The sequence below is a fragment of the Sander lucioperca genome, chromosome 11 (assembly GCF_008315115.2).
Source record: "Sander lucioperca isolate FBNREF2018 chromosome 11, SLUC_FBN_1.2, whole genome shotgun sequence".
NCBI classification, from domain to species: Eukaryota; Metazoa; Chordata; class Actinopteri; order Perciformes; family Percidae; genus Sander; species Sander lucioperca.
The window spans coordinates 16,701,535-16,989,892 of NC_050183.1; the positions used below are offsets into that span (position 1 = coordinate 16,701,535).

Below are 288,358 nucleotides of genomic sequence, written 5' to 3' on the forward strand. Positions count from 1 at the left end.
TAGTTATGTTATTAATTTGTTTACAATATTTTCAGGCTTCAACCAGTGAAAGACAGGGTCAGGGAGAGAAAGAGATAGATTCGTTAGGCATTGAAGAAAGAGTAGACAAATTGCTTTCTCATCTCTGGGAAACACTGGACATGACATGATATGACTTTTCTTTTTTAAACACTAACCTCTTAGAGCATTAGTAATTACCGGGGCAAATATGTAAATGGAAAGAGCAGGAGGCCCTTTCCTGCCCAATAGCTTTTGCAAATCATGCAGGTCCTAAAAAAAACGACAAGCTACTATTGGGTGGGGTTTAACGAGTAGAATTGATCATCTAATCTGACATCTTGAGAGACACATTTTGTGTAGTCTGATCCCAGTAGCACAGATTTATGCAGAAATGTGCAGTGGTGGAATGTAACTAAGTACATTTACTCAATTTTGAGGTTTGAGTTTAACCATGTTATGCTACTTTATACTTCTACTCTACTACATTTTGGTGGCAAATATTGTACTTTTTTACCCAGTTACATTTATTGTAAAGCTTTAGTTACTTTGCAGATTTAGATTATTAATAGAACAAATATAAAATCACCTAATTTATGATAACTTATGTAAGGTGAAGCTACCCATCAGTACATAGAGGAAGTAAATTTAGCTCCCCCTTCACCAGCTGCAACATTAAAGAGATGAACACATTAATGTACCAATCATTATAATTCACTCATTTCTATTACTCTGCATGTTTTTTTTTTTGTTTTTTTTTTAAACTTTTAATACTTTATACTTTAATGGTAATACTTTTGATCGAGTACAATTTTGAATGCAGGACATTTACTTGTAACAGTATTTTTACACTGTAGCATTGCTACTTTGAAGTAAAAGATCTGAGTACTTCTTCCACCACTGGGAATGGAGTTAGAAGATCACGCAAAAAGCCTGAATATTATCATGGGCAGCTGCAAAGAAAGATCTCGAAAAATCTAAGTCTGCTGTGTGTTGGTTCAGTGAAAGTGTGATCTGATGTCAGGTTTGGGACCTCTGGAGGCTGGATTCGGGCAGGCAGCCAGCGAAGCAGCGTCTGAACCAGATGCTGTAGGGCAGCTGAGCCAGGGCTCCGCAGCTCTTCAGATGGTTCAGCAGGCGAGGTTCCTCCTGACTCAGATAATGCTCCAGGCTCTTCGGCTACAGAAGGAGACAACAAAGTCTTACTTTACAGTGATGCACATTTTTTTTTTTTTTTTAAATGTGATCCAAACTCCTGATTAGGGCTGCACAATATATCGGGTTTTTTTTTATCGTTATCGCAATATCAACTGGCGCAATATACACATCGCGGAACACTGCGACAAATCGTGAGATGTTTTGTGTTAGTTGAAAGAAGATATCGGTAGAAAATTACAGTTTAAAAAGATACGGTCATTCTTTTTTAGTGGTGCCTTTTATATTCAATTCAGTGTTACATTTGTTCAATGAAATAATGTTGGGAAATATTTCCTTTCGTTTATTTTTTTAGAAGAATACTGAAAGCAGCAGAAATGCAGAACTGAGTACGCTTTGATATCCGTTTATTTATCGCAAGAAATATCGTTATCGCGACATTCAACAACCTTTTCGCATATTGCATATTTTTCCTCATATCGTGCAGCCCTACTCCTGAGTCATGAGATATTTGTCATATTAACTGTGCCACTTTATCAGCTAAATTTACACTTCATATGCTGAGTGCCCTGATGCGTGTTCAAAACTACACCAGGGCTATAAAGAAAATAAATTAAAAAAACGACCAACAAAAGCCTTCAATTCATTTTGCTTTACAAATATATACAGTTTGATTCTGTAACAATCATTTCAAGACCCATGTCACCATCCACTTTTGTAGCTGTTGTCCTCTATAAACAATTTTTTTGATCAATTAAGGTTGTTTTTTTTTGGTAATCAATTTGCTTTCAAAGTTTGATGAAAAATTCTTAGCAATTAGATCCACATATGGGAAGTTTTTGCGAGCTTTACTTGTTTGAATTCCATCCACTGATGAAGGCCACAAAACGGAGCTGAACGCTCTGAAAAATGTCCAGTCAAGGAAAATGTGACACTCACGAGGTGGGGCACTGAGTCTCCAAACTTTGTGTGGAACTGATTGACGAAAGACTTGATCAGCCAATAGCAATCGACAGGATCGTCTACGATCTCCTCCATGGCTCGACTGATGGAGAGGAAGTCCTCGTTCTCTTCATCCTGAAACAAAAAAGGGTAACACTTTACTTGAAGGTATCTACATAAGAGTGACATGACACTATCATGACACATGAACCCTAACTCCAACCATAACTTGTCATGACAAAAACCGAATGACGCTTACTAAAAGAAGCGTTATGTCATAAACGTTTATGTAGATACCTCAAGTGTAACCGAAAAAAGCAACACACCACATTAACATCATCCATTACAGCACCAAAGAATAAAGGAAGCAAAGGGAAATTTGAGTATGAGCAATCTGAATAGGGTGGTGCGAGTGAGATTTATCACAATACGAGCTCTAGTGTGTCTCATACGTTTTATAAACTACTCGTTCCAACTTTTCTTTCGTTTCCAACATTTGAAATTGTATATACAGGCACTGTGTCATCAAAGTTTAAAGGGTAACTACCGTTTTTTTCAACCTGGACCCTATTTTCCTATGTTTTGGTGTGTGAGTGACTGATAGGAACAATAATCTCCAGCATTAAGCGTGAACGTTGTAACCGGCAAAAAATGATCCGTTTATTTACATGGAGTCTGGTGGCTTTAGCGAACGCAGAAAGGTTGACCTCCTTAGAAATCCTTTCCATAATGTTGTCAGACACTTATAATATTAATCTGAGCCTGTCAGTGGCCAAACCAGAACTTTTGTGAACGTAAATACAAGCTGCATAATTGCCCCATTAACTTACATTGTAGCTTGTTTCGCCGCTGTCAGCTGCAGCGATCTCGCTTAATACTGGACAAATGTCACTCAGACACAAAAACATAGGAAAATAGGGTCCAGGTTGAAAAATAAAAACGGTAGTTACCCTTTAAGGAGTTTTATATATTATTTCTTAGCAAAAATAAACTTATAAGAGTCATAAAACAGATGGATCATTTTTTTTTAAATAGTATATAAGCGTATATAATAAGCGTGTAACCCATTTAAGTAATCGTGAGTCACTAATTAGGGCTAATACATAGTTACAAAGGCAAAACACTACATGGCTCTTACACTGACAGCAGGGATATGCAGGGTGATTAGGACACATTCCCACTGCTAAATGCAAGTCTGTGGTTTCCCTGTTTAAATATGGTCCAGAGTATCGACCTACTTAGTGGGTTACTGATGTGGAACTGAAAACCAAAGAGTTTTCGTGGTAAAGATTGCTTCATGATTCTATAATTATGAATTCATAATAAAAGGCTTGGTGCTAACATGTGTGGGCTGCTTAAACAGGGAGCTATGCATTAATTGCAGTGACTTTATCATGAGCCACAGTATGAAGCATGGTTTGTCATTTCCCTGAAACTTAGTCATTTGATGGTACCACAGCTACTAACTTACAGATGTGAATATATTTTTAAAATCAAAATCAGACTGTGCTCACATTACTATAAGCTCGTTAAAACAATTCATATATCAGTGTTCAGTAGGGCTGTGCAGTTAATCGAAATTTGAATCGCAATTACGATTTTGGCTCCTAATGATCACAAAAACAGAATAATCGAGAAAAACGATTATTTTGCACATTGCGGTTTGCAAGTAAACTCTTATTTTGTCTTGTGTTCTGAATGGGGGAAAAAAATGGTGAAATGAGAAAAGTATTAAGGGAAATTTCACAGTTCAAGGGGTTTCATTTGTTTAACTTTTTCACCGTTTTTTAAAGTGCCCATTTAATGAAAAAAAATCACTTTTTCTGGGATTTGGGGTGTTATGTTGTGTCTCTGGTGCTTCCACACACATACAAACTTTGAAAAAAATCCATCCATGCTGTTTAGAGTGAGATACGGTTTCTGAATGTGTCCTGCCTTCAGGACTTTTTGAAAATTCAACCATGTAAACCTATTCTGGTACAACCTTAAAATACAATTATGAACCTGAAAATGAGCATAATATGGCTGCTTTAAGTTCAATAATTGCAACATCTTCACAGCCAAAATCCTCATACATGCATTTAAAGAGATGGAAACCAGGAAGAAGAATAGAGATGCATATTTGAATAAAAGCAGCCACAGGACACACATCGACACACATTCTCAGACTGTTGTTATACTGTCTGCGAGGTTGATGTGTAAAATGGGTGCTGCAAGAAATAAAACTGAAACATAAAACAGCTAAATTGTTCAAACTAAAAAAGCCCCACGCCTTTATGAATTCCGGCTGACTTGTGACCGGTGAATTTTTAAGAAATAAAAATGATGGTCATATTCAAAATTCTGTTTGTGTCACTAACTACAAACCTCTATATCTCAGTATGACATTTCTACATTCTTCTCTTATTAGTTTAGCTGAGCATCTAAAACACCGTTGTCATAAATCCTGCATGGACAGTACAGCACAACTTTGAACTTTATGTATGTGTGTGTGTGTGTGTGTGTGTGTGTGTGTGTTTCATCTTACCGGGGTGGAGGTCTCGGAGCACCGCGGGAGCACCTGGTTCTCCAGCTGGAACATGCGCAGGTAGACGTGGGTGGAGGGTGTGGAAGCGTTGGTGTATCTCATCACCTCCAGAGCCTCCAGGATGTCCTGGTACTGCTCCTTCCTGTAGCCAGCCACCAGAGCGTGAGAGTCACTGTGGGGAGGTAGGACTCCTGCAGGAACAGGAGAGTTTGTTTGTTTGGCATCATTAGTTCATGCATAGTCTCGCATTGCCAGACCTTCCTCCACAGCGCAGCAGAGGAGGGTCTGGCTACTCCACACAGCATTTCGGGATGGGAGAGAAACATGCTCTGGTTTATTGGCATTTCTTTAAACCAATCACAATCGTCATGGGCGGTGCTAAGCGCCGAGCGGAGCAATGGTGCCGCTGCAAAATAGCCTCGGAAAGGAACTTGTTTTGGTGGAACATGTGTACGTCCAAAAGTTGTTTTAGTCGTGCAAAAGAGAAAACTCAGATTGGACAGATAGTCTAGCTAGCTGTCTGGATTTACCCTGCAGAGATCTGAGGAGCAGTTAACCATAGTCCTCAGAAATCCACTAGCGTTTAGAATGCCATCACAAAGAAAGAGGAAGGTGACGGACATCCGGCCGAAAAGAGTGACATCCAGCAGAATTTTCCGCGGCACCGGAGCAATCCCGGAAGTGAAACGTCGTGGCTATATACTAGTTTATGCATAAATCACATTTGATTGTTATACATGCACTTTTGGGAATGCACACCATTACTGTGTGATGTGTCTTACCCAACAATACCTTCCACACATGGATCCTGTACATAGAGGGGAGGGGGAACCTCTGACTGAAGGTGCTCAGCTTTTCTAGATCTGTTAGAAGAGTGAGAACATTGGTTAACAGGACAATAACTGACTTACAGGCTCCAAAACTCAACCACAAACAAATGAGGAATAACATTAAAGCATTCCAGCATGTAAGCCATGTTAAGACAGAAATGGATGTGGAAATATGAACTGTTACTAACCCAGAGGATTATCCTTGAGCAGTATTTCCAGAGATTTCTTCTCCTCCACTCCTCTGAAGCCCACTTTCTCATAATACGCAGAGCGGAAATTTCTCTGAGGGTCGTCAGCCATATTTTGGTCAGTGGCGCCTAAACACAACATTTCCAAAAAAACTTTAGTGTGTAGTGTGTGTGGCATAGAGAGGCAAAAAAAAGCTGACAAAAAGAGACTAAAACAACATTTGATCTGTATCTTACTATTATTTATCATGAGAGCCAGTGGTGGAGTATAAGTAAGTACATTTACTGGAGTACTGTACTTGAGTACAAATTTGAGGTACTTTAACTTTACTTAAGTCTTTTCCTTTCATGCCATTTAATGCTATACTTCTACTCTACTACATTTCAGGGGGAAACATTGTACTTTCTACTGCACTACGTGTATTTGAAAGCTTAGTAACTAGTAAGTGAACGAATTAAGATTTTTTTTGCATACGTGTATGGGGAGTTAAAGAAGCGAGCTTGGGACCGGGAGGTCGCCGATTCAATCCCAAGACCGACAGGATAAAATCTGGGTGGGGAAAGTGAAAAAGGGCAGCACTTGTCTTGCCTCCCTCATTACCACCACTGAGGTGCCCTTGAGCAAGGCCCTTAACCCCAACAGCTCCAGTGGAGCTGCTCAGTGGCCAGCAGATCAGACTGTGGTTGTACTGGGCAGCTTCCAGGTATGTAATGTGGAACTGTGTGAATGTGACAGGTCGTCTCTGCAAATAAGAATTTGTTCTTAATCAACTTACCTGGATAAATAAATGTTACACAAAAAATAAAAAAATTCTAAAACATTGTATGGTTCCAAGCTTCACAGATGTGAGGATTTACTGCTTTTTTTTTTAAATTTTAATCATTGTAAGTCATTTGTAATCATCTTGAATTCTCGACTATTGATCAGCCAAAACAAAGCACTGTGAAGGTGTCACTTCGGGCTCTTGGTAATTACGATGAGCATTTCTCACAATTTTTAAGAAGTTTTACAAACAACTATTTATTGATTAACGTTAGCTAATCGAGAAAATACCCAACATATTAATCCATAATGAAAATAATTATTAGACGAAGTCCAATACAAAATAGTTACGCTCCACCTCAACCAACTACAACAGTAAAACATTGCTTTTATATTAATGCATGAGTAATAATAACCTAATGATATAGTATATAGCTAAGTGTACAATCGTCCCAGGGGACATGTTTATACTTTAAACTACATTTTCATGATTATACTTAGGCTACATACTTTCACTTAAGCACTATTTTACATGCAGGACGTTTCCCTGTAACAGCGTATTTCTACAGTGTGGTATTTTTACTTTTACTGAAGTAAAGGACAGCAGGGATCTGAAGAGCAGATCGTGAAGACCTGGTTTATGTCGTCGTTAACGTTGTTGCATCATCATGTAACAAATCCTTCGATTTCGAAGCAAATTATAAATGTGAGGCTGACAAAGACAGCGCAGTGCAGTGTTTCATTCTAGTAGATTTATTTCAACACGTGTAGGTTAGCAAAATGGAGTGATAAATGTTTGTTAAATTAAATAGGTAACATTACTCCTACCTTGTAACGTTACTGGTGTGTTTCACGCAGACAGGCTTTAAGCTATTTAGCTAGCTAGCTAACTTCATGACTTCAGCCAACGTACAGGACAACAAGGACGAAGCGCCTTCTGTTACTGTAACGTTAACATTTACGGCGAGACTACTCGGTTAACAGACATTTAGGTGGACGTTGTCGTAGCACTGCAGACAAACACAGCATTTCCTAAAAATATATTTACGACCTGCTAACGTTAGCTACATGGCTACCACCGTTGTTGTTATCGGAACACTTCCGCGTTGCACTGTCTAAATAAAAGAGTAGTAGCAATCGCTGTCAGAATATTCCAAATGTCTTTCTCGTGACGCTAGTACGGTAAAGGTCCCAAACATGCTTTTATTTTGAAGGCAACTTCAAAGCAAAGTAAGCATGTCTTCCGGTGTTATCTCCTCCACGCCCCACTACAGTTCTCTTAATACCATAGACAGTATGCTTAATACAGAGATCTTCAACAGGGGGTCCTCAGAGTTTTGCAGGGGGGGCACCAAATTATTGTTTGATAGTTTAAAACAATATATATATATATATATTTTTTTTTTTAATTTACACAACATTGATGATAGGCTTACTGGCCTATAGGTAAGGTAGCCATCCACAGATACAGTTAAGCTTAAGGATTTACTGTTCCACATTTTGACATTATGTATAAATATATGAACTTGTCATCAATTATTATTTTAATAGCTTAGTATTGTATGCACCATAAAAAGGTATATCTGAGGGCTCTAGGCCAACCTACACATTATTGTAGGCCCAATTTGTATATGCAGCTCAATTTTATACATTGTATATAGTAAGGGGTCCCTGTTCCGTCTCTTCTTCAGCTGATGGGTCCTTGGACTAAAAATGTTGAAGACCCCCTGTCTTAATACATCCATGCCCACTACCTCCAATTGTAGCCTAGTTTTATTTTGAGTGGGCCCGTAGTGCATAATTAAGCATCAGTTTTTGTTGTATTTCAAAGTTTGTTGACTTTGAAGTACTTGCTTTTTATTTGTATGGGAAAACCTACTGGGCATTAAACCTGATTCTGATGTAGCTATCAAAACTGCATGAAAACTGAACATGAATGAACTGTCATGAATCCATATTATAAGCAAAACACAAAGTTTTATTTTGAGATATTGAGAAACTGTTACAAAGCACTAAAGAGCAAAAAACAATGATTAACAACTGATTCATTAAAAAACGTAGTTAAGCTAATATATGTAACCAAACCTTGAATCCTTCCCCTCACAAAACAGGCATTTTAGATGACAAATAAATGTAAACATAACACCATTTTGTTACCAATGCAAAGCTTTAAAAGAAATAACATTCCATGAAGATTTTGAAAATGACATTTGTACTAACTATATGCAAGAATATGGCAATAATTTCCAATTCTAAAAGGCACCCGCAATTATATCAACATCCACTTTATTTTAAATCTGAATATCTTAACACACTTTAGTCCATTTCCACAAAAAAACATCTCGGTAGTGTTTGTTTTTACGATCATTTGTTTGAACTATGGCATTTTAAAAGCATAGCAACACCAAAGCTGAAATCTAAAATTATGCAAACAGTTTAAGAACATTATTTTAGAATTTGTCTTATCATATACAACACAGACAAGTTCCTATCTAAACAATCAGTATACTTTTAAGAAACTGATTTATTTGCAAGAGTATGAATGTGCAGGAACTTTTCTTGATTTATTTGGTGGATGAGGCGTAGAAGGTGGTGAGACTAGTATGACTTTGTAAAGCTGATGAGGAGGTGGAGCCTAGGTCCACACTGCTCCTGCGGGAGCCTTGTCGTGAGCCACTCCTGGAGCCAGCATTGGATCCTGGGCCAGAGGCAAAATTGTAAGGACTGCTGATCCCTCTGGAAGACACAGATGATGCCTGGAGCATTTTCAACCCATTGCTTTCCTCCTCCAAACAATTATCCAGAGCCTCCTTGTAAGAGATCTTAAGTTTGGTCTTGGGGCATGTCAGGTTCTTTGTGTGGTGTCTTATGTCTTGGAGCTTCTGGCCTGCTTTCACATCCATCCAGCCCATTTTTACAGCGTCTTCTATGGATCTTCTACAGCCCATTTCTGGGTCATAAAGCCCACCTGTTACAAACTGGAACTCCAGGAACCTATGCCCTGCCTCATATGGTAGCCATGACTCTTTCATGGCCTGAGCAGCAGACATCTTCTTCCTGTTTTTTATATCCTCAAAGCCAAAGAAGGCTTTCTGGGCAGGCTTGAGCTTAGGGGCCATGTCGTCATTTATTATGCCCAGGCGGGTGGCCTCTTGGATGCTTAGCCTATGGCCATTTTTGGGATTGATGAGTCCTCCAGTGCAGACCTGAGCCTCCAGCAGTCTCTGTGCAGTGATGGAATCCACCAGACCTCGATTCAAAGCCTCTGTGATGGTTATCTTCTCCAAAGTGTCTGTGTCAAAGATGGCACCCACGGGTTCCTGTTCCCCCACTGCTTCAACAGGAGAGGCCAGGTTGACAGATACACTGGATATATTCCTAAGGGAGTCAGTTGAGTCTTGGGCTAAACTGCTGGTTGTGGCACTTCGCTCTGTGACAGTGGTAGTTCTTGTTGTGGTCATCTTGGCGAGAGTAGGTGATAAGGGTCTTGACAGGACTGATGATGATGATGACGATGAGGATGTCACTGACGCTGGAACTGAGGCTGCTGATGTTCTTAAAGTTGTTGATGTCACTGTTGATGTAGCCGGGGATGCTGATGTTCTTGAAGTTAATGATGATGATATCACTGAAGATGTACCTGCGGCTGCTGATGATCTTGAAGGTGATGATGATGACGTTAATGATGATGAGGATGTTTCATGTTTGGTCTTGTTTCTGATGATATCTGCAAATTGATTAAGGGTGATGGTACGCGATTGGTATTTATCTAGATCTGATTGATTAATTACTCGCGTTTCAAGCAGCTCAGTAATATCATACTGTCTTCCAGTCTTCCTGTCAATGATAACAAAACGTGTGGAACCATCTGGAGCAGTGATAGTGATCTCTTCCCACTCACACTCCTGCCCGGACAGCTCCACGAAGGTTTCGTAGTCAATAAACCCTTTGTCATATGCTTCACGTACTGTCATCTCTTTATTAGTGTCTGGGTCCACAATTACCACTCTCCTCTTTCTCATAGTGTTCTTCAGCGTCGACTCTAGCTTTTTCTTGTTCATGATAAGCAAAAGGATGAGGCCGGTTTTCTTATCTGTGATACAGCGTTTCTTAAGCTCCAGATAAGTTAGGTTTTCCTCTGTGTTGGGGTCAAAGAAACCCTTAGTATTAACATTCTCATCAGTCAGAATGCTGTTCATTTTTTTGTCAAAGTAACCTCTCTTGTAGGCTACATTCACGTCAATACGATGGCTGTGTTCAGGATCAATGATACCACCGCTGGCAATCTGGGCCTCTAGTAGACGCATGCCATGACCTTTCTCCACTAGACCTCTCTCTATGGCCTCAAAGTGGGAGATTATCTTGTCTGTACCAGGCAGTTTGTAACCAGTCACAGCCCTCTCTGCTGATAGCAGGCTGTCCTTAAACTCTGGCCCAAACAGTCTTTTATTGTAGGCATCACTAACAGTCAGGTATTGGTTGTTGACAGGATCAACTATAAAACCTGAGGCAGCCTGGGCCTCAAGCAGTTCCAGAGTGGTCCCAGGTCGCAATAGTCCGTTTTTCATGGCCTGATAGATGGAGATCACCTTGGCACTGTCCTCATCATAAACTCCTGCTATGCAGGTGGAACCTCTCAAGTAGGAGCGCAGACGGTCTTCAATGTCCTGGCTCGTCAATCTGCCCTCCCTCAGGTTGTCCATATCTGACCGGTCTAATAGATTTGCATCCACTAGGTCTATGACCGAAACCTGGCCCCTGAGCCCCTGGACAGTTATTGGCTTTTTAGGTTCAGGGAGAAGCAAAAGACCTGTGCTTGGATCTGCTTTGCATTTTTTCTTCAGAGATACATAGGTGGTTGCTAGTTGGGTGTCTGGGTCTATATAACACTCAGGATACCGATTCAGGGCCTGGGATAGGTCCTGATCTAGGAGATCCCTATCCAGAGCAATGTCTTTGGCTAGGAATACACTTAGGGCAGGGTCCAAAATACCCCCTACAGACTCTTGAGCCTGAAGTATCCGTAGAGCTGTGTCCTTGTCAATTAATCCCTTCTTCATGGCCTGGCCTGCTGAGAGGAGCTTGCCAGTATTTGGGTCTCTGTAACCTATAGCAGCAGCTTCCGCTGCAAACAACTTTGATTCATCCTCCTTATCCACTACTCCTTTAGCACATGCTTCCTTTACAGTCAGTTTCTGATTTGTTTTGGGGTCAATGATGTTGCCGGTGGCTGCCTGAGCAATCAGTAGCATGTCAGCACAGTCAGAGGACATAATTTTCTGTTTCTTGGCTTCTGTAAAAGACATTTTCCCTGAAGGTCCAGCTGCAACACCAGCAATTGACCCTGTCCCCTTCAGAAAGACCATCTTATCCACAGAAACCTCTGGGACAGTTTTCTCCCCCTTCATCAGTTGTTTAAATGTCCGTTTGTTCAGGACCCCACAATCAAGCAACTGTTGTGCAGTGACGTTCTTACGGACACCATCAAAGAGTAGTTTGGAGGGGTCAAACTTCTCAGAGACTGGCAAAAGTTGTAGGCTTGCTTGCGGCTCTGTCTTGCATCTTTGCTTCAAAGTCCCATAGCTGGCATCACGCTCAGTGTCTGGGTCAAGGTAACACTCAGGACTCTGGTTTAGAGCACGACAGATGTCCTCATCCAAAAGGTTACGTTTTATAGCTGTATCTTTGGGGAGGAACACACTGAGATTGGGATCTATAATACCTCCCACAGACTCCTGGGCCTGCAACAGGCGTAGTCCAGTCTTCCTGTCAATTAATCCCTTCTTCATGGCCTCAAACACTGAGAGAGGCTTGGCTGCGCTAGGATCCTTGAAGCCCACAGCAGCAGCCTCTGCTACCAATAATCTGTCTCGATCCCTAATATCCACCACTCCTCTGGCACATGCCTCCGCTACTGTCAGCATCTGATTGGTTTTAGGGTCAATGATGTGGCCAGTGGCAGCCTGGGCTTCTAGAAGCAAATCTGCACTATCTAGGGACAGGAACATCTGTTTCTTGGCTTCTGAGAAAGACATTTTTCCATCACATCCGGTTACCACCCCAGCAATAGGTCCAGTCCCCTTAAGATAGACTATCTTTTCCATAGACACTGCTGGGACAGTTTTGACCCCTTTCACTAGTTGGTCAAGTGTAGGTTTGTCAAGGACTCCGCATTCAAACAACTGCTGTGCTGAGACTGGCTTGCGGATTCCATCAAACATCAGTTTGGAAGGGTCTTTCCTCTCAGTAATTGGCAATAATATCAGGCCTGTGTGAGACTCTGTTTTGCTTCTCTTCTTTAGAGTCCCATAGCTGGCATCACGCTCAGTGTCTGGGTCAATGTAACACTCAGGACTCTGGTTTAGAGCATGAAAGAGGTCCTCATCCAAAAGGTTACGCTTTATAGCTGTGTCTTTGGGGAGGAACACACTGAGATTAGGATCTAGGATGCCACCAGCAGACTCCTGGGCCTGCAACATACGTAGTCCAGTCTTCCTGTCAATTAATCCCTTCTTCATTGCCTCAAACACTGAAAGAGGTTCAGCTGTGCTAGGATCCCGGTAGCCCACTGCAGCAGCTTCTGCTGCCAAGAGTCTGTCTCGATCTCTAATATCCACCACTCTTCTGGCACATGCTTCCTCTACTGTCAGCTTCTGATTGGTTGTGGGGTCAATGATGTGTCCTGTGGCAGCCTGTGCATCCAGTAGCAAATCTGCACTATCTGGGGGCATGAGCATCTGTTTCTTAGCCTCTGATAAAGACATTTTCCCTAAGGGTCCAGCTCCCACACCAGCAATTGATCCTGTCCCCTTTAAAAAAATCTTCTTATCCACAGACACCTGTGGAATAGTTTTCTCTCCCTTCATTAGTTGGTTAAGTGTGGGTTTGTCCAGCACCCCACAGTCAAGCAACTGTTGTGCTGTTACTGGCTTACGAACACCATCAAAGATCAGTTTGGAAGGATCTAGCTTCTCAGTGATTGGCAAAAGTAATAGCCCTGTGTGAGGCTCTGTCTTACACCTTTTCTTTAATGCTCCATAGCTGGCATCACGCTCAGTTTCCGGGTCACGGTAACACTCAGGACTCTGGTTTAGAGCTTGACGGAGGTTTTCATCCAAAAGGTTGAGCTTGATAGCTGTATCTTTGGGGAGGAACACACTGAGATTGGGATCTAGAATGCCTCCCACAGACTCCTGGGCCTGCAGCAGGCGTAGGCCAGTCTTCCTGTCAATTAATCCCTTCTTCATGGCCTCAAACACCGAGAGAGGCTTGGCTGCGCTAGAATCCTTGTATCCCACAGCAGCAGCTTCAGCTGCCAATAATCTGTCTCTATCTTTAGGGTCCACCAAACCTCTGGCGCTTGCCTCCTCTACGGTCAGCTTCTGATTGGTCCTGGGGTCAATGATGTGACCTGTGGCAGCTTGGGCTTCCAGTAGCAAATCTGCACTATCTTCAGGCAGGAGCAGCTGTTTCTTGGCTTCTGACAAAGACATTTTTCCTTTACTCCCAGCTACAACCCCAGCAATAGGCCCAGTCCCCTTCAGATTAATGTTTTTGTCTACAGACACCTCTGGGACATTTCTCTCCCCATTTTCTAGAGCTTTAAATGTTGGCCTGTCCAGGACACCACAATCAAGCAGCTGCTTGGCTGTGACAGGTTTCCGAACACCATCAAAGATGAGTTTGGAGGGGTGTACCTTCTCAGGGATAGGAAGAAGCAGAAGGCCTGTGTGTGGCTCTACCTTACATCTCCTCTTCATTGACATATAGGTCACACCATCCTCACTTTCTGGGTCCAGGTAGAGCTCAGGCCTCTGATTCAGAGCACGATATATGTCATCATTAATTAGATTACGCTCAATAGCTGTGTCTTTGGGAAGGAACACACTGAGTACAGGATCTAGGATGCCACCAGCAGACTCCTGGGCCTGCAACATACGTAGTCCAGTCTTCCTGTCAATTAATCCCTTCTTCATTGCCTCAAACACTGAAAGAGGTTCAGCTGTGCTAGGATCCCGGTAGCCCACAGCAGCAGCTTCTGCTGCCAAGAGTCTGTCTCGATCTCTAATATCCACCACTCTTCTGGCACATGCTTCCTCTACTGTCAGCTTCTGATTGGTTGTGGGGTCAATGATGTGTCCTGTGGCAGCCTGTGCATCCAGTAGCAAATCTGCACTATCTGGGGGCATGAGCATCTGTTTCTTGGCCTCTGATAAAGACATTTTCCCTAAGGGTCCAACTGCCATACCAGCAATTGATCCTGTCCCCTTTAAAAAGATTTTCTTATCCACAGACACCTGTGGAATAGTTTTCTCTCCCTTCATTAGTTGGTTAAGTGTGGGTTTGTCCAGCACCCCACAGTCAAGCAACTGTTGTGCTGTTACTGGCTTACGAACACCATCAAAGATCAGTTTGGAAGGATCTAGCTTCTCAGTGATTGGCAAAAGTAATAGCCCTGTGTGAGGCTCTGTCTTACACCTTTTCTTTAATGCTCCATAGCTGGCATCACGCTCAGTTTCCGGGTCACGGTAACACTCAGGACTCTGGTTTAGAGCTTGACGGAGGTTTTCATCCAAAAGGCTGCGCTTGATAGCTGTATCTTTGGGGAGGAACACACTGAGATTGGGATCTAGAATGCCTCCCACAGACTCCTGGGCCTGCAGCAGGCGTAGGCCAGTCTTCCTGTCAATTAATCCCTTCTTCATGGCCTCAAACACCGAGAGAGGCTTGGCTGCGCTAGAATCCTTGTATCCCACAGCAGCAGCTTCAGCTGCCAATAATCTGTCTCTATCTTTAGGGTCCACCAAACCTCTGGCGCATGCCTCCTCTACGGTCAGCTTCTGATTGGTCCTGGGGTCAATGATGTGACCTGTGGCAGCTTGGGCTTCCAGTAGCAAATCTGCACTATCTTCAGGCAGGAGCAGCTGTTTCTTGGCTTCTGACAAAGACATTTTTCCTTGACTCCCAGCTACAACCCCAGCAATAGGCCCAGTCCCCTTCAGATTAATGTTTTTGTCTACAGACACCTCTGGGACATTTCTCTCCCCATTTTCTAGAGCTTTAAATGTTGGCCTGTCCAGGACACCACAATCAAGCAGCTGCTTGGCTGTGACAGGTTTCCGAACACCATCAAAGATGAGTTTGGAGGGGTGTACCTTCTCAGGGATAGGAAGAAGCAGAAGGCCTGTGTGTGGCTCTACCTTACATCTCCTCTTCATTGACATATAGGTCACACCATCCTCACTTTCTGGGTCCAGGTAGAGCTCAGGCCTCTGATTCAGAGCACGATATATGTCATCATTAATTAGATTACGCTCAATAGCTGTATCTTTGGGAAGGAACACACTGAGTACGGGATCTAGGATGCCCCCCACAGACTCCTGGGCTTGTAGCAGACGCAGTGTTGTGGTCTTGTCAATCAGTCCTTTCTGCATGGCCTGAAATACTGAAAGGGGTTTGCTTGTACCAGGACCACCATATCCTACAGCTGCAGCTTCTGCTGCTAGCAACCTTTCTCTGTCTTCTTCATCAACCACACCTTGATTGTATGCCTCTTCAACTGTCAACTTCTGATTAGTCCTGGGGTCAATTATGTGGCCTGTGGCAGCCTGAGCATCTAGTAGCAGGTCAACGCTATCTGATGGCATCAGATTCTCTTTCTTGGCTTCGGTGAAAGTCATTTTGTATTGGGGTGCAGTAATAGACCCTGAACCTTTCGGACCTTCAATTACCACCCCAGCAATTGGGCCGGTCCCTTTGAGACTGATTTTTTTGTCGACCGACACTTCAGGGACAGTCTTATGCCCTTTCACAAGCTGGCTGAATGTTGGTTTGTCCAAAACACCACAGTCAAGCAACTGGTTTGCTGTGACTGGCTTACGGACTCCATCAAAAACCAAAGTGGAGGCATCCAAGGTTGGGGGCTCTCTAACTCTCGTCAGCTCAGTTTCCATGGTTCTTTTGACAATGGCCACCTCTTGCAGTTCTTTCTGCATGGTTGACAGTCTACTTTTATATATCTCATCAAGCTCCCTGAGTTCCCTCATCAGCCTTTCTATCTCACTTTTCAAAGAGTTCTTTTCCCTCTCCAGACGTTCCTTGTCTATGTCATATTGCCTGATCAGGCCCTCCTTACTTTCATACTGATCTTTCCAGTAACCTACATCCCTCTTCATTCTCTCAATCTCCTCCTGTAGACGTTGCTTATTGCGAAGCTCAGAATCTTGGGACAATTTAATGCGACTAAGTTCCTCCTCTAGCCTTATGTAACGATCTTTGTCCTTTTCTGACAATTGCAACTTTAACAAAAGAGCATCTCTCTCATTCACAATCTCACTGTGCTGGGACTGAATGGATTGCATCATGGCCGATGTCTGCAGAAAAATAGAGGGGAAAAAAGAGAGATAAAAGGTTAGTCAACTCGGATATATATTGATAAATTTACTGTATATAAAGAACCCTACATTTCTTTTCTCCATTTTATATCACGGTATACAATCGTACAATCAATGACACTGGGATAGAAAAGGTTTGGATCTAAATAAAAATGATCAAGCTACTATCAAAATTAACTGCACCTAAATTTGTACTGGTACTACAGTAGTAAACCAAAAATGGAAAACATTAATACTATCAAATAATAGAGCAAGTATGTTTGCTGTCCTGTTTTTTTTTCAAGCAGCAGAATACTTAAGGGAGGTCCAACATTTTGGCTCACATTTTAACTAAAAGCAACAGAAGTGATGTCACAAATTGAATGTTTCTGTTCATGCTGCAGCACATTAGTATGTGTATTTTTGTGAATGTGACAAAATAGACTAAACCCAAAAATGGCACAATGTTAAATGTATAACAATTGAATGAACCAAAAACTGTTATTGATTATAAAATAGTCAAAACACATGAATAGCAAGTCTGTGTGCATACTGCCGAAATATAATTTGCTTTGTTAAGTTAGCAATATATTATGAAAACTCCCTTTAGAAAAACATGAAAACAAGGCATTGTTTTACAAGACCGGGAAGTAAAGGTATATAGGTAATGGCATTACATTACAGTAGTCAATTTTTAAAGAAAAATATCTAGTAGAAAAAAACACTCTGAAACATTTTAAAAATGTAATTGGTTTTCATTGTGAAATCAACCTTCCCAATCCTGAAGACAAACTATATCAACACTAGATTGTTTATAGCAACTACAACCACAAAATAAGCACACCAAATAATTTGACTATCACTTTGTACAGATTGGAAGAGTTACTGTCTACTGTCTACATTCTGTAAATTTGCAAAACAGCACAAATAGATAATGTCAATAGATGGGGGCCAAGCTTGATTGACTGGTCTAAAATTGCAAAATAATAATAATAATTAATAATAATAATAATAATAATAATAAAATAATTTAGATAGTTTGAATGTATATCAGTGCTGTTTTGACAAGTTTCCAAAATGTGTCTTAAAGACCATCAAGATGCTACAATAATTTGATAAACAACAATCAAACTGTATTAGACCAAAGGACCAGAGGTAATGATGTCATTGACAGTGTTCATCTCTCTGGGCAAAAGAAAGAAAGGCAAAAAAGCATGCAGACTGCACGTCTTTGCACAGTGTGGGCAGGGAGACAGTTGGTTGGGGAGGTCGGCAGGCAGAGAGGCACAGATTATGCTTGCATGCAAGTGATTGACATGCAAGTTTATTCAAACACATACAGACATATGTGTTTAAATCAGAGTTACCAAGTGGGAGGCATCTACAGGGGATCTAGTGGTATTCCAGCATGCAAGCAAAAGATTGGCTACAGACACTAATAGCTACTTGATTGATCCAAATAAGGATTCTGATTTGGAAAGATGAGAGCAGTCCAGGACTAAGTGCCAAACCTCCATGTACCTCGGTGGCCTGCTTTTGTATTTCCTCAGTCTCCAGCTTGAGTTTCTCCCTCTCTGAGGAGAGCTCTGAGACCAGGTTGCGATAATCTGCATTGCTTCGCTGACTGGTCTGCAGCTGCAGCTCCAGGGCAGTAATCTGGGAAGAGAGCTCATCATCACTTCCCTGTTTGGATCTCAGGAGTTCATCTTTAGCATGTCGCATTGCCCTTAGTTCCTCCTCCAGCCTCAGCCTCTCTTTGGTCTGGGTTTCTGTCATCTCCTTTAGCTTTTGAAGCTCAACGGAGTTCTCATTCAGTGTCTTACTCTTCTCCTCTATAGTTCTGTAAAGGCCCTCATTCCTGAGGTTTGCCTCTTTGCCTCTGGCCTGCTCCTGGAGGAGTTGTTGCTGCAGGGCCTTCAGCTCGACGCTCAGCTGTGCCACGCGATCTGCAGAGGTCTTGTTTTGTCTCAAGCTTCTCTCCAGCTCCTCCTGCAACCTAAGACGCTCTTCTTCACCTCTCTTTTCTGACAGGCTGGCATGTTCTTGGCTCTGGCGTAGAGTGGTAATGGTGCTGGTGTACTCTGTCATGGCCATGGTGGTGTTTTCCAGCTCTGTTTCTACCTGCCTTCTTCTGGACACCTCCTCTTGGTTAGCCTTCCTCAGATTCTCCACTTGGCTCTCCAGCCCATCTCTCACAGCCTGAAGGTCCTTCATGCGTCCCTGCAACCTGTTCATGTTCTCTTCCACTCTGCTTCGCTCCCGGCTCTCTTTCTCCAGCTCCGAACGCATCTTCAGAAGCTCCTCCTTGCACTCCCCCAGCTGGGTCGCAGCCATTGACGAACTTTTTAGCTTCACCTGCAGCTGGGCCAAAGTCTGCTCAAGCACACCCTGCCCTTCTTCTATAGTTCTCCTCCTGCGGGTCTCCTCCTCCAGGCTGTGTGTAACATAGGTCAGCTCCTCGCTCTTCTCCTGCAGACTCTTCATGACTTCAGCCAGCTCCTCTGCATACTGGCTGCTCTCCTCGACTCTCTGCCTCATCAGCACCTCCACCTGACTTTCCACTTCTCTCCTCCTGCGCCCTTCCTCTGTGATGACAGCGCGCTGACTGTGAGCCTCTTCTTCTGCCCTCTTCCTGTGTTCCTCAGCCTGGCTCATTGACATTCTGAGCCTCCTGAGCTCCTCCTCCAGATTCCTCCTCTCTGCCTCCATCCTGTCATACTGCAGCTGAAAGTCAGCTGCATCCTGCTTCCTCTGGGTTTCCAGCATCTGGATGTCTGTGCGGCCGATATGGATCTGGGATTCGTAGCTGAGCTTAAAGTTATTGATCTCTGTACTGCATAGGCTCCTTACCTTTGACATCTCCTTCTGTAGATCCTTGATCCTCTCTCCATCCTCAGCCAGTTGCCGCCGCAGCTGTTGGATCTCCTGCTCCTTATTTAGCTCACTCTTCTCCACCTCCACCTTGGACCGGCTGATCGTCTCCAGCTCCTTCTGCCTCTTCCTCAGCACCAACTCATACTCCTCCTGCTGCGTAGTGTAGCGCTCCTCCGCCAGCCTCCTCTTCCTCTTTTCTTCCTCGAGCAAGTAGTTGAGACGTGTCACCTCATCGTTGAGGTCCGCCAGCTGGCTCTTAGTGGTGTCCAGGCGGTCCTTGGTGGCATTGCACTGCAGCGTAGTGCTTTGCTTCACCTCCTCTATCGACAGCATCTGATTCTGCACGCTGGACAACTCCAGCTTGTAACGGGAAACGGCGTCCTCCAGAGATTTGTTCTTGGCGTCGCGGTCTTGCATATTCTCCCTCAGCAGGCGAAGTTCTTCCTCTAACAGGTCAATCCTGGTGTTACGAATCTGAAAGGAAGACACAGTAAAGATGAATGCAGAGGTAGTTTTAAGAACTACATGTCAATGTACTTGTGATAAAAACACTTCACCGCAGTGTACTTGGATGATTGATTCGAATGGGTTTAACCGATTCATGGAATCACCAAACATCTAAATGAATATTTCCTTAAACCTGCATTATTGATTTTTTTGGCCACTTGGAGGCAGCGCAACAAGCTGTAAACACAACACTAGTCTCGCAGTAAGGTTGTGGGTTGTAAAACCAATAGGGGTGCACGATTCAGAAAATGTCACGATTTGATTCGATTACGATTTTCAGGCTCAAGATTCGATTCAAATCGATTTTCGATTCAAAAACGATTCTCAATTAAAAAAAACGATTCACAGTATGTAAATGTAGTTACTTTTCCCATGTGATTACAATAGACATACAATTAAAAAACAAATTTAAAAATATGAATCGATTTTTGGAATTCTATTCGATTTTGAAACGGTAGAGCTTGAATCGCGATTTGAATGTGAATCGATTTTTTTGCACACCCCTGAAAACCAAATCACTGAAAAATAATGATACTTGTTGTAATGCTTATGATGTTAGTGATCTTTCATGCCACTAGGTGGAGCTCTCGTAATTATGTGGCACTAGTTTTAGTACTCCCTCAGCTACTGTGTGTTAAGCGATGTTTACTTGCTAGAAGAGAGTGCTAGTTCCGGGCTCTATAAGACTGCCGTTTCTTGCCTGTCCACATTCGATATTAAAGCTACCACTCGGTACAACCTTCGTTGTGGTCCTTATTATTGACCAAGTTACTACAATACTGAAGTGGGCTCTAGAGCTGGGAAGAACTATTGAATCAAGTAAAAGTTCTCTATGTTCTCTATGTGATTTCCATGTTCATTAGTGCAGTTTTAATATTAAGTTTATTAAAATATGTTGAATTTCCAACACTAAAAGGTTTTACCTTAACACAACTCAGTGTAACTCAATTAAACTCAACTTAAAACTAACTTAATATATTTTAGGTTAATTTAACTTAACCATTGGTGACAATGAATATTTGACATCATTAGCATGTATATGTGACAAATTTAGCCATTGCTAGTTGTCCCATGTCCCTGAGCAGGATGATGATAAAAGCTAAATGCAAACAAACAAAATGCAGAGAGCAAAAATATTCAGTAAGTCAACGCACAAACAGAAATGTGATTTAAAAATGTATAAAGCAAGCACAAATATTGAAAGAACTTCAAAAAACAACATTAGTACCTTGAGCTCCTCCATGTTTTTGAGCAGCTCTCCCAAGAATTTGTAGTAGTCGCCAGAATGGGCGAGCAGCTCCATGTAACGGGTCTGCAGTTGTGTAGCCTGAGACAAAGACAAGGCAAACTCTTAATTTCAATATATGTCACTTTACTTCACTGATTCATATAAATGTCATTGATCCTTTCATTTAACATACAAGACTAAAAGGGAAAAACATTGTCAGATACTACTGGGTCACCATTAGGGCTGGATCCGAATATTCGACTATTCGGATATTCGTTCATTGGATAGGTATTCGATTTTTTATTTTAGTATTCCGATATTCATTTTGTTTTTCCTTCAATACTGTAATAAGGTTGAGACGGATTCAACTTTAGGAGAAACGCAACCCAACGTCATGCTGGGGTGTCTAATCATGTAACCGGCGATCAGACTTGTCAGTCTGCTTTGTGGCGGTGTGAGAGTCCCGTACAGGAAACAGGAAACATCACTGCCTCTATCGCTGCCACAAGAAGGTTTTAAAACACTATGGGCCCTATTTTAACGATCTAAGCGCACGGCATGAAGAGTTCGTTTAGGGCGTGTCCAAATCCACTTTTGCTAGTTTGACGGGAAAAAAAAGGGTCCGTGTGCCGGGCGCATGGTTCAAAAGGGTTGTACTTAGTGTCTTTATTAATTCATAGGTGTGTTTTGGGCGTAACATGCAATAAACCAATCAGAGATCATCTCCCATTCCCTTTAAAAGCCAGGCGCGTTTATACCTTGGCACATTGCTGTTATGAAGGCAGATTTGCACCGTAATATTTTTATTTGTAATCTTTTGCATGTTTGTGTGCTGCTGCTCTTCCCTGTGTGTGTGTGTAACAAGCATAGTGTGCACACGTTGTGCATAAGCCTAGGCACATTTTACTAATGTGCTGTTAAAATAACAATGAAATGCTGCACTATTGACTTTAGACCAGGTTTTTGTTGGTCAATGGCGCGATCACTTCCCGCTGCCTCAAGATAGCAATACAGCAAGAATGCACCTGAACACACCTCCCCTGTAAGACCAGCACGCCCATGAGCGCAAAAGATGGGCGCAGGTGCATTTGCTATTTAAACGACGAGGGCGCTGGACGGGAAATTGACAACTGCGTCGGTCTTAAACTAGCAAAGACACTTGCGTCGGGCTTTGCGCTGCGCTGTTCCGGGTGCAAGATAGGGCCCTATGAGGGTAAAAAAACAAGCACTGAGCTGCCCGGGAGTTTGTGTTACAAATGACTGTTTCCTGCAACAACAAAGCACAGTCGCTCCATCTCTTTTCATTCTCTCTTTCTCCGTGAAATGAGGCTGCCTTCAAATGCGGTCAGAAATGTCTAGATCTATAAACGATCTGACGGAAAACAACAATTGTGAAATATAAAGTCTACTTGTGCTACATTGGGGGGTTAAAGAACACAACAGGACGTCACACAAATGAGCAATTTAAGTGACACTCCCACCGTATGTGGCGATCACTTTTAGTGGTCTGAATGTGACCTGAGTGAACAGTACCCCCCCCCCCAATTCGGCACAGAAAAAGGTAATCCGGACAGCCCAAGTCACCATATGCCAAAAGATGCTTCAGGATTTTAAATGAGAGAAAATGTTTTTCATTTGGTTTCTTTACTTCCAGATTAAGATCCGTCGATGGCGACTTCAGCATCGTCCTTTTGATGGGGATGTTGAGCAACGTCTCTAAACCAGAGGTGTAAGAGGCCAGGTCCGTTTCATAGTCCTGTAAAACAAGCATACGGTAGTCATTAAAATGAATTATGCTGATGAGTTTGAGGTCTGTTATATGCAGGTCTGCTTACCTTGATAGAATTCACACAGGCCTCGTTGTCCTTCAGCACACTCTCTACTGTCTCCCGTCTCTCTATGATTTCCGAGTTCAGGGCCTTGAGAACACAATAATATAAAGGTGTCAGAGGACTTGGACACTCAACACAGCGAGAAAATCAATAGCAATGAAAGGCTGAGCAGGAGACCTTCTGCTTGTTAATATGGTCTGTCAGCGCTTGGATGCTCTCTATCTTGGTGGTCTGTAGGGTGTCTTGTTTTTTGCGTGTGGCATCAATCCAGTCAATAAGGGAGCTACTGGTCTGCTTGTAGGTCTGCAGCTGAGGATGATACAACTGCAAATCCAGGACTCTGAGGAAGAAACACAAGAAATTCAAAGTATAGGGCCATATCTTGCATGTTTTTTTCAGTTTTAACCTGCGGCCCTTTGCTGCGTGTTATCCCCCATCTCTCTCCGGCCATTCCTTTTTTTTCAAAAAGATTTATTTTGGGCATTTCAGCCTAACGGAAAGGATAGCTAGATATGAAAGTGGAGAGAGAGGGGGGAAGACATGCAGGAAAATCAAGGAGTCGAACCTTGGACCTCTGCATCGAGGCATAAACCTCTCAGTATATGTTCACCTGCTCTACCAACTGAGCTAACCCGGCCACCTCTCCCTCCATTTCTGTTTATCCACTGTCACTATCAAATAAAGGGAAAAGTCCCCAAAAAATAATCTTAAAAATAAAAATTGGTGTACTCGATCAGCAGTCCAAAATCCAAAAGGTTTGCAATTTACAAGTTATAGAACAAATGCAACAAAGAAGAAGCAGTGAATGTTTTGCATTTTTATTTCCTCCTACATGAATTTTGATGCATTTCAATAATCCAAACAAGCACTAGTAAACCCATTAATGAATTGTAAAAAGAAGTCTTTTTAATCTGGCTTTTAATTTGGAGTAATGTATAGCATTAGTTTCTAAGCGTCAATCATCGGGTTTTATATAATTTTTTACAACCCTGGTGTTTATTTTATTTATTAATTTAGAACATTTTATAGTCTTATTGTTGTAATTTTTAGTCTCGCATAAAATCTATCAAAAAAATAATAATTTTGCTCTGTGAAGCACTTTGGTCTGCATGCTTGCATGAAAGGTGCTACATAAATAAAGTTGCATTGTAGGACTTACAAATCTGTCTTTGTATTACGAGCAACAATCATTTATGGAATGTGACACCGCCGCAATCTGCACGTAAGCGGTGCTCGCAAATCACTTCTGTGAAACGGGACTCAGGTCCATACATGTAATGAGAGTCTCACAGTGAATAGGTTTGTCTCGGGACGAGTGTAGGGCTGCAACTAACGATTATCTGCAGCATTGATTAATCTGCCGATTATTTTCTCGATTAATCCATTAATCGTTCGGTCTATAAAATGTCAGAAAATAGTGAAAAATGTCTATTCCAGTTTCTCAAAGGACAAGGTGATGTCTTTAAATGTTTTGCTTCGTCAGTCCAAAACCCAAAGATATTTAGTTTAGTATGATATAAAACAGACAAGAGCAGGAAATCTCCAAATATGAGAGGCTGAAAACAGCATTTTCTGCCATTCTTGCATGAAAAATGTAACAATTAATCGATTATCAAAATAGTTGGCGATTATTTTTCTAGCAATCGACTAATCGTTGCAGCTCTACACGAGTGATTGACAGGCTGACCACAGAGTAGACAACGATGTGACACACTGCTTGAGCCCTGTCCCATTCCTGTATCTTCTTTTAGGTCCTCAGCTCATGGATAACTGTTGGGAAACACGATTGAACATGGGTCTTTGATATAAAATTGATATTTGAGAGAGAGGGAGACATACCTGGTGTCAATCTGGCCCTGGAGTCGTCTCCAGCGGTCAGACAGCAGGCCCACCTCCTCGGTGTATTTGGACAGCATCATGTCACACCTGTGGAAGGGTCCGCTCACCTGCCCGTTCCAGTGGCTGGCTTTGGCCAATGCCGCCTCCATGGAGGCCAGAACATCCTTCTTCTGGTCCAGCTCTGCTTTAATATTCTGCACATCAACAACACACCGGAAACACCAGTCAAATGTGACACCCCTGACCGCTTATCAAGATATTTTTTAAATACACCAAATGTAGTCTGGTTCAACGGAAGTACATTTCCAAGATAAAGCCCACCTTCCGCTCTCTGTGTGTTGCCGTTTGAAAAATCCCTTCGCTCTGGGAAACAACAGCAAACTTCAAGCTAGCAAGCTACCTGCTGAAAATGGCGGGTTTTAAAGAAAATTTGGATTGTGCAACAAGGCAGGCCTGCTTGGTTCTTTCGAGGAATGATTGCAAAGATTTACAAAAAATATGTTCCTGGCATTTCCTCTCTAACTGGGACATTTTGGGACCGATTGGTGGGATTGCTGTGGACGAAGTACACACGGAGATACACTGGTAAGAGCAAATGAGGTTTAACCATGTATCCAGCTAATTTAAATAGCTCACGTTACTGTATTGTGTGAAAAGTTAACTTCATTTAACATTGTATGTGGCGTTTTCTTTTGCGGGGTGCAAATGTTCCACCATAACAAGTTCTTTCCTGAGACTATTTTCCTCCAGAGCTTAGCGACGCCCAAGACGATTGTGATTGGTTTAAAGAAATGCAAACAACCCAGAGCGTTTTTTCTCCTATCCCAGATTGTATCTGTGATGTAGCCAGACTTTACTCCACAGTAAAATCTAAAAAAAATCTAATATCGTGATAGTTTTGACCAAATACGTTGATGTCGATATTGCGTCGATATTGTAGGGTTGACTTGGTGCTTTCACAAAATATTTATCACACAATGAGATTTTTGATAAATAATCACCAATAATGTGGATACAATGACTAAGTGGGTAAAGGCAAATAATAAAACAGCTAGTAGGTCTGGTAAATTAAAAAAATTACATCACTTTACTACTCCACAGCTGTGGAGATAGGTCTGGCAATGCGGGGCAGTGGTGGCCTAGTGGTTAAATAAGCGAGCTTCAGTTCAATCCCCAGACCAACAGGATCAAGTGTGGGTGGGGAAAGTGAAAGAGGGACAAGTGCTGCTCTTTCACTTTCCCCACCCAGATTTTATCCTGTTCTGGGGGATTGAACCGGTGTGCTTGTCCCTCCCTCATTACCATCACTGAGGTGCCCTTGAGCAAGGCCCTTAACCCCAGCCACTCCAATGGAGCTGCTCAGTGGCCAGCAGATCAGACTGTGGTTGTACTGGGCATCTTCTGGGTATGAATGTGTAACTGTGTGAATGTGACAGGTCGTTGTTGCAAATGAGAATTTGTTCTTAATCAACTTACCTGAATAAATAAAGGTAAAAAAGTGAGACTACACCCAATGCAACACAGTAGGACTCTCTAGCTTTCCCACACCAGCTTTTCATAGATAGATAGATAGATAGATAGATACTTTATTGATTCCCGAGGGGAAATTCAAGGTCCCAGTAGCTTAAAGACATCACACACAACATACACATACATCATAAACAGGATGATAAATAATACATCCACAAAAATAACATGGACAATAAAAGAAAATACTAAATAAAAAGTGAGGTGTTCTATGAGAGTGTGTGTCATGGTGGTAGTGCAAGACATCGTAATATAAAAACTATAGCAGTGCAAGGATAAAGTTTAAAAAAGATAGCATTAAATATGGGCATTTAAACTGATGGGTGAACACTGAGCCATGTACTGGTATTCTGTCCCAGTTTGCCAGGTATTAAGCTGAGTGGGGCAGAAGAAACGGCTGGGAAAATGACAGCAAAACTGGAGCGATTGTTGCAAGAGATGTCTGAAAATGTAGTATGTTTTCTAAAATACCTTCAGGGTCAAAGTGTAGTCCTCGACTTCACTGGGCGACAGAGAGGTGGTCTCTTTCTCTGTCAGCCTCGCCTCGTGAACTTTCACTATGTCTTCAGCTTGTGCCACACACTCCAGCATGTCTCTTAGAGCCTGCAGCCTGATGGAGAGGAAATGACGGAGACGTGGAAAAAAGTCATTCCAGGAAAATGAGACAGAATACATTTAGACAATGTGTAGTAGTAGCTTCCTTTACATTTCCTGTTACTAAGTAACTTGAGATTTTATTTCTAGTTTTGATCTGTGATCATCTTAGTTGGGATCTTGTGTAGGCATGGGCCGGCATACGATTGTGACGGTATGATAACCTTCAGCAAAAATATCACGGTTTCAACGTATTGCGGTATTGCAATTACAGCTTTAAAATGTTTTTTTTTAAATGTCTGAGTAAAAAAAATAAATAAATAAAAAAAATATATATATATATATATATATATATATATATATATATATGTATTTTATTTTTAAACATACTACACACTGGCAGGCAGATGGATTACTAATCTGCAGTTTCTGTCCTTGACCACTCAAAAAACAGCTCATACCTTAGGAACGGTATGACAGGAAATGTTAAAGATTATTTTTGTGGAATTTAAGGCCTTTACTTTTATAGGACAGATGAAGACATGAAAGGGGAGAGAGAGAGAGAGAGGGGGAATGACATGCAGCAAAGGGCCACAGGGCGGAGTCGAACCAGCTGCTGCGTCAAGGAGTGACTCTATATATGGGCGCACACTCTACCAGGTGAGCTACAGAATGACAGAACATTTCAGTGGTTTTGAAACCATGACTTTTTCAAACCGCGGTATACCTTGAAATCGGTAATCGGCCCATGCCCATTCTTGTGTAGGGCTGCACGATGTGAGGAAAACATCTAACTGCAATTATTTTTAATGATATTGCGATTGTGATATGATTTACGATATTGGAGGGTATGATCATTTTTGTATCATTATTCTCATTTTCATTGAAAAATATAAACATTTTAAAAAATTAAAATGATTGAAGAGTGATTTTTTTTTGCGAGGATCTGTACCAAACAAAGATGTTTTCTGTAGTCTGTAGGATAGGATTTGTAGGCCGGGACGTCTCTGCAGCACCACAATACTTTATTTTACAATGGTTTGACAAATGTTTTGCCTTTAACAAATGTTAATTTTGGATTTGGATATTGCACCAGTCGATATTGCGATTTCAATAAAATTGCGATTAATTGTGCAGCCCTAATCTTGTGTATATGAAATTTAATCTTTCATGCTAAAGATTAGGGCTGCTCCCTCTTAGTCGATTAGTCGACTAATCGGTCGTTTTGGTCTTAGTCAACTTAGATTTCTTTAGTCGATTAGTCATGTTTTATGCTTTTTTCATGCTGAATGACTTATTTCCAAGAAACGTACGAGCACATCTCTGGTAAACACAAGAATTAAAGTGGTGCTTTTGCATGACTCTTTGCGGAGAAACTCAGATTTACAGATCTGTCGATTAAATTAACTAATCGATTAGTCGATACAATTGAATGAGTGTTAGTCGACTAAGAATTTCTTCAATCGAGCACAGCCCTACTAAAGATTCGATTTTTTTTGGATCCCCATTAGCTGATGCAGATAAGACATTTTCAGACAAAACAACCACAAAAAGATCTTGATCTCAATGAGACTTCCAGTTACCGTTGCAGGTAAGCTGATGAGCTGCTCTCCAGACTGGCCAGTCTTTGGTCGATGACTCCGATCTCACTGCGGAGGAACTGGGCTTTATCTGAATCACTCATGCCCTCCAGCTCCTTGGAGATACTCTCCCTCAGACGCAAGTACTCCTGGCGCATCGAGTCGACGTCACGCTGCACCGTCTGCAGGATAAAACACACACACACACACACACGCACACACACACACACACACACACACACACACACACACACACACACACACACATTGCAATCAATAAGTATTTGGAATATTATTTTTTTTTCCATTTGAGAAGTATTTTTACTTTTCAAAAAGCAAACAAAGAAATTAAAAGATGATGTATTTCTGGCTGTGTATTTGTGTTATTACATTATCTGGGGCACATAACAGTGATATATAACCAAAAGATGGATCCTGAATTCATTCAAAAAGTAATACATTTAAAAATATTTATTTATGTGACTGAAAGAGACAATTATATTGTTACTCGTAATTATTTGTCAGACAATCAATTGTACAGCAACATTTGGAGTTGTTACAGCTCTGTTTGTGCCTACCTCTAACTGAGAGATCTTGAGGCCACAGTCGTGCATCTCGTTGTCTCCGAGGCAGATGTGAACGTGCTGACTCAGCGAGCCCTCGGCGCCCTCCAGCCTCAGTCTGAGCGCGTGCAGCTCAGATAAGCTGCGGGAGGATGTCCTGGGCACCTCAACCGTCTTAATCTCTTTAGTCACCACCTTCACTTCTTTTACCCTCTTTTTCTGCTCCACTCTTCGTCTATCCTCTTCGCGCCTCCTAGCCTCTTCTTCTCGTCTCCTGGCCTCCTCTTCGCGCCTCCTGGCCTCCTCTTCGCGCCTCCTGGCCTCCGCTTCGGCGGCGGCATGTTGCTGCTGCTGTATTATGATCAGCTGCTGTTGTTGTTGCTCCTCGGCTGCCTGCTGCACTTCTATGTGTTCCTGTTGTGCAACTGTGAGTAGTAGATACAAGATATGTCTTTTTGTTCATAATTGGTTGAGGAAAACATGATTCTCTGGCCCTGAAGACTCTCGTATTTAAACATGATTTGCATTCTCCAACACTAAAGCAACAGTTTCTCTCATGTTAAAAAAAAGTAAATAACATTGGAGAACTCCATATTGAAAAATTTAGTCTAGAACACAGTGGGTTTTCTAAAATTGTAATGAAATGTGTTTTGACACAGCTTCAGGGATTTTTTTTTTTTTTTTACAAAAACATTGTTTATTTCCCCCTTAAAATATTTGATGCCGAAAAATGTTTTGTCGATAAAAATATAGAAGTTAGAAATTAGGGGGGACATTGGTGATATACAGTAAGTGATAAATAAATGCAAACGGATTTCATTTGCATACATGCATAATAACCTAGCAAACAACAAATACTCAAATTGGTCTTGACTGACCAGAAACTAACAAAAATAACTGAATTTCTGTATTATTAATGCACTAACCGCAAAAAAAATCTGTTTCATTGGTAAAGTAATACAAACAATGCAAAACTAAATTATAGTTCTCACCACCAAAAGTCAATTATTTTTTCAGGAAAACCGTCCTCTTGTCTTTTTCTGATAACAATAAAACTGCACATTGTATATAAATCAAAGTATACATTTGTTTTCATGCAGAGGAGTGTGAGGTGTATATTCTTTGTAATACTGACTGTAAGTCGGCAGCTGCACCACTATTTGCTCATAGTGGTCCTGGGCTCCGTTGAACTGGCTCTCCATGCCTCTCTTGTCGTCGTCGGTAAACATCTGGGAGCCGTGGCTGTTCACTCGGAACTCCTCGTAGTGAGTCTCCAGGCTCTTGATAAGTTGGCGGTATTCCTCAGGACGCATGCTGGACAGCTGAACACACACAAACATTATGTCTAACCTTCCTGTTGACCCGTTTTCAAAGATTCTATATCAGAAATATCAGAAATACTTTTAACCAAATTATCCAAAAATAACATGGATGGTTCCATACAACGCTCTTCGCAGGTAAATTTAATGATCACTTTTATTCAATTTTGGGTGTTTTATTCAATTTGATATAGCATTTGAAAAAAAAAAGACTGAAATGGTTTCCAAACCGTATATCCTGACTAAACATTGACATATACCAGTGATTATCCACTTGGCATCCTCTGATCTTAACTATTTGTTGTCATAATTTCAGCTTTTTTTTTTTAACTCAAAATTTAGACATAATATTATATAAATGAGTTTTATTGACCATGAATTTCAAAAATAAGTGTAAAACTAGTGGTCATATGACCACTAGTTTTACACTTATTTTTGAAATACCACTAACTTAGTGATATATATATACTGGTGGTAGTGGGGGGGGGGAAGTGCCAAAAACGTTGAAAGAAGCAACACAAACTTTGGAAAAAAAAGGATAAAAAACTTGGAAAAAGGCAACAAAAATGTCAAAAAAGTGTTCATTTTCTATTTTGACAAGTTGTATAGTAGACAGTAACACAACACAAGGGTTAAAAAAATAAGAAAAAAATGCAGTGATGGAATGTAACTAAGTACATTTCCTAAGTAAGTAATGTACTGAAGTACAAATCTAAGGTACTTGTACTTTACTTGAGTCTTTTCTTTTCATGCCACTTTCTACTTCTACTCCGCTACATTTCGAGAGCAATATTGTACTTTTTACTCCACTACATTCATCTGACAGCTTCAGTTACTAGTTACTTTACTAATAAAGACTTTTGCACACAAAACAAATGTAGTGTATAAAATACGATGTTTTATTATAAAATTAAACTACCAACTTTTACTTTACTTTCTCTAATACTTTAAGTACATTTTCCTGATTATACTACTTACATACTTTCACTTAAGTAACATTTTCAATGCATGACTTTTACTTGTAACAGAGTATTTTTACAGTGTGGTATATATGGTAGTAAAGGATCTCAATACTTCTTCCACCACTGCCAAAAGGTATAAAGGCAGAGCACATTAAAGAGAAAGGGTAAGAGAGAAGTTTCTTTATCACGTACCACGCTGATGGTAAGGGAGTTGATTTTTCTGATATCCAGGAGGCAGTACTGCCAGGCGATGAGACTCTTAACATTGATGTACAGCTGACTCCAGATTTGCAGGATGGCCTCATAGTACTGCTCGTTCCTTTGGATAACACAGAGACAAAAGTTAAACCTCACAACAACAAGGTTTCTTGTATCTTCAGTGTTTCCTTTAGGATTTTTTTTTAGCAGTGGGTGCAGGTCTCACCAAACATTGTTAAATTGCAATGTGAGCGGCAGCCAACGGGGGGGTGCATTATGTCGGCAGGATAATTTAAAAGGCAACTGTGACTACATTGTGCATCTGCCCTATTTCTGATACCATGGCGGCAGAAATTTTGCCATGGCGGGCCGCCACTACAAAATCAACATAGAGGAAACACTGATCTTCTTAGCAGCAAAAGCAAACTAATTTCGCATCTTAGGCTATGTTCAGACCAAAAAAAGCAATCCAGCAATTTGCCGCAGGGTTGTGCGGCGGTGTGGGAGTGTCATCCTGTTGTGTTCTTTAACCCCTCCCCCCCAATGTAGCACAAGTAGACTTTATATTTCACAGTTACTGTTTTCCGTCAGATCGTTTATAGATCTCGGCATTTCCAAACCACACTTGAAGGCTGCTTCATTTCACGGAGAAAGAGAAAAAGAAAAGAGACGAGCGAAGACAGATCAACTATACTTTGTTGTTTTGCAAATATCCAGCTGTTACACAAATTCCTGGGCAGTTCAGTGCTTGTGTTTGGTGTTTTAAAACTTTCTTGTGGCAGCGATAGAGGCAGTGATGTTTCCTGTTTACTGTACGGGACTCTCACACCGCCACAAAACCGACTGACAAGTCTGATCGCCGGTTACTTGATTGGCCACAGCAGCGTTCTCCAAAAGTTGAGTTGGTCACAACTTTTCGCCACATGCTGCTGCAGTTTTTTTTTTTGTCTCCCCCCCTGCGGCAATTTCCACCGCAGCCTTAATGCACTGCCCCCGTTCGATACAAATGCAAGGACCTGCGTTTTTGCCGCACCATCTGACGGACGACGCAGGCTGTGTGAATGCAGACTTACTTGTTGGCCAGACTGATGCTGAGCGGGTTGGGAGGCGGTACGATCAGGCACACAGAGGGTACCAACATATCCAGTCCTCCCGGGCCTGTCACGTTCCACTTACTGCGTTGACTGTTGTCCTTTAGGATCGCCTCATTTCCCTTACAGATCACCTTCTGCGGAGTCCAATAAAAATACATTCCATCAGTAAGTAAATAAAGAAACAACATCAAATCTGGCAAGACAAGTCTTTGAAAGTTTTTAAAAATACTATCAGATTTTCTTTTTTAAAAACACATTTTAAAGGCTATAACAATTTCCGTACAGATTAGACCTCCTTACAGCTGTGTATATGTGGCGTAATTCCACCCACCCAACATGCCTTCATCCTACACTGGTTACAGAAAATTAGCCTAACAAAATTGTCACTCATCTTTCCTATGATGTGACAAGAGCGTGTGAATGAAACATTAGATTGTTACATTTTACTAATTTAGAGGCTGGCCGGCCGGCTAGTAAGCTAGCTTGCTTGCTAGAGGGCTAATTGTTTAGCGGTGCAGAGGGCGCAGAGAGAGGTCTATTACGGTCTTTATATTGTATTTCACGGTATAGGGTATAAGTTTATTAACGTTAGTTTATTTTTTAATGTGTAGGTATGTAGATCTTTTAAAATACATGTTATGTTTAAATAATACACCAACACAAGTAGTTATGTATATCTTGTACGTTTGCCATCTTGTGGACATAATCGTTCATACCTATATGTTTTTTAGAAGGAACATTCGAATGTCATTTTTGACAGCTCTTATGTCTATTGGATTGATCAGATGAGACGAAAAATGAAAAGAGCCTTCTGTGGGCGCTCTCACAGCCGTTTCTTTGTTTTCAAGCAGAACAGCCAATCAGATGGATTGGCTGTTCAGCTGACTGTGGCCTATTGTGGCCGACGGCGATAAAGGCCGACGCGTGGCGACGGTGCGGGACACACCACACAAATTAGGACCTTTCGAAAACTGACCTGGTCTTGTTTGAAGTCACACAGGGCTTTGACGATGGTGGGGTTGCTGCTCTTCTCTTCAGGGTTTCTGGGTTTCAGCCTCACAATGCTCCTGGACTTGCTGACCAGATGTTGAACCTGCCTCTTGTTTTCCATAATCTTCTCTTTCTCCCTCTGGAGATTTTAAAATAAAACAAAAGAAGAAGATCAGAAACAATAATAATGCAGATCAAAAAATAATAATTACAAACTGTAGCTCTTCTGTGGCTTTTTCAAACAGAAAAAGGTGATAATATAAAAAACTAAACTAATAAAATACACAATGTGGAAATAATAAAATTGAAGAAGGTAGACACAATAAACACAACAGGACAAAACAGCTTACGGCAATTAAAAGGCAAAATTATAAAAGGTGGTGAGTTTTGACCATCTACAGACTCAGACATTCTGACATTATATGAGAAATAAAAAAAAGAAAAAGCTTTTGTACCTCCAGACCCTTGAGGAGCTCCACTAGGTTCTCCAGTGGAGTGTTCTTGTCACAGGTGAATCTCTTACGGACCGTCTCATGTTCCTTCTGCAGAATGCTGTACGTCTCATTGGCCTCTTTGAAGAACTGAGATACATAAAAGAAATGATTAGGAATACATTATAGGGGCTTCCTACAGTGTTACTTAGAGGGAGCGGCCCGCTTTACTTGACATTAGTCGGCTAACATCAGAAAAAAATGAATGCACTTTTATGAAATATTATATTAACCCTCAGGGGAATACAAGCTGAGCAATCAACGACCATTCAAGTCAACGTTCGATATTCCACCAACTGCGCCACGGCGCGTCCCAGAAGGGTGCGTGAAGTGGCTCTCCGCTCCACTAAATATACGCGCCAGGTCTACTTTCACGCAAGCCGCGGGAAGTTCGGACAGCCAGGCAGGCTGTGAAACAGCGGGACTATCCAGTCAATTTACCAAAAACCCCCCCAAATATCATTTATGTCTCCTTTACAACACCACGGACAACAAGAGATTCATCTCTCCTGAGGGAAATATCTGTCACTTAAGCCATTAAATGCCCCACTGTGTTGACAAGCTACTTGCTAGTCAGTATCGGCCTGATATCCAATATCAGTATCGGATCAGTGCATCCCTATTCATTAGAGTGTTTTTAAGTGTTATGTTTCGTCATGTTACCTGGCTGTAGGCTGCATTCTCCTTCAGATGAATGTCAATGCACTTGGTGATTTGAAGAAGCCAACTCCACTGAGTCTGCAGAGTGTCCTTGTAAGCCTACAAAACAAAGACAAAAACTAGAATCTGAGGACTCTGATGAAGATGTAACTCTACATCGAAACGTTAGTCACTGTTTTGCACCTTAAGTAATAAAAGTATCAAGTAAGAAGACATCTGTGCTGCACCGGCTATTTTTTGTCACTTTATACCGTTTTTGTCCAGCCTTGGTTGCACTGGATTGTTGTGGTCTGCAGAAGCGCAGAGAACTTCCTCTTTTTTTTTTTACTAGAATCACCGCCTTGCGGTTGTCTGCCTCCACCAACCAGTCAAGTTGCAGTTTACATTCCATGTCTGTCCAGACTCATATAATATACAGTATGTAGTGAAGACTTTGAAGCTATTTCATAAAAAATATTAAGTGTATGTTTTGGCAAAACATGGATGCTTTACACGCAAAAAAATTATACAATCAACACAGTTTTAAGGTGGGCACCCAATATTGGTGTCCCCAGTTCAGTATCCGACCAAATGTAAAGTATGGTCACAATCTCCCCTTCTGTCCCTGAATTATGGTGTTTAATAATGGCCAGAAAAGTGTTTTTGCAGAACAATATGATGTCACAGTGGAGTTGACCTTTTGGATATAAAATGTCATCATCTCCTCAATTTATCCTATTAGACATTTGTCTAAGTGGACGTTTGTGCCAAATTTGAAGACATTCCCTCAAGGCGTTACTGAGATATCGCGTTCATGAGAATGGGACAGACGTGAGGTCTTTTGGTCCATAACTTTTGACCACCAAAATCTTACCAGTTCATCCTTGAGTCCAAGTGGACATTTGTGCCAAATGTGAAGAGATTCCCTCCAGGGGTTACTGAGATATCGCATTCACAAGAATGGGATAGATGGACATACATATGTACTGACAGACAACCCGAAAACATCATTCCTCCAGCCACGGCTTTTGCCACGCGAAAGCATAATAAACAATAAGGCTCCCAATTATATGAATGCATGTAAACACTGTGTTTGGTCTGATGATGAAGGGATCGCTCCACACCTCAATCTTGTCTGAAGCCGGGTGGTTGTTCTTCAGGAGGGCATCTACTCTGGCTGTCAGCTTATTCAGGTCCTTCTCTTTGTCCTCCAGGGCACTCATCAGCTTCTGTTACATAAGAAGAGGTTTAGTAATCACACAGAAAACTTCTGTGGCTTTGCTCTAAGTGGATGACTGACTGCAGCTGCCAAATATCCAATGTATCACAGATGATTGCTCCCTTATGAGACGCAGATTAACTCCATAAAAAGGCATTAGCGTAATTTAGATTTACAAGATTGCCAAGAATGTTAATCGACTAGAAAGAAGCTCTTAAAAATTGAAATTAAACATGGATTTCTGTAGCGTCAAGGCATCAAAATAAACCCAATTCTCTCCTGGTTCTCGCTGAACCTTTGATCCTTTAATGGTTTTACTAACCGAGTAGCTCTCCTGCTTCTGTGGGATGTACTGGTCGATGTTCTTGTCTCCCCAGTCGAACATCAGCTCCTCCTCCTCCCTGTCGTTCACCCACATGATCTCTTTGGACATGTCCTGAATGACGCTCTTGAGTTCTTGCAGCTGCTCGATCCGACCGATTGACATTTGCTAGCAAGAGAGACGAGAGTATGTTTAGATACAACAATTTACCTGGAAATACACAACACAAGTAGTGATTAGCTAACAGAGTATTTTGCTATTTCTTTTACCTGTAGACTGTCCCATTCCTGATCCAGAGCGTGAATATTTCCCTTGTCTCCTTTCCTAAACTGTGGCAAGAAAATCAACTTCAGTTAATGAAAGACTAGTCTCACATAGCCAGACCTTCCTCCACAGCGCTGCGGAGGAGGGTCTGGCTAGTCAGCACAGCATTTGGGATGGGAGAAAAATGTGCTCTGACTTATTGGCATTTCTTTAAACCAATCACAATCGTCTTGGGCGGTGCTAAGCGCCGGACGGAGCCACAGTGGCTCTGCAAAATAGCCTGGTGGAACATGTGTCCGTTCAAAAGTTATTTTAGTGGTGCAACAGAAAACTCAGATTCAGATAGTCTAGCTAGCTGTCTGGATTTACCCTGCAGAGATCTGAGGAGCAGTTAACCATAGTCCTCAGAAATCAGCCGTAGCTCAAATTACAACACAAAGAAAGAGGAAGGTGAGGGGCATCCCGCGTAATTTCTGACGGCACCTGAACAATCCCGGAAATGAAACGTCGTCAATATAGACTAGTGCAAGACACTTTTCAGAAGTTATCTTCAAATAGCCTGTGGCGGTGTGGCCGGGTTGGCTCAGTGGCTAGAGCAGGTGCACATGTACTGAGAGGTTTATGCCTTGACAGAGGCAGAGGTCCAGGGTTCGAATCCGACCTGTGACAAATTTCCTGCATGTCTTCCCCCCCCCTCTCTCTCTCTCCTTTCTCACCTAGCTGTCCTGTCAAAAATTAAAGGTGGAAAAGCCCACAAAATTAATCTTAAAAAAATATATATATAAAATAAAATAGCCTGTGGAGTGAAATATATGGGCATTTACCAGTTAGGGAGGTCTCAAAAGATGCTATGGAGTTGCAATATTGGAAATGTAGGATCCAGTGATTTAAACAAAAAATAACTCTTGACCTCTGCTGTTTCTACTTTGATTATTCTTTTATTAATCTGTCTTTTGTGAGTTTATACTAACTAGTAAATCCCTGAAGTACTGTACCAATACTATATCACCTACAACTAATTCCCCTTTAAGTGTTTTCTCTGGTATAGGAAAGTCACATTAATTGATATTTAATTAATATTCACTCGAACATTCTATACTCAGTGTAGGTTGCATCCAGGGCTATTTTCTCATATATTAAAGCGCCAGAAAAAAAAGTTGAATGATGTATCCTGTGATTATCCATCACTGTGTGCATTTTGATGCAGATCCAGATCCAGATACCGATTTACAATTTGTAAACATTTTATTTCATTGAGATATGAATAACATTTAGAGCTTTTGGGGGAGGTACATTATTTGCGCTCTCTCACAAATTTGTGTTACTCGGACTTCTGTTTCCAACAATACCATATATGCCATTGTGATGATAAATGTGCCAGGCTGAACCCACCAGGTCGCCTTTGGCTCGCTCCACCTCACTGGCCCTCTGGATTGAGCTGTGAAAGTTCTGGTGGCTGCTGAGCTGCTGCTTGATGGCTGCAGGATCGTCTCCCCAGGAAGCCGTTTCTATCAGACGCTGAAACACGTAAATCATATTTGATCAGCAGAAACAATAACAATAAGAACACTGCTGCAGCTAAAAACTTTCCCTTAACCCTTGTGTTATCCTCGGGTCAAATTTTACCCGTTTCTCGTTTTTGTTCAACCAAACTGCCCAAAAATAACTTGAATGCATGGATGTACATTGTATGGATACAACGTTCTTCGCAGGTAAAATTAATGATTACTTCCATTGAATTTTGTGTGTTTTATCCAATTTTATGGCATTTGAAAAAAAAATGTTGACAAGGTTTTAAAACAGTATCCAGACTAAATGTTGACATTAACCAGTCTGTGATTATCCACTCAGCATCCTCTGATCTGAACTATTAGTTAAAATAATTTATAATTTCTACTTTTTGTAACTCAAAAATGATGTATAATGTCATAAATTAGGTTTATTGACCATAAATTTAAAAAAAAAAAAGCATTAAAATAAGCAAGAACATTTTTAAAAAAGTGTCTAAAGAATAAAAAAGAAATAATAATAAAAAACGACAAAAACGTTGGGTAAAAAATACGTCAAAAAAAGTTAATTTTCAATTTTGACCCTTTAGGACAACAAGTTCATGGTTGACGGGAAGACAACACAAGGGTTAATTTTACTTTCTTGTAGTTCATTTTGAGGCGGACAGCAAAACCCTTCTGACGCACATCTTGCAGCCCAGGGAGGGAGTTTCAAGGGTTTCCAAATATGTGTTTATGTCACCAGCAGGTGGTGGCAGAGAAACAAGTTGGGTCAGGATTTGTTTTTTTCATTTTGCGAATTCCTGATTACGAGCCTCTTCACCAAAAACATCGCAGGAATCTACCAGAAAGCAAATTGCTTTGAGAATTGAAGACAAAACAAAACCTTTTAATGTCTTTTTCACTGCAGAAGCTCCCAAAAACTTGGGTATGTCCACTTGTGTGTTCTTGTTTTTCTGTCAGTTCCTCATGAAAATAATTATTCTTAATAGCAGACATAATTGCAACGAGCATTACCACTTCCTCAATCCAGTGTCTCTAACAACATAGAACAGATGAATGCATTCATGTCTAAACTCTGTTGTGTGCACAGTATGCAGAGTTCTGTGAGTCAGTTCACCAACACTGTTTATTCCTTTACCTTAAAGTGACACGACACAAATCTATTTTTTTTTTTTTTTTTTATAGTGAATGACCTTAAAGGAGGCTTAAAGGAACACGGCGACTTATTGGGACTTTGTCTTATTCCCCGTATCCCCCAGAGTTAGATAAGTCCATACATACCCTTCTCATCTCCTTGCGTGTCGTAACTCTGTCTGACGCCCCCAGCGCTAGCCTAGCTTAGCCCAGATCCTGGAGGTAACCGGCTCTATCTAGCCTACTGCTCCCAATAAGTGACAAAAAAAACGCCAACATTTTCCTATTTACATGTTATGATTTGTATAGTCACAGCAAATGTTGGCAAATGTTGGCGTTATTTTGTCACTTATTGGGAGCAGTAGGCTAGATGGAGCCGGTTACATCCAGGATCTGTGCTAAGCTAGGCTAGCGCTGGGGGCGTCAGACAGAGTTACGACACGCAAGGAGATGAGAAGGGTATGTATGGACTTATCTAACTCTGGGGGATACGGTGAATAAGCTAATGTCCAAATAAGTCGGCGTGTTCCTTTAAAAAGTGTCTGTAAATGCATCGAGCTACCATATACTCAGGTCTTCCACTCAGGTGAAGAGCCTCGGTGTCATCCTCGATAGCACACTTTCTTTTGAAAAACACATCAATAATCTCACCCGGTCTGCTTATTTCCACTTAGGAACCATACACCGCCTTTGTCCATCACTTACACCCAATAATACTGCTATTCTCATCCACGCTCTTGTCACCCGTATTGATTATTGTAACTCCCTCCTCTCTGGTTTACCCCACATGTCCATCCATAAACTACAATTGGTTCAAAACCCAGCTGCCAGTATTATCACCAGAACCCCAGCCAATGAACACGTTACTCCACTCCTCAAACAACTGCACTATCCCCCTATCCAATACCATATTGACTTTAAGATTCTTCTTCTCACCTTCAAAGCTCTCCATAATCTTGCTCCTCCATACCTCTCTGAACTCCTTCAGCCATACACTCCATCCCAAACTCTCCGATCCTCCTCTTCCTCACTGCTTTCCACTCCTTCTGCCCGCCTGTCCACAATGGGGACCCTTCAGCCATTCTGCCCCTCGCCTCTGGAACTCCCTCCCGCTATCCATCCGTACCATAGAGTCTCTCCCCACCTTTAACACCTCCCTCAAAACCCACCTAATCCGAAAGGCCTACCCCAAATGACTCCGCTCTCCATCAAAATCATGGATAGATTGCTTTCTTTTAATTTTCTATCTCAATCTTTTAAATGTGTTTGTTTTAATTTAATTATATTTGCCTTTTTAACTGTATTTTTGCTTGTTTTAACTGTAAGATGTCCTTGAGTGCTATGAAAGGTGCCCATAAATAAAATGTATTATTATTATTATTATTATTATTATTATTATTATTATATATCCACATTGTCCTTTTTGCGATATCTGTGTTTTCATTTCTTGTGCTAAAAAAATAATCAGTTTTTTTAATGCAAATTGAAAATAAGACCAATTTCATTGATTAAAAAAACATGTTGAAAGATATTCTGAAGGCTGGTTGAATGTCTCACCAGGAAAGCAGGTCGTCAAGGAATCACAACATTGTAAAAGTAGTTAAGAGTAAATACGGAGGGCAACCACTTTTTTTTTAATTTAAAGTAACAATCCGCAATCACAATGGTCATCCCTCAAAAATCAAAAGCCAGGATTGGAACCTCCTATCACACTTAAATTGACTGACATGTCTTTAAATAAAAAGAAAACAGCTACTTCTAAGTTGTAAATGTTTAATAATGCATATCTTTCATCAATAACCCAATCTCTCCAACTATGTGTAAAAACATACTGCAGCATGAATATATACTGTATGGTTAAAAAATACACGTTGTCTTTAATCCTGTTTTATATCACTTTAGGTCTTAAATTTAGAAGTTAATGAAAAATATTTCCAAAACTTGCAGCCATGTTTTTATTTGTCTTCCAGGCTTTATTGTGCGATAAAAAAGTCAATGTTAAGTCGCCCCCTTCTTTCTCCCATTCCATACTGACTGTGGGTTTAGGCATGAATTTAGTGTGTGTGTGTGTGTGTGTGTGTGTGTGTGTGTGTGTGTGTGTGTGTGTTTTGTTTTTGCCTTTTGTCTGCTGTCTGCTGTGTTCAGACTCTGCTGCATTCAGGAAGTGTCTTTTTTTAAGAGCAAATATGATAAAAAAAGGGGAGTTCATACATATCTGACTGCTTGAATTTGATAATAATAATAATAATGAGTGAGTGACGCATCGTAATGCATCGTGATATCGAATCGATTCGAATCGTTGACAGGATAATCGTAATTGAATTTAATTGTGACACCAGTGAAGATTCACACCATTCACAGCCCTAGTGTGTGTGTGTGTGTGTGTGTGTGTGTGTGTGTGTGTGTGTGTACTAGGCCTGCACGATTAATCGTTATAAAATCGCGATCTCGATTCTCCCTGTTCACGATTTAATTTTTTATTTAATTTTTTTTTTTTTTTTTTTTTTTATGACTTCGATTCTCATTTAATTTTACGAGCTGACTGCATCACAAACGCTACTACTGTCTTCTGTGAGTTTTAAACATAGACTGTATAAAAAAAGGTTTTAAAGCGCTCCCAAGCGCTGCAATGCTCTCCCTTCTCTTCATTGTAGCCTCTGTGTTTACAGGCTCGTGGTGATGTGCAATGTGCTATAGGTGCCAAAAACAAATCTATGTTTGGTACTGCCAATTTGTTTTGTTTTGTCATGGTTCATGTGTGCAATAAACATTACACTTCGTGAGAAAGAAATCGTGGCAGAGAATCGTGATATCAATTCTAAGCAAAAAAAACGTGATTCATGTTTTTCCCCGAATCGTACAGGCCTAGTGTACGCGCATACACACCTTTTGCTGTGCAATCCATGCCATAGCGTCTTGGTAGCTCTTTCCCGGCTCCTCCCAGCCTCCGGAGCCCCCTCTCGTGCTCCTCCTCCTGTGCATGGTGCCAGAGATGGCCATGTGGACCCCCTTCAGCTGGTCTTTACATATCTCCAAACTACAGATTAGGAAGAGAGAAGGGACATTTGGCAATACTTGTATGTAAATCATTTTAGAAAAAAAAGAAAGGGAGAAGTCTTCCTTACGTCCTGACTACGTTGTCATTGGGCTGTCCCAGATCTCTCAGGTCCATCGCGCAGGCCTTAAGCTGCTCAATGATATCTTTGGCCTTCATCATGTAGCGCTCTGCCTCATTTGGGGCACTGCCCTGCAAGACATACACAAAGCATTCAGGGAGGTGTACAAAACCACTGCGCAGAAAGCAAAATATGCATTCATACATTTCCCTGCGAAAGGTTTCAGTCTATGTTGAAATTCGCAAAATGTTGGATTTTTCAATTTGTAAACTGAGAAACAACCAATATTGTCCGTCACTTTTAGCCCTGTTTTATCCAATATATTTAATGTCTACCAACCAAAAGGATCTGACAGTTTTCCTACTTATTTTTTTATTTTTGGTCATATGCCACCCCTCATTAAAACGTTATGTGTGCAAAAGCCTTTGTTAATATTTTTATCTGTTGGATTTTTTTTTTTTTGATATGACAAACACCTTGTCTTAGTTTTTCTTTAATAATAAATGCAGCACTTTCACTTAACACTGAATTTGTCAGATTTGAGTTGACAGGACAAAAATTCCTGAAGAAAAAAACTCCACGAGAAAAACCTTGAAACTGGATAGTTTCATGACTTTTGAAAGGAAGTAATAAAGTGATATGCAGTATCTGAAAAATATCATTCAACTAATCAGAGCCAGCGATACCAGCTAATAAATCACACACCAACGATGGCTTTTACACTTCTGGTGAAAAAAAAAGTAATTCACAAGAAGTTGCTCAGCACGAAGTTGAGGAGGTGTGTGTGTGTGTGTGTGTGTGTGTGTGACTGTTGAAATGTCGCTGAAGGGGGTATGGCTCTAAAAACAGATCCAACAGAGAGAAAAACAACTTGGTTTCATTATCAGCCTGGTTCCTATTACATGTTCTGACAACCATCACTATTTCTGTCTTTCTTTTTACATCTTTTTGCCAACCGAAGTAAAGCTGCAACACGATACACAACACTTTCTCTTTTGAAATAAAATCCTACAGAAAGACCTCTGACGTAGACAGGCTTCAATTTGCACAACAGTAGGGAAAAGAGCCAAAAAGTAGTGCTACAAAACAAAGCATGACTCACAGACTGAAGGGCGTAGTCTGCTTTCTTCAGGTAATCCTGGCACTGGGCCTGCAGGATCATGGCCCTCTGCTGGATGGAACTGCAGGGAGCAGCAGAGTGAACTTATCAGCATCAAGCTCATTACTATACTGTAATAATATTCAGCTGCATTATTTGTATACAAGGCACAATATCACAGTTTAGACCAGAGCTTCCTGACTGTTTTTACCATGTGATGTAATGAGTTATGAGCAGTTTCACCAAAGACAACTTAGCTTTTCTAGCTTTTTTTAGCATTCATTTGAATATTTTTGACAGCCAGTATTACACAACAAAAAGCTAACTTTAGTCATGTGTGTTTTTTCTTCTCTCCCATCCTGTTAAATCCTCTTTTGATCTCGAAGATTTGTCCTGTGGGAACCGCTGACTCAGACCACACAGTGCGGATGAATGTCCTGTCCTGATTATCACATGCAGCATTGCATGGCTTTGAGGAAACACTTTCGTTTTGGGGTCATTTTTTGTCCTAGCAATTATCTAGAATGAAGTTTATATATAACTTAAAATCTCTTGGGAGTTTTTCTGCAAAGGGACATGTAGTAAGGCATTAATATTAGTGAAAATCAAATAAAAATACAAATGACAACGTTTATTATGTACTTCAGAAAGGAATAAATGATGTAAATGTAGTTGGGAGCTGGTTTATATACATTTTTATGTGTATTACAGTGTTTCCTCTATGTTGATTTTGTAGTGGCGGCCCGCCATGGCAAAATTTCTGCCGCCACGGTATCAGAAATAGGGCAGACGCACGATGTAGTCACAGTTGCCTATTAAATGATCCTGCCGACATAATGCACTGTTGGCTGCCGCTCACATTGCAATTTAACAACAAGTAAAACTATTCAGAGGTTATTGGGCCCATCCAGTTTAATTCCACATACTGCCGTGTTGATGGAGTTTATTGTCAAAATGAGTCGACTATTAAACAAACAGCTCCACCAAAAACGTCACCGCGGTGGGTCCGTTCTGATTGGACAACGTTCAACTTGTCAGTTCTGTCAGCTCATCATCCTGATATCAAACATCTGGAAACATTAAAACAGTAAGTGAGTCCGTGTAATATAATATAAATTGGAAATAGTCTATAGATGTAGTCATAGATGTTTTTTTGTAGACCTGTTGTAGATGTTAAGTGCCCTATAGTTCCTCAAAAAATACAGTTCAATAACAACTGAAAATATGCCTCATTGCGTGTGAATAGAGGTGAATAAATATATTTGTTTGTGTTGCAGCAATGTGTCAGTTCCGTTTCATACGTAAAACATTTGGCGGCGGGGTGCGGGGCTGGGGTGGGGGGGTGGGATTTGTTGTTCGGACAGACCTGCCCCCACTGCTAAAAAAAATCCTAAAGGAAACACTGTACTGTATTATGAGCTATTACGGGCTGGGAATAGTTAATGCATGACACAGTAATAAAAACATCATCATCATCACCACATGCAGTAGTTTCACTGAAAACAGAGGAGGTTAATTTGGTCTCTCTGCTTTAGCACATACTGGATTGCTGAGGCCGATACTGGATTTCAACATTTGAGAGTTATGATAACAATATATCGGCCTGACATGAACAATCTGATGAGAATCTATTATCACTGTATCACTGTCACTGTTTCTAAACAAAGTCAAACATATCTTTGGCATTTCTGTACTGCAACTTCTTGTTACTTATCAGCCGACGTGTGTGCCATTAACAATATATTGAGCAAAAGTTCCTCTAAAACTAACGCACACTTCCACAAAACAAAAAAAGGTGCTGGATGCAAAAACAGAAAGACAAAAAAAACAAAAAAAACCAGACAGGATCGAAACATCTGCACACTTATATGTCCTTTGCACCAAAGATTATCCAACCTTTTTTTGGACCTTTGTCAGAGCCCGAGGACAACGATGTATCTGCCATAAGCTTATACTGACTGAAATATCAGCCCAATCGGTTGATCTGTCTAGTTGTGATTACTGAATCCTTTTTGTGGCTTTTTCTTTGAAAAAAAAATCTACTGCCACAATTCTACTTTCCTAATCAGAAGGCCCACATAAATACCTGGTAATAAATATCAGAAACTCCATGATTTAAAATGAATAAAAAAACGATTGGCCCCAGAAACTAAACATTTTCTTTCATCATGTCAAACATCTTGTGATCATGTCGGCCAGATGACCTCTCTGCCCATTTCTGAAGTACCACAGTGACATACAGTATTTCCCCTGTGGGTGATAGTGTGGAAGGTCTGAAACTGACAAACGTTTCTGGAACAAGTGAGTGTTAAACTGTTGCAGCAGAGGGAATTTAGTAGCTCAATGTGAGCTATAAATCAAACTCAATGTGTTTCTCTCTCCAGGGAGGGAAGTTGCTGTGCAAAACACAGCTATTCCAGTGCAGCCTCGTTTTATTATCACTGTGTATTATCAATGACTTCATAAAAGATTCAGGTCAGTGATTACTCCTTTAACAAACATACTATGGATGCAAATACAATAGGTACAAAGGTATGCAACCTTACTTTAACTTGCATGCAGACAGAGTCAATAACTTTTGTGGAGCATTAAGTCATTAACACCGTACCAAAACTCAATGAAATAGATGTAAATGTCAGGGTATTTTGCAGATTTGCAGAAGATAATCATTACCCAGTAGGCCTAATGATATGACCATTGCAAATATGATCCTGCATTTGTATGGTAAATGTGATGATTGGGCTGCAAATACCAGAGGGTTTTTTTTTAGCTTAAGGGCTATTATGTCTACTCAAGGTGTGCAGTGCCGAAATGAACACTGGGATAAAACAGGCTGCATTGTTAATATTTAATAGCAAGCAGCTTTCAGGCTGACATGCATCCTGCGCCACAAAATGCCCCCCTGGTTCACAGAAACAGGCAACAGGTGGCCGCGAGAGGAGAGCAGATTAAATAGTTGTAAAATTAACCAGAAAATTAAAATCATACCTCGTTCCGCCTCCCATTCCGCTCGACTTTCCGCCTGCCACTGCGCTCGACATTCCGCCTCCAGAGCCGCTCATCATTCCGCCTCCCCTGCCGCCCGACATTGCAGCGTTCACCATACCGCTCGACATTGTGCTCATCATTCCGCCTCCCGTGCCGCTCATTTTTCCGCGTGACATTCCGCCCCCCATGCCGCCTCCAGATGTCTTTGAAAAGGTGTAGGTGTTGTACTCTCCGTCCATGTAGGGTTCGTATCCATTACCGCCTCCGTGCAGGATCTCGCACGGAGGCGGACAGTACTGGACAGTCCCCCCACCAGTCAAGTCGCCTTTGGAGCCGACCCTGCAGCCCGTGTACAGGGCCTTCTGAGACCCGTACATACTCATTCTGACACGGAAACGGCCGCCAAAGCGACTCTGTGGAAGCTACAGGGAAACTCAGCAGGCAGGTAGAATATAGCCTCTCTCTCTGTGTGTCCACCTGTTCGCCCCGGCCCCTTGCTCTCTCTGGTGCAGACTGCAACCAAACGGCAGGGGAGGATCGTTTTTGGAGGCTGGTGACCACACCTCCATGACTCTCCCTATAACCTGCTGAGCCAAAAAACTTATCTCCGTGCTACACCCCTCTAAACCAAACTCAGCTGGAGGCAGAGAGTGCGTTTGTGCTTTTTGTAATTCTATCTCTGACTTTCAGACAAGTGAGGCCATGTTTGAGAAGTTTTGATAGGTCTATTCTTTTAAAGGATTAGAAAACGTAAAAACATTTTTAGAAAGTAAAGACATTTTTAAAAGTGATTGATGTGAGGTTAATGTGGTTAGACAGGTATGGTGATGGGTTGGTTATGACCTAGACTACATTATGTTCTCACAAGATAAGTAGAACATGTGTGTGTGCCCTGGTATGCACAACTTTTATTTGCCAGTGGAGCTAAAATAAAATAAATAAATAAACAAAGATAGCAACATAAAAATGCATTAAACATGTGATTATCAAAGAAATAGTTTCCACATTATTGACAATTTGTATGTATTTGAATGCTATTTCTTACATATTTTGATATCTTGAAACATCTTGAAACATCTGCATTCTGCAATAGGGCACTCTCTTTTTAAATGACAGCTGTAAAGAGCTCCAAAGAGCTTCAAGGTGAACTGTTGCAATAACAGGGTGATGCCTCAAGCGTTTATGGCACGCCCAATTCCTCACCCTCTGTCAAAAAACTCTCTCTCTCTCACACACACACACACACACACACACACACACACACACACACACACACTACTTAAACACTTGCCTCCAGCCAATGGGTGGGATTCACAGGAGAAAAACAAGTTTGACAGCTGTTTTTGAATGACAGTCATGTTGGTTGTATTGACTGTCTAAATATGATAAATGGAAAAAGATAAACTTATGAAGCCAACCCTGATTTACTGATTAATGCTTTATTCATGTCACACTTATACTGTGTACGCCCTAATTCATTTTTTGTGCAAAGCTACAGTTTTACGAATTTACAGATGTGTTCTTTGCAACATGCGTTCAAAGTCACTTTTCTTGAGTAACTCAATCTGCCAAATGTTATTCATTTTTTTGTGAATGTACTGTATCATCCTGAAATAGTGGCATCATGAGTATGTCTTATGCCAAATATTTCCTAACTTAAATGCACACAGTGTTGTAGAGATCAGTGTGAGCTTCAATTCAAGTCCATCCATACATTCATGGATGCTGCTTTAGAACAAAATGCGTCTGGTGTTTTTCTTTTGGCTTGGCTGTAAGTGAAAAACATTAGCTGTCATTTCAGTGTGCGATGCCTAGGAAGTAATTGTTACAATTGCATCCATGCTCCATCTACAAACCCAGTCACCTTTTGTTACTTTTAGGGGTGCAAGTTCATCATTAAAATATTAATATCCTTCAACAGCTGTGGAGTTTAAACAGAGATCAGGTAAAGATTACTTCATTTACAGTCTTTTTTTGTCTGTAGGCCCTGTGACCTTCTAGTAGACTAGTCTACTAGCTTGAAATGAGCTGGCTGAGTGGAAAACTGTCATGTATAAAACCACCATAGACTTTGTAATCATACCACACAAGTGTAAAGTATAAAGCACATGCAACCTCATGACAGGTTCATAGAACTAAAAAGTATGCACAGCAATTAGTATGATATCTTACGAAATTACGCAACATCGACCGGTCGCATGACAGAAAAGTTTAGGCAACAAAAGCTGACTGTGAGCCGGGTACCGTTCACCAGGTGACACTCGTGAAAGTTAAGTCTAACCATAAAAAGGTCACTGTCAAGTGGCGGCATGTCAGTTCAGTTTAGGCATCAAAACGACTGGTTAAGATTATAAAAAAGGTTTTTGGTTTGGGTTAAAACACCGGTCCCCTTACTTCTGGGACACAAACACCCGTTTCCTGGGGGAAAGTCTTAAAGTGCTCATATTATGCTCATTTTCAGGTTCATAATTGTATTTAGAGGTTATATCAGAATAGGTTTATGGTGGCCGGGTTAGCTCAGTTGGTAGAGCGGGCGCACATATGTAGAGGTTAACTCCTCAACGCAGCGGGGGTTCAACTCCTGCTGCATGTCATTCCCCCTCTCTCTCCCCTTTCATGTCTTCATCTGTCCTGTGAAAATAAAGGCCTACAAATGCCCCAAAAAATAATCTTTAAAAAACAAAACAAAAAAAGAATAGGTTTATGTGGTTACATTTTCAAAAAACACCATATTTTTGTTGTACTGCACATTGCTGCAGCTCCTTTTTTCACCCTGTGTGTTGAGCTCTCTGTTTTAGCTACAGAGTGAGACATCTCACTTCTGTTCCATCTTTGTTGGGAGTCGCACATGTGTAGTAGCTAGGTAAGGACTACTAGCCAGTCAGAAGCAGAGTATGAGGGCGTGCCACACTAGCAGCTAGGTGAGCATTATAACGTGTGTTCCAAAGTGACCACGTTTGTCTCTGAAGTAAAGGCTGGACTACAATAGAGCTGTTTGGAGCAGTTTGTGAACAGTGTTTTCTGTTGGAGATGGTAAGTCCCTTTGGGGTGGACTGGGCTTTTTCACTTAGTAAACCTATAACGTGCACAAAAAGATATATAGCACAATAAAGGAAAGGGAAAAAGACTAAAGGCATAATGTGATCACTTTAATTTTCTTTTTTGGTAAACAGCACAAAAAGGATTGTTTTTGGAACAGGAAGTGGAGAAAACGTGATGGAGTGCATTACATGCTTAAAAAACCTTTCTGCGTGCTGGTGCCCCTCTGCATGCAGTTGGTGCCCTTTTTATTTTTTTTTCGCCCCTGCCCCTTAGACAGCCTGAGTCCGCCACTGTTGAACATGGTAGACATTATACCTGCTGAACATCCGCATGTTAGCATTATCATTGTGGCCATGTTAACATGCTGATGAGCTCAAAGTGTCAAGCTTCGCTGTGCCACAGTGCAGCCTCACAGAGCTGCTGGCATGGCTGGAGACTCTTGGTCTGGTTTTCATTTGACATTTTTTCTTCTTCTCATGAGATCAAAACTATTTTTATGGGGATGTATCACCAGTGCTCGAAGTGGGCTGGTACTCACCGGTACGCAGTACCGGCACTTCTACATTTTACTCTTTACCTGCACTTTATCTTGCGTACCGCTACTTCTCGCATGTAGCCGGTACTCTACCACTGACAGAGAAGGCGTCAGTGTCAGAGAGATTGGTAATGACCCTAACGTTATAAACGACACTACCCAGAGGGCACTACGTGACTTACCTCAGATCTTGATGAATCACATAAAGGCAAGCAGTCGGCCCACCCTATCAGAAGTTCGCTTCTCCACGGACGCTAGTTCGAAAAAGCTCTCTGATGCCTGTGGCCTGACCATAACAGTTTTCACTGCTGAAAACCTAGAAACTAAAAAGAAGTGTGTCAAGTTTGTAAGTCATTATGTTAGCCTGGCTTCAGAAAGGTACTAAAAGAACGCGTGTGCCAGAGCCAGACACGTCAACAGAGGTCCAAGTCCACGGTCCAAGTTTTGTTTTTCACTATAGAAATCTCAAATGTCATAATGATTTGTCAATGCAAGAGAGTACCGGCACCTTTTTTTTCCCCACTTCAAGCACTGTGTATCACCAAAACAGCAGCCCAAATTGCACAGAATTAACAATACACAGAAGGAAGAAATGCACCAAATTGTGTTTTTGCAGTTTTCGAGTCAAGTCAAGTATGCCTTGGCACAGAAGTGCTCATCTGCAGGCCAGTATTTCGTCAGACTTTGGTCTGATAAGGCCACTATAGCACCAATAATAATGATAATTATAGTAAAAAATAAAAACAATAAGAACATGTGTTTGCCAAGCGCTTTATACAAGACCCTCCAGTTCAAGGACAGTCTCCCTACAGTACACCACAAATAAACTCAGCAGCCATTGAGGAATGTAGCATGTGTGTGATTGTGTGTAAGACTGTGGGATTGAGAGTTATGAGCATGCATGAGTGAAAGTACGAAAGAGAAGAGAATCAGGAACGGGTATATTACTGTGTTTGTTTGCAGTTTAGGATTTATTGCAAATAGTTGTTTTCCATTCGCATAATTGCAGACTTGGTTTAGAAGCCTGGGTGCAGAAGAATGTTTTACCCATCTTATTCTGGGACGTGACGATGAATCCAGCTCTTCACTTTTTATTACTATCGACTTAGTCTTGGAGCTCTCGTGTGCTCGCTGTGAGTGATTTATGAAGACAATAAGCTGCTCTTACATTTTTCTCAGGGAAAAAAAAGGTCCCACCTTATCCTCTTGTTATTCCCCGGGGATGATTTCAAGAACGCGCCTTTGCCTGTACATAAACTCACACCGATACACACCTTTCACCTAAGCAGCATTCCGGCGCTGGTCTTCCTTTTATCAAAAGCATCATTAATTTACAGCTCTGAAAGCTTTGGTGTCATTTAAAGTGATAGTAAAGTATTGAACTACTGAAGCATGTTTTAGTGGGTTAACTACCCTTTAAGGGAAACACTAAATCAAGACAGAAGACCGACATTGTTATAGTGTTTAATAGCATGTTTAATCTGCTGCACAAAAGCCCTTGAATTCAACACATTTACTGTATGGGAGTCTTTTTTATCCTCAGGTTAAATGAGTTATATCATTTCAGGGTGTGTATCTGAGGCGTAGCCCCAGTGTCCCCACCCTCTCCCCTCTCCTTTCATTCCTGATCACTAGAGACAGGATAAGGCTTGCACACATGAATAGGTTTCTAAAAGTTTCCTGACATATTCAAGGGAGTGTAACGGTGTGTGTGTGTGTGTGAGCAGAAGCTCCCTTGTTTAAACGGCTCCTGGTCAGAAAATGTAAAAATTGTGGTGCATGGACATTAAAAATCTTAGAGTAGGATTCAATCCAGCATTAAAATTCATTAAACAGGTAAATGAATTTCTGGAAGATCCTGTCCACGATCAGGCACTTCCTCTAAGTCTTGGATCTAAGAAAGTCATTCATGCCGTCTTATCTTCCCATCTTAAATACTTGAACTTTCTTTTGTTTGGCATCTTTATCTCACTGTCTACTGATTAAGAACATGGCAGCAAGGTTATTAAATCAATAAAGAGAGATGCCAGTTCTTGCATGTGTTCACTGGCTCACTGTTACTTTTAGTGGTGAATTAAAGAAAATGGACTGTTTATCTATAAAAGCCCTGTATGATCTTGCCCCTACATTTCAGAGATTTAACCAAAATTATATATTTTCTATATATACTTTCTATAATGTTTTTAAGGCACCTTTAATCAATATGTGGGTTTTTTTTCTGTCACTTTCATTATTTCCTGCTTCACGCATTATGTCTTTGTCCATCAGAAAGGGGAGGGGGGCAGGGGGGTGGCTGTTCGTGTTGCAAGTTGTATGTTTTAAAAATAAGGTGCGAAAACCATGAGTCATCTCCAAAATATGTCCACCCTTGTGACAATGCTTCTTTTTTTTTAAATGTAATCCAATATAAAAAAACAAACAAAACGTTTTAGGTTTAGATTTAGGTTAACACATAGGAGAATTTCCCCCAACCTAAACGAAAACATAATCCTTTAATCTAACTAAAAAGTTCAAAATCACTCACAACAAAAGTTACTGACAGCAAAGATATTCTGTAAATAAAGTGGACATGAGGCAGAGGTGGAAAAGCACTCAGTACTGTGTGCATGCTTTGGGACGATATCACAAAGTACAAAGTGTAACCAAAGTACACCTGTACTATGCACCTTGAGCCGTTATAACCTTTCAGATTGATGTTAAAATATTAAAAACGCCCTGCAATCACGTCCAACTAGACTCTGTCCCACAGGCGAGCTGTGGTAAGCTCCTGGGTGGGTACCGGCTCCACACCCATGAACAAGGGAGGAGTGCTTTTTATTAAATCCTACTATCAAATGAAACCCCTTATTCCAACACACACACACACACACACACAGATGTTGGCAGTGCTGTGCTGACTCAGACTGTATCCCTGCTTGTACAGACAGTTCATCTCTTTTCACTTTGACACTCTGTAAGAGGAAGAGCCGTTTAATTTGTTTTTTTTGTTTTTTTTTCTCTGTCTGAGGGGTTGTCTCATCTTGTCAGGCCCTTAGCATCTTCTGTCGGGATGTGTTCGAGTGTTGAGGGAAAGTTTTTAGTCATTAAGCCAACGGTGCTGATGAGTAATGGTGATAATTGCTGGTGTTCAGGGTGTGGCTGCTTGTCTGACATTGTTGTCTCATGAATCAAAGATATCTGTAAGGTATGGGAAACCAGGAACACGAAGAAAAACACCTTTATGGCAACATTTCTTTTTTTTGGTGAAGATGTGCTTGACATCGAAATACAGTCATAGCAATGCTGTCAAAAGCCTTCGCGTTTTCACCAAATTTAGCTCAGAGTTCTTGACATATTTTCATCTGCTAATCACCAAATTAAAGCTATAGTGCGTAGTTTCTGTCTCCCCCGTGAGGAATTCTAAGTAATGACAACAAAACTGTTGTTGCATCCACATGATACAAGCCCCCCCACCCCTCCGACACACAGTTGTTAGTAGCCAAGGAGGACACGGAGGATTAAAAAAACATGATGATGGACTCTTCAGAAGAGGTAATTATCTTCACTTGAGTTTCTGCACGCGAAAGTCACCAGATGACACCAATTTCTGAACATAGCCATACTGAGAAATCCAGAGAGAGTTTGTGTGGAGCTGATAGTCTTAATTAGCTTTGTAGCATCTCATTTGACAATAGCTTGAATGTAACGGATGATCATTAATATCAAAAAAGTTAAGCACTAAAGCTTTAATGCTTGCTGGGATCTTTTGTGAAAAGTCAAAAGTGTGACTCATGCAATGGTGATTAAGATAAAAGACAGACTCGACTGTTACACGCTTAAGCTGAATGCCAAATATCTGTCAAGATTTTGACCACATTTGCTGACATAAGAGTTCACATAATGAACTAAAAGCAGAGCCGGTTTTGCACGGGTGCTTTGGCCCTGCAGTGGCTTCTCTGCTCAGCACCCTCAGGGCTACTGGCCTGTACAGGTAACATCCAGGTAAATTCAAAATGAATTATATTTCCATATTTACGGAATATCAATCAGCAGGTTTAAAGAAAACATTTAAATGTTTAGCAAAAAGTGTTTTTTTATCAAGTGCGGGTGGCCACTAAAATGTACAGTATGATGTCTATCCTCTTTTAAGATACACATTTAGTATCCCATTAGCTTTTTTGCTTTTGTGTGTAATTGTGCTCTTCAAATAAACTTTAAACTGTTGAATCTAAATCTATTATTTTCCAGCTTTCAACATTTTTAGGCAGCTAAATTTATGAGTAACTACAACGGAAAAAAATTATTATAAAATAATAAGTATAACTACTTAATTGATTTAGCAACTTTAAAACTGTTTAAAAAGTGCTGACAAAGCAAACCCAGGATACAAGAAGACAACAGAAAGTAAGGCCAAACAAAAGCAAGACAAAACAAAGGATAATAAATAAAAGACTAACAGCGATAAAAAGACAACAATAAAAAAGAAGAATGAGTACATCCTTACTAGTTCTCTGAAAGGCTATGTGGCAATATGTTGTGCATGTCTCATTGCTAGTACAAACAGAAAGAGAGAATGAGAAGATGAATTAGACTCTGAGCTTAATGAGTTTGTGTATTTTTATCAGCTTGGAACTGGATCCAAAATGCAAACGGCTATTGGAACCAAACACGAGAGCCTGAGCCAGAAGTGGATGTGAAATAAATTCCCAAATTGCTTTAGGAAAATGATGAAGAGGAAAAAAAATAAAAAGACAAACAGCCCTTTCAGCTACAAAGACATGCAATTACCTTCCGCTATAGCACAAAATGGCCGAAGCTACTGAGCAACTGCAGTTGCAAGTGTCCTTTATATGTAACTTTTTTTTTTTTATTGAAATGGAATTTGCCTGTGTCCTTTGGGTTTGTTTTGTACACACAGACACATACACTGTTTGCACATACTTTAAATGATCTACTGACTGCGGTGGACGTTAGGGTGGAGCTGAGTATGTAGCAACCAGAAACCAAATCTCTCTCACACACACACACACACACACACACACACACACACACACACAAATGGTCATATAAAGGGAAGAGTCAGGACTTTTATTCTAGAGGGTTTGACAGACGTACATTTTTAATAGAGCACACTGAATCATAGGGAGGGAGGAGAAAGAAAGAGTTGAGCTCTTGCTCTTTTGCTTGCACCTATGCAGGTGTGTGTGCGAGAGAGAGGGAGACAGAGAGAGACAGACAGAGAGAATGAGCATATATAAGGGAGGATAAAAGAAAGGCAAAACTCATTTGTCGCCTGAGGGACTTTGCATAAAAGGTGACTGTGCAGGGAAATGGTGGGAACTGAGAGGTGCTCTGAGCTCAGTTTCAACATGGCTGCACGCTCCCATGTTTTTATAATATTGTGCTGACATTGCACCTAAACAGTACATCTAAATACACTTTAAACCTATAGAACAGGGTTCTTCAACAGGGGGTCCTCAGAGTCAATGCATAGGGGGCCTCCAAATTATTGTTAATTTTTGAAAGTTTTTTTCAAAAAGTACAAAGTAACATGATATCCAACATAATATTAGCAAATATAAATCCCCACTGCTTACTGGCCTGTAAGGTAGTCACTAAGGTAGCCATCCACAGATACAGTTAATCCTGAGGATTCACTGTGCCACATGTATGTTTAACATTAAAACCTGATTTAGAAAATCATGCCAGCAATTATTAGGCTATTTTAATAGATTAGTATTCTATGCAAAAAAAGGCATAAAGGCTTTAGGCCGCACGATATTGTAGGCCCAGTTTAATATGCAACTTCATTTTATACAACATATGTAGTAGGGGATCCCTGCTCTGTCTGTCTTTCAGTTAAGGGGTCCTTGGCTTAAAAAACATTGAAGACCCCTGCTATAGAAGATATCCTACATAAGAAGATATGTGTCCAGTGTGTGTAGTTCTGTCTGATTTAAGTAGGACCGTAGGACAGCAGAGCAGGCTGCTGAAACTTACTGATCCTGTGTGACAGAAGTGTACCTGTGCAGCAGGGTGACATGGATATGCCTCCTGGGGGTATGGAGACAGAGGAGGGGAGGGGGTGAATGGGAGCGAGGGGCAGTCACTTGACACCCGAACCAATGTGGGTCACTGGTCTCATGGAGACAAACAATGCACTCCACCTCTGTGTGTAGAGAGGAATTATTTCACTCCAGGAATCTCAGTAGAGTACAGATCGTCTCTGATGTAACTCTATTTGGATGACTTAACCCTCCTGTTGTCCTCAGGTCAAATTTGACGCATTTTCAAAAAGTCTCTATATTAAAAATGTGGGTTTCTTTCAACAAAAAAATACCATGGATGGTTCCATACAACTTTCTTTAGTGTGAAATAAATGTTCAGTTCAATACTGTCAATTCATTAGATTTTATAGCATTTGAAAAAAATGTTATAGAAGGTTGAAAAAAGTGACAAAAAAGCTTCAAAAACGTGGGAAAAAAAACAATAAATAAAAATAAAAAGAACTAAAATCGACAAAGACATTGGACAAAGTGACAAAAAACTTGGGGAAAAAAGCTTCAAAACGTCAGAAAAGCCACAAAAGTGTCGAAAAAGACAAAGGTTTTCATTTTGACCCAGAATGACAAAAAGCTGCGTGGTAGACGGGAAGACAACACAAGGGTTAAAGGACCATGTTGGTGTTTTTTTACGTGCCTGAGCCCATTCACCACCATAGTAATCATGTTATGTTACATATCGGTTTTCCTAAGCATGATGTAGTGGTTTAGATCTTATAGCCTGTCTTAACAATCTTCCATTTCACTGAGTTCATTAAATATGTCTGAGTGCAACTAAACTCAGAGGCTTTAAAGTCTGCAACAGGATGCTGCAGATATTCTACCAGTCTGCGGTGGCTAGAGAAATCAGAATCAGAAAGGAGTTCATTGCCACGTACGTGAAGTTTGCCTTGGTGATTAGTGCAAAATAACTTAATAACTTTAGTTTTAGAAGAAATTATAAGCTGGAACTATTTCTTAATGGACAACAGTTTATCCATCTGCCTGGTGCTGCAATGCTCCTCACTGGGTGCAAAGAAATACAGTCATGTGAACAAATTAGGACACCCATGTTAAAGTTGACTAAAAAGAGGAATAAAAAAATCATCTTTAGGAAATTGATCTTAATGCCTTAATTTAAAAAAATGAGGAAAAATCCAATCTTTAAGGACACCAATTTTCTTTGTGAAAGAATAATAAGAAATAAATGTTCTTCCTTAAAATACAGGGGCATAAGTAAGTACACCCCTATGTTAAATTCCCATAGAGGCAGGCAGATTTTTATTTTTAAAGGCCAGTTATTTCATGGATCCAGGATACTATGCATCCTGATAAACCTAGAGACCTAGAGATTGACATGGTTTTATTTCAGTTAGCCTAATAGCTGGTTTGATTTGCATTGAGAGATGATTTTATGGAAAGTACCCCATGCCAATCTCTAGGTATGATGAACGGTATGTGATGATGTGGGGCTATTTTAATTCCAAAGGCCAAAGGAACTTTATCAGGATGCATAATATCCTGGATCCATGACATAACTGGCCTTTAAAAATAAACATCTGCCTGCCTCTATGGGAATTTAACATAGGGGTGTACTTACTTATGCCACCTGTATTTTAAGGAAGAACATTTATTTATTTACGATACATTATTCATTCACAAAGAAAATTGGTGTCTTTAAAGATTGGATTTTTCCTCATTTTTTTTAATTAAGGCATTAAGATCAATTTCCAAAAGATGATTTTTTTTTTTTGTCAACTTTAGCATGGGTGTCCTAATTTTTTCACATGACTGTAGTTGAAGCATGTGATCACTTCAGACATGTTACTTTTGAAAGTGTGCTACAAAATACCATCTTACTTACAGTTAGCTGCACATACAAACACAAGGGAGGACAGGAACAGGAGTTGCAGCAGCCTCTTAACTAAAGTGACCATTTAGTCTTAGATGTCCAGCAGGAAACATACTGAAACACAACCCAACTGAACTTATTATGCTGGCCATTTCTAACAGCATGTTATTCACCGAAAACACAGAAATGGTTCTTTTTACATATCTGCTTGGATACAGATTAAACAAAAGTTGATGTGAATGAGATTTAAAAAGGTGCTGGTGCGTGTTATTGAACTTTGGACAGAGGTAGGCTAATTGTATCCCCCTGCTTCCGTTTTTTTTATGCTAAGCTAGGCTAATCGCAAGTACACAAATACACGTGATTGATATTCATCTTCTTTAACTCTTGGAATGAAAGCGAATAAGCAAATTTCCAAAACTGTTGAACGATTAGAGCAGCAGAAACTGAACACCAATAAATCATTAGCATGTTATGATATATAACCTAGTAAAATTCCCATCAACCAATTAAGTGATTGCTAAAGGGCCCAAGAAATTCCTGAGCCTATAAGATGGGTGTGGTTGGCAGACTGTAACACACACACACACACACACACACACACAGGAGGTGAGAGATGAGTGAGAGCTGAGCACAAGTTGTCACATCTGTTACACTGTCAGCCGCACCCTGAATACCAGCTCCATGCATTTCAGAGGCATCAGGGTAAAACTATTTGCTATCAGGTTCACATACACACACACACACACACACACACACACACACACACACACACACACACACACACACACACACACACACACACACACAAGGCCACTCACACTCAAGTCATTTGGGAGCAGCTGCAGCCAAATCAACACCCTCAACATACAGTATATCCGTTTAAAGACATTTAAGGCGCAATTCCTAGCTTCACTGCACGTTTGCCAGTCCAGCAGCGTGAGCTATAGTTTATTTCCTGTCGTGTTCTGATGATAATAACCTGATTAATAGAGACAAACAATGCAAGAGCGCGTAACTGTGATCATTTGACGCCCCCTCGCGGCCGACATGCAGCACATCATCCAAAAACATTGACATCCTCCATTGTCTCCTCAAACCAGTAACTCATTCTGCCTATTTATATGACATATATCATATGACGCAAAACCTCCGTGGGACGTTCAGTAAACGATCACAATGCACACTATCGCCTTAAAAAAAAAAAAACTCCAGCAACATCACGGCTTGCTCATTTTTATTATAGGCTAAATCATCTTGTGTCGATGCAAAACGTGAATGATTGAATCATAACAGGCTTTATGTTTAGTGGAGAGGGCAGAGGCGGCACAAAGGGGATCACTGTTGGCTGCAGATGCCCGTCTGTGGTGCAGTCGCCCTTTGAAGGCTCTCCAATCGCAGCGCATAGCGCGACCGAGGGAGGGCGGGGCTTGACCCCCCCCCCCCCCCCCCACACATCTCTGCTTCCAGACCCGGTTTAAGCACCGTGTCCCATTGACAGGACGGCGACAAAACCGAGCAGCGTATTCCACCGCGCGTCTCTGAACTCCACACCGTCAAAGTGGACCGGTGATGACTTGGAGCTCGCAGATTCTGGATTTCAGAGACTAAAGTGATGCGCACCTCCAGGAGGTCACCGTTTGGACAGGTATGAGACCTGTGGCGCACATGGATGAAGGACGAGCAGATGTTTAGTTGATCCCAGTGTGGATGTAGCTCCATATTCCACTTCTGCACTACCAGCAGGCCTGGCCCAGTTCAGCCCCACATGGATGGATCCCGCTGTAGGAGCTGTACTCATGGAATACAAAGCTCGTGCTGGTGAGCATGCCTGCCTGTCCGAGTCCACTCCTCTCTGGGAGCCTCTCCACAGCTCTCTACCCCCTAACACAGCTTCTCCACTCGGACATCCCCTGGTCGCTTCAAGCCCCCTCGCCATGAGGACGACTGCTCGGTGATTCTGTGCCTCTGCACGCCTGCACGGACCGGAGACCCCTATATTTGGATCGTGCTTTTTTTTTTTGGCTACACACGCAGGATTTATCTGAGCCGTGGGCTTCCTTTGTGTCAAAGGGCTTAACGTAGAGTGCGCGGACGGCAACAGAGCGGGGGCTTTGCTTCACCCGCTGTTGCGCCCAGCTGCTCTCTTTGTGGCCGGGCCGTGATGGCAGCCGGCCGGCCGGAGGCGCAGGACCACCCGCCCGAGAACGGCTTCACCCCTCTGGAGCACCCAGTGCCCCGGCTGCTTCCGCACATCGACGGCTCGGTTCTGCCGTCTCTGGGGGGCTTTGGGAAACATCAGAAGCAGCTCGTGGTCCTGACCTGGATACCGGCATTGTTCATCGGCTTTAGCCAGTTTTCGGATTATTTCCTCCTGGCTCAGCCTAATGGCACGTGCGTGCAACCCCTCACCAACGAGAGTAACTGGACCACAGCACCCCCGCAGTTCACCGTCCCCGGTGGGTCGCCCGCGCTGCAACCCAAAGGCAACGGCACCATCAGGGAGGGATACGGCGACGACAGCGGCGGTATGCTGTGCGCCTGCAAGGAGTGGAGGCTGGAGCTGCAGACGGGACTTAGCCAGAATGTTGTTACCAAGGTAACGACTGAGCACCATGATAGACCCACAGTGTATCTCTCTGACAGAGGAGACAGCTCTCTGTTCAACACCATCTTCATCATCTCATCACTGACCGTCTCAGTTTAGAGCAGAGCAGAGCTTGATACACAACTGACAAGTTACTGACCATAATATATATACTGTGTGTGTGTGTGTGTGTGTGTGTGTGTGTGTGAAGTCAGTATCACATTATTAATGAGAATATTCATCAACATTTAGACATCAAATTAATACCAAATCACATATAAAATAATCTGTGTGAGTGATGTTCAGTTCAGTGCCCTGTGTTCCACTGTTGTGCATTACATCACACTAAACACTTAACTTGTGCAAGGCTGGACTACCAAATAGGCAAAGTGGGCAACTGTCTCAGAGCCATAGAACCAGGGATGCACCCTTTTTTCCTCCCGATACTGATTCCGATATCTCACCTCGGTGAATCTGCAGATGCGGATACTGAGCACCGAGTCGCCTGCCTTGACATTGTGAATGTAACTAATAGCAGAAACACTGATATTTATAATGACATTGAAGAAGCTGTATCAATGTACCAATCTGCTGAACAATGATCAGTGTATCTTTGCATAGTACTACAGGGACCCTGTGTCCCAGATTTTCTGTCTGTTAGCAGTTTTTTGTTTATTAATTGTTAATTTATTTGGGAATATATATCACACTAAAGCACTGACATAAAAAAAGGTCTTCATGTGCCTTATACCCTAATCTTCAATCCATGTTTTGAAGACTGTTAGGAATGAAACTTACAATTATTTTTCATAGTCGATTAATCTGTTGATTATTTTCTCGATATCGATTAGTTGTTTGGTCTATAAAATGTCAGAAAATTGTGAAAAATGTCGATCAGTGTTTCCCAGAGCCCAAGATGACGTCCTGAAATGTCTTGTTTTGTCCACAACTCAAAGATATTCAGTTTACTGTCACAGAGGAGAGAAGAAACTAGAACATATTCACATTTAAGAAGCTGGAATCAGAGAATTTTGACTATTTTTTCATTATAAAATTACTCAAACCAATGAATTGATTATCAAAATAGTTGCAGATTAATTTAATAGTTGACAACTAATCGATTAATCTTAGTCTTAAAACCTTCATTATTTCAGTTTTGTGCTTATATTTTTCTTTTAAATAAAGTGTTTAATCACATTACAGTGGAGCCAATCCTGAGCCAAAAAACAACTTGTAGAGAGAGTGGAAGGAACGGGGGCCATCCTTTCATGTGTAAAATACAGAACTTTAATAACTAATTTCTGCTTTGGATCCAATTTAGACAGCAGCATTTTGTAAAATGATTAAAACTGTAGGGTCATAGCATTCTAGATTCCACAGAGAGTCGATAAACAGCAATGTTGAGTTTTCCCCCAACTCTGTTTTCTCAGATAACGCTGGTGCTAATAGCCCGTACATAATAAACCCATACTGCCTGAGTTCTCCACATCACCACCGGCCATTTCACAACCCAGACCATCGGTCATAACCAATAATCATCTCCTTCTCTGCTCCTCTGCGCAGTCGGCGGCTCAGCGGGGAGTTCTGTAAATCATTGTTAAACACCAAACACTATTTTCACACAGCTGAGTTGCTCTGCTGTGCTCTTCCTAGACACTTTCAGGGTTGTGCATAAGTATAGAGTACACATCGTGCTTCCACATTGTGTCCTTGGCTGAGTTTCAGATGCTGAGAGCTGCAGCGGTGCAGTGTGCACTGACCCATGGGCTTCAGAGGAAAGAGTGGAAAGCTATTGATTTCTGTTATGGACACGCGTCCACATTCACACACATGCTCCTCTCATCCCTCTCACGCGCTCTCTTTTTTTGCCTTCGAGATGCACGGTTGAATATTTCAAAAGTGTTTGCAGCATGTTTGCACACTCATCAGCCTTCACAAATTATCAAAACAGTGAGTCGGGGAGTTTGACAGACTTCTGATGAGAAAAGCCCACGTCTTTGTGGTTCTGTGCAGCTTTTCAGATGAAAACAGCTGCTGATGTTTAATTCCCTTTTATCTTTTTTTGGGGTGGTTTTCTCTGAAAAGTCGAATAACATTGCTCTCTCTGTGTTTCTCTCTTGTTTCAGTGGAACCTGGTGTGTGACTCAGCCTGGAAGGTACACATTGCCAAGTTCTCTTTGCTGGTGGGCTCCATATTTGGCTACCTAGTGATGGGTGTCATGGCTGACTGGTAAGCTGCCTTATGGTATTTATGTCTGTTTTGTGCCACTTTACAGCTTCTGTTAGTTAACCCTATACAATCTATTCATCTGAGCTAGAAAAAAAACACATTTTCTCACATCTACTCATATCTAGCCATGCAGATAGTTTTGGTTTTATTTGTATAGGCTTTTGTCTCTAAAATTTCAGCCTCTATCACAAAATAGTGGAGGTGAATGGAGTTTATTTGTGCCCTTTAAACTTTGAAAAATTATATTTAAACAAGACTAAGAGTGTAGAGCCACGCATGCTAGTGTCTGTGAGGCTGTACTTTGGCTGCACAGTGGTGAGTAATAATAATAATAATAATAACTTTTATTCATATAGCGCCTTTCAAGAAACCCAAGGACACTTTACAGAATTACTGTGGCTAAACTAAAGGAGGTTGTAAGCTGTGGTAAACATTTTTTAAATGTCCAGGGATGTAGCATTTCAGATATCTGCAGGGAGGGTGTTCCAGAGGGATGGGGCGGCAACACTAAAGGCTCTGTCTCCGAAGGTATAGTGTCTGGTGTGGGGAATGGAGAGCAGGCCAGCGTCTGAGGACCGCAGGTTTCGGGGTGGGGTGTATTGATGGCGGAGGTCGGAGAGGTACTGTGGGGCCAGGGCTGTAGAGCTAAATGCTTACATCCGCATGCTCACTTACTCACAATAACAACGCTAACAGGTATAGTGCAGCAAGTATAGTGTTTATCATGTTCACAACCTTGTCGTCAGTTTTGCAGGTATTAGGTCATAAACCAAAGTATTGGACAAATTTAAAATTTGAAACTAGAATCTAGAATAAAAGTCAGGGAATCATTAAAGGTATTTCAATTGTCGAATGTCTACAACAAAGTTCATGAAAATCCACCCAACAGTTGCTGAGACATTTCACTCTAAATCAAAAGTTTTGTGCCAATTCATGTGGATATATATATATATATATATATATATTCACTGGATAAGTAAAAACTTTGAACTGATGATGGCGCTAGAGGAAATGTCAGTGGACAACCAAAGTAGTCAAAGGTTTCCCCTGGGGACTATGAATATCTGAACCAAATTTCATGGCAATCTATCTGATATCTCTTGACATATTTCAGTCCGGATTGATTGGCCAACCGACATCGCCACCCCTGGAGCCACGCTACTAATGTGGCTAAAAATTCAACAGCAACAACTCATTCCAGAAACAATGGGCCTCACGCAAAAACATTTTGTATTCCTCTATTAAATCACTGACTTTTTTTCCAATGTCCCGATCAGTATGGCTAACCCACAGATCTTACTTACCTTGCAAAGGCAGCTGGATTCTCGCAATATCACGAGATTCCCCACGAATATCGCGGGATCACATACCACACGAAAATCCATCTCGTCATGCTTCAAGTTATTAGCCTGACGTCGTCATACTCAGAATATTATTATTATGGGGCGTGTTTCAACCAAACCAGGAAAGAAAATGCCTCTGCACTCAATTGGATAGACCTACAACCAATCAGAGCAACGGAGTATATGACGTTGCCGAATCCCGTAGGAAGGACGGCAAAAACATCTTTCCAATCGACAAATGCCTTGATCGCGGTTCTCTGTTCCTCTTTTAAAAAGAATGTGCTGTCAATATCTTCTATAACAGACGCAATGGTGGAATCTACACATCTCAATTCTCCAGCGGCAGCCATCTTTGTTGTAAACAAATTCAACCCAAGTGCTCTTTGGTGACGTGGTTGATTACGTTACTGTTGATCATCTGTCCATCATCATATAAAGCCTGCCCTGTCAATTTGATTGGTCCGAACAGCTCTGGTTCAAGCATAGTTGCTCCACAACGGATCAAGTCCAGACCGAACTTCCTGACCTGAAATGTTGTGGGCGGGGCTAAGTTCAGCTGGCATCCAGGCTATCAAGTTATGCGTTTGTTCCTGAACTACCGAACCAATCAGCGTCTGGTAAAGGAGCAACTGGCAGCTACAGGTGTGGTTTCGGCGTGTGACGGCCACGACTGTTCGCTTAAAACAACAATGGCGGACATAGCCAGATGGTTCATCCAATCCCCTGCCAGGTTTTTCTTCAAAGTGCCTGAGCTTTCTTTCTAAAAACAGTTTCCACTGATGGCATCTCAGATTGTGCTGTGTAACAAACCATCTGATGCGTCAGGTTAAGCTCTTACAGGGGAACAGGGACAATTTCTGCACTAGATAATAAATCCAATCTCTTCAGGAGTTACCAGGAGATTGTTGTCAGACAGACATATTGCTATTAAATTATTTAAATTACTTCTTTTTTTATTTTATTTTATTTATTTTTTTAATTGGACATAGAGCTGTAACAATTCCAAATTCTACTGTACAATTAATTGTCTCAGAAATAATTGCTATTGACAATATAATTGTCTGTTTCAGTCAAATTTAAAAATATTAATTTATGTATTACTTTCGCAAACAAATTTAAGTTTTGAATGACTCCCAGGATACATCTTTTGGTCTATATCACCCTTATGTGACCCAGATAATGTAAGAACACAGGTACACAGTCTATAAAGTAAACCACGCCTCTTTATTATCATAAAACAAAAAAAATATTCTTAAATGAACATAAAACTGACAATTACCATCAACAGTCACACCAGGGGCGATTCTAGGATCAGACCTTTAGGGGGGCTCAGCCCCCAATCAGAATGTATATAGTGCTCCCCCTCCCACTAAATCAGCAATCCCATTAGCCGATAATCTCTGAGCTAGCTACAACAACAACGTCAGCGTACAATTTTTGACACTATTAACACTATGATGGAACTAAACCTCACAAGTCACAGTGATAACGACCAATTTGACACAATGTTGAGTTTGAGCCCCCCCCTAAAGAGGGTATAAAATCGCCCATGAGTCATACCCCTTAGGACATTAGCTAATGTTAGCAATCGATTGCGGTTAAACAAAGAAACGGCGATTATGTGGAGAAAAAAAAATGTGATTTGTGTGATGATGGGATTGATTATGATTATGTGACAATTATGTATTCGTTGTTACAGGCCTACATGGACAATTAAAACCAAATATACTGTATCTGCATGGCTGAGATTGTCAGTCTGTAAACCGACCCTTTAAGTCACGCTGCTGTCCGGTATACTCACTGTGGTCGCGTCTGCAGCCTGTGAACACCCCCCGAGCTGCCTCGTGGGAAAAAAAAGTCCCTGTATTGTGTTTGGGATCAGTAACCATGGAAACAATGTAAAGAAAATGTGCATGCCAAAGAGGCCTCAGCTCTGACCCGACCCATTGACCTACTGACCCCCCCCCCCTTAAACCAGGAAGCCCACAGAGTCTGAAGCAAACAATGACTGGAATGATCCCTTTCACATCACAAGCTTCTTTTCTCAGTTTGTGACAGTTTTTTTAATCACTTTGCCACGTCTTTCTCCTTCTTGCTTCTCTCTGTTTCTAAAGGTTTGGTCGACACCCGGTGTTGATTCTCTCGGTGCTTTTCATGCTGGTGTTTGGTCTGAGTGTTGCCTTCTCTGTAAACGTCACCATGTTCAGCACCTTGCGCTTCTTTGAGGGTTTCTGCTTGGCGGGCCTCGCTCTCTCCCTCTACGTGCTCAGTAAGTACATGCTGTCACCTCCTCCGGCATGTCTGCTTTTTTAAAAAAAATGTATTTCTGCTTTCCTCGCTACTGTATTTCCACATTCCTGCTCCATCATTTATTGTGTTTATTTCATCTCATAATTAGCGCCTCATTAGTACAGTATGGATCCCTGGAAGGGACGTATGGGAGAAAAAAAAGAAAGACCTATTTTTGGAAAATATTTGGCTTGTGTCCCACTATAGCAACAACAATCCCTGCAGACTGACCAAAATCTGACTACTTTCATTCTCACATATTGTCATATAACTGTTGTCTTTTAAGAAGTGATTTTTTTGGTGTTTTCAGTTAGTATGTTGATTACACAGTAAATGACATAGTTATGCAACCATTTAACATTATCTGCTTTAATTCGTATTGTTGTTGGTGCAGAGACTCTGTCATTTTTATTTTTTGCAAGAGCATGCAAAGGCAGGCCTGTTTTACCTCCCTGTCCTAAACATTTCCCTCTATAGTATGTCCCCTCGGTGGCTCTGCATAATAGCCAGTGGCCAAGGTGACACCAAGCTAATAGCAATTTCATTTCTCCCGAGAGTGCCTAAAGCCCCCCGCACTGCACTCCCCGCTATCTCCCTGCGGCCGCCCCCCTCTTTCTCACCCTCTGCAGGCCTCCTCTCTGTCAGGCCAGTAGGAGATTAGTCATACATTATGTGTGGAGCTCGGGCAGACTTTAAGCTCGGGCGGTGGGGCGGGTTTTCGTACCTCTCTGCAGGGGGTTCCCGATAAAGCTCTGCTGAACTGCTTCTTAACACAAACAAACAAAATGGACGCCTCCAGGTCGTCTGCCGAGAGACTCCTGAGAGTTGGATTTAATCTGTGATGTATACAAAGGCAAACAAACACTAATAAAAATGCGTGGAATGGTATTTTATAGCCCTATATATGATGGGTACAATATAAAGACTCTCACTGTATGGGCTGAATGGGTGGAGGAAAATATCTAATTGTGATTTTTTTTTCGTCCATTATTGAGATTTAATGCAAATACTATCTATACATTTGAACGTCAGGCCTGTATTTATGCTTACTGTTAATCCAGTGCACACTTCCCCTTCTCCCTCTTTATCCGTCTCTACAGCTTGCTCATTCATGTCTCACACATAGACACACTCACACACGCTGTCATTTTCCTCCTGTTATTTCAGTCTGTTTGCCAAACTATGTATCTGTAATGGGATGGCAATTTTTCTGTATGTCACTTGTGTGCTCACTGTTGACAATGATGGGATAAGGAACTGTGTGTGTGTGTGTGTGTGTGTGTGTGTGTGTGTGTCTGCTGTTTGTGTGAGAGAACAGATTGTTTGCATGCACTTTGAAGAGCAACAAAAACGGGTGTGTGTGAGTTTTGCGTGAGGTGTCTGTTGGTTGTGTGAGGTGTAGATGAATACAGTAGGAGGAACAGCCGGCTCTCTGCCACAGAAAGAGTCGCTTTGAAGTAAACTCACAGATAACAGACACAACCGTCCCGTTAACGGTAAAAAAGACTAATGCAGAATAACAGCACACACGTTTGGATCTTCCAATAAACACATCCTCAAAGGCTAAACACATACTGTACTAACACATTAGCTGTGAGGCAATGCAACCCACACAGTGTTCTCATTATTATTCTATAACTAAAACAACACAGATGCAGAGAGGAATATGAAGTGTCTCATCACTCTACCTTGTTTCTGCTTTTATTGTTTGCCGAGAGAGGAACAGCAGTCACCCTGCAGGACATCAGTATTTTGGCGGTGACACATTGTTTTGTTGTGTTGGCTCTGTAGTCCAGTGCATTGGGTTTTCACATGAAAAATAATGGTTGAAGAAGTGACTTTTTCCACAATCTGGACTGGTCATAACATCAACTTCTTATAACTTATTCCCTGTTATATATATTGTTCTTAACATATATTATTTCTTTTCTGTCAAGCAATTCTAATTCTATTAGGTTTATATTCTTGTCTTTTCATAGTCGTAGTTAATATTTAATAATAAGCTATTGCACTGATCAATCCCTGCACGGTTCTCTTTTGCACTACCACCATTGCACACACTCTACCATAGCACCTTATCATGGTCATTTCATCACATGGTCAGTCCATACCAGACCTTTGTAATCACTTCACAAATTGTTAACAATTTAAATTTCTGTGAGTGATTTTTATGTATGTGAGATATATGTGTGTGTGTATGTGTGTTTGTTGTTTTATGGTTGTCTAAGCTACTGGATGCCTAAAATTTACCTCGGGATGAATAAAGTATCTATCTATCTATCTATCTATCTATCTATCTTTAGGCTTTAATTTGAAGGTGATCACATCTGTATTGCGTGAACACTGGATCCGTAGCTCTTTTTAAATAGTCTCGCGGTTTCACGACAGTATATCAGGACAGTGATCCTCAACATACAAACAGGCAGTGGTGGAAGAAGTACTTGTATCTTTTACTTCAGTAAAAGCAGCAAAACTGCTCTGTAAAAATACTTTGTAAACTGAGTAAAAGTCTTATATTCAATTTCACATTTTAATCAAGTGAAAGAACAAAAGTATTATCAGCAAAATGTACTTAAAGTATTAAAGCAAAAGTACTTGTTGGGCAGAATAAGTTAGATTATTACATTTATCATATTATAGGAATATTAGTGCTGATGCTGACATAAGCAGGCGTTTTATGTTACAGCTGGGGAAGGTGGCGCATATGTTAACTACTTTATATAGTATTGGATAGTTTAATCTATTTATAAATGAATCACTTTTTGGTTGTAAAATCTTAATCTGTAAAGTAACTCCAGCTGTCAGATAAATGTAATAGAGTAAAAAGTACAATATTTCCCTCTGAGATGTAGTGGAGTAGAAGAATAAAGCAGCACAACATTGAAATACTCAAATAAAGTCAAAGTACCTATACAATTACACTTAAGTATTTGTTTGTTTGTTTCTTTATTTACACATATAAATAAACTAAAAAGATACAATATATAATTTGCAAGGGAATGTAAAGGAGAATTGCTAATCCTAAAAACCCTCCAGGGGCTTGAAAAATGGCATTGTAAATGTACATATTTATTATATTATGTATTAGTTATTTTTCACCACTCCGAATGAGGCAACCACGTGTTTCATTCAGATGAAGAGTGTAGGAGGTCACTATACGTAGTCTCTCAGTTTTAAGGGCCCAAAGATAATTGTACAAGTCGGATACACTTAAATAGAAACCAGGGCCGAGTCCATCGTTAGCTTCCGGGCGTGCTCAGGGTTAGATCTGGGATTGCGGCGAACATCTTTAAAACAAAGTCCTACAGGGCAAGAAACGCGAGCAGTCAGACAATCACACAGGTTGTAAACAAGACAGCAGTTTAGCCAATCTTATTTGGAAGAGGAAACATCCATCACAGTTAACAAATCAACTGCGCTGTTCAACTTTGACCTACTGTTCTTACCATAGCTGTGTGCACAGTTTTCTTGTGCAATAAGGGATTTTCCAATTGCCTTCCATCTTGGCCACGTTCAGCCCTGACAAAACGTTGCAACACGTTTTCTAAAAACTGAAACGGGGGTGCATTGAACACTCTGTTGAGTGCACAAGCCTTTTTAGTGCGTTCCATTTACCTCAGAACTCGAAAGCCAATGCTGGGAATGACGTCACACCCGAGTTGAATGTGTTCCATTTACATTGGATTTTCATTGTTTTCATTAGCTCTAGCCAGGTTAGCCATTGTAAGCAATGCCAGTTTATAACAACGCATTACGCAGTTTTTGTGCATACAGACAGTGTGACAACATGTCCACAAATAGATGTTGGACAGGACTGTGTGACCGATTTAGTGTGACACAAATAAGACAGAAGTACTAATAACTGTATGTTACTACAGCTTTCACTACTGCTGATGCACAAGCAGCCATGTTGGATTTTTAACTCGGGGTAGTGCGATGCTGTCCGAGTTCCGTGCTTGGAAATCTGTGTTTCTGACTTTGACCTCAGAAAATCCGACTTCCGGGTACAAATGCCTTTTTATTACCATGAGTTTACATACACGTCTCTGCTGATTGGGTATCACCTGTGACAAAGCCAATAAACGAGAGACACACTCACTAAACAAGAGAAAACAGAACTCAAAGCCGGTTCACACCGTTCCGAGGAAACATGTCGTTCAACTGTCTCCAGCAGGTGAAACACAATAATCAGTTGGATTGAAGTCATGTGACTGATTTGGCCAGTCAAAAACATGTTAAGGTTTGTCCTTAAAAGATGGTTGCCCCGTCTGCATGTTAAGCATCATTATGCTGCTGCGTTGTGCTAAAACTGAAAGGGGGGGGGGAGGCTGTGTATAAAAAGGGACCGATGTTAACAGCCATTATGGATGTAAAACCCCTCAAATTAACACTGAAAGCCAGCACATTAACATCAGAGTCTGGTAGACTGCCGAGTGCTAAATATGCTGCAGCGGCGGGAAGCAGATCAGATCAGAGAGAGACAGAAATATGCATGCAGCACACGTATACTATATTATGGATGATTGTACAGTACGTTTGCATGTGTATGTGCTGTGGTTACACTGCTCCATCTTATTGTGACCATCTTCCCACAGAAATACTCTTTCCGCCTGCCTCTTCTCTCCCTCCTCTCACCCTCTGTCACTGTAAACGCAGCGCCAAATTTCTATATCTAATTCCAGCACCTCGACTCTCCTCTGCCTCATTCATCCTGTCCTCTCTCTCACTACCATTTCGTCACTACCAGCACGCTCACCCTCACTTTCTCATTTTCTCGAGGCTCATTTGAAATCTCTCATCGTTCGGTTTTCTCCCTGCAACACACAGCGAATAATAAAGTCCACTGGAGCTGCCAGCAGGAGCTTTAGTTTGCTCTGCTAATGTAAATGTGTTGATTTGTGTGTTGTGTGCACATTTGGTAGTTGCATTCTGGGTTTATTAGTTTGTAATTTAGCACCAACCTCAGGACCTTCCTCTGGGAGCGGGAAGGAAGGAGCTTTTGTCTCCTTGTATCTTTTTCTTTGTTATTCTTCCCATTACCCAAACTCATCTGGAACATATTATAAATAATACATACTCTGTTGGCTTTAAAGGCTGCTCCTTCGCAGCAGAGAGCAGACGTAATCAGCTTAGCTTTACAGCTGTTACGATGGATTCCAAATGCATCAAACGTCCACAGAAACTTCTCAAACCACTGCTGCAGCATAGTCAACTTCTCTGCCATTGATCCATAAGTTCATCATGTTCCCAACAATCATTGCTTTACCAAAAAAAGGCTAACTATGCTCCTTTATGTGGGGAGGCCATAGTGTGACACAGAAGTAGTGCATATAGCTCTGTTGTGGAGAGAAACTATGAGTGTTTGGAACAGAGGTAAAGGTTTGAGACTTGGGGCCCTATTTTGCACCTGGCACAGCGCAAAGCCCGACGCAAGTGGCTTTGCTAGTTTAAGACCGACGCAGTTGTCAATTTCCCGTCCAGCGCCCACGTCGTTTAAATAGCAAATGCACCTGCGCCCATCTTTGCGCCCATGGGCGTGCTGGTCTTACAGGGAGGTGTGTTCAGGTGCATTCTGGGCGTGCTGGTCTTACAGGGAGGTGTGTTCAGGTGCATTCTTGCTGTATTGCTATCTTGAGGCAGTGGGAAGTGATTGCGCCATTGACCAACAAAAACCTGGTCTAAAGTCAATAGCGCAGCATTTCATTGTTATTTTAACAGCGCATTAGTAAAATGTGCCTAGGCTTATGCACAGCACGCGCACACTATGCTTGTTACACACACAGGGACGCACTGCAGCACACAAACATGCAAAAGATTACAAATAAAAATATTATGGTGCAAATCCGCCATCATAATAGCAATGCGCCAAGGTATAAACGGACTGGATTTTAAAGGGAATGGGAGATGATCTCTGATTGGTTTATTGCATGTTACGCCCAAACACACCTATGAATTAATGAAGACACTAAGTACAACCCTTTTAAACAATGCGCCTGGCGCACAGACCCTTTTTTCTGCCATCAAACTAGCAAAAGTGGATTTGGACTTCGCCCTTAACGCACCTACGCCAGGCTCTTCACGCCGTGCGCTTAGGTCGTTAAAATAGGGCCCTAGGACTCAGTCAGACATAAGCTGTGGTAGGAGCATGTTTGTTTCAGGTACCAGTGAGACAATGAAATATGATCCAGGAAGTCCAGTTTAAGTATCCGATCCATGAGTTTGAAGGCTTCTCATACACCAAAACACAACAAGCATTTGAGTGTTTTTCAAGTTATTACGGCAGCTATCATTTTATCTTTCGTTGCAATGATCATTAGGATAACAAGTGAAATACGCATTCATGTTCATGTTGGAGACTGTCCTACCGAAAAACGCCCACGAGTCGTTTTTTCAAGCAGCATATAAAAGTAAACACCAAGGTTTTTTTCTTTACGGAACAAACAGACCTACGTCACGTAACAGGAAGTGAAGTATTGCTGATTTTACCCCAAACCACAATCTTTTTCTAAACTTAACTAAATAGTTTTGGTGCCTAAACCTAACAAAACAGCGACCATTTCACAACGTTACCAAAGTGTTTAAAACCGCAACAGTTACGTTCTCTGGTTTAGATAGCTCAATGGTGTTTTAAGCCCCCACCGTCAACTTCAAGGGACCTAACCCAAACCTAACCATTGCATAATCTTAGTGCCTTCCAGGCAGCGCTGCCTGGAAGTCAACGTTGGGGGCTTAAAACACCAAACACCGTTTAGATATGAGGTTGTATTTCCTGCCACAGCAGCAGTTTGAATGACGCCAACGCAGATGGACTGGCCTCATTCAAATAAACTCAATCTGAACGTGCCATCACTAAGACTTGACTGCCATTGGACTTGACTTGTGTTTTGACTTGGTAAGATTCTGGAACAATTAAAAATGAATAAGACAACATAAGCCAGGCCTTGCCAAATGCTGTGTTATAAATGTCACCATTCGGAGACCTGAAAGACTTGCATAAAGACTTGTCAGTTGACTTGTCAAGAACTTGAGACTTGTTCAGACACATATTTGACTTGAGAACCGTTCTGGGTCGGAACAAACAATAGCAAAGAAGTAAGATTGTGCTGCAGGAGAAGACAAGTTTTGGAATGTTTTAGAATGTTTTTCTCATAATAAATTGTGTCAACCTTTGAATTCAGGGTACATCCCATAAATCCCAACTGACTGGAGCTGCTGTAGTAAGATACAAGGATTTTCAGAGCCACTTCTCAAGGCCTACAGGGAGTGAGCATGTGGTGCTCAAAAGGTTGTTTTGTTTTTATTGAGTGAGGCTTGCAGGACCCAAAGGAATTACGCTGCAGTTGCTTTTACACCAATGGGACAAGGTTAATATCTTTGTCTCTTCCTCTCTGTCTCTGCTCCTCAGAGACTTGTAAGTAATCACAGAAACATGCGGTATATGTAAAAGTGTGTGTGTGTGTGTGTGTGTGTGTGTTATGAGCGGGGAACTACTGCTGACTCTTTCAGCAGGGGAGAAATACTGTCCTGTCATGCCTTTGTCAAACCTATCTGTTTCCCATCCCTGCCGCTCTAGAAGTCTTTCAGTTAAAAGGCAGCAGCAGCAGACCATTTTCATTATTTATTCATTTTGTTTATGTCATGTTCTATAAAAATGCCACAAAATAGGAAATAAAATGCTCATCACAAGTTTCCTGGGCCTAAAGTGACAACTTCATATTGCTTGCTTTGTTTGACCAATCTCAAAGGTATTTAATTTACAGTGATATAAAACTGAGAAAGGCAGCAAATCCTCACATGTAATAAGCTGGAATTAGCTAATGTTTGGCATTTGTATCCATGTTAGCAGCTCTAGAGATGGTAATATATGTCTATAGGTCAGTCGGTTGGTCTTCCACGGTATTATCTCAACAGCTACAAGATGAATTGAAACCAATTTACACACACACACACACACACACACACACACACACACACACACACACACGTTTTGGCTCTGGACGTATGCTGTTAGAAAGCCAATCGTCTCTGCGCCTTGTTCTCATGCCCTGGGCAAGGTTATCGAGGGAGCAGCAGACAACATAAAGTGTGTGTGGTGCTGTCAGCCATTTGTCATCAAAGATGAGTTTGGCCATTAGATCAGCTGCTTTTTGTTGCCTTCTCTTTGTTTCTAGCCTCCCTTGCTTCCATTATGTTTTTTTGTTTTCCACTCCCGTCTGCCGCTGACTGTTCAGATGTAAGGACAGTGGAGAAGCTGTTCGGTGAAAGGAGGAGGAGGAGGAGGAGGGAGGGAGGGGAAGGGGGTAAGGAGGGTGGGTAAAAGTGGGGGATGGTGGCTTTACAAAGGTTGAGGGAGCCACTTCAGCCCTGATGAGCAAGAGGAAAGGGTGGGCAGAAGGGTTGGGTGGGGGGGCAATGAGATAATCAGCACAAGGAGAGCCATTCTCCACTCAGCTGGAACAAAAGGTTCTTGCCAGTGAATGTGTGTGTGTGTGTGTGTGTGTGTGTGTGTGTGTGTGTGTGTGTGTGTGTGTGTGTGTGTGTGTGTGTGTTGATATCCCAGTAGAGTCAGCGGGATCAGAAACGTCCCCAGAGAGTTGGGGAGTGGTTTTTGTTTTGTGAGGTAGATTTAGAGATGCATTGCCTTTGCCAAGGTACAGTTTATGTCTCTAGTGCGCGTGTGTGTGTCTGTGTGTGTCTCTGTCTGTCTGATCCATGCCTATTGACTGCTGTTGAACCAGCGGTACCACAGAGACACAGGCCTGTGTTGTTTGTCAGATCAGTCACAGCAGTGGTGGAAATACAGAACATGCAAACAAACACCGTACCAGTAGGATTTTAAAGGTACCTGTACACTTTCCTTTTATGTTACGTCATACTACATACTGCTACCCAGAGGGAAATATTGAACATTTTACTCGACTACATTATTTTGACAGCTTTAGTTATTTTGCAGAATAAGGTTGCACATACAAAACATTAATCGTCATCGACTAATATATGAAGCATTGTTATGTATGCATAACTCCCTGATTGTACACCCAGGTACAACATTTAAATGCAACAATATGCGGTATATATAAAAAAATACATATAATACTACTTAAAGCTGCATTCATTGTTCTTTGGCTTGGACACTTGGGGCCAGCGAGACAAGTTGAAAAAACATATTCATCTTGTAAGTTGTTTCTTTTGGGTTTACCAAGCCATCCATTGTTTATACAAAATTATTGATTTGTGAAGCTTTGATAGATAATGTATGTATCGCTAAGTATTCTATTTAATATTTTGAATACCTATTAAATATTTTGTAGCAACTACAATGGGGACTACAATACATTTCATTGTGCAATCCTGTTTTGTATAATGACAAAAATAAAAAGTTGAGTCATTGAATTACTTCAAAATCATTCCTCAAACATCCATCACAGTTAACATGTCAACTATCACCATACGTGTAGTAGTGGGAATCACAGGGTACCTCACAAAACAATACAAATACATGGCTCTCGATACCGATTATATCACGATACAGCAATTCTGCGATAATCAATATATTGCTAGACAATGAAGGGTGTGCATCTTTACTGGCCTCACGATTCAATTTGATTACGATTATCCTGTCAACGATTCGATACGATTCGATATCCCGATGCATCACCTTCTCAAATTTTTTATGTATTTCTACACATGGTTTTCATCAACAAATTCCAGCAAAATCAACAAGCAACATCATAGGCAATAATCGATTATTGTCTGTCACTGCATTGATGCAGAATCATCCAGGTCCGCATCGCGATGCATCGATGCAATGATTAATTTCAACACCCATATAGACAATCCTATAATGATACATCACGATATCGGTCTGTCTATGAATACAAAATGCCCGTGAAATGGTTAAGTGCAGGTTTTCTCTCTTAAGTCATTGCAAGTCCAAACTGTTAGAAAACAGCACAATTCTGCAACACAAGTTTTTCAGTCTTTAAATTAAAATAAAAAAGAACTATAGAGCAACTATGGGTCCAGACTTTGGACTTAAACATGGCTGGGACATCTGTTATTGTCCTCAAACTGCGGTTCACCCTCCCGTTGAAAACCTCTTCTTCGGCTAGTTAACTTATGTTCAAGTTTCCCTCATTCATGTGTTGAGCGCCACCTCGAGAAGCCATTAAGTAGGGATGCTGGGAACAGGGAAATCTATTTAGAGCGCCTTATTTTATTAAAGTGCTCATATTATGCTTTTTGGCTTTTTCCCTTTCCTTTATTGTGTTATATATCTTTTTTGTGCACGTTATAGGTGTACAAAGTGAAATAGCCCAAAGTCCATCCCAAAGGGACTTACCATCTCCAACAGAAAACACTGTTCACAAACTGCTCCAAACAGCTCTATTGTAGTCCAGCCTTTACTTCAGAGACAAACGTGGTCACTTTGTAACACACGTTATAATGCTCACCTAGCTGCTAGTGTAGCACGCCCTCATACTCTGCTTCTGACTGGCTAGTAGTCCTTACCTAGGTACTGCGCATGTGCGACTCCCAACAAAGATTGAACAGAAGTGAGATGTCTCACTCTGTAGCTAAAACAGAGAGCTCAACACACAGGGTGAAAAGAGGAGCTGCAGCAATGTGCAGTACAACAAAAATATGGTGTTTTTTGAAAATTAAACCATGTAAACCTTTTCTGATGTAACCTCTAAATACAATTATGAACCTGAAAATGAGCATAATATGAGCACTTTAAATTAAATATCTATATTTGGTGCCAGCGTATTGATTATTGTATCGCACGAAGGACAACAATATATCGCCGTATCGACATTTTGTCCCACCCATAACGTGTAGGCAATTTGTTCATTGTTGAACACGGCGGACGTTTCGTTTCATTCACCAGCGTGTAGCGAAACGCGCCGTGAACTCCTTTGGTCTTTCTTTTATTTTGTTCAGTATTTCGAGTACAGCCCCTCTAAGTACAAATTTGAGCCTGAGCCTTGGGGTATTTTTACATTGTGGTATTACTACTTTTACTTTAGAAAAATGTCAAAATACTTTTTACACTAATGGCTGACAGACTCTGCCTTTCTTCTTTGATGCATAAAGACAGGGTGAGGAGAGAGAAGGAGGGTTAAGGATTACGGGTCAGTGTAATTTCCTTCATCTGTTTTGGTTCCTGCAGGGAGATATTAACTCTAAAAACTGTCTGTCTGGGGCTGAAGAGACCACAGATGAAGGGATTTTGCAGGAATATCTTTATTTCCTTCTAAATTAATCATTTTGCCATCTGTCTTTCATCTGAACATCTTTGTCATCTTTCTTTGTTTTTCTTTCCCTCCCTCTCTCCATGGGTCTCCCTATGCCTCCCTCTTTATTAGCATTCCTCCAGTGATTCCACTGATGAATGCAGGGACTTTTTCAAGTCCTTTAGAGGGGGAAAGTCATTTGTATTCTACCCCTCTCTTCCAACTTTCTCCTCTCCCTCCCGTTCTCTTTCCTCCCCCTCTTTTTCTTTTCCTCCACAATAAGAAGTGATGGAACACGAGGCCAGGTTAGTGAGTTCCCCCCTGCTCGCTCTCCCTCCCTCCCACAATGGTCACCTTCAAGAAGACCTTGCCATATGGGCCAGGCCATCTGGACTGTACCATGTTACAGACAGTAGGGGAGGGGAAGAGAGCCTGGTCGGGGGGAAATTAAGGGACGGTTGCAGTGAAACGCTCACAGAGCAGCTGAACCGTCTCAAAAGCTTTGACGCGTAGTCCATCTGAAGTTTATAAAGAGGTCTGGTGTTAAACTAGTGTGCTCTCATGGGAAGAATTAGTAATTCTTCTCAATTATTCACAGAGGAAATTCAATACTGGCCCTACCATTTAACAAACACACACATCACGCTCTTCCAGGCCATTAAGGCTGCTGCCTAGTTTATGATGGTAATCACATCCACAGACATGTCGCTCATACATAATTTACTCGTCTCCACCGGTGCACCAACACTTAAAGAATCTATATTTTATGTGAAACTAAATCTTCCTCTTCCTCGCCTCTCTCTGTTTCAGGGATTGAGCTTTGTTTGCCAGCCTGGCGCTTCTCCATGACCATGGTGGCCAGTTTTCTGATGGTGGGCGGGCAGCTACTGATGCCAGGGGTGGCCGCTCTGTGCCGCAATTGGCCGGGCCGGGATGATTGGCAGGTCCTTCAGATTGTCATTATCAGCCCTTTCGTTTTGATGCTGCCCTACGTCTGGTGAGTCCCGCCCTCTGAGGAAATCCACAGGAGGTGGGGGGGGATTCTTGTCTCGCTGAGCCAGGCGATGGCTTGTACAGTACACACTGCACTACACAGTACTGAGCAGCCTCTGCTTCAACTAACAAACAATACTCTCTTTCTTCTATTGTTTTTCCTTCTTCCCCCATTTTTGTTCTTCTTGCTTTTTCAAATTTCTTCTCATCCTTCTCTCCTCTCTCTCCACGTCCTTACCATCCCTCTCTTTCTCTCACTCTGCAGGCTTTTTCCCGAGTCGTTGCGCTGGTTGCTGGCCACCCAGCACTACAGGCGGTCCAAAGCCATGATGCTGCGCATCGCCAGGAAGAACCAGGTTAACACGACAACCGAGCCGAGTGGAGTGTTTACAGGTGAGGCGGCGTTAAACAAGAACGAGTTATCCAAAAATCCATTTCGCTATGAATGTATACTCTCTTTATTCACGTCACAATGCAAATTATTTTAAATTGTAGATGACACTTGTTATGTTGTAGCTGCTTCTCGGTGTGTGACGAAATGAACATGCAACTAACACAGACACTCACTCACATACAAAGACTTATGTAAAGATCTCCTTTTCCCAATTGTTTCTATGATGAAATGCAATTGCAATCAAACACATCAAACATACACACATACATATACATATATATATACATATATATATATATATATATATACACATATATATATATATATACAGATACATATATATATATATACACATACATATATATACACATATATATACACATATATATATATATATATACACATATATATATATATATACACATACATATATACACATACATATATATATATATATATATATATATATATATATATATATATATACACTCCTTTAGATCTTAAGATCAGTTAAGTCAGACTTCTGTCTAAGGCTGCCACTAATGACTATTTTCATTAGAGTTTAATCTGTTTTGCAATTTATCATTTCATTATAAATGTAAGTAAATCGTGGATCACAATTTCTTAAAACCCAACGACAAGTCTTCAAATTGCTTGTCTTTTCCGATCAACAGAAAAAAAAACCAAAGATATTCAATTTACAATATTAGTGGGCAGTAAATAATCACATATGAGAAGCTCGAAGTAGTGAATTTTGGGGATTTTTTTTCTTGATAAATGACTTTTACAATGAATGGACGATCAAAAAAGTGGATAATTAATTGTCTTGCCATCGTGCAGTCCTTAAAGAAGTGACCTTAGACCTCTCCCCTCTCTGCCCCCCGACATCTATTCCGCCCCTGCCTTGGTGATTGATTCAGTGTTTCTGACTCTACCAGTGGCTGAGCAGACAGATAGATGATGAGAGTGGGCATAGGGACATGCTATATCTGTCTAAAGGCCCCACAGCGCATTAGCTTCTCTGTGCTAAAGGTCCCTTAGCGGCAGGCCTCTCATTACCTTCTGTAAGGATAGGTCTCAAGGTGTGCGTTTCATGTGTCCTACCAGAGCTGGAGCAGGAGCTGCACAAGAAACCCCAGAGGACCTGCATTGTCAAGATGATGAGCACCAGGAACCTGTGGAAAAACATTGTGGTGCTGTGTGTCAACTCGTAAGTGTGTTGTGCCCGGGCTGGTACAGTTCCTTTTCTAATCAAAGCTAACATCCCTTGTGTTGGGAGAGCATGAATTACATGAGCTCGCCCAAATCCGATCATCGGGCCCCAATTTAATAAGCGCAAGTTTTGGTTTCCGAAGCGGCCAGGCGCTTGTTGTGTTGCAGCCTTGGAGCACAGTAAGCAGTGCTGTAGTGTGGCTTTATTTTACATTGAAAAAGCCCTGTAAAACACCATTGAATCAAAATAAAACTAGGCATGTGACCCGTTTCAACTCCACCCATGTTAAACCCATGCCACTTTCCAGTTTTAGAATATATATATATAGATATATAAATATTGCCCCTCCAGCTATTATATTATAACCAAAAGGATTGATTCACACGTTTGATAGCCGCATTCCTCTCAAGAAAATCAGTTTATTATACTGTTATGTTAACATTTTCACTAATGTTATGTGTAAACCTCAGTCGCCCCTTGGCAGATGCATGTCTCAGGTACTACCTCCCTCTCCACTCTCTTATTTGTGTCTCTGTGTGTTTGTGCAGGCTGACAGGTTATGGGATCCACCACTGCTTCGCCCGCAGTATGATGGACCCGGAGGCCCAGCCCACAGCTTTGTGCCACGCGGACTATTACACTATGGCTGGCATCGCCGTGGCAACCTGCCTGGCGCTTTGCCCCGCGGTGGGGTTGATGGGTCGCCGTGGAGGGCTGCTCACCTTCATGATCATAACAGCCCTGGCATCACTGCTACAGCTGGGGTTACTCAACTGTGAGTTATCACACAGTCAAGCTTTCCAGAGTTGCACCTGTGCAGTTTACAATAATAAAACTCACTAAAAATAGGTTACATTGTTTTGGAACAATATGTCTTGGATTTCAGACAGAAGTAAACAAAAGCAGCTTCTCATTTTTAGCTGGCGATCATTGATTTTGGTGTCTGAAATGACAACTGTTGATGGCATGTCTCAGTGTTTCTCAAACGTTTTACAGTCCTGTACCCTTAAAGGCAGGATTGGTAACTACAATATATAACGGTAGCAGGACAGAGCTGCTAAAGTTGCCTTAAACTAGGGATGCACCGAACCCAGATTTTTGAGGTTCGGCCGAATACCGAACCCACTGGTTAAGGTTCTGCCGAACCCCGAACCGAATCCTACTCCCATCCTCAGTCCATTAACACAGTAAATGCATTAATGAAGTAAACAACGTGTGGTTAACACAAGTTTTTAGCTGTAACTGTCCTTCCTTTGCGTTACCTGAAGTTGCTGCATTTTGGCTGCTGCTTCATGCACAACTCGTATTCTTTCGGATGTTTCATAAGCCTAACAGGGGCGATGTTGTGTATTGTTTAGGGTCCTTGCCACCACGAGACAAATCGGCATTGCAAACTGAACATGTAGCTGGACTTGAATGGCCTTCTTTTGACTGAAAGTACTGCCAAACTACACTTTTTCTGCTCACGAGTTCCATTTTCACTTTCTCATAGCCTACCGCATTGAACGCTCCACCTACGTAAACACCTTCCCGTAATCAACGGCGGTGCCATTACGTCGACTAGCATAGCGCGCATAGTGCAAGCATAGAGTCAAAAGAGTATAGAAGTAACAAGAGGCGAAACTCAATAGAACGTTGTGGTGCGTTCAGTCCAAGATGGCGGAGCTGCAGCTCGGTCATGAGTGCGTTTGTTGCAATGGAACGTTCTATTGAGTTTCGCCTCTTGTTACTTCTCTTTGGTAGAAGGTTCGGACTCCGTCAAAAAGCCCAATATTCGGCCGAACCTGAACCCGAACTCTGGGTTCAGTGCATCCCTACCTTAAACGCTGATATAATGTTAGCATCATCCAGGATCGACTCCCAAAACGAGGATATTTCTAACCGCAAAATAATACACTTACCTATACTAATGTTATGCTATCCCTTGGCCTTGGAAGTAACACTAGGTCACAAATGTAGGAAAGAATTTTGTTGGCCAGGCATGCTACCATTAGCGTCCTACTGTAAATCTGTACTCCTTCCCTTACACTTTTTGCTTGTGTTTTTGTTTTGTTTTGGAAAGGCAAGAAAAACCTTCAAAACTGTTCATATGCTGGATTTATATAGGAAGCATTCTGACTAGTGTCCTCATGTGCATTTCACTTAATTGGCATGTCCATGAACAGCTGGAAGACAGACTTGCTTAGTTATGCGCTATACGCTATGGTTGGACTATTGCTGATCGGGGAAGATTTAGCAGAAGTTCAAGTACTACAAAAATCTGTTCAGAAAGTTGGAATTTAACAGTAAAGTTAGTTTTACGCGCACATTTTGCATCCCAGCCATTGAAACGGTGCAGGCTGCAGTTCAACTCTGTCTAATAGGAGCCTCCTCTCATTCTCCCTTTTTCTGACCTACATATGCAGTACAGTAGTCATTATTTCAGGCTTCAGTGGTTAACTGTTCAGAGTTCTCCTGAAGGCTTTTTTTAATCTTGCTTGTTATGAGTCAGCACTGTGCTTCCCTTTGTGCTTACTAATGACATGTTCTCTCTTCTTTTCCCCAATACTCTCTAATGGAATCCAGTGATTGGGAAGTACAGCCTTCGCCATGACATAGGTACAAGTACAATTTGTTTATTTGTGATACATTGTAGTCTAATTTCAAGGTCCCTATCCTTTCTGCCCCTGGACGATGTTAAATTAGCTGTTTTGTTTGTGTGTTTCTGGTATTCTTACGTTTTTCTTGTCCTCTTCTGGCCAGTTCTGAGAGACACTCTGAACAGGAAATTCTCGGTGGCCTTCTCCATCATCGGCATGTTCTCCTCCCATGCAGTCAGCACACTCAGCATATTCTTTTGTGCTGAAATCACTCCTACTGTCATCAGGTAAGCCTGGGTGGTCATAAACATAAAATACAACACTTACGGGAGCTTTCTGCAGTTGGCGAAATGACTTCTTCTGTGCAATCTGGGCAGTATATACAGTTGTGTTCAAAATAATAGCAGTCCAACATCACTAACCTCATAAATCATTTTTTTTGGTAGAAGTGATATTTCTACATGGCAAATAATTTACTAGTAAGTGTTGTAGAGTCATAGAAAACCAACAGACCCAACAGTCATGACATGCATGCTGCTCATTCTGTGTAATTGAATCTGTAATTGAAAGGGCATGTTCAAAATAATAGCAGTGTTGTGTTCAATTAGTGAGGTGATTGATTCTGTGAAGAAACAGGTGTCAATCATGGCCCATATTTAAGGAAGGAAGGAAGCAAATGTTGTGCATGCTGGTTATAGTGCATTTCACACTGAAATACTCAGCAAAATGGGTCGTTCCAGACATTGCTCTGGGACTTTGATTAAAAAGTTGATTGGAGATGGGAAAACATATAAAGAAGTGCAGAAAGTTATAGGCTGCTCAGCCAAAATGATTTCAAATGCCTTGAAATGGCATCCAAAGCCTGAACGACGTGGGAAAAAACGGTCAACTACCATTCGAATGGATCGAAGAATAGCCAAAATGGCAAAGGCTCAACCAATGATCAGCTCCAGGAAAATCAAAGAAGACTTAAAGTTACCTGTGAGTACTGTTACAATCAGAAGAAGGCTATGTGAAGCAAAGCTATCAGCTAGAAGCCCCCGCAAAGTCCCATTGCTGAAAAAAAGACATGTACTGAATGGGTTGAAATTTGCCAAAGGACACATTGACTGGCCAAAGGAGAAATGGTGCAACATTCTGTGGACTGATGAGAGCTAAATTGTTCTTTTTGGGTCTAGGGGCCGCAGACAGTTTGTCCGACGACCCCCATGCACTGAATTCAAGCCACAGTACACTGTGAAGACAGTAAAGCATGGTGGTGCAAAAATCATGTTATGGGGATGTTTCTCATACTGTGGTGTTGCGCCTATTTATCGCATACCAGGGATCATGGATCAGTTTCAATACATCAAAATACTTGAAGAGGTCATGTTGCCTTATGCTGAAGAGGAAATGCCTTTGAAATGGGTCTTTCAACAAGACAATGACCCAAAACACACCAGTAAGCAAACAAAGTCTTGGTTCCAGATGAACAAGATTGCTGTTACGGTGTGGCTAGCCCAATCCCCAGACCTCAATCCCATAGAAAACTTGTGGGGTGACATCAAAAATGTTGTTTCTGAGGCAAAACCCGGTAATGCAGAGAAAGTGTGGAATGTAGTTCGATCGTCCTGGGCTGGAATACCTGTTCACAGGTGCCAGAAGTTGGTTGACTCCATGCAACACAGATGTGAAGCAGTTCTCAGAAATAATGGTTATGCAACTAAATATTAGTGCAGTGATTCAAAGTAAAGCAAACCCTTGAGACATTTTTCAGTTGATACAGTAAATGTTTCAGTTTGTAAAGAAAAATGCAAATACTGCTATTTTTTTAACATCCTAACATTCCTTTTTCTTCACTTTCTGTAAAGGTATAACACAAACTTGATCAATTTTGGTCATGTTTTGATTTGGAATTGAATGTGCAGTGTTCCCAATGCATTGATATTATGGAATTAAAAGCTATTCTAAGGATTTTAAGCATTATTCACTTTTTTTTTTTTTAAATCACACTGCTATTATTTTGAACACAACTGTATGTGCAATATGGGGGGGGGGGGGGGTTCAGTAGGTTCTCTTTCTTCTGTGTATGTGGGGGGAGGTTGGGGGCTTTTGTGTGAGGGTTATTGAATGTTAACTGTAGTTGATCGCATTTGTATGAGACAATTGTATGTTTATTGTGCGTTTATGTCGCAATTCTTTGTTCTCTCAACTGCCCAAGACAAATTTCTCCTATAGGAGACAATAAAGGCATATATTATCTTATCGGCTGCCTATAGTAAACTATCTGCCATACACCATGTTACGTGTCGAAGTGTAAAATGTGTGCAGTTAAGTGTCCACAAAATTGACCACAATTGAAAAATGATGAATATTTATTAGAAAAGGAATAGCGAATGAATAGCCCTACTTTGTGTTCCAATGCCATACTACACACTCATTTTAAGCAGGTGTGAGTATGTAGTGTGCTAAACTTGCACAGCCAGAAAAGTGTGTGCGTTCTCCTTTATTTTTCGATTGCTCTATTAAATGTCTAAAGTCTTTAGCTGTGTATTTGTTAAATTTAATTGACAGTGTGTTTCCAAACTCACAGCTTAACTGATTGCCAAGCATGAAAATACATTTCCTGGTAGTAAAAAATGGTAAAGTACATTGATTTATTGTGTACTAACTGCAAAAACAGTACACTTTGACAATGACTATAGGGTCCTCCATACCACATATGTAATCTTTGGACACAGCTCTTGTTCTCACGTTGCTCATTGGCTCCATCTTGTGGTGTGGTTGTGACTGACAGTTGAGTGTGGACTTAGTGCACAAGGGTTCAGTATGATTCAAACCAACTAGTTTGTATGAAGTGTCATCCAAAGTTGTCTATCAGCACAAGTGTTTATACCTGCTGTGTGGCCACACTTGAAGGCGGGGCCAAAACATCGGCCTTCATTGTGAAGGACGAGACAGGATGAACGGTACAGATGGGGGTAAAGGTGCAAATATTCAGTCTCTCCTCAAAGGCACTCATAGGGTGCTTTTCATTATGCTAACGTGTCTCTTCCCTCACTCGCGTCTTAGCCCTTCCCGGCGAGGATGTGTGAGAGAGAGATGCAAAGAAGAGACATGAGGACGGAGCTGCCAAATAAGAAATCCTGTTTCAAAGCGTCAGTCTTAAGCAACGTCAGTTACTTATAATGTGCTGCTTCAAACTGTGTGCCACATGTGGAGGTACTAGGGGCGCACGATTCAGAAAATGTCACGATTCGATATCGATTTTCAGGCTCAAGATTCGATTCAAATCGATTTTCGATTAAAAAAGAGATTCTCGATTAAAGAAACGATTCACAGTATGTAAATGTAGTTACTTTTCCCATGTGATTGCAGTAGAAAAATATGAATCGATTTTTGGAATTCTATGAATCGATTTTGAATCGGTAGAGCTTGAATCGCGATTCGAATGTGAATTTATTTTTCTGCACACCCCTTGGAGGGAAGTACATTTATTTATAAGTCATGCCACTTGATAAAAGACTTCTGCGTCAGATACCCCTGTGTTTTCCCGCTCTAAGCTCCTCCAGAAGCCTCCTCTCCCTGAGGTGCATTTAAGGGATTGGAAGACTGTCAACGATGGAGGGAGGGGAACGATTTCTTGGTCACGGGAGGAGAAAGGAAGCATAATGAAAAGCACCCAGGGTGTTGCACTCGTTTGCAAAATGTCAAATGTATGAGGAATGAAAAAAAGAGAACTTGAGAGACAAGTTCCCACCTGGCTAATCGCTGCATGAAGCGGACATGATTGTCGATTTCGAAAAGTTACAAAGAATGTTGGATACATCCCCCATATAGAGCTCAACAGTGGCCGCCCCTTTGTTGAACGGCTCTGGTTCTGGCAGTGATTTTTTCCCCTCCAATTACTCCATTGACGTTTCATTAAATGCTTAAATAAAGAGTTTTGGGTTCAGAACCAAGCAAACCAGCTACAAGATGAATCGTGATCACAAAACATTTGATCCGGCGCAAAAGAACATTTTAGAAAGGGCGAAAAAAGGCAAAGGTACAAGACTGTGTACAAAAACGATCATAGACTCCAACGGTAGCAGCTCACTATAGCTGTTTGCGGGTGTGGTAAAAATTTCCATGGTAACAGCGAGCTCCACCAAGAGAGGTTTCAGAGCCTGTTTGACGATTCAACAAGCACTTCACTTGAACCATACTGATGCCTTAAGAGCGCCTGTTAGTTTTAGTCACCTCCGATTACTTTTGGTAACAGATCAGTTACACTTCCTCTCTCTCTACGCAGGGGTGGAGGGCTGGGCCTGGTCCTGGCCAGCGCCGGCTTCGGCATGCTCACCGCACCCATCATGGAGCTCCACAACCAGAAGGGCTACTTCCTGCATCACGTGATCTTCGCCTGCTGCACCCTGCTGTGCATCATCTGCCTGCTGCTGCTGCCCGAGCCGCGGGGCCAGCCGCTGCCGGAGAGCCTGGCTGACGGAGAGACCTTCACCCGTCAGACGCTGCTACATCCAGGAGAGCAGCACCTCCTTCTCGCCAAGACTGACGGGGACTACTCCCGCGTCCACGACACGCCGCTACACCTCACAACCACTGGGGGCGCGACAGTGGCAGCAGCAACCGCTCTGGCAGCGGTGCCTGCCTCCTATGCCCTGGCCACCGGTGGGGAGGTGATTGGAAATAATGCCATAGCCAATGGGGTGTGAACATCATAGCAATAGTCTACTAGCGTGCTAATTATTGCTCAAGAACTTTAACATGAACAGAATGGTCATTGAACCTCAAAAACTTTTAAGGGGAAAAAAAAAAAAAAAAAGAATCTTTCGGATGAACCAGATGAACTCATTTAACGCCGAGGTTTGGGATGGTGACGATAATTCATTTGTGTAGTTTGTAGTGAATATGATTCATTCAGGAGTTTGCCAAAAATATTGTACTTGACTAAGTTTATCTTAAGTCAGTGTGTGTTAAATAATATGAAAGTCTTCAGTGGTGTTGGTGATTTCCTTGCACTGCCGTCCGCTCTGTCGAGAATGATTTGCAGGCAAGTGATGAGGGAGAGTAGAGCAGACTGGCTTTGAATAACGTGTGCTCTGTGAGTTTTCTGTTTGTAGTTTTTGACTCGTTGAGAGAGGATTCCACTGCATCTTATAAGTTATTTTGCACTAAATGTCAGAGACACAATCAAAGTGTTTGTGATTTTCAGCCAACACGGAGTTCCAGGGATTGGCTAAACCACTACCACTCTTTTTTTGCATGAAAGGGCACAAATACTTTTACATGTATTTTCTTCCTTTTTGTGGTCCCTCTGCTAGAAGTCCAATGTGGCACTTTATCCTCAGAGATGAGGTTAGTGTAGACACAGATTTTTTTTTTTTAGGGAAAGCATTCCTGCTACTAGTGTGGGTGCATGATGGTTGTCTGATGCGACGAACAGCCGGAGACCTTGGCAGACTGTATGTGTAGCCTGCAGAGACTGTGGGTAATGCTGAACAAATCGGAGAGTTGAACGGACAGCGATGTCCTATGACGCGTCTCGGGATTTAAATGGCTTTATCGTGATGGCTCTGTTCTTTTTAACAAAACACAGAATGTAATTCAAGAAAATCAGTATTTATTTTGTCATGCTGCCGAGGGCAATTTTGTTGCTTGAAATACCTCCTTAATTAGCAAATATTTCCACTCCCAACTCTCCTTTCCTTGTTCTCTGTACTGTGGTAATGTTGTAATCCTGCTCCTAGGATGTGTAACTCTAGCCAGAAAGCACAATATTTTACAGTTTTTTTTTGGAAATAAACGTTTGTGAAGATTAGAATAGAGCAGCCGTAGCCTGCGCAGACCTGGCCTAGTTGTGATTAGTGTACATTTATACACTTTACTACGTACGTTTCCCTTAGGACTGCATAAAAACGTAAGGTATGTATCCATTTACCATTCATTCATAGGATGATAAGCACATTGAATAGATAATACATCCCATTTTTCATCCATATATACCTTGAATCCAAATATCCTACATTTTTAAAATCATATTTAGTACACAGCACGTATTTTGAACACCCTGTATGGTTTACTAGTTTGTATGTTTTCAACAGTTAAACACTCGGAGGAAAAAAAATCCCACTAATGCTGTTTTCTAAGTGTTATTTTTTTAATATGATGCATTTGTACAAAAAGCCATAGGCCTCTACGTGTTTTGATAATAAACCACTTAATTTATTATGTCAATAAAAGAACACTTGATGTGACTGTTTGTGGTCATTGTGTGGGAGTTCGATTACAGTATTAGAATGAGTATGTCAGTCCAAAGAAAAAGAAGGAGAAGGAGAAGGAGAAGCACCTGCTACTTGATTGTTGCTCTGCTTCCTACATGTCCTCAGTTCTACACAAAACAAGAGTTCAATAAACAAACAATCAAAAGTGTTCCGGGTGAAGCTCCAGCTCCTTTTTGATCCTGTTCTCCACCGAAAGACTGAGGTTGGAGTCTGTCATCGGAAGACTGTAACTCACAAATACCTGCTTTTTGGTCTTCTTTGCTGCAAAAACAGACAGACAACAGACATTTATTTCACTTTTAGTTTAGTAAGTGCACTAAATGATTTGCTACAGTATACAGTTACGCTGAAGTTATCAGTCTTGGAAGTCGTGGAGACTCCAAATTATTTTTTGGTTAATGGACCTTGTCAGTGTTTTTGTATGTTTTAGCCTGTTCACTACAATGTCTATTTTTCAATACCATATAAGCAAGGATGTGTGTGTGTTTTTCACACATTTCAAGAAGCCTCTGCTTTTAGTTCCATTTGGGGTGGTATGAAAATCAACATGTGAAGACATCTTCAACATATCATAGTGAACATTATTATCGCTTTATCGTTTTGTGGCAGTGGTGGCATGTAAATTTACTTAAGTACTGGGGTTGCACGATATTGACAAAATGTGATGTGATATTGATTATGAATATTGCAATATCAATATTCATTTCGATATTTTTCAACATATGTAAAATTACAAACGTTACGGGAAAACGCATCAAAATAGATTCATAACAAAGTTTTCTTACAACACAAGGTTTATTTCAACTGACTGTCATATTGGACCGGTCCAACATGAATAAATAAATAAGGACCATGTCTACAGAACAGGACATTTTTACTGGTTGGACAGTATAAAATATATAATATAAAATATTCTCTCTCTTCTCTGATTCGATCCGTTTTGTTGTCTCTATCTATTTCTTCACTTACACTGTCACTCTGTTGAAATATGCACACACGTCACGTGGTACGCTCCATAGGGTTTGTCATGTAGTGGACCCGTGCGCTGACGTGCACTAACGTGCAAGTGGCACAGTAACCACGGTAACTGGTCAATGAAACATGATCATTATAGCGTTTCAAGCAGGCTCTAAATCAAACACAACTAAGCCACACAGCCAACGGACAAGACGCAGCGCTCCACAAAATAAACTAAATATTGCATACAGTACTTATTGCGACACTTTCGATATAATATTGCGCAACGTGATATTGCGATAACGATACTGAGTCGATATATCTTGCACCCCTGTTAAGTACTGCACTTAAGTACAATTTTGACATACTTGTTTATCTTAAATTGGCTCCACATTGACAAACTACAACATTCAAATGCTCTTACATGTATTTGTTAATGATAAACATGGAATAAAATAATATTCTATAATAACTAACAAAACTGTGGAAGGAGATATTCCGCATAATGAGTACTTTTACTTATGATACGTACATTTTGGCTGGTAATACTTCTGCACTTTTAATTTTGAGTGACATTTTGAAGTCAGGTCTACTACTTGTAATGGAGTATTTCTACTTTTACTTTATTTCTTCCACCACTGCATAGTACATAGACTTTTCTAAAAACGGTTATGGTGAAGGATGACCTAGCAGTAGCAGGATTTGGAGAACTGTTCGCAGTAAAGTTGAATATAAGTGGATTCTAGCAAATGAGCTAAAACATACAAAAACATTTGAATATCCACAAAATACAACGACACGACAGCTTTTTAATAACTTATTATAACTTTCTACATTAGCAGCAACAATAAAAGTCGTACATCATTACCTAATCTCTGTGCCAAGGAATTTGAAGCCGTATTGGATGGGTCCCCCATGACTAATGTAGATAAAGGCATCGAATCCTGCAGACAGAACAAATGATGAGCACAACAGCGGGTTGGTCTTTCTTCCAGGACAGAAATCATTAGCTCTCTGACATCCAAAATCTTTTACTTTAATATGTGTTTGTCAGGCCAAGTGTTCCCAATTGTGTTCAGCTTTGTTGTCTCTGTGGTTTGTGGTAAAGTCAGAAGATGTCAAGGAAAAGATGTATTCTATTTTGCCTGCTAAGGACCCATTACCCAACCAGTGGCACTGTGTGCTGGAATAATATTGAATCATAGGGACTTCAACATTAAAGTTCCAGGTCACCACTATGCAACAGAGCGACAGTGCTGTTCCCTTGTGGTATTTAACCATGAAAGCTAAAAGTGAGGAATGTATGATATAATCTAATCTAATATATAGAATCAATTAGGCGTTAATGTATAAAATAAGCATGCCTGTTTTTAGATATGTCAGGTTAATACACTGATGCAAAAATCATATAAAAATGCATTCTTACTTAAACATCAGTCCTACTTTTTGATTAACAATACTTTATTTACAATATTTTAATACCCCCCAGACACCCACTGGCTGCACAGGAAAGGGATACATGTACTACAGTATCGGTACTGAAAAGATCATCCCAAGCTCTGTACGTCGTAACATCGTTTCGGTTTAATGGGAGCGTGCCTATGTTCCCACAGCCCTATGTTCCCACATTTCTAAGATTTCTTTCAAAATTAGGCCCTATATTCCCACAGAGTAAAGATTGTTTTCCAAAATTGGGCCCTATGATCCCTTTCTCATTAATTTGTATCAGATTTGATCCCCCTTTCTCCCAATGTGGTAGCCAATTACACCCAACCTATTATTAGGGTTTGGCATCGAGAACCGATTCCTACTTGGAATCGTTTAAAAAATTATGATTCCAGTAGAATCGTTTCTTTATTGGAAGTTTGTTATCGTTGGAATTGAGTAATCGATAAGAACCGGAATCTAAAGGAAGAATCGGAATCAGAATTGTTAAAATCCAAACGATGCCTAACCCTAACTATTATCCAGTAGCAATGGACTACAGATGGAATGTAACCCTAACCCTAACATAGGCCTACTTTTAAGAAAAATCTTAGAAATGTGGGAACATAGGGCTGTGAGAACATAGGACTGTGGGACCATAGGGCTGTGAGAACATAGGGCTGTGGGACCATAGGGCTGTGGGAACATAGGGCTGTGGGAACATAGGGCTGTGGGACCATAGGGCTGTGGGAACATAGGGCTGTGGGACCATAGGGCTGTGGGAACATAGGGCTGTGGGAACATAGGGCTGTGGGAACATAGGGCTGTGGGACCATAGGGCTGTGGGAACATAGGGCTGTGGGAACATAGGGCTGTGGGACCATAGGGCTGTGAGAACATTGGGCTGTGGGAACATAGGGCTGTAGGAACATAGGGCTGTAGGAACATAGGGCTGTAGGAACATATGGCTGTAGGAACATAGGGCTGTAGGAACATATGGCTGTAGGAACATATGGCTGTGGGACCATAGGGCTGTAGGAACATATGGCTGTAGGAACATAGGGCTGTAGGAACATAGGGCTGTAGGAACATAGGGCTGTAGGAACATATGGCTGTGGGATCATAGGGCTGTAGAACATATGGCTGTAGGAACATAGGGCTGTAGGAACATAGGGCTGTGAGAACATAAGGCTGTAGGAACATAGGGCTGTAGGAACATAGGGCTGTGAGAACATAAGGCTGTAGGAACATAGGGCTGTAGGAACATAGGGCTGTAGGAACATATGGCTGTGGGACCATAGGGCTGTAGGAACATAGGGCTGTAGGAACATAGGGCTGTAGGAACATAGGGCTGTAGGAACATAGGGCTGTGAGAACATAAGGCTGTAGGAACATAGGGCTGTAGGAACATAGGGCTGTAGGAACATATGGCAGACCCCGGTTTTATCACTGAAACTTCTGTTATCATACACGAGTGGGATAATATATCTTTTATTTATAACAGTGTGGACTGAAACTGTGACTGAACAGCCTTCCCATAAATACCAAAAAGTAACGTTAGCCTAATAACTTTAGCATTCCTTTGAGAAACATCTCAAGACTTATCTAGCTAGTAGAATAATAGAGTGACATGAAAAGAAAATACTCAAGTACAAGTACCCCAATGTGTACTCAAGTACAGTACTCAAATAAAAGTACTACTGGTAGTAAGTAGTAGTTATACATTTGGTTGTATTTACTTACGTATCTGCTGCTCATTGAGACCGCCAGGTCGGACAGAACCGGACTCGAACCGACCCACAGGAAGAACCCTCCGCTGAGCTTCATCACATGAAAGTGTATGACCTGCTCCAAAATCTTCTCCGAAAAATTGTGCACCGTAATGGCGTCAAACACCGCTCCGTTTTGTGTGTCGTTCATTTTTGTTGCTGTTGTTGTTGTTTAACTCTAGCTACCAACCGTTTGAACTCGTGCTAGCTGCAAACAGAAACAGAAAGAGCTACTTCCTTGTGCAAGGAAGATGGCAGCCCAAAGCAATCGATCGTCAATGCGATGTGCAGCACCAGAGCAACTGATCTTAACCATAAAAAAACGCCACAAAAAGAATTTTGACTTAAAAGTAACAATAATAACACAGTGTAGACATACTCTGTTACAAGTAAAAGTCCTGCATTTTAAATGAGTACAAAAAGTATTACCATAAAAATGTACATTAGGCAGAACAGTCAATTTCAGAATCATATATGATTATAATTATCGATGCATTAATGTGTTCAGCACTTTAATATTGCAACTGGTAAATGTGAAGCTCATGTTAACTACATTAAATCTATGCTGGGTGGCTAAATCCATAATAATAGCCTACATCATAATTTATTAGTCGATTATATTTTGTATCAATAATCGGAATGTGCAAAGTAACCAAAGTTGTCAAATAAATGTAGAGGAGTAAAAAGCACAATATTTCCCTCTGAGATGTAGTGTAGTAGAAGTAAAAAAGTAGCATGAAAATTAAAATACTCAAATAAATTACAAGTACCTCAAAATTGTAATAATGTAGCATACAGTACTTGAGTAAATGTACTTAGTTACGTTCCACCACTGCTTACTGTGTAACTTAAATCCTCATGTAAAGTAGCATAGGTAACACTTAAATAAAGGGCTTTTAAATGGTATGAAATAGCTTTATTAATGCTCAGAAATCATTTTCAATGTGAAATCATTAACATTACTCACCAAAATGAATAACAAATGTTACTGACAATTTACCAAATATTAATCTTAGTTTTGTGATATTACAGCTATTGACACTGTTGTAAAGTTTAGCTTTGTATAACTGCTTGTTTTCCAAAGTGAGCAGCTGCAGACATCTTACTTTAACTTAACCGAAACCTCGTGTCATTTATTTTTTTCAAATAATTGCAATGTAACATTAGTGTAAACGAGAAAAAATGAACATTGAAATTTGAAAGTTAAATATACACTTATTTTACAATTGATGCTTCATGAAAACAGAGTACAAATTAAATAATCAATAACAAAATTTAAGTCATTAAGTGTACATATTTGCTAGTTACCCTGGCTACTTCTCCACAAGGCGATCAGTCGTCATTTCACAGTGTTAATTAATCCATCACTCCCAGAAAGTCTTCCACCAGTCTGTTGAATTCATCAGCGTACCTCAGGTGGAGATTGTGTTTACCCTCTGGCATCAGGTGTAATCTAACACAAAAAGGTCATTGTTATTTTGTTGTTGTTTAAGTGTGTGTGTGTGTGTGTGTGTGTGTGTGTGTGTGTGGGGGCTTGTTTAACTATATTTGTGGGATCCAAAAACCGGGAGTCTAGTATATTTGTGGGGCCAAAATGCTGGACCCCACAACTTTAAAGGGCTGTTTGAGGGTTAAGACTTGGTTTTAGGATTATGGATAGAATTAGGTTATTATTTATATTATTTAGTTGTGATGGTTAAGGTTAGGGTAAGGGGCTAGGGAATGTATTATGTCAATGATGGGTCCCCACAAAGATAGTGCCACAAATCTGTGTGTGTGTGTGTGTGTGTGTGCGTGCGTGCGTGCGTGCGTGCGTGTGTGTCTACGGATGTGTTGTATGTTGACACATACAAATGTAGACTAGGGCTGGGTACCAAATTCAAGACTTCTTAGGCACCGACCGAATTGCCTCTAAAGTATCGATTATCGAAAAAAATGCCTCGTCATTCAGTACCCCATTTCAATACCTAAGGAGTAAATCTCATCAGCGTCAGTGAGCCAATAAGCACGCAGCATGTTTCTACCAAGACCTAATAATGTCGGTGATTGGCTGTCTAACGTTACACGTCGTAGAGACATGCAGGGAAAACTCTACGTTACACTCAGAGACAGGGCTCACGTAGTAGGAGCTGAAAAATAAATAAAGATTTGTGCCATAATGTGTTATGTTGTAATTTCTTTTTGTTTTATAAAATAGTTATCAAAAAAAGTATCGTTTAGGAACCGGTATCAAAGTCACAGTATTGGTATCAGTACCGGTATCGAACATTTTTTAACGATACCCAGCCCTAATGTAGACATGCAGTTAAAGAACGACAACAAAGCCAAACAACAATAAGTAGACCAAGATGGATTATATGTATCCATTGATGGATGGATATATTTGTACAGTTTTACATTTTGCCTAGACTTACAAGTGACAATAAAAATGCATTGTATGCTCATAATGTACAGTATTTCTCCATTTTGTTGTGGTAACATTATGTGTCCACCTGCCAGGTGAGTGTGGATGCGGTGTGCGTGCGCACGCGTGTGTGTGTGTGTGTGTGTGTGTGTGTGTGTGTGTGATCTCATCCCACCGTGATCCCTTGATGTGTTTGAGGAGGCACTGTGGGTGGAAGCTGGGCACCATGGGGTCTTTCTCTCCGTGGATGATGAGGGTTGGACAGCTGATTAGTGGCAGAAGCTCCAGGCAGATACTCCCTGACCAGATGACATTTAAGAAAACATTTTCAATCAACTACTTTCAGCCGACTTTCATTGGAACATAACAAAATTAAGGAGCATCTCAAATGTATCTCCTCTTCCAAGGAGGTCTCAGTGTTTGTTTTCGGCTCAGTTTGTTGGTTTATCTGTTTGTCTTTCAACATGATTATGTAAAAACTACAGACCAACTTATGACACTTGGTGGAAGGCTGTAACATGGGCCAAGGAAGAAGCCAATTCATTCTGTAGAGGATCTGAATCCAAGGGTGGGTACACAAATTATTTGTCGCTTTCGTTACCATTGAGAGATAGGGTATTATTGCTGCATTCATGTCATGTCGGAATAATCGGCAAGATTTGTTCCCAACTGCATTAACATTGTGAGATAGGGCATGCCTTGGCGGATGTCTGCACTGTCCGGCTGCCCTTCTACTTCTCCATATGTTCCTTGTGTATGAAAAGCAGTAGAGATCGGGGCGGCCTCTAGCTCACCCAGTAAGAGCAGTCGCCCCATGTAAGCTGAGTCCTGCAGCGGCGCGGGTTCAAATCCAACCTGCTGCCCTTTGCTGCGTGTCATCCCCCATCTCTCTCCCCCTTTCATATCTATCCACTGTCTCTACACAATAAAAGGGAAAAGCCCCAAAAAATTATCTTTTAAAAAAAAAAAAAAAAAAAAAAAAAACACTGCAAACTCCCAGTAACTATATATTATCAATACTTTACAATCATAAACATGACAACTTCCTTTATAATTGCATTATGACTATGAAGCGTTTCCCTTCCATCTCTTGATTTTGTTATTTCTGATGGTTTTCAGTTTCAACTCCACTTGTGTAATGAGTCTGTAACAGCAATCTAAGTTGCCCAATTTCTTCATGGTTCATTAAACAAACCACTACCTCCTATTGTTTGCTATCTTTTTACCCCTAATAATCAATTTCACAATTATCCCACTCGAAAAAGCAGCCCAGCCTGCCTCCAAAATATTTTACTGTATCAGTAGCCTAACATGTCTCTTGTTTCTTTACTTTTCTTCATTCTTTATTTTCTCTCCTCATTTAATTGTTCCTTTCTTCTGTGCCTTTTTGCATAGACTGTGTTTAGCATGTTTTTATTTTCTATATGCTACCTTACATTGAATTATTTTAGGGAACCCAACATGTCAAACCCCTCAAATCAAACATGGATTTAGTACCTTCTGGTCTTTTTGCAAACTGTGCGATCCCATCCCCCCAGGCCTCCCAGGTTTTAGCAAAGACTTGTGCTCCATACACCTCCTCCATGGGCTGCCTCATCCTCGCACTCCACTTGGAGACATCACGCACCGCTACGTGTTGCCATGGACACACAACATACACAGTTAAGAAAGATGGCACCGTGCACAGTTCACACAGTTTGGGACTACGTGGGCACATTACCATTGTAAAGCTTGAGGTCCTGCTGGGAAACAAAGGCATTGCTTCCCCATACAACCATCTTGCTGATCAGGTCGGGGTTCTTTGCTGCTGCAATCAGAGCAGTGATCCCTCCGTCACTCCACCCCAGCAGAGAGAACTTATCAAAGCCCAATGCCTGCCAACGAAATGGAAAATACTATTAATTAGCTTTCATTCTTCCTATCGCAAAAGTATATGATCAAAGCACATATTTGCTTAACCCTCTGAGGTCTAGGGGCATTTCTTTTTAACCCTTGTGTTGTCTTCCCATTGGCCATGCAACTTCGTTTTTCTGGGTCAAAATTTAAAATTTAAACTGTCAGAAGCTTTTGTCGTTTTTTTTGACATTTGTTCTTTTTTTTAACCATGTTTTTTAAGCTTTTTCCGACGTTTTGTCACTTTTCCGGAGTTCTTTGTCGATTTTTTCTGCGCTTTTGACGTTTTTGTTTTCTTGTTTTTACTGACATTTTTGTCACATGTTCTTTTATCAATTCTTTCTTCAAATTTTATAAAATTTAATAAAACACCCACATTCAATGAAAGTAGTGAACTGATCATTCATTTTACTTGTGAAGAGCGCTGTACGGAACCATCCACGTTATTATTTTTGACAATTTGGTTGAAAGAAACCCAAATTTCTGACATTGAAAGTTGAAAAAAAATGGGTCAAATTTGACCCGAGAACAACAGGAGGGTTACATTCACATTTTAAGGATATATAAATCGATACCCATTTCTTTCATATCAAAATGTTCAGAACAGACTCCACAGTGATAACTTGGCCCTAAAGCTGAAAAGTTGAGGTTCGCTTTTTGAAATTTCTCAAATCTCTTGTGAAAACAAACCTAAACTCAAGTGTTTTGGTGCTTGAAATGAGTTTACAAAAGTCTTGGGTTCACAATGGTAGTGTAATATATGAATAAAATAGTATATAAATGTATAAAATGAAATTTTGAAATATTGCTTTTTGAGTAGGACTCTGTCACTTGGACTGGTGAATGACATCTTTTCAGAACCAGAATCATCAATCCCCTCAGGCAAATTATTATTATTTTATTATTTGTATTAAATCACAGTAAACTATGGAAAATACTGATGTGGACATTTGTATGCACAGATAAACCGAAAGCATAGATTTAGCATCCAGGACTATCATCAGTGTCAAAAAAACAGTGAGGATGCTATAACATGCTTCCTCTATGCGGCACATAATGGAGTGACAATCAGCCACTCAGAGCAGAGTGTAAATTAGACACTATTTGACTGTAAAAGCTTATTTTCTTAGATAAAGTGCAGATCAGAGGAGGCATTTTGAGGTATGATTTGTGCTTTAACATGTAAAGATTAATTGTGCAACAGCAAAATGCTTTGATTTGCTCATTTTAAATCTATTAAGTGCATCACAAAGGACATTTCAGTGTTTTCACTATTCTTCTGAAACCATGTATTCATTTAGCTGATGTGACAACTAAATACTGCACTACTTTTTTTTTTTTTTTTTTTTAATAACACAATTAGAATTTCCCACTTTTTTTCTGAAATACCAGCCGTACCAGCATCGTGCTTCAAAGTTTTCCTTAATTGAACAACAATTTATCAATCCATGCTCTCAGATTTACACAGCCATGTTCCTTCCTACCATATGATCCCGCCCCCCCCCCCACGCCAGGGGGGCTTCTTAGTAAATATGCAATTCAGATTGGTAATAATGATCACCCCTGGCTGATCAACAGACTCATAAGACCTTCATAAGATCCACTGCGTCCTTTGCATCCCTCTCAAAGAAGTCAGGGGGGAAGTCTCTGTCTGGGGGGCGGGATTGTCCGTAACCACGGGGATCCCAGCCCACTACAGTGAAGCGTTCCTTATTCAGAGACTTCAGCTGAGGTCCAAAATCAGTCCAAATGCACCCTGTGGAAGGAGAGGTTTTCACAAGCTTAGAAGACGTACATGTGGACGGACATGAGGCAGAGACACTGTGTGTGTGTGTGTGTGTGTGTTCTTATTTAACTATATTCGTGGGGTCCAAAAACCGGGAATACAGTATACTTGTGGGGTCCGGACAGCTTTGTGGGGCCAAAATGCTGGACCCCACAAGGTTAAAGGGCTGTTTGAGGGTTAAGACTTGGTTTTAGGATTAGGGTTAGAATTAGGTTAGGGTTAGGGTGAGGGTAAGGGTTAAGGTTAGGCATTTAGTTGTGATGGTTAAGGTTAGGGTAAGGGGCTAGGGAATGCATTATGTCAATGATGGGTCCCCACAAAGATAGTGAAACGCACTGTGTGTGTGTGTGTGTGTGTGTGTGTGTGTGTGTGTGTGTGTGTGTGTGTGTGTGTGTGTGTGTGTGTGTGTGTGTGTGTGAGAGAGAGTGAGAGTGAGAGATAGATCTTGTCAGAAAGACCAGAGATGTTGTTGTTGTATTTACCCAGAGCACCAGGAATCAACAGCACGGCGTGTTTCCCTCTGCCTGTCTGCTCGTAGTACAGATCCACTCCGTTAACATGCTGCCTGCCCGAGGCCAGCGAAGAGCTGCAGGGACACAGACAGGTAGACTGTGGCGGTAATGGTCACGGTGGTGGAAAAGAATAGAATCGCTCCGAAAAACATTGGCTTTCATTTGACAGTCACAGCAAAATCAAATATGACACAAATTACAGCCATATCAACATGACAACAATGTACAACATTGGCTTTAACCCTTGTGTTGTCCTCGGCTCAAATTTGACCCGTTTTCAAATTTTTTTATAACAGAAATATGGATTTCTTTCAACCAAATTGCCCAAAAATAACTTGGATGCATGAATGTACGTTGTATAGAAACCATGCAACATTCTTCGCAGGTAAAGGTAGTGATTACTTTCATTGCATTTTGGGTGTTTTATTCAATTTGATAGCATTTGAAGAACATGTTTAAATGGTTTTAAAACAGTCCCCTCCAGAGAAACGCGATGCAATGCATAATCAGCCAAAGTCCGAATATTTATGCGGGGGCCCGGGGGGCCGCATTTTTTTCAAATACGCCGCACTTTCTCCGCATACATTGCTTGCGTGATTTCATAATCCCCGCATTTTCTTTGCAAAAAAGTCACATAGGCCTAGATCTTAGCAGAAAGTTGAAAAATGTTGCGTTTACTTGTCATAAGAGAAGCCATTTTCCCCTGTTGCCATGAGAACATTCCCAGCACTTTCTGTGATGTAGTATGCTTGCTCATAGGAAGTAATAAGAAATGACTCTTTACATTAAGGTAGTAGCCTAGTGAGAACAGGGTGTTGGGGGAAATCACTTTTTTTTCTCTTTTTCATCAAACCGCAGTATTTGCAAGTTCCCGCAATTTCCTTGCATAAAATTGCATAAATATCCCGCATATTCCATCGCATTTTTTAAGAAAACGTGCCGCATAATCAAGGATTTTTGCCCGCAACAATCACAAAAAAGAACAAAATTTAAGAAGAAAGAACTTAAAAAAAAAAAAAGAATAATAATAATCGCAATTAGATATTTTCCTCACATCGTGCAGCCCTAAAAGAAACCCATATTTCTGAAATAAAAACTTCGAAAACGGGTGAAATTTGAGCCGAGGACAACAGAAGGGTTAAGGTTAGGGTTTTCTGTCTGCCTGGACATGCTCCGCCATCTAGTGGCTTTAAATCAAACTAGGTTTCATGAGGAATACAGCAAAAAGACGACTAAAGAACAGGGTAAGCATTTCCTGTTTTCTCGCTGCAGCACACCGTGGTTAAAGTCCACATTTCAATGTGCATATAAACATGCAAATATCAAACAGAAAACAGTTAGCCTACCAGTACGACTGGAATGACTCTTTCATGACTCTCTTAATGTCAGTTGTGCGTTTAAAGAAACGTCCTCCGAGTAAAAACAACGCCATTCCTCAGCCGTCCACTCCGCACAGACCGAGCACTTCTCCGCTGCCTGCAGCTCTGGTCCTTAGTGCTTCAACATTCCTACACTGTGTACACCTTATATACAGTCTATGGTGTACACACTGCAAGGTTGGGATTTTTACCTAGGGAATATAGGAAGCTGCAGTCAGTTTGGCACTTTCCACGTCGTCTTTATTGACAAAAGAAATTATAGCGAAAGTACGAAAACGAACCGAAGGGCAACTTTTACGGGGAGGTTAAATAGGCTACACCCCTTGGGCTTTACAGGAAGAATATTTCAGTAACACCATAGATTTGATTGATTTTTCTAATAATTTCCAGATAACTTTTCTTGACAGACTTAGATGTAATTGGGTGCAGGGAGACTTGTTTAGACTTTAGACTAATTTGTAAACTAAAAATTCAACTAAAAATTAATTAAATTAAATTAATTAATAATTTAACTAAAATTGTAAACCTAATTCTTCTCATATTTTAAGCTGTTTGTCTGTAAAATGCCTGTATAAATATTATTTTTGTTTGCCAAAAATAGCACCTATATCATATGGATGATCTGCTGGGTGTCACACATAAACTGGCATCCGACTTGAAAGTAACTCCTGAGGTAATGTGTCTCCTCTTCTTCTAAAAAAAACCACTTTTAATCATTAACATATCACATCCTCTAATGTGTATGCAACACAGCCCCCACCCCCTCCTCCCACACACACACACACACGCACTCACGCACACACATACACAATGATGGTGTTTTTTAATGTGTTAATGTTTACCTTATCACATCCTCCACAGCCCCCACCCCTCCTCTCACACACACACACGCACGCACGCGCGCACACACACACACACACACACACACACACACACACGTTTAATGTGAGATGTTTGTTTATGAATGGGGTTGACCCGCTGCTATCTACATGAGCTGATCAGACCTAATTTCTCTGTGGCAGGCAGCTTTTTTGTAAACGCCTCCACTCTCCTCTGCCTGTCAGTGCGTCTGAGTTGTGTGCCACACACTGAACCACACACAGGAACACAGCACACAAAGACGACAAAGCCGGGCTAAAAATACCTCGATCGCCGCAGAGCGATGTGTTGAAGATGTAGCAGAATTTACTGGAAATGAAGTGACAGAAGTAGATGTCCACTGAGACATGATTTCAAATAAATAGGGGGCGGGGATCTTTAGATCTAAGATAACATTTACAAAGTCTATAAGCAATTCTCATGAAATTAAAAAAAGTCATGAAGTAGGCTATCAAGCTGATGTTTAATTTGAGGATGTGCTGCTTTCCCCTGATTTATAGGCCTAATAGAGTGTTAAGTCTTGCTAGCAGCAATGTTAGTTAGTATGCCGGCTGGTCAGTCCACCACTTTGGTCCAGACTAAAATACATCAGCAACTATTGGATGGATTTCAATGAAATCTGGTATGTATATTCATAATCCCCAGAGGATGAATAATCCCACTGACTTTGTTGATGCCCTTACTTTTCTTTAAATGTGCAGTAGGTAAGACTTATAAAACTAACTTTCTGTCATATTTGCTGAAACTGACCCTATGTTCAAAGAGCAGAAAAGTGCAATGTGATATTCTCTACTTGAATATCACATTGCACTTTTCTGCTCTTTTTGCACTTCTGGTTGGATGCAAACTGCATTTTGTTGTCTTTGTACTTGTACTCTGCACAATGACAATAAAGTTGAATCTAATCTAATGTAAAAAATGAATGAAGCAGGTAATTTAAAAAAAAAAAATCCGGCTCCTCTGGCTCCACCTACAGCCTGTAGTGCGATTTGCAAAAATCCACCGCTCCCTGTTCAGATGCACCAGTCAGGTAACCTGACTCCGCCAGATGGATTTGCTCGGCATATCCATCTGGGAACTTTCCGTTGGAGAACTTTTGGGAAGGGGTGAAAATACTGGTTAGCTGATTGGATAAACCGTCTGTCTATCACCACCTATGTTGGTGATAGATGGACCAAATCAACCAATCAGATCAACGATATATCAAACTCTTGCCGAAACCAGTCGGGAGAAGAGCAAAAACATCTTTTCCTCCGAGAAAAGCCTCCAGTGCCGTTTTGTGCTCTTCTTTCAATGAAGGAATACTTTCTAATTCAGATAAAACTTGCGCGATAGCTACGCTCTTCTTATCCGTGGAAGCCGCCATGTTGTTTAGACTGAACAGTCGCTTCTCGTTGCGTCACACCTAAACCCGCCTCAAAACCAACGCTGATTGGTCGGTCGTTTGGTGAACGGCTCCAAATTTTCTCTGTCTCAAGATGCCAGACTGATCTGCGAGTGGAAAACTGGAGCTCGCGAGATCAGGACGGTCTCACGAGGCTACCACTCAGGGCCAAGAGGGTTGTCTAACTGCGTGTCAATCACTGCTCATGCACATGCATTAATTCTCCCTTGTGGGGGGAGGGGCTTAGGAGACCGTTTTGGGCTTTAGCGGAAAGGGGGGGGAGGGACTGAGAAGTTGTTGATGTTCAAATTTTTTGGCTGTCCTGGATCTTCACAATCCCTCCTACAGCACCTTTAAGCATCACCAACAGGTTGACATTTTAGTTTGGGGTGAAATACAGTGACAGCTTTCAGGTTGATTGCCATAACATTTGGTACAGATGTGTACTTCCCACAGAGGACTTGACAATGACTTTGGTGATCCCCTGACCCTTTCCTCTGGAGCCACTGTGGCAGTTTGCTTATTCGCGGCCGGTTCACTCTTTACTTTAATTAAACTTATAGGGAATAATTATGAGCTGATCAAAGTTTTCACTAATTCATTTTGTGATTTTAATAAATCTACAACAAGGTTAACATTTGGTCAACTGAGAACTGGACACCATGTTAAAGCTCCTAAAATCATAGTCACAAATCTCAAGTATTTCTCTATAAAATAAAATGTTCCTCAATAAATGTGCAAAGATAAAAGTTCAAGTTTGGATGTGATTGCCTATACAAACATCCCCTCAACTTTCATTGCATTTTGATACTGAAATGTTGCTAAAAACTGATTGGCGCACAACAAAGTGTATCACCTTTTTTTTCAACCTCTCCCTGCCCGTGGATGTATAGACTAAGTTTCCACCCACTTCAAACCAGCAAGAAGAGCACAGACAGAATGAAAAATATGGAACATCTTTGAAAGAGAAAACAGAAACGGAACTTTTGCAGAACATTGTTTGTTCATGTAGGACACATCGACCACAAGCTGTTTTTGGAAAGTGTTTTTCAGGGCTTTTAATTTAAATGAGGGAATTCACAGTTCTAAGACAACTCATTTATATACCTCAGGAATATTATCTAAATTGAGATCTATTGCAAGTGGCATGTTTTTTTTGAGCCTCATCAGAAGGCTTCCTTGTACGGTATTACACCTCAGCAGATAGTGGCATGCATGTCGGATCTGTTCTCATCTGTCCTCTGGCCCTCAACCATCTTTGTCTGGCTGGTATGTGCCTATGGACAGTCCCATGACCCGACTCCTGGTCTAAATATAAATATCCAAGCAGCACTGCTAAGGTCACATTACGTCATCCCAAGCAGCACACTCTCAATCAAGTAGCACTCGGTGCATGAGCTGTGAAGGCGCCGAAGGCTTTATGATATCCTGGGCCATTAGGGGCGGGTTGAAAACGATTGGCGGCGCTAATCACTCCTGGAGCACTATATGATACACAACTTAAAAAAACAAACAAACTGGTGAAAAGAAAATCCCTAGTGTGTCCTTTGTGTGCTTTCCTCGAGACTTTTAGCTGACATGGGTAATGGAATAAATAAGGTACGGTATGAAATCTCTACCTTAACGGGATTCAAAAACATTCAAACATGAATCACCTCGTTGTACTTTCACAGCCTCTTCTTCCTTCCTTTGACTCGATTTCTAATGTTCTTTAGATCCTGCCTGATCTGTATCTCGGAAACATCAAAGGTAAGATGTCCTGCCTTTTGTTGAGTAAAAATTGATTTATTATCTGAATAATGTAGCAGAGTATGTTTCAGTTCCTCATACGGAGGGGCATGTGGTGAGATTCTACACTGAGCTCAGTTTCTATAGAGTAAAGAGGTCACAGTGTAGAGCACAATGATTGAAGTATATTTTGATGATTGAAAAAATTTTTACACTGTGTGTGTGTGTGTGTGTGTGTGTGTGTGTGTGTTACTCTCTGTCAGCAGCTGGAGGAAACAAATTATTTTGAGGGCTGCTGAGTTGAGGGTTGATGTGGGTGGGGATGCCCCGCAGCGTGGGGGTGTCCCTGGTGTAAACTGTATTCCACATCGTTCCATAAAGCAACAAATGCAATCATTAGGTTGCTTTTCTTTTCTTTTTTTTATTAAAAAAAAAACTCGGTGCGCACATGTAATGGTGAGTGCACAGGAAATGTCTTAAAATATGTATCACTTTTTGTAAACATGACATGTTCAGGGAACCACTCTTAAATAGGAAATCTGACATATTTCATGTTATCAAGGCCTTCTTTTTTTATCCACTTTGCTCTTGTCTTTATACAGTAACAAGTGTGAGCAAGTACCAAAGACTTTTACAGTGTAAGAAGACCCCTGACCAGTCCTACAAAGGAAGAACAGTAGCTACAGAAGCAGTAAAGTCTAGAAAAAGAGTTTTAAAGGAACAATGAGTAGGATTTACTAAAAATCACTGTATAGACTCACACAAAAATAATCCCTGTCAATCATCACTGACAGTCTTTATCTGTTGCCTAAGCTGTCACAAATATTTATCTCATGACCAACACACTTGTGGACTCATATGACCTTCAAGTCGCTGGCAGACAGTGTAAGTTGTTTTTGTGTCTAAGTGACTGATGGGAACAACAATCTTTGACGTTGGTCCAGTATTAAGCGAGATCACTGCAGTCGGCAGCGGCGAAACAAGCTACAATGTAAGTCAATGGGACCATTGTGCAGCTTGTATTTACGTTCACAAAAGTGCTTGTTTTGCAGCTGACAGACTCAGATTAATATTCTAAGTGTCTGACAACATTATGGAGAGGATTTCTAAGGAGGTCGACCTTTCTGTTAAAGAGTAACCTCCTCCCCTCTGGCAGGCGCTACAGATCCCTGCGCACAAAAACAACCAGACATAAGAACAGCTTCTTTCCCACTGCCATCAAACTGCGAATAAGTAGGGTCATCCCCACTTTGGCCACTCACCCACTTCTCTGCACATTACATACTTATCATTCCAATATGCATCTTGCACACTATTTTGCACTATTACTTTTTGCACTCTACATCCCACTCCATGTGTACTTGTCTTAATATTATGTCTTATTTGTATTTTTGTATATTATGTTGATATGTGCCTATATGTATATTGTTGTCTCTATTGTACATTATGTGTCTATATTGCTATTTGTCTACTGAATGTTTACTACTACATGTCTATTTGTTGAATGTATAGAGAGTTAACACCTACCAAAGTCAAATTCCTTGTGTATGTAAGTATACTTGGCCAATAAAACTGATTCTGATTTTTTTTTTTTTTTTTAAACATAAAAACATCAGCGAGATTGCGTTCGCTAAAGCCACCAGACTCCATGTAAATAAACAGTAGGAGACCAAATTGACGTTGCACATTTGCCCCATAGGGTTACATTGCAGCTTGGTCGGTGGCTGCCGGTTACAGCGTTCACGCTTAACACTGGACCAATTTCAAAGATTGTTGTTCCTATCAGTCACTTACACCCCAAAACATAGGAAAATAGGGTCCAGTTTGAAAAAAAAAACACGAAATTACCCTTTAAGGATTTATATTGAGTATTAAGTATGTATATTTATTTTCCAATGTATATCGTATCAGTTTTTGTTTTGTCTTACAGTTTATACAAACTCATGTTGTGTGATATTAGGGTTAGTTGAGTTGATTTGGCTGGCAGGAGGGCTCAGCACACACTCATTTTGGTCTTGTATGGGTGGCATCAGCATCCTGCAAACTTGCAAAGCATGAGAAAATCTTGCTCAAGGCACATCTGTCCAAGGTAGAAAACATTTGGCTTCCTTTTGTAGAACAAAATTTGATTAGAACAATTACTGATTCTTGCTTCTGGGACAAGCTGTTGGACTGTTTTAGAAACATTGGTTTTCCGGTTTTTCTTTCAGTTCAAAACAAGAACAACACTTTTAAGGCCACATTTGCTTGGGAGACATTAGAGGAGGGGGGGGTGGGGGTTGTTGTTGGGTAGAAAACGCTTAATTTAGGTTGTACTTTACATGGGGTGATTTGTGATCGGATGGAAAGGAATATTTTTTGACGATTAATTTTCTTTGCGTTCCGCAGATGCACGAGACAGGGAGCTGTTGGCGCAGCACAACATCACCCACATCCTATCCATCCATGACACAGCTGCACCCATCCTGGAGGTGAGCTGTTGTCTCTGTGTCTTATATCGGCCTGTGTGACCCCCCTGACCCCAACATCAATCCGACCATAAAGTACACAACCTCGCCTAAACTCACCAGGGCAGTTTTTCCACCTCAGCGCCCCTGCTACTCATTCTGAAGATTTTTAAAAGTTGGCAGCAGACATGAGATACCACTCTGTCTTTTTCTGATTAGATCTTCATTAGGGCTGCAGCTAGCAAATACTTTCTATTAATCTGTCAGTTCATTTTCCAATTGCTTAGTCTGAAAAATGTCTCAATTTCCTAAAACTTACTTGAACCTGAAGCCAAAACCCATACATTTTTTTAGCGTTTTATGCTTAAAAAACTGACTTAAACATTTATCACAATGTTAATTTTCTATCTATTTCCTCTGAGGTATTGTCTTCAGCAATCTATTAATAATATGTGGCCATTGTTGTTGCATTTTGAAAGGATAAATATGAAGAAAAAAGGGTGTAAAGTAACATCATTTACACAAAAGTCTGATTTTTACCAAAGGCTGTTGAAATAGACCACTTCAATTGGTGTGACAGTCAGATGTTCTTTTTTTTCCAATTTTGCACAGAAAGTCCTTTTTTCAGTCACAAGAGTTGGAATTCACCAGGTTTCACCAAATAAGCAGCTTTCTGATTGACTTCAATATTGTGTGGGATCCCGGTGAATTTTTGAAAATTTGTATGCCGTTTTCAGTCTGTGATGCAGCTGTGATACAGATACAAGCCCTCAAACTGGCGTTTTTCACACAAGACACTTTTAGCACAGCAGTGAAGTTAATAAAGTCTTGAAAGTGCAACTGCATTAAAAAAAAAAAAAAGGATTCTTGCTTCTCACGGCTGCATTTAGACCAAGCAATTGGGGTACGAAAGGGAGAGAAAGGTGTGTACGTGAGCAAGTGAGTGTGAGAGAAAGAGAAAGAGGTGCTTCTACTGTGAGAACCTTCAACCTCACTGATTTCCATTTGGTAACAGATGTAAGAATAAAGTCTGTAAAATGAGGAAGATCTGTTTTTGGAGGAATAATGTTGAATTTAGAGACGTTATCCCCTCAGAATAATAGCTAATGAGCTATTTGAAATTGAATTGAATTGTCATGTTATTTGAGTGATATTTCATTCTCTCTCTGTCTGCGTTTGACTCGTTTTTGACAATCTTGATCTTCAGTGTCCGCTTTCACAACTTTCATCTTTTCTTGTTGAAAGCAAGGATGAAAAGTGCTCACGAGATTTCTGTACACTTTCTCCATCCATGCTAGTATGTTTCATAGAACTCTGAAGAGAAACAGCAACTTGTATTACAGTATCACTACCCAAACTGGTCAACCACCAAAACTTTTTTTTATAAGGTTTTGGGCTTGGAATGATGTCTGACTCGCTGAACTGTGCTGCTCTTCATTCAGCAGCTCTTTAATCCCACCTGCTGTGCAAATCTTTGATCTTGATTGTTGGATTGTTCTCACATAAATATGAATGACGCAGCTTATTGAACTCTGACATAATGATGACTCACGTCTGTTTTTACCAGTGTAGCCCAAATGGCCAGATGGGATGGTGTATTTGCATACCTAACAGTCAAACTGCTGACTGATTGATTTCTTGGAAGACAGCGTCATGGTTTCTGAGAGAGGAAGGTAGAATTTGCAACCACCAAGTCTCTGAATACCCTTTACTGTACAGTTTGTGGCTCAAATTAACATACCGCAAAATAAACTGACAAGGTTTTATGGATAAAAAAAAGAGTCTTTTTGCGAGTAAAGAAAATTAATTTCTGAACTTATCCATATCCACTTGCATGCACACTGTTTGGAAGATTATTCGTGCTTTCTGTCTGCCTGGGTTTGAGTTTACAAACACTGCATCATGGTCTTGATGAGTTTTAAGGGCGATGTTGCAAAGATATAAGAAGATATCTCAGCATTTGTTTGCATAACGTGACTTTTACTGTCAATAATTACAATTTTCACGACACGAGAGTTACATTCTCTGTCAATATGTGCCGAATCAGAATCAGAAAAGGGTTTATTCACACAGTAAGTTACACCTACGTGGAATTTACCTTGATGATTGGTACATACACACACACACACACACACACACACACACACACACACACACACTAACATATTAAACATTAATAAGAAATAAACAATAAATACAGAAACCGAAACAAATATATACAAAATAGCTGTCCAGCATAAAGGCTGAATGGGTTGAGTGCAGAGTGCAAAAAATATATAATATGTGCATGTTTGTTAGTGTTTAGGCGTGTGTGTATGAGACTGTGTTTAAGTGCGTGCAAGCTAACCTGTCTGGAGCACTTCCAGAACTCGGTGTGTCCCAGAGGGCTCAGGGGTTTTTGCGGCGGTGCAGTCATAACGGGACAAGGTAGTTTCTGTCCACTGTACAGTATGTTCCATCAGCTGCCAGGTGCACAGTACAAAAACACACACACACACACACACACACACACACACACAGGCGAATATCGTTATGTCGTGACCTACCATAACAGCAGGGTCAGAGGGGCAAAGTTTCAGGGGCCGCCCCATACACCGAGAAACAGGAAGTGTGTTAGACCCGGTGTTCGAACAGATGACCTGACAGAATGAAAACCCTTGTTACACTTTGTTAAATGTCGTACTTTCATTAATTTACCAGGTTTATCTGCAGAAAATACACTCTATTGTGTCACTTTAGTCTAAACTTCTCCCCTCTATTTTCCTCCAGGACATGACGTACCTGTGTATATCTGCTGCTGACCACTCAAAGCAAAACCTGTGAGTACTTATATGATATGTATATTCAGTATACACACAGTATGTATGTCTGTATAGGCCCACTTCTTTTGAAAGGTCATCAGTATTGGATCTGATGTATCTACCATCTGTTGATCTGTGGCATTATGTAAATAACAAGAAACTATTATATATATATATATAGTATATATATATATATATATATATATATATATATATATATGAAAGCATTTTAAATAAAAGTATTCTTATTCAGGACGTTCATTTGAAAAGAATCACATACACAGTGCCATTACTGACTGAGTACTGTAAACCAAAAGTTTACAACTATCAATAAATCATACAATCCAGTGTCTTATAATGTCTTAATACCAAATCAGTACTTTCGCAAGTTGAATTAAGTGGAATTGATTGATTGATAAATGCATTAAATAATCTGGGCCGAGCCCTCGGTTGTGTTTTAACTAAAATGATTTCACAAGAAGGAGCTCATGACTTCGAGAGGGGAATATGTTTCAGTAAGTAATGATGAACTGTGCTGTATGCAATGTATTTTGTTTCGTGGATTTGATTTGCAAATAAATGAATAAAACATGAAAAAACCGACAGATATTTCAAATGTGGTTAAATATATATTTTTTTCAAGTCTGTATTATCAGGATGTTTAAATCCATTTGAATCCAGTGTGTTTAATCTGATAATTTGACCAGGATTCAGTACTTCAGAGACAGCATCATGTTTATCCACGAGTCCCGACTGAAAGGAGAGGGTTGCCTCGTTCACTGGTGAGTGAAAAAAAATCATAAATAATACTAAAAATTCTTATTTATGTACTTAATCTTAAACAAATGACATGCTAAAACAATAGTTCAATTTGATTGATCAAACAGGATTTAAAGGGATTTATAGTCTTGTTTTTTTTTTTAACCAATATATTCCTTGTATGTCTTGTCTGAACTGTAAATGTATAATGCTCTCCATTCATATTTTGATTTAAAAATCATAAAATCATAATATGCTTTACATCAGAATTAATGGTACGAAACTGGTGTCATTTGCATACGAGGATGTCGAGAGGAAGACGCACACATATTCAGATTTAGTTGGTTTTGGTTCATTATGATGAGCATTTGCCTCGAGATAGATAGATAGATAGATAGATAGATAGATAGATAGATAGATACTTTATTCATCCCGAGGAAAATTTTAGGCATCCAGTAGCTTATACAAACATAACACAACAAGCACTCATACACACATATATCTCACATACATAGAAATCACTCACAGAAATTTAAATAGTTAACAACTTGTGAAGTGATTACAAAGGTCTGGTACGTGATGAAATGACTATGATAAGGTGCTATGGTAGAGTGTGTGCAATGGTGGTAGTGCAAAAGTGAACAGTGCAATAGCTTATTATTAAATATTAACAGAACAATATATAACAGGGAATAAATGATAAGATGTAGATGTTATGACCACAGTCCATATTGTGTAGGAGGGCTAATATAGCCTATAAGACAGTCAGGTGTACAGCAGACAAAGTGATATAATGGTGATATAATGGTAGGGGCTGAGAGAGACTCATGCTGAAAAGTCAATTTCTCCCCTCCCCCTTTGTGTGGTATTGAAGAGTTGGATGGCCCTGGGGACAAAAGACCTTCTCAACCTGTCTGTTGAGCATGACAGTGACAGATGTCTGCCAATGAACATGCTTCTCTGTTTAGGTGATTACTGACTGGATGTCTTCATATTTTATTGACCCAATTCTCCTTTTTCAACCACATCACTGTGACCAAACAACAACAATTGGGTAATGCTCTCATTGTAGATGTCATCACCTTTAATCTTTTCTCATATCAAACAGGACAAAATCAAGCATTTAACCACAGCAGAGTTTCACTTCTTTGTACACTAAAGAAGGGAATCTGACAAGGGCGTAGGTTTTGTTTTAACATGGGGGAGGGGCGACACATTATAACCGGAGGGGCCTGGGGGTCTTCCCCCATAAAAGTTTGAGTGTCAAACACTTCATTTCCTGCATTCTGGCTAACTTTTATTGCAACAATTTGTGCCTTTTCTGCATCAATTTATGGTGCAAATGTCTTTAATAATGTAAAGGAAATTATTATTCTCCTGTATTGTTCCAATGTAGCACAAGTACACTGTAAGAAAAAAATCTGTAGAAAAACGGATAATGTCCTGGCAGAAAATTACCAGCAGCCTACCTTTTCCGTTAAGTTTACAGACATTTCTGTTAATCCAAAAACGGAAAATTCTGTAGATTTACAGTATATCCTCGGTACCTTTAACAGACATTTCTGTTAATCCAAAAAAATTAAAATACGGAAAAACACCTGTGAAAAATGATTATTGAAAATTCCTTCATAGGGTTAGGGTTAGCATATTGGCCCTTATTTCTAGGCACAGTTATTGTTTTCCGTTCCCTGAACGGTTAGTTGTACCTCTTTTGGGGAGTGGCTTGTCTTTTATATTTTTTTGAGGGGCACAAATCTACATCTGCTAAATATTGGGGGGGAGACACATCTATGGAATGTGAATATGTGTTGATCACTACACCTGGCATCAAGCTGTGATGCTGTGTGCTCTCAGTGTGGCAGGAGTGTCCCGCAGTGTGACTCTGGTGGTGGCTTACATCATGACGGTGACGGGTCGCGGCTGGGTGGAGTCTCTGGCGGCGGTGAGGGCGGCGCGGCCGTGTGCGGGGCCCAACCTGGGCTTCCTCCGGCAGCTGGAGGAGTTTGAAAACACAGAACTGACAGAAGTGAGTGACACCCCGCTGATCTCAATTTAAAGTTATGATCATTAAGATTACATTTTGTTTATTTTTTCAGCAGTAGTCATTCAATGTATTTCTGTAATTACCGGTATTTGGTATTTTAAGCCCCCAACGTCTCGTCGCACTAAGATTAGGCAATGGTTAGGGTTAAGGTTAGGTGCCTTGAAGTCGACGGTCGCAGCACTGCCTTGAAGTCGACGTTGGGGGCTTAAAACACCATCAAGCGTAATTACCTAGAAGCAGAGTTGGGGGGTTACTCTATATCAACGACGTTTCATTTCTGGGATTGTTCCGGTGCTGCCGGAAATTCCACCGGATGTCCCTCAATCCGGCCGGATGTCCGTCACCTTCCTCTTTCTTTGTGTTGTAATTTTAAACTGCGGGGGGATTTATGAGGACTATGGTGAACTGCTCCTCAGATCTCTGCAGGGTAAATCCATACAGCTAGCTGTTGGACAGATAGTCTATCTGTCCAATCTGAGTTTTCTGTTGCACGACTAAAACAACTTTTGAATATACACGTTCCACCAAAACAAGTTCCTTCCCGAGGCTATTTTGCAAGCGGCACCATTACTACGTCCAGTGCCGCCCAAAACTATTGTGATCGGTTTAAAGAAATGCCAATAAACCAGAGCATGTTTCTCTCCCATCCCAGAATGCTGTGTGGACTGGCCAGACCCTCCTCCGCAGCGCTGTGAAGGAAGGTCTGGCAATGCGAGACTATGCACAACTTCAGATACTTCCAAGGTGCATGGAGAGGGGAAAGAAGTCTAAATAGGTCAAATCTCCAGCAACACTTAATACAATACATTATTGAACGACTTCGGCCTGTGACATTCATCAGGGTTTCTGTAGTTGACTTCCTATATATTAGTATTAGTTGTTACTGGGATTCAAATTGTGTATCCATGCACAAGGGATTAAAAGGGAAATAGACTGGATCAACGGAAGTAGGTTTCCAGGATAATTGCCTGACATCTCGCGGGTGGCTCACACAGGAAACAACAACAAACTTAGATCTAGCAAGCTACACGCTGAAAATGGCAAGTTTTGAAGAAAATTTCAATTGTACAACAAGGCATGCCTGCTTGGTTCTTTTAGGGAATTATTGTAAAGATTTACAAAGAATATGTTAACGACATTGACTATCTAACTGGGAGCGTTTTTTTCTACTATCCTTAAATGTATGTCTGCTGTAGCCAGAGCTTACTCCACAGCGCTGTATAGATAGATCTGGCAATGCGAGACTTAAAGGGAAATGATGCAAACATGCATTGGACTTTTTTTAGGGTTCAGTATGACTGTGTCGACATTGTTGACTGCTTTCTAAATTAAAACAATGTGACGTGATGAAGGCTCTTGGCCAGCGGTTTGTTCAGGTGCTCTGTATTGCTCAAAGACAGAGTAGAGCTCTGCTTGAACAGAAACTCAACACCAGGCTGAAAAGCAGTGTTTGTATTACCCTCTGTGGTTGAAAGTTTCAAGCCTGTGCCACTTCTTGCTTAATTTTTGATGATTTTTTTATTGCTTTTTTATTTGAAAGTAAAGCGGCAGACAGGAAGTGGTGGGAGAGAAGGTCCGCGGTTGGAATTGAACCGTGGACGTTGTGGTCACAGTATGTGGCATGCGCTGTAACCATTCGGCTAACAGGGTACTACCGCCTGTTTCACCTCTGACATGTACAACACCACACACTTTTGGATTAACCCAGTTGTAGTCAGAAGCATACGCTGTAACAGCACCTGTAACCACACCCGACAGTGATGTCACTGTGCATCGTCACCGAGGAGTACACTTCGACGTCACAGCAGCAAGGTGAGAAGCTAAGGCTACATTTACATTGCTACGTTTTGGTTTTTAAGAGCAAACCAAAAAGTGTTTTTAGGTCCAATTCATATCCATTTAAACTAATACACCCAAACCAAAATATCTCATCAACATTCTCTTATACTGGGCATGCTCATGCCGGGGTAAACCGGAGGCAGTATGTATAATCATAGACAGTAAAAGAAATAGACACAGCGACGCCATAGACTTCGACGGAGACCAGATGGCTGAGCGTACTACGCAGCTGCTGCGCAGCCTCAAACTGAGCTTGATGACGTAGATGTGACGTGAGCAACCTGTCTGAAAGTTGTAAGTCTTCTGGTAGCTGTGCCCTCCCTTGACTGTATGCCTCACGTCGCCCCGATTGCCTGCGAGCTTCTCCTGACTATAGGGTAATTTCTCTACTGTGCGACAGAAAGTCGCGTGGTTATGACACAATCGTTAGCCTATTTTTACAAAAACGTCTGCTACGGGGCCATAACGTGAGATACAAGGTAATGGAGCCTTTTAAACATTGTCGTGTTTCTTTAGAAATAAACAATGGACAAATAGAGTCTTTAAACGCTTCAGATGTAAAGTTATTTGCTGTCAAAGTGACGCCAAAATGAATGGGAGTCAATGGAATGCTAGTGGAAGGTGATGGCTTGTTAGCCTCAGAATCTCCCCATAGGAGGTACGCTTTCCGGATGCTCGCTTACCCCCTTGGGTATACTCTGCCCGTTGCTGGTAGTTGCCATGGTGACGTTAGTAGCTTAGTCTCAGAGAACGAGACGTCATGACCCAATCAGGTGGCGAAACATAGGCGTCAGTGTCGGTGTTGCCAAAGGTCTATGTTAGCGGCCGTCGAGACTGCAACACAACCCTGCAGATTCCAAACCAAAACGGGGTCAGAAGTTTTTATCAAATTCCTCCAGTTTAGGGGCTCTGAAACGCCAGAGCAGTGCAAGTGTTTCTACTGCCACCAGTGTATGATAAGCGTGTCACATTTTGAACAGAACATTGGCACCCATATAACTAAAAGCCCGGGTATGTTTGAAATGAATTTCAGACCTGCTCTGAAGGGCCACACTGAGGGACAAGACGTGATGGCCATTCAAATGGGGATATGGGAACACACACTTTCAGACAGTATCTCCTTAAAGTTAACAACTGTTGTACTCCTTTACACACAACAGTCACTGTGTAAATTGTGCATGCTTATCTCACTGGTATCTCTTTATCTATAAGGCTCTTGTTGGAAAACTACCATACTACTCTACATAGGATTGGCCATCAAGAACAGATTCCTACTTGTAATCGTTTCAAAAATTACGATTCCAGTAGAATTGTTTCTTTATTGGAATCGTTTGGAGGATTTGGTTTCAAATCTAGTCATGGGTTCCAAATTTATCATGTGCAAGTTTTGGTTTCCGTAGCGCCCAGACGCTTGTTGTGTTGCAGCCATGGAGCACAGTAAGAGACGCTTTAGTGTGGCTTTATTTTACGTTGAAAAAGCCCTGTAAAACTGCAACCCACCATTGAATCAAAATAAAACTTCCCTCTTATGTGTGAAATAAGCATGTGACCCTTTTTAACTCCACCCCTCAAAGAATCGGAATCGTGAATCGATAAAGAACCGGAATCGAAAGGAAGAATCGCAATTGGAATCACAATCGTTAAAATCCAAATGATGCCCAACCCTAACCCTACAGAACTTCTCTGCTTCTCAGAGGGGCATTATCAGACTTGCTCTGCTGACTGGCTTTTGCGTCATGTTCCACAAGCTCAGTCTGAATTTGAAAAAACACCGGACTTAGTGCACCTGACTCCTGGAACAAATTACAGCACTTCTTTAAAAATCAACTCACTTGTGCCTTTTGGACAATTTAGAAATCTTGTTTTGGTGTAACGTGTACGTTCAAAAGTTGTTTTAGTCGTGCAACAGAGAATCTGCAGAGAGCTAAGGAGCAGTTAACCAGATTAGAATTCCAACACAAAGAATGCAGAAGATGACGGACATCCGGGCGAAAAGAAGGTACATCTGGCTGAATTTCCAAACTTTAACTTTAATTATCCTCCTCTTTGTCTTTATTTCTGCCCCCCCCCCCCCCCCCCGCAGTATCAGGCCTGGTGGAAGGAACGATACGGGAAGAACTCGTTCAACGATGACGAGGAGATGGAAAACCTTTTAACTCGGAAATCCAACAGCAGCAGCAGCAATAGCATAACAACCAGCATCACACCTGAGCTTGGCACAAGTGGCACCTGAAAGAAATGTCTTCTAAGAGTCTCGTCTTTCGTGAAATCAAGCCATTGAAGGACTGTTATTATTATCATTATTATAATTATTATCAGCTGCTTTTCTTCATCATCAACCCTGCAGAGTAAAGCTACATCAGGAACCTGTTCTGTATCCATATTACGATGAATCTCATGTTTGCAGAAAGGCTGAGGAGTCATGTGAGTGGGGGGGAATTTTTTTTTATGCCATTATCTCAGCCCCTCTTGTCATGTCATGTCCTCGCCTCTAACTGTCAAAAACACATGCAAGGGCAGTCAAGCATGACACCAAGGAAATATGTACATACAGTCCACAGTGTGAACACACATTTAGCAGCGTTCCCTCCCCCGGTTAGTTATGTTATGTTGTGTTGACTTGACTTGAAATATGAGTATTACTTTCTGTAGACAGTGTGGGAGCTGAAGAATACTGTATCAGTATCCAGTAAAACAGTATCAGAAGCAGTATTTATTCATAAATCAGTTTTATTCCTTAATGTTTATTTTTGTTTGTGTTGTAAAAATGTGTTCATGGTCTAAATTAGACTCTCAATTATAACATCTTGTGGAGTTACTGATTGCCACCTACATTTCTGCTCCAGATTATATAGGCATTTTACACATGTATTTGCATTTTATTTAATAAAATCCATTAATTGAGTTTGAATTTTATTTGATAGGGATGATGCAATTCAACATAGTTCCATCACAGCACAGAGAGAGAGAGAGAGAGAGAGAGAGTGATTATAGCTAACTTTCAACTTATCATCAAGTGACTATTTCTTTATCTATTTAAAGCAGTGGTTACTAACCTGGAGACCCAATAAGGATCGGGAAGGCATAAAACATGTTAAAACCTATTTCTGCTACACAAATTAAAGCATCATTTGAGACATTTCAGGCCTTTTACAAAATATTCAAATAAAACAAGAGTCTTTGGTGGAACTGGCCAGTGGTGGAAGACATATTTAGATCCTTTACTTAAGTAAAAGTAGCAACATAGAATATAAAAATACTCCATTACAAGTAAACATACTGATGAATTAATGTGTGAGCAGAATTTGAAAGTTTGTTTCAGGTGGTATTTTAACTACTTGATATTCTGCGGGGTAGTTTAATCTATATTATATATATATATAATATTTTATAAATTGATCATTACATTTTTGTGTTTGTTCTTAATGTTAGGGTTATTGTTATAACACATTTTTATTTGTTTTGGATCTAGTTCTCTCCTAAAAAATTTTTATCTTTTAAAACTTGAGTGTGTGTGTGTGTGTGTGTGGGGGGGGGGGTTACAAGCCTAAAGGCAGTGGTACAATAGTAATAGTAAGTGCTTAATTTACTTAAGTACTGTTATTAATTACAATTTGGAGGTAGGAATCTCTACTATTTTATAGGGTATTTCACTACTTTCAGAGGGAAATTTTGTGTGTTGTATTCTACACTCATCGAGCGACTAATTACTTTACAGATTAAGATTCTATGTAAAACATAAGCTGATTTTTTTATAAAATATGATGCCGCATCATTGATTAAACTACCCAATAGTGTATTAAATAGTTAAAATTAGCTCCACCTCAACCAGCTAAACTATAGCAATGTTTCTAATGTCAGTAATGATAATCAAATGATGTACCCTATCATATTATATCATTTATTACAACACTGACAGGAGCCAATTCTGCAGAATGAATACTTTTAATTTTGAGACTTTGAGTTTCATTAGTTCTTTGTACTGTTACTTAAGTAGGCTACGCTATTTAAATGCAGGATTTGAGTATTTTTATATTCTAAGTAAAGTAATAAATGTAAATGTAGAGCTAATTTAGAGCGTTACAGTGAGGATTTTTAATTGTTTTGTATTTTGTATGAAACATTTACTCCTATTTCTAAGACACCTTGTGCTCACACCTCGATGGACTGTAGATAATGTGCTCACACAATAACGTAGGCTATTTGGTATTTGTAGCCTATATAATACGGTAGCCTATTTGACACACAGTTTATAATAATCCTAGCCGGTAGGCTGTTGTTGTCTAATTGTCTGCGGTAGGCTATCATCGCAGTTTTTCTTTATAATCTTCCAACGGCAACAAGCTCAGGTTTTTTTGCGCATCACTTCTGCTGCAGGACCAATATATAGTTACTTTTCGTAAAGCTTTATCATTTCAAAGAATTGTTTTCGTCTCCGTCCTGAGTTTCCACGTGTGCGGGTGTGTGACACTCAGACTGACGCTGGCAGGATTTCCCCCGGTGTCTTACTGGAGACCGGCCACTGTGAGCGCGTTGATAAGCTTCGCAGGAGAGAGAGAGAGAGAGAGAGAGAGAGAGAGAGAGAGAGAGAGAGAGAGAGAGAGAGAGAGAGAGAGAGAGAGAGAGAGAGAGAGAGAGAGAGAGAGAGAGAGAGAGAGAGAGAGAGAGAGAGAGAGAGAGAGAAGCAGCAGCAGCAGCAGCAGGTGCGTCCTCCTCAGCATCCCCGGCTCCGTGTCTCCGCCCTCCCGCTGCTCGCTATAGGCTGGAGGATTTAAGCGGGCCCGCCGTAATGATGAGGGCTTTCTGAGACTGATTGATTTCAAAACTTGACGGGTTTCGAGTTTCACAGGTAAGAGCAGCTCGGTACACTGTTAGCACACTAAACTAAAGCACATTAAAGCCACGTTAGTCTGCGTGGGAGAGCGGGGTTAGTGAGTTTTAGCCTACTGAACGTGGACAGACTCATCCTTCTCTGCTAAACTTGCACTACTTTCAAAACACATATCAGCACATTGCGCATTGATACAGGGCTAAGTGGAGTTGTCGCGTGCGTGTGTTTGGACAGAGATGAACGCAGAGGTGGATTACGGAGGCTCCGGCAGCAGCGGGAACGGAAAGCTGCGCCAGTGGCTCATCGAGCAGGTGGACTCCGGCAAATATCCCGGGCTGGTGTGGGAGAACGACGAGAAGAACATCTTCAGGATACCGTGGAAACACGCCGGGAAACAGGACTACAACCGTGATGAGGATGCCGCGCTTTTCAAGGTAAGAGACTCGCACCCTCCGCTGTTTAATCCAGACAGAATGAAAAATGACTTTCAGAATAAAAGTAGAAAAACTGGTGTGCAAACATTTTTTTAAATTTTGATATAGCCTATAGCATACAGTCTAAGGTACACACTGACAAAAAACATCGTTTTCAAATGATTCAAAGTGCTATAAAGGGAGACTATGATTATTTCTCTCATTTCTCTCTCAGACTACAGTAGATTTTTTAATCGTAATGGACTGGTGCTTTTCACAAAGTATTTGAGGCTTAATCACTTAGGGTAATCAAAGGAACATTAACCAGTTTGTCTTGCACATTTTATGTTTTTAATATTTCATGTAAAGCACGCCTTTGTGTATGAAATGTGCAATAAATATAAATAGGGCTGCAACTATTCTGCTCATTATCGATTAGTCTGCTGATTACTTTGTTGACTGTTATTTGGTCTATTAAATGTCAGAAAATAGTTGAAAATAAGTGTTCGACACAGGTTTCCAGGGACAAATGGGACTTCTTTAAAATGCTCGTTGTGTCTGAGCAATAATTATAAATCAAAATGTAATCAATTTACGGTTATGAATGAGAAACAGGACATATCAAAAACATTTAAGACATTGACCATTTTTGCTGATTAATTTTCTGTTGATGTACCACTCAATTAATCGACTAGGCCTAATTGTTTTAGCTCTCTTATTAACTTTCCTCACATGCTGGAGATCAGTGTGGTACTTGTCTAATCCTCTCAGGCTAAACTTTAGTAAAGTTTTTTGAAGTCTTACCGGTTGTTGGTCTGCAGGCCTGGGCGCTGTTTAAAGGCAAGTTTCGGGAGGGGATCGACAAGGCGGACCCGCCGACCTGGAAGACTCGCCTCCGATGCGCCCTCAACAAGAGCAATGACTTCGAGGAGCTGGTGGAGAGGAGCCAACTGGACATCTCAGACCCGTACAAAGTGTACCGCGTCATCCCTGAGGGCGCCAAGAAAAGTCAGTCCCAAATCATATATCACACAATACCGCTTTTAAACTGTTGGTTTCTGGCACAGCATGAGTTAAATGATAATGCAACAGATGACAAATACAGTCTTCAGGTTAACCAAAACTTTTTTTTTTAAACACACAAAACATTAAATTTGCAACATGAACATATCCCCCCCCCACATACCCCCCCCTCCTGTCATCACCACCCACCCAGACAAAAATCAAGGAAAGATGTAGTAGAAGTAACCACAATATTCAAGACCATATAAAAAAATAGACAATAAACCATAAACCATCATACACGTCTTTCCCCAGCACAAAGCTTCTTTCCCATGTAGCCATCTCACTAGCCCACTCTTGAATTGACGGACCCCCCTTCATTCTTCCATCCTCTTAAAAGAATCTGTCTGGCTATCATTAAACTAGTCTGGACCCAGCTTCTTATGTGTTTACCTATTCCGCTTAGGATTGACCCATTTACAAATAATCTTAGGCTGAATGGAACTTGGGTCCCTGCAATCCGACATAGGTTGAAATGTGTGTGTTTAAGGTATTATGGATGTTAGATGTTGTTATGATAAACCTGTTATAATGAGACACAGTTGGAAATTCTCTACCATGATTGATAAAGGTCACTGACTGCTCAGTGCAGTAACAAAACTTTTGAAGCGTCACAAAGCCAAACCACCAGAGAAGGTCATGATGTCAACAGCTGTGGACTTTTTCTGTGCCGACTTCTGTATGTGTTAAGATTGTTTTTTCTTCCTTCTGTCTTGCATTTAGGACCCCGACAGGACGACAGTCCTCTGAGTCCAATGAGCTATCAGGTGCACTCCCCCTATCCTGCACTGCAGACTCAGGTGATTTGCATACACATGGAAATGAGTGTGCTTGAGGGCGGGAGAGAGAGAGAGAGAGAGAGTGAGAGAGAGAGAGAGAAAGGCAGAGAGTGAGAGAGGTTGGATGTTTAACAGAAACAGTGGATGAGAAAGCATACCGTGCATGCTTGAATGACCTCGGATGCACCAGATGCCAGATCACAGGTTTTATGAGTTGCATCACACAGTCTTACTGGCGCTGACTTCAAGTGCTGTTGGAAATGCTGAAATTATCAGAAAATCATCACACAGGACGAGGACAGTGTCCAATTTGTCTGCGTTGTCCAAGTTCCAATGATGTGACATTTTATTTGGCGCAAATCATGTAAAAACCATGTCAATAACAGGCGTTGTTCATTTGTTAGACAGTATGTCATGTATGTTTGTGCCTAATGAAGAATTTAGAAATACTTTTCTAAATTCCAGTTTCCAGCTAGATGCCACTATCCAAATTTCTTGACTAGACACCAAAAAAGTAAAATATTTATACATTTAACTGTTAAATCATATTTTTTTGTACATTTTATCACCCTACAGTATTACACAGTTGTGTCCAGAGTTGTAATTCTGGTAGACAAATAATACATTCATTTATTTAACTCAACTATTTTTTATAATTCTTTGTCTTAAAGTAGTCTAAAGATAATGAAAAAAAGGACACTGTGTATAATTGTGGAATGCAAACTATTAACTTTACTAGTAATGACTAAAAAAAACTATCTAAGTACTACCAATGTAAATATACAGTATATGAAATCGGTTTGAAAATGTATTATTATTCCCTTAATTCTCCTTAAGAAAAGGATTTTACATGACAGCACAAAGACTCAGTTGCAGGAGTCAAAACAAAATCAATGACAGAAGTTACATCGTCATAATTACAATTTCAATTTGGAAGCTGGAGCGTGCATGTGTCCAGTACAATCGGATTATGTTAACTTTATTATTATGTAAACTTGATTGTTTGTGTGTGTGTCTGTAGATGCCACAGTACGTGCCCACACCAGAGTGTGGCTGGAGAGATTACTGTCCGGAACAGGCCGCCCTGCCTGAGCTGCCCTACACTCAGTGTCCCTGTCCCCCCCGCAGCCTGCCATGGCAGGGCCCGTCCATGGAGAATGGTACGGTACTCAATATGCAGAATATATTGGAGGGCTCCTAGGATGCCATGGACTGGGGATAGACGAATGCAATGTGCTTATGGTGTTAGCATATATACATAATATCTTTATTTGGTTTACAGTTTGTTGTTTATTTTGTTATTTTATTGTATTGAATATTATGGCTATTATTTCAGCTTGTCTTACATTTTGTATAGGGAGGGGGTGATGGCAAGTGGGGGGGGGTTGGTTCAGATGGGGAGGCGATGTGTCCATGTCGTGAGTTGTATGTTTTGTGTTAAAAAATAAATAAAAAAATGTAATCGTAAAATATAAGCATTAGCATCCTAGGCAGTGCCTTTTCTATGCGTGTGTTGAGACTGTCTGCCCCTCTGTGTGTGCAGGATACCAGCTCAGAGCCTCTATTTACTCGTACGGTCCTGCTGACAGCCAGCCCTCGCCTTTCTCGCTGGACGCCAGCATCAGATCAGCGGAAGCGCTGTCAGGTAAACACTTTCATTTCACTTTTTCTCTCTGCACGCTATAAAATCAGAAGGAAGGGAGGGAGGGTACTGTTGGTCCAGTGATGTCCTCAGCTGAGCTTTAGATGCGATTTCGATATGTGGCTGCAGCTCTTGTTCGGCCTCAGAATCCTTTAAACAAGTCTATATGTACAAGACTGTGCTTTGTTTATGGCCATATATATGACATAGCTAAAGATACAGACATCTGTTTGTTTAACTTTTAATCTATGTAGCCTAATTGTAGCCTACATCCATTTAGACATCTATAAAACGGCTAACGCAAAACTGCAGAAAGGATTTGTATAACACTGCTATGATATTGGGAAGATTAATGCAACTGCACAATGTTTTACTAAGCTTAAAAAATACAATAATTGCCCTAATGAGGGCGCTATAATTAAAGTTTAAACCCCGTAGGCTGGCGTTTCGATACCTGCGCAGCACCAGTGCCTGAGACGTGTAATGGCTGTGTATCTGTCAGCTACATTTGATTATGTACTGCCCCCTAGTGGCCATGGAACTTATTTACTGCCCCCTAGTGACAAGAAATGAATGAATGCAGCTTTAATGAAACTCGGAGGGATCGCAGTGTTTTGACGTTAAGAAAATACAATAAGCCTGATGGAGGCACTAGCTTATACTAGCTTCAGTTTAAGGTCTACATTTTTTTTGTGATACTTTAGACATAGCTGGTCTACTTTTTATGATATTTGAAGGGATGACATATCTTTTAGAAAGTGCTTCAAAACATTGAGTGAAGTGATGGTAGCACTATAATAAAAGTTTAACATTTCACAGTTTGAAGTCGGACACAGATCTTGCAACACAGATCAAGATCAGAGAGTCGAAGTACTAACACGATCGCTCCACCCAGCTGACGCCATGTGTTTGTTCAGTTCACTGTTTACCTGTTTCCCAGAGAACTACAAACCTTAGCAGCGGCGTATGGGGCAATAAAATAATTTATCGCAATCCTTTTACAGCTTATATGCAACATTATCACCTATAAAATGCTTAAGAAATAAGTGAAGCACTAACTGGTTAAGTTTAAAGCTAGACTGTGCATGCTGAACAGGGGGTACAGCTACAAGCGTCCATATTTGTAGTTTGGTAGACACTAAAGTCGTTACATAAAATAGAGAAACTTGAAACTGTTATCAACACTTTTGTTAAGTAATTTTATGCCAGCTGATTAATCGATTATTCCCTTCATCGTAGATATATTCATTTTCAGCCAAACATACAGTAGCTCACAAATACTTTGTGATTCAATTCAAATTAATTTTAAATCTTGACCCTGATTGGCGGATGTGACGTGCACAAACATCAGTGTCTGAAATATGTGACGTTGCAGATAAGTTCACTAAGACAACACACAGCTCGACTCCGTTCAACACTACACTGAGAAGGGTGAACTTAGTCTCGCATTGCCAGGCCTATCTCTGCAGCGCTGTGGAGTAAGGTCTGGCTACACCACACATACATTCTGGGATAGGAAAAAAATAAAAAAACGCTCTGGGTTATTTGCATTTCTTTAAACCAATCGCAATCGTCTTGGGCGTCGCTAAGCTCCGGACGCAGCGACGGTGGCTCTGCTAAATAGTCTCGGGAAGGAACTTGTTTTGGTGGAACATTTGAAACCAGCAAAAGAAAACGCCACATACAATATTAAATGAATTTAATTAACTGTTCACACAAATACAGTAACATGAGCTATTTAAATTAGCTGGATACATGGTTAAACCTCATTTACTCTTACCAGTGTTTCACCATGTACAACCCCAGTAATCGGTCCCAAAACGTCCCAGTTAGAGAGGAAATGCCAGGAACATATTCTTTGTAAATCTCTACAATCATTCCCCGAAAGAACCAAGCAGGCCTGCCTTGTTTCACGATCCAAATTTTCTTCAAAACCTGACATTTTTTGGCGTGTAGCTTGCTGGCTCGAAGTGTGTTGTTGTTTCCCCGAGGAGAACGGTGTTAGACAACGGCAACACACAGAGAGAGGGGAAAGCAAGGAACATCCGGCGCCATTGACCCAGACTAACGTGAACTCTACCTGTGTCCTCTTCTCCTCCTATTAGACTTCCGCCTGCATGTGTCTGTATATTTCCGGGATACTCTTGTGAGGGAGGCAACCACATCCAGTTTGGAGGGCTGCCACATCACCCCAGAAGAGAAGCACTATTTGCCGCCCGGAGGTCCCGAGGTGATCCCCCTGCCTGTGGACAGTCTCTCGGCCCACAGGATGGCAGAGGAGTGTCCCCCGAGTCCCCCATCCAGCCTGGAGAGGGGAGTGTTACTGTGGATGGGCCAAGACGGACTGTACGCTCGGCGGCTTTGTCAGAGCCGAGTGTACTGGCAGGGAGGACTGCCCCAGTACGGGGACAAGCTCAACAAACTGGAGAGAGAGGTCACCTGTAAACTCCTCCACACACAGGACTACCTGACAGGTGAGACAGCAGAAAAGGGCTGCAACTAATTTCATAATCATTGAATCTGGAGATTTGTATTTGATTGTCTATGATTGATAAGTCTACGACGTTTTAAAAAGTAGTGAAAAATGCCATCCCAGTTTTTCCTATAGCCCGAGGTGGCATCGTCAACTCAACAGTCCACATCACAAGATATTCAATTAACATTTAACGACAAAAAATAGCAAATATTCACATTTAAGAAGCTGGAAGCAGCAGACGTTTGGCATATTGATTTTATAAATGATAAGCAATTGATTATCATAAATGTTTGTCTATTAGTTATTGAAACTGAAAGCATGTTGGACAACTCCTCTTCACTACACCATGCTTTATTCACCAAATGTTTCTGGCTGCCCAGTTGTTGTGAAAACCTGGCTGTTCAATAATACTTAACTGCTGTTCTGAAATTAGTTTCAGACACCTCAAAGACTCTTCGGCAACACTATCTACATAAGAGTGACACGACACTGTCATGTCACTCTTATGTAGATACCTTCAAGTAAAGTGTAACCGACTCTTCTAACCATCTGGATGAAAAATATTTCACACAATAAACGCCAGCACAACTGTTTTTTGACCCATTTCCCAAGTTGCAACTATAGCTGGAAAAAAGCAGATCTCTTTTGCTCTTTTAGTAAAACACAAGCAAAATATGAATGTGTTATTTTGTATGAAAATTTCAGAAAGAAACACCAATACAACTAATTAGATTTTCAAGAATTTGTACATGAGATCTAACCCAATACTGTTAGTTTGTTAGAACAAAGAGTTGCAACTTGAGAAAACAGGTAAAAAGTGCAGCAGACGGAATATTTTGTTCGTTGGAAGAGTCTTTGAGAGTTCTGGAAACACTTTCAAAAAAGTGGAGTGTGTTGTTAAATAACCTTCTGAGTTATTCAAAGTGTATTTTCGAAAAATCGGATGCTTAGCTCTGTGACTCCTATGTAATTGTATTAGAGTACTTAAGAGGCAAACACCGGGGCTAAGGATAAACTTACAGTCAGTAGTGCAGATTTGACTTCTTTAAAAACGAAGTTTGTGTTTGTCTGAACCGACTTTAAGAAAAACTACAGCTCATTTACTGTAAGTCACTTAAGACAAAAGCCATCTCAGAACAAAACTTAATTCTCCCCAAAAGTCAAATTCACTGTGTCAACCATAACAACGGTGGCAGACCAACTCTTTTTAAGTAGTATTTCATGATGAGGGAGCAGTCACATCATCCCCGCCCACATGCTAGGCCAGCCCCAGCTGTGTGAAAAGCCTGACAGCTAATTGTATTTGCATACATGGTGTGACCAGGACTTTCCATTTGAATCACCCCAAATGTCATGTCACTTCAAGTGAAATTCTCCTGAATTCGTTTGAATTTGTTCAAATGTATTTGAGATATTAATAGCGGACAATGCTCTGATCTCACCTCTTTCCCGACTATCAGAGATCCAGAGCTGTGGGCTCCACGGTCGGCCGCTGCCTCGCTTCCAGGTCGTGCTTCATTTTGGAGACGAGTGTCTGGACCCGCAGAGACAAAGACGGACCCTCACAGTCCAGGTGACTGCCCATATTCTAGTACCTGGTGCTGCACTCATATAGAGCTGTAACAACTCCAAATGTTGCTGTGCAATTAATTGTCTCGGAAATAATTTTGATTAACAATATAATTGTCTCTGTCTAAATATTTATTTATTTATTACTTTTTAAAACAAATGTCAAGTTTTGAATGAATCCCAGAATACATCTTTTGGTTATATATCACTGTTATGTGATCCATATAATGGAATAACACAAAGACACTGCCTATAGAGTAAACAACGCCTCTTATCCTAAAACATTTTCTGTCTGTATCCCCCCTTTTCAAAAAGGGTCAAGTGCCAACAACTAACAATTGAAATAATAACAAAAATATATAGTCCGACCAATAATCACTTATATAATTATAATACGCCTTAGCTAATGTTAGCAATTAATTGCGGTTAGACATAGAAACTGCGATTATGTAAAAAGAAAAATTGTCAATTAGACAATAATTGTTACAGGCCTAAATACATAATCTATGGAAAATATATTTGACTCATTTTTGTTGCTATGAACGTGTATTGGGTCAAGTGCCAACAACTAGCATAACTTTAGCTCAACAGTCCGACCAATAATTACTTATATAATTACAATTTGGCATATCTAAAAAAACTCAACAATTACCATCAACAGTCATACCCCTTAAGACCTTAGCTAATGTTAGCAATTAATTGCGGTTAAACAAAGAAACCGTGATAATGTTAAAAAAAAAAAAAAAAGGACAATTAGACAATTATGTAATAATTGTTACAGGCCTACACTTATATTAAAGTCATGTTTGATTAGCCATGCCTCACATCTCTGCATTGCAATTCCATGCACCTACAGATTACTTTCAGTTTTGTCATTTTGCACTTTTAAAATGAGATTTGAGGATTTGAAAGTCTGTAAGAACTTCTTCACAGTCAAAGTGTTTCAAAACTTTAAATTCAGTTTCTGAACGAGTCTGAACGAGCAATTCAGTCTAATGATCAGCCTAATTTTACCTTTGGAAGAATCAAACCAGCTTTCTGACTCCGTTTCAACCTGGGAAGATCTGAAACCCAGAAAAACCCCCAGAAACAAACCCAAAAAGTGGAGGTTCAACCAATGGTGCTCCGGCCATTCTTGGCAGTTAGTGTTAAGTGTTACAGCCTGATAATCGGACTGAATAGAAAGTTTGTTTTCACTCCGATCGTTTAGTCTAAAATCGTGGTAACGTTTGCTGATTACTGTTTGGGAGGGATTAGTCGATCAACAGTGAAAATTGCAAACATTCCAAAGTTCCAGTCTCTATTAAGATAATTTGCTGCTTTTTTAAAGCTTTAGTGCATAAGTTGTTGATATTAATGAACGTCCGTTACATTCAAGCCATTGCCAAATGAGTTGCTACAAAGCTAATTAAGACTATCAGCTCCACACAACTCTCTCTGGATTTCTCAGTATGACTATGTTCAGAAGATTGGGGTGCGCGATCACGGAAGGCTTGTATCATGTGGACGCGCCGACAGTTTTGTTGACATTACTTAGAATTCCTCACGGGGGCGACAGAAACTACGCACTACAGCTTTAAATTGACAGCTTCAAGATAAAAGGCAGTTCGGTGCGAAGACGTTCTGTCCGATTGGGGCCTAATGGAATATTTTTTAAGGTTTTTAGGAGTGTCAAGGAAAACAAGCATTTGATGCCATCACCTTGGGCTTTATGAAATTGTGATGGTCATTTTTTGCAAACTGTTATAGCCTTTTTGTTACGAATTCTTTTTAGCTTAACCAGGAAAATAATCAGCAGACTAACTTATATATAGATTAATAATGAGAATAGTCACAAGTTGCAGCCCTAATGCAGATTTAAGAGTTGTTATTTCTGCAATTTTCTGACGCTGGTTTTCTAGTAACTCCCCAATGAGCACAACACCAGACCAAATCATGCATCTGAAAAGAATCTGAGATGTGGACAGTTATTCAGAGGCCTGAACTATTATTCAGGTTATTATTGTTGCATTTCCTTAGAACACACATTAGGTTTACCTTTCATTTCAGATCCTCTCCCTTTTAAAGTAGTGAAAGAGCAGATGTGTGTTGAATCTTTGTTAGACGGGTTCAGAAACTTTAAATTTAAAATGAGAAATTAACAAATCATTCTATACCTTCTTAAGGTCTACTCACTAGCTTTTTTTCAGGAGTTTTCTACCATCCTCCTCAGTGGTTGGAGTTTATTCATCTGCCTATGATAACAGGTGCCAATGTTTCTTAGTTCCATACTATCTCTATGACAACTGAGCAAACTGCATCCACGAGAAGGAGCCAGAGTTACAGTGGAAAGCTCTGGAAAAAGCTACTAAATGGACCTTTAAGTGAATATTCTTTTGTCAAAGCTGATTACAAAGTTATGAAACACTTCTAAAATTATGAGAACAAAGCAGCTCTTACAGACTCTCGTGTTATTTTTACACTTTCAAATCCTATTTTTCACTTCTCAAACCACAGATTTAACTTTTTCAAAACTTACTTTTTAGGTTTTCAAATATTAGTTTTTGATATTTTTAGATACTGATCTGAGCTCATAGAAGTGACAGTTGGAAGCCCTTCACTGACCTGTGTGGCCTTCCTGTGTTTCAGGTGGAGCCGCTGTTTGCCAGGCAGCTCCAGTACTACGCCCAGCAGATGGGCAGCCACTACTACCGTAGCTACGAGCACCCGGGGGTCACGGAGCACATAAACACCTCCGAGGACTACCAGAGGACCATCACACATCACCACAGCAGCAGCCTGCAGGAGTGATCTCAGTAGGTTCAAGTGACTGTTGAAAACTTCAAGATGCAGCAGTGACTTTTGACCCAGGAGATGGGAAAACTCGGAGACAGGAGGACAATATATTATACATAAAAATGATGGACATTTAGTGACAGTAACTGTTTGCACTGTAGGGCTCTGTGTGTGTGTGTGTGTGTGTGTGTGTGTGTGTGTGTGTGTGTGTGTGTGTGTGTGTGTGTGTGTGTGTGTGTGTGTGTGTGTGTGTGCAGTGGGAACAAAAGTTGCAGTGTTATTTTTTTCTCTCCTTATTGTATTTTTATGACAACATGAATATTTTTCCATTTCATACCGACTATGCAAAGAAAACTGACAGCTTAGGTGATTGTACTGTAGAAAACTGTGGTGAATTTTAGTGCATGAAAGTGCTCATATTATGCTTTTTGGGCTTTTTCCCTTTCCTTTACTGTGTTATATATCTTTTTGTGTATGTTATAGGTTTACAAAGTGAAAAAGCCCAAAGTCCCCCCCAGAGGGACTTACCATCTCCAACAGAAAACACTGTTCACCAACTGCTCCAAACAGCTCTATTGTAGTCCAGCCTTTACTTCAGAGACAAATGTGGTCACTTTGGAACACACGTTATAATGCTCGCCTAGCTGCTAGCATGGCATGCCCTCATACTCTGCTTCTGACTGGCTAGTAGTCCTTACCTAGGTACTGCACATGTGCACCTCCCAACAAAGATGGAATAGAAGTGAGATGTCTCACTCTGTAGCTAAAACAGAGAGCTCAACACACAGGGTGAAAAGAGGAGCTGCAGTAATGTGCAGTACAACAAAAAGATGGTGTTTTTTGAAAATTAAACCATGTAAACCTATTCTGGTACAACCTCTAAATACAATTATGAACCTGAAAATGAGCGTAATATGAGTACTTTAAGGTGATTGTCAATCTCAAGTCTGGACAGTAAACATGAAGCTGGAGCCAACGCGCAGTTAGCTTAGCTTAGCTTAGCACAACAGACTGGAAACTGGGGAAACTGCTAGCCTGGCTTTGTCCAAAGTTGACAAAAATCCACCCACCAGCACGTCTAAAGGTCACAATTTGACATGTAATATTTTTGTTTAATCCGTACAAAACGGAAGTGTAAAAACATAAAATTCGCCATTTTATGGGAGCCATAAGCCTGACTGTCATTTTCACACTGTTTTAATTTATACAAAAATCTAACAATATATAATGTGTTATATGTGAGCTTTAAAAGGTGCTGGGAGGCAGATATTTTACCTCTGGAATGAGCCAGACTAGCTTTTTGCAGTCTTTATGCTAAGCTATTTTAGCTAGCTAGCTAGCTGGCTAGCTAATCTTCTGGCAGTAGCTTCATATTTTCTGTACAGATGTGAGAGTGGTATGGATTTTTTCGTTTAACACGTCTTCTAAATCAATTTTTCTGACTAGACACTCATCACCGTTTGGTAAATTATGAATGAAGTCTTGTGCCCGGCTGTGTTTGTGTGAGAAACTCTCAGGGAGCTGTTTTTAGATAAGCTTTTTCAACTTTTGTATCAAATATTTCACTTACATGACATATTTTGTAAATGTGTCAGACATCAAATCTGAGAAAGAGTCGGAGTCAATGTTTGGAGCTTTTTCTTTTTTTTGCCTTAAAAAGGAGCACATTTCTGTTTTTAAAAATAATAATAAAAGACGTATAAGTGCAAAAGAGTGACGGCCTCTGTTCATAACTGTGTGAGCTCTTTGGGTAACGTCAGTACTATGTGTGCTGCGTCTGAACAGGAAGTGTGGCTCAGATGCAGGATGAGGCGGGTTAATCAAGCACTTCGTTATCACAAACAAATGTGATGACATCACGGGGGGGGGGTAGAGGTTGGCCACGCTTTCCGCGCTGCGCTGGAGAGAAAGCCTTCCTGGCTTCTGCTCACAGATTAGAGTCTGTTTCCACTTCCATGGAACAACAATCGCAAAAACCCACATAAACATCTGTCACTGCCACAAAATAATTTACAAGAAGAGCAGGGAAGATGCCATCACTTGATAGGGTTGCCTGTGAAAAACAGATTGAGACGTTTTACTTTGAAAATCCACTGACTAATTCAAAGTTTAATATGACCCCTAACACAGCTAACAGAGCTGCAATATCGATTCATGTTCATGTGCTCATTTTGGTTTTAATTAACAGATTCATTGTTAAGTCCGTAAAATGTAAGATAAAAGTCAAAAGAATCACAACTTCTCCCGCCTAAAACGCTGGTATTGGTATCGGGAAGTACTGGAGTTTATGCATCAATCCGATACCATGTAATAAAGCCCTAAAGAAAATCTACGTTAAAGTAGTTTATTTAGTTTCTTTCTCCGTTATAACTGACTGTCAAACTGAAGAATAAAAGAAAGTTCTGTGGCATTCATTGTTTGTGTTTGTGCATGTTTCACAAAGCGTTTAACCTGAGCCAGACTGACAACAAAAATAGAAATCATATCACATCCATACAGGCATAGTAGTACACAGTTGTTAAAACATAATAAAATATATGACACACTGGTATCAGATCGGTACTCGGTATCGGCCGATACGCAAGTTCAGGTATCAGAATCGGTATCGGGAAGCAAAAATTGGTATCGGACCATCTCTAGTCTAAGAATAAGTCTTCAAATTGCTTGTTTTCACGAAAAAAAATCAAAGATATCAAATTTATTACAATATAAAGCACATAAAGCAGTAAAGTGTGTAGAATATTGACGGCCTTATCCTCATCCCTTAAAAGCCATGCTACGCTAGACATGAGTGTGTGTGTGTGTGTGTGTGTATGTGTGTGTGTTTTAGTGTTTGCAGTGAGGAATAAAAATGTTATTTTCAAAAAAAGAAATCTGCAGTCTAATCCAGTATATATAGACCAGGGATCTTCAACAGGGGGGTCCAGGACCTTTAGGGGGTCCTCAGTGTTACTGCAGGGGGGCCAACAATATATTAATAGCAAAGAGAAATCAACCTATTTGTGATTTTATTTTATTCACACAACATTGATGACAGGCTTTACTGGCCTGTAGCTAAGGTAGCCACCCACAGTTAAAATTAAGGATTCACTGTGCTACATGTATGTTTAACATTAAAACATGATGTATAAATATATGAATATGTATATATTTTAATACCTTAGTATTGTATGCACCATATAAAGGTATGTGTAAAGGCTTTAGGCTGCCCTACATGTTATTGTGGGCCCAGTTTAATTTGCAGCTCAATTTTTTACAATTTTAGTAAGGGGGGTCCCTGCTCCGTCTCTCTTTAAGCTAATGGGTCCTTAGCCCCAAAAACATTGAAGACCCCTGATATAGACAGATTGGGTTGTCTTTTTTTTCCCAATGATATGTAACATATTTAATTCTCACGTGATATTGACCAACATATAAAGACAGCAACAAAATGTATTATTGTTGTCTTACTATCCAATAAATGGCTGTAACTCACTGAGGACAAACGTCACATGGAGCTCCAAAACACCTAAATACAACTTTTCACATTGAAAAAACACAAATGGTCTGGTTGACTTTAGACTTTAGTGGTTGTTTTTTTTTTTTTTATTTTAAATATGGTATGCTCACGCAAAGTAATGAATGAGGGTGACTTCACACTGCACCAGAATGTGATGTTTAAAGCAGCCATATTATGCTCATTTTCAGGTTCATAATTGTATTTTAAGGTTGTACCAGAATAGGTTTACATGGTTTAATTTTCAAAAAACACCATATTTTTGTTGTACTGCAGTGCTCTCTCTCACTGCTGCAGATCCTCTTTTCAGCTGGTCTCTGTTTTAGCTACAGAGTGAGACCTCTTTTCTTCTTCTTCTTCTGTACTATCTTTGATTGCACTGCACATGCTCAGTAGCTCAGATGTAGATCATGTCAGCTAGCTAGCTCCATAGACAGTAAAAGAAAGGCTGTTTCTACAACTTCAGTCAGTTACAAGGCAGGATTAGCTGGGAGACTTCTAAATGAGGGCGCACATGTAAGTAGTTCTTTTGTAGATTATGGTGAACTTGTGTGTGTTGTAGCAGTGCTTTGCTATTGAGAATGAGGTAGCATGCTAGCGTTAGCATGCTAGCGTTAGCATGCTAGCGTTAGCATGCTAACGCTACGAGCTAATGGTTGCGGTTAGCCTGCTCGTTTCGGCTTGTGACATCACAAGCCGTGCCGATTTTGAACAGCTCACCCAGAGACTGAAGGCAGGACACATTCAGAAACTGTATCTCACTCTAAACAGCATGGATGGATTTTTTTCAAAGTTTGTATGTGTGTGGAAGCACCAGAGACACAAAATAACTCCCCAAATCCCAGAAGAAAGTGATTTTTTCATAATATGGGCACTTTAACACTTGAACCAATCAAGTGATAGACATATCAAACGCCACACATTTCCTGTGTGAATTCTGTTTCTTGATGATCTTGATAATGTCTGCTGTGTTTTTGCAAGTCCATCTGCATGAATACTGAAAGTAAACTGTCACAAAAACAATCCAGGTGAGCTCAATCTAAATTTCCTCTGATGTGTCAAATGTCTCCATTCCTTTTAATTACCCACTCACGCTGAACAAAAGTCAGCTCAAAGTCGAAATGTCGAAATGTTTTGCGGGTCTCGTCATCCGAATGGAACAGAGTGCAGGAGAATATAAAAAAAAACATATAGAAAAAAAACTCCCCCTTCTCACCTCTGTTACTGTAAACAGAGAGCGGATAAGGGTTTAGGCTTTGAAAATACTTTTGTGAATGAATCCGTGGGAGGGCAGAGAGCTAAGTTTAGAACTCAGAGAATCAAAACAACTCCTGCGTGCCCTGCATGGCTTTCCCCTAAACGTAGATGGCAAACCAAGACAGAAAAAAGCTCTGAGGGGCATGAATGTAGAAAATAACAAAGTTGTAGCCAGAAGCTGTGGTCCTGCTCTCTGGAACAAGCTGCCTGATGACCTGAGATCCATCACAACTGTGTCCACATTCAAAAGTAAACTAAAAAAAACCTTATTTTCTCAGGCATTTGTTTAACTACAGTGAGTGTGTGTGTGTGTGTGTGTGTGTGTGGGGGGGGGAATTTGCATTTTGTTTACTTTTATGAATTGTCTTGTTGTGTTGATGCTTATACTGTATTCTTATTTTATTTTGTTTATGCTTTGTTCTAATGTGTATGCTGATATTAATGTAAAGCACTTTGGGTTTCTGTGTGATGAAAGGTGCTATACAAATAAAATTGCCATTGCCAAAAGACTACTGAAATGTACAGGTGGAGCTTGTTCAAAAGTGTGGGGTTTAACTTCTGCTACAATACAACAGCAAGTCCACCTTGTCCTCAGATAACCCCGTGTCTTTGTCAAACTTTCTCATGTCAGCTGTGGGTGTGTTGCTGTCTGTCTCCTCTGCCTGAGCGACTAGACCTACCACAACCGTACTGCTCGCACTGTGGAGTCCCTACGCCCACGACCATAATCACATAATCACACTTTCTGTTCTCGCCATCTTCTGGTGATCCAATGACAGCCTGTTCTGCTCACGGCCCTGAATAACGGCCTACACCGCTGGCCCCCCCCACCCCACCCCGCACACGCCCTGGGCTCACCCTCTTCCCAGAAAGCTAGACACCGCCATGCCAGACAGCATGAGTGAACTGGTGAGCTGGAGCTCCAGAGATGAATGGCCTAAACCCGCTGGTTTGAACCGTGGTGCACACAGACCAACTGCCTGCAATGTGCACTGATGCAAAATGGGTCACTTGAGTGTGACGTACAGATCTGTATGTGTAAAGACAAGATAAGTGATCAGTTTGCAGAGGCTTCACAGGTTTGGCCACAGTCATTAACACCTCTGTATGTACAAAGTGTAGTTTACGTAGGTCTGCATTGGTGTAAACATGCAGGTTATACTTGTTTCTGGACCTTGGCACCAGAAACATTTTGCTGAACTGTATACTTGTGTGTGGATGACTGACAAGAAATTTGGACTACATGGAGCATTATTTAAGTAAATGTCACGATACAACGTAATCCAGTACAAGAACACCACAAATTATACCGTTAAATCTAGTTGAATTAGCACTTCTTTGACATAAATGCCTATTTATGGTTGCATTTGATACATTCTAGGTCCGGAAATGTACGTGATAAACAATAAACTGTGAAAAAAATAATAATGATGTAATACCATACCATTTCTACTGCACCGCCTTTAATTATAAAGTCAAAAAAGAACACATTGATGTAATAATGTTGGATTACGTGTTGATAACCAAAGGACAACTGAGTGTACTGGAATAAGGAGAGACTTAAGTTAGAGATCACATTGTAGTGATCTGCGCCAAGGAGATTAGGTTCTCTCTCAAGCCCTCTCTTAAACCGGACATTACAGTCTTTACCCTGCCAGCTCCCTAGTACAAACTCCATGTAATGTCTGATTGAGCCAATGTATGAATAGAGCCGCTCATTGAGCGGAGAATTCACGTTGACGTTTCTGTCATGCAGCTTCCGCAAAAAGCGGAAGAAAACAAACGTTTGAGGATGAAGGGTGATTTATATGAAGATTGTAACAAAAATGTAGCCTGATGTCGTCATACTCCGATTCTAGTCAGAATATGAGTCAGATACTGCTCCGTTGAGCTGTGATTATGGGGCGTGTTTCAACCGAACCAGGAAAGAAAATGCCTCTGCACTCAATTGGATAGACCTCCAACCAATCAGAGCAACGGAGACAGACGTCACAGAAGCTGCGAGTCAAAGGCAGGCTTCGACAGAGGCGGCAGTTTCGGTGTCGTGCTGACGGGTGTGGCAATGCGCTCTTTGGTGACGTGGTTGATTACGTTACTGTTGATCATCTGTCCATCATCGTATAAAGCCCGCCCTGACAATTTGATTGGTCCGAACAGCTCTGGTTCGAGCATAGTTGCTCCACAACGGATCAAGTCCAGACCAGAGGCCTTGAGGCCTTCTGCATCGGTATGCCAGAGTGTCTGTCACACATCCCTCAAGAGCTACTGTAAATGAAATAGCCATTTCTAGAAAGTCAGATAGTAGCCAATCATTGCTGAAAACATGTCGTTGCTGAAAACATGTCAAATAAAATGAACTGCCGGGCTCAATTTTTAAGCCAAAACGGACAGAAAGTCCTAAAAACGTGATCAGAATAATGGAACACTTACAGTTCCATGACAACTAAGTGAACTTGATCTGCTGATGAAGAACATGTGAGGCGGTCAGAAGCACCTGAACAAACAAGTACAGTAAGGGGACCTTGAGTTGAAATTGTTGCCGTTTTGACAAAACAACCAAATGAAACCACTTTAAACAGTAAGTTTCTTACTTTATTGGGCAGCAGAGATGGCACAGTACAAAGCATCAACACCAACTTTAAATCTTGATTAGGACAAATATTTCAGTCTGACAGCAGCGATTCCTGTTAGCCACTTGCACACTGCCTGTAACCTACATGAGTGGCCGTATGTAATTAGCATAACCAACATGACTGGGACTGCCCTACACAGTAACAATGAAATCGACTCATTTAGTGTCTTTGAGATTAGATGAACAGACATTTGTGCCCAATCTGGTGAAGCAGAAGTTGAAAGTGACACTGAAAAACAGCGATGAGTTAGCAAGTGAGGCGATAACTGAAAAGACACGAGCAAGGTTCATTGGCTGATTGCGCATAGATAAGAAACAAAGAGTGCAGTACAGAGGTAGACAGAGTGGATGACGTTTATCTCTTAACAGGCTGGATGCAGGAGGGCTGGAAGCAGGTGAGCTGGAGCTGCATGCTGCTTTTAAACTTATTCAACAGCTCTTCCAATAACCTGGCGGAAGAAACAATAAATCATGTGAAATTCATCATTAAAGCATGAAGCAAACACCGCAAGAAAAAGACCAATTTTAGTAGTACCCGGTATGAGACTCACTTCTTATCGGCTCCGCTGTGTAGCTGAGGAAGGGCGTCCAAAGCCAGTTTGAAGCTGGCGCTAGAAACAAAAGACGCTCAGTTACAACTTTTTGAACTTTATTAACACTGGAAGCAAGAAAAACACAGTTCCGAAAAAGTCTAGGCGTACACACCGGCCTCCACACATGAACACATACTGTACATGTACGCACACACATGCGCACACCACAGTGCGTGCACGCAGCAGAACCAGATTACTTTCACTTCCTTTCCATAACCCACCAAGTAACATAAATAGGGATTGTAGTGAGGGATGTGCGACTGCTAAGATTTATGTTTGTGACATTCAGTACCATAAATCACTGGGCGCAGAATGCAAGTTCCCGTCTGTGCCACTATGTGAATGTGTGACCGTATGTGTGTGTGTGTGTGTGTGTGTGTGTGTGTGTGTGTGTGTGTGCGTGTGTGTGTGTGTGTGCGTGTGTGTGTGTGTGTGCTGCACTTACTTGCTTTCAGAGTTTAGGTATGCGGCTATGGCGTCTCTCAGAGCACAGAGTTCAAGTCGAGCCTGAGGACGGTGGGAGGGAGGGGGGCACGGGGATCGGGTTTTATAAAAAATAAAAAAAGGCAACAGAGAAGATGAAATCAAAGAAACGTCTTCAACTGTCAGCAGTTGAAATATAGCATTATCAGAAACGACAGGTTAATCCCCCAACAAGTGTGAGGGTCGACTTATGAGTCAGGGTCTTACGATGAGTGATAAAGTGCTCTATAACTGTGCGAGTGCGTGCCAGTGTGTACCTGCAGGGCCCCGTTCTTGCTGAAGGAGGACACACACTGCATGAGACGACACATCTCGTCCGCAACTGACTCAACAATTCGGGACAAAACCCGAGGGACCAGGTCCTTAGACACTGTGAACACCTGACACAGACAAAGTCGGTGATGAAATCAGAAGAGACAAAAAACAAACAAAAAAACAGCTAGTTAAAGGCAACGTTTGTCCAAAGAACAAGAGAAGAGTTCATGGTGTGTGATAAGAGTGTCGGTTGTTTTTACCTCGGCATGAACTGTGATGATGCTGACCAGAGCTTCCTTCAGGTAGTTCCTTACACCTGAGGGAGAAGAGGGCACAGCATGAACATAAGTCCAGGTAGACGGGAGGATGAGATGCTAACAAATGACATTTTAGAGATCACAATGTAGTGATCTCCGCCATGGTGATGAGGTTCTCTCTCAAGCCCATTTCACACATGCACTGCAAACCTGAAATGATCTAGCCCACTACCCTGCACGCTCTACCCAGCACCCACCCTCGCATAAACAAAACGGAGTATTTCCAGAAGTAAGAACGTGTCCGACAAAGTCAAAGTTTCTATCACTATGCACACAGATAAATCAAACTCTTGTCAGAGAACGTGTGTGTGTGGGGCTACAGACAGTGTGACTGAAGTGCAACATACACCAGCTGCACTGCAAAGTGCTTGCATCATTTGTAGGGCTGTATTCAACCAAAGAAAATCTTGGTCAAACTGAAATCCTACCTACTCTTCAACCAATCGATTGGTCAATGGGGAAAAAAAACCAAAACATCTGCATGTTATTTTAATATCAACTAAATTGTCCACAGTGCACTGAGTGCACTCTACCTGATAGTGCTGTGTGCCCATCAAAGCGGTTCTTCCTGAGGCCACTATACGTTTTGAATGTTTTGCAATGCCAGCGCTGCATAGTCACTCGATGCTACAAACACCAGCAGCGTGACGAGCTGCTGAACGTCTATTCTGCGCTGGGCGCTGCATGTTTGGAAGTTTTTTTTTGGTCGCAGAGATAAAGAATGTTCAAGTGTGGGTAATAAGCTGCTAGGGCTCCTGCTTGGTCAGTTGCGTGTTCGCTGCATGGCATTTTCTATGTCTTTGCACACCAGAAACGTGTCTGACGCGGCGCTGCTGCTGCTAGCCTTGTCTGTACACATGTATGTTTCCCATTGATAAAATGAAATTCAAGCAGTAGTATACTTCATGTTAAACCTAAATATATACTGATTTGATTACAGCAAAGGCAACGTCGGCAGTATTGACGGCAAAATAAGCTACAGAATATTTCGTTCTGTATTGACAGGAGCAATATTTGAAAATTGATAATTATTTATTTATTTTTATTTTTTTAATTACATTTATATCTGCATTTATGTCAAAACCTAGAGACTTTCAAACATCAAAATGTCATTTATTAAATGCATTTGTGTCAAAATGACATATAAACAGCTTTTCGTATTCTATTTTGCCTGGAAACGCTTCCAACACGCTTGCGTGTCGCGTACCCAGCCGTCTAATCACAGTGGAGGAGGGGCGGGACAAATACCACAAAGACCAACCGTCACATTCTACATGTACAAGTGCTGACCAGCAACAACGAAGGAGGAGAAATTAATACTAAAATAATACTGCGAGACTGCATATATCTTTCCTCTCTACATACGTGCTTCAGCCTGTCCCTTCATCCAGAGCATGTACTCTACCTTGTGCTGACCCATATGGTGCCGAGCTTTGACCATGGACGTATAGCCGCCAGCATTTTTACTTCTGTGATAATTCCGTATCATAAGACAATAATTGTAAACATATCACAGTGTAAACTCAAACAGAAATTGGTGACTGTATGGTCCAAATGAAATGATTTAATAATAATGTAATAACTATAACTTATTTCACTAGTAAATTGCTGTTAAACGACAAAAGAAACCACCAGATGGTAAAAGGGTATTTTACAATAACTTTGAATGCACCAGTTTCAGTGAACGCAGTGTTGTTTTTCCGACAACGGCAGAACTGTTACGTCCCGGTGTTGGAATCCTCTACAGTGAAATACAGTCACACTTTACACTGTTTAACGTTAGCTGTCAGCATTTTAACCGTGTTTAATCCAGCTACTAGCTAGCGGTAGGCTAACGTTACCTGCTGTCGAGTATAGTGTTAACTAGCGCCACATGCAGTGATGCTTCTGTTGCCTCTACCGTCCGTTTCAGAGCATCAGTGAGAAGCGTAGGCATATCAGTGGCACCGAAATCCGTGTTGCTATTCGGTCCAGTAGATACCGGTCGTTAAGGCACCGGTGCCATATTAGCACCAGGTTTCGGTACCCAACCCTACCGCTGACCTTTCAAGACGCAACCAATTCCAGAACGTACCTGCACGGCGCTTTGCCTCTCTGCTCTGCGCCCTACCTCGCAGGCTTTGCCGTGGATCAGGTGTAGACAGCTTAAGGATGAATTCTAGCTGGGTGTTAACAGTGTAACTTCTGTTTTTATGCACATGGCCTGTTCTTTTTTTTTTGTAGACAATTTTATATCTCTAAATGAAAGATAAATATATACTTTGTTCATCCCCTAAGGGGAAATTTGGGGTTCAAAGAAAAGTATCATTTTCAGTATTAATACCAAAACTCAGGAGTTGTATTGGCACTAGTATAGAGAATTTGCATAAGGGAGATTTCTATAGCTATGTCAAAATCACTGGATAAAATAGCAGCTCATAATTTGTGATTTTTTAAAAATGAAGATGTGATCCAGGGAGAATGTTTGGGAGTTGTTGCTTAGGTTGTAAACTGTAGGTCTTAAGAGGCACAACTCCACCCACACCAGTGTTGTCATCATGTGTTATTTACCTAGACAGCAATCTAGGTAAAAGGTGAATGTAAGTGGCTTTTCAGTCAAGTCGTCATCGTTTAAGGGATTAAAAATGTATCGGAAACCACCGTCATTTGTGCTAGAAATGTGACTGAGAGGACTTCATTTTCCATTGCTTCATGATATGTTTGACTCTTAAAAAAAGTGATGTAAGATGCATGCAAATTTCAAAATAATGCAAATACATGGAGCTAGAAGTGAATTATTTAAACTTTACACTGCTCAGTGAGGAGAAAAAGAAAACAGGAGAGACCATAGTTAATGTCTAAGTTTTAACTCTAGCATTTAATAAACTAACAGCGAAACAACCAGAGGCCACAACAGACTGAAAGTACTGAAACTGGATTGTTAATGCCTTGCAGCGCACGCACACACGCGCACACACGCGCACACACACACACACACACACACACACACACACACACACACACACACACACACACACACACACACACACACACACACACACACACACAAAAGGGCAACAAGTGAAAGTATCATATCCTAGAACTGCGGTTTTGTGTCCAAAATGTTCCTCTTTCACATGCAGCCCAAACACACAAACACACACCGACAGGAACAAACCAGAGCAAGGCCCAACTTTCGATCAATACTGCCTTTCTAAAACTGTGTGAATCTGAAAATTCACCCAGAGCTCTAACACACACCCCGACATGTTGGCTCACATCCTGTGCTAAGGTAAACCACATATACACATTTAAGTTTCACCTGGGTTTTGGTGCAACTGGTGAGAAAAAAAGTCAACTGGTGTGCACACACATCGCTGCACACCCACAGCACAACACAAAGGCCATGAGACTTTTAGGGGGACCAATAGAGTGATCTCAGCGGTGTTTACAGTAAGCCATCAAAGAGCCGTACTTTACACATGACACATACGAACCACAACAACACAGATCAAACCAGAGATGTCGGATTCTCATCCCACAGGACTTGGGCTAATTTCGGATATTAACGGGGTCAGTTAGTGGTGGCTGCGGGTGATTTCCCCCGTCGTCTCAGTTAGGCCGTGCTGTACAGTACCTGTAGGTGTTTGGCAGTCTCTCCAGTCAAAGTATCCAGCGCAGATGCCGGGCTCCAGAGAGCCTGCGATCGGGTCAGCTCGTCTCTCGATGTAGGCCTCAAAGAGTTTTCTATCCAGCTCTCGTACCGCGTCCACACTCACCTGGCAGGCCAAGGACACGTAATGTTACCGCAACAAAATGGAGAAATACATTATGAGCATACAATACATTTTGATTGTCACTTTAAGCATACTGTAAAACTGTACAAAGAAATCCATCCATCAATCAATCAATCAATCAATCAAACTTTATTTATATAGCACTTTACAGCAACCAGCAGGTATCCAAAGTACTTAACATCGAAACCAAGAATAAAAACACATATCATACAATATAAAGAAAGAACATGTAAAATCAGAAATAGTTACAGAGAAACAGAAGAACGAAATCGTCACACCACTGCCAGACCATTTAAGGCTTTGAAAGCAAACAATAAAATCTTAAAATCGATTCTAAAACGCACAGGGAGCCAATGAAGGGTGTAGAGAACAGGAGTGATATGTGCACGTCTAGATGTGTTTGTTAAAAAGCGAGCAGCTGCATTTTGCACAAGTTGAAGACGTGAGATGGAGGTCTGATTCAGACCAACGTAAAGAGCATTACAATAATCCAACCTAGAACTAATAAAGGCATGAATTGCCTTTTCTAGATCGTGCCTGTTGAGGAAAGGCTTAACTTTAGCCAGGAGACGAAGCTGGAAAAAGCTCATTCTAACAACATCACTGATCTGCTTGTCAAATTTCATGCTGCAATCAAAAGTAACCCCCAAATTTTTGACAGCTGACCTAGTGTAGGATGCTAGAGCTCCCAAACTCAAAGCTGGACCATTTTGCGTGCCTGAAGTACTGAAAATAATACACTCCGTTTTATCTTCATTCAAATTAAGAAAGTTTTCTGAAAGCCACAGCTTAATATCAGTGATGCAACTAAGCAGGGAGTTTAGTGCGACACTGTCATTTGCTTTAATAGGCAAATAGATTTGCAAATCATCTGCATAACAATGAAATGACAGTTTATGCTTTCCTATAATAGCCCCTAAAGGCAGCATATATAAAGAGAACAGAATGGGGCCAAGAATTGAGCCCTGGGGAACCCCACAAGAGAGAGGAGCAGCTGACGAGAAGAGGTCACCAATCATGATAGAAAAGCTCCTATTAGCCAAATAGGAGCTAAACCATTCAAGTGCCGAGCCTCTGATGCCTACACTATGATCAAGGCGAGAGAGGAGGACTGCATGGTCCACTGTGTCAAAAGCCGCTGTGAGGTCCAAGAGCACTAAAACAGTAGGATTCCCGGCATCTACAGACAAGGCAATGTCATTATGTACTCTCAACAGTGCAGACTCAGTACTGTGACGTGATCTAAAACCAGATTGAAATTTTTCAAACACAGAGTTCTGCTGTAAAAAGGCTTGTAACTGTATGAAAACAACTTTTTCCAAAACCTTAGAAAGAAAAGGCAGATGAGAGACTGGTCTAAAATTTGTCAACACTGTGGGGTCAAGATTAGGCTTCTTAAGTAGGGGCCTGACCACAGCATGTTTGAAGGCAGCTGGGACAGAACCTAAACTAAGACAAGAATTAAAAAAAGTAAGAAGACTCGACCCAGTGGTGCTATTAAAAACCTCCTTCACCATTCTGGCGGGAACAATGTCTAGGGGACCGTTGGAGGGTTTCATGTGTTGTACAACCTCACTAAGTAACGTCAGTGAAACTGGTTTAAATTCCTCAAACACAGCTGAGTGTGCAGGAGAAGCAGGTACAAACACTTTAAAATTAGCACTGGCATTTTTCCTGACAGATGCTACTTTGTTGATAAAATAACAGAAATTTCTCACATGTACTGATTGAAACATCTGTTGGAGCAGAGGTGCATGGATTTACAACAGAGTTAATAGTATTAAATAATACTCTAGGTTCATGGCAGCTGCTAGCTATGACGGAATAGATACACATAATTCATCTTGATCTACTTATTGTTGTATGGCTTTGTTGTCTTTCTTAAACTGCACGTCTACATTTGTGTCGTGAGAGCTTCTAACAACCAGAGTCAAAATCTTTGCATGTGTCAACATACAACACATCTGTATGCAGAGTTTTTGCAGGTTTCACCAAGTCAAATTTAAGACTTTTTAAGACCATTATGAATGACATTTAAGACCTTTATCACAACATCAACTAAGCCCTAAATTCAGGTTTTTCAAGCCAAGTATCGCTAAACTTGCACTTACCCATAGCTGAAGAATAAAATTTAAATAAAACCGTTTTATGTCTATGGTACAATCCGAAACAGACTCGCGCCGATAACACAAAAGCTGATTGGCTGCAATAAAAGTGTGATAGCGAAAATTAAATTTGGACTAGCGAAAGAAAGAACTACAAGACCACAGAATAAAAAAAAAAAAGAGTATTAGAGGTAACGTTTACATGGACGTAGGAAAATTAAGACCTGTTTAAAAAAAATGTAAGCCCTAGAACACAATACTTAGTTGATTAAAGACTTCTTAAGGCCTAAAATTTTGAAATTTTAGACTTTTTTTAGACTTTTTAAGACCCTGCGGAATCCCTGGTATGTAGGGCTGGGCCATGATAGAATAAGAGTATATTCCCAAGTAGTGATATAGGTCATCAATTGGTGAAAATGGTTAAGACTGCACTTACAGAGCTTTTCTCCCTTAGCCGACAAAAAGCTTTAAAATTTCATCACGCATGCATGCACAGTTTGTAACATTTGACTGATTTAGTGCTTCAAATGAAAGGAGTGGGGAATTTGACTTTTTCCAGTGTAAACGGTACAGCTGTGCCACACAATGAGGCAGCTGTGGGTTAGACACCTTTTCAAAGCGATATTAACAATAACTAATATTTGAAGATTAAAATCTGATCTACAAACTGTCACCCATAGCTTGCTCTCTAAATGCTATTAAGACGAGAAAAGTAAACGTCTAAATCGAGCTTTCAAAGAAAATTATGTTCACCAGTTTTTACTGGAAAACCAACTGAACACTTCTTTGCTTTGTGAATCAGCCATTAGTCATTGTGAGTGTGTGTGTAAGTATGTGTGAAGAAGGCAAAGGAGACAAAAATGTGGAACTGAGCTTCCAAGAGAATGACCTTTACTTTTTTTTAAGAAAAAGAGTCATATCTTTAGCATCTGTCTGATCAGCTTGGTTGTTAATGACAACACAACACACTTCTTGTCAGCGCTATGAGGCAGAGCTGAGTACTCCTTTGGTAAGAAATGGTAAGAACTGGAGTGTTAAACTGACCCGTGTTATTTTCTCGGTCCCCGTGAGGCCGTGTTTCTCAAAGTGATTGGCCAGGTTCAGGAAGGTGCGTCTCTCCAGGTATTGGCAGTTACTGAGGATGATCAGTAGACGCTGCTCCTATACACGGAAAAACTAATGTTTATACTTTTATACTTCTCATAGACATTATGCATTCCCAAGCCCCTGACCTTAAAAAATTACTAATTAAAAACTACATGCCCAACCCAATCCTAACCCTTAAACAAAGTCTTAACCCTCAAACAGCCCGTTGAAGAAGTGAGTACCGAACAAAATGCACTAACTTTTCCAAATGTTCCCATTGAACTAAAATGTCATCACCTTTCAAAAATGTCCTCGCTTTCCTAACATATCCTCTCTTTTCTAAGTGTTCTTAGCTAACTTATGTGTCCTTACTCTGCAAAAACGTCCTTAAATGTCTAAAATGTCCTCACTTGGAAAAATCTTTTCGCTTTGGATCAATGTTCTTACTTGCCAAAAATTCCTCACTTTTCAAACATGTTTTTACTTCCTAAAATCTCTTCACTTTCCTCACACATTCCCCTCTTTCCTTAAACAATAACACACTTTCCAAAATGTCCTTATCTCCTAAAATGTTCTGCCTTTCACAAAAGTGTCCTCACTTTTCAAACTTGTCCTCATTTTTCTAATATGCGTGGGTGTCTTCGCTTTCCCAAAATCGTCTTCGCTTTGCGGAAAAGTCCTCTCTCCCAAGGTCTAAAACTCAACTCAGTGCTCACAAATAAATAAGTACAATAGCACAAACACACACTAATGCATAAAAATGATCAAAACACAAGCCACAAACACTGACAGGAGGGATGACAGAATGGTTAGCCTAAATTTTGACAACCGCAAATGATGTGGTTGATGTTGACTGCAGACAAAATAGGAGACTTCAGTGGGCTGATGTCGCCATATATCTATCTAGTAATGGTAGCCAGGTACCATCCTTGTTTGTATGTGGTGGTTTCTAGTTTGTCAACTTGCCAGACACTAGATTTCATATCACGATATTTTCATATGACTTGATGCCCTCGAGTTTTGCTGCCTAACCTCTGCTACGCACATTCGGGCTGGGGAAACCCCGTCCGCACCTTGCTCCATTTCCCTTTACCAGAAGCACTCTACACCCTGCTCTTCCTCCTCCTCGTCCTCCTCCTCCCCTGCGCTTAACCCCCTTCACTAACATATCAAACTAGTTACAGGAAATGAGGACGTATCTGCTTCTTGTCCACAACCAGGAAACAGCCTGATAACATTTTGTGGTTTGAATGAGTATGACACGTGTTTGTCCTGTTGTGTAAAGGACAAAGCCCACGCTTTGGTGACGCTGCCAGATGTGTGATTTCAGGTGTATTAACCCCAAACAGTTTAAAGGAAATAATAATTAAAATAAATTAAAAAAAAAAACATCACACTTACAGATGTTGGACTGAAGCCCTCGTGAACTCCAGTAAACCGATCTGGAGAGCACAGGTCCACTGAAATGTTGCTGCACACAGAGGAGAGATTGTAAGACATTTTCAGAGTCAAGCACACTATAATCAAAGATATGAAAAAGTCATCCAAATACTTACTGAGGTATATTAATGTCTGCATCAGTTTTAGTGCTCAGATGCTCCAAGGAGTTTACGAAAACCTGCGTTGAACACATGAACACACTTGTCAGGCATGACGTGTAACACACAACAGAGGTGCCATCGTCATATCTTACTCTTCATGATAAACTGGCTCAGTTCACAACAGATTTAGCCTAGATCTTAGGTACATTAACATAAGGTGGGTGATTCAGTGGACTGCGTATATACTATAAGGCGCAATAGTTGTGCAGGTTATCATTTCGATGGCGCCTATACACTAAACAAAACAACGACAACAACAGTGTTGAAAGTTCACTGCATCTCAATTTTTGTGAGATGGCACAAATACATTATTGGTGACAATCTGTGTCAGACTGAATGATATCAGTTAAGCTGTACGATGTAAATAGAACAAAACAAGTGCAAATTTGCGATAGCTGCGAGCATGTACGTGCATGCACCCATGCGTTCATTAGCGTACACATAAAACAACACTCAACACCCACACCCACACACACACACACACACACACACACTTGACCTCCATGCCAGGCAACAAAAAGTGACCACAAAAGCTGGTTGCAGCTAAAAACTGATGCAAGCACAGTCATCAACTCGAGCTGCAGTCATGTTTTTAAAAAGTAGCAAATCAGTCACATTGTGGGACTGAATATTGGGAGGGAATTGGGTCAGAATTTTGACCCAGCAGGTCTTTGGATGTCAAAGCTCTAAATCGGACAATAGGAAATAATAGTTTACGCTGCATATCCGTCATTCTAAAATGCTCCTGCTTTTCACCGTTCACTGTTTTGATTGACAACCAAAGATTTCAATACGTTTCTCTCAGACAGCCCAGGATCACACAGTGTAAAGGCTCCTTTAAAGCAAAAATTAAGAGCTAGAATTGTGGGTCTACTGCATGTTAAATGGTTTTGAGATGTCTAGTTTTTTCAGAATTTCTATTTATGAATCCAGTTACGTTAAATACGGCTTTCTGTGCTTTTTTGTGTGTCGGTCAAAACATCCATAATGTAACCATATCTGTCATTGTGGCTGCAGGCTGACAGCTCTTACCTTCATGATGCCCATACTGAGCTCTGTGGCCTGGTCCTGGACCTGGTCCAACTGCAGCACCTGAAGAAAAGACAGGAAGATACATCAGAATAGTCTATCTTGTTCAAGTTACATCAAATCAGACATTGTGTTACTCTGTTTTGTGTGTTTTTATTGCCATGATATGTTGTGTATCTGGGCTCCGCTATTCCTACTTTAAAGTGTCCCTTTAAGGATGAATTAAGTTTAATAATTAATCCTGAAAACAGAGCAGTGTCATGAATGGTTTCTTTGTGTGAGCACAATCTCATACGATCGCTTTCTTCATTTATTGGGATTGTATGATTGTTGCTAAAATCGTAATCAGGACTGCTATGCTCAATGATGAGACAGTTATTTACGATGATTCCGTTAGGTGCACAGAAGACTTGTCACGAGAGAAAAAAAATGCAATTATTAAAACACTGCCAGGGTTCCCTGTCCACTGAAAATGTTCTTAGCTACAGCTGCAACTGTTGGGACTTCAGAGATAAGATTTGATTTGACTACACTTTATGCTATTGTTTAGTTCAGTTATCCATACTTTGCTTTGACCGATCCTAAGAGGTGAAACACCCACAAGCTCAAGTATGACATATTCAAAGAGTGTTAGAAACAAATGTTTCTGACTGGCCAAACATATTACACTGATGTACCAAAACACAAACTGGTAGCCAATAAGGGAGTTGAGGAGGCCAGAGTTGTGGATAAGATCATCATATGAATACTTCTGCTACTATATTTGCATTAGGGCTGGGTATCGTTCTAAACCAGTAATGATACCAATACCGTGACTTCGATACCGGTTCCTAAACGATACCAATTTTATAAAATCCATTTTACCAAACTGAATTTACAACATTACGGCACAAATCTTTTTTGTTCTTCTTTTTTTCAGCTCCTACTACGTAAGCCCTGTCTCTGTGTGTAAAGGAGAGTTTTGTAACGTTAGACAGCCAATCACCAACACTATTAGATCTTGGTAGAAGCATGCTGCATGCTTATTGGCTCACTGACACTGATGAGATTTACTCCTTAGGTATTGAAATTTGGTATTGAATGACGAGGTATTTTTCGGTACTCGATACTAAAGGAGGCAATCCGGTCGGTGCCTAAAAAGTATTGAATTCGGTACTCAGCACCTAATTTGCATTGATGATTGCAGGTAAGAATCTCACATTCATTTCTCCAGGTTTGATCTCCAGGGGCTCTTTGAGCGACTGCAGCATCTGGACCACGCACTGTTCAAACTGTGAAGGCTGCAAAAAACACAAAGGAGAAAACACATATATTACAAAAAACTGGCTACTGAAAATAGGGAGGGATGCGCAAACATTATGGATGAAAAAAGTGACAAAAAAAACCGAAACAAAGACACATTATACTGTGTCTTTATGGTCAGAAGTCATTTTTATGTTATCTCTGATTAGCAAATTAGTCTAGTGGTCAAATCCAGCTTTTTCCAGTTGAGACCGTTGGCAAAGATGAAGGCCAATCTTTCTCCTAAAGACTTCAAGAACGTTATTCATGCTTTTATTACGTCTCGGTTAGACTACTGCCAACTCTTTATACTTGGGGATCGATCACTCATTACTAAATGGGCTCCAGTTAGTACAGAATGCAGCTGCTCGCCTTTTAACCGGTACAAGAAAACGGGAACCTATAACACCTGTCCTGGCCTCCCTTCATTGTTTCTCCTGTACGTTTCAGGAGCGATTTTAAGATCTTACTGCTTGTCTTCAAGGCTTTAAATGGTTTATCCCCTTTGTATCTGGCTGAACTGTTACATTGTGATACACCAGTCAGAACACTGAAGGTCAACCAACCACTTGCTTTTGGATGTCCCAAAAGCTAGGCTTAAAAGTAGAGGGGATCGAGCTTTTGCGGTGGGTGCTCCCATCCTCTGGAATAGCCTTCCATTGTATATCCGAGAGGCACAGACTATATATACTTTCCACCCTTGTGTTGTCTTCCCGTCGACCATGCAACGTTTTGTTTTGGTCGTCTTTTTCAACACTTTTGTCGCTTTAACCCCGAGGTTTTTGTCACTTTTTTCAACGTTTTTGTCACTTTTTCTGATGTCTTTGTCGATTTGCCTTTTGTCGTTTTTGTGTTTTTTTCTTCGCACGTTTATTGAATCTCTTTCTGACATTTTTGACACTTTTTTCCAACGTTCTTTTAGGACTTTTTTTCTCCAAATGCTATTAAATTGAATAAAACACCCAAATTCAATGAAAGAAGTGAACTGATCATGTATTTTACTTGTGAAGAGCGCTGTAGCGAACCATCCATTTTTTTTTTTTTTTTTTTTTTTTTTTTTTTAAATTTGGTTAAAAGAAACCCAAATTTCTGATATAGAAACTTTTTGAAAATGGGTCAAATTTGACCCGAGGACAACAGGAGGGTTAAGTCCTTGCTAAAGACACACCTTTTTACTCTGGCCTTTGGTCCTAGCTGAGTGTGGGCGTCAAATCTCTTTCACTGTGTATGTTGTTTCATGTCATTTGTAACTATGTATTTTTACGTGATCATTTTTGTATTTGATACAGTGGCACTCATAAGTTTATGAACCCATGCTAAAGTTGACTAAAAAAAGTGCAATAAAAAAAAATCATCTTTTGGAAATTGATCTTAATGCCTTAATTAAAAAAAATGAGGAAAAATCCAACCTTTAAGGACACCAATTTTCTTTGTGAATGAACAAAGTATCGTAAATAAATAAATGTTCTTCCTTAAAATACAGGGGGCATAAGTAAATACACCCCTATGTTAAATTCCCATAGAGCCAGGCAGATTTTTATTTTTAAAGGCCAGTTATTTCATGGATCCAGGATACTATGCATCCTGATAAAGTTCCCTTGGCCTTTGGAATTAAAGTAGCCTCACATCATGACACACCCTTCACCATACCTAGAGATTGGCATGGGGTACTTTCCTTTAAAAATAAAAATCTGCCTGCCTCTATGGGAATTTAACATAGGGGTGTATTTACTTATGCCCAGTGTTGGGCAAGTTACTTCCAAAATGTAATACATTATAGATTACTAGTTACTGTCATTTGAGAGTAATTAGTTATATTACAATATTACTGTCTCTGAATTGTAATGCGTTACACTACTTTTGCATTACTTTTGAGTTACTTTTACCAAAATAACAGAATCAAAAGTTTGATTTGGCAGCTAGCTTGTGAATCCACTTTAATACATCATAGATTATTCATATTTTGTATAATTAATATAAATATGCAAAGTAACTAAAGCTATAAAAAATAGACAAGTAAAACGTATAATAGGCAAGTAGGAGAAAATGAAAATACTCAATTAAAAGTACGGCATTGTTGTAAAATGTTTGTTTATAGCACTTGAATAAGAAATTCATGTTGTTTAGTTTAAAACACTCTAAAGGAAATGTTCAATTGTAGTGTGATTAAAACTCACTATTTACATTATTTACAGTACTTGATTTACAGCTGATTTGTGAAAAGGTAGCCTACACAACCTTATTTAACAGTAATTTAGTTTTACTGCAAACCGTCACAGGAAGTGCTTTTTATTTTGAAGTAAGCTACACGGAAGTTGTCTGTTGTGTAGCCTACTCTTGCTAGCTTACTGAGAAGCAACATGTCCGTCAGGCTCAAGTTGTTCACTTTCTTGTTTGTAAAACTGCAACATATTGAACAGTAAATGGTCACAGTAAAAGACAAGCGCTTTTGGTCGTCATTCGAAGCCATTCCACTACAGGCATAGTTACTCTCCACGGCTGATAAAATGCAATGATATTTACGTGTAGCAAGCCTCAGCATTAATTCCCGACATGTTTATATCTGTCAGCCGCTGACGTACCGTCACCTGTTGGGACATACATGCTGTCCTTACCGTCTCTGGTTCTGGCTCTGACCACGGGAACAGAAACAGGACAGCTCACTTCAACGCAGCGTAATAACTCCTGAAAATAATATCCATCTCGCAAATGTATCTGTCTCTGCAGTCATCTCAACCATCGAATACAGCGACAGGGAAATAATACGGCTTTTTTTTTTCCTGTGAAGAAATGTGTCGCGGTGTTGGTGAATTCTTAAAAAAAACGCACCACTAAATGTTGCGTTAAAATGCGTTGTAACTCGCGTTACTGAGACTGTAACGAGTATAATATTACCGAAATTTAATTAGTAATGCGTTATATTACTGCGTTACAGCAAAAAGGAATACATTACTGTAATTTTTCCTACTTTTTTAAATTGAGGCATTAAAATCAATTTCCAAAAGATGATTTTTTTTATTCCTCTTTTTAGTCAACTTTAGCATGGGTTCATAAACTTATGAGTGCCACTGTATTCTGTCTTGTTCAGCACTTTGGTCAACCACAGTTGTTTACTGTAAATGTGCTATATAAATACATTTGACATTGTTAGTAAAAATGATTTCTTTCTTGTTTTAGAACAGAAGAAGGCCTACTACCTACGCTGCCGACTAGAAAGTGTGAAATGGCAATTTAAAGTGCAATACCGATATTGATCTGTATCTTTTGAATGTGTATCTGACTGCCACGTGGAGTCTCTAATTTCTCATTATGATATGACATCCTGCTTGATGCAACAGCACATCCTTACCAGGCTGGTGATACCCTCATTATCCACGACCCAGTCCTCCTTCTCGGCGAGCCTCTTGACATCTGAGTGTACAAAAAGCACAAATATGAACCGAAAGGGCAATTACTAGAAACCTCTCTACAGTTTATTGAACTCAGACAAAAAAAAAAAAGCCTATGAAGTGTCATCACTTTCACACGGGGTAATTACAAATGAAAATATGAACAGAATTAAGAGTTTCCGAGGGAAAACCACAACATTATATAAAATCAAACACTTGCTGACGAGACCACAATTTGATGCAAGTGTGTGGGGGGAGGGGGGGGGGGGGGAAGTTAACTGAAAACCAGTCACTCTTCTCAAAATGACCATGCCTAACCACAAGTGAAACCAAACATGTCTGGTTTTAGTCTCATAACACTTTCTCCATTACTACCCTAGAGCTGTACAAGGTAAAATGTGGCAGTTGAGGACACTGACCACCAAATACTCAATGGAGGAATGCAGCAAAAACAGAGGTGTCTTTACTGTCTGTGTTGGGGTTTGTACAAAAGACAATATTATAAATCGTCAGTTGATTTAAAAAAAATAAAAAATAAAATAAAAAGATCTTTCAGCTTGTCCCAATTCAAAACAACATACTACTTGTATACAGTAGGTAATATATGCTATATAACTGTTATAGTATACTGTTTTTGCTGTTATCACACAAACACCAGTATACTTTTACCTTCTTTTGTTTACAGGACATGATACAATACACGCACACATCAAACTGCTTCAGTATGACACAGTCAATTAAACTTAACAAGAGAAAGCTCCATGTGTTTCTAAAGATACAAAATGAAATAGTGAATAGTTTTCTAAGATCCTCTTGGTCTGGAGCTGTTGAAATATACAGTAGAGTAGTGATTGGGTTTAGTATACTTAGTTTTCCAGTGCGAACACACTTCAATAAAATCTGCTTCGAATTAGTAGGTAGTTCAGAATTTGACAAATAGTTTTTTATAAGCTCGAAAAAAATATATTTAAAAATCAAATATACCAAAATCCAGGTCAAAACAGAATTATAAACATTTGCGGCACAAATGATATTGTTTTCCAGTCAGTGTTTCAATATTTTTCACAAACTAAGATGACATTGGTGCATAATCAGCATTTTGTTTAGAACATAACATGTGCCTGGGGAGACAAAACGGATCTTTTGAAAAGCTTTCGATGATCACTTACAACCTAAAAAAGGACGAGCCCTACCTATAGCCTCTGCCATCCGTTACTGTTCCTGCTCACCTTCGGTAGTGTGCAGCAGAGTCACCATGAGGCAGTGAACTCTCAGCTCCAGCAGCAGATCCTGGATCACCTGCAGCAAATCGTTTGGGATCTCCAGAGCAGACAGAGCCTCGTGACAAGCCCTGGACGAGAGACAACAAAGGAAACGTCACTTTCATTCTTCATCCGTATCTCAAAGCTGCAATCTAAGGTCAAGGCCAAACTTGGCTTCCTTTACAGAAAACGCTCCACTTTCCCCGCCCTTCGGCCAAACTCACTCTCATTCAAATGACCATTCTACCCATGTTAGACTATGGTGACACTATATACAGGGTTGCTTGCAATAGCACGCTATCAAAACTCAACACTCTTTACCACTCCACTATCAGGTTTGCCACAAATTCCCATTTCAATACACACCACTGCACCCTATATTCATCTGTCAACTGGCCCTCCCTTCACATTCGCCGTGAGATTCACTGGTTCACTTTTATTTACAAGACCCTTCTTGGCCGATCACCTCCTTACTTAGGTCACCTGCTGCAGACAAAGTCTGTCACATACAACACCCGGTCCTCACTTCATCTTCAATTAAGCATTCCCAAAACCAGCCCTGCCTCTTGGTCTCGCATCTTTTCAATCTGCTGCCGCTCCACGACTGGAACGCTTTGCAAAAAAGATTCTCAAACTGGACAAACTAATTTCCAAAACCGCCAAATCATCCTTGTTCACCGCCATATGCAGTTGCTTTTCCACATCATCATTTTCCAGCTAAACATTTGTATGGTTTCTCCCTCTCTTACTCACCCATGTACCTGTGTGTTCCTCTCGGTATATGTGTTTACTGCTGTCTGTGTTGTATTTCAAATTGTATTTTATGTCATTTAAACTGTATGCATTTCTAATGTATTTTTTTTTCTAGCCCTCCTTCCCTTTCCCTGAGTGTCAGGCCGCCAGTGTAAATAAGAATCTGTTCTTAGTGACTTGCCTGAAAAAATAAAAGGTGAAATAAAAAATAAAACAAAAACAGAGAAAGTAAGAGAGAGAAAGAGGGAGGTCATTAAATGGTATGGCAGGCATAAAGTAAAAAAAAAAAAAATCTTGCATCTAACCATGTCTGCACATAATCAATGAGACATATTCAAACCTGACGGTGTGTATGATTTGTGTGAGCCAGGCTCCGGTGAGCTCCGTCTTGTTCTCCCAGCCTCCGTAGAAACTCAGCTCCCCGTGTGGCAGGGTGGTGGGGAGGAGAGCCCCGCGAACCAGCTTCACCAGCCGGTTGGTCATCTCCTCGATCATTTTCTAGAAAACACAGTGAGACGTACAAACAAGGTTTAGGTGGCATTTAGTTTTTTTTAAAAATGAACAGCCGATGAGTAAGAATCTCAAAATAACATTTTTGTGTAAACAGTCACAACGAAGCATACTTTAAAGTCATTCTGTCTCTGTCTGGCATTCTTCTTGGATTTTTCCACCTGCCCAGATTTCTCTCCAGTCTGCAGAAAGAAAAACAAAACAAGAAATGTTTAATGTCATCTGTTCCATAGTTGTCAGTGCAGGTGCAGACAGGAATCACCAGGAGAGAAAAAACAGTTATGACAAGCAACAAAAGGTCCCCTGCCACAATCAAAGCTCGGAAATAGCACTTAAATCAATCAATTTTATTTGTCACAAAATAAAATGATATGAGTCTTAACTACTAGGCCACCAGAATACCCTCAGATCAATCCCTTTTAATTGTAACGCCACCACAAGGCCAAACACTGTATTATAATGGTGTGGTCATTTTTTATTATTTTACCATTTATATCAAAGCCTGCAGAAATAAAACTTTTATAACTTTTTAACATGCACAATTTGGGATTTTTTTGTCAAAAGATCCCATAGAGAACCATAGCATCCTAAATATTATGTGTTGATGTTAAAGCGTAACTCTCGCCAAAATGCAACCTAGGATCTTTTTGTGAATGTACCCGAGTCAAACTTTCGTTTAAAAGCATATTTAGGACGGAAGCGCCACTTTTAAGATTTACCGTATTTTTGTTTTTCGGTCAAATGGCCTTTTGAATGGGAGTAATAGGGGCACTTTTATGCTCCAAGTATCACCAGGGGCTCTACACATGAACTCGAGCATTGAGAACATTGTTTGTGTACCCAGAGTTTACTAAAAAGAAAGGTTTTGAACAACTCACCGTAGCGTTTGTTGTTTCCGGTTGCTACCACCTCAGCAGTCAAAAGGAGTCGATATCAAAACAAGTAGCCACAGATTTAGTATATCCCTTGGTCACCGGTGTAGTTAAGTAGTAGTAGCTTTTTTGAGGCTAGCATAAAAGTGCCCCTATTACTCCCATTCAAAAGGCCATTTGACCGAAAAACAAAAATACGGTACATCTTAAAAGTGGCGCTTCCGTCCTAAATATGCTTTTCAACGAAAGTTTGACTCGGGTACATTCACAAAAAGACCCTAGGTTGCATTTTGGCGAGAGTTACGCTTTAAGTTGTAGTGCTTTTGTTAGGCAAATCAAATTCAATTTCAATCCATCAACGTTATGTTATAAACACCGAGTAATGTGGTTGGGTTAGGCCCCAAAAAGGAAAGCCCTCAAATAAAATAATCAATAAATGTCTGTAATGTAAAGCTGCAGTGAAACAAGATTTTATTCTCATCAGGTTTGTCACGACAATGTTTTTTTTTTTTTTTACCATAAAGTTAAAAAAAAAACTCCACTCAAAAACTATTTTCTTTCACAGGCAACATTTGTATTCTGTTCTTTGTGTGACGGTGCGTTCTGTGGATTCTCCAGAATAATATGGACACTACTGGACAGACGTGTTGGTGAGGATTTAAAAAAATACTCTGAGCATCACAAAGGAAATTCCAATCACCTCCATTGTTTTGGGAAGGAAGGAGAAACCTCAAAGAAGGATATCAAAGTATCTGAATGGCTGGATACCACGAGAGGTAGGCGGGAGAAAATGTTTTTGCAATAAGGGTGAAACCCATCCGTTGTGTGTTGTATACAGTATCTTTTTCACTTGTCACTGTAAAAGCTTTTCAGGTATTTACCTCACTGAAAAGACTCCCATTAACATAAGAGATCCAAAGCTTCCAGAAGTTGGGCAACTGACCGATCACCACATCTGACAGCTTCTCCACAAACTGCACCTGCTGCGGGGTTTCAAAGCGCCAGGCTGGAACAAAGACACACACACATTCACTGGCACACAATACTTATCTATGCTGTGCTGGGAGGTGATGGGGGACTTAAAAAGGATAAACTAGCAAACCGCACTGACTTAAAAATGTCAAGAGTGCTTCTGTAATTCAAAGAATCAAATCATCTTTAACTTCCAGGCACACCAGGCTTCAGTTGTTGTTGTACTTTTACCGTACTGCCTGATGTAAGGAGACACACTGTGGTTCCTTAACGCATAACTCTTATATAATGTGATTCCCCTAAGCACTGTACACACACAAACAAACAAATGCACACTCAGAGTGTGCCTCAGACAGGGAAGCCCCTCTCAAGCACCGAGCGTGTGGGCGAGCTGTAGTGTGATTGTGGTGCTCACTGCTGGGTCGTGGTGTTCGCAGGCTGCCCCCTCTCTTCAGAGACGCAGAATGGCTGAGCCTGCCGAGGGCTGACGGACGGGTATCCCCCTCAGGGTCCAGTGCGCCGACACCCACTGACAGACATAATGAAAGGACGAGAGGGGGGGGGGGAGGGGAGGGAGAGAGATGAGAAATGAACTTGGAGGGAAAAGAAACAACATACTTCAGATATCAAATAAGCCATTTTCATAATTCCACATTCCTCAAAAAGCTCAGCAGGCTTTCACACCAAACAATCCTCCCTCGCCCCTCTCGGCCTTTCTTTATTTGTGTTCTGATCCATCTCTGCCATGGCCCACAGCTGAGAGAATGCACCCTTGTTTCCAGGGTGAGGAAAAAATATCTGTGGGCTTTGTGAGCACTGGGGTGAAGTGAGTTTACATCGGCCACACTGGGATCAGTTGCGTCTGATCCTTAGGCGAGCAGCAGAGCTCCACTAGATGGCAACAGGGAGCTTTGCAGCAGCGACGAACGAGAAAGTCCTTCTGCAACCACACACACACTTATCTCGGCTAGTGAGATAACTTTAGTGCAATGGATCTATGAGATATCTTTAGGATAACAGAAGGGGCGAAAGTTGACAAATGGGAATGAAAGTGAAAGACTGCAGTGATCAGAGGGGATCAAACTTACTACAATGAAAATGAAACTTAGAAGACGAGTTTGTGCAAAACTGCAATACGCCCACACGTAGTTCGTCTAAACGAAGGGAGACGGATGGCCACATTTCCAAAACATGTCTCTGACACACACAGAGAAAAGTGTACTGGTGAGTCACAGACTGAATGTAACGTGTAAGCAAGTATTGAGAAATCCCCAAGCAAAAGGAGCAAATGCGGTTGAGCCGGCCGTGCACATAACACAAGACAGCCATCCAGTCTAGAAAATGTAAGGAAATTCTCGATTGAGTCAGATTATCTGTAAACACACGGAGCTTTCTCACATCACACACACACACACACACACACACACACACACCACATTGACATAGCCCATATGGGGCTGTGCAGAGTCTGTCTCTGTGATGTTTTCCTCTCTTTTTACAGGGATGAGAGCTGCTGTTGATCCAGGTGTCAGCTGAACCCCCGGCGTCCTCAGAATGCACAAGTGTATGTGTGTGTGAGACAGTTTAGGCGCGCGCCACTGTGTGTGTGTGTGTGTGTGTGTGTGTGTGTGTGTGTGTGTGTGTGTGTGTGTGTATATGTGTGTGCCGGTCTGCTTTAAGCATTCAAACTGTTAATTATTAGGTTAAAATATAGGAACCGCTGTGTATGTGTGTTGAAGACACTGAGACAATGGGTCTCTGCTCACTTCCTTAACAGGTCTGATGCTTCTCTGCAGGTCGGATGAGTTCCTGTTTCCCAACGGGTCACTGACCCTGACCACACACGCATCTGCTTTCTCTCTAAACACGCACACACACCTTACTGACTCCTGTTTAAATGTTAGTTCATTTCCCCACGTTCCAGAATATAAAAGACTCTTAAGATTTTCACCCAAAAAGTACACCGATTCTTTTTATATTTTCACCCACATTTTATGTCCTTATAGACCCAACAGTTATTATGCTCCTTGACAAAGACTGACCAAGATATTTGATAGTAAACACACTTATTTTGATGCAGTGACGAAAGATGCATCTAGTAACCAGAGACAAAAATGGAGGTGGAATGAAAATGAGCTCCACAATCCATTCAAAATGTTAAAAAAGCAACAAATGGGGTAAAACTACCCGGTTTGCTCTGCAAACATTTTTTTTAAGTTTATCAGCTTATCTTTTGTATCTTCATTTCAATTTTGATATGCGAGTTTCACCAGCTTTTTCAGATTAAACAGATAAACGGACAATAAAGATAAAAATAAACTGATAGATTTTAGGGGGGGGATCTTTAAAAGTGACCCTCAACAATACACCACCCTGCACTGACACACAAGCAAACACTTGATGAACATGCTAATTGACGTGTAATAATTAAAACGTTTACCCTAGAGTGGCACTGACTGAGTCTAAAATCACAACCGCATGTTTCCCAGTCGAATGTACGAACACTACAATCCGTCTAATTGTTCACTGACAAACCTATTTTTCTACGAGCAAAATGTCCCGGTAATTGTATTGACATTGGCTGAAGAAGCGCTGCTCGGGAAATAAGAAGTTTAGAAGTTTATAATTGAATCGGGCAGAGTCAGATTGCAGCACCGGGGCATGATGGGAGTGTTTAGACATACGGAAGCAACTTGGTGCTGCTATGCTTCCTCGCAAGAAAACTGGAACTTCAGGCCTTTGCTTCAGCAGAGATGGATGGGTCCATTTCCCGTTTATGGCAATTTATAGGGTAATTAATGGAATCATAACTCCATCAGTACGGCCTCTGACCTCATATTCTGGACTCGGAAACACAGGAGAGAGAGAGAAAAGAAAATGACATCAGTTACTGCAGACATGGCTGATCCATCACAGAGGACTAATCCTTCCCACGTGTGATGCTGACAATCGCATAAAAGATGGCTTAGAAATACACTGAGCTGGTAAATGTGATATGAGGAGGAAGAGGAGGCCGCCAGCAGAGGGGTAGGCTGTGAGGTACCGGTTAGGGGGAGTTCTGGCTATTTGAGAGGAGGGGTAAGGGTGGGAGGGAGGGGGAGGAAGAGTGGGGTCGGGAGAATGTAGTGGATGTGGTTTTATGATGGTGGCTGTTAAAGGGCTGCCTGGGTGGAGGGATGTTTCAAGAGGCACAGGTTTCGTACTTGGGCGGGAGGTGAGCAGTGAAGACCGGGGATGGTAAATAGCTACCAGGTGTGTGTGAGGGGAAGAGGTGGGGATGAAGTGTGACAGCAGAGGGGACAGGAGACAGCTGGTTGCTGCAAACTACAAGAGTAGAAATGAAGTATGTGTGTATGCTTTTGTCATTTTTTAGATACTGGCCTCACCAGAAAAATAAGTGTTGGTCAATTAATTGTTTTGCCACTTAAGAGCACCCAAACCAAGGCCCCCAGGGACAACGCTGAGCCGAGCACCACAAACACTCCGACATGACTTTGTGTTATCAGGAGGGTTTTACAATAAAAATGAAAAGGCTTCAAACATTAGTATAAGTAACCGTTTTTGTGCCCTTCAGTCAGCCGACTCAGCCACAGAGCTGAGCATGCTCTATGTGCCCCAAAAGTTGAAAGCCTGAAAAACGTTTGTTGCTGTATGGCGTCCAGTTCTCTTAATACATCCAGGTACCAAATGAGGATGCACATGCCTGCGCACGAGCACATGGGTGACATAACGCACATTCCTGCTGATGGTTTTGCATTATTCCAAGGACCCAACGACAATTATTGGCATTAACGAACCAAGAAACTATCAACGCACCAGCAAATGGCAGGGTAGAAGAAAACTGCTTACGTGGATGTAAATGCAGGTTTCAAAATATTCCAAAATTCGGTTTTGCAAATGTCTTGATGAGAAACAGTATGTAAACAGAATTGTGTTTATTTATTCAGAGAACCTTTAAAAGGTGCACTATGAGTTCCTGCATGGTCACTTCTGTTGACGTTCCAAGTAAATTGCAAACACAACAGAGCAAGCTCGCCCCTCCCCCCATGTTTCCGTAACTGTCATGACTAACTGACTAACTGTCACTAACCCCCACCCCTCCCCCAACCATCTTGTCGGTGATTGGCTGGAGTGGTTTATTGTATTTCAGCCCAGTCTCATGGCAGTTCGTGAAATGGTCACGTTATTGAATCTATTGATTTGTGTACTGAACACGTTAATGTCGTTATTTTCATGTGGTGAGCACGAATTTTAAAGTAATGTATTTCAATGGGAAGCATATTTCGTGATCACAGAACAATTACGGTAGCGAGTAGTATTGAAGGCGAAAATCTGTGCAGGGTTGGTGGATGGGTCAAACAACACAGGACTTTCACCCAGGAGACCGGGGATCGCGCCCTGTGTTTTGCAGTTCCTTTCCGTGTTATTCTCTTCCTAACCACAACCGTCCCGTCCCGTTGTGGTCGGCGTCTCCTGCGTGTGACGGTTCCTTTCCCTGTTCTTCTTTTCCTAACCACAACAGTCCCGTTGTTGTGGCCATTTTCATGTCCCCGTTGTTGCGTGCCACAGCGATCGCGGATCGTGTCCCTGCGCCCGGGGATCGCGTCCCGCGTGTGGCGGTCCATCCCGTTGTTGTCGCCGGCGTGTAGCGTTTCATTTCCCCGTTGTGGCGTTTCATTTCCCCGTTGTTGCGTCCCCCAGAGCAACCCAGTGTCATGGCAGTTCGTCAAATGGTCACGTTCGAAAATCGTGACCTGTACACGAAATAAACGAGAAAATCGTGACCTGTACATAAATCAATAAATCAAAAACAACGTGACCATTTCACTAACTGGCGTGAGACCGGGTTGTCTATTTTGGTGCACAGCCTGTGCCTCTAGTGTCTGTTTGACGTTTACCACCCCTGTGTTGTCTCCCGAGACCGGGCTTTTTCACGGTGTGTTCAGGGGGCAGGCAGCTAGCGGATCAAGGAGAGATGCCTACGATTTGAGACAAAAATTAAATTGCGCTGAAACCATGCAGGAACTCATAGTGCACCTTTAAAAACGACCTACATTTACATTTTCCTTAAAAGCAGCCTCATGTGGTTGTGTGAATAATGACTGTCCTCTCTCGGTGGCAGAGGTGGAGGTTACGCAACGTTTTTCACAACACTGCAGAAAAGTCTTAGCAAGGGGGTTGGGGTGGATTTACAAATGCATGACCTTGACAGTGATGACGGCAACTCATGGCCTGCCTGCTAGAAACAAACATCAAGTTTAGTTTCTTCTTAAATATGAAGGATCTCTTAACCAAGTGGCTTTAGTTAGCTTAACTCAAACAGAGCTTCACCATAGATGTGGCAGATCAGCAAACATCTATGAGACTTGTTTGGAAAAGTCATATAAGTCATTTTGGAAGACACTGACAAATTACCTGTTACGTGTTTTAGGTATGAAAACTTGTGTGCAAAAAATGTGTATTTATACGGTGTCAGTATTGTATTGTTTATTGTTTGGATATAATGTTTCTCTCGAATCACTTAAAGTTTATTTAATATATATTTTACTGGCATATCAAGTAAATAAACTAACTGCAAGTATGCATTTTTGCAAGCCAGCAGTTATTTTAGAATAGCTGGGTTGCATTTGATTTGCATGCAATTTCAGATTCACTCCCTGCCACATGTTGCTCTGCTGTGGAATTCAACTGAAAAGGGGCCATCCCTGATATGATAATCAAGATGATATTCGACTGTAGAGAGGCAGGGAGCACACCGAACCCCATATCCATCAAGCCTGAGCCCCGGAAACCACTGTTACCCTTAGCATTAGACATGTTTATGTTCCAGCTGCACTATGTGAAGCAGCCACCCACTCACAATGTATTTGTATGGGTGCCTTTGTGTGAGTGTGAGAGTGTGTGTGTGTGTGTGTGTGTGTGTTTAAGCGTGGTTGCCGTATCGCTGTTCCTGAGCGGACGGTTTCACATTCACATTTTTCTGCTGGCTGATTTAACAGAGGAACAGCTTAATTGGGGTTAATTGTTCCAATCCATCTGTGAAGCTGTGTGTGAGCGAGAGAGAGAGAGAGAGAGAGAGAGAGAGAGCGAGTTTGTATGTATGTGTGCGTGTGCAGTAACATGGCAAGCCCTGAAACCCAAATCCAAAGCCAATGTTCCCTCACTTTCATCTTATTCATACATTCACGAAAAAATAAACAAGCGGGCCTCGAGCAGAGGAGGGGAGGGCGGTGACGGAGAGGGGAATGCAAGCAGAGAGCTGGTTCGACGGAGAGGCAGCTGGCCTTCTCTCTTCCCTCAGCTACCAGTACCATCAGACTCACGTGACATTCACCAACCGCTTGACTGGAAAAGCTAAATAGGGGCTTTTCACTTCATATATGTAAAGCGAGTCATGTGTGTGTGAGTTAGTCACCTCTCTGGCCACTGATGAATTCATCTCTGCAGCTTTGCATCAGCTGCAAGATCCACTTGTGCTGAGCGTAGATGCACTGCCATGCTGGGTCGCCCGGAGCGTGCAGGTCAGACAGGTACCTACACGTGCACAAACACACAGGTGTGAAACATTTGCGTTCAAAGAAGAAGGACAAAAAGGAAAACACCTCTTCTGGTGAGGTGCTGGCTTGCAGGCACAGTAAACATCAAAAGGAGGAGGAGTGAGCAAAACACCAATCACGGCGAATTCTATGAATTGTATCCACAAACACTTCACCCTCTTATCCATCTGTCATAATTCCATAATCATCCCTCTCCCAGGTGTTTATTTGCCGGGCATCACTCAGTGACCTGTGGGCTCTCAGATGACTCTCTGGGCTGTGGCCTGGCTCCCTCTGCTGTCATCCAATGAACCAACTGCTCATTTGTTTCTCATTAGGTGGCATCTTTCAAAAAGATTGAGCAAGCCTCACAGGCACAAAAAGGCACACATGCAGACTGCTCCCACCATCCACGGCAAGAGTAAACAGGAGCTGAGTGGGCGTTCAGAGCCGTGCCTAATGCAGCAGGATGAAAGATGTTGCCGTGTGGTTGAGAACTGGTCTCTGTGATCCTGACAGGTCGGTCTTAACAATAACAAATTGGGAGAGACCACAAGTATGAATGGGCAGAAGGAGGGAGGGGGAAAAAAAAGAGGGAAAGAAAGGCAGGGAAGAGGGGGAAAAATAGAAACAGAAACAAGAGAATGGGACAACAGAAAGCGGAGAGGATACCGTGAACGTTCAGAGAAAAGTGAGAGGCAGACAGAGGAAAGTGGATGGAGGATGAAGTTCTGGCAAACGATGACACAGATAGGCATCAAAGAAACCAAAAGATGTGTAATGAAGAAGTCATATGTCATGACTTTATGTAAACAGACTGTTGACAGAGAAATGTCAAAAACAAACAAACTGCAGGATAGTGATAAAGAAAAAAAATGAACTGCTGCACATGTAGATAATGAACCCGTTATGTGAAAACAAATCAAAGAGTATGAGATCTATAAAGACCACAACATGACGACTGGGAGAAATACAGACAGATGGTATGAAATAGCCGTCGCAGGATTGCGAAAATGTTTAAAGACCTGATGTATCTCTTCTGGTCGTGCAGTGTTGACGGGGTCTGCAGCAGTTTCTCCAATAAGAGACTCCTCAGAGCCGAGATCCGCGTCTCAACCTCAGCATACACTAGAGCAGAGAAACAGCAAAACCATTGGATTCAAAGAGTGATCTCTTTTTACTTCATTTCATTCATTTGTTGAGATAAAAACAAATGAAGTTACCTTTTTTGAAAACAGGGACTTCTGTATTGCCAAAGAGAGATTTGGCTTTCTCGTAGTCATTGATGACCACATCGTAATCACCCTGAGAGAGAAAAGTCAGTTCAGTTAATAATGATGCCCAGGACGTTTTTTTTTTTTTTCAACTTAGCAAACGTGACACACACTGTGTATTTAAGCCTCTCTAGCTCCACCCTCTGGATGACAGCCATCCAAGCGGCAATTTAAAACAAATATACATACTGTACATACTGGGGATAGACAGTGCAATGGAAAAAGTAATTCATGATTTAAAAGGCAGCTTCACAATCATAATAACAATCCCATTTGTTGACGAGCAAGTTTGCACTTCCAAGAAATTTGCCTTGGCGCATTAGGTGCAACATTAAACATATTAAAAAGGGAATAAACAATAAAGCAAAGTACTGCTAGAGTCAAGAGCATACATACAGAATAGATAGATATAGATATAGATATTACAATAAAAAAATTTAACTTTTTAGAAAGGAAAAGAAGGCTGTACAGTTTCTACTGCTTTAGAATCATAATGTTAAGTGCTCTTTTTTCTTGTAGGACTGTGGGAATTCTCAAAGCAGCTCAAGACAACTAGGAGTTCTAAAAGTGATGTCCATATACAGAGTTTCTGCAGGTTTCACCAAGTCAAATGTAAGACTTTTTAAGACCTTTTACCAACTAAGCCCTAAATTCAATTTTTTTCAAGCCAACCTTGCACTTCCCCATAGCTGAAGAATAAAATCTGTTTTATGTCTGTGGTACAATCCGAAAGAGACTCGCGCCGATAACACGAAAGCTGATTGGCTGCAATATAAGTTGCATGTTGCTCTGATTTGTTGTCGAATACAGCAAAATTATATTTGGACTGGCGAAAGAAAGAACTACAACATCAAAAAAAAAGAAAAGAGCATTAGAGGTAACATTACATGGACATAGGAAAATTAAGACCTGTTTAAAATTATTTAAGACCTAGAACACTTTATTATTTAATTTATTTAATTTAAGACTTTTTAAGGCCTAACATTTTTATTTTTTAATTTTTTACTTTTTAAGACCCTGCGGAAACCCCGATATCACAAATGCATTTGACTCATAACTGACTTTACTAAATGTTTTTAAAATCATGACAATAATTACTGCCTCTGAATAAATGTGGAACCATAATAGCATCATTTTTATATATATAAAAATTATGCTATTATGGTTCCACATTTGTTCAGTAGTGGCAGCTACATCCTTGGTTTGTTTGCTGTTCTTTTGCATTATGTTTATATTTATATATTTATGTATTTAATTGCTACTGTGAGGCCAGTTTCCTGTAATATAAAAATAAAATGAAGTGAAGTGAGGTGAAGTTACACATGGTGGTGGACTTTCAATGGCATGGGAAGCTTCTCATGGGAGACGTTAGGTTTTATGATGACTATTCTGCTGGGTTTTTTAATAACTGAGGAATACTAAGCTACGGGACTCGTGCATTTTTCTCGGTTCCCATATTTTCAGATGACAATGTCCTGTTGTGACAGCTAACGAACTCAAGATTGGTTTCATGAACACCGAGACAAAACAACAGCCTCACAAATAACCCAACCTGAACACTCTATGCAAAGGGAAGTTCTGAGAGTGCAGACTGTAAAACAGATTTGCACCTCCTCCATCACTCAGAGAGCTGAAGGCTCTCCCCTACGTGATGATGAATGATCCAATATCTCACTGTACACAGCTCGGATGACAGCATTACAAGTGCACTGGTGTGGAGGCAGAAGGAGGCTGTATATATTTTGTACGAGGCACTTAATATTGACACATGTGCTGGTGTTTCTATTTTGTACATACGTGCATGTGCATAGAGTACCTTTTGGATATTGCGTTCAATGTTGAGTGGCAGGTTAAAGAGAAACTTGAAACGTTGCAGGACGTTGAGTGCATTGCGTGTGGAGTCAGCTTTGTCTTTCCGCCCCAAGACCTCCTGGAAAAGAGTGTCTGCAGTATTACTCGCTCCTACAAGAAGAAACACAGAGGGAGAGAAAAAAAAGAGTGAGCGAAAGCGAAAGAGGCAGGAGCAAATGAGAAACTGGGATACTATAAAAATAAATGTTGATACTACATTTCCTTTTTAATGTCGGCCTCTGGTTTTCTTCCTGCTCTGTATGCTATCGGACACAGTGGAGACTGAGCTTGCTAAGGAGAAAGTGACAGCTATCTCTTAGTCCCACAGCTCAGTGGAACCTTTGCACGACTCAGGGGCTTCATGGGTGGCCTCGGATGTGCCGTTAAATAGAAAAAAAATTGTTCTTCTAATAAAAACAAACCCCCACCCCCAAAACAAAATCCCTGAAGAAAGAAAAAAAAAATCAGCATGGGACCCAACAGAGGAATATTTCACATTTTTCACTTGCCAATCTGAGTTGTCATGAAACTACTATATGTATCCATTTTGTGATTGGCTTATTGGTGCTGCGTGTTTGACGCATTGCTTTTGGGGGTGAACGGTGGCCTGAGCCACAAGGGCCCACAAGTCTGGGGCTGCGGGGATGAAAGCCACGTCCGGTGTGGAGGTTTATTTACTCTAGACTCCGGGAAAAGGACCTGCTTATTGACCCTCCATTAGAGGAGTCCCATTATCATGTACGGGATGAGAGGGTGGGAACACAGGATCTGCCGAGTGATCTGCTTGTTAAAACGGGGAAGATCTACAAAGGCGACTGAACATACACAGTGTGCATGTGTTCGGTTAATGGACGGCGTATCAGTGTGTGATAAGTGTGGCAGCGCAGAGCATCTGTCTCTTCTCATAATGACTTTGACCCTTTCGCTCTTTGAGTTTTATTAGAACATGTTAAAATCAACCCAAGGATATACAGTACAGTAAAGATAAGTCAAAGTAATGTGCAGGGAGATAAATACAACCCCAAAAGGGCTCTTTTTATTACCTCTACCTTAAAAAAAACATAAAACGAAGTCAAAGAGAAAGAGAGCATTTAATAATAGAGAAAAAGCCATTAAATAATAGACAAAAAAAGAGTTTAAAGTTGTTTTTTTTTGTAAATGTATTGTAGGATTTGAGGGTGGGCCTTCATTCTTGATGTATGAGGGACTAAATAATCTCAACTCAAAATCCACCTATTAGCTTTTTCAACCGCCAGCTAATGGAGACATATTGGGAGAAAAGATCAAGGCTATTCACTTTTGACAACCGAGATCATCTTTTAACAGAGAACGGGAGTTACAGTCTCCTCCCATGATGATGTCACATGATAACACGGTGGCCAGTTTCATTCGCTGTGGAAGACTGGGAGATGAAGTTTTATTGGTGTGAAAAAGCCAAATAATAGAACAGCTAGCTAACAGTACTCTGGACTCTGAATGACTAGATGCTTACTGTTGAGGATGTTTTCTAGTCGTTGGGTCATCGATCCCTCCACTCTCTCTGTCCCATCTGACTCCAGCCTCTGGTGGATCGCTGCAACACAAAAGCCAGAATTCATTTGTATTGTAAAGGACTGTGATGGACAAAATACAGCGAAATCCACTGAGAAAAAGAAAGAAAAAAAAATCAGGAAATAAGAAATGTTAGCATGAATGTTGAGGTGGGACAAAATGTGGAAAAGAAAAAAAAAAAAAGCAGAAACCGGTTCTCTACACTGTAGAGTAACCAACGTGTAATCCCCTGAGACAGGAACATTTTCAATTTCAGGAACCGAAGGTAAAACAATAAACAGGCCCTACCCCAGTGATAGATGGGAGATAACCTCGCCGGTTCTCCGCCCACAGATGTTGCTATTGAACCCAACCCCCCTTTGCCTGTTCCCACGCCAACTGAGGACCTGACTTTGTCCCAGCAGTGACTGTACTGGATCAATTCACCTAACCAAAGCCATTAACAGCACAGTTTTGTGGTCTTGGGACATTTGGAGCCCTTTGACCTGGAGGTAATGTGAATCGAAAATGTTTCAACTCTCTGAAAAATAACATTTGGGAGAGCAGCGCTGGAGGTCTGGATGCCAAAAATGACTGCTCAGGGGAAGTGGGCGGAAAATCTCTGATGGCTTGTATCCATCACTTAGCATGAAGAGCTTTACGCGGGAGAGGGAATTTGAAAAGAGGGAATGAGGGGAGAAAACAGAGAGAGCGCAAAAGAGGCAGAGCGAGCGGTGTGGCTACCCCAGTGAATAAATAAATGGTGTGCAGTAGTGGGCAGCTGGGTGCTGAGAGCGTCTGTGTGGGTTTATTGACAGAGTGGAAGAGAGGTGGAGAAGGCTTAGGAGAGACCTTCTCATACATACTTGCGGAGCAAATATGCAACAGGCAGACATCTCAAGAATGAAGTTAAGAGACAGAAACATGGGGGGTGGGGGGGGAGAAAAATTTTAACGATCCACTCATTCCTGTTCTCTCCACTCTCCCTGCCTTCCTTCTTCTCCCACAACTACAAATGCTCGCTGTTAGCGGAGCTTGGAGACGGCAGAGGGAGCCGGAGGCAAAGTGAAGGGGGAGAGTTCTGTAAATAAATATGTGGGTCCACTCTGACAGACAGAAGCCTCAAGGCAGAGACCGAGGTATTCCTAAAAAACACACTGTTCAAACATGCCATTGCCCTAATCAGTGCAGACGTCGCTGGCCCTTTGGTGGACCTCTCGCAGCTCGACGACCGGCAGAAAACGCGGCCAGATGCAGGTTAGGACAAAGGCACGTAGACGTGGGAGTGTATACGGGAGAGCACAGGATTGATAGGGCTGAACACACAGGAAGACTGAGAGACACACACTGCAGGGCTGCTTCACGTCTCCACACTCTCTCCTCCCCCCCCCCCCTCGCCTTGCTACCAGCTGTGTGTCCTCTGCAACTGTCACACACTGAAGGGCTGGTGACGTCACGGCTAACCTAAACATCAGGTCAGAGTCCGGATAACAGACGCAGCCAGGACCTGAGGAAGAGCTGCAGCTCCCACTTCGCTTCCTGGAACCGTTTAGGGAAGAAAAAAAATGAATAAGAATAAAAATACAGTGTCCCTGGATTCTAAAGCTGGAGATGTTTTGACTCCTGCCGGGGCCAGGGGGCTCGGGGAATAGGCCCTGGGAATCTGGCATTTTTGGAACACGGTAGCCGTTCCGTTTCCTGCATCACTGGGAGACTTCCTGTTCACACAACAATGAAAAACCTCAAATTTCAACATTTTTTGTAGAAACAACCCTGGACTCCCCTGACAGACTGTCAGTCAGTCAATCAGAGCCGGAGCAGCTCTGTCTCAGAAAACATGGCTCAATATGTCACTGAGGCTTCACGACCAAACAGTCGCCATGCCCAAAATCTTTCACCAGTCCGTGGTGGTTCACTGGAGTGTTTACAGGGACACTTGTTTTCTTCACTGCAAAGAATTCCCCTTTGCAAACAACTAAAATATTACATCAAACCAAAAAAAATCAGCCAATGGGGTAAACTAAAATGCCTGATATATAAAATACATAACATAACATACATAAAACTCTGACCACAAAACACTATCTGTCCTCAAAACTAGAAAGACTTGATACAAGCCGTGACACTTCAGAAATTCGACATATACTGTAGGTGCTTGTAGGGCTGCACAATATATCGTTTTTTTTTTTTTTTTTTTAAATCGTCCTCGTGATATCCACTGGCACAATAACCATATCGCGGAGGGCTGCGATATATCAACAAAAAAAAAGACACTCAGACATTTTGTGTTAGTTGAAAGAAAATATCGGTAGAAAACTGCACTTTACGATGGAACTGTCATTCTTTTTTTAATGCTGCCTTTTATATTCAAATCAATGTTCAGTTGGTTTCCTTTTATTTGTTTTAAATTCAACAAGCAATTAGTTGTATTTTAGCAGAATACTTAAAGCTGCAGAAATGCAGAACTGAGTACACTTTAATATCTGTTAATTTATCGCATAGTTTTTTTTTGTGATATTCAACGTCATTGCATGTTGCATATTTTCCTCATATCGTGCAGCCATTATTTGATGAAATGCCCATTTGACCTCCTTCCAACTTTCTACACCCAGTAGCATCTGACTAAGGTAAAAAAAAAAAATAGTTTACATGTAGGATCCTGTGACTTCAAGGTAAACCCATCTGAACCTGAAATGCTGTGTGATGCTACATTACATCTCTGGGTCAGGCCTCAGATACAGTACTATTTACAGTAGTCTGATCTGCAGAGATTTAGGCTTCAGTTCCTACTGAGCAAAACCACATAAATACATGCAGTTCGGATTTTGAAACATTAAAAGTAGCGTGTTGTCTTCATTTATGTCCCGAGTTGTCAACTATTCTTCATACATACTCTCATTTTAATTCAAATATAAATGTTCAGACTCTTTTCTCTTGCCTCTTATATTTATCTCTTATTTTTTTGTTTACTTGAAAGCTGTTAAACAATGAGTTACGGGCTTGACATTTTAACCTTTTTTGTTTCTCGTGTAATCAGCCATGCACCCATTCAACTTTTTTTCTCCCGTTACCAATTACGATACCTCATCTCTGGATATCTGTTGATACAGATTCCAAATTCAAAATCAACATTTTAAATCTGTATACCACCTACTGTATCACTTTTATGTAAAGTAGCATGAGGCAAGGTATCACTGTGGTGATAAAAAAAACTAAATACAGCAGAAACACTTAACTGTAAAATGACATTGACAAGTAAACTGTATTTCATGTGGTTTTGTCAATCTGGTGGATACCAAATCTGCTTAATCATTGTTTTTAAACTTGCCTGCAAGGTAGGCAATCTCTGCATTGTATGTATGATTGTGTGTAATTTGTATTATACTATCTGCTGCACAACAAATTGCCCCACTGGGGGACAAATAAAGTAACTTGAACTTGAACTAATTGATGGGTTCTTTTGTCTAAATATAAAAAAGCCCAACTAGTGTCATTTGAAAAGATGCTTCTGCTAAAAGAATGGATGTTAATCTGGGTGCAGCTTATTGCTTAAACCATCAAAATTGTCTGAGGCCATGCAACTTGACCATGCACTTCTGATCGGCCCTTTGGAAGCTCTTAAAAATACAACCCTCGCATAAAAAGTTGGCCGGAGCTCCCAGTCTTGTTTCTCCGTTCGCCAAAAGCCGACATTAGCTAACTAACCCAAACAGCTCTGTAATTAACAAGATGTGTGGTTTGCAGATGCAAAACTCTTAAACTGTGTGCTTAAGCACAGAGTCCATAGTTCATTAAAAAAGAGACATGGGATTTTGTTTTGCTATTTCTGTTGGAGATGGTTAGCTCTACTGGAGAGCAATTAAGAAGCAATTAGCGGGGACAAGAAATAGAGGGAGGGAGAGAAACCCCACGGATATTGAAGTCAGAGTCTGACGTTTGCTCTAAATATTTTCTATCCGCCTCATTTCTTTTCCCAGATTTGGCTTCTCCTCCCCGTTTCCACCTTGCCGGCAGCATTACACTTGTATTAAAAAGTAACTCCAGACTTCTATTAAAGTCATCAATAAATATCTCACATGCAAGCAGAAGTGAAAATAAACAGGAGAGGAGACCAAAATGTCTTGATGGTGATTAAGAGGGCTGGAAGCACTACAGCAACTTCTAACACAGCTAATTCTGAACAAGGAGAACACACAAGCACCTTGTTAATTTCTCCTCTTTTTTATAGCTAATTTCTTTTAAATTTTCAGCTACATCTCAGGTGAGGTTCATTTAGAATGACTAAGAACAACAGAGACATGCCAAAACGCAGCTGAGAGACAAAGAAAGGATTCACAGTTACTCAGACAGCTGCGCTAACTAGGCCTGGCAGTGAGCGGTTGCAGAGCTGTCTCGAGCTGGCTGCTAGCAGCATGTCGACTGGTATGTCGGTTTGGCTGACCATACCTAGTGTAGAGAATATCTCCACTTGAGCTATCCATTCTGGGCTACCACTTCAGTTTTTATGACTCAGAGCCAAATCTTGGCCGAGAAAGGATGTTGTGGTGCTGTAATGAGTCATGATGAGAAGGCAGGAGTCAGGAAGTTTAAAAAATGAACTTTAAAGTCAAGATGCTGGTCTAAATATGAGACAATGTTTTTTTTGTGGAAATTACAGTTGAAAAATGGGAGTTTCGAGGATAAAGTGAGTACCTGCAGGGTGAGCCTGTTCCTTCATGATAATGTTGTATTGTAGCCTTATGGTTGATGAGCTAGCAAGTTTATTGACGTTTATAATTAGCGTAACGGTTACAGTTAGTCGGCCCTAAGTGGTTAGTGAGCCCAGTTTAACCTACGAGGGATTCTAATGGCTCCTGTACATGATGTTTAGTTGCCACAATAGAAAATAACTTAACAACAAGTGGAATTAGTGGAAAGCGTGGAAAATCTCGGTCAAAAGGCACAGTCTGGAAAATTGCTAACAGCTAAAAACAATCAATCCGAGCTCTTCCAAAAAGGCTGATCATAAAGAAGCGTCAGTGACCGGCAATTTCCACTGGATGCGGAACGTCTGCGGAACGTCTCCAGAACGTCTCCGGAACGTCAACGGAGTCATTAGGTTTCCATTAGCCGCACTGGAAAGCACAAGCTACATAGACGTGAGACTTATATTTTGAAGCAGGATTAATCATTTTTTGGTCACCTGGCCGCACAAAGAGTAAACACTGTCATACTATCGCCTTACTATCAAGTTGTTTAAGTTACCAAACAGTTGCGTATATACACATCCAGCAGACAAAGAGCAACGTCGTTTCTCTTAGAAATGATACAGAACTAAAAAAGACCACTTGACTATCGTTTGTCGGTTATTTTGTCTCAAATTATTTACTGTATTTTTATATAAATTCGACAATACATTCAGAATGTGTTAAACATGCTATATCTGCCTACCTTGTTTAATTCAATGTGTTCCTAAACAAAACAACAGGTTTTGCAAAGCAAGTGGGGCATTTTATAATCAGGCCAATACAGTGACTCCCATCCTGTCACACAGGTCATAAAGCATCATTATGCCCTCTTGGTTCACAGGTCACTTGAGTCCATCCATAGTGTATTGCTTCCTCCATCTGTAGGGACTGTACATTTCCCATTGGGCCAGTGGGCACACAGTAGGCACGCTCAGTCTGGACGTGAGAATGACTGTGCATTGTTCCCATTGGTCATATTGGGTCTGTTATCAGCACTATCAGTCCTAATACTCTGGCCTGCATTGTGTTGGGCTGCTCCGTTTATTTAGATTCAGCCACTAACAATGAAAACATTGCCTCTCTCCCAACCGGGGCACAAACATACGGAAAGCAATAATAATAATGATGGAGGCAGAAAAGTGTACGTATAAATAGTAAGGGGAAGTAACTGAGCGGCTATGGCGGGAGGAGAGAGTAAACAGACAAAAGTATGAATGATGAAGCGAACAATTGATTTGAAGTACCTGGCAGAGCGACAGCAGTCAGTCAGTCTTCGGCTACCTTGAAATCTTTTTGGCATCTGGAGGTTCATGTGACCAAGTGTGTGTGTTTGTTTGTGCGTCCACTTCCAAGCTCTCGGGAGACTCGAGTGAGACTGTGTGTGACAGGTGAGAGCTGATCTCATTTTGATGAAGGTGAATTAGCCGTGTTGTGGTTGGCGTGTGTGACTGTAGTACCAAGGGCTAGGAGGGTTTTCACACAGCGTCCAAATGAGCCTCTTTAATCAACTGCTGCTAAACCGCATGTGGAGGGAAAAAATCCAGAGACACGCACGCTTGCACGCTTTCCAAAAATCAAAAGCTCTTTTTCTGTGCAGAGATGAAGAGTGATGATTTGGAAGGTTGTGTATTAATTGTGGGCCATTTGGTGCGATTCCATAGCACACAAAAATGTGTTAATACCTCTCACCTGCCAGAGCGTCCTGGGCCTCAAAGAATGTACTGAGGCCTCCTTTCACATAGGCCAGACTCCCCTCATTCTTCTTAGTAGCCTGCTTCTTCAGATTATTGGCCCCAATCTTCAACTGCTCAAAACTGAGGAAACAAAATGGTCATGCCATTGTATTAGGCCTGCAACTTGTTATTACTTTCATTCATTCGTCTAGGTAATTTGTAAAATGCCCATTTCAGGAGTCCAAGACGATGTATTTGAATTGCTCCAATTAACAATATTAAGCAAATCATCACATTTAAAAAGCCAGAACCGACAAATGTTTGGTATTTTTACTTGATTACAATAAATGGATTGTTTTTACTTTTCTGATTGATTGGTCAACTAATCATTTGCATTTGCCATTTGATTTCAAAAGGCATTTGCACACGAGCATCTATCTCAGAAACACAACCACACACAAACTTGCGGCAAATGTGAGTATGTGTGTCTTTGTGAGTGTCCTGACTGAGTGAGGTTTCCTCCGCAGGAAGAAACAGTCACCCAGCGAGGTCCAAACAGAGGCCCCTGGTCATGCTGGATCCTGGGGTCTGGGTTACTGGAAGGCTAAGCTGGGGGAGAGGAAGCCAGGAGAGTCCAAAAATAATTCTCCTCTGCCCTGACATGACAGCCGACGAGTCAACGAGGCTCAGGGCTTTTTGGGTCAGCAGGCTGCCTCGTCTACACACCTAACTGCTCTCTCAAACGGACCAAATGACCACGTGAAGATTCAGCCGAGACACTGTACAATCAAAGCGTATGTTAAAAAGTATTGTCTAGACCTGCTCCACATGAAATGCGTCATGAGATAACTTCTGTTGTGATTTGGCGCTATATAAATAAAATGTACTTCACGTAAAACCAAGCTTAACAAATTGTCTCTCTACTCTCTGTTTGTATTCTTTTCTTTTCAATGTAGCCACTGCCATCTCCCTATCTGTACTATAGGGGTGCATTTAATCTATCAATTATTTTCTCGATTAATGGTTAATATCCATTAATTACCTGGAGCCTGTGTGGTTTTCTATGAGGTACCAGGTGGCAGAAAAGTTCTCACTGGTGAAGTCTCCACTCATTCCTGGAAATGTCAGCTCCATGTCTTTCTGTGGGATTTTGCCTCTGAGAAAAAAAACAAACAGATTAACAAAGATGATCACAGAAGAAAAGCAGGATAAAAGAAGAACTCAACTTTATTGAAAGATGTACAATGTACAGATAACATGAACATTAGAAAAACACCAAGGATCAAATCATGCAGTACAATCTGACAATGACATGAAAACAGACAAATAAATGTATAAACATATTAACGACAAATTGTGAGTAAGAAGGGGTTTTGGAAAAATAATTGTGAGATCATTTTTTTAATGTGATGTTGGGGGCAGTGTTGTCCAGCAGGGGGTACTGTGCAGCCAAAAAGTACCCAGGCTGGGAGAGCCTGGCGTGGGAAGTGCAGTGTGTGACGCCTGGGTGCCCCTGGAGGACCATGCACTCATTAGGGAAGCTTGATCTCTACTAATGACCCATGGCCTACACACCCCCCTCCCCCGGCCCACCACCACCACCACCCACTCTGCAGTTACATACACATATCTAGAAAAACCAACACACGGACAGTACAGTATTAAGGTCTGTTAAACAGAAAATCCATACACTTGGTGACGTATGCTAACAGAAACACAAAAACCTGCAGCACTTAGTAGTTAGTACAAACACATACACACTCATTCATGTGTATGGCATAATATTATTTCTGCAGAGTTGTTGCAATGGTCAAATGACTATATCACAACAGAGTGAAAGTGCAAATGGACATACAACATTTTGGGCACTAAATATTATTATTACAGGTGGAGATGTTGCAATGGTTAAGATTGATTGTAATTGAGGGAAATACTAGACAACTCAAAATGCTACTGGCGTCATTGTTTTTAATTTAGTTCAGGAGATACCAAACTAAGATGGCTACTGTCAGTCCCATACCACAGCTGTGCAACTTTTGCTCTTTCTAATCTTACATTTAATGATAATTGGGAGTCTTTTCTGGGACTTCAAGTAGTGTGTTAGAATGAAAATAGATGAGGCTAGCTGAAGGCACTCTCCCACTTCCTAATATTATTCACTTGCCTCTGAAAGTGACACACTTCAAGGCTCTCACGTGTTCAGAGTGCAGAAGATACTAAGTAGACGTAGCTTTTTGTTTTTCAAGCTTGGCAGTTCAGCAGGCATCAGGTGTTGCACTACATCATTATCCAAGCATTGCACCTCGGACAGAAACCGATTCTCTGATCAGGATGTGAGAGTTTCTTCTACAATCCTGGATTGGTAATGCATATCTAATATTACATGTATCACTCCAGTTTGTGTTAGGTCCTTTAATAAGTTCTTAGTAATCTCTAGCTGTATGTCGCTTAAGTGTGCGGCACTGCTAAAACTTCCGAAACATCTGCAGAGCTGTGCAATCACAGAGCAATCAACAATATTAACCCTGAACTGCAGCTTTGTCTGTAACAAGCAAGCTTACTTGGTTACACTGTTTGCATTTGTTCAAGTTCAGAGTAAGGGAAACATCCAATGACGCTACCAAACCTTATCGTGTGTCATTATGTGGAAATATTTACTAACAACTAAGGTCTACGTACAGACTTTTAGTTTCATCTAGTAACTTTTTAATCTACATTTATTAATCACCTACATTATATCAAGGCCAAGTATGACGTTACAAACAGCTGGTGCAAGCATCTACAGCTGAATGACCATCCAGTGACATCACCGACACAAAGATGCGATGCTCTTTTACTAACAAACAGCTCCTCCGATTAAATGCATTACGGAGTATGTTATTTTACAACTCTTCCTGTGTCAGATCAACACATTACTGTCAAAGGGAACTGCGTAGACTTTTTATGCTGGATGTTTTACGCAACCGTGGGAGACGAGTGAATGATACAGCCTGTTTATGGGGTCTCATCTCTGGCCACGAGCGGTCACTTGCCCCCGGCCCCTCTAAACCAAACAAACACTAACCCAGAAATGCCAGAACCTGACAACACAAACTATATATTACAAACGTTTGCACTCTCTGGCAGGCGCGTGGGAGCACCACGCTGCCTGCCTGCTCCTGGGCGGTATACAAACATGCGTGTGGGTCGCTGCCTTAGTTCTTTCCAAATCCCTTTCTATCGTCCGCCGTCCTCTCAGCTTTATACACAATTATACTGTTTCCACTCCCTGTGAGCAGCGGTTAGAGGCTGTTCAGCCATTGCTGTGTTGGCATAATATTTCAAACGCCTGCATATGGGGAGAGTTTGTTTCTGTTTAGGGATGTAAACCATGAGTCAATGACTAGAGCGCGTGTGTTTATGGCGGCGTGATTGTGCTAGGCGATGTTTGTGTGCGTGCGTTTGAGTGTTCTCTGTCCATACTTGTCTACATCGATGCCCAGTGGATTGCTGGGCCGCAGGGAGAGGGGGGAGATGCCTTTGTTGCGGTCGGTCCGCATGTCGTAGTAGTTCATCTCATCCACCCACACAGCGGACTGGTCCAGGATACCTGCGGGACAGGGCACAACAGGAGAGTCAGGGAGCTCAACAACATATCCCAGATGTGCGTGCACACGCACACGCACGCACACACACACACACACACACACACACAACGTACACTCTCACAAAATTACAATCACGCACATTTATTATATTTTAATTTTTATTTACTTTATATTTAAACTATTTTTCTTCGAATTGTAATCAATTGATCTACAGTGGCCGAGAAAGCTCAATGCACTGCAACTTCAGAACTACATGCAGAAGAACAAAACCCAAATAAATCAATAAAATCTCAATTTGACAACAAACATTGCATTTAGGAAAACGTCAGAGAAGCCAATCCAACAAGCCATCAGAGAAACACGTTCACCAATTTGACGATGTCTGATGTATGGTTGATTTCTGCAGATCACACAACCAGGCGTGTTATTGTAATCAGTTTTTTGGCGACTAGGTTTCTCAATTTGCTTGTGTTTTATTTATTTGCAGCGTTTTCAATCAATGTGATGAAATTTTTTTTTAGAAATGTATGTGCCTGTGTTTTGTCTATTTTAATGTTTTTTTTGTTTTTTAAAGTTGTAGACCAATTTAGAGTTTAAACAATTTATCAATTAATATATATATATATGTTTTTTTAAAGCGCTGAATCGCTAATGTAAATAATTATTAGCTGCAGGGTTAGTTGCAACTTTTATCTGCTCCTATTGCCCAGGCTAGCAAATCAAATGTTGAGGCTGGTGAGTCTTACCAATCCTCTCTGGCCTGAGCAGTTTGAACGAGACTGTGGAGGTGCCGAGACCCCCAGACTTGGTGGTGACAATGATCTCTCCCTTGTCGTCTTTGGCTGGACCCACGCGGCACACTATCTTGCTGGCTGACATCCACTCGGCTGTCAGCAGGCAGTTATGGCCGCAGATCGACAGACCTGGGACGGAAGAGAGAGAGAGGGAAAAGGTGAAAAGGGTGAGCGATACAGCCACACAGTGACAGCACAAATAAACTACATGTAGCACCGACACACACACACAGACACACACAGACACACACACTCTATAACAAGAGGAGCTCACTCAGACAGAATTGGCGTCTATCAGCAAGTTTAGTCAAACTGTCACCGGGGGCCAAAGTTCAAGTTGGGGTCACGATGGGTGTGGGTGGTCGTGACCTTCCTTCCTCTCACTCAGCTCCTTTAAGCTAACGTGTGTCACTTCAGCGCTAAGTGGCCCATTACTGGCACAATGTGCACTCTGCCCCTACATCTGTCGTCCTCTTAAAAACTATTTGGACACTCGAAGATAGACACAGGGATAACTTTGACAGTTCCGGCCGAGGGGATTCAGAATGCTTCACGTGTGTATAATCAAACATCATAAAAGCCTGTGAAAGCCGATGAACAAATAGCCCATAAAACCGTGAATAATATGGCAATTAGAGCCCCATTTCCTGCCTCTGTTCTCGACTGGCCACTTTGTTTTAATACATAAGCACTCACACACATTTGTGCATATCTAATTGTCTAATTCCAGGCTCCAGGGACATTCGTGGTCAAAAATAGACCCGTATCGCTGGCCAGAGCACGGCTTTTCAAGCATGGAGCAGTGTGTGAGTCCTCTGGACTGTCACCCCTCCACCCCGCTTTTCCCCACCTCCACTCAAACCAAAGAAGTAGGGTAGAGGAGGAATTGGCAAACATGAGGGAAAATATCGGCACAGAAAAAGTGTGACGTTCAAACACATAATGAGAACAAGATGGAGGTAGTCCATCTGTGTGGCTCTTGAAAATCATAAAAAAAGACACACCACCAATAACAACAACTCTATTTTCACATTAATGCATGTTGATAAGCTCCTACGTTTCTCAAACTAGGCATACAGTATCTAAATATTTACAGAAACAAAAATGTTGTTGCAGAGAGTTGGCAGATTTGTCACAGAAGAAGCAAAATCAAATTACGTAATAATTTATTTGGTTGGTGTGCAGGAGTTATTTGTTTTCTCTAGTCACATTTGGAGGATTTTTCTTTTATTGCTAAAACTTTAAAAGAACACTTCAAATGAATTATTTCACATCTACAATCAATTCTCAAAGGATGTAGCTCAAATTACAATTGCAAAATTAAATGGCAAAACAGATTTTACATTTTCAAATGAATTTTACTCTTGCATTCTTCCATTGAGAAAATACTTGTTATAATGCAACACATATTTTAATGTAAGTATACAGCCAGTTTAAAATAACAGTTAATTACTGCTACGTATAAATGTGTACAAAGAAAAAGTTGCGTTTAGACAGTTTTTTTTAAACAACTTACTAAATTGCCATAAGAGTAAAACATAAATAGTGAAAAAGTGATGATATTCTTATTCCAAAGGAGGAAAAGAACGAGGCGTCCAGTCCATTTACGTATCATATAAACAAAAACAAACTTTACACCAGCCTGTTTAAAAAAAGGGGGTCGCTGTGGTTTGTTGATGGATAAGTTAATAAAGTCAATTAATACGACTTAAGTTACAAAATAATCTACATACCAGAGCAGAAATGAAATGACAAAAATAAAGCAGCTATATTTAGTCAACATTAGTGTCCCTCTATTTCAAATAAAGCGACTACCACAGAGAGAGATAACAAAACAAAAATCATCACCTAAGAATGATCATTTACGATAAAACAAATAAATGTAAATGATCTGTGTGCTGATCTAAGAAATACCTATACACTGTTTATTTATCTGGACGTATTAATTAAAGAAGAAAATATCAAGGGGAAGACAGTGAAGAGTGACTATGGATGTCTTCATTCCCCAGGAAAATCAATATTGCTGAACAGCAATTCATTCATTCAAAAAATAAAATAAACAAATATAGAAACTACAACATTTTACCAAGACTGAGCTGCGTGTGTGGTTAGTCGTGTGGTTATAAGTGCGTTACCGATGAGGTCGGCTGGGCCCGTGCCCAGGTTCTCTCCGCGGATGGTGACTTTGGTCCAAGCCGCACCCTCCTTGGGCGAGATGCCCGTGACCAGCGGGGGCTGACGGGCACGAGACATGGTGGCCTGAGGCAGACGGGAACACTGGGTCGATCAGCACCTGGACATGGAAAAAGACAGGAGAGGGGGACATACATTAGAGCAGGGTTTCTCAAATGGGGGTACGTGTACCCCTAGGGGTACTTTGGAGGACTGCAGGGGGTAGGTAAGATTTTTTGCAAAATGTTTTTCAGTTACAAAGGTTGTAGTTAGGCTACTTCTACTGTCTCTTTTTTTTTCCAAGTTTGTCATTTGTTTTGACCTATTCTTGCCTTTCTTCCTTACTTTTTTTTTTCTACTGTCTGTTTTTCTTTCTGCTTTTTTCAAAGTTTTTCTCACTTTTTTCGAAGTTTGTCGCTTTTTGGAATTTTTTGTCACTTTTGTCACCTTTGTGTTGCCTTCCTTCTTTCTATTGTTTTTTTCAAAGTTTTTATTGCTTTTTTGAAGATTGTGTTTTTGTTAATATTTTCGACCTATTCTGGCCTTACTTCCTTCTTTCTACCGTCTTTTTCCAAGTTTTTGTCGCCTTTTTTCATTAGCATTTAAATGTTTTCCAGATACAAGGCTGTTGTTTAGTAAATCTATCGCTGACATCGCTGTATTGTTCCTCTTTATATAGACTTTTTTTTCTACCAAAAATTATTTGCGCTGGTTAGGGGGTACATGGCTTAAAAAAAACTGTTCATAGGCGGTACATTATTGAAAAAAGCTTGAGAACCACTGCATGAGAGGACATGGCGAGTAACACAAAACTCCACACACCGACAGTTCAGGTAACACATATGAACAAGTTACAGCATCTTCTAATGATGCAATCAATAATAAAAATGATCGCAGTATCATTTTACATTTTCTATTTAGAGAAAAAAAAAAGAAAATTTATATATATATATATCAAGGCATAAGGAAAATAAACAGGGATAACTCTGGAAGCTCAAAATGCTTATGAAGATATAAAATAGGCAAATTATTGCTGTAAAAATGCAAAAACAAAGCATTGCCAGATGACCACACAAAACACTTACACCCAACTGTATTAGAAGTATCTGCAGTGAACCATAGACCCTCCATGTCTTGAAAGGATAATCTTTATGTCAATGTGTAACCGTAGCTGGTGAACCTACAACCCTCTCCTGATAATAAATATGATACATTATTAGTTTTAATTCACCAGCAGCTTTTAGTGAATTACCAGGCAGCCAGATATTTAGATTTGTAGGACTGGACCTGGGGACAGCAAAACTGGAGCAGCATTTGGCTGGCAGCTAGTGTTAATTTCCCACCATGTAGGTCTCCAAACAATGTATGCATTGCAGCAGTTATCTCCCAGATAATAGGAAAAATAGAGAAGGGAGCCAAGAATGAAGGAGCAGACAGAGAGCAGGGAGGAAAGGAAGAATGTAAACCTCACAGCGAAGGATAAATAAACCTGGCCTCCCCAATCATTCCACATAAGCCCACACAATACAGCGCAGATTGTGGTACCAACGAAGGAGCACCCATGCAAATCAGTTCAAAAGGAAGACAGGGAAAGATTCCAAATGAAAAAATGAAAGTATGTATTTCAGCAGCACAGATGTTTGCTAATAAATTACTGCCAGCTCTCCAAAAGGATGACCAATCTAGACTCCCCGAAGCAGCCTGAGCGAGGCTTCCGCCCTTTTGCTCCGCAGCCAAAACACGTTCTCCACAAACAATGCAGGAGTTCACACAGACCGGACCTGCAACAAGTTCATGGTGGTAACCCTTTGTACAGTTATATGGTCACTAATTAGGTGTAGGCGTACAGCTGAGGTGCAATGCGTATTCCAAGAGCCAACGGGGGTGCCAATATCAAAGGAAATCAAAACTGACAGAGCACGACATTGATTAGTCTACTTGTTAGAGAGATTTCCTGTAAAAAGAAAATCAAAGTTTCAACCCCTGCAGCAGCCAGTGCAAGCACCAAGAGCCATAAACCAGGGCTGCAAATGTTTTCTATCATTGTTTAAAATTACATTCATATCAGTCTATAAAATGATAAAAAGGGTTGGTAAAAATAGTGCAAAAATGCAAATCAAAATCTCCCAGAGACCAAATTTATCTTTAAATTGGTAGTTTGGTGAGGCACGCGGCCTAAAACCCAAACATATTTCAAGTTTACAATGATATATAACAAAGAAAAGCAGATAATCCTCACATTTGAGAAGCTGGGGACAAGCAATGTTTGGGATTGTGGCTTAATAAATGACTTCAATGATTAGTCTGTGCTTCCCTAACCCTGGGATCGAGGACTTATGGGGTCACCTGATATGCAAACATAAAAAAAACATTTTTTTAATAGTACATATTAAGTTAGTTAAGTTTAAATCATGTATATTTTTTTTCAACCTTTACCTTTATGATAAAGCTAAAACAATTAGTTAATTAATCGATCAAAAGAAAATTCATTGGTGACTATTTTGCCAATCGTTTAAGAAAGAAACAAGACATCTGAAGTTGTCAATTTGGACTTGGACTTATGGAGGTCTTTCACTATTTTATGACATTTTATAGACATTTCATTCCTTAATTCAATAATGAACATAATCGTTAGTTGAAACCCTATTTCACAGGGCTGCACTTTGTTGCAATTTGGCATTTCGCAAAGTTGCATACATAATGAAGCCCTCTGACTTCAGGCTACAGTGCCCTATGCAAGGGCAACTATCTCATTAGACCTGGTGAGTTCAAATAAACATCAGTGACATGTTGTGCTTTACACTCTATTATGTACACCTGTAAAAACCCAATGCAACATTCTGCCATAAAGTCTACTTTTATGTTCAGTTTTTGTTGACACGGTCATGGAGGTGTTAATTCAATTATATGTTTTAGCATTGAGGGTAGTGATGGTGTTGTACTGGACTGCAATATATTGAGAGATGTGTGTAATATTCTTCCCCGGCGTGTATGGGTAATCAGTTACCAACATTATTGTTTTCCATTGACTGACTCTGACAAATAAAAGAGTTGAATCATTTCAGTACATAGTGTGAAAACCGCCTTAAGACTTAAGTCCCACCAGCTCACAATTTATCAATTCCTGAATATTTGGCTCATGGCACTAAGTAAATCTCCCAAAACTTCTGACTAGAGATGCATGATATATATCGACTCAACATCGCGATATCACGTTACGCAATATTATATGGAAAGTGTTGCGATAAGTATGCAATATTTTTTTATATTTATTTTTATTGTTTCTAATATGTCCTGTTCTGTAGACATGCTCTTTATTTATTGTTTATATACTGTCCAACCAGTAAAACATGTCCTGTTCTGTAGAGATGGTCGTTAATTATTTATTCATGTTGGACCAGTCCAATATGACAGTCAGTTGAAATAAACCTTGTGTTGTAAGAAAACTTGTTTTATTTGTTATGAATTCTTTTTTGATGCGTTTTCCCATTACTTTTGTAATTTTACATATGTTTAAAAACATCGAAATGAATATCGATATCGCAATATTCATAATCAATATCACATTTTGTCAATATCGTGCAACCCTACTTCCGACCACAGATTTTCAGTAGTGTCTTAGGGAAACTTATGGCACAACTAAAACACAGACACATAAAAACCTACAGAGGGACAGCAGCAGCACATGTAGCGACGTCGAAACCTCCAAGAGTAGGAACCTTTCTGCTAAACCCCCCACCCTCCATCGCCCTGACATCCCAGAGTTAACGAGAAAACTCCAACGGGATTTACCTCATTTTGTTGCTGCTACCCTGCGCTTGTCAGAGGAAATGGAGGGGCTATGGATTTGACATGAGTAGATAAGAGGTTAACAGGCCTAAAACAAGAGCTTGGTATATCCTTCATCAATCCCATATGTTTAGAGTGGGAGCGGCGAAGGGGCAGAGGATCTTTATTTTGTATAATTCTGATTCCAGGAGTGTTTCTAGATTATCCCTATGCAAAAATACATGCGAAAATACACGTGCACAAACACACAGATAGCCTGCACGCACACGCACATGCACACGCAACACACACACACACACACACACACACACACTGGGCAGAATGACAGCTCAGCTAGGTTGCGTGCAAGGGGCCCGAGCTGGTGTTGTGTGGTCTGTGTGTATGCGAGTATGTGGAAGGATCTGCGGAAAGGTCTGGGCAGTGTGTGTGTGTGTGTGTGTGTGTGTGTGTGTGTGTGTGTGTGTGGTCTGGGTGTGTGGTCTCTGGCGCGGGCCTGGGGAGAGCCTGCTGACGGCTGGGATGAGAAAAGAGCCGCTGTGTTTACTTTACTCTGGGGGCTGTGCATGGACACGGGAACACTGCCCAGACCCCTCTCTATAACACCAGCATGCGCGCACACACACACGCAGAAACTAAGCGGACTCTTGCAAAAGTCTCATGTCACACACTACCACAAAACCCCTGTAAACTATAACTTTATACAGACCGGGGACAAACTGAGTGAATTTTTCCTTAAAGTAGCATGAAGAGGAAAACAAAACAAAAGGTTTCTGAAGAGCCAACTGGAAACTTATAAGGTAGGCGGCATTTTCCACGAGAGGGATAAAGGTATTAACCTCTAGGGGGCATCAGAGGATCCCCACAAGAGTATACCCCACTCTCTTCCAACATGTGTCAAGCCATGTTGTACTGTGAAGGCTAAATTTAATCAATGGCAACACACAACCAGATTTAGCCCCTTTCTCTCTCGCTCAATTCTCTTCCAACCATGCTGCTGTTAGCCCCAACCCTAACCTCTCTCTCTGGTAATAGGGCTCAAAAGGCAGGTTTGTTTTCCTTGGAGGATGCCTTACAAACAGCAGGGTTGGCTCTAATCTGTGTGGTAGCTGTGGAAGTCTGAGGCTTGGGATCTTCTTGCAGCGCTGCTAACCAGTGACAACCCTTTTAGTTTCTGCAGGTTTCACCAAGTCAAATTTAAGACTTTTTAAGACCATTATGAGTAGAATGTAAGACCTATATAATCGCGACATCAAAAACGAAAGTCAGATGTCATAGTGTGGAAACAATGTCGGAAACAATTACCAGATTTCCTTATTGGCATTAAAGGACTGGTGTCTAGATTGGCTGCAATGTAAATTGCATATTGGTCTAATTTGTAGTCATATTACAGCTAATTATAATTGGACTTATTATTGGAAAGAACTACAACACCACAGAATTAAAATAGAACATTGTAAAGCGCTGCAGGAACATTTCAATGAGCATTGGAGGTAGGGAAATTAGGACCTGTTAAAAATGACTTAAGACCTACAACACGATACTTCAGTGAATTTAAGACTTTTTAAGGCCTAAAATTTTGATTTATAAATTTTAGACTTTTTTTTTTTTAGACTTTTTAAGACCCAGCGGAAACCCTGTGTCATGTCGATACCCAGATCTTCAGATTAGGACATGGGCATGATTTCCCCCTGCTACTGGGGTTACTACAGAGTTTGGAGAGACAATGGCAGCACACGCAGAGAAAGGATACTAGAAAACTATTTCATAATCACAATTATGACTTTGGCTTAAACAATTAATTAAGCTTGTGTTATTGATGTTTTGCGTTTCAAGCACACACGCTGATGCATCAAATCAAGTGTTTCCTATTCGCTGGTAAACTGTCTGACCTATCACACGTTTGTTTTAAGCACACAGGGATTAACTGGCCTGCAGGGAAAAGCTTACAGCAAAGGCAACTACATTTTGAATACAGGATTAGATCATTTGTAATTGGTTGTTCATTGGAATGAATAGTATTGTTCAGTATTCGCTGCTACTAAAAAATAAAACAGCAAAAAAAGATGTACTTAATACACTTTAACTACACTTTAATATATATATATATATATATATATATATATATATATATATATATATATATATATATTAAAGCAATATTATATTAAAATATATCACAAAAGGTACAAACCGCATAACATAATAAAATTGATGTTGATTGCCATTAACTGTGTTTCATTGTACATACTGACAAAAGTCTTCACAAATGACCAATGAACAAAAACATGAACTCATTTTGCAAGGATTTTAATTACAAGGTGCTTGGAATCATTCATTTGCAAAAAAAAAAATGAACAAGATACAATTCCACTAACGGTCGATTAAAAAGAACATGAACTCGTTGTGGAAGAATGCTGAATGGTTTAACAGTACGGTTTCCCTTTTCTCCCTTTCTGCTCCTATTTGGGGGTTTTAGACATCTGACACATCACTTCAGGATCTTAGAAATTGCGATGGACATATTTCACTATTATGACATTTCATACATTAAAGAATTCATAAATAAAAATAAAAAAAAAGTAGCCATCAAATTTTAACAGTAACAATTGTTAGTTGCAGATCTAAAATTATCACCCAACTTCATCTAAGACTGAAGCCATGTCATTGCAAAGTCCCTGGTTCAAATAGGGAGATTTGTGGCATGCCCCCCCCACACCTTATTCTCTTCCCGTTTCTTGTCTGTCTACACCCTGTGCTATCAAATAAAGGGAAGAAGGTATACCAAAGAACAAACATTTGGTCTGGATTAAAAGAATCTTAATAGTTTTCCAAATAATGCACCAAAATTAACTGCCAGGGGTTTAAACACCACAGGTACTCCAAACCTCTGACCTTTGGCTTGCTTTCTATTTCAACTTCGAAACATGACAAACTCTCTGCAGCACCACGGACATGGGGATCTATCTACCTGACCCACCATATCAGCGCACACGCACACACACACACACGACTACATCATGAATAAGGCGTTCATACTTTAGATTATGCTGCTCTGAGCTCAAATGTGACATATGGCAGTGATTGGCGTGTGTGTGTGTGTGTGTGTGTGTGTGTGTGTGTGTGTGTGTGTGTGTGTGTGTGTGTGTGTGTGTAAGAGAGAGTGATGGGTTTAGGGGGCACAAAGGGACCCATTTAGACAGCTCATCACCCTCACCCCCTCCGTCTCCCATCAGAGAAGCTAACACACACACACACACACACACACACACACACACACACACACACACACACACACACACACACACACACACACACTTCACTCCGTGCTCCCTAACATTACACAAACACCAGATTCCTTCAAAGATCCCCCTCCCGACTCCTCTGAATGGACAGAGCGGGCCAAACATCACCCAGCCTGAGATGACTGGTCCGATCACACAGGCTGGACGAAGCTTTGAACAATCCTTCACAGTGTTCGCTCACGCCCAGGCCGCCACATGCCTCTAAGATGTGGAGAGGGCAATGTAGCCAAATGACCCATAATGTGTGTCGACCGTTTCCTATTTCAAATATATGGATCACATCAACATGAACTGTGCAGGTTCTGTTTGAAAAATAAAAAAAACAGATGCTGCGACCGCTGTCCAGTCACCACTCCTCCACAATGAGTCAGCATCTCCTGCGCATGCAGACGGTCCCAGCGTTCATGCGAGAGTCTTTCGTGACAGAGAAAGAGGACAGAGTGATCAGATGTGTGCCTCTGGCTCACTATCCGACCATCATGATGTCTGCCCACAAGCTTTGTTATCTTTAGGGCTGTCTGTTTGTTTGTTTGTCAGTCTCAAGTGCTTTTCAGAGCTAGGCCTAACAAAGCGAAGTCTTCAATTTCCCATCTAAAAATCCTGGAACAATAAACAGAAATCTGAAGTATAGGCCTGCAGATGCGGGAAGATGTTTTCAGAGGATTAACAGACTGGAGACAGACGGCTTTGCCCAATGACATGGCGAAATGGAGAGATCTGAACCTTCATGAGCCAGGCTATAACACTGCTGCTTTACATAAAATATAAAAAAAAAAAATCACCAGCGTGAGAACCATCTTCAGTCACATGCTATCATGAATTACACAAACACTGTAGCTTACAATACAAATCAACCTTTTTATATAGACTTGAAACTAATTATTAACATTTCTATTATCAATGAATCTATTACTTTTTTTCTATTCATTCATTGTTCATAGGGCTGCAAATAGTCTGCCAATTACATGGTGGATTAATCATTAATTGTTTGTTCAATAAAGTGGCAGAAAATATTGACAAATGCTCATCAAAATTTCCCAGAGTCAGAGCTGAAGTCTTTAAACGGTTTGTTTTGTCTGGCCAACAGTCAAGAACGCCCCAAATATTCAACGTACTATGATAGAATGCTAAAAAAGAAAAGAGAAAGGCATTTGTTACATTTGTGATGCTGAAACCAGTGACTTTTTGGCACTAAACGATAAACTGAAAAATCACAATTGTCGTAGAATAATTTTCTGAAAATCGACTCAATTATTGGAGGTCACAAAACAGGAAAAGGTAATAATAATAATAATAACAATAATAATAATAATAGTGGAAAGGTGACGTCTTAAAAGTCAGTTCAGTCCAAAACCTACAATATAAACCAAATAAAAGCAGCAAACCCTCACATTAGAAGCTGGAACCAGTAAAAGTGAATACGTTTATGTTCATAGTTGATAACTAAAAGCCATAATCAATTATCAGAATTGTTGTTGATTACTACTCTGGAAAATGACTAATTATATAATTAGTTATATAATAATTTTACTTATTAAATGATTATTTGGTCTATAACATGTCAGGGCCTAATGTAATGTCTTAACCCTTTAAGTTCCATATCTTAAGTTTGTATTTTTATACATTTTATTTGTCAGAACTTTAATATATTTTGATGTTGCTCTGTTATGTTGTGAGAATAAAACAAACAAAATTATCATATGATTTTAGTGAGGACAAATAACTACAAATAACTGATGTTAGGGAAATCTGTTTATGTTTTGTTACGCGTTTCTGGATATTTTTTTTTTTTAAATATATATCGGTCGATATATCGGAATATCGGATTTTTAAATCACCAAATATTTGTATCGATATCGGCCTTAAAAATCCTTTATCGGTCGGGCTCCAATTCATTCTACCATCACAGCAAAGGGCTTCCAGTCCTTGCAATTAAAAAGCTGAAACCAAGGAAAGCTAAGGGGGGGGGAAGAAATCAATCGATTTTTAATTATTATTTTGTCAAATTGTGGCACTCATCTAAATCTTGCTTGGATCTACATGAAATAAGCTGATTCCATAAGTATTGAGCTTGTGTCTCTCGAGCTATGCTGCGACACGTTTTCCCAGCCCAAAGCTCCTCTTGTCGGTCTGTCCAGGTCTGACTGGGTCACAGGAACCATACTGTGAGAGCCAGTGGCCCCGCAAGCCTGTCAGCAGGGAGGAGGCTACCAGGTGGGGCAGACTGCAGAGAGCAGACGGGGGTGAGAGAGAAGTGGCGCTTCACAAAACAAGGCTCGGCCTGACCCCTGTCGCTCGATTAACCCAGAGGTCTACAGAGCAGCGGCACTGAGGAAAGGCCTCAAAAAACACAACCCACTGCATTCCACCAAAGCAAACAAGCAGGGCCACCCAAATTTTTCAATTAGAGTCCCAGGAGGGGCAGGAAATGGATCAGTGTAGCGTTGCCCCCGTCATCCCCCAGCTAAGCAGTGCTGACTTAGGAGAAGAGAAGGAGATACACAGTGCTCTGTAGGCTCTCACTGAAAGGCTGAGGGCTTGTTAGCATGGATGTCGACACAAATGATGGAGGAGCTCAATGACAACTTATTCCCGCGACGTGGCGCCTGCCTGCAACAGATCTGTCAATCAATTACTCTCAGTCACTCTCTCATATACTCATTTAGTGTACTCAACAAGTACACATGGTAGGGTACTTTTTCCCCTGAAAAAGCTTATTTAAAGAAGGTATTCTAGTTATAACAATATTTGACATAAGTACATAAGAGTAGGGATTATAGATGCTTAGACTCAGTTCTGTTTAAAAACACTTCCCTTAATGAGGCTGAGCTGAGAGTGTCTATATCCAAATGGGAGGAATTCAGGGTTTTTTAAGTATAATGTCTTAACCTTAAGACCTAGGCTACTAGAAAACAACTGTACGCGAAACCACAGCTGAAACGGTGCTTTCAGGATTTTTGAGTAACATAAGCTTGAGCTAACATTTCTAAAACAAAAAGAAGCTGTGCTCATGTTATCACTCCTAACTGTAACTACATTGGATTTCTATACAAGTACTTGTTCGCACCAAACACCAAATTTCAATCTGATCAGCTTTACATAATGCAACCGCTCACTTCAGTTGATACCACAATCTTCGTGTTTTAAAGTTCCAGTAGAAGTAAAAAGTTAAAATCCATTTATTTCAAGCAAAAATGCCAAACGTTCATTGGTCCCACCTTATCAAATGTGAAGATTTGCTTCTATTTTTGTCTTATATGACAAAACAAACGGATAATGAAAAGAATTATTAGTTGCAACCGTATTGCATATTTCAAAATAGAGACGAGAAGTAGCAACTCCAACTCTTCGGTAAGTCTTACAGATGAGGCAATTAACTGAAATCAGATTTAATAGCATCTTTAACCACAAGAATTATTAAGATATTACAGTGTCTAAAAGCAGTGAGGCAAGGTTGCAGTTTTACTTGCAATCAAGTTGCTTAATAGGACGTTAAAGGAACACGTGACTTATTGGGACTTTAGCTTATTCACCGTAACCCCCAGAGTTAGACAAGTCCATACATACCCTTCTCATCTCCGTGCATGCTGTAAGGCTGTCTGACGGCTCCAGAGGCAGCAGCCCATCACAGTACATGCAGGTGAATGGTTCCAGTAATCCTACTGCTCCCAATAAGTGACAAAATAACGCCACCATGTTCCTATTTACATGTTGTGATTTGTAGAGTCACAGCGTGTACAAAAAACAACGTAACATGAGACACAGCCATCTTCTAACCGTAAACAAACTGGGAACTATATTCTCAGACAGGCTTGCTGCAAAGCAAATCATTCCGCCCAAGTACTATATTCTTCCGCCTGAGAATATAGTTCCCGGTTTGTTTACGTGTTGTTTAGATGGCTGTGTCTCATGTGACCTTGTTTTTTGTACACCCTGTGACTATACAAATCACAACATGTAAATAGGAACATGTTGGCGTTATTTTGTCACTTATTGGGAGCAGTAAGATTGCTGGAACCATTCACCTGCATGTACTGTGATGGGCTGCTGCCTCTGGAACCGTCAGACAGCCTTACAGCATGCACGGAGATGAGAAGGGTATGTATGGACTTGTCTAACTCTGGGGGTTACGGTGAATAAGCTAAATTCCCAATAAGTCGGCGTGTTCCTTTAAGGTGACTGGAAATTAAAACCAATAATTTAGTATTAGTAGTGAAGTTTTTAAAACCTCATTTACAGTAGTGTAATGTTTATTGTCATCAAAGTGTATTCCAATCAATGGAAGGCGGCCTTTCTGAGTCATATGAGGTCATGTGGTGTAATCATTTCTTTCGTTTTGCTCATTCCCATCTGTATACATGAAACGTTTTTCCAAGTATAAGCAGGGTGCTAATACGTCCAATACGGTGTCTTTGTTTTTATAGAGCCCTTCATAGGCAACCATTATTTCTGCGTTAAAAGGCAAATACTTAATCTATTTACATTGGAATGGATTGCACAGTGTTTATAGAAGTTGGGAGAGAAATAATGCCACCTGGCAATGAGTAACCACTGCAGGTTCATACAACACTCCTTAACTGATTTGCGCTGTTTCAAGTTATTGCAATCACAACAATGTGATGTAATTGCCTCCCTTGACGTGAGAGATAAATCTAGTACTGTTTAGGGTTTGGACGGAGGGGTGAAAGAGGGAGGTTACTGAAAAGGAGCAAAGACAATTCGTTTGTTTTAATTTGGTATATTTTCAGGGACGGCCTTCCTTTACATTACAAAAAGAAATGATATTACATTGACTGTATTAACTTACTTTAAGACAAGCGAACAATGGAGAAAAAAACAGAAACAGAAAGATGGAGAGATATCCATGGTACGTTTCCTAAATAAAGCAGTTAAACGTACAATATGTAATTTTCTGCCGCTAGGGGTCTCTCAATCAAAACAATGGATGTAAACACAGACTTTTGATGACGTTGTGTAGTGGCATTATGGGAGTTGTAGTTTAATACAATTGCCGATTAAAATAGATCTGTTCACGGATAGGTTTATCCATTACAGTTTTATCCTTGTTACGTTTAGTAACATCTATTCATGTCATTTTGATAAAAATAGCTGCAGTTTCCCCTACATAATTACGTTTTCTTGATTCGATTTGTATTGGTAGCTAACGTTAGCTAGCTAGTTGACCAGTTAGCGAGCAAGCAAGCTAACATTAGCCAGCAGCTAACAATAACACAATATATTTCACCTCAGTGTCACTTTTTGGATGTTTTCAGCACCGGGGGGAAAAGGGTTTGTTGTAATGTTACTCAACACCTCTGAGGTACTTCACGGCCGTTGCTGGCCGCCGAGTATCTCTGGTGTCGAGCCGCGGCCCCGGATATACCGGCCGGGGATACACTGAGAGACTTACTTCAAGGCTGGGGCTGGCTGCCGAGTTTCTTGGGGTAGTCTGCTAACTTGTTGCTCTCTCTAATATAAGCTGCTCTGTTTAGGCTACAAAATGTGCATGCAGGCTGAAATTCAACCGTGCAGGTTTTGGTGGGATAAAGCTATAAGCAGAAGGAATATCCGCTAGCTGCTAGGCTAACGTGCAATGGTAAACACACAGAATATGGTACACGCTAGGGGTGGTACGGTTCACAAAATCCACGGTTCGGTTCGTATCACGGTTTTAGGGTCACGGTTTTCGGTTCTGTACGGTTCTTGTTATTTTTTCTTTTAATCTTTAACACTCCAGAAATATACTTCAGCATATGATATATAGCTAAAATTAGCATATTGAATGCATGTTGCACAATGCTCGCACACAGTGGCAGTTCTATCTATTGTTTTATTTCCGCTGTCATCATAGGTAACATGAAATCCAAAATGTTCCCACACACCAGACTTATACGACGCTGGCGCATCCTCCAACTCCGGGCAGCCTTCCTTATCTCTCCCACTTTTCTACACGTGACGTGACCTGCAGCAGCAGCACTCCACACTCCACTTGAGGAGCGGTCGGCTCGACGCCTCTCAAAATCTGACGAAAATCTTTTAAACTGACCTTTGTCGATCAAAAAAGCAGACAGATTCAGCAACTGTATGGCCTATTTCTCGCTTAAAATGTTTTCAGAAACACTTTTTGGTGAACTATTTTCGTAAAATACGAGATCGTATTCAGAGAGACGCCATTAGAGTCTGTTTTGAAATTCGTGAGCAGCAAGAACCACGTGACGCGTTCGTCATGCTCATCCCCCTTGTTGTTTCCAGTAAGTGTTTTAACATAGGTGTCGAAAGTGGCCACTACGGCAGCAAATGGTTAGTGCACATTAACAGTGTACTGACGACCCGTGCGACGCACACACGCTCCGAACCGAGACAAGCGAACCGAGCGGTTCGGATGTTTTTTCATGAACCGTACCACCCCTAGTACACGCACATAGTAGGGGTGGAACGGTACATGTATTCGTATTGAACCAAAAACGGTACGGGCGTCTCGGTTCGGTACATGAATTTACACGGAGAATACAATACAAAATAAATAAAACTTGCGTGCAAATTAATTAATGTAATGCGGAACTACTGTTAGACACGTGGTTCTTTAGGGACACCTAATCTGTAGCCCTGCCCTTAGCTCTGAAGCTCCCGATCTCCGCCTACATGTTGAGTCAGTTGGTCCAGTGAGTCCACACGAAGCAAACTAGTCCCTTCCATATACAACCAAACACGGACGTAGCTGTATCCCTTCTCGCCTCAACCACAAATGGCCTCCAGGCCCGTTTGCTTCGCTGTTTGCTCCGGTATTAGCTGTTAGCTCCGCCGTTAGCTCTTAGCTCCGCTATTAACTGTTAGCTCCGCCGTTAGCTCTTAGCTCCGCTATTAGCTGTTAGCTCCGCCGTTAGCTCCGCTATTAGCTGTTAGCTCCGCCGTTAGTGTGTGAAGCTAACACCAAAACTCGTCAACTGCTCTGGGTAACCGAAGCTGCTCTTTTAACACCCCTGCTCTGTGCATTCACATGAGAGCAGCTCTTGTCTCCCATATCACACTACTAGCTGATTGTACTATTTTGTTTACAAGTTACAGATAGAGTCTGGAGATGATGCAGGGTACTTATTGTTTACTGTTTACATCTTACTTTATACACGTCAAGCTGTTACAGCTAGCTCAGTGGACAGCCTGAGACATGCACAATAAAAAAAAATTGCCTTCTGCATTTTTGTTATGCTTTTCCCTCCATTGTACCGAACCGAACCATGATGTCTGAACCGAGGTATGAACCGAACCGTAACTTCTGTGTACCGTTCCACCCCTAGCACATAGCAGAGCTTGCAAACTGTGGCTTTTTTGTCGACAACGTGAACGTTGTCAACATAACTCACTGGAAATCCAAAATACTTCCACACTTTCCCACACTTCAGTGAAAGAGGAGGGGGCTCAAGTTCTGTCGATGGGTCTCCAGCGTCTGCAGTTGCTATCTTTTGACTGGCTCTAGCTAAGTTACAGGAGGTTGACTGACTCGCAGCACTTCAACACGTGTTTTTTCCGCTTGACAAGTGACATGGGGGCGTGGCAGTATCAACGATTCCATTTTCTTAATTCGATATTCAAGATTGTGACTTAATTTCGATCAATTTCGATTTAAAATTAAAACTGTGACACCCTTACTGCCGGGTGTTGCTTTCTGACTCTCCCTACCTTCACCTTTTGACCACAGGACCGTCACCATTCGTGGGTCAAACGTAACTGTAAAGAAGACCGATAAAGGGGGGAGAATTTCAGCACAACACCACGGCCAACCAGACTCGGACGCCTGGGGCGATATGGTCTTTTCCCCGACAGAACATAACACTTTCTGTCACTGCCGTTAGCATCGTTATCAACCGGTGAAGGAGTTTGTGCTGGCTGGGTTCGGATTGCTGTAAGTTTATAATTGCTGGCTAACTGTGGACGTGTCGTGTCCCCGGGGCTGTTGTCCGTTCTCATCCCGACTGAACTAGTCCCTTAGCGGCGGGGAGTGAGGCAGAAAAAACAGGGTAGGATAGCTGGCTAAATTAGCATTAGATTTGTCTTCTATCTATACAGCTAGCTAACGTTAGCTGACTAACGTAATCGTGGGTTAGCCCAGTGCTGTTTAACGGTAACTTTACCTTGATCAAAACAATTATACTTAAAATAACTTCATGAACGTGTTGAACGATGTTGCAGAACCATAAAACGGCCTTATAACGTTAACGTTCCCCACCGAGCTAACGTTACTTTTCAACGTAGCACATTACGTTAAGATGGATTAATCGATATTGAAATGTATCTATAAATAAGATCTCAGCTGTATTACTGTGTTGTAAGTGGCATGTAATCAAAGTCAAAATGATGCTGTGTGGCAGACAGCAAGCTGTATAACAGTTACTGAGTGTTATTCTTTCTGTGAGGTTGTATGATTTACGATTACTCTCGAACGTATCATCTGAGTGCAGTGTTTTGACGGGAGTTAGAGGAACCAGAGGGCTCAAAGGTTAGCTATATGACGCCAACGTTGTTGGAAAGATTTAGGATAGTGTAAGTACACAACTCAACAAAATATATAACATAGGTATAGTCATTTTTATACAGTTTAATGCAGAAATGTTACATATTGTACCTTTAACGTTACACAACCAGTGACCACAGCTAAATATGAAAATAAGTAGCCTACTGCTTGATGTGGCACTACGACGCCGAATCTACTAGAAACCGGCCATCAAGAAATCTAAGACACGTTCGCCTAACACACAACACAACATCAGCTTTAAATAGATATTTCAAAGGGGTTTGGTTCAGCTAATCATAATGCCGTTAAGGCGGTTCAAAAATGACAACAGCAGCCGCATCTGTCAGCTGTATCTGCTATCATAGACATACGGTGCAACATAATAAACAACCCATCAGCGATTTTAGAAATAGGGAAATCAGCTTTGTTGACAAATTTGACATCTAACGTTAACGTTAGCTTAGGCTAACCTGTGTTCGCTAGCAAGCTGTTCGTTATGCTGTCCGGAAGGGTTTGGAGCGGCTGTCATTTGTGTTCGTCGTAATCTTACAAACCGCTTATATTATCACATTTTCTACCACAATGACTTTGAGTCTACCTCGAGCATTTAAGAGAAAAATATGTTAAAGAAATGGTAACTTACAATTTACAGCGATTTGGACTGCGGCGACCGTTTCCTGTATCATGTCAGTACTTCCGGCTTTCCGTTCTCAGCCACAGCCTTCAAAATAAAATCAAATGAAAAAAATAAATATCTAAAATTGATTTAGACACATTCTACTCCTCCTGAAAAATACCATGATAGTATATATACATTTACATTTTTTTGCAAAGTAAAAAACAAGGTGGACATTATGATACCAGTATTTATTTAAGAAAAAGTAACACATTGCACCTTTTTCTTACATTCTCTACATTTTAGTCTGTGCAGTATACAGCCCATCAGTGGTGGAATGTAACTGGGTACATTTCATCAAATAATGTACTTAAGTATAGTGTTGTGATACTTGTACTTTATTATTTCCAATGTTATCTTGCGTTATACTTCTACTCCAAGACATTTCGGGGTAAATATTGTACTTTCTGCTACACTATATTTTATCTGTAAGTAGTTGATGATGCAGTTGATGATTCTCATCGATTAAACTACCCAACAGTGTATAAAGCAGTTAAAATAATACCTCGAACAGCAACAACATTAAATTGCAGCTTAAATGTTAATGCACCAACAACAATAACCCAACAATACATAGCCTACTATAATAAGATGTGTTGAAAGGAGCACAATGAGTACTTTTACTTTTGATACTAAAAGTGCATTTTGCTGATTGACTTAGGTGAAATTTTTAATGCTGGACTTTTACTTGTGACTGTGCTTTTAATTCAATTCAAGTCAATTCAATTTTATTTATAGTATCAAATCATAACAAGAGTTATCTCAAGACACTTTACAGATAGAGTAGGTCTTTATAAAGTCCCAACAATTGTAATAATTCCCCCAAGAGCCAGCATTTAGTGTGACAGTGGCGAGGAAAAACTCCCTTTTAGGGAGAAACCTCGGCCAGACCCAGGCTCTTGGTAGGCGGTGTCTGACGGTGCCGGTTGGGGGTGTGATGAACAGTGGCAATAATAGTCACAATAAAGATAACTACATTGTAGTATTCTGGATCTGAATACTTCACTGCAGACATCGTACAGTTACATCATACTAACTAACTGACTTTCTCCAATTTCTCTTTTTCTATCTGCCTTTGAAATATTGACCCCATTTGGACGGTGGTTGGTTCTGCTCCTATGTCTTGAAGATCCTTTTGAAGAATGAATGAAGATATTGATGTGCTATAACAACATCTAATAAGCAGTTTGATCTATGGATCATCCGGTTTGTGCTGAGAGTGGATCTAAGATCAAATGCAGTAGAAACAGCATTATTAGCCACCATGCTCCTCTGAAGTGTTGGCTGTCCTTTGTGTGAGAATTCTGAGGCCCAGTTGGAGCTTTGCTTCTTTCCTCGTCTCTCTTTTCACGGTGCATCACTGAGGTATTTCCACTTGTTCTGGGAAAGGCGCAGCATCATTAGAAATGCAACAGAGACCACCCAGGCACACACTAGAACACTGATACCATTACATTTATCTCACCAAATTGTGCAGGGCAGAAAGAATTCCTTGATAAGGCAAGGCCCAATCCCCGGGGAAACCATATTGTCCAATTAGACGAGGTAATCTGATAATTGAGGGATCAAACTGTGACTTGAGAGTTTGCACAGATGCTGATGCAACACAGGGGCTGTTTGTCTACATAAACATCTACTTACAGCAATGACGCTGAGAGATTTTGATCTTCGTCTCAGTGGTACAGGCCTTTGTCATTGAATGAGAACATCAGTCGCATATCACACATAGCAACTGGTGAATCTACAAACCAATAAGTTATTTGGCACATTATTATGTGTCATGTTTTGAAGTATGAATGTTATCCATGGGTAAATATTCCAGGAGAATATTTATATTTGTATTATTAATTTGTATCTATATTTACCGACCAAGCCATTTTACAGTACAGCAGAGCCTTGTTTTTAGTTTAAGGAGTAGCTAAGCTAACTGGCTGCTGGCTGCGGCTTCACATTTAATGGACAGATATGAGAATGGTATTGATCTTCTCATATAACTGTCGGCAAGAAAGCAAATAAGCATACTCAACATAATGACAAACTTTTCCTTTACCCACTGCTGATAATATTCTCATTTAGCGAGGAACACGTGATTGCATGTTGTGTTTTTAAATAGCGCAGGCTTTCTGAGCAGGTGTCCCAGGTGTGCTCCTGAGGGACACTGCTGGTGCCTTGATCCTTGCTGTGACCCCCCAACCCTCAGCAATCCACATCCCGTAATGGCGCATGCTGCGCTGGCACCATTGCTCATCCCTGAACCCTATTGTTCATTGTTTGTCCTCTCCAGTTTTTTCCCATGGGCCCCTGGCCAGTGAGAGGAAAAGGTCACTGTAAATATTGCACTGAAATCCTCCCTCCCTCCCATAGAGCTCCTGAAGATGGAACAGGCGACCAGTGGGTGAGCACTTCCTTCCTGTGCAGGGCATTTCAACTGTAAGACATCAAACAAGTATGAATCCCTCAATGTCACAGATCGCTGCAGTGAGATCATATGCTCAGTGTTGACATTACAATAACCTGGGCAGGTCTCAGCTCTTTGTGAAGAACATCAGATAGCATAATATCTACATGTGTGGCTCTATGTGTCATCACAAAGCTGCAATCTATCAAGAAAACTGGACTGTACATTAAATACTTTTATGTTTTCTCATTATAAGAATGTTCACCACACATATCCAATAGCTGCCCTTCAGTCAGTCTCTTTAAGTGTTAAATGAGCAATAATATCTAAATAAAGACTAAGCATGAATCCAATCCCTGCCTGTATTTTGCATCATACACAAAATATGGATTCCAAAGGAAAATTAAGTTAGGCTTAGCAACCCCTGACCCATATGTGGCTAATCACTAGCCTGTGGCACTGCTGTTAATATAAGACAGGGAGATTTTAAATAAACCCCTGATATTTGGGTTTGTTTTGCTTCTGAGTGGGGCTCCATCTCCCGCTGCTGCCCTTTCCCGGAGGAGTCCAGTTCCCTGGGCTCACATTTTGGGCTCCGGAAATTCAGGCCTGTGCCAGGCTTAGCTTGGAGAAGCATCCCAGTGAACACAATTCTAAGAGGGAGAGTTAAGGGGAACAGAGAGCCTTTCAGTCTGAGTGCTGACCGACACATTGCTTGACACAGTGGCTGGATGACACAACCAATAAATGGACGGAGAGATACGGGAGGGAGTAAAGGAATGTTTTTACAAAAAGTTGGCGAAAAATAATCTGATATAGCTCTGATGATATCTCTCCCATGACTTTAACGATTAGTTCACCCAAATCACAAAAACATATTTTCTCACTTAGCCTTCCTCCAGTGGTATATTGCCACGTAGATGCTTTCAGCCATGGTTTCATTTGATGATATGAAAACAAGAGTCTACAGCCATTCAAGTGGCACAGTGTGGCTGTAATTAGCAGCGGTGGTTTGAGCTAAATGCTAACATCAGCATGCTAACATGCTCACAATGACATACTGATGATTAGCAGGCAATGCTTACCATGTTTACTATCTTAGTTAGAGTTAACATGCTAACATATGCTAATTAGCACTGGACAAAACATTCCCAACAGTTGAGGCTGATGGGAATGTCATCAGGTTTGCAGGTATTTGGTCATAAACCAAAGTATTTTTGACCTGATGATATTGTGAAGAAAACTCCCGCACACTGTCTAACTTGCAAAAATATATAAAGTACTCAGAACTAAAAACGTTGCCTACCATTACACTTTATATATTTTTGCAAGTTAGACAGACAGAGTGCGTGAGTTTTCTTCGCAACTTTTGACCTGCTTGTCTCTCTCCGATGCACCTGTCTCATGTTGTAGATGTGCAAAGTATTTTTCTTTACTGACCTGATGATATTAAAAGTTAAGGGATCACCAAAGTGATTATAATTCATCCTGAAGGGGCCATGAACGTCTATACCAAATGTCACGGCAATCCATCCAGTGGTTGTCGCAACAGATTCTCACTCCCATCTCGTAAAATACGGACGCTTGGTCAGGTGCCTTTGTCGTTGTTATTGACGCTAAAAGTCTCCTTTAGCACCATATCTAAACGCGCTTTATCTAAACACGCTTGGTCGGGACTATTGGCTTCACTTTTGACGCAGTTAGGTTAAGGAAAAGGTCGTGGGTGGGCTTACGTTTCCATGACACGCGGGAAGAACGGGACGGTTGGGTATAGGAAACGTGACACGCGGGGCACGAACCCCGGTCTCCTGGGTGAAAGTCCTCGCTACCGTAGTCGCTCTTAGTGCTACGTCATCTTCAAACCCTGTGTAGCTGCTGCTCTTCCTGGTGCGTTCTACAAACACGCTGAAGGACGCTTTTTTCGTCGCTTCAGGCGCTGACAGCCACTGTCCAAACGTCCGTATTTTACAAGTTTGGAGTGAGAACGGGTTGGTTGTCAAGACATTTCATTTATAACCACAACAATTGACCTCATGGAGGAAAAGTCAGGCGATGAGCAAAGTTGAGACATTTCTGTCTGGACCAAAGTGGTGGACCAACCATCACGCCGTCATCAACATCCAAAGAGCCATGCCACGTAAAAAGTCAACAGCAACAACTCTTTATTGTCCTTGTTCCTCTGGATATTCCACAGAACATTATGTCAACAGTTTTCACAGGAACCATTTCTTCAGTAGAAAGAAATTCCAATCGAAACTATTTATAGTGAGGACTATGGACAAGGACAATAGCAAGTACTTATGAGGACACAGGACACATGTCCAAGGTATTATCTCTGGGAATTTGGGGGCTTTAACAACCTGAGAGGAAGTTTATATTCTACAATTACACAGTGCACATGGTGAATCTTTCAAGTTATTCCAACAAATGGTTTCATATTTACAAAGGATCAAATGACTTCATGTAATGTGAAAGGAGTAGTGACAAACCCACAACTCTGCAGTTCCCCTCAACTTTACCGTGTTTTGGCATCTTTCAGCGCATTATTTTTGTTTTACGGACCGATACTTCTGTTTTCGCTGCAAGCTCTCATCAACGTATTTCCCCTCCCACCAGGCAGCTGTTTTGAGCAAAAGAAAAGCTCTAAAAACCAAATGTACAGACAAAGTTAGCAACTAGCTGGTGAACATGCAGCATGTAGCAGCTAAAGCGCCAGATACTTCCCTCAGGAGTTGATGGAAACCAAATTCATCAGGTGAACACAACGTGAAACGAATACTAATGTTGATCTGCCAAAAAAAAAAAAAAAAATTAATTCAAAAGTAATTTAAAAAGTTGAAATAAGGAGATTGCCTGAATTACAGTATATCCCGAGATTGTGCAGATTAGTGGGATCAGAAACAGCATTAGACCATTGTGTGGGGAGATTCAATTTAGAGACTATATAATCTAACCAATACATCCTTAGCGTATTATAAAAGTTACAGTCTATATCCTTGACGCTCCACTTCCAGGATTGCTCCGGTGCTGCAGGAAATTCCACCAGATGCATGTATTTTCCGTTTCCTTCCACTTTCTTTGTGTTGGAATTTTAAATTCGGTGGATTAATTTGGACTATTGTTGACTGCTCCTCAGATCTTTGGAGGGTAAATTGAGACAGCTAGCTAGACTATCTGTCCAATCTGAGTTTTCTCTCGCACGACTATTTTGCGGACTCTGTGTGGAGTTTAGCGCCGCCTATGATGATTCTGATTGGTTTAAAGAAATGCCATTAAACCAGAGCACGTTTTTCTCCCATCCCCGAATGCTGTGTGGAGTAGCCAGACCCTCCTTCAGGGCGCTTTGGAGGAGGGTCTGGCAAAGCGAGACTATGAAAGTTATTGATGACCAGTCAAACATTTTTTTGGAGCGATAGGGTTGCAGTTGGGAGAATTTGGACTCAGTATTGTGACCTCAGTAGTTCTAAAAACCCTTGTTATGGCCTTGATGTGAACTGTCAACACAGTAACAGAGACACTGTTTATGGAATAACCCTTTCCTGTTGAATTCTTCAATGTTTTGAGCATCGAAACAAAATTCCATTCACCAAATTAAACCAACATTATTTTAATGGCTTAATACCACAAGAAACAAATATGTATTTTGTTTTTCTTTGTAATTTGGGTGAACTGGCCCTTTAAGCATTAAGACACGGTAAGACTGGAGAATTCTTACAGTTAGGTGTGAGAAGCCGAAGAAAAAGAGTGGGTGTGAGAGGGTATAAAGGGGCATTTTCCCAAATATGTTCAGGCTTTTACCACCCAGGTTAACATAACATGTTCTTTGCCTTCTCATAACACCACTCCTTCGGCACCCCCCCAGGCCAGACAACAGGCTACTGTGTCTCAAGAGGCGCAGACAGGATCGGCCCTGAGAACTGTGGAGGAACACTCTCTGGGAAAAATCTAGGAAGTCAAATGAAAAATCCACAAGGGTGCTGAAGACGTAGAATCGAGCCAGAATGACTTCCTCTGACACATATTGTCTTCCAAAAGGTTGTTGTGGAGTACCGCCTCATGTTTTACTGTTACATGTTCTTGAGTAACAAAACTTTGAGAGGAAACAGCTTTCATCCACAGGGGCCAGCTGAAGCCATCGATGCATGCAGCAGTGTGTGCTCCGTCTTTGATGAGATGTGACAGGTCAGAGTGTGTTCATAACTGTTTGTGTTTATAAGCAGGTGGACTTGGTTACAGCTGGGGGTTATTTGTGTGCTGGATGAACCCGCGCCAATTGCAATCAAGATGAGAGCAAAATAAAATCATACACTCACCTGGCTGATGTTATACGCTCAGGCTCTGTTTTCTGTCGTCATTGGTCAGATGTTTAGATTTTGTTTTATTGCTCAGATGCTGCCATATAATCATTTGTAAGATTATATATATATTTTTTGTATATATATATTCATGTAGTTACGTCACTTAATTTAATTGAATAAATGAAAACTTCTTTTTTTGCAAAGATGAGTAACTTTAATTTCATGCCAACCATAGTGTTTTTATTGTCTTTGTTAAATAAGTTCGTATGGTTTTTATTAAGTTTTTATTGTGTTTTTGTGGTGAAACACATCTGCAAAGATAATAAGCATGTTTCCTTTATAGGAATCAAATATGTATTTGACTTAAATGTGAATCAAATGCTGACATAGAGAGAAAGGAAAAGGTAAGGATTTTAATAAAATGTAAAAAAGAATCAAATAAAATATAATAAAAAGTAATAAAAAGTGATAAGTAACTTAAAGTAAACCATACAATACAGAACGGTTGGGAAAAATAGCGGACCTATTTCAAGATAGGGGATTAAAGGAGACGTAAGGGATTAAAAATACCACATGACACAAACTTTAAATAAAATAGTATCTTATTTTCCACTGTGTGAAAGGAAGAGAGGGTCTTAACTTGAATCAGGCCTCTAATGCCACACATGGGTTTTCTATCCCACGGATCAGGCTGTAAGGATTTAACACACTCAGGAGGAACTCAATTGGCCTCTGTGAATATTAACTGGACTTAATGTGCAGCATATTGGCTCACAAATGATTTAATAATATGTCTTCATTTCCTTTGTTAAATCAATGACGGTAAGGATTCAGGCCTTGGCAGGCAGCCTCACTGTGTAAGGATTTTCCCTCTTTTTGTGCAGTCTAAATATTTCCAGAATAAAAAAAACATTGTGGCTACAGCCCAGAAGGGGGCGCCCAAGAATGTCATTTATGAACTTGGCCTCTCCGTGGTCTTGTTTGTGGAGGAGGGCTGAGAATGTACAGTAGATGAGACAAACAGAAAGCTATGTTTAAAAGTGGGAAAATGTGAATGAGATAGGGGTGAACTTCAAAGAACCATATCATTGATTGAGCTTCTATACACCAAGTTACACCAGTTACCGTATCAAACCTACACAGGGGATAGACAAAATAATAAGAACACCTTACAACACAATGCAAGCCAGTAACAACAGCACCATAAACACCTCCAGAAATGACCATGTGGTGGGTTTTTTTGGCAATGTTTTGATATAAGTGCCAAAAACTACTTTTATTGATACTTTACTCTAAGAAATATTAATGTTTTCTACGAAATCTTTTTTTTCATTTATGAAAGAAGTCAACGTTCTAAATTGTTAAATGTTATCAAAACACAAGCAAGAATGCTGTGAATAAAATTATCTCAAATTGGCAACATTTTGATTGAAATCAAGAACTATCTGATGAAAGAACAAATAAACAAGATTACAAATGTTACCAGGCATCGTTCAGTATTTAGACATTTTTGGTGGGTGCCAAAAGTCTTGAGCCTTAATATTCAGCCCTTACAATAATAATAATAGATTTATTCATCAAGCACTTTGCGAGGAGCTCAACATGCTTTCCTTTGGAGTGGAAAATAAAGTCCAATACAAGATAAAGGGTACTATAGGGAAAATAGTATAAAAGTAAAATAAATAGAAATAGAAATCAATAATAATTCAGACACTAACAAAAGCATAAGAGATGATTCTCCATGCTATGCATTAATAAATTCATTTTGTTACACGTGATGTAATGTAAAAGACATACTGTATAATAGGAGCTATAGTTGTGCAACCAGGCAGGTAACAACAAAGTAGGTAGGTGCCTGTATTTTGGTTTCAGAATCCGTGCACATTTACTCACAAAAAAAGGTGTGCATGAAGAGCTGAATCTGCACAGTACATCAAACAAAAACTACAGGTGTGGTCAACCAATCACGTGCCTTTAAATAGGCATAGAAAAAATGATTCCGGGCTTATTTTGGGGGCAAAAATGTTAGCGGTTAAAAGTTTGTGGATGTACACAAATACTATGTGTATATATAACAGGGTGTATACAATTATGTCATTTATGTCCATTCTATGAAATCATTAATTGATGTAATGTAAAAGATATATAATAGGAGCTGGTCATGTAACCAGGCAGGTAACAGTGTATGAAGTAGGGAGGTGCCTATATTTTGGTTTCAAAATCCATGCACATTTAAAAAAAAAAAGGTGAACATGAAGAGCTGAATATCTGCACAGTACATCAAACAAAAACTACAGCTATGGTCAACCAATCACGTGCCTTTAAATCAGCAAAAAAAAAAAAAATTTCAAAAAAATCATCTTTGCACCCAAAATCAGATTTCTGATTTTGGGTGCAAAGATGTATGAGATTAAATGTATGTGTATGTACACAAATACTGTATGTATACATTACAGTGTTTGTGTGTGTGGATGTGTGTGTGTGTGTGTGTGTGTGCGTGTGTGTGTGTGTGCGCGTGCGCATGCGTGTGTGTGTGTGTGTGTGTGTAGGGAGTTGAAGCAGAGAGGCTGTTTGTAGTGAAAACAGTGAGAAAGAAGAGGAAGCTAAACACAGGCTGCTCTTTGAAGCACAGAGCAGGGTAAGGCTATTGTGAGCAGGATATTTAACCAACACAAACACAAGTTATATGTTAGCAGAGGACATATCTAATCATCTGCACATCTGATAATATGTGGTATATTCTATAAATAGTCCAGATTAAAGGTAACTTGTCGTGGAGGCTATAAATTTAGCAATTAATGGGTTGGAGGCGGCGAGAGATTTCCCGTGTAAAGTGGATGAGGTAGTGTGGCCTACAGGAAGGGAAATAGCATGCGTGTAGTTCAGTGGGAGGTGGTGGAGGGGATGTAAGGAGAACTATAGGATTGTGTATGTTGGAGAGGTGCGGAGTGTGCGGCAGTGCAAATTGAGGTCAGTTTCAGCAGAGTAGACTTTTAGCTTTGATCCCTCAGCTGAACTGGATGAAAGACATCCTGCTTCCCTCGCCAAGGAGGGAGGAAAGGGAGGCGAGCGAGCAGGGGGAGGACCTCAGTCCTCTACCTGACAAATATGGCTTAATGCAGTACAAACTGTTTCCTCTATTACACCGATAATCTTTTATTTTCATCTGTCTCGCCTCTCCTCTGCCTATAACTCGCGTCCTCGCCCACGCTGTTCTGTAACTCAGCCCCTCTTTTCCTGCTAATATAAATCCTGATGGGCTTTATCAATGCTTTGTCTCTCTATCTGCTCTTCTCTGACTCCCTCCCTTCTGTTGTTTTCCTTTACAGTGCATTCAAAATCTGAACTTTGATCCTCCCACGACCTGTCAGACAGCAGACCCGAAGCCTGGAGCAATCCGCTGTTTGCGTGTGTGTGTGGGGCCTTGTGTGTACAATCTGGTGCAAAAGCATCCGAGTTCATGTCAATCACTGTGCGTGTGATCAAAAAATAATTACTTAATGGGATTTTGGTGTTTGGACTTGACTCACTGTGTCACTAATGTGTTGTAACACTTTGTGTGAACATATTGAGGATGCTTTGGTTCAGTGCAGCAGCTTCCAGTCAGGCAGTGGGACTATTTTTATGGGAATTCTGGTTGATTAATGGATAATTCCAGTTTATTACAAATTGGGCCTTATGTCTGTGGTTTTGAGCATTATTTCTATCAGTTACGATAACATTGTGCTCACCAAGGGAAGTTATGCGATCAGGGAACACGGGAACATCACAAAAACCAACATGGCAAGAAGCAGTCAAATAATCAGACAAGGTATAGACAAACACCAATTGGGCCCCTAGGTAGCTCACCTGGTACAGCGTGCGCCTATATACAGAGGCTCAGTCCTCGATGCAGCGGCCGTAGGTTCGACTCCAACCTGCGGCCCTTTGCTGCATGTCATTCCCTTCTCTCTCCCCTTTCATGTCTAAGCTGTCCTGTCATAATAAAGGCCTAAAAATGCCCCCAAAAAATAACCCCTGATTGTAGCTGAATTTATTTGAAAGAGAAAACAGAAAAGTACCCAAACTGTCCATCACAGTCCATTTAGCCTCACATTGCCAGACCTTCCTTCACAGCGCTGCGGAGGAGGGTCTGGCTAGTCCACACAGCATTCCGGGATGGGAGAAAAACATGCACTGGGTTATTGGCATTTCTTTAAACCAATCACAATCGTCTTGGGCGGCGCTAAGCGTCGGACGGAGCAATGGCGCCTCTGCAAAATAGTCTCGGGAAGGAACTTGTTTTGGTGGAACATATATATATATACAGTATATGTTCAAAAGTAGTTTTAGTCATGCAACAGAAAACTCAGATTGGACAGATAGTCTAGCTAGCTGTCTGGATTTACCCTGCAGAGATCTGAGGAGCAGTTAACCATAGTCCTCAGAAATCCACCGGAGTTTAGAATGCCAACACAAAGAAAGCAGAGGGTAACGGACATCCAGACAAAATGAAGGACATCGGCAAAATTTCTGAGCATGTGTGTGTATTTCAGGCCTGTGTGTAGTGATTTCTAACAAACAGAGTGTAAATTGTAATTTCCCCACTGGGGATCAATAAACAGTATAAATTAAAATTAAATGAAATAAATAGTCCATTTGACTCAGTTTCAACTTTGAGTTTTATTTGATAAAAGACTTTCGCACTTACCCCAATACAGCACTCTTATTATGAGAGAGCCCTATAGATAGCAATCGGATCATTCAAATTGATATACTTTAAATCATGCATTATTTACATCGATGTTTGCTAGCTTGCAGTAGTCTCCTTTATTGTCTTTGCTGTTGCCTTGCTGGTCTTATTGGCTCGTTCCTGTCCCCAACGGTCGCTCAGCGAAATAACGTAAAAATTAATGGCTGCTCGTGTGTGCATGTGCGTCAGTGCAAACTCATAAAAACGTCTCTTCATAGTGCTACTAGTAGTCAAAAACGCCACAGGATACCTTCAACTTGGTGACTAAGTTGTGATTAATTGTCCAGCTCTCACCTTATCTTCATTTTGCTGTTGTTGTCATTTCTGATTTTGTCGTCACCTTTCTGCTCTGAAGCGGAAATTCTTCAAAGTGTTTCTTGACACTGGAAGAACACACACATATGGAACATAAATGACAGGATGGAACTATAAGTCCAAATACAATAGAGCCCAGGATCAAAGAGGATTAATAGAGGGCCACTTTCCTGTGTTTGACGTCGGATCAGTAGAACGTAAATGTCCTGTATGTTCTTCATTTATTTATTCTTGACAGATATATAAGAGTAGAGCTTGCAAATGAGTAAACCAGGAAAACAGTCCTCTGGAAAGAGAGTTTGGACAGCTGTTGTTAATTCCTCACAAACGGAATAAAAAGAAGACCTACAGTAACATTTTAGGACAGTCTGGGAAGTGTGCGTGCTAGCGTGGAGGTCTATTAGAGAAGTGGGAGGATGCAAATGATGTCTGTGAAAATAAAACGGAGCCACAACCAAATCTTGAGAGATAATCTGCAGCTATGTGACATTGAGGTAATAAATGAGCTGACCTGGCATCAATTCAGAACCCTTTGACCCTGTGTGTGGGGACATAGTATCTTCACATCAACTTCACAATGTGTCGGTGACAGAGCCTTTGAGAAGAGGATGCATAAGATAACTTTGTAAATACCATAACAGATGTTAGATTAGCTGGTTATACAACAATACAAATCCGCAAGGTAAGGAAAACTCACATACGGTATAAAAACAGGAATGCAATTTTGAAAAAGCCTCCATCACAATGCATGACTAACCTTTGCATAAACAATCCAATTATGACAAACAAAAGCGAATACGATTTATAGTTCTGAGCGGTTCACCAGGTTGTTAATATAGAGCTAAACCTTGATTGATAGGCAGGTTGACATCTCACACCCAAATGATAATATGCCCTAAAGAGAAACACAACAACAACAACAACAACAACAACTGACAAATGACCCTTTTCATTCAGCCATCTTGCTTCTTAGCATGCGGATGGAATCACCGGCTACATTGCATAATAAAACAAGTTCCAGCAGCTGGGGATCTCTGTGGCTCTCTAAACTAATCATCCCTGACAACTTTACCGCAGCCAGGAAAAGCACCTTATTCAATGAACTGAGAAACAGGTTCTTCTATAATGGATTAAAGCCTAAAACTTACAGGAAATAGGTTGTTATTCACAGGTGTTTGTGATGTTGTGCATGTTGTACAAGTTGCCAGTTAGCCTTTAGTGTAAGAAGTAGTTTAAAGAATAAAACATCAAGTTTAAGTCATGCATTCTAAATTGTATTTTATGAGTACAGAAATGTGTCAATAAAATGTACTCATGAAGATGCAGAAATGCCCGTCAGAGAGTTATTTTATTATGCATTAACACATGAGCTGGACAATTTTATCGACTTTACTGTGTATTTATACTGTTTGGGCATTTAAATCTACAACATTATATCATATTTTATAAGATGATCAGCTTTGAAAAGTCTTGTAAAGTCTTAATCTACAAAGTAACAAAGACTATAACTAACGCTTGAGAAAGTCCATATTTTTACCTCTCTTTCACGGAGACTGCAGCAATTCTCAGATGCTTCAATTGTAGCCACTAGGATACACTTTAGAAAAAGAGAACATATTACCCTGATAGGCCTTTTTCACAGACGACATTTTGACATATACCAACCAGCCCCTATTCACTCCCCTCGGCTTTTGAACTCACTTGCCTGAGCATCTCAAGCAAGCCAAATCAGTGCTATCTTTTAACCAGACTATATTTGTTACAGTCTATGCTTTTAACTAAAATCCATTTTACTGTTTTTTGTTTTGTTTTACTTTATATATATTTATATTTAAAATCTATCGATTTTTCTCAGTTTTACCTTTATCATGTTTTTACTGTTTGTCTATGTTTGTGAAATTGTAAACTTTGTCACTATATTTACAAAAATGCAATATAAAGCAATATTGTTATGATGATAATTATGTGGTGGATTTCAACATGAATGTAATGGAATTGAAGTACAAAGTAGAATAAACAGTGCTACTAAAGTAAAGTAGTACTTCAAGATTGTAGAAGTACATTCCTTTACTTGCAGTCTCCTCTCCTTTGATACCTTGCAATGTATGCAGAACCCAACAAGACCCCTGAGAACTCATATCTACTTAAGTGTCTGTAGGATAGGACAGGAAAGGTAGGAAACTCCAAAATCAATCTCCCACTCCATATCTAATTACCTCCAGCTCCCCTACACAACCCAGCCCCCAACCCACTTGTGTGCAGCAGGAAATGGAATGTAAGGCATTTGCATTGGTTAATACATTTCATAAGCGTTACAATCAGAGTATCATTAAAGATTAATGATTTCCTCAACGCCCATCCATCACGCGGGGTCTACAGCCAGCAGACAATGCTCAACCTCTACACGCACATGCGCATATCAAATATGTTAAGTTAGCATTTAGACACTGGGATGGAGAATTCCGTTGTTTTGCGTAGGCCTAACTGTCATTTGGTTTACACAAACACACCTACACACACACTCACGGTGACGCAGAGGCAGAGCGATGTTGTGATATTTCAACAGCCAAGAGGGTTGCCCATCGCGTGTGACTGTTGTGCAGAAGGCAAGTGCACAGGGAGGTTTCTTGGATGTTTAACCTGTGATCCAACCTGTTTCAGCTCATAATGAGGTGACAGTTGGATTGTTATCAGGGAGCCAAACAAATTCAGGATAGAGTCAGGCTGACACCTCAGCGGGCTGCTCATTGACCTGGGATCAGACCAGATTAAGGCGCATCATTAAAACACAACATTTAACGTATTTAACTGTATGCAAAATACTATTATAAACAAAAACAGCCATACAAAACATACATATCTAAATGTCGGTTGATTGGCATGTACCAGTATGCCCATTTTATCATGATTGTCTTGTCTTATTTAGACACACAGAATCATAGTGATATTGTTACTGAAACTAATCTATCTAAAACATTTTCAACAGTAATGGTTTCATTTTCACATTTATCTGACACTTACGTCTAAACGCGCTTTGAACATTCCATTTATTTTCTTTGTCTTGCTGTGGCGATAAAACATTCCACCTCCAACATATGTGAACACCTGCATGCCACCGTGTGTAGTCCATGGCAAGTGGAGTAGAAGCTCCAACATGTGTTTGCTGCTGTTGTTATTTTGAAAATGATGGTTATAAAAACGGAAACTTGTATTAATATCAATCTTTTGTTGTTATACTGGTGGACCAATGGTTCAAGAGTGGTGGGTGAGTTGGGAAGAGGGGGAATTTACAGGGTTCTCTGCATGCAAAGTTATTTGTGATGGGGTTCCCTTGTTTCTTTTGTTTGTTGTTGTCTGGTATCAGTTTGTTCTAATGTGTTCCTCCAACTGTATATTTTTTGGAGTTTGCTGCTGAATAGCAACAACCAGAACTGGTGATTTCTGTATCATTTGACTGAACTTATTATTTCATTGATACTTTCTAACAATTTTTCCCAAGGGGGTTTATCTGATGATGGTTCATAATATATGATCATGATATACTTTAAGATTGACTGAGTTTTTTACGTACCAGTTTCCACTACTTGCAGCTAATGATTTTTTCTTTGAAAATGAACTTGTGGTTGACTTAAAGTGCTCATATTATGCTTTTTCCCCTTTCTTTGTTGTGTTATATCTTATATCTTTTTTGTGCATGTTATAGGTTTACAAAGTGAAAAAGCCCAAAGTCCACCCCAAAGGGCCTTACCATCTCCAACAGAAAACACTGTTCACAAACTGCTCCAAACAGCTCTATTGTAGTCCAGCCTTTACTTCAGAGACAAACGTGGTCACTTTGTAACACGTTATAATGCTCACCTAGCTGCTAGCGTGGCACGCCCTCATACTCTGCTTCTGACTGGCTAGTAGTCCTTACCTAGCTACTGCACATGTGCGACTCCCAACAAAGATGGAACAGAAGTGTGATGCCTCACTCTGTAGCTAAAACAGAGAGCTCAACACACAGGGTGAAAAGAGGAGCTGCAGTAATGTGCAGTACAACATAAGTGTTTTTTGAAAATTAAACCATGTAAACCTATTCTGATATAAACTCTAAATACAATTATGAACCTGAAAATGAGCATAATATGAGTACTTTAAGTCACAGCCAATTACCTTTACAGATTCTTAGAGCAAGCTGAGCTCAAATTTACTCTTTGCTGTGTTTTATAATAATCATTTTATAATTATTTTATAATCATCTCAAGCACGAGCTGCAGTGCTATAGTATGAAACAACAAGAAAAAGCTGACCTCAAGCCTTCAGGAACAGCACCGGCCGGGCTGGGAGGTGATTTTGGCCACAGTCAGAACTGTAAGTCATGCAAAACCAACTGGCTCTGAAGACTTTTCCCCTAAGTACAATCATTACAAAAGAATCGATGAATACTTTTTTCTGGGCATCTCAAACACTCCAACATGACTTTGTGTTATCACAATTTGAGCCATTGTGACTAATAAACATTGAAAATCAGTACATGATATCAGTGCTGTTCATTTTAGTAGGGAGCCAGCAGGAAAACTAGCGAGCTAAGCCAGAGAAGGACACTAATGCTCGCTCTCTTCCTGGCATATTCGGCCGATGAGCCACTTTCACTGGAATGAGTGAGGCGCAATCTTGGAAGGCTGTACGCAGTTCTCTAAATACATGCATGCTTTTGGTTTACTTTTGCTGGCAACAACCATGCCTTGCAAGCAAAAGCTCTGATATTGACCCCATGACTCTATCATCTCCACAAGTACATAAGGATGCACAGTGAGTATGTTCAACCAGCTAGACCAGGCATATTTGCACTTGCATACTTGCACAGAGTATGTCAAGGCTCTAAAAATAGATACTGATTGCCTTTAACTTTCTTTGTGTCTGACAAAGATCCATGACACCTTAAAGTGTTGCACAAATTAACAGGTAGCAGATTCTACTCTTTGTATTAAAATGTAAGTATTGAACTGAAGTATAGATAATATTTATAGCCAGCACTCAAGGCCTGGTCGGTGTCTGTGTCCACAGCAGCAGCAGCAGCAGCAGTGTAGGACAGGCTGCAGTTAGTGTTTCACCAGAGAGACTGTGTGGTCCTCCAGTCTCCTGCTATTAGTTTGTTTACAGAAGTTAAAGCTGTGAGCTGCTGAGTGCCCGGGGCCAGCATTCCAATACAGTGGCTCATACAAGCATGCACGGGCACACTCTGCAACGCTGTTGTCTCTCAATACAATGCGAGCCCGCAGCACAGAGCAGCACGCCCAAACTCCCATTACGAGCACCTTCTTTTCGGTTTCTCTTCTGACAGAGTCCATCTCTCTTCTTCACTGCACACAGCTCCTCTTCAGCTATTTTTCTTGCTATTTTCAGAAATACTTTGTTCCCCACACAATTATCTCTTCACGCCGCCAAACTCAGCTTTCTGTATAGTAAGGCCCAAATTTGTTCCAGAGCAATGTGTCAAGAGATAATTTGGCTCTAAAGCTGAAAAGTTGAGGTTCGCTATTTGAAATTTCTCAAATCTCTTGTGAAAACAAACCTACTCAATTGTTTTGTGGCTTGAAATGAGTTTACAAAAGTCTTGGGTTCACAAAAGTAGCGTAATAACGTTATATGAATAAAATAGTAAATAAATGTCTTGAAATTAAATTTTGTAATGTTGCTTTTTGAGTAGGACTGTTGTCAAACATCGCTTGGACTCGCTGGTGCGTCTTTTGTCCTCAGAGGGTTCATGAAAAATGATGCTGTGTGGCAGAACAAACACTGTACTACTGCTACTGAGGATAATTCTTTGACATTGTATGACACAAATACTCTCGACCAAATCATCTGGTCAAGACGGCATTGACAGGCGACCAAACGACACGCTCCGTGTTGTTGATTAAAATGACAGATTTCTCTGGGTTTGAACATTGTTGGGAACATTCGGGATAATGCAACAACTAAAACATATAACACAGGTCTAGTTGTTTATTGACATTTTTATGCAGAAATATTATATCTTTAAAGTGCTCATATTATATGCTCATTTTCAGGTTCATAATTGTATTTAGACGATATATCAGAATATGTTTACATGGTTTAATTTTCAAAAAACACCATACTTATGTTGTACTGCACATTGCTGCAGCTCCTCTTTTCACCCTGTGTGTTGAGCTCTCTGTTTTAGCTACAGAGTGAGACATCTCACTTCTGTTCCATCTTTGTTAGGAGTCGCACATGTGCAGTACCTAGGTAAGGACTACTAGCCAGTCAGAAGCAGAGTATGAGGGCGTGCCATGCTAGCTGCTAGGCGAGCATTATAACGTGTGTTCCAAAGTGACCACGTTTGTCTCTGAAGTAAAGGCTGGACTACAATAGAGCTGTTTGGAGCAGTTTGTGAACAGTGTTTTCTGTTGGAGATGGTAAGTCCCTTTGGGGTGGACTTTAAGGCTTTTCACTTAGTAAACCTATTACATGCACAAAAAAGATATATAACACAATAAATGAAAGGGAAAAAGCCAAAAAGCATAATATGAGCACTTTAAGTAAGGTTTTCAATGCAGGACTATAACTTGTAGTGGTGTGTTTTCACAGTCAGTTATTAGTACTTTTACTTGAGTAACGGATCTGAATACTTCTTCCACCACTGTTGAAATGAGCCATTACACATGCATTTGAATGTACAGGTGAGATGTCTAGTACTGATAATACACGCCTGACATGAATAGTGGGCTTGTGTGCATCGTATACAAATGAGTAATTGTCTGCTTACTGCGGCCAACTGCCAGGTAAAAAGTTCACCTCGCAATAGATGAACTCACAGAGTTAATGAAACTAGCAGTTGATTGATGAGATGACACACGGGCATAATTAGTAACGGCCCTGACAGCTACTTAAAACTGTTTCAGTCTGGGGGGAACATACAAATATGCATACCTGATTCCTAAATGAGACATGTCCTTATTTCATCTATAGCGCACACTTACCTGCACGTCAAGTAAAAAGGAAGGAATGTAAATAGCTTTTAAAATGTGCAACCATACAGTAGGAACAAAGCAATGATAAAACTGTACTGCAGTCATTAGTCAGGGTCAAAAGGGTGATTTAAAGAATGCTGGTTGTATTGAAAAGACTGTATCAACTGCCTCTGGAATAAAATGGCTGTCAATTCACATGCTGATAAGAATGTCATATTCATCGGTTCTCAGTCTTTGTCTAAAGATTTTAGCAGGTAAACGTTTGAGCTACTTATCAGTACAGGTGTTGCACATGTTGACTCGAAAGCCTCGGTTTTGAATGGTTACACACCTGAGCTGGTAATGGACTCGCTTTATCTCGTTTAAACAGTTTGGATTGTTGATAGGCCGGCATGTTCACACCTAGAAACAAGAAACAACACTGCTCCAAAGCTTAGCTGCCATTGTTCTCTCAAACTATGCTCACATATAAACTATTTTCTGCATTGTGTTATAAAAGATTGGGGGAAACTTGAGAAATCTCAAAGCAAATCCTTACCACCATACATATTCAGTTTCAGCATCAGACTCTTGTGCAATATGACTCTTTGTAGTACTTCTTACTTTGCTCAGTTCTTCATGACAGCAAACAAACAAAAAGTGATCTTTGGAACGTCTCCTCACAGCCATTTCACCCAAGTCGCTCTTTACCTATTGGCCACGTTACATCAATAATTTATTCTTCATTCAACAACCATAAAGCTGTCATCTCATTTAGGTTAAAGTGAATGCTTAGTCATTCACACAAGGCAGAAAATTGGACAGTGTGCAGACACACCCTGCGCTAATGGCCCCGAACGCCGTTGGCCACAGGTATTGCCGAATTCTCCACTACTTGGCGAAAAGCCCAGGTCCTTGAACACAGATGATGACCTCAGTTTCCAGTCAAAGCACTTGTCACTTGCAGTCACGCTATCCAGAAAAACACTGAATAACATCATTCAGTGGTCCCCCTTCAGTTTCGGAGGGCTTTCAATTTGTCTTTGCTTCTGTAAACTTATTAAACAAAAACTCAATTCCAATAGATGTAATTACCAGGAACAAGGATTTTAAATAAGCCGTAATGATCACATGTTGACAGATGACAAAATAGGACAAAGAAATAACTGCACTACTGTAATACTGTAACATTGTAATATGTCAAATAAAGTAAACACGTGTATTTTCTGAAAGTACAGTTACTAAGGATACCTTTTATGAATTTTATTTAGAATTTGTGTACTACACTTCAATTTTTCACGTGTTACATTAAGGTGTATTTAACTCTGTACTTTGCATATTCACAGTTAAATTTGAATAAAAAGCAATATCTATTCAAAGTGTAACTGTCATAATTGATTGACCATTTGTAAGAGAGAAAAAAGATTTGTTGGTTGGGTTAATGTGTTTAACTTAATTCTTTGGTAGTTATGTGCATCTTAGTTGTTATATTATATATAACAACTATATATATATATATATATATATATATATATATATATATATATATATATATTATAATGTAAGGATTTTCCCCTCAGTTTTTGACAAGATTATGAAATAATCCTAATTTAAAAGCCCCCTTGCTAACTTGGGCCCATTCCAGGATGTACCACGCCTTGCTCAAAGCATGTTGTCATAGGTTCAGCCACCTGGGACCATGCACAGTATAAGCAGGTATGGATGGAATTTAAAAGGCATCTGCTTTTAGGGATTTGGACTGTAACTCTTACATTTGTGTCTATTCTTAACAACTCATATTCACACCTAGATATACATGCAGATGCAGAAGATTTAACTTGTGTACTGTCTCATCTGAACTCCACATACACAGTAATTATTCTGTGTGTGTGAAGGCTGATGGAACTCAATAAAGAATATGAATATATATATATATGATTAAAAGGCTCTAGGTTCAACTTTTAAACTCTCTAAATTTAGAGTTTGGACTCACCCAAAACATTTAGAAGTGAACATGTAAGTCTATTCTGCATCAATATATTAACAAATGCTAATTGACTGCCCAAATAAAACTGGCATTGTGCATGAAGAGCTTAAGAAATACCCCCAAATACACTGTAACTTGTAAAAGTTGTTCAGACACACATTTTAGCATGGCATTTGGCTTTTAGCATGCAAAATATGACAATTATATCTATCATAGGTCACAAACTGTTGTATTAATCACAAAGATCTTAGTAGAACATACCAACCCAACTAGAACTCTGTTCTGTGTTTACCACTCTGTCTTTAGGATGTACATAACTGTTCATTGTATCTGCATCGACAGATGGTTACTGTAGGCTTACATACCCTATTACTTATCAGACTCCTGTTGTATACACATCAATGTTTAGGCGTGGATAGCCTACACAGTATCGGCTGTGGCTTTTTTTCCCAAGGTAACTCCTAACCCTAAGGCCACACACCCATTATAAGATATTTCTGAAGGAATGTCTTATTTACTGGTTTACACCCAGATGCCAGATACACACTGGGAGTGCAGCTAAGGACACAGGGTAGCCTATAGATGTAATGTAAAAACACAGTAGTCAGCTTATATTATTGCGCAAGACACCTGGTTGCATTTGTGGTAGAAAAGATCCTGAAACGAAGAAGCATGCTACACCCTTAACTCGTACCACCTTAGGTGGTACGAGGTGGCAAGGTTTTGCACACCAAGTATGACTTTTTTTGAGTTTGGGAAAGAGAATCATATTACAAAATAAAATGCAGCGGTAAAGCATTTTGTTCCTCAGCTGATACTGGAAGTGCAGAATAACTTCTAGATTTTCTAGATTCGTTCTCACTGCTGTTGCTGCTATGACTCCTGAATCTCCCTATGGGGATAATAAATGTTAATCTTATCTTAGATCTTCTATGATCATTTTGACACATGACTGAAAACACTGGAAGCTTACATCAAAAATAACCGGACTGATTTTGACTTACTTGATCCAAAACAGCAACTGGAAGTATGACAGACACACAAGCACATTCACAGCCACACTGCATGTTAAAGAAACATTATCTTAAAATTAAAATAAAAAAGCTCCAGTATTTTTCTCCTACAGCTACTGTTTATTCCTTATGATGGATGCCAGTTTCAGAGCAGGAGCATAAAAATCTTATTTGAAATAAGTGTGCAAAGGCCTGAAGTCAAAACATTAGGTACAGTTACTTCACAGTTTGTAACCTTGTGATCTCTATGACAGACACCTATACTACCATATAGTGTTTGTGGTAGAAATGTGAACAGGATAAACACGACACTGACTCTACTGACACTCTGATGACGCCTTACTGATTCCCCCGGGACTCCATTTGAGTTGGGTGATGCTCATTTATGTAAGCCAGCATGTTAGCGATACGGCAATATGAATGACACGGTCTTTTGTTATGTAATGGGGATAATTTATCTAACCGTGTACACAATACGACATGTAACAGACACCTCAGAAGTCACTCAGAAGCTGGATTGTGAAACTGTCATGTTCCCATAGGCTGTCTTTGTTTGTAATGTCTCCTGAGAGCATCTGCGTGTCTGTATATTGTATAACTGCCACATGTCCCCAGGCCTTCGTCTGTGAAATAACCATTTCTATTTTTGTCACTTACTCCACAAAGCCAACAGGCATCATGTAACAAACGATTACGTAATGCATTTCAATTAAATCAATCAGTCACAAAATAAACATTTTAATCTGTTAGTTCATTTGATTTTTTTTTGTATGTGGGTTAACTTGCATGCATTTTTGTCTGTATGGTCATGGGAGACGGTGTGGCAAAAAAGTAAAATCTTAAGTGTTTTTTTGGACATGAAAATAAAGCCCTGAACTGAAATTGTCAGGTTTCCAAAAAACCCTAATGATTTTTTTTTTTAAGTATAAACTAACCGTTAATGTGTCATGTGGTTGCAATTAATTCATTACACAACTAGAAGCATGTTAGATTTACATTTCTAGATAAAGAATTTTAAGAACGTTAATGCCCTAAATTGATGTGATATGTCTCATTTTTTATTTGTGTTTTCAAGCTTCTTTTAATGATACTAGTAACAAACCTGCTTTGCTTCTGGAAGGCATTTAAACTTGACAGAACCTTTGAATCAAATAAAATGAAGCTAATTTACAACCACCAGTCCAGCATGAAATCTAAACAGTGCGAGCTGATGGGGGAGCAAACCTGTAAAATTTGTGTGGACACATTGTTTTTGTTTAAGACTGTCGTCACATTCAAAGATTTAAAATTAAATCTGTAGGCGGTAACACTTTACAATAAGGTACACAAAAATGTAGGTAGTGACTGAGGAACGAATGAGGAACAAGTGTTAGTTAAAGGGGAACTATGCAGTTTTTTTTTAGCTTAATTTACCGTAACTGAACAGCTTAGGAGTCATTGGAATGGTTATATGACTTTTTTCGGGTTGAATGGTGGTCATCTCGCTTCCACCTAGCGCCTGTGAGCGGTAAAACCACCCTTGCAAATTTGGGCCGGCAGTACGCAATATCGCGTTATATCAGGTCTCGCAATGTAACAAATTGTTTCACAGCACTGCACACATACACGCCCCCATCCAGGATCCGGCTAGCTATAAGAACAAGGTAGCGGTAGAGTTTTTCACACTATCGTCATGGCTGAGCCGGCAAAAAAAGAAGCAGAAAGCTAGGAAAGCATTGTCGGAGGAACAGAGATAGAGGAAACGGCAGACTGACCGAGAGAGGAGTCAGACACGAGTAAACATCGGACCTGCGTTTTCAGAATGGCGAGAACTGAGACAAACAGAAGCCTGCAAATCCGATGCTGACCTGGCGTTCTTGCTGTTGCACTTGTAAGTATATTTGATCAGAAACTTTATCTGCCACAGAGTTTCTTGTCAGCTTGATGTTGGCAAACGCAAGTTGTTTCTGCTCCGACAGCGTTCTAAGGCCATTGTAGGAAAAAAGAATAATGTTACGGACCCGGGAGAGAAGGGTAATATTTTGAGAAAAATCTTAGTGGACATGGCTCCGTGTGTTCGCCGGCTTCTTTGAAAACAAATGCACATGACCAGAAGGAGAAGATGGGAGGGGGGGAGAGTTGCCAACGAGTTTTTACGACAGCGTTGCCAAATATCTATTCCAAAGCTTGTAGGGTGAGCTCTATAGAGAAACCTGCGAGCAAAAAGCGAGAAAACAGCAAAGAAATTGCCAATACTGCATAGCGCCCCTTTAATGAGTAGTTACTGATTAAATGTGATTGAAGCACTAATGATTAGTTAGTGGTAAACAGACCGGTAGTTACTGTATTAATGAATGAGGAACGACAGGTTAGTTCCTCATTCGTTCCTTAGTCACTACCTACATTTTTGTGTATCTTATTGTAAAGTGTTACCGTGCATGTGTGTGTGTGTGTGTGTGTGTGTGTGTGTTTGTGTGCGTGTGTGTGTGTGTGTGTGTGTGTGTGTGTGTGTGTATGTTTGTGTGCATGTGTGTGTGTTTTTGGTCTCTGGCTGGGTAACCACAGGGCAGGTGAAATAATGGCTGTCAGTGAACCCACGCAGGATGGCGTGTCTGGCAGAGCCAGCTGCTGAAGAGGTGTCGAAAACCTCTCTCTGCTCGTTTTTACTCCGTCCCTGCCCTCCAGCTTGTCTGCTGTTTACCTCCATGGTTAAATTTTCAAGTAATACTACCTTACATAGTATTACTTTACTTGACTATTTCCATTTTTTGCAATTTTCTGCTTTTACTCCACCACAGTATCTGACAGATTTGGAACTTTCAGGTTTTTCATTCAACATTAGATACAATTTTATAACACAACGTTCTTTATTTCCTTCTTACTGTCATTTCATTTCATATACTCTTTTTGCGTTATAGCTGGTGGAAAACTATCCTTTACTGAAATTAAAATACCACAATTCAAGCCATTCAAGAGGATTTTGAATGCCCAAAATTCACTCATTTCTCAAATTTCAGGATTCGCTGCTTTTCTTTAGACTTCTATGATAGAAAACGGAATTTTGGTTGTTGACTATTTCTCAGATAGTCAAGTAAACAAGCAAGACGTCTTCATTTGAATCCTAGTCTGCAAAGTAACAAGTGACACCAGCTGTGAAACAAACATAGTCAAAAGTACAAAGAAGTACAAAACTTAAAATGAAAATACTCAGTTCCTTTACAGTACATAGTAGTAAATATACGTGGTTACATTTGATCATTGGGAGTATTTTTTTCACAGTAATCTTGCTACTTTTACTTGGAAAAAAGGACTTGAGAATATTCCAAAACCGATTCATATGTTTCGACGCATTAACAAACCATTTTAATTTTCCTGATCCTGCTGTCCTTCCTCTGCTCTCTTGACCTCCATGTCTTGGCACACTCTGGGCCTGAGGGTAAAGGATGAACCTGCTGAACTGCCGAGCTAAAGAAGGTTTGGTAGGACGTGTTCTGTCATATTGTCTTTCTCCGTCTGTCAGTCTGAGGTTTGTTGCACTCCAGATGCCCTCAGACACACCTAATATCTCAATGTTAAACACCCTTATACAAGAGCAGCTCTCATGGTTCACCTGCAGGACAGGGAAACTGTGAACTTCTGGTCCTGGGTCGATCAGTCAAGAAAGGGGGGAGATCAGGGCACCAAAACTAACATGTACCTCCACTTAACCTGGAAGTGTTTGAGTGACTGGGCAAACAAAGGCTGGAGGTAACACCCACTGCTTATATGAAGTGTATCTGCCGTCATTACTCAGGCCTGCATGTCACTGCGAACACATAGGGCTGACCTTAGCTGTTGTTAGTGGGAGAATGTGCATTATATCACTGAACCCAGTCACGAAAGGGATCGTTTGCGCAGATAAACATCCTTCTTATTTGATATCTCACTCTCAGCAGTCCAGAAAGCACCTGGACACATGCAGCTCACTGTGCGAGATACACACAAACACCTGCTGGTTTCTGGGAAATGCACGACAAGCTACATGCCACTCAAAAACCTGCCTTTTATTGTGAGAGGTAATAAAGCCGTGCATATGCAAAGCTAGGATGTCTAGCGCCCTTACTGTGTGTGCTATGCAGATGCATTTAAAGCAGCGAGCCGCTGAAGAACAGGCCTGCTGTAGATTAGACGCCGTTACAGCGACCCTTGCAGATAATCCTTGCACGCACGCCACCGGTATTGTGCCACTCACAAGACACTGGCTTGGATTAACGCTGGGGAGTTATCGACATGTGCAGCACACATACAAAGAGGGGGCCATTAACATAGAGAACGATACAAGCTGCTCTTCTTTGTGAGGGGCAGATGAAGCCGAGCCGCCACCTCTGCATAAACAGAAGTCACCGGCGACGGAGCAGCGAGAGGGGAAACAGACAACAGCGAGGACAAGGAGTGAAATTTGTTCTAAAAACTCTGAACCCCTACACCATATTAAAATGACAAAGGCTGGAAAACTTGCTCTTTATGTCGTTGCCGTGATGCACCCTCATAAACTCGGAAAAACATCCTTTCATGTTTACAATGATTTCCCCAATTCCCCCATGGGGATCATTAAAGTTTCATCCTTCTTATAATGACTGAGCGTATTGTTGTGCTCCAACAACAAAAACTACTGTGTGCAGTTGTGTACACTCTGAATGAGCTAAATATTAGAAGCTTCCTGTTGATATTAAGTTGCAGCATCTTTTATATGATTCAAATCTCATGTTTCAAAGCTTATAAATCCTTGTCTGTTTCTTTTTATGCCCTCCTTGGAGGTTGAGAATCAATACGATTTAAAGAGTTCGTTCACCCACATTACAAAAAGATATTTTCGCATTTACTTCTCGTGGCATCTAACCATGCAAATAGTTTTGGTTTAATTTATGCAGCTTTTTGAGATATCTGTCACTAAGATTTCTGCACCCACCCCAATACAATGGAGGTGAATGTCATATTATTTTTGGTGCTGACCAACTTCGAAAATTCAACATCTCTTTCCAGAAACACTATCAGAGAGACCTCACTAAGAAAAAAGGCTTTTGATTTTAATGTATTTTAGTGAGAGAGAGTGTGGTGACGCAGACACGTTTTTTTGTGGAGTCCACCTTAAAAAATCTGAAAATGGTTAAACTTCTGAGGAGCCGCACTACAGATCACCTGTCAAACAAAAAATGGTGACCAGTGAGCAACACATTGGGCTTCAAGGTGCAGTCACACTAATGCCAGATTCTGCAAATATTAGCTTCATCTCCTATTGAAGCTTACATGATTGATGATGTCAAAGATGTGTTTCCTTGTTCAACTACTTTGTTCAACTCTGACCTGTGAATTTGCATGGTTGCCCACAAGAAACAATGATGCATTGCGCATTTGTTTGGTAAAATATTACTGTACCAGATTACAAAGTGCAGCATTGCTCTTACAGCTTGTGATCAATCTGCTCAATATGTATGTACTACCCACATCTGAATCAGGACAACTATTTTTGCCATAATTTTTTTTTATATGTCATAATTACAAAGAGGCATGTCTCCAAAACTACTCCACACATAGAACACCTCCTGCTTGTTGTCTGAATTTCTTTTCAAAGTGCACCAGATTGAGGCATTTAAAGACAACATTTTCTTACAGGGGAGCATGCCCATGGACCCCCATAGGGGGGCTTGTGCCCCAGTGCAGCTCTAGGTCTAGTGACGCCCCTGGGGCAGTGTCCCCGTTTTAAGTTTACAAAGATAAAAACATTACCTGTTTTGGAGGTATTTACGCTTCCGAGCTGAAAATGTCCCCGGATTTTGTCTCAGAAATCTGGTCACCTTAAGATAGAGTAGCCTACCGAAAGTTATTACCTGTTCATCAGTAGCTGTTGGTGAATCTTTTAATGGCAGGCTAGCAGATACTGTTGACTTGTGCTAGCCTAGCACCAGCGAACTCTGCAACTGGAAGGACTGGATGAAAAGTGTTGAAAACTGTCTCCACTGATAAATAACACATTGGCTAACTTGGCAATGAGGTCCTATGTCCAAAATTCTGAACCACCCCTTTAATCAAGATAATTCACAGAACACATTCAACAGCTTTCATTGTTAAAAAAAGCCCTGTGGAGTTTTTGACCACTAGTTGTGTAACAGAGCAATGTTTTTACAAATGTATCCCTGGTTTGTATGTATGTATGATGAACACACACAAGGATGCTTTTGCATACAGATGAGGCAATACACAGTCCCACCGCTGGTTTCATGCTGTTCCACTGACTGACAGTTGGTGGAAGGGGGTCAGCCCCATGTTCCCACAGCCCAACGGTCCCACAGCCCAATGGTCCCACAGCCCTATGTTCCCACAGCCCAACGGTCCCACAGCCCTATGTTCCCACAGCCCAATGGTCCCACAGCCCTATGTTCCCACAGCCCAACGGTCCCACAGCCCAATGGTCCCACAGCCCTATGTTCCCACAGCCCTATGTTCCCACATTTCTAAGATTTTTCTTAAAAGTAGGCCCTATGGAAGATACGTTCAAAGAAGCGCAGCAATGCGCTAACATATGGGAAGGAACAACAAGAGTGCAAGCTAGCAAACAAAGATGTTAAAAAAAATCTGCTGCAGGAAACACATTCAACACATTTGCAAGACCTCACGAATAGAATGAGAAACACTGTATATAACATTTGGCTTTTCTTTGTTTGCCACAAAACTCCACAGGGCCCCTTTAAAACTGTTAACAGCATGTTCTTTTGGTTATCTAACAAGGTCACTGTTTCTGAAAAAAGAAAATCGCTGCACATTTTTTAATGACATTTGTCAATTCTGTGAGCACTGCTAACAAAATTCCCTTCCATTGCGTTGAGAGGCAGAAATCTCAGAGACAAGGCGAGACACTGCTTGAGGTATGTGCGAATAATGTTTCTTTGTAATTTGAGTGAAATGACGCTTTAATCGTTTGCCCCCAATTCTCCCCATCAGTGTAGTTTTTGAGGAGCAACACAAATATTTTTGTAACATTCTGTGTATATGCCAAATGTGTGTGTTTGTTTATCCCAAAACCTTTCCTCTGACCCGACCTTACAGCAGCCTTGGCTCTCTACGTCCAATCAAGCTGCAGCCTGCCCACATGCAGTGCCAGGCCGACAGATGGAGTGTACATTATGAATGTGTGCAACGGCTCCAACCAATTCATCCACCGCCCATGCTTGTGTCGAACTCCTGTGGCTCAGAAAAGTTCCGGAGTTTGGTGACTCATAAAGCTTGGCTGCAGCTGGATGCTTACAATTTGTTTTCTTCTTCTGCTCAGTTCATATTCAATATCTAGCCAGGCATTGTGAAACCTGGGAGTATCCCAGCTTCATTAATCCACCTCCCAGACAACAGTGTGGAAAGACAAATGTTTGAAACACTTGCGTTAGTCAACTAAGTGCCAGATTGACTCATTGTTTTTAACAGCATCTAACAGCTTGACAAGAGGTACAAAAGTAAATCCCTCACATGCCAGCACAGCACCCATTTACTCGAATCTCTTTCTGACCTTATTCAAGTAGTTTTAGACTAGTCCCTTAAAACATATTAAGCGTAAAAAATCTAGGTCAATTTACCAGCTTTTTTCAACCACATCTCATGGTCATCATCAGCGGCGGGAGGCATAACACGTGATAACAGGTGGTCGTATATAGGGGCCAGACTGTCTTAGTTCACGGATGTGAATGGCCTCCTTGATTTTTGAGGTAGTACGTGAAGCTTGAGTTACATATTTCCAAGCTCAAAAATGATTTTGTCTTGCTTATGCGAATGCTTATGAGTTGGTTTTGAGATGTTCACGAGTCGCGTTCCTGGATCATCAGAACCAAAACTTGTCACTCTGGGTAAAAATGCAATTACCACGCCTGAGTTCAGAATCAGAATTTAGAAAAGACACAAGGAATTACAAGGATTTTGACTGTGGCTTTTTGTTGCTATCCAAGTACACACACATAAATAGACATACTGCTAAAAACAAGGACAACCAAGCTAAACAAAGTTAACAAACATTTTGATACCATGTCCAGATATAGGTTTGTGTATAAAAAATATGTATATATAAAAAAACATACCAGTTTCTTAAAAAGTTCCTGTAAAAGTTAGTTAGGTGAAAAAGGTGCCTTATAACTGTAATTAACTGTAAGGTGTTGAAACCAAAACACACCTGATGTAATAAAGCAGCTGCTGAGGTGACGCTGGGAACCACAACGCTCCGGTTGCATGAATCATCCTCCTAATGTTTGTCTTGCTGCTCCAGAAACCGAGGCTGTGAATGAATTTTGCAACCTTGTTCTGTTGCCCAAGTTGTTTTGTTTACATTTTTGGCATGGTGCATTATAACCCCGTTTTCTTGAGATTTGCGAGGCAAACACACACTCTACGTTTGCCATTTTTTTTTTTTTTTAATGATCAATTTTTCATTCTTTTTTTTAACATACAGAACAGAAACACAAACTGAACAAGAACAAAAACCCTCTCCCACCCCCCACGGTCTTGAGGAAAACAAAACAAATAAACAAACAGAAATCACACCTAGCCTAGTCACTCTCTTATTTCTTGTGATGCTGAGGTCATTGGGTCTGTTTATGCTGCTGCACTTTCCCATAGGCTGATAGTTGATGATCTGGCTTTGTTAATCCTTGCTGTAGAGCAGGGATCTTCAACAGGGGGTCTGGGACCCCTAGGGGGTCCTCAGAGTCCATGCAGGGGGGCCTCCAAATAATTGTTCATTTTTTAAAGTTTTTTGTTTTCGAAAATTACAAAGTTAACATAAATCCAACATATTATTAACAAATATAAATCCCCACTGCTTACTGCCCTAAAGGTAAGGTAGTCACTAAGGTAGCCATCCACAGATAGGTAATAAGGATTCACTGTGCCACATGTATGTGTAACATTAAAACATGATTTATAAAATAATGGCAACAATTATTAGGTTGCAGTTGAGCCGGCTAGCCAAATTTTCTTTTGTCTCCCAAGCAGACGTAATTTAGAGTCGTCATTAAGCAACAAAACAATCAGGTCAGAAGGAATTCAACATCCTATCACATCAGATATTATTGATGTTGTTTTATTCCAGAACTCATGCACCTGTTCACACTCCCAGGCCATGTGCAGGAAAGTTCCAGTTTGTTCAGGTTGACAGAACGTGCAGTAGGGAGAGGGAATGACTTTAGAGACGTATCTCTTCTAAGGAGTCTAATATGTCTTATGACATATGTTTAAGTGGATCTGCTGGTGATTTGGGTTCTTGGAACAATGTAAAATGTTGTCCCAAACTGTCTCCCAATTAATTGTGTTCCCCTCAGGGCTCAGCTCAGAAGTTCACATCTGCCTGGTTCTAATATCCTCACTGAGGTATCAAAATATAAAAACAAGTGCTGCCATTGTCTGCTTGACAGGCCAGATTAACTGTTAAGTATTAACTATTCAGTCATAAATAAATGGCATACAAAACAGAACTTTCCATCAGTGAATCACACGCTAGTGAACTACACCTCAGATGATTCACATCGGAGTACAATATGTATTAACCTCAGCCACACCCTGATTAACCAAGCTTGTTTAAGTTGCTGTAACTTAATCATTAGCCAACCTTAAAATGTTATAAAACGGGTGAGTGTGTCATGTCCATGTTCACCTGTTATCATCACATAAACCAATTTGTGGTTTTAGAATGAATGTTTGTCCACCAAACACCTAATCTGTGTTTGAAGGTTTGTACTGATTGCACAAATGGAGCTGAATATCTGTAAAATCTATTTGATTTGAGTGATATTTGAGCTCAGTTCTGATGCTTTTGCAATTGGCGTATTAGCATTTAATATATGTATCTCTATTCAAATGTCTTACCCTGCATTTGGTAAAAGAGTTTTGGGTGTGTCTGAAGCTCACAATAAGAAGGAAAAGGAAATTAAGGTCAACTACAACGTGAAAAAAACCCCTGCATTATTATTTGCTAAATGTAAGAAATTATGTAATATTTCAAACTTCTAAACAGACCTGGGTTTTCGCGTCCGGTTGAACTTTTAGCTGTGCAGGCTGAGAACTGCTGTTGTAAAGCAATATCATATATTTTGATAAAGTTGTGAACTTTGTCATGTGTGGCCACACGCTAATTCATTTACAGACAGTTATTACAACCATTTATCATCCATAATCGATAACGTTGACACACATGATTGTTTTACTTTAAAACATGGTTTTTAAGTTATCTAATTTTTACTTTGATCTGAAACATTGTCTAGTAGGCATGTCATTTCAGCCTGTCCTCACCCAGAAAATGACTGTATAGGTCGATTGTGCAAGCAGCTCATAACATCCCACAGTAAAAAAAATGTTGTCTTTGTAGTTATTATCGTGAGAGCAAACGAGGTAGTGAGGTGACAAAGTATAAGAGCGTCAAAATCCTTGAAAGAGGCAGGTTGGGGTGGTGGATGGGTCAAACAAACACAGGACTTTCACTCAGGAGACAAGGGTTTGTGCATGGATGTAAAATAAGAACTGGATACGATGTTTGAGGTGGAGCCTCATTCATTCTTATGTGAGATGCTCAGTTCCTTCCCGAGGCTATTTTGCAGAGGCTCTGTACCTGCATCCAGAGCTTAGCGCCGCCCAAAACAATTGTGATTGGTTTAAAGAAATGCCAAAAAACCAGAGCACGTTTTTCTCCCATCCCGGAATGCTGTGTGGACTAGCCAGACCCTCCTCCACAGGGCTGTGGAGGAAGGTCTGGCAATGCGAGACTAGTCAAGTTTGTCAAGTCAAGTTTATTTATATAGCACATTTAATACAACCAAAGTTGACCAAAGTACTGTACAAATTGAAAATAAATAAATAAAAATAATGCAAGAAATGCAAGAAATACAGTACAATATCATCTCAAGATGCTACAAACCTTTAAGAGCAACCAAAGGCCTTTGAGAACAAATATGTCTTGAGATGTGTTTTAAAACTGTCAATGGAGGGGGAACATCTGAGACAAAGTGGGAGACTATTCCAAAGCTTTGGAGCTGCCACAGAAAAGGCACAATGTCCCTTACCCACTAACCTCGATCGAGGAACAGTTAAAAATAATTGATTCGCGGATCTAAGAGGCCTGGAATTGGAGTGGGGGCTGAGGAGTTCTGAAATATAGTGAGGAGCCTGACCACGAATGGCTTTAAAAACAAATAAAAGAATCTTAAAATCAATTCTGTATTTAATAGGTAGCCAATGTAGGGATGCCAGAATCGGTGTGATGCTTTCTCTTTTCCTTGTGCCAGTCAGAAGTCTTGCTGCAGCATTTTGCACCAGCTGTAGGCGAGACAAAGAGGAATGGCCAATACCCAGATACAGTGAGTTGCAATAATCAAGCCTGGAGGAGATTAATGCAATGGTGACAGTCTTCATGTCATGAGAAGACAGGATGGTCTTCAGTTTGGCAATATTCCGGAGTTGAAAAAAGCAACTTTTCACCACTGAATTGATCTGTTTCTCAAAACGAAGTGATGAATCAAAGATGACACCAAGATTTCTGGCATGGACGTGAAGGTTAAGAGACAGCGGACCCAGGTGGCTAGCTATGCTTGCTGTGGTGTTTGGGGGACCAAGAAGAATCACCTCTGTTTTAGAGTCATTCAGCTGTAAGTAGTTTTTGGCCATCCAGCATTTCACATCCTGGAGGCAGTTAAGAATGGATGCAATGGCGTCCGTGACATCACATTAGGTCTTCATTTTAGTAGTTTTACGTGACTCATTTTTAAGCCAATCCCTGATGTTTTACAAACTATTTAGTAGTATTTTTGTTGCCTAAACCTAACTAGTTCCATTTCACAACGTTTACTACATGATTAAACGGCCACTGTGCGGCATTAAATAGAAACGGTCGGATGTGTCGTTTTTGGGAGTCCTTGGAAATCGACATAAAGTCGTTTGTAGGAGGATGTATTGCGTAATTAACCGTAAAATGACAAAATATTCCAATATAAATCAATAGCAGCTTCCCTAAAAGCTTATCAGAGCCGGTAGCTGTGTGTGCCATGACTTTACGGTGTCAGTCCTCTGCTGCCAGGCTCCCATTATGGATTGGTTAACAAGCCCAGGGCAGCATGTGGCCTTGTGAAAGACCTATCAGTGTTGACAAAGAAACAGATGACCCGCATGCTCGGGCCAACACAGTGGCAACACACCCACTGAAGAGGGAAGAATTGCTCAATAGGCTGATAATGCAGCTCATGTTATCTCTTGCTGATTGCTTTATAGCTGTGTAATCCAGGGACAGTTTGTTTTAGAGCTTAGGTGATCAAATATGGCCGAATGTCACTGCAGCGATCCATGTTTATTTTAAAATTTTTTACAAGAGCATGAATTCTCATTGTGTATTGATCTTGTTACAGTATCTATGCAAATAGACATGATGGTAGGGGTTAATTAATGATAAAGATTCTGCTCTTGAAATGGTATTCACAGTGAACAGTCTGCAGCTTTCAATACAAGCATGAGTTGATCAAACTGTAGTGTCGCTTCACAAAAAACCCGCCCTGTATTCACTCTATACTCTGAGAGAGGATGCTGCATTACAAGCTGTGATATGGCAGTTTATGTAATAGGCCACTTCCTGCTCTTAATTGTGTTGCTGTGTGAAGTGGGTCAGGTCTACCAGTGTGTCGGATACCCAGTTATACGCTATCCCCTGAGAGCTTTAATGCCTATTATCTGGAGCTAAGTAAAAAAATCAAAGCGCAGGTTAAAAGTGAGAAGTGAGAGTACAGGGTGTTCACTTAATACCTCTTGCCATGCTGGATTGGGTTGCACCAGGTATTCATAAATCCAAGTTCTTTGTAGCTATGAGCTTTTTTCAAATTATGATTTACTAAATCAGGTTGCAAATGTTTGTTTTATTTGTATCTGCATACATGAAGAAATGCGTCGTTCAGAATTAGTAAGATTCTAGTCTGGATCAACGGAAGTACATTTCCAGGCTAATGGCGTTCTCAAACTGCAGCTTCGGGAAACAACAACAACCTCTGAGCTAGCAAGCTACACGCTGAAAAAGGCAAGTTTTGAAGAACATTTTGATCGTGTAATAAGGCAGGCCTGCTTGGTTCTTTCGGGGAAACTTGAATTTACAGCATTTACTCTCTAACTGAGATGTTTCGGGACCGATATGTGGGATTGCTGTGGACGAAGTACACACGGTGATACACTGGTAAGAGCGAATGACTTTTAACCATGTATCCAGCTAATTAAAATAGCTCACTTTACTGTATTGTGTGAACAGTTAACTTCATTTAAAGGTACTCTAAGCGATGTCACGCGTTTTTTAGGGGTGCAAATGTTCCACCAAACCGGAACCAGAACTTAGCGCCGCCCAAGACAATTGTGATTAGTTAAAAGAAATGCAAACAACGCAGAGTGTTTTTTCTCCTATCCCAGAAGACCGTGTTGCTGTGGTGTAGCCAGACCTTACGCCACAGCACTAAGCTAACCAACATTAAGTGGTTGTTAAGGTTGGTCTAGTCTCGCTTTGCCAGACCCTCCTCCAAAACGCGCTGAAGGAGGGTCTGGCTACTCCACACAGCATCCGGGGATGGGAGAAAAACGTGCTCTGGTTTAATAGCATCTCTTTAAACCAATCAGAATCGTCTTGGGCGGCGCTAAACTCCGCACAGAGCCGCTGCAAAATAGCCGTGCGAGAGAAAACTCAGATTGGACAGATAGTCTAGCTAGCTGTCTGGATTTACCCTGCAGAGATCTGAGGAGCAGTTAACCATAGTCCTCAGAAATCCACCAAATTTAAAATTCCAACACAAAGAAAGCAGAAGGAAACGGAAAATACATGCATCCAGCAGAATTTCCTGCGGCACCGGAGCAATACTGGAAGTGGAACGTCAAGGATATAGACTAAGGTTAGTATAACATTATTTTTGTAACTTTTGGGTATATTGTGTTTTTGTAAACCAAAGTCCCCCCTCCACTCAAAAATGTGTTTTTTTATGTTTATGTCACTTAAAATGTCTGACCTTGACTATACTGACTGCAAAGTTTGTGTGCACAGGTGTTTTCTCATTCCTTTCCTGAAGGGGGGAGATGTCTGTGCACGTCCCTAAAATCTTTGATTCAAACATAAGCAAGATTTGGTACGTCGCAAATTCGAAAGCCAATCTATGTCTAATGACAAAAGCCATAAAAGAAACCTGAAACCTCCAGCGCAGAGCAGTCAGTAGAGTGAAACATTGTAGCTATGTAAGCCACTGCCAGCTACAAGCTAACAAACAACATAAACAACTAAAAGATGCTAACTACACTTACATTACGTCTGCTAGTCGCCACGTTTTGTGCACAACAGACTCCTCTGCTGAGTCTGGGTCTGACTGAGGCTCCAACATGTATGGCTCAATCTCTCAGATGTCTCTAGCTATCTTGATGCGCCTTGCTCTTTCATTGGTCAACCTAGCGCAAACAGCGGTGATGGGCAGGCGCAAGACCAGATCGAGAATTTCTCAATGAGCGAGGAAGAAAATCACAAAAATATTAATCATAGCAGAGTATTTTTTACATACTTTAAAACATGTCTGGGTGGGGACAACAGTTGGGGGGAACAATAAAATTAAAAAAATTAAAATTTCTTTGGAGCAATTATTGAAGGGGACACAACTAATACATACAACATTGTACTTGTATAGGATATGTGTAGTTTTTTTTTTGGGTCATTTTTAGGCCTTTATTTTCACAGAACAGATTAAGACATGAAAGGGGAGAGAGTGGGGGGGGGGGAATGACATGCAGCAAAGGGCCGCAGGTTGGAGTCGAAACTCGCTGCGTCGAGGAGTAAACCTCTATATATGTGCGCCCGCTCTACCAACTGAGATAACGCGGCCACAGGATATGTGTAGTTGTGGAACTCCAGTAAGTAAGCTGGCAAGCTGTTTTATTCACTGTAAACATCATGTGATGTGATGAAGTGATTCTTTTATCTAGTGCAGATGATGCTGAACTAAGAAATGAGCCTTCTAGCAAGCTAGCTAACTAACAGGAGCGTGCCTGTTCTCACAGCCCTATGTTCCCGCATTTCTAAGAATTTTTTTTTCACTGAAAATTAGGCCCTATATTCCCACAGCCCTATGTTCCCACATTTAAGATTTTTTTCAAAACTAGGCCCTATGTTTCCACAGTTCCCACATTTCCTTTTTCATAAATTTGTATCAGATTTTATTCCCCTTTCTCCCAATTTGGTAGCCAATGGGAACATAGCTGTGGGGACTGTGGGAACATGGGGGCTGACCCCCTAACTAACTAGCCAGCCAGCTGGCTAAACAGCTTAATGTTTCTTGTCACAGCGTAGAAAAGCACAACGCTCTCGCCAGATGAGTGTGTTTGGCTCATTTTCTATAACCAGTGTGTAGCATGAAAGCACAAGTAAGTGGAATTAGCAAGCTAGCTAACTAACTATCCAACAAGCTACCAAACAAGCTAAGTAACTTTATAACTGCTAACATAGTGGACACGTGGAAAAATACATAATTATTTTGTCATGACTAATTTATTAATGACTCAGTATCATCTGTATTAGAGAAAATAATCACTTCATCCAATGTTTAAAGTGAATAAAACAGCCTTGCCAGCCTACTTACTGAATCAATTTGATCTGTCCCACGAGTCCCATCGGATTAAACTTAAAATGCATTTGTATTGTTTACTACTGACACAATTATTTTAAGTATATATACAATACACAGCATGGTTTTAATGAAAGTTACCACCACAACCTCCGACCCCCTGACCTCCCTGTGATTTCCGCCTTTGGGCTTTAATATGTTTTACATTCTTATCAAGCAGCATATTGATTAAGTGTCAAGTCAGCTACATGTATGTTGCCCATCTTCCATCTTTAACTCTTCACTCTGAACTGGCCATAGGCTACAGCTATTATTATATTATTAGCTAGCTAACTTAATTGTTTTTTTCAGTTGGTTCATTCAGCTACACAACCGTTTTACCTACAGTTACTGGGTGTAAAGTAAAAACTAACCACTACATAAGAATTAGTTTGTGTGGTGCAACCCATTTGCATTTAAAGATGCATACATCTTCCCTTAAGAAGATTGAAGTTTGAACTTGCAAAGAGCCTGGTGCAACCGGCGAAGAAAGAGTATCACTCCGCACCTCTTGTTTTGCCTGTGACAGATGCAAAAGACATACCCTGATCACTGAAGAGCTTCCCACTTTCCAAAAGAGCACATTGCAGTGTTTTTTGTGCGTCTCCTCTTTTCCTCTAGGTCCTACAGTAATGAGCCACACAGTGTGGGACGATGTGCCAAATGGGTGGCCTGGGGCAAGGAACACCAAGAAACCATCAAGTTTGGTGGTTTGAGCGCGAGCAGGGGGAGCGATTGGTTTGGTTTACATTGAAATTAAGGCAGAGAAATGAGAAACTGCTGTTTACATTTTAGGTGGACTGTTCTCTGTATTTCCATCCACACCCAGGGAAAACCTAAGTCAAGGAGTTATGAAAAATGCATCCTGTAATTGAACATGCAAAATGTGAAACAGAGCTTCGACATGCTTTAGTTTACAATTCAAAATGCAGGCATTATAGATGAGCGCAGGGTTATTATGGCATTCAGTCACCGCCGCATGTGGACTCTTTAAAAGGTTTCTGTGAAGTAACGTATATATACAGTAAATAAGCATAAATACAGTATTGAAACTTACTGTAGGACCATGGTTACCATGATAACACCACAGCAATGTTTAATGGGATAGTAGAGTAAAAAGTATTTGTATACATTGTAAAAAAAAAAAAAAAAAAAAAAAAGGAATGTTAATAAATGGACACATAGATTTTATTTCTTAAATAACTACACCGCTATTTTTATATATTTTATATAGATTTAGATTTTGTTTTAAATTATTTTTGTTAACGGCACTGGAGGATGGACCCAAAAGCAGACATGACACAGGAAATATGTTTAAGTGATTTAATAAAGATGAATATATACAGTGAATAGTGCAAGGGGCAAGGGGGTGTCGTGTCCAGGGGATCCAGTGGTGAGTGTTGGGTGCAGTGCACTCTCCAGAGCGTGCCCAGTGAATCAGTGTCTCTTGTTTGTGGCGTTGACATTGTGGTAATGGCATCCTCCCGAATCCAACAAACAATTCCAACACGTGGCAAACTTCCTTGAATCCAGAAAGAAGCAGGCAGGCAAGCAAGCAAGCAAGCAAGCAGGCAGGGGTAACAGGACACGTGAGCACAAGCAAGCAAAGCAGACACGCTAGTAGACTGAACGATCTGGCAATGAGTGGATTCACAGACACAGAGCAGGAGGGAGAAACATGAGGGATCACAAACAGGGAAACAAACAACGCACACAAACAGGAAGAGGGAGGGGGTGCCATGATGGCATCATGACAGTACCCCCCCCTCAATGACCGCCTCCAGGTCTCAGGAACTGAGGACAGTGGAACTCGGGGATCGGGGGCTGCGGGCAGCTGCGAAGGTGGAACCCCTGGCGGCTGAGCAGGTCGGCGAAGACGCTCTGGAGGCCTGCGGCAAAGACGAAATCCCTCTGACAGCCGAGCAAGACGGCGAAGGTTCTCTGGAGGCTGGCGACAAAGGCGAACCCTCTCTGGCGGCCGAGCACGCCGGTGAAGATTCTCTGGAGGCCAGCGGCGAAGGCAAAACACCTCTGGAGGCCAGCGGCGTAGGCGTAACTCCTCTAGCGGTCGACGGTGAAGACAGGATCCATCTGGAGGCCGAGCAGGTGAAGGGACAGCACAGGAACCGAGCAGCTAGCCATCGATGGCTCCGGGGTGAGGAGAGGTTGTGCATGGTGTCGGGACCCATATCGACAACGTCCCCTCTTATGGCCTCCACGGTTCCCTGGAAAAATAGCCAGGCGGGTACCCTCAAAGGACTGCTTGTAGTCAGGGGTGCCCGCAGAACAGGTAGCAGTTGAGCCGACAGACAGGAGTTCAGGGGAGCTGCTAATAAATGTACTGGACTTTTTTCTTCCATCTTGAAGGCTGGCTGCTTTGGCCTCCTCAGTCTGTCTAGCACACAGTACAGCATTTATGTTAATATAGGGAATATTGGGAACCACAGATCGACTCACCAGAACCCCGTCCTTGGCTGGTGAGATTGGGAGTTTAAACGGTTCGGACAGGAGGCCAGTAGGTGATCCTTGAACCGCCGGTTCCTTTCAGCAGGGGTAAGCCGATTATGTCCCAGCTGCATGGGTTCCTCCTTGTGAAGCAGAGTGACTCAGTATTGAAGAGCAGAGTTAACACAGGCAGAAGATGAACAGATAGCAACCCAAGGAGCTGGGCTGGTTATGGGCAGGTTGGCTAAGGTAGGTGAACTGGTCGCTCTTTCTCTACGTCTCTCTCTTAAACGATTGTCAATACGAATGGCTAAAGAGATTAAGTCCAGTAGGTTCCTTGATTCAGACCGACCCACTAAACTGTCCTTGACATTCTCATCGAGACCCTTGAAGAAAATGCCTTGTAAAGCCCTGTCATCCCACCCCAGCTCAGCCGCTAACGTTCTAAACTCAACGGAGTAATCAGCTGCACTTAGAGCCCCCTGACGTAAACTTAGCAGGCGGTTACTGGTATCACTGCTAGTTACGGGGTGATCGAAAACTGCGGTTATTTCAGCCACAAATTGTTGGTATGGGGCGTTGGTGGTTAGCGGGCTGTTCCAAAAAGCTACTCTCCTGTCTCTCGCCCTCCCAGAAAGTAACCCGAGTACATAAGCTATTCTTGTAGCATCATGAGCATAGGTTAGAGAGGCTGCTGACCGAACAGAAGTGAACACTGAAACAGGAATGATTTGCATTCTCCTAAACTCCCACTATAGTGTTCGGGAGCAGGCACAAAAGGCTCACGGGGCTGAAAGTTACTTACGGGTACTGCTTGGGAAGGCGAGGGATCTGGTGGAGACTGAGCTGGAAGCTGTGGTGGATGGTTTTCCACTCAAGGCATGTTGGTAGAGAGCTGGTGAAGGGATTCCATGATTCCTTGTAACATCTGAGAGTGTTGGCCGAGCATGATGCCTAGGGAGACCTAGAAACCTTGAGGGTTTGGGTCAGAATCTGCTGGGTCCATTTTTATGGCCAGATCGTTCTGTTGCGGAACGGCACTAGAGGTTGGACCCAAAAGCAGACGTGACACAGGAAATACGTTTAAGTGATTTAATAAAGATGAATATATACAGTGAATAGTACAAGGGGCAAGGGGATCCAGTGGTGAGTGGTGGGTGCAGTGCGCTCTCCAGAGCGTGCCCAGTGAATCAGTGTTCTTGTTTGTGGCATCGACCATGTGGTAATGGCGTCCTCCCAAGTCCAACAAACAATTCCAATACGTGGCAAACTTCCTTGAATCCGCAAGCAAGCAAGCAAGCAAGCAAGCAAGCAAGCAAGCAAGCAAGCAAGCAAGCCCAACATGCTAGTAGACTGACCAATCTGGCAACAAGTGGATCACAGAGCCGGCCTTAAGTACTGCTGGGGATGATTAGGGAATGAGCTTCACCTGGTGCAGCCTGCAAAATAAGCCACGCCCACAACTCACAGACACAGAGCAGGAGGGAGAAACATGAGGGATCACAAACAGGGAAACAAACAACGCACACAAACAGGGAGAGGGAGGGGCTGCCATGATGGCATCATGACACTTTTGATCTGTGTAGGGAGCCAACTCTTTCTTTTCCAAATGATAAAAAATCAATTAGCAGACTCTTAATACTTGATGCAGATATCCATTACAGTAAAGATCAAGTATGCATTGTTTTTCTGTCAAAGTTATTGTGATGTTACATGATAATTAAATTGTAAATGAAAATAGTTTAAAAACTGTGCACCGCAAATAATGTGCCTCTGACAAAAAAATGTTGCTTTAATGTTCATGTAAATGTGATGGATTATACACCATTAATAAGTTTCAAGAGATACTGAAATGTATGGAAGTTAAAGGGATATTTCACCGCTGGAAAGCTGAATATATCTTTAAATTGGGTCACTTATGTAGTATAAATGTGAAAAAAAAATTTAAATTGGTGCCTTCTAGGCCGAGAAAAGCCAGGAAATGTGTTTTTGGCTCATGTGGATGAAAGACACCAAATCCCAGAATGCACTTGCTTCGCTGCTCTGAGTCCACTCCTAAGCCACGCCTACCGTTTACAGACAGACAGACAGTGAGACGGTCAACTCAATTCAACTGTGTTTTATTGTCATTTCAACCATATACACGAAACAACGTTTCACCGTGGCTCAAGTGGTGTTACACATTCAAAATATATAAAAACGACATTATATAAAAACAACATATGAAACACATTATATGCTCCGTAAAGTTCAGCTAACACATACTAGCATTAGCACTTGGTAGGCTGTAAACGCAGAGTATAAACACAGCCGTAAATTTGCATGGAATGTAGAATGGTCTAATTCTACATGGTCTCATCTAACAGTCACAAACTCCACCAGCGGTTAGCAGTTAGTTGCGGCATTGAGCAACACTGCAGGCTGATGTGCTGGTCTCCGTAGCAGGCACCAAATTATTGTTACGTCTTTTCAAATTTTAAAATGTCTTAACACAAATCCAACATATTATAAATCAGCCTATTTGGGGGGAAAACATTAATGATACGTTTATTGGCCTATAGGTATAGTCGCATCCAGATACAGTCAATCCTAAGGATTCAGTGTGCCACATGTATGCTTAACATAAAAACATGATTTATAAAATCATGCCAACAATTATTATTTTAATAGCTTAGTATTATGCACTAAAAAGGCATGTATAAAGCCTTTAGGCTGCCCTACTGGTTATTGTAGGCCCAGTTTAATATGCGACTTAATTTTATATAATATATGTAGTAGGGGGTTCCTGCACCGTCTCTCTTTAAGGGGTCCTTGGCTTAAAAAACGTTGTAGACCCCTGGTCTAGATGATTAGATGGAAACTTTCGCTGAAAAGTTATATTCTGTTGTTTAGACAGCCTTGTAATGACTATATCAACATGCAAATAGCACTCACTTCAAGTTGAAACAATGGTAATGCTGTATGTAACCATCCATCCATTGGCTTTACCCGCTTATCCTTTAGAGGGTTGCGGGGATACACCAAGTTGTTCACAGGGCTGACAGACAACACTACAGACAACCATTCACGCTCACATATGGGCACTTTAGAGTCACCAGTTAACCTAACCTGCATATGTTTGGACTGTGGGAGGAAGCCGGAGGACTTGGAGAGAACATGCAAACCTCCACTCCGGCAGGTCAAGGGCGGGGCTAGAAGCCCCGGAATATGATTGCATCTTTTAAAAAATGGTTAATTTTCAACCAAATTTTGATTGATTTTAACCAAGACATCTAGGTTAGCCTGGTTGACACCAGTCATGTTGAATGTAAACAAAAAGCTGCTTGCCGTCGCTGCACTATCGTCATCGTGTAAAGCCCGCCTCAACGGTTGTGATTGGTGCCTCGATTTGGAAAAATTGGAAATGGGCTTGAATGGGTTCTTGGCCAGACGGACTTGCAGAGCAAATCTGAAATTTGCCGGAATTTCGTCAGGGTTTTTCCAGACTACATCTAGGTGTCTCTTAACCTGCAAAACATCAGATCAGCGATGTGAGAGTTTGCCTGTTGTTTATTTTTGGCAACCAGCTCAGATTTAATGATCACCTTGAGCGTGCTTTAAGTAAAGGGTCGACACTATATATTCACACAGATCACATGAACACAGACATAAATGTCCATTGTCCCGGCGTATTCCTTATAGGTGGGACTCTGTGTCGGTGACAAACGACCCCAGGGCGTTGTGTGCTCTCAAAAGGTATTATTGTGCAATGAGAGAGCTCACCTTCTAGAAACCGTAAACCCTGACATCTAATCACCAACAAGGACAAAGAGAAGTGATTGGGACTCATGTAATCTGCTGCTGCAGACGTTTTCTGTACATGTCGGTGTGGTGGTCGAACTGTCCCCTGAGGATTTCACTGTCAGTCATGTGCTCAGCTACAGTGAAAAAAGCAGGTCAAGACAAATGGGAGGGTTTCCTCACCATACAGTGTGAGGTGGGTGACAACCGACCAAACTACTAAAGCCACAAAAAGTCATGAAAGAATTTATTTTAAATGGCTAAAGAGCACCTGAGTTCTTTTTAGGTTTTACTATAAATCCCATTGTCTTATAACATTTCTCCAGTATTATCCAGGCATCTACTTCAAACTTGGAGCTTATACTTTATTCTTGTCAAATGTAATTGTTGTATACATGTGGGGGGCAACCTATTCATGTCAGTGAAATCTTTTATATAGTCTAGATAGATTTATACACTGTAAATTTCTAATATTTAAATGGTTGTGTTTAAATACTATGGTGTCTTGGTAAAAATATGTATTTGTATATATATATATATATATATATATATACAGTGTGTTCCAAATTATTATGCAAATTATATTTTACACTGATTTTCCTAAATAGTCGATGCAAATGACAGTCAGTATAATTTTCAAGTCACCAACCGTTAGGGTATCAATCGAATTTCATTGAACAAACCACCCAATGAAAACAGTATTTTTTAAAAAAAAAATAAAAAACTCAAAATGCACTGTTCTAAATTATTATGCACAACAGAGTTTCAAAGCATTTTATAGGTTGTAAAGAACAGAAAATGGTCATTTGATGAATTCACAGCATTAGGAGGTCATATTTACTGAAATCAAAAGCTATTTCAATCAAACACATCTTAACAGGGCAGGTTACATCTTAACATAGTTATAACATAATAACATAATTATTCTTTGATATCACCTTCACAATTTTTGCATTCATTAAACTTGTGAGTTTATGGAGAGTTTCTGCTTGAATTTCTTTGCAGGATGTCAGAATAGCCTCCCAGAGCTGCTGTTTTGATGTAAACTGCCTCCCACCCTCATAGATCTTTTGCTTGAGGATGCTCCAAAGGTTCTCAATAGGGTTGAGGTCAGGGGAGGATGGGGGCCACACCATGAGTATCTCTCCTTTTATGCCCATAGCAGCCTATGACACAGAGGTATTTTTTGCAGCATGAGATGGTGCATTGTCATGCATGAAGATGATTTTGCTACGGAAGGCACGGTTCTTCTTTTTGTACCATGGAAGAAAGTGGTCAGTCAGAAACTCTACATGCTTTGCCGAGGTCATTTTCACACCTTCAGGGACCCTAAAGGGGCCTACCAGCTCTCTCCCCATGATTCCGGCCCAAAGCATGACTCCGCCACCTCCTTGCTGACGTCGCAGCCTATTGGGACATGGTGGCCATCCACCAACCATCCACTACTCCATCCATCTGGACCATCCAGGGTTGCACCGCACTCATCAGTAAACAAGACTGTTTGAAAATGATTCTTCATGTATTTCTGGGCCAACTGCAACCGTTTTTGCTTGTGAGCATTGGTTAGGGGTGGCCGAATAGTAGGTTTATGCACAACTGCAAGCCTCTGGAGGATCCATCCATCCATCCATCCATCCATCTTCTTCCGCTTATCCGGTAACGGGTCGCGGGGGTAGCAGCTCCAGCAGGGGACCCCAAACTTCCCTTTCCCGAGCCACATTAACCAGCTCCGACTGGGGGATCCCGAGGCGTTCCCAGGCCAGGTTGGAGATATAATCCCTCCACCTAGTCCTGGGTCTTCCCCGAGGCCTCCTCCCAGCTGGACGTGCCTGGAAAACCTCCCTAGGGAGGCGCCCAGGTGGCATCCTTACCAGATGCCCGAACCACCTCAACTGGCTCCTTTCGACGCGAAGGAGCAGCGGCTCTACTCCGAGCTCCTCACGGATGACTGAGCTTCTCACCCTATCTCTAAGGGAGACGCCAGCCACCCTCCTGAGGAAACCCATTTCGGCCACTTGTACCCTGGATCTCGTTCTTTCGGTCATGACCCAGCCTTCATGACTATAGGTGAGGGTAGGAACGAAAACTGACCGGTAGATTGAGAGCTTTGCCTTCTGGCTCAGCTCTCTTTTCGTCACAACGGTGCGATAAATTGAGTGTAATACCGCACCCGCTGCGCCGATTCTCCGACCAATCTCCCGCTCCATTGTTCCCTCACTCGCGAACAAGACTCCAAGGTACTTGAACTCCTTCACTTGGGGTAAAGACTCATTCCCTACCTGGAGAAGGCACTCCATCGGTTTCCTGCTGAGAACCATGGCCTCAGATTTAGAGGTGCTGATCCTCATCCCAGCCGCTTCACACTCGGCTGCGAACCGATCCAGTGAGTGCTGAAGGTCACAGGCCGACGATGCCATCAGGACCACATCATCTGCAAAAAGCAGCGATGAGATCCCCAGCTCACCAAACTGCAACCCCTCTCCACCCCGACTACGCCTCGATATCCTGTCCATAAATACTACAAACAGGATTGGTGACAAAGCGCAGCCCTGGCGGAGGCCAACTCTCACCTGAAACGAGTCCGACTTACTGCCGAGAACCCGGACACAGCTCTCGCTTTGGTCGTACAGAGATTGGATGGCCCTGAGAAGGGACCCCCTCACCCCGTACTCCCGCAGCACCTCCCACAGTGTCTCCCGGGGGACCCGGTCATACGCCTTCTCCAGATCCACAAAGCACATGTAGACCGGTTGGGCATACTCCCAGGCTCCCTCCAGGATCCTTGCGAGAGTAAAGATCTGGTCCGTTGTTCCACGACCAGGACGGAATCCGCATTGTTCCTCTTCAACCTGAGGTTCGACTATCGACCGAACCCTCCTTTCCAGCACCTTGGAGTAGACTTTACCGGGGAGGCTGAGAAGTGTGATACCCCTGTAATTGGCACACACCCTCTGGTCCCCCTTTTTGAAAAGGGGAACCACCACCCCGGTCTGCCACTCCTTAGGCACCGTCCCCGACTTCCACGCAATGTTGAAGAGGCGTGTCAACCAAGACAACCCCTCCACACCCAGAGCTTTAAGCATTTCTGGACGGATCTCATCAATCCCTGGGGCTTTGCCACTGTGGAGTTGTTTAACTACCTCAGCAACTTCCACCAGGGAAATTGACGACAATCCCCCATCATCCTCCAGCTCTGCCTCTACCATAGAGGGCGTATTAGTCGGATTTAGGAGTTCCTCAAAGTGCTCCTTCCACCGCCCTATTACCTCCTCAGTTGAGGTCAGCAGCGTCCCATCCTTACTGTACACAGCTTGGATGGTTCCCCGCTTCCCCCTCCTGAGGTGGCGAACGGTTTTCCAGAAGCACCTTGGTGCCGACCGAAAGTCCTTCTCCATGTCTTCTCCGATCTTTTCCCACACCCGCTGCTTTGCCTCTTTCACGGCAGAGGCTGCAGCCCTTCGGGCCCTTCGGTACCTTGCAACTGCCTCCGGAGTCCCCTGGGATAACATATCCCAGAAAGACTCCTTCTTCAGTCGGACGGCTTCCCTGACCACCGGTGTCCACCACGGTGTTCGTGGGTTGCCGCCCCTTGAGGCACCTAAGACCCTAAGACCACAGCTCCCCGCCGCAGCTTCAGCAATGGAAACTTTGAACATTGTCCACTCGGGTTCAATGCCCCCAGCCTCCACAGGGATGCACGAAAAGCTCCGCCGGAGGTGTGAGTTGAAAGTCTGTCGGACAGGGGCCTCCTCCAGACGTTCCCAGTTCACCCGCACTACCCGTTTGGGTTTACCAGGTCTGTCCAGAGTCTTCTCCCACCCTCTGACCCAACTCACCACCAGATGGTGATCAGTTGACAGCTCTGCCCCTCTCTTCACCCGAGTGTCCAAAACATACGGCCTCAGATCAGATGAAACGATTATAAAATCGATCATTGACCTTTGGCCTAGGGTGCTCTGGTACCAAGTACACTTATGAGCATCCCTATGTTCGAACATGGTGTTCGTTATAGACAATCCATGACTAGCACAGAAGTCCAACAACAAACAACCACTCTGGTTTAGATCAGGGAGGCCGTTCCTCCCAATCACGCCTCTCCATGTGTCTCCATCATTGCCCACGTGCGCGTTGAAGTCCCCCAGCAGAACTATGGAGTCCCCTACTGGAGCCCCATACAGGACTCCATTCAGGGTCTCCAAGAAGGCCGAATACTCCGAGCTCTTGTTTGGTGCATACGCACAAACAACAGTCAGAGTTTTCCCCCCCCACAACCCGCAGGCGTAGGGAGGCGACCCTCTCGTCCACCGGGGTAAACTCCAACGTAGCGGCGCTCAGCCGGGGACTTGTGAGTATCCCCACACCCGCCCGGCGCCTCACACCCTGGGCAACTCCGGAGAAGAAAAGAGTCCAACCCCTATCCAGGAGTATGGTTCCAGAACCGAGACTGTGCGTAGAGGTAAGCCCCACCAGATCCAACTGGTAGCGCTCCACCTCCCGCACAAGTTCCGGTTCCTTCCCCCACAGAGAGGTGACGTTCCACGTCCCCAGAGCCAGCGTCTGCCGCCCGGGTCTGGTCCGTCGAGGCCCCTGACCTTCACTGCCACCCATGTGGCAGCGCACCCGACCCCAGCGGTTCCTCCCACAGGTGGTGGGCCCATGGGTTGGAGAGAGAGGTGCCACGTAGCTTTTTCGGGCTGTGCCCGGCCGGGCTCCGTGGCAAACCCGGCCACCAGGCGCTCGCTGACGGGCCCTCCATCTGGGCCTGGCTCCAGACGGGGGCCCCGGGCTTCCTCCGGGCAGGGTCACATCATCTCTACCTCGTTTTTTCATGGGGTTTTTGAACCATTCTTTGTCTGGCCCCTCACCTGAGACCACTTTGCCTTGGGAGACCCTACCAGGAGCACAAAGCTCCAGACAACACAGCCCTCAGGTTCATAGGGACACACAAACCTCTCCACCACGATAAGGTGATGGTTTTGCGGGACCAGCAGCTTAAAATACCCGTTTGCTGCTTTGTAATGGCATTTTAGCAGCTGCTCTCGTAATCTGATGAATTTGTCTGGCAGAAACTTCCTCAATATGCCTTTATCTGCACAAGCCCGTGTGTGCTCTGAATCAGCCACAAATCTCTTCATGTAACTTGCCCTGTTAAGATGTGTTGATTGAAATAGCTTTTGATTACAGTAAATATGACCTCCTAATGCTGCAAATTCAGCAAATGACCATTTTCAGTTCTTTACAACCTATAAAATTCTTTGAAACTCTGTTGTGCATAACAGGAACAGTGCATTTTGAGTTTTGTATTTTTGAAAAAAATACTGTTTTCATTGGGTGGTTTCTTCAATGAAATTTGACTTACACCCTAACTGTTGGTGACTTGAAAATTATACTGACTGTCATTTGCATCGACTATTTAGGAAAATCAGTGTAAAATATAATTTGCATAATAATTTGGAACACACTGTATATATATATGTATAGATTTCTTATTTTAGATTAATATGCTCTTTGACACAACAGTAACGGCTCTTCAACAATAAATCAAGATGGATGATGGATTACTTTACTCAGATCTCTGCAATAAAATTTTAATACTGTAGTGAAATCAATGGAAACCAACAGCTGCCTTAAAGCAACACCAAAGCACTCTTCCTCTTCGGTCCCCCTACAGGTTGGAAGCGGAATTGTCCATTACCGCTGTCATTCGAACTACAGATCCGCTACCCGATCTGGCAAACTTACATAGTGCGGTTATAGCAAGTAGAGGGCCGCAAAGCGAATGCAGAAGGTGCCATTCACCCTGTTACGAGTTGATGAACCACTGAAACGATTTTGGAAACATTATTTTAAGGTACAAAAAAATCTTTGGTGTTGTTTTAAAGGTGGGTAAAGAGAGTGGCAGACATAGAAACATGTTGAATTGCCAGCAGTAAAGCAGAGCATGCATGGTTTGCAGTAAACAGGCCTAAACATGCAAACACACTGATAAAAACGTTGAAAGAACCACCTGCCCACAGCATGTTTCCTGATGATGTTTTTTGTTCTTCTAGTTTGGAGAAACAGACAGAAAAGCTGAGCACTGTACTGCTGTGGACGGAGACAGCAGCAAAACATATTTTAGTCACCTCAATAAAAAAAAATTGAAATAAAAAAAAATTAAAATAAAAAAAAAAAAAAAAAATATATATATATATATATATATATATAGATAAATATTAGTTAAAGTGTACGCCATATTTACAATATTTTCTTTTTCCCATAAAACTTCCATATTCCTACCAATAAGTGCAACTGTGCTGCATGCTGTATGATGCTGCAGATCAGCTGTTTTGGTCAGACTTTCAGCGGTTTATGAAAGAGACAACAAATATAAGAAAATAAAAATGAGTGTGATTATGACAGCAAAGAAGAACCACTGTTCACTGTGGAGACAAGAGAAAACCTCTATGAGCCTCTATGAGTATACAGAAGAAGAACTTTTGCTGAGGGAGACTGAAAGAGAGAGAGGGGAAACTTCTGTGAAAAGGAAAGGGCTGTCTGAGGGCAAGGTAAAATGGTGAAAATATTCAAAATATAGCGTATACTTAAAGAGATATTGTTTTTTTGGTGGCTAAAATGCGTTTGGTATTGGCCTCGTCCACAGCAGCGTTCTGTTTACTGCTTATACTGATACACTGTTTACTGGCTATATTAGCCCATATGCACAACCCCTCCCTCCCTCCTTCCCCCAGCATGGACTGAGGTCTGACTTAATACTTGAACAATGGCTGTAACCCTATTACTTCAAACCTCTAATATTGACTGTTGATTTGTGTCTATCCTACTGTCTACTTTATTCCCTTATAATGCCCATATTTAATGCATAATGCTTATAATGCCCATATTTAATGCATAATGCTTATAATGCCCATATTTAATGCATAATGCTTATAATGCCCATATTTAATGCATAATGCTTATAATGCCCATATTTAATGCTGTCTTTTTTTTTTACTTTATCCTTGCACTGCTATAGTTTTTATATTACCATGTTTACATTATTCTCTTATATTGTCCATATTTAATGCTGGTCTCTAGACTTTATCCTTGCACTATTGGACCTATTTGCACTACCACCATGACACACACTCTCATAGAGCACCTTACCATGCAGACTGAATCACAGGGTCAGTCCCTGTCCTGTCACTGCAAGCATCTCATGCTTATACATCCCTTAGTACATTCATGTGGATTTTTTATTTGATTTATTTAGTATTTTTTATTTTATTGTCCATATTATTCATGTGGATTTGCTTTTTTATCATCCTGTTTGTGATGTATGTGTATGTTGTGTGTGATGTCTTAAGCTACTGGGACCTTGAATTTCCCCCTGGGGATCAATAAAGTATCAATCTATCTATCTATCTATTTATATATCTATCTAGCAGTACATTGCTTAGCATCCTTGCCTGCTTCTCCAAACTGGGGGCGTGCCGACCGCCATCTACTCTAAGTAATACACTGATTGTGGATAAGACGCTCATACAACCCCACTTCAAAAGATCCGAACTATCCCTTTAATACAAACCACTTTATGGACAGTGTTAACATGACAGTGTTTGCTAAATAAAGCATACATTATTTCCACTTGACTTTATAGATGGTTCTATTTAATATACAGCATCGTATGGTGGCACAATAAGCAGCTGTTTTATTTCTCAGAATGCTTTTTACCAGAAATGTGTTTGAAAGAGAAGTCATGGGGCTTTCCTTGGAAACAGTGACACCCAAGCATGCAGCGCTGCAGGTGTGCATGCACATGCACCTCAGATGACGGTGTCAAACTCTATCAAAGTGTTGAGTGTACACCGAAGGCTGGCACGCAAGTTTATTTATAAATATCATTTGTCTACCTCTCTGTAATTTTTTTGTGTTGTACGTGGTTGCATATGTGTGTATTTACGTGTGTGTGAAAAACCAGGTATGCTCTGCCACCTCTAATTAACTTGGTGGAGATCTGTATGACTCAGTAGCAGTTGACAGCATAATCACCCTGTTGCTCACCTGTTTATACGCGCAAACACACACTCACGCATACATACGCTTACACACCCATACACACGCTTACACACACACACACACACACACACACACACACACACACACACACACACACACACACACACACACACACACACAGTGGTAGGCTGGCGAACCCTTTGTTAACCCCTGGGAGAGTTCCCACTCTGCATCAGAGTGACTCTCTGAGTTTTCTGTGGCAAATAAACACAACTATAAAACTAAGGCATGCCTTAACCCAGCCAGCCGAGGTGTACTCTTGCCACTGTGAGTGTGTGTGTTTGTCTGTCTGTCTGAGGTAAGCTGGTAGCTCAAGTGCAAACAGAGGGCAACATAATGTTTCGAGGTAGCAACCTGCAGCCATAAGGCAAGCAAGAAAATGAACATTTAGTCCTAATGGACTTTGTGGTTGTTGTTGTTGTACAGTTTATATGTTCCTATATCCCTGCAGTAAATTTGTAAATTAATTGTTGCAGGATTAATAAAGTACACCTTCATTTCTCCTTCTTATTCATGTGTGTAACTGGACTTAAAGGCAGGGTTGGTAACTATTTCTACACTTTTTTACATATTGTTTGAAATGGTCTTTACACCCCGGCAGCAAAACATAACTTATGGGCTCTTAAAAGGAGCGAAAAAGATCTGTCATCTGTAGCTGCTGTAATCCTGTTAAAAAACGCCCACCAATCACTGCCTCGCAGCGCGCTTGGAAAGAACCAATGAATTGCCTCCTTGCCCCGCTGGACTTACTCTACCCCTCTCGTGTATGAGCCAGAGCTCAATGCACGTCTTCGCCGCATTGCTAACAGTAGTCATGTTTGTTTTAAACATTCAGTATGATATTAGGTGTTTGCTTAGGTGAATGAGACATGAGGTAAAATAGCGGTTCTTTCTCCGCTCTGCTCTGAGGCAGCGACACAGCAGTGCTCGAGCATGTCTGTGTGTAGGGCAGGGGGGGGGGGTCAGACGAAACCCCGAGGAGATGCTACTTCCAAATCTTGCTAGCTTTTCAACATTACCAACCCTGCCTTTAAAACATGATACTCTATATCTGAGAATGTTGCATGTCTGCTATCACATACATTTTCATAGATAGTTCTGCTTGGCTCTGAAGATACATACATGTACACAAATATATACAAAACCACATGGATACAGTATGTGCACTCAATGCCAGCTGAAAGCCGTCACACAAGTTATATTTAGTCATACTAACTATATCTATATATAATTATACTACAACTGCATCTGTGCACACTGCCTATGTGTAGTACATATTCTACCTTAGGCAAAGATTATATCTTATGTGATATGAAAAATGGTTAGAAATGTTTAAATTGCTTCTATACCTTTACTTAAAAATATGTATGAAAATGAATGTCCTCCCTAAATTTCTCTTTCAGTGTATTCCAGTGTTTATTCCTAAATCTTTCTTCCACTGCTTAGACATGGCAATATCACAGTTCATTTGGAACAAAAAGGTCCCAAGGCTACGCAAGAGAGTCCTGCAAAAATCTAAAAAAGATGGAGGGATGGCTTTACCCAACTTCTTATTTTATTACTGGGCAGCTGACCTGCAGATAGTCATGTACTGGATGCGGGCAGATCCGAAGAAGTCCGCTGCTTGGTGTCTGATGGAGGCCCTCTCAAGTGCACCTGCCACTCTATATGCACTAGTCAACTGCTCCCCTGTTAAATAACTCTAACCATGGGAAAAAAATACACTTGTCACATCCACACTGGGTATTTGGAATCAGTTCTGTAAACATTTAGGATTCAAAACACCATCTCTCTATATGCCACTTAGCAACAACCCCCTGTTCCCTCCCTCTATGGAGCATGGTGCTTTCAGGCTGTGGGGCCAGAGGGGCCTAGGCACAGTAGGAGACTTGTTTGTAGATGGTGTCTTTGCTACATTTGAACAGCTGGTTGAGAAATTTGAGCTTCCCCATACTCATTTTTTCAAGTACTTACAAGTACGACACTTTTATAGAAAGATATAGACAGATTTTCCAATTATCCCCGTAGATATTCCTATTGATAGGATTTTTAAGGTGACCCTCTTAATGAAGGGGCTGGTATCCACACTGTATGGAGTCATACTATCTCTGTGTTCTCCCTCTGATCAATCCCTTCAGTGTGTGCTAGGCATGGGGTAATTCAATGTAAGCTTCTACACCGTGTGTACTGGACAAAGGCTAGACTATCCCGTGTATATCCCAACACTGATCCAATTTGTGACAGATGTCGTCAGCACCGTGGTACTCTGGTTCATATGTTTTGGACATATCCCTCTTTATAGACATACTGGTGTTCTGTATTTTCTTCTGTCTCAGATGGGTTGCAGACACTATTAGAGCCATGCCCTGTCGCAACCTTGTTTGGAATCCTCCCTCACACTGTCAAATTATCCAGGTCTAAATCAGACTTTGTTGCATTTCTTTTTCTCATAGCTAGGAGATTAATCTTGATTCACTGGAAAGCTAAGCGTCCTCCCTCACATTCCTTATGGATAAGAGATGTGCGATTGTTCTTAAAACTTGAAAAAATTTGACACTTGAAGAGAGGTGCTGTGTCAAAATTCGATAAAATCTGGCAGCCTTTTCTTTCTTATGTTGACTCCCTTGACCTGCAGCCTCCAGAGGCTTCATAATCCAGTAACTGCCATGAAAAATGCCATGTAGCCTATAGCCTGGTGATATTGATCCTCGATCTTATCCTTTACACACTTGTTTTTGACCTAAGACTTTGGTTGTTGTTATTGCTGTTTTGTTTGTTTTTGTCCCCTGTATAGTTATAGTTTAGCTTAAAGGTCCCATGGCATGAACATTTCACTTTATGAGGATTTTTAACATTAATATGAGTTCCCCCAGCCTGCCTGTGGTCCCCCAGTGGCTAGAAATGGTGATAGGTGTAAACCTAACCCTGGGTATCCTGCTCTGCCTTTGAGAAAATGAAAGCTCAGATGGGCCGATCTGGAATCTTCTCCTTATGAGGTCATAAGGAGGAAGGTTACCTCCCCTTTCTCTGATTTGCCCACCCAGAGAATTTGGCCCACCCATGAGAGAGAGAGAGAGACATCATGGCTTGAAAACAAGCGAAGCATGGCAGTTGGTCAAGGTCAAACCCCCCCCTCTCCACCTTGCCCCCCCCCCTCTCTCCTCCTCAATAGCATTTAAAGCTACAGACACAGAAATGGCACATACTAAGGAAAGCTCATTGTGGGACTGGCTCTAGTGGCTGTAATTCTGCACCAAGGCTGAATTTCGGGAAAGAGACTTCAGATACAGTATTAGGGGACCACTAAGGTCTATATAAAAGAGACTTCAGATACAGTATTAGGGGACCACTAAGGTCTATATAAAAGAGACTTCAGATACAGTATTAGGGGACCACTAAGGTCTATATAAAAGAGACTTCAGATACAGTATTAGGGGACCACTAAGGTCTATATAAAAGAGACTTCAGATACAGTATTAGGGGACCACTAAGGCCTATATAAAAGAGACTTCAGATACAGTATTAGGGGACCACTAAGGTCTATATAAAAGAGACTTCAGATACAGTATTAGGGGACCACTAAGGCCTATATAAAAGAGACTTCAGATACAGTATTAGGGGACCACTAAGGTCTATATAAAAGAGACTTCAGATACAGTATTAGAGGACCACTAAGGTCTATATAAAAGAGATTTCAGATACAGTATTAGGAGACCACTAAGGTCTATATAAAAGAGACTTCAGATACAGTATTAGGGGACCACTAAGGTCTATATAAAAGAGACTTCAGATACAGTATTAGAGGACCACTAAGGTCTATATAAAAGAGATTTCAGATACAGTATTAGGAGACCACTAAGGTCTATATAAAAGAGACTTCAGATACAGTATTAGGGGACCACTAAGGTCTATATAAAAGAGACTTCAGATACAGTATTAGGGGACCACTAAGGTCTATATAAAAGAGACTTCAGATACAGTATTAGGGGACCACTAAGGTCTATATAAAAGAGACTTCAGATACAGTATTAGGGGACCACTAAGGCCTATATAAAAGAGACTTCAGATACAGTATTAGGGGACCACTAAGGTCTATATAAAAGAGACTTCAGATACAGTATTAGGGGACCACTAAGGTCTATATAAAAGAGACTTCAGATACAGTATTAGGGGACCACTAAGGCCTATATAAAAGAGACTTCAGATACAGTATTAGGGGACCACTAAGGTCTATATAAAAGAGACTTCAGATACAGTATTAGGGGACCACTAAGGTCTATATAAAAGCATCCAAAAAGCAGTATGTCATGGGACCTTTAACTTCCTTTATTGATTAGCACAGCCTAAGCTGGGTGGGTGGGAGGGGAGGATGTGGGTGTGGTTTGTAATTGTCTTTCTTTATTGATGTCCTTTTTTTTTTAGAATGTATTATAAATCTAAATAGCATATATGTATACTATTACAAATGTATTATAATTACAGATTACTTTCTTGCATGGATTATGTAACTGTAAAAGTCTACATAAACGATGGGGGGAAAAAATATGTATGCATTCCATCCATCTTCTTCCGCTTATCCGGTGTTGGGTCGCGGGGGTAGCAGCTCCAGCAGGGGACCCCAAACTTCCCTTTCCCGAGCCACATTAACCAGCTCCGACTGGGGGATCCCGAGGCGTTCCCAGGCAAGGTTGGAGATATAATCCCTCCACCTAGTCCTGGGACTTCCCCGAGGCCTCCTCCCAGCTGGACGTGCCTGGAACACCTCCCTAGGGAGGCGCCCAGGGGGCATCCTTACCAGATGCCCAAACCACCTCAACTGGCTCCTTTCGACGCGAAGGAGCAGCGGCTCTACTCCGAGCTCCTCACGGATGACTGAGCTTCTTACCCTATCTCTATATCTAATATGTATGCAGGTATTTACAATATATATGTCTTATATTAATGTATTTCTTTTTTTTTCTTTCCATTTCTCCTGATATACAGTATATTTGAGCTTTTTTAATCTAAGTTACTGTGACTGCTATATGAACAAGAAAGCAAGAAGAAGAAGAAGCAGGAACTGTGGAAAAGAAAGTAGACTTTGACCCAGGTCGCTCAGGTTTAAATGCGGCTAGTACAAAGTAAAAGTACCTGAATATGTCAAACAAATCTTGGGGAAGTTCAAAAGGTCTTTTAGTTCCTGTTGCTCTGGCAGTCTGTTGTTTGACAAGCGGGAATAACACACAGCAACACTGACATAACAACAGACAGGTGTATCAGCCTAATATATTCCAAACGCGGTTCATGACCTCCACTGGCATGTCGCAACAATCACAGCCTCATCACACTTTACCCTGCATCCTTTACCCTGACCTTTTGAAAAATAACAAGTTATCATTTGCCAGGAAGCACCATCAGCTCTGCCAAGCTCGGGTGAAAGTTGTGAATTTAAAGAGATGCAGGTGGTAGCACAAAAGATCTGAACGGCTGAGTGTAGAGATGTGGAGGAGTGGAAAGATTGCCATTCTTATTAGTAAAACAAATCTTCCACTAATCCCATCAGAAGGAGAAGAAGAAGAAAAGGCTGTAATCTGTTGATAAGTGATCAGGCCTTGTTTACCACAGTGTTTATTAGTGTATGAAGTAGCAACCAAAAAATTAAAAAGACGATGAACAAACACAGAGGCAACTTCTAAAGAAAAAAGGGAGGAGCCATTTCCAGTAAACAATTTCACTTTTCAGTTTGGTTGAGAGAGAAGTCAGAAGTTTCTTAGACCTCTAGGTTTCATTTCTAACTAAGTTTGAATTCCAATAATAACCAATAATAATAACTCATATCGCCGTAGGGCTTGGAGGACATGTAAGTTATTACAGAGTTCAACTTTGATATGCAAATTCAAACTGTCTTGACAGTGCTGACATTTGAGAGAACAAAGATAACCAGAACATCCAAAACGCAAGGAGCCATCATGTCAGTAAGTTGTGTTGCATAACCTAAAAGCAATACCAGTCAATACTGTCACTTTGCTACTTTTTTGGCACGATTGGGTGCTCGTGCACTTAAACAACCTAACAATGTCAACAACAAAACAATCCTTGTGTGTGAGTGTGTTTTCGGGTTTCTTGGTCCTTTAAGTGGAGCCATTCGAACTTGATAAAATCCACATTTTCGGTGTAAAATGAAACGAAAGTAATTGTGTTTTTTTTTTCTGCTGAACCAACACTTATCATGTTGACCCTGTGCAAGTAAACAGTATGAAAACATGACTCAAATAGAAATACATGACTCAAATAAGCTCAACACAAACTCCTGCTGATAATGTGTAACCTGCTTTTCACAGGTGTGCTGTACAAACATCACAGTGGTTTAATCCTCCCACACGCTGTGACTGGGAGACGGAGCGAGAGATTTCTAAAGATAAATGAACGGTCAATCTACGGCGCAGGCGTTTATCAAATGCAATCAGATGGAAACGATGTGTAATAGACTCTAATGAATCAAACTAAATCAAATTACTGCAGGGCTCACTGAGATCGGCCCTCGCAACAATGAAACCTGTTTGTTTGAGTGCAATGTGGGAGGTTACCTGATAACTGCGGGGCTGCTGCCTTGGAAACAAAATAATTTAAAGTGGGTGTTGTGCAATGCCATGACTCTGCATCTATGATGACAAACTGAGGGATCACCTATGCCAAAATCATCAAATGGTTTTACGAGTGAAAATGGAGCTAGGATGGGGAGAGAACCTGTTTATGCACACAAAAACTCTGCATCTTGTACAAATACACCTGGAACACGCCCGGCATACATGGCAACTGGGACCAACAACAACTTAAAAACATGAAACACAACCACAAAAAAGAGGTGTTTGCAAGCTGCTGGGAGTCACTACACCCTGGTCAAGTCTGTCGACAATAACTGAACAGCAAAACATTAACCCACAATGTTAGTCTGTTTGATGTTCCTGGCTCCCGGCTCCCGCCCCCCCCACCCCTTCTTCTTTTTTTAATCTTTTCTTCAATAGAGGGGAGTCTGAAAGGCAGAGTAGAGATGTTTAAGAACACGGTTTGCGGCGGTAAAAACCCACGGATAACAATAGCCGTTTTACACTGAGCAGGAATTCAAAGAACTTGAGGAGAGAAACACAGAGACAATACTTGGCTGTGAAAGAGTGACGATCGCTCTAACATGCTAAATCTCTGCCTTTGTGCCCCGAAGCTTTGATCCCAAACTTCCAGCGAGCCTCTTGTTGAGTCTGTTTGCTCTTATTCGGATATATTAAGACTTGCAATTATGTGCAGACTTCAGAAACAGCCTGTGGTATTTGCTCAAAGATTAGTTTACTTAAAAGCCCCCAAAAAGGTTTCGAAATCAGAGGGAAAAAAAAAACGTCCTTTGACAGAGATGAGAGGTAATCTGTGCACATTTCTAGGCTCTCCTAGTGTGTGTACATATGGGTGTTTTTGTGTGTTTCTTTTGCTGTTAGATAAATATGTATTGAAAGTGTTGGGCTTAAAAGAACAAGCATCAGGAGCATAAACTTCTTTCATACTCTGAGTTCAAAACACTGTTTACTGAGACACGCAGAGGTTAGAGCCAAACAACCTCTTAGGACCTGACACAGACCTGTCAAGCTTTTGTGTGTGTGTGTGTGTGTGTGTGTGTGTGTGTGTGTGTGTGTGTGTGTGCCGACGGCCAGTCGGGCCAACGAACATCACTGACCTTTGACCTTTACCCTTGTCCCATGACTGACCCTGCCAGATGATTGACTGCAGCCTGGGAGGGACCTGAGGCGCCCGTGAGCTTCAACAATGTCAACAGATGACCTCAAAGATATCAGCAGACTGATCTCACTAAGTGGCGTATGTATGAAACGCCAATTCGTATGCCATTTTTGTATGTTATTAAGACACATAATCGTTTTTTAGTGTGTTTATCAACGCCGTTTGGCCTCCATTGACCTACATTACATGTGAATTATCACCGTAACGAGTAGTATGAAAGGACGGAGGTTGGTTGGGGTGGCGGATGGGTAAACATACAGACAGACACAGACTGTCACCCAGGAGAGCTGGGATCGCGTCCTGTGTGTTGCATTTATCAACTGTTTTTTTTTTTTTTTTTTTTTTTTTTAATAAAGCCTTCCCCAATGTTCTTTTCCTAAACCCAACCGTTGATTGTTTTCCTAAGCGTGTGACGTTGGTCACCGTCGTGTTTTTGTCATTTTTTAGTGTTACTAAAGCCTTTCCCAATGTTCTTTCCCTAAACCCATCCTTTTTTTTTTACACGCGTATGTATGTATGTATGTATGTTTACATCCGCTGTATACAGCATAGACCTACACGTGGATAGCTCAAAAATGCGTACAGATAACACGCCATTTGGCTTTAGGAAAGTGGCGTATGTATGTTTACGCAAAGTCATGATGCCATGTTGATATCAGAGTGTTCACACCAAGTTCGAAGGATGGGGATGATGTTGATGCAATAGGAATTAGGTTGATGTTGGGTGATATTGCTCAATGACTTATGTCCAAAGGAAGTAGGGTACCATTTATGTAGAGTGGTAAAAGTATGTAGGACAGGGTAATGGATGGGCTTGTAACCTGCCTGCGAGTTTGATGGCAGTAACTCTTAAATCATGACCACGATCCACTATGTTTTGGTAGGTTGTGACACACAAACACGCACGCACGCACGCACGCACGCACGCACGCACGCACGCACGCACACACACACACACACAAATTCTTAAAGTTAGACAAGAATGAGGCATCTGCATGGTATGAAATGATGAAAACAAAGACAGGTGATGGGTGTGTGTTGTGCAGTGATGTGTTAAAGGTAATTCCAAACTATGTGTCTGTGTGGATTTGAGCAGCTGAATGAGCAACATAAGTGTGAATGTTTGAGTGTGATGGTTTGCATTTGGACAGACAAATACACACATACCACAGCCATGCTCACCTGTGCCATTAAACCCCCCTCCCTCCTCCCATCAGAGGCTCTTTGGAAAGAATGTGAGGCAATGAGTGAAGAAGGTTTCTGTCTCTCAGGATCTGGCAGACTGTGTAAATACAGCAGGCAGGTTGGAGGGTTCAGCTCTCCTAAATAAAAGGCTGCTGCTCTAGATCTGGAGTGCATGGAAGTATTCATCATGTACTATTACTTTACATCTACTCTGTATTTTACATATAGCCTAATTCAAAAACAGAATCCCAAGCACACAGAGACATGTATGTACAGAAGAGAGGTTTTGCAAACAGATGAAACAGATCTAAAATGTGCCTCAACATGGGGTGACATTTCATTTTCTATGAAAGAAAACGGTTACACTTTACTTGAAGGTATCTACATAAGAGTGACATGACACTGTCATGAACGTGTCATAAACATTATAAACAAGTCATAAACGTTTATGACATAACGTTTATTTTAGTAAGTGTCATTCGGTTTTTGTCATGACAAGTTATGGTTATGGTTATGGTTATGGTTATGGTTATGGTTAGAGTTAGAGTTAGGGTTAGGGTTAGGATTAGGGTTCATGTGTCATGACTGTGTCATAACAGTGTCATGTGTTCATGACAGTATCATGTCACTCTTATGTAGATACCTTCAAGTACAGTGTTACCAAGCAAACACACTGAATAAAAATTTTCTTAGGAACAAACAACTACACGACACAACCCTACAAGCAGTTAAACAACCAAAAATTAAATATCAGCACCAGATGTTTAGCATTTGGCTATACAAATATTAGGATTTTAGCATGCTATGTTAGCACTAATCTCAAAGATAATGTGAATTAGTTAAAACAGTATTGATGTATTTTTTTGCCACTTAAGGGCATAGAAACACACACTGTAAATGCAACATCTGACATATTATCACCCTATAAAGCCCACCAACTCCTGAGGGAGATATCTGGCTCTCTAGCTGCAAAATGCTCCAGTTGCTAACTCTGCTGTTTGTTGCTGGGCAGGTAACATAACTTAGCAGGTAGTTCAAGCTGCAACTGATGAGAGCGGTGAAAGTGAACCAAAAACTGTAAAGTTGCGAGTCAGAAAACCAAAACAATGAGCTGAAAGATGCTCGAACACTCCATAGAGCTGAGGGGAACTGCAGAGACGGTGACAATTCTTTATACATTACATGTGTATGGTGTCATTTGGCCCCTTTATTTATATGTGATACCATTGATTAGTGCGGCTTTAATTAGTTACATTTAATTTTTTCCTCATCATAAACTTAAAAAACGTAGCTTAACTTAAGCTAAACTTAAGCAATTGAGAAATTGAATCCATTGGGGACCGTGAATAATTGTAGCTCATTTCCTGGCAAGTATCCTTTCCCCGTAGTGTTTTTCCTAAACCCAATCTCCGCCATCCCGTTATTGTCGCGCGTCCCCAGCAGCCGTCTCCCGCCGTGTGAGGCGTCTTTTCCCCTTAGTTGCGGCCGCCTCCCAACATATGAGGCGTCCTTTCCCCGTTGTGTATTTCATGCTGGCCACAACGAAAAAAACGAGAAAACCCCCCCCCCCCCGAACACGTATCAATAGATTAAAAATAACGTGCAATTTACACGAACTGCCGTGAGACCGGGTTGAGTATACTTATATATACTTATATACTTACATTATAAAAATTATTAAGCAAATGTAACATTGAACTAGGCTTGGCAAAATCAAATTTCTTAGAGGGCTTTTAGTTTAGCAAACAATTCAAATTCAGAAATCCACAATGCAAATATATAAAAGAAAAACCTCAACATTTTAACCTGCTGTCACTCCACAATTAATTATAATAGTGGGACTTACACTAGACAATGAGTACATCTAGATTATTGATTTTGTTTACTTATGCTGTTAAAGGTTTGTTTATATAAGGGGTCGCTTGTATACAGAATTGTTAAACCGGCCAACATATTGAATTATGATCAAATGAGAAACATACTCTAATTTTCTATTAATAACTAAAAACTCTTAAATAGAACTTAAATAACTTTTCACTGGAAAGATGATGATATCTCTCAGACATTTTTGGGTTACAGAGCAGTTACTATTCAGCTCAGCGTTGACAGCAGTCACTGTCCAAACTTTACCAGCAATCATAGTCAGGTTTAAAGGTCCCAGTGAGGCCAATCATCCGTCATAATTACCATGACAGTAACATTGCTCTTCTAATTGCTCTAGGACTGGCTGCTGACCTCTGACCTGAAGATGACCCGTGATGACCCCTGATGATGTGCTTGTTTGCTCTGTAAGGCCCACGTCATTCTGTTGAAAGAGTAAGAAAGGGTAGGAAGTCAGAAGAAAAAGACTGATAGAGAATGTTAAGATGAGGAAAAACAAAGAATACTTTGTGACTCTTATGTCTTTAAATAGAGTACGCTTTAACTTTGTAAAAAAACACAACTGAACATTTTAACCCCTCTTAACATCTGCTGTGTAGCTGTCGACATGGGAACTGACAAAACGTGTCAGATGAACATCTGTTATAGATAAATAGCTAGCCTAGAAAATGTCAAGACCCTGCATGTATTTATTGTTGTTTTTAGTATTTTTTTTACTCGTATTTATAGCTCACCAGATGAGGGTTTTTACGTCTCTCGTGGACAGTAAAGTGCTCAAATGATGGTCCTCAGGAGTTCTATACAGTGTTTTATAGGAACACCAGGGTCCAGAAAAAGCCAATATGTGCCACAAATGTTGATTTACAGAACATATAACTGTCTACCTTTGAGCCAGCACTAGGTTTCTAGGATCTGAAATATAAAGTGACACATCTTGGCACTATCTCAACTCTCTCTATCTCTCATCTCTCTGTTAACTCTGATCAGAGTGTAATGACAACCTTACAGTCCAGTAAGCGTGTCTTCCAGTGTTTGGTGTTGACATAACCTGAAGAGGGTTTGAACTGCAGGGAGATAAGGGTCTGAGGTCTGACCTCAGGTAAGTCGTATCTAACTCCAGATACATTGGTGGAGAAGAGGTCACTGAACAAACTGTTATCTATCATGGATAACCCCGACCACCCTCTCCACCCCACACTGGTCCAACAGAGGAGCACCTTCTCTAAGAGGCTCTGACAGCTTCGATGTCGCACGGACCGCTACAAGAAATCATTCCTACCACAGGCAATTACACTTTTTAACACTTCATCACTGAGTGTTAGATAAGACTCTTAAACCACACAACTGCACTAAGTGCACCTTACACAATAGGTTTATCTACAGCTTTATCAATACTAGTTAAACAGTTGTACATTTTTATTCCCAACTTGTATATAATTTAAATTATTTGTTCAATATCAATATTCTATCCTATTATTATTTCATGTATATTGTATTCTATTATTTCATGTATATTCTGTATGTGTGCTGTGTGTCTGATATTTTGCTGCTGCAACACTGGAATTTCCCATTTTTTTGGGATCAATAAACATATATCTATCTATCTATCTATCTATCTATCTATCTATCTATCTATATATTCTAAGACCATAAACACTGTCAAAAACAACATGTTTGTTCAGAAAAACAGGCTGCGTTTTAAATACATAACTGCTCCTCTTCAGAACAGATGCATTCCTTTTGATCCACAGTAAAGGTAAGTATATGCGGTATAAATTTGTACCAGTTTTGCCTAACCTAAAGGTACAGTTGTTAAAATAGCCAAAGGAAACTGGATGTGGCAGGGCAAACCACTCACCACCACTGCAGAGACCAGTTCACTTCCCAGCAGAGGTGCTTCTGGTTTGATCACAATCCTCATGGGCAGAGCTAAGCGCCGGCCGGAGCCACAGCGCCAAAGACGATTGCGATTGGTTTAAAGAAATGCCAATAAACCAGAGCACGTTTTTATCCCATCCCGGAATGCTGTGTGGACTAGGCAGACCCTCCTCCGCAACGCTGTGACGGAAGGTCTGGCAATGCGAGACTAGTGGAAAAGGTAAAGATCCAAAAATGGACACACAAGAAAGAAAATGTTAAAGTGCTCATATTATGCTTTTTGGCTTTTCCCCTTTCCTTTATTGTGGCATATATCTTTTTTGTGCATGTAATAGGTTTACAAAGTGAAAAAGCCCAAAGTCCACCCCAAAGGGACTTACCATCTCCAACAGAAAACACTGTTCACAAACTGCTCCAAACAGCTCTATTGTAGTCCAGCCTTTACTTCCGTGATGAACGTGGTCACTTTGTAACACACGTTATAATGCTCGCCTAGCTGCTAGCGTGGCACGCCCTCATACTCTGCTTCTGGCTAGTAGTCCTTACCTAGGTACTGCGCATGTGCGACTCCCAAAAAAGGTGGAATAGAAGTGAGATGCCTCACTCTGTAGCTAAAACAGAGAGCTCAACACACAGGGTGAAAAGAGGAGCTGCAGCAATGTGCAGTACAACAAAAATATGGTGTTTTTTGAAAATTAAACCACGTCTAAATACAATTATGAACCTGAAAATGAGCATAATATGAGCACTTTAATGTAGATGTGCTCTTTAATGTTTGTAGAATACTTTTTTCCATGTGCAAGTTCACTGGTTAGTTCAGCAGCTAAAATAATTTTCTGGGTATGTGCGCATGTGCACGGGCCAGAGTGTCCGTGTGTGCAAAGTGCAAATAAGTAGATAAGCAATCCAGTTGGAAGCCGAGCCAAGGCTCCATCCTGTGATGTAACAGCTAATGACAGTAAATGAGTTGAGTTCTTTGCTCGGGCAGATCAGTGGCTCCCAGAGGAAAAGAGCCCGCGGTTCACTCTAAGTGCTGTGTTGTTATTTCTGAAGTGAATAGACTTTGTTATCACAGCTTGGCCCCCCCTTCGCTCCCCCTCCGTCACTCGACAGAGCAAACCCCTGCTGCGTTTCTCATGCTAGACACCACATGACTGCACATACACATATACACTTATGTGGAGGGTGAAAGCATGCATGCACACACATTTGTGTTGCAGTATATGGAAGCATGTAGAAGAGCTGTGTTTGAGGTTAGAGAAGCTCATGGCGTGCAACTTGCCTGCTACTGCCATTCCTCTGCTTACATGTTACTTATCTTATCTGCTTATCACGTTCACAGACAACAAAACACACACATACACACACACACACACATTTGCGCACACACTCTTTTTGGTATGTACCAAAGTAACCAGTATTTTGGCAGGTGTTCCCCAGTTTCCTTAATCAGGATAAGATAAGCTTCCCTTTGAGTACACACACACACACACACACACACACACACACACACACACACACACACAGAGGGACAGGTTTGTGGCACTATCTTTGTGGGGACCCGTCATTGACATAATGCATTCCCTAGCCCCTTACCCTAACCTTAACCATCACAACTAAATGCCTAACCTTAACCCTTATCCTCACCCTAACCATAACCTAATTCTAACCCTAACCCTAAAACCAAGTCTTAACCCTCAAACAGCCATTTAAACTTGTGAGGTCCAGCATTTTGGCCCAACAAAGCTGTCGGGACCCCACAAGTATACTGGACTCCCGGTTTTTGGACCCCACAAATATAGTTAAACAAGCCCAAACACACACACACACACACACACACACACACACACACACACCAGAGAGAGTTTAAGACTGGGACTAGAGTCACACTTAAGTCGCACACACAGTGACTTCAGACTTGACTTGAGACTCGTCCTCAAAAGACTTCAGACTCGACTCTGACTCGAGATGCGGGACTCGTGAAAAATCTTTATTTTTAGGAAACGTCTGATGAGCTGTATGTTATTCCCCTCCGTGCTTAAAGGACAATTCCGGTGCAAAATGAACCTAGGGGTTAATAACACATGGGTACCGAGTCTACCGTTCTCTGGGATATGTTTTCATGCTAATCGAATGTGACCAGTTTTATCGCAAACCGCTAATTAGCTTACAAAACTAGTCTTTGGGGCATGCACCAGTCGAACGACCAACGCCGTGTAACCAGTAACCAATAACATACAGTTGTGTTCAAAATAATAGCAGTGTGATTTAAAAAAGTGAATAATGCTCAAAATCCTTAGAATAGCTATAAAAATAAAAAAATAGCAGTATTTGCATTTTTCTTTACAAACTTTGTAAAATTTACTGTATAAACTGAAAAATGTTTCAAGGGTTTGCTTTACTTTGAATCACTGCACTAATAACCATTATTTCTGACAAGTGCTTCACATCTGTGTTGCATGGAGTCAACCAACTTCTGGCACCTGTGAACAGGTATTCCAGCCCAGGACGATCGAACTACATTCCACAATTCCTCTGCATTACCGGGTTTTGCCTCAGAAACAACATTTTTGATGTCACCCCACAAGTTTTCTATGGGATTGAGGTCTGGGGATTGGGCTGGCCACACCGTAACAGCAATCTTGTTCATCTGGAACCAAGACTTTGTTTGCTTACTGGTGTGTTTTGGGTCATTGTCTTGTTGAAAGACCCATTTCAAAGGCATTTCCTCTTCAGCATAAGGCAACATGACCTCTTCAAGTATTTTGATGTATTGAAACTGATCCATGATCCCTGGTATGCGATAAATAGGCCCAACACCACAGTATGAGAAACATCCCCATAACATTTTTGCACCACCATGCTTTACTGTCTTCACAGTGTACTGTGGCTTGAATTCAGTGCATGGGGGTCGTCGGACAAACTGTCTGCGGCCCCTAGACCTAAAAAGAACAATTTAGCTCTCATCAGTCCACAGAATGTTGCACCATTTCTCCTTTGGCCAGTCAATGTGTCCTTTGGCAAATTTCAACCTATTCAGTACATGTCTTTTTTTCAGCAGTGGGACTTTGCGGGGGCTTCTAGCTGATAGCTTTGCTTCACATAGCCTTCTTCTGATTGTAACAGTACTCACAGGTAACTTTAAGTCTTCTTTGATTTTCCTGGAGCTGATCATTGGTTGAGCCTTTGCCATTTTGGCTATTCTTCGATCCATTCGAATGGTAGTTGACCGTTTTTTTCCCACGTCGTTCAGGCTTCGGATGTCATTTCAAGGCATTTGAAATCATTTTGGCTGAGCAGCCTATAATTTTCTGCACTTCTTTATATGTTTTCCCATCTCCAATCAACTTTTTAATCAAAGTCCACTGTTCCTTAGAGCAATGTCTGGACCGACCCACTTTGCTGAGCATTTCAGTGTGAAATGCACTATAACCAGCATGCACAACATTTGCTTCCTTCCTTCCTTAAATATGGGCCATGATTGACACCTGTTTCTTCACAGAATCAATCACCTTACTAATTGAACACAACACTGCTATTATTTTGAACATGCCCCTTTCAATTACAGATTCAATTACACAGAATGAGCAGCATGCATGTCATGACTGTTGGGTCTGTTGGTTTTCTATGACTCTACAACACTTACTAGTAAATTATTTGCCATGTAGAAATATCACTTCTACTAAAAAATTTGATTTATGAGGTTAGTGATGTTGGACTGCTATTATTTTGAACACAACTGTAGCTCAAACCTGGCGTTCGGCGTTCGACTGGTCATGACATTTATAATCTATTTTTTTAATAAACTGTCTGTACACTTACAAAGTTCTCAATGCTTCGTTTTACATGTAGGGACCCTCATTATGCTACCATGGAAGTGTGGTGCTATTTTGAGCCTTGTTAGTGGTATAGAAATAGCGATTTCTTTTTACTTTTGCATGCCCCGACGACTAGCTTTATAAGCTAATTAGCGGTTTGCAATAAAACTGGTCATATTCGATTAGCATGAAAACGTATCCCAGAGAACGGTCGACTCGGTACCCATGTGTTATTAACCCCTAGGTTCATTTTGCGGCAGAATAGTGCTTTAACCTATAATCTCTACATAATAGGTAAAGTATCTGCTGTGCGCGGTTAGACGTGAGAGAGGACAACAAACAAGCCGACCGCACCGGCAGCTGCTGTGCCATTCAGAAGCTTTGGCTTTAAAAACATCAGACAACAAGGCCCAAACAAACGAAGCCCTGGTGCAAAATATGTGGTATCAAAATAAAGGAATCTGGCTCTGCCACATCTCATTTTATTAGGCACCTAAAAATGCACCCTAATAGGTTAGCAAACGTAGCTCAGCTAACATTAGCTTGCTTCTGGCTTTAGCTACGACTTACAGGAGGTTAACGCCGACTGTCGTTCGCTAGAAAAAGATGAATGAAAAGATGAATGAGCGTTTGTTTGCCAAACTTTTTGGGGGGGATTTACATTATCATTTACTGGCTTCCACCACATTAATTATTAACGTTGGCTGCAAACAGGTTACAGGTTTATTGTTGATCATATACAGCTACAGTTTTATTTAGTTAACGCTACACTGGGTTAAAGAGTCTGGGGGATGTCATAAGTTGTAGACGCAGTGCACGTTACATAGTTGTGCTCTGTAAGTGAAAAATAAGTTATTGCTAATCATTTTAGCAATATTTCCCTGATACCCTGATAAGGCAATATTTGGTCAGTACTGTACCCTAAATACACTTATTAACTTGAAAGTAAAGCATTCTTGGTGTTTTTTGTCATATTGCAATAGCCGGTTTACACTGATTACTGTATATACCAAACAGCTAATCAAAGCTGATACTTTAGGATAAAGGAGTCATAATAACATATTACATGCAAATTCCTTATATATAGCTATGCAGTGTTCTGAGCAGCCTGGATGGAACGCTGCAGGTGATACAACACTTATTATTATCATAACGGTTATTATAACCGCAAGAGACTTGAGACTTAGATTATAGCTGAAAGACTTGAGACTTGACTTGGACTCGAGCTCAAAGACACACATACACACACACACACACACACACACACACACACACACAGTACAAGTACTCTCATAAATCACAACTTTGAATATACTACAAACAGGTACAGGTTGCACCATCTCAGTCTTAAAGAGGCCATTCCTCATGAAAACTTTTACTTTTAGTACTTAAAGGAGAGCTACGTCCATTTAAAAAAATTCATACATGTTATTCCTATGGTCTAAGACAGTCAAAAAATATTTGGCAAACATATTATACACATACATAGTTTCTATAGTCTAAGTCTATGGGGAAATGACCCTACTTCTGCCTAGATTTATAACCTCAATAAACATTTTCCTAACAAGTTTATGGTCTCAATCGCTAGTCTCAAGTCTTCTTCAATACAGCATTATGTTCATTTTGTAAATTATGGCCCCATTTATTTTAAAATAGACGATAAAGCAGAGGATGCTTTAGGGGCGTGGCTACACGCTGACCTGTCAATCATGATAGAGGTTTAGCAATGCTAACCATGGCACAGTGCACATTAAAATAGACCTGAACTTGTTTTTGGGTTTGGTCAGTGTTTTCATCATAAACTTTGACCCTCTCACTGGCCCTCATTTATCAACCTAACGTAGAAACCAGTGCAGATATGAGCGCAGAAATCTTCTTACGACAGGCTTCACGTGTGATTCATGAAATGTTCGTATCACACCAATCAGAGTGTAAGAATGGATTGATAAATGCAGCGGCTGGAAACAATCGTAATTTAAATATCACGCCCCGATATATTCTCGGTTTTGAGGCCTCGACACCTACAATTTACGACATGGCAAGACGTAATCCGGCTAAGAAGCGGCACTTTTCAGAGGTGGAGATTGAAACCCTGATATCTCAGGTTCATTTGCACTGTGTGAAGCTACTATTTGGCAGCCTGAAAACTGGTATTAAAGGCTGTAGAAAGAATGTGGAATGGAAAGAGATCACTGATGCAGTCAACAGTGTTGCCGTAGTAAATCGGACTCCAGCTGAAGTTTATTTCATTTATACATCCTTGACATATGTATGCTATAGTCCTAATAGTAATATATAGGCTTATATTGCAATCTCTTAGGCGACATGTAGGTGTACCTATATTTAAATAAACAAACAGTAGCAGAGTTTATGCAGTGTCTATTATTTTTACAATCTACTTACTGGTCATTCCCCATAGACCCCCATGTTAAAATGCCCAATTTTACAGCAGAATTAAACATGTTTACAGCCTGGTACAAAAAAAACGGTTTTGGGTTCTAAAGCTAAGTTTCCCCCTTTATGACAACTGTTCAGGCGTGTTGCTTCGAGTGACAGGTGGCTGGCGTCACAGGTGGTACTACAATAACATCAACCAGTGGAGCAGGTAAATCTTTGTGTCGTGCGTCAATCTGCACAGGAATGTCTGGCTCTGCGTACCAGCCTGAGTCTGCATAGGTCAGGAGGTGTGTTTGCGTGTGAACAAGGCAACTGTAGAGGGGAATAAGGTCTATTGTCTGGCCAGTGGCATGAAACACCACATTACACTATTCGAGGGAACGCATTGTACAGGAGATCATAAAGACAAAGCACAGAGTGCAGCATTTACGCTGTCTCTCACTGGTCTGAGCTGCATCTGCTGCACCTGGGTTGGCCACAGAGACCTCAGCTCTGTACTGTTACAAGGTCTCCCTAAGGAAACTGGTTAGCAGGGGCAGTAATTGCTGCTTTTCCCAGCTTGTAAAAACTCAGGTTTTTCCTTTTCCAGACACTGTGATGTTATCACTGTGAAGTGATCGTATGATGTGATCGATCAATCACCTGCTCAGCTGCGTGAGACAGATCCTGACACATCTCATCTCATTATCCATGTAGTTATGAGATGCCTCGTTCATTAAATGAGATGTAGCCTCACTGCTAAGCATAATATTAGATTTCAGGAAAATGTAAAAAAAATCTTTTGACGTTCTGCACCAGGCAGGTCACCTCTAATGTAAAAGTGTTGCGGGAAAACCGTGTACAACCCCATCACATCTCCTGAGCTTTCTCCGTGTGTAAGCTTCAGCTGTCAACAGATCTGACACACTTTGAAAGTCCAAAGGGTTGACAGGGTTCAAGTTCAGATCATTTGAATTTAGACTGCAGCGGTGTGGCGTTAAAGATGAGTGCAACGCTCAAAGTAGCGCTACTGTGATGGTGTGGGTCGTCATTCTTGTTATTTAAAGAAACGGATGAAGCGGACACAAAATGGTGCATTCTGTGATTGTGTGTCTGTCTCTGCAGATCTACACAAAGAAAGGTGTTATGGGTAACCATAGGTCACCCCTCTAGAAACTCAACAACGCATTATGCCACTCTGCATGTCAAACAAGCTGATCCGACTTGATGTTGGGAGGTGGGTTTGAGACGGAACTGAACTGGACATGTTAACATTACACTCACTGTGTCGGAGCAAAGCATGATGTAAGATCATGTGGATGCATCTGTAATAGAAACACATGCATACAATTTAACACTGGAAGCCTCCCTCCTTCCACTTGTTTGTCTTGCCAATGCGATAGTAATGTCTTTGTATTATCATACTGTTTTTCTTGTATGTCTGTCTGTCTGTCATGGAAAATCTATAATAAAAGTCAAAATCATTAAAAACACTTAAAATCCATATAGCCAGGAAACTGTCTCCAGATGACACACATTCACATTATGTGCACACAAAGAAGCATGTTCTGGCCTTTAGATGTGTCACACATACACCAATAAAGTCATTTGGTGTCTAACGCCTAAACTTAACCCCTTCAAGACATATATATATTTTTTTTATAAATAGTAAACAGTTGTTCCCAGAATGTTCTGGAAAGTGTCAGCCTCTCGACACAGAACAGGATAAGCCAGATTCCTGCACACAAAACAAGAACGTTAATCTTTGAAAGTCCTTTGAACAAAGTGAGTAGCATTGTAAGTGAAATGATTTCATCTCTTTGGCAGATTCCTTTCAGTACTTAAAGAAAATACGATTTTAAGATCCAAAGTTGTCAATGAGCTGTTCTTTACATTCAGCTGTTGTAATACAACAAATTAGACATATGTCAAGTGCTGTTTTTGCACCAGAAATATCTCAAATTCCATGTGCAGCCAGAAATGTCTGCTGGATCAATCTTCAGCAGAGCTCTTGAGTGAAAAGCTCAAGGATATTTGCCCTTTAGGGAATATTTTGCAAATACCTGCAGGATTAGCACATGCTCTGTGAGCTCTGACGCAAAGACGTGGGGTAACTATGCACCTGGCCTAGACCATGTGGATGAGCCCAGTGTGATCACACCTGGGAGACAGGCTCAGGTGAGTTTGTCAATCACAGTCAAAGTCGCCCTGCGGCAGGCTGCCAGTTCTAATTTACTGCCCTGTTTGGGTTTAAACCTGAGCTCCTGTTCTGACATCTGCCCTATATAAACATGCAGCCACATATTCTACAAACGTGTGTGTGTGTGTGTGTGTGTGTGTGTGTGTGTGTGTGTGTGTGTGTGTGTGTGTGTGTGTGTGTGTGTGTGTGTGCCCACAGACACACAAACACACGCACAGATTATCTTAGATTTTTATACAGAACGACTCAAGCACAGATCTGATAAGGCTTATCTGATCCGAGAGCACAGCTCATTTAATCAAGCGTAATAAATTCTCACGCACCTGTGTGCTGCACAGAGAATGTGTATGTGTGGTCTTTTTTTAAATACAGACAGAAAATGACAGCAACATATTTATCTGTTTTACAAATGATGTCGTAAGTCGGTATTTGTGCCCTTTCTACATCACATTACTTCACCTGGGTTTTCGTCCTACACAGGGTTCCAGCAACATGATTGTCTCTGCAAAATAAACTAACACAAACAGTAACATATTGCATGGAAACATTAGTCAATTAGAAAATATTAAGTTAAGCTGTTTTATAGTGAGAAAGGATGATAAGATAATGATGGCATGCTGTGAGGTCTCGGTCCATGCTGCACCAGTTCAAATCTCATGTGTTTATTTCCTTGATCAGACTGCAGATATCAACAGTTGTACGTGTTAGTGTCTTTTTTGTAAGCACTCCATGGTATGCAGTAGATTGTGATTTTAGACACTTAGTGACTAGTGTCGCATTACAGAGATTACAGTTACAAAGGTAAGTGACACATTGTGCAATTCTTTTGCAAAAACTAAAGTACATGTTGTAAACAAGTTCCACTGTCGAAAATTAGAAAATTGGATTTGACACTTTTTGTACCACTGAAATTAGAGGACAAAACAAAGTAAATATAATTCACTAAGCAGCCAATACTGAGTAAATTCTAAAATAGTCATTGATTATTTTAAGTAGAAAAAATTAAGACATTTATTAAAAGATTTAAAACAGTGGACCAAGCAGCTGCTTTTAAGCTGTCCAAGCAGAAAACCTCTAGAGGAAACCGTTACAAGGACATTTCACTTTTTAGAGATGGTGCAGTTAGATATATCTGATTGTCATTTCAAAGATGTAAGCTGATGCAAACCTTCTAAAGTTCACTCGGGGGGACTCAAAGTGATGATGCACCTGCACAAATTAAAAATGTTTCCTCCATTTTAGTGGGAAATGTGTGCTTACCAAGAATGTATGACTCCACTTCGTGAAGACCGACACGTGGAAGAAACTGGAGGAAAATAACTAACTAGGAATTCTTATATGAGTTCCTGGTACGTTTTTGAGATCAGACACATGGTGGCTACAATGCTAGCAAGCTGACAGCTACAGCTAATGTCTACACAGTTCACAAATTAGCAATTTGTGCTCTTGAATTGCAGGTTTTTTGACCATTTTTCACACCTGAGACTTACTGGCCACCATAGATACTGAGTAAAACTAACAGCAGCTTAACTCCATAGAGCAGTCTAACATATATTTGTGACAGTACAGTATTTCCACGTTTGTCAGTTTAACAGAAGACCCATGATAAAATGAAAAATTGTCCATGTCGATTGATTTATATACATCATGGGGTTGCCAGTTTAAACCCTGCACACTGCACCAATGGGCTCTGTGGGTACATCTTTATGTTTCTCTCATGTTTACGAGGATGCACAGACAGGATTAGAAATTAGATATTAAGGTTAGATATGAATGCATGAGTATGGTATTACGTCATTCTATAAATCTGTACCACTTGATCACCTAAAAAGCAGTAGCACTCTTGTTTCAGACATTAGTTCAAAACTGAAACGAAAAGGCGAACTAAGAGCAGAAGCTTCACTTGATGTTCTTTGAAAACCTCATTTGAAGATCAAAAGAACAAAAATCTAGTTTTCTCTTTTCTTTGAGGTGTTAAGACCTCTCAGGGAGTTTGATGTACTCTTAAAAGACACGCGATGTAAAAAAACATAAAACAGCTTCTTTAAAGCTTAGTGACACTATCTGATTGTTTTGCGCACTGTGTTGTCATGCTATGCTAGGCAGTGTGCTATAGCTGCTTGGCTCAGTCAGATCAGATCTACGGCCCCGCCTCTGTGACATCACGCACCTCGCTGAGCGTGCCAACACTGAGCTGACAGAAAATGCCCGCATACGCTGGCACGTTATTGTCGCAACAGAGCGGTGATGAGGGGACTGATAGGCAGCAGCCAGTCGCTGGTGGAGCTGCTCCACTGAGAGTGCAAAGGAGGTGAGAAGGAGAAATGTGATATGGTTGTTGTTACATCTCTGTTTCTGATTGCTGGTAAAGCACATGGCTCCAAGGAAAACATAAAAAAAAAAATGTATTCTGAATTGTCAGTACAATGTAGTGAAATGTTATTTGTGCAGTTTAACCCATCCTAAGTATATTAGGAGTGGACAGCTAATAGCATCTGGGGAGCAACTTGGGGTTCAGTGTCTTGCTCAGGGGCACTTTGACATGACGCTGGAGGAGCGTGGGATTGGACCGCCGACCTTGTGGTTATGGGGTGACCACTCTACCCCCAAGCCACAAGCCACAGTACCATTTCACAAATCTTCTTGTGAAATGAAATGTGCAACTTGGTATCACATTCAGCAATCTCTGATCAAAGGAAAGACTTATTGTAAACAGGAAAACACTAATGATACATTTGAAAACAAGGGGGCACATTTCTATCTGCATTGGCAATGGTTTTGCAGAATCATCAAACATTTAAAGCAATTCCCAGGGTAAATGAGCTTTGGAGTTCTTCATAACAACCTTACAAAGCTTTCTCTGTGCTTTCCTAATAAACTTAGCACAAAAAGAAAGGAAAGTTGTGTTTGGTAGATTATTTCTCTGTGGTATCAATGCTTTTTGGCAATACATCTTATACCGTTGGAAAGCCTGTTTAGTTCCCTTTCAAATGGTGCCCCATATGTAAGGAACATGCATTTGTGGGATGAGCAGCAGCGCTGAGTATGTGGGTTGCGCCCATGAAATATTTGCCAAATCTTCTCTGCCAATGCCAAACAGCTTATTCTGCCATTGACTCGTTTGGTGTTTGGTGGATTGGATGATTGAAGTTTGAAGAAACGAGACATATTGGCATTTCAACAATTTATTCATTTCACAAACAGGAGCCTCAGTAGGGTCAAAGTGTGGAGAAGACGCGGAGCACGCTGTGCTGATTGCTGCACTGATTGCTGCACTGACAGAGTAACACCTTTTGGTGGACGCAGTGTGATGGTGTGGGGCGGCATCTCCCTCACTGGAAAAACGAGGCTTGTCATCAGTGAAGGCAATCTCAATGCAGAGAGATATAGAGATGAGATTCTGCAACCAGTGGCAATCCCATATCTCCACAGTCTGGGACCGAACTCTATCCTCCAAGATGACAACGCTCGCCCCCACAGGGCGGGGTTTATCAGAGACCACCTCCAGAATGTGGGAGTGGAGAGGATGGAATGGCCTGCCAGCAGTCCTGACCTCAACCCCATTGAACACTTGTGGGATCAGCTTGGGCGTGCTGTTCGTGCCAGAGTGACCAACACAACCACGTTGGCTGACTTGCGACAAATGCTGGTTGAAGAATGGGATGCCATCCCACAGCAGTGTGTGACCAGGCTGGTGACCAGCATGAGGAGGAGGAGCCAGGCTGTTGTGGCTGTGTATGGTTCTTCCACACGCTACTGAGGCTCCTGTGAAATGAATAAATTGTTAAATTGCCAATATGTCTTGTTTCTTCAAACTTCAATCATCCAATCTACCAAACACCAAACAAGTCAATGGCAGAATAACCTGTTTGGCATTGGCAGAGAAGATTTGGCAAATATTTCATGGGCGCAACCCACATACTCATACTCATACATACTCATCCCACAAATGCATGTTTCTTACAAATTGGGCACCATTTGAAAGGGAACTAAACAGGTTTTCCAACGGTATAAGATTTATTGCCAAAAAGCATTGTTACCACAGAGAAATAATCTACCAAACACAAATGTTCTTACTTTTTGTGCTAAGTTTATGTGCGTGAGCATAACAGATCACACAATACAGTGTTGGCATTGAGATATTTTTATGAATGTAGCATGAAGAAATGTTTCACATTTTTGCCATAAGGGCCATGCTTTTTGGCAATAAATCTTATACCGTTGGAAAGCCTGTTTAGTTCCCTTTCAAATGGTGCCCCATATGTAAGGAACATGCATTTGTGGGATGAGCAGCAGCGCTGAGTATGTGGGTTGCGCCCATAAAATATTTGCCAAATCTTCTCTGCCAATGCCAAACAGATATTTTTTTTTTCTTCTGTCAGATGATTGCATGGATGTAAACGTTTATATATATTAATGAAAAATTAATTTAATATAAAAAAAAAAATGACCCACACAATATAGATGCACGGCTACTACTAAGATTAGGGAAAGACCATGGCTATGGCAAACAAACTATTGTTTAAGTAAGGGCATGTTGAGAAAAATCTTAGTTATGTATATATTATCTTGGTTGTCTTGACTAAACAGCACAAAATATGCAAACAAGCAGATGTTACAGTCTGTTTCCACTGTCTGCTGAGTAAATGTCAACTGATGTCAACCCCAAAGCTATTTTTGTCTGTCTCTGACGTAACATGTCAAACTAAGTATACAGGCACACTACCCATTTCCACATGTTAAAATTAAATGATTACACAATCAAATTACAATAATACTATTTCATTTTCATAATATTGTATTATATCTACATTCTATTGTAAAAGTATTTTAGCAGTTTAGTTATAGAGAGAGCTTTGATTCAGAATAAAATAAGGCAACAACTATTGAATGGATTGCCTTGAAATTTGTTACAGACATTCATGGTCCCCTGGAAATGAAATCCTGATGAATTTGGTGATCCTCTGCCTTTTCCTCTAGTGCCTCTATGAGGTTGACATTATGTAGTTTTGATTGAAATATCTTGGCAACTATCGGATGGATTGCCATGGTATCTGTTATATCATATTCAAGGTCTCCTCCAACTTTTCCTCAAGTACTTTCAAAACTAATGACATTCCAATCCAGCCTCAGCTGTACTTTGTTTTTAGTCCAGGCTAACCCTAACCTGGTAAATGGCAAATTGCCCCACAACACAAAGTATTTAGACTTGAGAACAGCAACAGTACAAGAAATAGTAAGTTTACCTTGTGCATAGACTTGCACTGCACTTTGCACAATTTGTTTTATATATAATATGTCACAGAATGTGCATTGGTGGTGTTGTATATATGGACCGGCCACTGCTGCCAATCTGTGTATGTCTTTCTAACATAATATATTAACATATAAAGTTTTTTTTTTTTTTTGTCTACGGTATGTGTACTTCTGATTGCATGCTCGCTTGCTATGAATTGCCCCTTGAGGGACCAATAAAGTATTTTGATTTGAAAATATCACTTACTAAACATCCGCATGATAGTGTTGTACTAACACAGAGCTGCTAGCATGGCTGTATAGACTCTTATTTCTTGTTTAAATGTGTATACTTTGAAGTTTGGTTGTGTAATTTACTGTCAACATGGCCTGAGGCATTTAGAGGAATTCTGAGAGGAGACAATGTATCCTCAGTGCCACACCTTGCATGCTAACACAACAGTAGTGCTATAAATACACTCATGATTGTTATTGAGGGCCAAAACTTCATGCCATCAGCCAAAGTTTCCATAGAAATATGAAGCTGCATGCATGCGCACGCACGCAAGCTAGCACCCACACCCACACACACACACACACACACACACACACACACACACACACACACACACACACACACACGCTTGACAGGTCTACGTCAGCTACTCCGAGGTTGTTTGGCTCTTACCTCTGTGTCTCAGCACAGGTGCTAAGCAGGAGAATAGCAGGAGGGAGTGGAGGAGGGGGGGCTTTAGGTTAAAACCATAATTATAGACTTTGTGTTATTTTTAGAGCTGCAGTCAGAAAGCTAGCATGTAGAACAAAAAACAATAACAGAAACTTTTGCAGCACTTAAGCCACAGACAAACATGTCCTTACCTTCTATCCAAACCCATATGAGTAATGTCAATGTAAGACCTGATTCATCAGCGCGGCATTACAGGCTAAGCCGAAATACCAAACCAAATAAAAGCCAGGAAATCAAATAAAGAGGTTTGTTTGTGACCGTGGAGGGAACCCCCTGTATTTGGTGATCCCTGTGCTATTGATATCTGTCAAAACAACATTTCAGAAGAACCAGTTTTTTAATAGCACCCACGCACACACACACGCACACGCACACACACACGCACACACACACACACGCACACACACACACACACACACACAAGCCTAAATTCAACTGCTCAACACACACGCGATGGCATACTCTCAACAATGACTCACAGCTATTACCTGACACTGTTAAGCATTGTGAAACACTATCTGGGGTCCCCCTAAGAGTCACATTTTGTCAGTCACTGTTTCCTCATATTTCGTGTTAATCCTTTCTTCAGACAAACACGGGCGAGCAGCTAATAGCACAAATATGTTTGGACATGCTGAGTGAATGACCATGCTGCATGGGAGAGGTGATCTGTCACGCACACTCTACATAAACAACTGGTAAGCACACCAACCCCCCCCCCCACAATAACCCAGGTCAATATGATAAGATACAAGATAGGGGCTGCGTTACACCAGGGGAGAGCCTCGGGTCAATGTCATTCACGAAACATGCTCAACCTGCGATAAGAGAGGCCTCAAAAACACGCTAGTTATGTAAAATGCTATCTAAACATTCCATAAAGCAGACAGGTGTCTGGTATTGTTGCTGTGATCTTTCCCCTGTCTTGAAGATGAGAAATACACCCTTGACGTGACGTGAATTGATGTGTGTGTGTGTGTGTGTGTGTAGGTGTGAGGAATGTATTTTTCCATCTAGAAAATTTTGAGCTGTTATGGTGTGGCCCTGCGCTCAGAGGTCTGCATCTGTCTGGACCAGCTCACAATATAAACTATAAAGTATAAACAAGCACAGGACCAGAGTCCTGGATTATGCTGAGTTTGACACTTGAGACCAAAAAGTTTAGACCTATGATCTTCCTTTTGCCTTTCCCGTTTGCGATTATAATCATACGATTGTATTTGGGTGTGGATCAAACTGGAGATGCCTGTGATTTGGGTTGTTTTTGGCATTGACACTCCTATTTTTGCAAGTCAGGACAAGTCTATTTATTTATAGAGCATGTTTAAAGAAAATTAAAGTAATGAGGCATTTTGCTGAGCAAACTCATTGGATATTAAAGACAGAATATGAGTTATAACACTCACAATGACATTAGTGGAGAAACATGGAGTTGTTAAAAGGTGGAGACAACTCAATGTTTGAGATAAAAGCATGCGCTATGATCTCCAAATCCCCCAATAAGTCGATTTGTTTTTCAAACAGACCTAGGATAGATACAAAAATCTACAAGTGCAAACAGTAGTCGTGTTTCCATCAATGTATTGTTTATGTGCATTTTGAAGTATCGCGTTAGAAAATGTTGATGGAGACGTCCTCAAATTCGCAAAAATGTTTTTGCGCTTGTTTGAGGTGGTTTTTGCCTTTTTCGAAAAAAAGTTAATTATTATAATTGTAGGAAAAAAAGATATTGTTACGGACCCGGGAGAGAGGTGTAATATTCTGAGAAAAAACTCAGAATTTCTAAGATTAAAGTCATTAATTTACGGAAAAAGAACTTGGATATTCTTTAAAATGAAGGTGGTAAATTTGGAATTGGAATTAATTACTTCTCTGCAATTTTCACTCTTTGCAAAGTCATCCAGTGGACCTAATTGGACCCTTTGGCGGGCTGGTTCTGGCCCATGGGCCGTATGTTTGACACCCCTGCGCTATACCCAACACCTTGATATTGTTGGAAAATTGAGGAGATAAATTATTGGTCTAAAGTCACCTATAAGCCAGAGTTAAAATTTGCAGATCTCTAAGCTCAATTTTGTGTGCTTCAGTCTTTTTTATTTCCTTTGTGCGACAAGAATTACTTGGTGCCAGACAGTTGTAAACCTGAGTCAGATCCTCATTGCATCAGCAGCACTTCAGACTTTTGCTAAGAGACAGAAGGAGCTCCTGAAATAAGAAGATCCAGGTTTGTGATTGCAGCAGCAGGCCTCTCAACCAGCGCTCCATTCGCTCTCTCACACATGGACCACCTGGGTGATCTGTTTATGGAAGCCATCCCAGCTTCTGGCCCTGAGCACATTCAAGCTATTCATGCCTCTTTTGTTTAAAGAAAGTCAATTTATAAAGTCTCCTGCACAAGCAGTATGCAGATTAGAAACAGAGTGACTTGTCCAATCAGTCCAATGCTTTCAATCTGGACATAAGGCAGCTCAGTCCTATAACATAATCACCAGGACATTAAAGTCTTATTTCACTGTTTTGGATTAAATTATTCCTTTGGTGGATTACATATAAGAAGCATCTCCTAAATCTCTAGAAATCTCATAAAACCTTTCCATGCTCCCAGAGGAACATCATGTAAACTGATGTTAAAAAAACAAACCCTAAGGAGCAGGTATTACGTGTGTGCGTTTCGTGCGAGGCCAAAGTGTTTCCACAGGTTAATTTGTAGGGAGCAGCTCCCGCTGTTATCACGCACTGCACAGCACTTTGTTTTGCCCCTGCCGTGAAAAGTGTTTTCCAGCTAACCCAAACACAGTCTATAGTAACAGTGATATTATCTACCTGAGCACGCGGGGCCCACCTGTGGAGCTCTGACACAGCGAGGGAGATGTTTTACCTCGTCTGCACGAATGGGCCAGGAGCAGAGGAGGGAGGCAAGGGGGGGGGCGTGTGGGAGCAAACACACGAAGAGAGGGGCGGGGGGCGTGACGGTGACTTTTTACAAGCTAACACGCATGATGCTGTTTGGGCAGGTTGAGCCTGCAGACTCACTGACTTTTCATCAGCTAGTTTTTCTTCGCCTTAACGGCCACACTGTAATTAATCAGATGTCTGGGTTGGATAGGCACGCAAGGGCTGGGTTCAAGACCTTTTGTTTGGATAGATGCCTGGTCAGGTGTGTAGCTGTATAAATAGTTACCGCCTGTTTTCTCACAACGCCTTTCAGAGAAAGTTCAATTAGAGTGGTGTGGCAGCGACACAGCTCCTGACATGAATGAGCCAAACAGAGCCGTAATTATGGTTTTCTTCTTTTTTAGTATAATTGGAGATTATTGGTTTGAGTGTAGCAGAGGTGTACACCATTCACTGACACATGATTGTATTTATACGTCTTCTAATGTAACTGAAATGCTCTTATCTCAGCACTGGAACCAACAGTTTCTCCCAGCGAGACGCTCACTGTGGCACAGCTGAGGGTCATTTGACTGAAATGCTTTGGGATACAATCACACTGCTGCATTATAATCCCATATTTACCCCGTTATCATACCGCTTACCCATGACCGCCCATTCCAGTCATCAAGCAGGTGCTGCAGTTTCTGCCTCTAAATTTTTTTTTCCCCCCTCCATCCACCTGGCTGTCCCAATGGCCAAACCTGTTTCTCTGGCATGCAGGGGGAGTTTAATTGTAAAGAAAGGACATTCAAAGGCCAGATCTATTTCCAAATTAAACAGGAGAGTTGGGGATTGTGCCAGAAATCACACGAAAACGTATGCTCAAACAGCTTAACATCGTCAGCTGACACATGGGTGGCATTCATCCTAACTGATGATAAGGTTTTATTGGATGGATAAGCCTGGCGTTATCTTTCTATTTAAATCAACAAATCCCCTGAAGAACCCATATTTAAGTAATAATTTGCTTATTGTCTGTTAATCCACTACCTGATATAGCTATTCCTTCATACCATAGACCTCCACTGTTAGCCAAAATCCACATACACATACATAAAAGAACAATGTTTTGCAATGGGTGACAATAGATTTTGGGCACCCTGGATTTCTGGAAGTACAATAAAAGTCCCATTCATTTTTTCCATAGACAATGTTATGTGACTCACAGTTGAAGCACTTCTTTGGCTTCGATCAGCATGAAACTCTCCCGGTTAAATCATCAGTACAAACGAAGGAAAAAGCCTGTGTAAAAAATAAAAAGATCAACATAGAAGTTAAATGCGAGTCCCAAGATGCATTTCGGCAAAAAAAAACATACAATAATACATGTTATGCGACACTGTCATACATGTTCTACTGTGTCTAACATTTTATATTATCTTATATGGGGGCTGGGGTTTGCTGTGCAGCCATGCAGCTGCTGTTTGCTCCGGTGGATCAATGCAGGAGCGGAGGCAGGACACGTAATGACCCCACAGCCAGCTGGAGGAGATTAGGCCTCCCCCCCAATCAAACTTCCGATCCTTAATGATAATAATTTATGAATTATCACCGGATCAATATTTAATAGCACTTACTACAAACAGCAGCATCTGCCCAGGAGCCCAGGTTTCTAATTACTGCTGCAGTGAGCCATGTAAAGTCTACAGAGATCAAAAACAAATTTGATATTTGAGTTGGGGAATAAAAGGGTGAGTCAAGAGTTTCTCTACTTTGGGCTCGGGACCCACCAATGGGTCAGACAGACAGAGATGCGGTAGATTTCTAGACTGGCATACTGGTATTTCCTGTAGTGTTTGTAGTTATGATTTGGTTTGAAATCTATAATTTCTTCACAGTCTATTTGGAGCTGCCTCTCTGCACGTAGAAGTAAAATGCTGACAATTTGATGTCATGAAACTTTGTCAACCTCAAAAATGGGGTTGTAGAAAAGAAACGTTTGAGAAAATTGGAGGTACAAATTCAGTATAAATGCAGTATAAGCAAACAAAGCCCCACTGATCCAGTGACTGCAATGTTGAAATGACTGATGTGCCTTCCCTGATAAATGACACATCTCAGCCTCTTTCTCTTGCTCATTTTCTCTGTGTGTGCTTCCTACAAGCAAAGATAGCCACTAAACTACACTAAGTGGCGACCTGATTAGGTGCTAATCAAAGCCTTCAAATCTGGGTCTAGAAAAAATGTAGGTCAATCCAATCACTCCAGTGATTTTGTATTACACTTCCATAAAGTTAGTTGACTTCAAAGCATTATAGGCCGAACTATCCCAAATTTTTTGTCTTAAGTATAGGTCAAACCCCCCCAACATTGGATCCTACATTTCCCATACTGCAAATCAAAAACCTCTTTCATTAGACCCTCCCTGACATGTAAATGTAAAGGACTTTCTAAATACAAGCCCCCAGTTTGAAAAATCTGAAGTGTCCAAGCTTTGGTGAAGTCATCAGCATCATTTTTCAGACATATCCATTCAGAAGACATTATAATACTCTCTGTGATGAGTAAACTGAATTTAATATGTGGAGTGCCCCTTTAAAATGCTGTACTACTGAAATATCTCAAGATAAGTAAAATATTCACTTTAATCCACCATCTGTCTTTTCTTTTCTAAATGTTAGAAAACCTTTTAAAAAATCCATTTAGAAAACGTAATTTATTGGCCGTTATGGCAAAAATGTGAAACATTTCTTCATGCTACATTCATAGTCATGTACTCTGTAATGTGCTGAATGAGCAGCAAAATGTTACGTATATGTTAAAGAAGCTAAAAAGTCCACAATGTAGGTCTGTGATAGTCCTTTTTAAAATGGTAAATTGTGGTAATACATACTGGTGAGAAACAGGGGATCTAAATATAACCCAAGGACTGATGTTGTCAATCAGCTAGGTGTTTGTTGGGGTTGTCTGTGGTTATGACTCCTTGGTAACTGCTAAAAATCACTGCTATGTTTGCAGTTAAAGCCCTCGAGCTAGATGTTCCACCTCTCAATCAAAGAAATAAGAGGGGCGGTTGAGGTTCAGACTGTGCAGAAATAGCGCTACGGAGCCCCGCGGTAGGTTGAGAGGCAGGCGAAGCATCTCGTGCAAACCACTATGCGTGAGTAGAGTGTTTGGATCCTATTTCAAGTTTAGACAGAAAAGGGCTGAACGGCTGCCAGGTAAACAGTGCAGCGCAGGTACTGATTTGGCCCTGTGTTTATGCTTACACAAAAACAGCCTACAGCACTGCTGAATGGAGGTAGGTCCTATCAGCTGCAGCGATAAAGCAAGGTGTCTATGGCTAAGATCAATCATTGCTTCTTTTTCTTCTTTATCCACCCCCCTCACCCTCCCACCCCCTACTCTTCCTCCACGCCTCCCAGCTCGGCATGCGAGGGGACTCTAGCGTGTGAAGAGCTGAATTGGATCATAGCGGCAGATAGGGCAGGTATTGAGCCTGTGTTGCCCGCATGGCAGAGGTTCATTGACAGACACGCACTAACAGTAACATTTTACAGGCAGCATTAAGGGGTGCACTCAGGTCTGCTTTTACCATGATGGCGTTTTGTTTTGTGTTTCTGTAGACTGCAGACCACCATTTGATCTCAGGTTTTTGGAGAATCTGTTCAACGGCCCCAGAAGTGTTCAGGTGATGGTGTAGACTTTGGGCTGTGCGATGTCAAGGATAACAGTAGGCATACATATATGCACACTCACATATACTGTTCATGCAGAGTTAGGAAAATGCTTAGAAGAAGTGGTGTGACCATCCAAGAGGCACCTCTTCCGTTAGAGTTAGGATTCATTTTTACTCTACGGTCATGTCCCAGTGTGGCGGTTTGTGTGACCAAAGGACACTGGGGGTCTAGGGGGTCATTTGAAGACCAAAGGGGTACATGTATATATTGAATGGGCACTTAGGGACCAGATGGCCACTTGAAAAGGGTGGCATTTTAGCAAACCAAATTGGCCTTTAAGCTGAGCAAAGGTGCATTTAAGTCAACCAGAGGGGCATGTGGTTTAACCAGAAGCTAGTCTGGATCAACAGAAGTACATTTCCAGGATAACGCCTGACATCGGGGGATTGCTGAGGACAAAGTACACAAGGCAATACACTGGTATGCGGGATGCAAATATTCCACCAAAACAAGTTCCTTCCCAAGACTATTTTGCAGAGCTGTCCGGAACTTAGCACCGACAAAGACGGTTGTGATTGATTTAAAGAAATGCAAACAACCCAAAGCATTTGTTTCTCCTAGCCTAGAACGTATCAGTAGTGTAGCCAAACCTTACTCCACAGCACTGTGGAGATCTGGCAATGCGAGACCAAACCAGAAGCAAACTTTGGGTCAAAATGGTCACTTAGGGACCAAAGAAGCTCTTTTGCTCAGAGCTGCACTTAAGCTAACCAGATGGGCCAATGGGCTGACCATTGGGGAAATAGTACCAACAACAGCTGTGGTGAGCTGACCAGAGGGAAACTTGAGGGGTATTATGGTTGAATACATGGGCACTTGCGCCAACCAGAGCTCCACTTGAGGTAAGCAGAGGGGCACTTTGACTGATCAGAGGGATTCTTGGGTTTACCTCAGGGCCCTTTTGGGCTGATCATTGGGGAAACTTGCACCAACCAGTGCTGCACTTGGGGACTTAAGACGCATTTGAAAACAAGACTTTGCACATGTCAGAGGACCCACATGCCCCACTGATGTGACATCAGAGCAAATGTTAAGTATGGAAGTTTCCAGTTAGTGGAGACATGTCCTGGTTTAAAGTTTTTTTTTTTATTTTTAAAGACCCTCTTTGCATGCTACTGGTTAGAAGTGTAAATATATATTGCATGTATTAGGCAATAAGATACAGTGAGACCCAGAACAGAATGACATCACTACCTTTGCATGTGATTGAGTTCCTGGCGGTGCCAGGCTGCCTTTCACCTCTGCTTCACCTGTACTTCACCTCTTTCCTTAATTACTTTAATTATACCCTTGTTGGCTCCGTTTATTTATATATATCTATTATTTTTTTCTCTCTGTTGGTCTGGCAGGGTGTGAACACCTCAGGTAAGAATGCAGGAGAACCCAAAATAGCAACATGGGGCTGCCAACTGACTGCAGGATATGCCGCTTCATTTTATCAGATTTCATTTATTAATCGCTGACACAGAAGCAGCATAGATTTATGCTTATTAAACCACACTGACTCTGTGAGTCACTGTATTTATTTGTGTGTGTGTGTGTGTGTGTGTGTGTGTGTGTGTGTGTGTGTGTGTGTGTGTGTGTGTGTGTGTGTGTGTGTGTGTGTGTGTGTGTGATGTATCCAACAATAAAAAACTTGTATGCTACAGGCAGCATTGCTTATGAGTGCATTCAATACGTAAAGTTCTTGCATTATGTATCAAAACAGCTTCGTGGGAACTTTTTGTTTGTCACTGTTAAGTGTTCAGGTGTTCCTCTGATTACATGGACTAGGCACCCCCCCCCACCATTTATCTTCCAAAACACAAAGGTATGATTCTAGAGAAGCGCAACAAAGCAGGCAGCAAACGTTTAGAGGGCCGCATTGTTGGGTAATAACAGTAATCACCGTTCGAAGAATAAACTAGATGGAATGTATGAGTCTTACTCTTCTATTTGGCCGAAGCACATGCGCAATCTCACACACTTTCACACCCACACCTGAGCAGACGCACAGCGGCAGGCAAACATACACCCCCATACACAAACCCCTGTGCCGGTGCCTACAGTGCTGAGTGCAGGAATGAGTGGAATTGATGTGGAATGTCTCATCTTTTGGTTGGCTGTGAAGTAGACACATTGCCGTACCTAGCTTTGCGCCCAAACCAAGCATGTCGACTATCAGCGGCCTCTGTCAAAGACTAAATCTTCTGCAGGGAATCTTGGGAATCTCAGTTACGCAGCGCTTCTTGTTGCAGTTCCTCCCTGCCCTGCCAACCCACAGCCCGCACTTTGTTTATACAAAGCCATGGGAGCTGGACACCCTTCACTCACAGAAAAGAAAGAAAACAAAGATGAGATAAAGGTAAGAAGTCATCCACAGACATGCAGACAAGGGTTAGCGTGTGAGCGCAGACCGCCACAGAGGTGGGGCTTTTTTCTATTTTGGAGCTGGGAAGGATTCACCAGATGAATTTACATTACTGGAATTCCACTCATGTCAGCACTTAAAAGAGATTTCTCCTCTTGCTCAAAGGAGACACTTTAAATCTCAATAGGTGAGCTAAAACAACAAGGTGCCAATTTTAGGAAAGACACTTAACAAGTCATATAAACCTGAAGTGTTTCTCCAGAGCAGAGTTGACTCTTTTGACCTCAATTACCTTGCAATTAAAGTAATTGTACTACATTATATATATATATATATCATTTTCCATTAGAACCTAAAGGTAAAAGATGATCCTGACCTTCTCAAATGATGCAATGTTCTGAAATAAGCCCAAATATCCGGGGAGGAATGATAATACGATACTTTATTCATCCCTGTGGGGAAATTGTCTTCCCACTTCTGATTTCAAATTGCCATGTGGAAGATTAAAACTGAAAACAGGTGTGCTGCCTTTCACACCAAATTACTTCAGCGCAGGTGTATGTAGCCATCTTGGCAGAGTACCTGAAATCAAATACAGCCTCATCACACTCCTGCAAAAAAGAGGCAGGCACACCTACCACCAACACCGTGGTGTAAAATTCTCTTTTTGCCTTGCCAGAGTGTTGCACAGTGGCAGTGATAATGATAGCACATATGCCGCTGCTTTCCCCAGCCCTGGTTTTAGGCTCATAGCGGTCGCCCTCCTGAGTTTCAACAAAAAACGTTTTGGCTTCAGCTCTCCAGCTACTGCAGCAATGTCCTGGTGAGAGCGGGAAGCAATTTCCAAAATCTAAATTTGATTAGAGGATGTCTGACAACCTTTTGTTTCTCTGACATCCTTTCTCCCATCACAACTACAGAGTTTCGGATATCAAAACTAAGTCCAGACTTAAGATTTCATGAAATACTTGTGTTCCTTAAGATTTTAAGGCAAAGCACGTTCATAACCTTCAATTTACTGAGAAATGTCTGGATTGTACATTTAAAGGCTAACAAGTATCTATGTTTAGATTGAGTAGCAAAGCAGTAGCGTGATGTATTTGTACCACCACCCAAAGTCTTCAAAAGGGCGGTAATCAGAAGGGAGATAGTACAAAACATCAGACTTTGACACTGGAGACCAAGGTTCATGTTCTCTCTCCGACAGTTTCCAAGATAATATTTTCCTTAGCTAAATTTGAGTTGCCTGAACTTAAAAAAAAAAAAAAAAAAAAGCCATGCTAGATTGTCTTTGTCCAAAAATGGAAGCACTAGATCAGGACCATAGCTTCCACTGAGGTCCTCAGTATTTTTGATTTGGAGGTTTTAGTAACCCTAAGGAAATTAAAACTGTACAGTTTGGCTGATTTGGGACTTTTAGGCCATCCATCCATTAAACACATCCTCATACCTAAACGACATTATAGATTGATTTCCAAAGACTCCCAAAATGACACACATGACCGGTCTCTTTACTGTTGCATGGTGGCAGTTTAATCATGTGGCTGTAATTATGTCACCGTTCTATTTAATGTAACAGGCGCAGCTTTAAACACGTAGTAAACATTGTGAAATGGAACTAGTTAAGTTTAGGCAACAAAAATACTTAGGGTTAGTAAAACATCAGGGATTTAGGGACGTCATTGCGTCTTGGACTAAAACTTGGTTAATTTCAAACTGACAGTTGACTTATGGTTTCACATACTTAACTTTAAACAGCCAATGTCAACAGATCCATCGTTGTGACAACTGAGCAA

At 41.1% G+C, this 288,358-nt stretch overlaps 8 protein-coding genes across 14 annotated transcripts in view; 3 read left to right on the forward strand and 5 right to left on the reverse strand.

The window, feature by feature from the left end:
• Positions 1–7,531, reverse strand: part of tbc1d7 (TBC1 domain family, member 7) — a 9,449-nt gene extending 1,918 nt beyond the window's left edge. The window contains exons 1-6 of the mRNA XM_031282343.2: positions 7,231–7,531; positions 5,640–5,768; positions 5,404–5,484; positions 4,622–4,812; positions 2,092–2,229; positions 1,031–1,176 (exon numbers count right to left, since the gene is read on the reverse strand). Coding sequence (XP_031138203.1) covers positions 1,031–1,176; positions 2,092–2,229; positions 4,622–4,812; positions 5,404–5,484; positions 5,640–5,751 — 668 coding nt within the window. The 5' untranslated portion in view covers positions 5,752–5,768; positions 7,231–7,531. The remainder of the gene's footprint in view (positions 1–1,030; positions 1,177–2,091; positions 2,230–4,621; positions 4,813–5,403; positions 5,485–5,639; positions 5,769–7,230) is intronic.
• An 831-nt stretch (positions 7,532–8,362) lies between these two features.
• Positions 8,363–47,192, reverse strand: LOC116038112 (desmoplakin-like). 6 transcript variants are annotated; one of them, XM_036006954.1, is made up of 25 exons: positions 46,799–47,192; positions 46,666–46,759; positions 43,681–43,768; positions 42,588–42,709; positions 42,349–42,499; positions 38,210–38,335; positions 36,823–36,882; positions 36,554–36,721; positions 36,137–36,241; positions 35,037–35,132; positions 34,338–34,463; positions 33,869–34,021; positions 32,872–33,026; positions 31,793–31,919; positions 30,455–30,641; positions 29,335–29,744; positions 28,760–28,938; positions 27,054–27,192; positions 25,056–25,249; positions 23,394–23,556; positions 23,220–23,303; positions 23,033–23,140; positions 21,385–21,483; positions 18,297–20,123; positions 8,363–16,775 (listed from the first exon to the last, which is right to left on the reverse strand). In XM_036006954.1, exons 1-25 carry the CDS (start codon positions 47,046–47,048, stop codon positions 8,967–8,969), a joined length of 13,020 nt encoding a protein of 4,339 aa, XP_035862847.1. In that variant the 5' UTR covers positions 47,049–47,192; the 3' UTR covers positions 8,363–8,966. The 6 variants fall into 6 exon arrangements, with proteins under 6 accessions (XP_035862847.1, XP_035862848.1, XP_035862846.1 ...); XM_036006955.1 differs by having other exon boundaries at positions 29,335–29,629; positions 29,681–29,744; positions 46,666–47,192; XM_036006953.1 differs by having other exon boundaries at positions 29,335–29,650; positions 29,681–29,744; positions 46,666–47,192.
• Positions 47,193–60,278: 13,086 nt separating this feature from the next.
• On the forward strand, positions 60,279–88,336 carry LOC116038108 (solute carrier family 22 member 23). The gene is made up of 10 exons (XM_031282308.2): positions 60,279–60,713; positions 62,828–62,931; positions 66,389–66,543; positions 78,611–78,797; positions 79,059–79,186; positions 80,295–80,397; positions 80,949–81,175; positions 82,966–82,998; positions 83,143–83,266; positions 87,253–88,336. Exons 1-10 carry the CDS (start codon positions 60,279–60,281, stop codon positions 87,671–87,673), a joined length of 1,917 nt encoding a protein of 638 aa, XP_031138168.1. The 3' UTR covers positions 87,674–88,336.
• Positions 88,337–89,159: 823 nt separating this feature from the next.
• Positions 89,160–93,670, reverse strand: psmg4 (proteasome (prosome, macropain) assembly chaperone 4). The gene is made up of 3 exons (XM_031282312.2): positions 93,368–93,670; positions 91,068–91,143; positions 89,160–89,503 (listed from the first exon to the last, which is right to left on the reverse strand). The coding sequence occupies exons 1-3, from the start codon at positions 93,542–93,544 to the stop codon at positions 89,382–89,384; spliced, it is 375 nt and encodes a 124-aa protein (XP_031138172.1). The 5' UTR covers positions 93,545–93,670; the 3' UTR covers positions 89,160–89,381.
• An 852-nt stretch (positions 93,671–94,522) lies between these two features.
• Positions 94,523–101,644, reverse strand: bphl (biphenyl hydrolase like). The gene is made up of 8 exons (XM_031282309.2): positions 101,535–101,644; positions 101,335–101,501; positions 99,959–100,062; positions 99,280–99,446; positions 97,518–97,671; positions 97,295–97,426; positions 95,973–96,096; positions 94,523–94,846 (listed from the first exon to the last, which is right to left on the reverse strand). The coding sequence occupies exons 2-8, from the start codon at positions 101,418–101,420 to the stop codon at positions 94,750–94,752; spliced, it is 864 nt and encodes a 287-aa protein (XP_031138169.1). The 5' UTR covers positions 101,421–101,501; positions 101,535–101,644; the 3' UTR covers positions 94,523–94,749.
• A 3,481-nt stretch (positions 101,645–105,125) lies between these two features.
• LOC116038110 (dual specificity protein phosphatase 22-B) lies at positions 105,126–118,152 on the forward strand. Of its 2 annotated transcripts, XM_031282310.2 has the most exons (8): positions 105,126–105,229; positions 105,346–105,379; positions 105,961–105,996; positions 107,747–107,829; positions 110,575–110,624; positions 111,314–111,388; positions 113,220–113,391; positions 117,332–118,152. In XM_031282310.2, the coding sequence occupies exons 1-8, from the start codon at positions 105,209–105,211 to the stop codon at positions 117,479–117,481; spliced, it is 621 nt and encodes a 206-aa protein (XP_031138170.1). In that variant the 5' UTR covers positions 105,126–105,208; the 3' UTR covers positions 117,482–118,152. The 2 variants fall into 2 exon arrangements, with proteins under 2 accessions (XP_031138170.1, XP_031138171.1); XM_031282311.2 differs by lacking the exon at positions 105,961–105,996 and having other exon boundaries at positions 105,191–105,229.
• Positions 118,153–119,990: 1,838 nt separating this feature from the next.
• Positions 119,991–131,313, forward strand: LOC116038226 (interferon regulatory factor 4-like). Its single transcript, XM_031282466.2, has 9 exons — positions 119,991–120,097; positions 120,314–120,513; positions 121,314–121,500; positions 122,278–122,354; positions 123,355–123,493; positions 123,877–123,978; positions 126,081–126,449; positions 127,912–128,024; positions 130,649–131,313. The coding sequence occupies exons 2-9, from the start codon at positions 120,316–120,318 to the stop codon at positions 130,808–130,810; spliced, it is 1,347 nt and encodes a 448-aa protein (XP_031138326.1). The 5' UTR covers positions 119,991–120,097; positions 120,314–120,315; the 3' UTR covers positions 130,811–131,313.
• Positions 131,314–138,118: 6,805 nt separating this feature from the next.
• exoc2 (exocyst complex component 2) lies at positions 138,119–198,929 on the reverse strand. Its single transcript, XM_031282367.1, has 28 exons — positions 198,852–198,929; positions 182,572–182,729; positions 180,389–180,565; positions 179,518–179,644; positions 177,098–177,211; positions 176,072–176,196; positions 169,618–169,698; positions 168,091–168,236; positions 166,224–166,305; positions 166,026–166,128; positions 164,880–164,998; positions 158,880–158,993; positions 158,374–158,498; positions 156,734–156,802; positions 156,451–156,608; positions 155,325–155,446; positions 154,056–154,117; positions 150,625–150,705; positions 149,429–149,488; positions 148,352–148,413; positions 148,197–148,266; positions 146,754–146,870; positions 143,445–143,586; positions 139,772–139,827; positions 139,514–139,636; positions 139,219–139,280; positions 138,732–138,791; positions 138,119–138,629 (listed from the first exon to the last, which is right to left on the reverse strand). Exons 2-28 carry the CDS (start codon positions 182,687–182,689, stop codon positions 138,536–138,538), a joined length of 2,769 nt encoding a protein of 922 aa, XP_031138227.1. The 5' UTR covers positions 182,690–182,729; positions 198,852–198,929; the 3' UTR covers positions 138,119–138,535.
• Positions 198,930–288,358: the final 89,429 nt, after the last annotated feature.

Bases quoted from the DNA above. Each gene is read 5' to 3' on its own strand.
- LOC116038112 (XM_036006952.1), bottom strand. From the start codon at position 47,048: ATGAGTATGTACGGGTCTCAGAAGGCCCTGTACACGGGCTGCAGGGTC. The intron at 31,920-32,871 runs GTAAGTCTGCAT...TGTTATCCAAAG, and splicing joins AGCATCAGTCTGGCCAACAA to GAACGAGCAGTACTATGAGG. The intron at 28,939-29,334 runs GTAGGCACAAAC...TTTATCCTGCAG, and splicing joins TCAAGATCTCTCAGTTAGAG to ACGGTGCAGCGTGACGTCGA.
- LOC116038108 (XM_031282308.2), top strand. From the start codon at position 60,279: ATGGCAGCCGGCCGGCCGGAGGCGCAGGACCACCCGCCCGAGAACGGC. The intron at 78,798-79,058 runs GTGAGTCCCGCC...CTCACTCTGCAG, and splicing joins TTGATGCTGCCCTACGTCTG to GCTTTTTCCCGAGTCGTTGC. The intron at 79,187-80,294 runs GTGAGGCGGCGT...GTGTCCTACCAG, and splicing joins GCCGAGTGGAGTGTTTACAG to AGCTGGAGCAGGAGCTGCAC.
- psmg4 (XM_031282312.2), bottom strand. From the start codon at position 93,544: ATGAACGACACACAAAACGGAGCGGTGTTTGACGCCATTACGGTGCAC. The intron at 91,144-93,367 runs GTAAGTAAATAC...TTCTGTCTGCAG, and splicing joins TCTCAATGAGCAGCAGATAC to GATTCGATGCCTTTATCTAC. The intron at 89,504-91,067 runs GTAATGATGTAC...CTGTTTTTGCAG, and splicing joins TTCCTTGGCACAGAGATTAG to CAAAGAAGACCAAAAAGCAG.
- bphl (XM_031282309.2), bottom strand. From the start codon at position 101,420: ATGGCGTTGTTTTTACTCGGAGGACGTTTCTTTAAACGCACAACTGAC. The intron at 97,672-99,279 runs GTCTTATGAGTC...TTTCGTTGGCAG, and splicing joins ACGCAGTGGATCTTATGAAG to GCATTGGGCTTTGATAAGTT. The intron at 96,097-97,294 runs GTACTAAATCCA...TCATCTGGTCAG, and splicing joins GTTTGCAAAAAGACCAGAAG to GGAGTATCTGCCTGGAGCTT.
- LOC116038110 (XM_031282310.2), top strand. From the start codon at position 105,209: ATGGGTAATGGAATAAATAAG. The intron at 107,830-110,574 runs GTGAGCTGTTGT...ATTTTCCTCCAG, and splicing joins CAGCTGCACCCATCCTGGAG to GACATGACGTACCTGTGTAT. The intron at 110,625-111,313 runs GTGAGTACTTAT...TAATTTGACCAG, and splicing joins GACCACTCAAAGCAAAACCT to GATTCAGTACTTCAGAGACA.
- LOC116038226 (XM_031282466.2), top strand. From the start codon at position 120,316: ATGAACGCAGAGGTGGATTACGGAGGCTCCGGCAGCAGCGGGAACGGA. The intron at 122,355-123,354 runs GTGATTTGCATA...GTGTGTCTGTAG, and splicing joins ATCCTGCACTGCAGACTCAG to ATGCCACAGTACGTGCCCAC. The intron at 123,494-123,876 runs GTACGGTACTCA...CTGTGTGTGCAG, and splicing joins GGGCCCGTCCATGGAGAATG to GATACCAGCTCAGAGCCTCT.
- exoc2 (XM_031282367.1), bottom strand. From the start codon at position 182,689: ATGTCTCGTGCCCGTCAGCCCCCGCTGGTCACGGGCATCTCGCCCAAG. The intron at 177,212-179,517 runs GTATGGACAGAG...TTTTTTTCTCAG, and splicing joins CTGGGCATCGATGTAGACAA to AGGCAAAATCCCACAGAAAG. The intron at 139,637-139,771 runs GTAAAAACAACC...TGTCTGTGTCAG, and splicing joins TCATCACAGTTCATGCCGAG to GTGTTCACAGTGTCTAAGGA.